Source organism: Loxodonta africana, chromosome 19, assembly GCF_030014295.1.
Source record: "Loxodonta africana isolate mLoxAfr1 chromosome 19, mLoxAfr1.hap2, whole genome shotgun sequence".
Lineage (NCBI taxonomy): Eukaryota > Metazoa > Chordata > Mammalia > Proboscidea > Elephantidae > Loxodonta > Loxodonta africana.
In genome coordinates, this window is record NC_087360.1 from 46,964,819 (window position 1) to 47,253,176 (window position 288,358).

Here is a 288,358-nt window from a genome sequence, read left to right on the forward strand (position 1 = left end):
TACGATGTTGACTACTTAGTCATGGTGTCCCTAGGAGTGAAATAGATAGGAAATCAACTAAATATTTACTTGTTATCTGTACCAGCAGAAAAATTCCAGGTCAAGTGAACAGCAGTCTAACTTAAACTGCCGGAATAGAGGCATGGCCCGTCAATCAATTCCCAGACTTGAGAGAGTTTAAAGACCCACAACCCCTTCAAGGAAGGGAGGCCAGGTCCCCTTGAGAAAGGACCTCACTACGCTGCCAAAAATTTATACCATTAATCTTTCTCCCAGCCTTCCCCAAAGGGAACAATGGCCTTTTATGAGAGTGACTATTCACTGGGGAAAAGGAAATAATCAGACTTTTCAGGGATTACTGGATACTGGTTCTGAATCAACACTAATTCCAGGAGACCCAAAACATCACTGTGGCCCACCAGTCAGAGTAGGGGCATATGGAGGTCAGGTTGTTAAGGAGTCTTAGCTCATGTTCATCTCACAGTAGGTCCAGTGTGTCCCCAAACCAATCCTATAGTGATTTCCCCAGTTCCAGTGTATCTATAATTGGAATATACTCAGCAACTGACAGAACCACACCAAATCCCTGACAAATGGAGAAAGGGCTATTAGGGTAGGAAAAGCCAAGTGGAAGCCATTAGAACTGCCCCTACCTAAGAAAATAGTAAACCAAAAGCAATACCAGATTCCTGGAGGAATTGTAGAGCTTACTGCCACCACCAAGGACTTGAAGGATGCAGGGGTGGTGATTCTCACTACATCCCGTTTCAACTCACCTCTTTGGCCTGTGCAAAATACAGATGGATCTTGGTGAATGACAGTGGATTATTGAAAACTTAACCAGGTGGTGACTCCGATTGCTGCTGCTGTTCTAGAAGTAATTTCATTGCTTAAGCAAATTAATACATCTCCTGGTACATGGTTTGCAGCTGTTGATCTGGCTAATGCTTTTTTCACCATACCTGTTTCAAAGCACCACCAGAAGCAGTTTGCCTTCAGCTGGCAAGGCCAATAACACACCTTCAGTGTCCTACCTCAGAGCTATGTCAACTCTCCAGGTCAATGTCATACTTTAGTCCACATGGGCCTTGATCAGCTTTCCCTTTCACAAGATGTCACACTGATCCACTACATTGGTGACATTATGCTGATTGGACCTAGTAAGGAAGAAGTGTCAATAATTCTAGAATTATTGGTTAAACATTTGTGTGCTCAAAACAAAAAAACCATTGCAGTCGAGTCAATTCTGATTCATAGATACCTATAGGACAGAGTAGAACTGCCCCATAGGGTTTCCAAGGAGTACCTAATGGATTCAAACCATTAACCTTTTGGTTAGCAGTCATGCTGTTAACCACTGCACAATCAGGGCTCCATTTGCATGCTAGAGGGTGGGAGAGTAACACAAATATTCAGGTGCCTTCCCTAGGATAAGAAAAGCACTATATTGAAGAAGAAGAATAAAGTAGGAGGGCTTGCACTACCTGACCTCAGAACCTATGATACAGCTACCATAGTCAAAACAGCCTGATACTGGTACAATGACAGACATATTGACCAATGGAACAGAATTGAGAACCCAGATGTAAATCCACCCACCTACAGTCATGTGATCTTTGACACAGTCCCAAAGTCCATCAAATGGGGAAAAGACAGTCTTTAAAAAATGGTGCTGACAAAGTGGATGTTCATCTGCAAAAAAAAATGAAACAGGACCCTTAGCTCACATCATACACAAAAACTAATTCAAAATGGATCAAAGACCTAAATACAAAACCAAAAACTGTAAAGATCATGGAAGAAAAAATAGGGTCAACTATAGAGGCCCTAACACATGGCATTAAGAGGATACAAACCATAACTAACAGTACACAAACACCAGAAGATAAACTAGATAGCTGGAATCTTCTAAAAATTAAACATGTTCATTAAAAGACTTCACCAGAAGAGTAAAAAGAGAACCTACAGACTGGAAAAATAATTTGGCTATGACAAATCCAACAAAGGTCTAATGTCTAAAATCTGCAGAAAAATCTGACACTTCTACAACAAAAAGTCAAATAATCCAATTTAAAAATGGGCAAAGGATATGAACAGATACTTCACCAAAGCAGACATCAAGTGGCTAACAGATACATGAGGAAATGCTCGCAATCACTGGTCATCAGAGAAATGCAAATAAAAACCACAATGAGACAACAGGTCACCCTGACATCACTGGCATGAATCAAAAAAAAAAAAAAAAAAACAGAAAATAACAAATGTTGGAGAAGCTACAGGGAGAATGGAATTCTTATGCACTGCTAGTGGGAAAGCAAAATGGTACTACCATTTGGAAAACAATATGGCACTTCCTTAAAAAGCTAGAAATAGAAATACCAGATGATCTAGCAATCCCACTCCTAGGAATATATTCTAGAGAAATAAGAATAGACATATGCACACCAAAGTTCATTGCAGCATTGTTCACAATAGCAAAAAGATGGAAAAAACTTAGGTGCCCATCAACAAATGAATGGAGAAACAAGCTATGGTATGGACACACAATGGAATACTATGCAAGGATAAAAAACAATGATGAATCTGTGAAGCATCTCACAACATGGATGAATGTAGAGGGTATTATGCTGAGTGAAATAAGTCATTCACAAAAGGACATATATTGTATGAGACCACTACTACAAAGCTCATGAAAAGGTTTACGCACAGAAAGAAACAAGCTTTGATGGTTATGAGGGAGGGCAGGGGTCTGAGGGAGAAACATTAACTAGATAATAGATAAGTGGTAACTTTGGTGAAGGGTAAGACAATACACAATACTAGGAAGCCAGCACAACTTGTCCAAGGCAAGGCCATGGAAGCTCCGTAGACACATCCAAAGTCTCTGAGGGATCAAATTACTGGGATGAGGGCTGCAGGGACCACTGTCTAGGGTAACCCAGAACCCAGTGCCATCGAGTTGATTCCAACTCATAGCGACCCTATAGGACAGAGTAGAACTGCCCCATAGAGTTTCCAAGGAGCAGTTGGCTGGTTAGAACTGCCGACCCTTTGGTTAGCAGCTGTAGCACTTAACCACTACGCCACCAGGGTTTCCTGTCTTGGGGAACATCTAGCTCAATTGGCATAATATAGTTTATAAAGAAAATGTTCTACATTCTACTTGGTGAGTAGCATCTGGGGTCTTAAAAGCATGTGGCAGCCATTTAAGACACTCCACTGGTCTCACCCCATCTGGAACAAGGGATAATGAAGAAAATAAAAGTCACAAGGGAAAGATAAGTCCAAAGGACAAATGAACCAAAACTACCATAGCCTCCACCAGACTGAGTCCAGCACGGCTAGATGGTATCCAGCTACCACCAACAACTGTTCTGAAAAGGGGAACAATATAGGGTCCCAAATAGAGCTGGAGAAAAATGTAGAACAAAATTCTAATTCACACACACACACACAAAAAAAAGACCAGACTTACTGGTCTGACAGAGACTGGAGAAACCCCGGGAGTATGGCCACCAGACACCCTTATAGCTCAGTAATGAAGTCGCTTCTGACATTAACCCTTCAGCCAAAGATCAGACAGGCCCATAAAACAAAACGAGTTTAAATGGACACACCAGCCCAGGGGTAAGGACAAGAAGGCAGGAAGGAACAGGAAAACTGGTAATGGGGAACATAAGTTCGAGAAAGGGAGAGGGTGTTGACATATCATGGGGCTGGCTACCGATGTCACAAAACAATATACGTATTAATTGTTTAATGAGAAACTAGTTTGCTCTGTAAACCTTCATCTAAAGTACAATTTAAAAAAAAATTTAGGCACCTTCCATCTCGATGAAATTTCTAGGGTTTCAGTGGTATGGGGCATGTAGAGATATTCCTTCTAAAGTAAATGTTAAGTTATTGCATCTGGCCCCTCCCACAACTGAAAAGGCGGCACAAGGCCTACTGGGCCTCTTTGAATTTTGAGGGCAATATACCCCTGATCTGGGTGTGATACTCTGACCTATTGATCAAGTGACTTGAAAAGCTGCTAGTTTTGAGTGGAGCCCAGAACAAGAGAAGGATCTGCAACAGGTTCAGGCTGCCATGCAAGCAGCTCTGCCAATTGGGCCATATGATTCAGCTGGTCCAATGGTGCTTGAAGTATCTGTGGCACATAGAGATGCCGTTTGGAGTCTTTGGCAGGCGCCTATTGGTGAATCACATTGCAGGTCCTTAGAATTGGAGCAAAGCCCTGCCATACTCTGCAGATAACTACTCTCCTTTTGTGAAACAGCTTTTGACTAATTTGGGGGCCTTAGTAGAGACTGAACACTTAAACATGGGCCACCAAGTTACCACGAGACCTGAGCTGCCCAGCATGAACTGGGTGTTTTCTGACTCAGAGAGTCATAAAGTGGATGTGGTATATACAAGAATGGGTCCAAGCAGAAACTGAAGTCACAAGTAAGTTACATGAGGAAGTGGCCCAAATGCCCATGGTCTCCACTCCTGTCACATTGCCTACCATATCCCATTTTGCACCTATGGCCTCATGGGGAGTTCCTTATGATCAACTGACTGAGGAAGAGAAAAGTTGTGCCTAGTGTACAGATGGTTCTGTGTGATATCCAGACACCACTTGAAAGTGGACAGCAGCAACACTACAGCCCCTTTCTGGGACCTCCCTGAAGGACAGTGGTCAAAGGAATTCCTACCAATGGGCAGAACTTCAAGGAGTGCACCTAGTTTTCCACTTTGCTTGGAAGGAGAAATGGACATAAGTGCGATTGTATACTGATTCATGGGTTGTGCCAATGGTTTGGCAGAAATGGTCAGGGACTTGGAAGGAACATGATTGGAAAATTGGAGACAAGGAGGTATGGAGAAGAGGCATGTAGAGAGACCTCTCTGAATGAGGCAAAGAAGGGAAAATATTTGTGTCTGATGTGAATGCTCACCAAACGGTGACCTCAGCAGAGGTGAATTTTAACAATCAAGTGGATAGGATGATGCATTCTGTGGAAACCAGTCATTCTCTTTCCATCATTGCTGAATAGGCTCATGAACAAAGTGGCCATGGTGGCAGGGATGGAGGTTATGCATGAGCTCAGCAACATGGACTTCGACTCACCATGGCCAACTTGGCTACAGCCGCTTTGAATGCCCAATCTGCCAGCAGCAGAGATCAACACTGAGTCCCTAATATGGCACCATTCCTTGAGGTGATCAGTCAGCAACCTGGTGGCAAGTTGATAACATTGAATCACTTCCATCATGGAAAGGGCAACATTTTGTTCTTACTGAAATAGACACTTAACCCTGGATACATATTTGCCTTCCCTGTGCACAATGCTTCTGCCAAAACTACCATCTGTAGACTTAAAGAATGCCTTATACACTGTCATGGTGTCCAACATAGCATCGCCTCGGGCCAACAGACTCACTTCACATCAAATGAAGTATAGCAATGGGCCCATGCTCATGAAATTCACTGAGCTTGCTATGTCCCCCATCATCCTGAAGCAGCTAGCTTGATAGAATGATAGAATGGTCTCCTAAAGGCACAATTATAGCACCAGATATATGGCAATACCTTGCAATTTGGGGCAATGTTCTCCAGGCAGCTGTATATCCTCTAAACCAGCATTCAATAAATGGTGCTGTTTCTTCCATAACTAGGATTCATGGATCCAGGAATCAAGGGCTGGAAATGGGAGTAGCACCACTCACTATCATCCCTAGTGACCCACTTGCAAAATTTTGCTTCCCGTCCCCACGACGCTATACTCTGTGGGTCTTGAGGTCTTAGTTCCAAAGGGAGGAATGCTCCTACCTAGAGACCCATCACTGATTCCACTGAACTGGAAGTTAAGAATGTCATCTGGCCACTTTGGGCTCCTTATGCCTCTGGATCAACAGGCAAAGAAGTGAGTTACCATACTGGCTGGGGTGATTGATCCTGATTACCAAGAGGAAATAGGATTGATACTACATAATGAAGGTAAAGAAGAGTATGTCTGGAATGCAGGAGATCCCTCAGAGCGTCTCTTAGTACTACCATGCCCTGTGATTAAAGTCAATGGAAAACTACTGCAACCCACGTGACAAGTTGCAGAAACAAGGATTGTAATTGTTATGAGTATATGAGTATTTCTTCCTTGTAGGTGTGCATAAAATATTTTTGTTTTCTTCACCTATAAAACATAAGATGCAAATAGGGCTAGTGCATTATTGGTTGTACACGTTAGTTGTATCATGTTAGGTGCAAGTATGACTTTATAATTGTCTTTATTCAGAGATTATGTACAGTCTAAGGAAATATGTACAAGTGCCAAGTTGATTAGAGATGGATTGCTCTGGATCTTGCAGCTGGCTCTTGTTCACCTGACTTCCAGCTCTTGAGCTTGAGCTAGCAGCTTATCTGCCATCTTACCTGCCAATCTTAGGATTCATCGGTCTTTGCAACCTGTGAGCCAGAGCTCTGCTGGCTGATTTACAAATCCTGGATTTGCCAGCCACTGTGGCTATACAAAAAATTCATTGCCAGCAAGTCGATTCTGACTCATAGTGACCGATGAAACCCTGGTGGCATAGCAGTTAAGTGCTGCTGCTGCTAACCAAAAGGTCGTCAGTTCAAATCCACCAGGCACTCCTTGGAAACTCTATGGGGCAGTTCTGCTCTGTCCTTTAGAGTCACTAGGAGTTGGAATCAACTCAACGGCCATGTGTATGGGTACAGGTACGGGTACGGGTATGGGTATGGGTGGCTACGTGAATCAGGAGAAGCCCCCAGCCTGACCCACAGACTTGGGACATTCCAGGCTCTACAACCATGTGAGAAATTTCCTTGATACAAATCTTTCTATAAATATATTTATACATTTTACTGGTTTTGTTTCTCTAGAGAACTCAGCCTAAGACAATAAAAAAAAATAGCTGAGCATAAAACATTGTTGAGTTTCCACCCTGACCATATAGCATTGACAGAGGAAGGTTGCCAGTATAGCTATTTATGTCTTATGCTTTCAACTCATTCTCATGGAAAAGTCATGGGATTCACACCAGACTGTCCTTGCAAAGTTTTTTCCAGTGAATAAAGTAGTACTTGTGGTTTGAACTTTATAGTTCATAAACTGCAGAAGTTAACATATGACTTTATTGTATTTCAATTCTTGCTATAGAAAAGTGTTGATAGAAACCCCTGAACACTACCTCCTTGTAGAACACAGCTAGCTGCTCTCTGACTCCCAAACTAGCTTTGTACTCTGCCACATAACCCCACACTTCACCTTTGCAGCAGTCTTGTTGAATATCTGCCATTCCTCCAGAATTGTGAGCTACAGGGAGCAAGATCACATGTCTGGCTTGTTCACTACCAGTCCCAAAGTACCCAACACAGAACTTGGTGCATCAGAAGTGCTCAGTAAATGTTATCTTAGTAACGGATGCAAGTCCATTTTCCAAGAATACAACTAGAAGTGTATGAAGAATGAACTAGTCTAGCGCACAACAGCAAATGATTTATGTAGATACTCCACCTTTGAGAAGATGGAACATAACTTCCCATTCCTTAAGTGCTAAGTGGAGTGCATGGTGACTTCTTTCCAAAGAGTACAATATGGAAAGTGGGGAAAAGGATTAAGTGTACAGTGCAGAAACCTAACAAACTACCTCACCAGGTAATCAAGGTCAACATCAACAGTGATAAGCCATGTTGATAGAATGTACCCTGATATGATGGAAATGGCACTTTGTGGTTTTCCTCCACAAAACATATAATCCCAGTCTAATCATGAGAATTATATCAGAAACATACGAATTGAGGGTCATTCTAAAAAGTATCTGACCTATACTCCTCAAAACTGTCAATGTCATCAAAAACAAACTCTGAGAAACCATCACAGACAAGAGGAGTCTTGAGACATAACGACTAAATGTAACGTATTTTGGAAGGGAACCTGGATTATAAGAAGGACATTAGGTAAAAACTAAAGAAATCTGAATAAAGTATAACAAAAAAAACCTCATTATTTATTGTCGAGCTGATTCTGACTCATGGTGACCTCATGTGTTGCAGAGCAGAGCTGCTCTGTAGGGTTTCCTTGGCTGTAATCTTTACAGAAGCCAATCACCAGCCCTTTCTTTTTTGGCACCACTGGGTGTGTTCGAACCACCACCTAGGGACCACCCTGAATAAAGTATGTTGATATTGGTTCATTAATTGCAACAAGTGTACCATATTAATGCAAGAAGTAACAATAGGGGAAACTGGGTACTGGATTTATGGGCACTCTCTGTGCTATCTTTACAAAATTTGGGTCAATCTAAAATTGTTCTACAAATAAGGTTTATTTTTAGGAATCATTGTTTAGGAAACAGTGAGTTTCTCTTTATGGTGATGGGAAATTTGGCAATGATTATGGGTGATGGTTGCACAGCATGGTAGTATAACTGAGATCAGTAAATTGTACATCTGAAAAATGTCGAGCTGGTAAGTGTTGTGTTATGTATATGACAACAATGACAATAAAGTTTTTTTTTTAATGAACTATTAACCATACTATCTTTCCCTCAAATTTAGCTGTGGATTTATTAAGCATTGATAGAAACTCCCAAACTTCACTTTTATAAAATTTGAAACTGTTCTGTAAACTTTGTATTTCAGCAGTCCCTGAAAACTCAAGAAATCCTTGCTAGCAATTAAATGCAAACATGAATCTTGCAGGAAAAAAAAAATTCTGATTAATGGTTTGACCTTTAATGACTTGAAATTTGTATGCTAGCTTGTTGTTCTCCTGCAAGTATGCATTAATTCATGTGAGTGTCCAAAGATTGTTTTTTAACGGGATTAGAATTCAAGTGTTGGTGTTTGTTAGTTATCTCTTAAACTTCAAAAACTGGTAAAATCTACTCCCTGCATGCCTGCTATCTATAGAAAACAGAATCCCAAAACTACTGCAATGAAAGTGTTACTACGCAGTATGCTATTTAAAGCTGAAGACTCTGCTCTTCTTGGAATAGCAAAAAGTATGTATTGCTAAAAGTCAGGGTGAGATGATGACTACAACCAAAGTCAGCAGTGAGGTCGAGGTTAGGGTGCTACTAGATAACATTATGACAAGGGGCCAAGTATTTTTCCCTACACTAGGGGACCCCCAAGAGAGAGTATGACTTTGCAAATGGAAGACAAATAGTACTACAAGCACTGTTATCTAGGGCTTGAATTCCTAATTCCAGTGTAGACAACTCTAGTGAGCTGGGCCAGACCACATGAAGCAGCTTTATTTAATAAGTTAAAAAAAAAAAAAAATCAGTTGCTATTGAGTTCATTTAGACTCATGGCAACCCCATGAATTTTAGAGTAGAACTGCACTCCATATAGTTTTCAACGGTTATGATCTTTCAGAAGTATACTGCCAGGACTTTCTTCCAAGATGCCTCTGAGTGGATTTGAACTGCCAACCTTTTGGTTAGTACTCAAGAGCTTAAACATTTGTGCCATCCAGGGACTCCACCTATTAAGCTAAAATTCAAAAATTTAAAAAAATCATTGCCATCAAGTCAATTCCAACTCATAGAGATCCTATTAGATTAGAACTCCCCACAGAGTTTCCAAGGAGCAGCTGTTGGATTCGAACTGCCGGTCTTTTGGTTAGCAGCCATAGCTCTCAAATACTTCACCACCAGGGCTCCTGAACCTATTAAGTTAGTGAGGTCTAAATAGTTTGAGACAAAAGCAGATCACAATCTGTTTCCCCCAAAACCCAAACCTGATCATTATGATTTCAGGCAACTTACAGGAGGAAATGTACCCACCCTCCAAAAAAAAAGTGAACAACAGAGACAGCATTTCTCCCCATTGCTCATCACCATGGCAGTCCAGGCCATGGCCAGTATTGCTATACACATGAAAGAGAGAGGACAGAGAGAAGACAATGACACAGAAAATGACTCAATATATGTAAAGCACTTAAAACAATGTCTAACACATAATAAGCACACACTAAATGTCTGCTATCATTATTGCTGTTGTTATTATATAACTGGATCTTCTCACTTCTAGACAAAGGTCCTGGCCCCCTTACCATTCCAATACATGGAAGCAAAAAGAAGGCTTTAGAAGAGATAGCCAGGCTTTGTTGTTGCTGTTGTTAGGTGCCGTCGAGTCAGTTCCAACTCACAGCCACCCTATGTACAACGGAACGAAACTCTGCCCGGTCCTGCACCATCCTTACAATAGTTGTTATGCTTGAGCTCATTGTTGCAGCCACTGTGTCAATCCACTCCTTTGAGGGTCCTCCTCTTTTCCACTGACCCTGTACATTGCCAAGCATGATGTCCTTCTCCAAAGACCGATCCCTCCTGAAAACATGTCCAAAGTATGTAAAACACAGTCTTACCATCCTTGCTTCTAAGGACCATTCTGGTTGTACTTCTTTTAAGACAGATTGTTTGTTCTTTTGGCAGTCCATAGTATATTCAATATTCTTCGCCAACACCACAATTCAAAGGCGTCAATTCTTTTTCCGTCTTCCTTATTCATTGCCCAGCTTTCGCATGCATATGATGCAATTGAAAATACCATGGCTTGGGTCAAGCACACCTTAGTCTTCAAAGTGACATCTTTGCTTTTCAACACTTTAAAGAGGTCTTTTCCAGCAGATTTACCCAATGCAATGAATGCATCATTTGATTTCTTGGCTGCTGCTTGGGCTTCCATGGCTGTTGATTGTGGAACCAAGTAAAATGAAATCCCTGACAACTTCAATTTTATCTCTGTTTATCGTGATGTTGCTTATTGGTCCAGTTGTGTGGACTTTTGTTTTCTTTATGTTGAGGTGTAATCCATTCTGAAGGCTGTGGTCTTTGATCTTCATTAGTAAGTGCTTCAAATCCTCTTCACTTTCAGCAGACAAGATCGTGTCATCTGCATAAAGCGTGTTGTTAGTGAGTCTTCCTCCAAACCTGATGCCCCGTTCTTCTCCGTATAGTTCAGCTTCTTGGATTATTTGCTTGGCATACAGATTGAATAGGTATGTTGAAAGGATACAACCCCAGCGCACACCTTTCCTGACTTTAAACCAAACAGTATCCCCTTGTTCTGTCTGAACAACTGCCTCTTGATGTGTGTAAAGGCTCCTCATGAGCACAATTAAGTGTTCTGGAATTCCCATCCTTAGCAATGTTATTCACGTGTCTGTCAATTTCTTATACTGTGGGGGCTTGGGTGTTGCTGTGATGCTGGAAGCTATGCCACTGGTATTCAGATACCAGCAGGGTCACCCATGGAGGACAGGTTTCAGCTGAGCTTCCAGACTAAGACAGACTAGGAAGAAGGACCCGGCAGTCTACTTCTGAAAAGCATTAGCCAGTGAAAACCTTATGAATAGCCAGGCTTTACCCCAAGGAAAATGTCTCTTTGGGCTGTGTAGAAGGAAGAAGAGAAAATCCATCACATACTTGTACAGTGGCCATTTAATACACAAGGAATCCACCTAAATAACAAAGGTGACCCAATCTGTTTCCTTGGCTGATCAACTCTTGTCGGTTTGAAGAGGGGCGTAGAAAGAAAACCTCAACTATTTATCCTAGAGGTAACCTTTACAAAGGACAACCCAAGTCTAGTTCTCACAAAGTGTTGCTAGAGGCATAAGTGTCAGTGAAGCAGTTAATACAACGTTTCATTGCACTTCAAACACAACCATATTCACCAAGGAAAGAAACTTCCCCAACATTGACATCACAGATCTTCCTAAATTGTTAGGAATCTATTCCCGGTATTCCATGTAAATATACTTCCTATGCCTGGAGGCAGGTGGAATGGAGGAGTTAGCACACTCCCTTGAAGTTATACCTGACTGGAACAAGTACTCAGAGAAGCTTGCAAACACTGGTCTAGATTTCTAGAACTGGAATTTAAATTCTATGTGAAAATTCTAGGGATCCACATGAGCAAACAATTCAGTATTTGCTGTTGACCTTTTTAATACCAAAAGAGAAAAAAATAGTAGTAAATTAATTCATTGCACTTGAAGTCTGGCTAAAGTGAACACTCAGAGAAGCTTCTAAATGTTCACATTATCGAGGACAAGAATCAAAGCTTTGAACCTTGTGCAGTCCTCCCTGAAATGTCAAGGAATCCACAACAGCAATTCTTTGTATTTTTACATTTTGCCAAAAAAATAATTCACAAGACCATGAAGTTCCTAGCAGGAAAAATAAAAGTTAAGCCTCCTGCAGTATTGAAAATGTCTTCTCAAGACTGCACTGCATGGAATCCACACCAATTCTCTCTGTGTTTCCTGTGAACAAACCTATGCTAATGATATGACTTATTGGATGAAACAGAGTTAGCTTACTACATACCTGCATTTTCCTGACTACATCACTTTCTGACAGATGTATACAAACTTTGCTATCATTGTCTAGGTTGTGAGTTAAGCCCTAGAGCTTGTGTGACTTGGTTCTCTCTGAATCTCCAAGGAATCAAGATCAAATACTTCAGTTCTGATTCTTATAAATAAGTGGGGTTTACAACAGGAGCTCAAAAATTTCCAAGATGCAAACATTAATGCAAGCATTTGGGTGGTAAGCACATTGTAAGAGGCAGAGTGCCTTTGTTCATTTTGACATTGCATTGTGTTCATTTCCTGTTAAGCTTAAAGGGATATACTCCAGTTGATCTCTGCCATTTTGCTTCCTATGAGCAAAAGGGCATTTTTTTGTTTTTATTTTGAGCTTCATAGCAGGTGCAAGGAAGGTATTCACAGCCCTGGAAAGCCAGCATTCAAACATGTGTCCACATGTTAGACTGTATTTAGCGTCAGCCTCAAGGCTCTGGATTTTCTCCCAAGCTTTTAAAAGTACATACCAGTGGCTTCCTTCATTCAAGTTTGTTTCAAAAAAATTTGTATTCTCAAAGTTTTGTCCTCTCCAAACACTGGCATGTTTTCTTTGCTCAAAGAAGACTCCAGATGTTATTCTTAGTGTCCAAGTAGAGAGCACAGGCACAGCAGGATGCCTCACTCAATGCTCAGGGAATCATCAAGGAACTGGCTGTCGATGTTTCCCGCAAAGCTTCTTCCTGAAACTGAAGCAATAAAGGCAAAATATGTGTGGCAACAGTAAAATGCAAGTGTTAGTGTGTTTACTTGATTACTCAGTTTAGTGGATATATCGACTGGAACGCCCTGGCATTGTTCTCTTGACCAAGGGATAGATTTCAAGCTCATTCAGGTACTTCTATCACCCCAGAAGCCTTAAAATTTCTATTAATCCCTACAAGTTCCCCTATGGACAAACAGAATTGCTGGTATTAATAACAAATGCATTATTATAAATTGCGATAAGCTCTGTGAAGGGAATGAACAGGGTGGTGTGAGAGACAAAAATTGTGGGAAACAGTGGGGAAATAAACTACTTAGAAGGATCAGAATGCAAAAACAGGAATTGTGTGATGTGATTCTCTCTCAATTGTAAAGAAATCACCTACTCCTCCCAAGTCCATTTCCAGGGAGCAAACCAGGGCAAGTAGGGGGCGCTTCAGTGAAGGTGTCATCCTATTGTGATATTGAACAGCATATTTACCTTGGCTAAAAGGGGGTGTTGATGGGGTTTCCTAACATCTCTGTCATTATCCAGGATTAGACTCAAGGGCAAGGTCTTGGTACACCCCCTTCCCCTCGAAATTTCAAAGGTTCCATTCAAGCAGTTCCATTTCTTGAACTGCTTCCCAAGAACAAGCAGGATTGGTGTGTAAGCTTTGAAGAAACTGAAATTCAAGGAGGAATAGACTTTTAGTGATCATTAGTCCTGGCCACAAGGAGTACACATAGAAGCTTCTACAACATATTCTGAACATCTAGGACGCCGGGAACCTCCACCCAAAAAAAAAAAAAAAATTTTAAAGAGGGGGAGGATTCACGCACACAAAAGAATTAGTGACTAATATGAACTTTTCTGAAGATCTAAAAAAGTAGATAGTAGAGGGACGCGTGTTACATCACACAGACCAGCACACTCCTTAAAATCCTTACTAAAGGCCTTCTGGTACCCCAATCCCTGTGCCCCGTTTGCATACCCAAAACCATCACTAAGTGTCATGGATTGAATTGCCTTCCCCCCCCCAAAATATTTGTCAACTTAGTTAGGCCATGATTCCCAGTATTGTGTGGTTGTCCTCCATTTTGTGATTGTAATTTTATTTCGAGAGGATGAGGGTGGAATTCTAACACCACCCTTACTCAGGTCACCTCCCTGATCCAAGGTAAAGATAGTTTCCCTGGGGTGTGGCCTGCACCACCTTTTATCTCTCAAGAGACAAAAGGAAAGGGAAGCAAGCAAAGAGCTGGGGACCTCATACCACCAAGAAATCAGCACCAGGAGCAGAGAACATCCTTTGGACATGGTTTCCCTGCACCTGAGAAGCTCCTTGACCAGGTGAAGATTGAGGACAAGGACCTTCCTCCAGAGCCAATAGAGAGAGAAAGCATTCCCCTGGAGCTCTTTGTTAAAGCTACCCACTGGTGGTATTTCTCTTATAGCTGCACTAGATACCTAAGACACTGAGCTTCTCCATTTAACCAGACTAACTCTCCTAAGAAGTAGCTAGACACCATTTTTTATTATACTAATATGCTCTAAGGGATCTAATTAAGGATTCCCACTCCTGGAAGTTTATTTTTCTAAACAAATCTGGTAACCTTACAACAGGAAATTTGGTGAGTGAAACTCACTGTCTAATTACATCCACAAAGGCAACTGAATAATCAAAAAGGAAAGAAAGACTAGGGGCCAAGATGGCTGATTAGGTAGATGCTACCTCGGATTCCTCTTGCAACAAAGACTCAGAAAAACAAGTGAATCGATCACATACATGACAATCTACAAAACCTGACCATCAAACACAGATCAAAAGAGTTGACCTGAGTGACAGGTGAGCGAAAAGCTGCACCCTGAACCAGCGACTGCTTCCGGAAACCGCGACCTGCTCCACAACCTTGAGCCCCTACAATTCCCTGGTGCCGAGTGGTGGGGCTGATTGTGGCTTCCTGAGGCGGGACAGGCAAGGGACACAGCCCTAACCCCTAGCCCCCTGGGGTAACCTCTGTAGAGACTCAGCCAGCGCAAGCTGGCTGCACACTGACACGGCTAACAAGAGAACGAACAAGCAACCACGGAGAAGCAGTGACTGTTTTCGGAACGTGGAGCCAGAGTCCCAGTTAGAAAACATTGGCGCTGGGCCTTGGACTGTGTGCAGGGGAGCTGAGCATGGCATCCTGAGACGGCGCAAGCACAGGACGCAGCCCTAGCCACCAGAAGTGACCTCGGGGGAAGCCCAGCCAGTGCACGCAGACAGAACAGCGATGCAGCTGACAGGATGAGAAGTCACCAGGAAGCAGTGACTGGTTTTAGAGCCTGGAGTGCGGTGTCCCAGCTGGGGAACCGTGGCGCTGGGCTTTGGACTGGGAGTGAAAGAACTGACCACGGCTTCTGAGACAGCACAAGCACAGGACACGGGCCTAACCTTCGGGGGGGCAATCTCAACCCAGCCAGCACACACAGGCTGCACGCCCCTCAGGAATCTCAGACAAAACAGTCATCACCAAGCAAGATAAGTAACTTTGTCTATATTCCTGGGTGCTACTCTCTCCTATCTATCTGATCCCTTCCCTCCCTTCCCAGACGGCTTCATTAACATTGGAATTTCCTGGGCCAGAGAGTGAAGTGCTCTGTGGTTTGTTTGTTTGTTTTTTGTCTTTTCCTAACCCATTCTCCTGGCCTGAGAGAAAGAGCTACAAAAAACCCAGGGACCAAGAATCCTTCCCAGACTTCCCGAAATTGGACTAAAAATACAGAACCAGCTCCAGCCAAGCATATGAGATCCACAGTCTTGGGCTTTCATCCCTACAGGCAACAAGGTGGTTATTATAATGCAAAGGCAATTCTGATAGTGATCTGACTGTAATTGTTGTAGCGGATTACTGGAAAGACAAGTTTCCCAGGTCTGATATCTCTACCTATTAAACAGAGCCCTCACTGACCCACAACGGGGAACTGAGGGCTGAAGCTCCACCCAAACCACCTAACCTCCTGCCATAGGGGACTGAGGATACTGACATCTACCAATCTGTAGAGGTACATGCATTGGGTGCTTAAGGTACAGCTGCAGAGCCCACCCACCAAAGTGCTTTAAGAATAGAGACACACCTACCTCACTGGCACTTGGGGGAAGCCTCTCAGCATCCTGCCCCCCCCCGGAATGTGACCCCCTGCTGCTACTAGAATCTGGTGCACACAACTGTCACCACTACTCCTCTATGCAAATAGGTGACAGTCTACCCCACACACTTGATGACCCAAAGTCAGATTCTACTCAAGAATAGTGAATGGACTCTTAGGCTTATATATCTGGTAACAGCCCAAACCAGCTGGTAATAAGACATAAGTTATTCAAGGGCTACAACAATCAAGAGAGCACAATCTAGTAGCCCATCTAAGTATACTGAAAGAAAACAAAACAAGATAAGACTCAGTGAGCAAATATAGAATAAATCACTACAATATCTTAGAGGAGGTTCGGAGACAGCAGTCGATATCAAACCACATAAAGAAGCAGACCATGATCGCTTCTACAATGCCCCAAACTAAAGAACCAAAATCTTTCCCAAATGAAGATACAATCCTGGAATTACCAGATGCAGAATATAAAATACTAATTTATAGAATACATCAAGACATCAAGGATGACCTCAGAAATGAAATAAGGCAATCTACAGAAAAGGCCAAGGAACACACTGATAAAGCAGTTGAAGAATTAAAAAAGATTATTCAAAAACATAGGGGAAAAATTAACAAGCTGCAAGAATCCATAGAGAGACAGCATTCAGAAATCCAGAAGATTAACAGTAAAATTACAAAATTAGACAACTTAATTGAGCAATTGGAATGCAGAGTGGGAGAGGTGGAGGATAAGCAATTGACACCAATATAGTTGAAGAAAAATCAGATAAAAGAATAAAAAAAAAATGAAGAAACCCTAAGAATCATGTGGGACTCTATCAAGAAGAATTACTTGCATGTGATTGGAGTTCCAGAACAAGGAGGGATAACAGAAAATACAGAGAGAATAGTTGAAGATCTGTTGGCAGAAAACTTCCCTGACATCATGAAAGACGAAAGGATATCTATCCAAGATGGTCATCGAACCCCATACACGATTGATCCAAAAAGAAAATCACCAAGACATATTATCATCAAACTTGCCAAAACCGAAGATAAAGAGAAAATTTTAAAAGCAGCCAGGGATAAAAGAAAGGTCTCCTACAAGGAGAATCAATGAGAATAAGTCCAGACTACCCAGCAGAAACCATGCAATCAAGAAGGCAAAAGGATTACATATATAGAGCACTGAAGGAGAAAAACTGCCAGTCAAGGATCATATACCCAGCAAAACTCTCTCTCAAATATGAAGGGGAAATTAAAACATTTACAGATAAACACAAGCTTAGAGAATTTGCAAAAACCAAACCAAAGCTACAAGAAATGCTAAAGGAAATTGGTCAGAAAATCAATAACATCAGATACCAACACAACACAAGTTCACAGAACAGAACATCCTGATATCAACTCAAATAAGGAAATCACAAAAACAAATTAAGATTAATTTTAAAAAGAAAAAAATGCCCAAACCACAGAATCATTGAAGTCATTATGCAAAAGATCACAATAATCAAAAAGAGGGACTAAATACCGCAGGCATAGAACTGCCATATGGAGAGGAAAAGAAGGCGATATAGGATGATACAAGTTAGGTTTTTACTTAGAAAAATAGGGGTAAATATTAAGGTAACTACAAAGAGGTCTAACAATTCCACAACTCAAAATAACAATCAAGAAAAACATAACGACTCAGCAAACATAAATTCGACTACTACGAAAATGAGGAACACATAATTTACAAAGAAAAAGTCTCAGCACAAAAAAGTAAGTGGAAAAATGAAATTGTCAACAACACACACAAAAAGGCATCAAACTGACAGCACTAAGCACATACTTATCTATAATTACGCTGAATGTAAATAGACTAAATGCATCAATAAAGAGACAGAGAGTCTCAGACTGGATAAAGAAACACGATTCGTCTATATGCTGCCTACAAGAGACACACCTTAGACTTAGAGACACAAACAAACTAAAACTCAAAGGATGGAAGAAAAACATATCAAGCAAACAACAATCAAAAAAGAGAAGGAGTAGAAATATTAATTTCTGACAAAATAGACTTCAAAGTTAATCCACCACAAAGGATAAAGAAGGACACTACATAATGATTAAAGGGACAATTGACCAGGAAGATATAACCATATTAAATATTTATGCACCCAATGACAGGGCTCCAAGATACATAAAACAAACTTTAACAGAACTGAAAAGTGAGATAGACACCTCCACAATTATAGTAGGAGACACTGACACACCACTTTCGGAGAAAGACAGGATTTCCAGTAAGAAGCTCAATAGAGACATGGAAGACCTAATTGCTACAATCAACCAACTTGACCTCATAGACCTATACAGAACACTCCACCCAACAGCTGCAAAGTATACTTTCTTTTCTAGTGCACATGGAACATTCTCTAGAATAGATCAGGTATTAGGTCATAAAACAAACCTTTGCAGAATCCAAAACATTGAAATATTACAAAGCATCTTCTCAGACAACAAGGCCATAAAAGTGGAAATCAATAAGAGAAAAATCAGGGAAAAGAAATCAAATACTTGGAAACTGAACAATACCCTGCTCAAAAAAGACTGGGTTATAGAAGACATTAAGGAGGGAATAAAGAAATTCATAGAATGCAACGAGAATGAAAACACTTCCTATCAAAACCTCTGGGACACAGCAAAAGCAGTACGCAGAGGTCAATTTATATCGATAAATGCACACATACATAAAGAAGAAAGAGCCAAAATCAGAGAACTGTCCCTACAACTTGAACAAATAGAAAGTGAGCAACAAAAGAATCCATCAGGCACCAGAAGAAAACAAATAATAAAAATTAGAGCTGAACTAAATGAAATAGAGAACAGAAAAACAATTGAAAGAATTAACAGAGCCAAAAGCTGGTTCTTTGAAAAAATTAACAAAATTGATAAACCATTGGTTAGACTGACTAAAGAAATACAGGAAAGGAAACAAATAACCCGAACAAGAAATGAGATGGGCCACATCACAACAGACCCAAATGAAATTAAAAGAATCATATCAGATTATTACGAAAAATTGTACTCTAACAAATTTGCAAATCTAGAAGAAATGGATGAATTCCTAGAAAAACACTACCTACATAAACTAACACAATCAGAAGTAGAACAACTAAATAGACCCATAACAAAAAAAGAGATTGAAACGGTAATCAAAAAACTCCAAACAAGAAAAATCCCTGGCCTGGACAGCTTCACTGCAGAGTTCTACCAAACTTTCAGAGAAGAGTTAACACCACTACTACTGAAGGTATTTCAAAGCATAGAAAATAACGAAATACTACCTAACTCATTCTATGAAGCCATCATATCCCTGATACCAAAACCAGCTAAAGACATCACAAAAAAAAGAAAATTACAGACCTATATCCCTCATGAACATACATGCAAAAATTCTCAACAAAATTCTAGCCAATAGAATTCAACAACATATCAAAAAAATAATCCACCACGACCAAGTGGGATTTATACCAGGTATGCAAGGCTGGTTTAATATTAGAAAAACCATTAATGTAATCCACCATACAAATAAAACAAAAGACAAAAACCACATGATCTTATCAATTGATACAGAAAAGGCATTTGACAAAGTCCAGCACCCATTCATGATAAAAACTCTCAGCAAAATAGGAATTGAAGGAAAATTCCTCAACATAATAAAGGGCATCTATACAAAGCCAACAGCCAACATCACCCTAAATGGAGAGAGCCTGAAAACATTTCCCTTCAGAACGGGAACCAGACAAGGATGCCCTTTATCACCACTCTTATTCAACATTGTGCTAGAGGTCCCAACCAGAGCAATTAGGCTAGACAAAGAAATAAAGGGCATCGGGATTGGCAAGGAGGAAGTAAAATTATCTCTATTTGCAGATCACATGATCTTATACACAGAAAACCCTCAGGAATCCTCCAGAAAACCACTGAAACTAATAGAAGAGTTCAGCAGAGTCTCAGGTTACAAGATAAACATGCAAAAATCACTTGGATTCCTCTTCATCAACAAAAAGAACATCGAAGAGGAAATCACCAAATCAATACCATTCACAGTAGCCCCCAAGAAGATAAAATACTTAGGAATAAATCTTACCAAAGATGTAAAAGACCTGTACAAAGAAAACTACAAAGTACTACTACAAGAAACTAAAAGGGACCCACATAAGTGGAAAAACATACCTTACTCATGGATAGGAAGACTTAACATAGTAAAAATGTCTATTCTACCAAAAGCCATCTATACATACAATGCACTTCCGATCCAAATTCCAATGACATTTTTTAAAGTGATGGAGAAACAAATCACCAACTTCATATGGAAGGGAAAGAAGCCTCGGATAAGCAAAGCATTACTGAAAAAGAAGAAGAAAGTGGGAGGCCTCACTCTACCTGATTTTAGAACATATTATACAGCCACAGCAATCAAAACAGCCTGGTACTGGTACAACAACAGGCACATAGACCAAAGGAACAGAATCGAGAACCCAGATAGAAATCCATCCACATATGAGCACCTGATATTTGACAAAGGCCCAGTGTCAGTTAATTGGGGAAAAGATAGTCTTTTTAACAAATGGTGCTGGCATAACTGGATGTCCATTTGCAAAAAATGAAACAGGACCCATACCTCACACCATGCACAAAAACTAACTCCAAGTGGATCAAAGACCTAAACATAAAGACTAAAACGATAAAGATCATGGAAGAAAAAATAGGGACAACGTTAGGAGCCCTAATACAAGGCATAAACAATACAAAACATTACCAAAAATGACGAAGAGAAACCAGATAACTGGGAGCTCCTAAAAATCAAACACCTATGCTCATCTAAAGACTTCACCAAAAGAGTAAAAAGACCGCCTACAGATTGGGAAAAAAATTTCAGCTATGACATCTCTGACCAGCGCCTGATCTCCAAAATCTATATGATTCTGTTAAAACTCAACCACAAAAAAACAAACAACCCAATCAAGAAGTGGGCAAAGGATATGAACACGCACTTCACTATAGAAGATATTCAGGCAGCTAACAGACATATGAGAAAATGTTCTCGATCATTAGCCATGAGGGAAATGCAAATTAAAACTACAATGAGATTCCATGTCACTCCAACAAGGCTGGCATTAGTCTAAAAAACACAAAATAATAAATGTTGGAGAGGCTGCGGAGAGATCGGAACTCTTATACGCTGCTGGTGGGAATGTAAAATGGTACAACCACTTTGGAAATTGATTTGGCGCTTCCTTAAAAAGCTAGAAATAAAACTACCATATGACCCAACAATCCCACTCCTCAGAATATATCCTAGAAAAATAAGAGTCTTTACACGAACAGATATATGCACACCCATGTTTATTGCAGCACTGTTTACAATAGCAAAAAGCTGGAAGCAACCAAGGTGTCCATCAACAGATGAATGGTTAAATAAATTGTGGTATATTCACGCATTGATACAGAACAGTGACAAATCTGTGAAACATTTCATAAGATGGAGGAACCTGGAAGGCATTATGCTGAGTGAAATTAGTCAGACGCAAAATGACAAATACTGTATAAGACCACTATTATAAGTTCTTGAGAAATAGTATGAACTGAGAAGAACACATTCTTTTGTGGTTATGAGAGGGGGGAGGGAGGGAGGGTGAGAGAGGGTTATATACTAATTAGTTAGTAGATAAGAACTACTTTAGATGAAGGGAAGGACAATACTCAATACAGGGAAGGTCAGCTCAACTGGACTGGACCAAAAGCAAAGAAGTTTCCTGAATAAACTGAAGGCTTCGAAGGTCAGTGAAGCAAGGGCGGGGGCTTGGGGATTATGGCTTAAGGGGACTTCTAAGTCAATTGGCATAATAAATTCTATTATGAAAACATTCTGCATCCCACTTTGAACTGTGGCATCTGGGGTCTTAAATGCTAACAAGCAGCCATCTAAGATGCATCAATTGGTCTCAACCCACCTGGATCAAAGGAGAATGAAGAACACCAAGGTCACACGATAACTATGAGCCCAAGAGACAGAAAGGGCCACATGAACCAGAGACTTACATCATCCTGAGACCAGAAGAACTAGAGGGTGCCCGCCCACAACCAATGACTGCCCTGACAGAGAGCACAACAGAGAACCCCTGAGGGAGCAGGAGAACAGTGGGATGCAGACCCCAAATTCTCATAAAAAGACCAGACTTAATGGTCTGACTGAGACTAGAAGAATCCCAGCAGTCATGGTCCCCAAACCTTCTGTTGGCCCAGGACAGGAACCATTCCCAAAGACTACTCACCAGACATGGAAGGGACTGGACAATGGGTTGGAGAGAGATGCTGATGAAGAGTGAGCTACTTGTATCAGGTGGACACTTGAGACTGTATTGGCATCTCCTGTTTGGAGGGGAGATGGGAGGGCAGAGAGCGTTAGAAACTGGCAAAATGGTCACAAAAGAAGAGACTGGAAGGAGGGAGCGGGCTGACTCATTAGGGGGAGAGTAAATGGGAGTATGTAGTAAGGTATATATAAGCTTATATGTGACAGACTGACTTGATTTGTAAACTTTCACTTAAAGCACAATAAAAATTATTTGAAAGAAAATCAGGCATTGTTTGTGCAAGCATCAGCAGTAGATAATTCTATTTGAAGAGTCTGTGTCATGATCACAGTAGCCACAGCCCCTTAGTGCCATTGACAAGAGAGACCCAGCCAGTGATCCGGGTACTTAGGAAACAGGATCAAGGCACCTGGAGAAAGAGGCCCCTAGAAGTCAGTAGGGTGTCAAGGCATGGGCTAAAGGGAAATTGAAGCATAGCTCCAGTCCCAGAAGGGAAATAGAGGCAGGAGTCCAGTCCTAAAGAACTGGAGAAGTAGGAAATGTTGTGACTGAATGATTCATAGTTACCCAGAAATCATACATAGCCATAAGGTCAATGGACACCAAAGCTTTCATTCTGAAAGCCTTCCTGCTCCACATATGATTTGCTCAAAATTGGAGTATTCTAAACCAGATTGTGGAGAACATCAGTGACTTCACATGTGAGAGTTAGGGGAAGGTAGGGCCTTAAATATAAAGGAATAACCATTAAAAACCATCATTAAGCAGGCAACAAGGGAAAAGCTGGTGATAAACGGTTAAGTGAAAATAGTTATATGCTAAATTCTCGGCGGAGCCAACACAGCTTTAGAAACAGAAGCGCCATGTCATCCGTCTACAGCAAAGACCCGAAAAACTAAGTAAAACAGATACAAATGTCAATCCTGGAACCCTAAGCATCAAATGATGGAATAAAGAACTCAATGAAGCATCAAATGGAAGAAAAAATTGACAGAATAGAGAGTGAGGAGAGCTCCAGAGTGGGGGTCCCCTACCAGCTAATGCAGCACAGATTCATCACCTTGGACCACAGCCCACTAGTACCTCAAACAGAGAGTACTGGAAGGCATCTCCACAGAGCTCCCAACAGGAAACAGAGCATCCAGTAACCATGGTACACACTTTCCCATCCCTACCATTTTTCCCTGTATGCAGCCCCCACCACTTTCCAACAGGCCACAGTAGCTCGGCCAGAGAGACACCAGCTCACTGCCACTCAAGTCAGCCCTGCCCCCAAAGGTTGATTCCCCCAGTACCATATTTTTTTGTTGTTGTTGTTGTTTGTTTTTTTGTTTCTTCTGTCTCTCCCTCTCTTTCCTTTCTCCTGCCCAACTAGCCCTGTGTGCTGTTCCCACCCCTTTTCAGGGCTCAGCAGTGCCATTCAGCTAGAGAGCCACCAGCATGGCCTCTCTGGTTCTGTGTCACACCCACCAGCCAGCTCTCTCAGTGCCCTTTTTTGTTTGTTTCTTCTCTCTCTACCTTCCTTCCTTTCCTTTCTCCCACCCACATAGTCTCTAGCTCCATCCTTGCCCCTTCTCAAAGGGTGGTGATGCACTGTTCAGCTAGACAGCCACCAGCACATAGCCTCCCTGGGTCTGTGCTGTGCCTACCAGCCAGCTCCTTCAGTGCCATACTTTTTTAATGCTTGCTTTCTGTTTCTTCTCTCTCTCTCTTCCCCTCTCTTCCTTTCTTTTCTTTCTCCCATCCACCTAGCCCTGTGCACTGCCCCCTCCTTCTTGAAGGGCTAGGCTAGAGAGATGCTGGCACACAGCTTCCCCAGGTATGTGCCATCCCCACAGACTGGCTCACTCAGTGCCACATTTTTTATTTTGCTTTATCTTTCCCCATCTCTCTTTTCCTTCTCCTTCCCACCTAGGCCACCCCTTCCTAAGAGGCCATGCCACACTGCCCAGTAAGAGAAACACCAGCTCGCTGCCACCCCAATTTCACCCTGGCCCCAACAGCTGGCTCCCTCAGCACCATATTTATTTTTTGTTATTGTTGCTATTGTTTTGTTGGGGCCTTTGTTGTTGTTGTTTCTTCTCTCTCTCTTATTGCCTTTCCTTTCTCCCACCTATGAAGCCCCATGCACTACCCCCATCCTTTTTGACAGGCCAAGCTGCACCTCTCTGCTAGAGAGCCACTGGCACATGGCCTCCCCTGGTCTGCCCTGCCCCCACCTGCCAAATACCATCATGCCACCATTTTATTTTCTTTTTTCCTTCATTTTTTTTGCTTCTGTTTCTCTCTTTTCTCTCACAGACTTATCTCCTCATATCACATCCTCTCCCTTCTCTCTTGCATAACTGCAGTGGGTCCCAAGTGTCACACACCTGAAAGGCACTAGCATGATCCCTGAACACCCAGACCCTGCCCTGCACTTCCCCCTGGCCCCATCCTGCTCACCCCAGTTTGTGCCACAAATTGCTCTTCCCCACCCTTACTCCCCAATGGACCTGCCCTGCTGCATCATAGGTGAGCAACTGACCCTGACCACCCAGACAAGGTGGTAAGAAGTATCATGCCCACAGGCGACCAAGCAACAAAACATGCCCATCTGCCCAGACATAAGCAAATAAAACAAAAAATCAGGATGAAACAAATAAATCTACTATCAATAAATGAAAATAATTACTGAATGTCCTGGAGACAGCAGACAACATCAAAACATACAAAAAACTGGACAGAATGGCTCCAGTTAGCAACCAAAAGGTAACACCAGATGACATTCTCATAGAAGAAAAAGCACTGCAACTACCTGATATGGAATTCAAAGTACTAATATTCAGGGTTGTCCAAGAGATAAAGGAAAACAGACAAAACTAAGGAAAAATAGACAAAATCATGGAAAATACAGACAAAATCAGGGAAAACACAGACAAAGCAATGTAGAATTCAGGAAAACAGTACAGGAACAAAATAGCTAAATAAATAAACAACTAGAAACCATACAAAAACTGCAATTAGAAGCCCAAAAGATAAACAACAAGATTTCAAAAATGGACAATGCAATAGGTTTTAGAAGCAAATTTGAAACAGTGGGAGACAAGATCAGTACAATTGAAAATCATTTGATATCACTTTGAGGAAAAAATAGAGAAAAGAATGAAGAAAAGCTGATAACTATGTGGGATGCAATCAAGAGCAAAAATTTGCACATGATCAGACTTCCAGAACAGGGTGATAAAAATGGACAACTCAGAGAGGATGACTGAAGATTTCTTGACAGAAAACTTCCCTGATATTATGAAAGTTGAAAAGCTGACCATCCAAGAAGCTCAATGTACCCCACACAGGATAGTCCCCAAAAGAAAGTCACTAAGACATATCATAATCACACCTGCCAAGACCAAAGACAAAGAAAGAATACTGAGAGCAGCTCAAGAAAAGTGAAAAGTTACATATGAAGGGAAAATAATAAGACTAAGCTCTGACTACTCAGTAGAAACCATGCAGGCAAGAAGGCAATGGGGTGACAGATGTAAAACCTTGAAAGAAAAACATTGTCAACCAAGAATAATATATCTTGTAAAACTCTCCCTCAAATATAGGGACATTTCCAGATAAACAGGAATTAAGGACATACGTAAAAACCAAACCAAATTTACAAGGATTATTAAAGGGAGTCCTTCTGTTAGAGAATCAACAACAACCTGAATCTAGGACACAAGACAGCATCAGCCAGATACCAACCTAGGTAATGAACTCTTGAGGATAAAACAAAACTAAAAGATTTACAACAGGGAACCAGAGAGCTTAATCTGTAAATGACAACATCAGAACAATAAAAGAGGAAACAAACAGTGTAGGTATAGAACTTTCAAATGGAGAGGAAATCAAGGCCATATCAATAAAAGAATAGTTTAAACTTAGGAAGATGGGGTAAATTTCAAGGTAACTACAAAAAATTTAACAAACCTACTCATCAAAATAAAGCAGAAAAATGTAAAGTCTCAGTAAACACAAAATCTACACAAACAAAACAAATGAAAAAATCCACAAATAAAAGGAATTTAGCACAGGAGAGTAAGAAAAACAAAGAAAACATCAGCACCACAAAAAAAAAAAACACTACCAAAGTGACAGCAATAAACTCACACCTATCAATAAACACAGTGAAAATAAATGGCTTAAATACATCCATAAAGAGACAGAGAGTGACAGAATCAACTAAAAAAAATAGGACCCATCAATATATTGTCTATAAGAAACACATCTTAGAAACAAAGACATAAGTATATTAAAAATCAAAGGATGGAAAAAAGTATATCAAGCAAACAACAACCAAAAAAGAGCAGGGGTGGCAATACTAATCTCAAGTAAAATAGACTTTAAAACAAAATCCACCATAAAAGACAAGGAAGGACATATAATGATTAAAGAGACAATCCACCATGAGGACATAACCATAATAAATATCTACACACCCAATGACAGGGCTCTAAAATACATAAAACAAACTCTAACGGTACTGAAAAGAGAACTTGACAGTTCCACTATAATAGTAGAAGACTATTATACTCTCTCAGGAAAGAACAGAACATCTAGAAAGAAATTCAACAGAGATACAGAAAATCAAAAGGCCACAAAATCCAAAACATTGAGGTATTGCAAAGTATCTCCTCCGATCACGATACCATCAAAGTAGAAATTAATAACAAGAAGAGCAAGGAAAAAAGTCAAATACATGGAAACTGAATAATACCTTACTTTTTTTTAAAAAAAAAAAAAAACCACTGGGTGATAGAACAAAACAAAGATGGAATAAAAAAAATTCCTCAAATCAAATGAGAGTGAAAACATATCAGGCCAAAACCTCTGGGAGAGGCAGGGCTCAGAGGTCAATTCATAGCAATAGATGAACACATTAAAAAAAGAAGAAAGGGACTTATCAAAATATTAGCTATACAACTTGAGCAATCAGAGAACAGCAGAAGAAACCCACAGACACCAGAAGAAAGGAAATAATAAAGATCAGAGGAGAAATAAATGAAATAGAGAATAGAAAAACAATAGAAAGAATCAACAAAACCAAAAGTTAGTTCTTTGATGGGATCAACAAAATTGAGAAACCATTGACCAAACTGTCAAAAGCAAAACAGGAGAGGAAGAAAATAACCCAAATACAAAATGAGATGGAGGCCATTACACTGGACCCAACTGAAATAATAAGGATCATAACAGAGTACTATGAAAAACTATACTTTGACAAATTTGAAAACCTAGAGGAAATGGACAAATTTCTGGAAATACACTTCCTACCTAAACTAACACGAACTGAGATAGAAAATCTGAACAGATCCATAACAAGAGAAGAGGTTGTAAAGATAATTGTCTTAGGCTGGGTTCTCTAGAGAAGCAAAACCAGTAAAGTGTATAAATATATAGAGAGAGAGATTTATATCAAGGAAATGGCTCATGTGATTGTAGAGGCTGGAACATCCCAAGTCTGTGGATCAGGATAAAGGCATCTCTCAATTTACAGAGCCACAGGGGCTGGTAAAGCCAAGTTTGGCAGGTAGCGGAGAGCAGGGCTGTTGCTCACAGGCAGTAAAGATCAATGAATCCCAAGATTGACAGGCAAGACAACAAGGCTTCTCCTGATTCACATAGCTGCAGGGGCTGGTGAACCCAAGATCGGCAGGTCAGAGAGCAGGGCTCCCACACTCAGAATCTGAAGATAGACAAATTCCAAGCTGAGCAGATAAGCTGATAGCTCAAGTCCCAAGAGTTGAAGGTCAGATGAACAGGAGGCAGCTGCATGGTTCAAAGAGAGCAAAAAAGCCAGAATGTCTGCTTGTATTCAGATGTGGGCCATACTCCCAAGGAAACTCCCTTTCAACTGATTGGCTACTCACAGCAGATTCCATCACGGGAGTGATCACATATAAACACCAAGAATCATGGCCGGCCAAGTTGACACGCAATCTTAACCTCACAGTAATAAAAAAAAACAAAAAACTCCCCCGCAAAAAAGTCCTGGCCCAGATGCCTTCACCGAAGAATTCTACCAAACATTCAGTGAAGAGCTCACATCAGTACTACTCAAAATATTTCAGAACATAGGAAAGGAAGGAATACTTCCAAATTCATTCTATGAAGCCAGCATAACCCTGATACAGAAACCAGACAAAGACACCACAAAGAAAAAGAAAGAAAATTACAGACCAATATCTCTCATGTATATAGATGCAAAAATTATCAACAAAATTCCAGCCAACAGAATTCAGTATCATATTAAAATAATAATAATAATACACCATGACCAAACGGGATTCATACCAGGTATGCAAGGATTGTTCAACATTAGAAAATCAATCAGTGTAATCCACCACATGAAGGAATAACATGATCATCTCAATCAATGCAGAAAAGGCATTTGATAATATCCAACAACTATTCCTGATAAAAACTCTTGATAAAATAGGAATAGAAGGTAAATTTTTCAACATAATAAAGGGCATTTATACAAAACAACAGCCCACATGATTCTCAAGGGAAAGGCTGAAAACTTTCCCCCTGAGAACATGAACAAGACAAAGATGCCCTTTATCACCACTCATATTGATCTTTGTGCTCGAAGTCCTAGCTAGAACAGTAAGGCAAGTAAAAGAAATAAAGGACATACAAATTGGTAAAGAGAAAGTAAAACTATCCCTATTCCTGAATGATACGATACTATACAGAGAACTCAAAAGAGAACCCAAAAGACTCCACAAGAAAACTACTAGAACTAATAGAAGGATTCAGCAGAGTAGCAGGATACAGGATGAACATACAAAAATCAGTTGGATTCCTATACACCAATACAGAGAACTATAAAAAAGAAATCAGAAAAACAGTACCCTTTATAACAGCTCCTACAAAAAAAAAAAAAAAATACTTAGGAATAAATCTAACTAGGGATGTAAAAGAGCTACACACAAAAAAACTACAAAACACTACTGCAAGAAACCAAAAGAGACTTATGTAAATGGAAAAACATCCATGCTCATGGATAGGTAGACTCAGCATTGTGAATACGTCATTCTACCCAAAGCAATCTACAAATACAATGCAATCCTGATTCAAATAGCAATAGCATTCTTTAGAGAGATGGAAAAACTAATCATTAACTTTACATAGAAAGGAAAGAGGCCCTGGATAAGTAAAGCACTATTGAAGAAAAAGAATAAAGTGGGAGGACTCACACTACCTGACCTCAGAACCTACTGTACAGGCAAAAGTAGTCAAAACAGACTGGTGCTGGTACAATGACAGACACATTGACCAATATACCACAATCGAAAATCCAGAAGTAAATGCATCCACCCATGGTCACCTGATCTTCGACAAAGGCTCAAAGTCCATAAAATGGGGAAAAGACAGTCTTTTTAACAAATGGTGCTGACAAACCTGAATGTCCATCTGCAAAAAAAAATGAAACAGGACCCATATCTCACACCATACACAAAAAGTAATTCAAAATGGATCAAAGACCTAAATATAAAACCAAAAGCTATAAATACCATGGAAGAAAAAATGTCAATGCCAGAGGCCCTAATACATGGCATAAATAGGATAAAAATCATAACTAACAATACACAAACACCAGAAGATAAGTTAGATAACTGGAATCTTCTAAAAATTGAATACTTATACTCATCAAAAGACTTCACCAAAAGAGTAAAAAGAAAATCTACAGACTGGGGGAAAAAAAATTGGCTATGACAAACTTCTAATCTCTAAAATCTATAGGAAAATCCAACACCTTTACAGCAAAAGGAAACCCTGGAGCCATAGTGGCTAAGAGCTACAGCTGTTAACCAAAAGGTCAGCAGTTCAAATCCACCAGCCACTCCTTGGAAACCCTATGGGGCAGTTCTACTCTGTTCTGTAGGGCCACTATGAGTCAGCTTTGACTAGACGACAACAGGTTTGTTTGTTTTTTTTTGACAATAAAAAGACGAATAATTCAATTTAAAAAATGGGCAAAGGATATGAACAGACACTTCACCAAAGAAGACATTCACATGGCTAACACACACATGAGAAAATGCTGGTGATCACCAGCCATTAGAAAAATACAAATTAAAACTCCAGTGAGATACCATCTCACCCTGACAATACTGACACAAATCAAAAAAAAAAAAAAAAGACAGAAAATATCAAATGCTGGAGAGGCCGCAGGGAGATTCCCACTGCTGGTGGGAATGCAAAATTAGTGTAACCATTTTGGAAAACAATATGGCACTTCCATAAAAAGCTAGAAATAGAAATACCATACACATCCGGCAATCCCACTCCTAGGAATATATCCTAGAGAAATAAGAGACACCACAGGAATAGACATATGCACACCTATGTTCATAGCAGCATTATTCACAACAGCAAAAAGATGGAAATGACCTCAATGCCCATCAACAGATGCATGGATAAACAAACTATGTACATGCACACAACAGAACACTATGCAATGATAAAGAACAACGATGAATCTGCGAAGCATCTCACAACGTGGATGAATCTGGAGGGTGTTATGCTGAGTGAAATAAGTCAATCACAAAAGGACAAATACTGTATGAGACCACTATTACAAAAACTCATGAAAAGGTTACACACAAAAAGAAACAATCTTTGACGGCTATGAGGAAGGGGAAAGGGAAGGAGTGAAAAACATTAACTAGACAATTGATAACTAGTAACTTTGGTGAAGGGTAAGACAGTACACAATACTGAGGATGTCAGCACAACTTGACCAAGGGAAAGTCACAGAAGCTTCATAGATACATTACAAGCTCCCTGAGGGACCGAATTACTGGGCCGTGGGCTGAGGACCATGGTCTCGGAGGATATCTCGATTGGCATAACATAATTTACAAAGAAAATGTTCTACATCCTACTAGCCCAGCCAACCCTATATTCAACTAACATAGTAGTCTAAATTAAAACATTTAATGAGTAGCATCTGGGGTCTTAAAAACTTGTCAGCAGCCATCTAAGACACTCCACTGGTCCCACCCCATCTGGAGGAAGGAAGAATGAAGAAAACCAAAGACACAAGGAAAGATTCGTCCAAAGGACTAATGGATCACAACTACCACAGCCTCCACCAGGCTGAGTCCAGCACAACTAGATGGTGCCCAGCTACCACCACAGACTGCCCTGACAGGGATCACAAATAGAGAGGGTCCTGGAAAGAGCTGGATTAAAATGTAGAACGAAATTCAAACTCATAAAAAAGGGCCAGATTTACTGGTGTGACAGAGACTGGAGAAACACCAAGAGAATAGCCCCTGGATACCTTTTACTCAGTACTGAAGTCACTCCTGAGGTTCACTATTCAGCCAAAGATTAGACAGGCCCATTCAACAAATAACAATACAAGTAACTCGAACACATATACGAGTCTAAATGGGCACACCAACCCAGTGGCAAGGAGGAGACAGGAAAGCTGGACAAATGGAAATGAGGAACCCAGGGTGGAGAAGGGGAGAGTGTTGACTTGTTGCAGGGTTGGCAACCAGTGTCACAAAGACACAAGGGAAATATATGTATTCATTACCAAGAAACTAATTTACTCTGTAAACCTTCACGTAAAGCACAATAAAAAATAATAATAATAAAATAAAATGCTAAACCCTCTTCAAGACGCTGTGGAGAATCAAGTACAAAATCTGACCAGGAAGGCAATACTCCAAAATAATTACAGGGCTGTGCTAATGTATGTCAGCAGAAACCTGGTGCTGTGTGTAGGAATGGATTATAAAGATGCTATTTTTTATACCAAGAGGGCAAACCATAACACAGGATTGGGCTAAATGTACTGATATGGGTAAAATTACCAGAGAAGCAAGATTTAATGAGTTAGCTACTACAACCGGAAATGATTTTAACAGTCGGCTTGGTTGGAAGACTGAAACTTAGACTCAGTGGTGGCCTACTTCACTGAAGTTGGGATGCCAGAGCTTTCCTGGCATAATGTACGGAAAGTAATTCAAAGAATTAGAGGGTAGGGACGTTGGAGTAGATGTGTCATACACAACCCACACACCCATTCCATCCCTCTTATACCTGAGCCCCAAGAGGGCTCAGAAGACACTCCCTTCAGTAAGGTTTTGGAAATTACAGTAGGGAGTGAAGCATCAGTATCCTCATGAATCTCTTCCGGATGCCCTTGTGACGGCAAGAGATGCCCCTATCGAGATGGGCATTCTGATTTCAGTGGGATGATGGGATCCCAGAGTAGCAGAGGCCAAGGGCAGCAATTAACTGTAGAGACAAGGTGGGCACTTTTAGTATATTAGGCAGCAAGGATGATGTGGTCAATCAGAATATTTTTGATCTGCATGAATCTTTGACAATAGCTAATTGCTTACAGTGTCCTTGGAAATGGAATAGATGGGCAGCCTACTGAAATATTTCTTGTTCTCCATAATAGGAAAAACTCCAAATTTGGTGGTCAGATGACTTGAGTCACCATAATGGAAACTCACAGATTCTACCTCAGTTTCTAGACCCAATTTTGATTGAAGAGGATGTGAAGTCACCTTAAGAGAGGACCCTGCAACACTGTCACAGGTATAAACTCCTCCAAGACATCTCCCAAAGAGCACACAATCAAAATAAATGGTGATTTGCACTGGAAAAAAATGCCCAGACCTTGAGGATTAGAAGACACTCTTTTGGGACTGATGCCTGTAAGAACCCAAACATCTCTGGAACCCACTACTCAAAGTGGCAGGTTATAATAATCAACTTATAAGTGGAGTTTTAGCTCGGATCCAAATCACAGTGGGCCTGGTAGGTCCAAGGATGATCCGTGTAGCCAATTCTTCACTTCCTGAATATATGATTGGAAAAGCTATACTCAATAACTGGCAGAATCCCCACATTGGCTCTCTGACCCATACAGTGAAGCCTATTGTGGTAGAAATAGCTAACCTGAAGTGCCTGAAACATCCTGTCTACCGGGATAGTAAAACAAAAGCTATACTACATCCCTAAAGGACTTTGCAGAAGTTTATGCCACCATCAAAGATTTGGCAGAAGGAGTGGTGGTACCTATTGCTTGTATCATTAACATATCTTTATGGCCAGTCTAGAAGGTGGGTGGGTCTTGGGAAATGTGGATTATTGTAAACTTAAACAGATGCTGATACTGCAGCTGCTATTCTAGTTGAGAAAACTTTCCTGGAGCAAATCAGCACAACTCATTACACCTGGTACGCAGCGTATGACGTGTCAGATGCTTTGTTTTCCTCCACCAGCTTCCTAGCACCACCAGAAGTAATTTGTTTTAACTGGCAGGGCCAACTGTACAGTTCACGTCTTGCCTAAGGGTAGAGCTTGTGATATACTGATATCCTATAGAAACTACATTGGTCCACTATATTAACATTATGCAAATGGTACTAATGCACAGGAAATAGCAATACCTTAAATGCCTTAGAAAGAAGCCAAGAGCAAGCCCGAAGATGAAAGGTAAACCCCATGAAAATTCAGGGGTCTGTACCTCAGTTAAGTTTGTAGGGGTTCTGTGGTCTAAACGGTGCATGGTGGGATATCTTCTTCCCACATTTTACCTTCCACCTTTTCCCACTAAAACAGAGATAATACTACTAGGTGGGTGTTTTTGTTTTGTTTTGTTTTGTTTAAGAGGGAAAATATCATGTTAAATGTGCTGTGATAACCCATTTACCCATCAGGCTTCCAGTTTTGAGTGGGGACCAGAGGATGAGAGGGCTCTGAAGTGGGTCCTATCCATGATATCTGAAGTTTCTTTTGGAAATAGAGACAGCCCCTGGGTGGCACAAATGGTTTGTCCTCCACTACTAACCTAAAGATTGGCAGTTTGAAAATACCCAATGGTCCCATGGGAGAAAGGCCTTGTGAACTCTTCCATAAAGATTATAGCCAAGAAAGCTGAATAGAGCACTTCTATTCTGTAACACATAATGTCGCCATGAGTTGGAATCGACTTGATAGCAACAGGTCTGGTTTGGTTTATAAGAAATAGCAATGCTATATGAACCCTCTGACAAGCTTCAAGAAGGGAATCATAGTGCAGGACTCTAAGGTTTGGGAGCAAAACCTTGCCCTCTTCTGCAAATAATTAGTCTCCTTTTGAGCAGTGGCTCCTGGCTTGCTACTAGGTCTGATAGGGACAGAATACCTAACCTTGGGATATCTTATGATTATGTGACCTGGGCTTCCTATCACGAGCTGGGTGTTACCTGATGCACTGAACCATCAGGTTGGGGATATCAGACTTCTAATAGGTTCATTCCAGTTGGAAGCCCTACTGAGAATTCACCTTTCTAACAAGTTGCCTGAAAATTCTTAGCAAGGAACTTGTTAGAAATGCAAATTCTCAGCAGGGGTTTGAGCATAGCAGGCATCTCAGACTCCTTATTCACCATGATTCCACACAATGCTGCTTCTGACCAAGGAACTTATTTCACAGCAAAATAAGTGAAACAATGAGTGCCCATAATATTCACTTGTGTTAGCATATACCCCATATCCAGAAAGGGCAGGCCTCATAGAACAGTGGAATGGCCTCCTGAAGGCTGTTATTCAGTTAAAAGAAAACACCCTGAAAGACTGGCGTTGTATTCAATAGAAAACAATATATACCTCCTGTGATTGTTAAGGTTGTGTGTCACCTTGGCTGGGCCATGGCTCTCAGTGGTTTTGCAGTTATGATGTAGTTTGGCAGTTATATAATGATGTGATCACCTCCATGATGAGATCTGTTGTGAGTTGCCAATCAGCTGAAAGGAAGTTTTCTTGGGAATGTGGCCTGCATCCAATATAAGTGGACTTTCTGGTAAGGTTCGTGGGCTTTTGCTAGCACTGAATCCTGCAGCTGACTCCTGTTTGTCTAACCTCTGGTTCTTGGGGCTTGAGCGAGCAGATTACTTGCCGTCTTGCCCGCCGATCTTGGAATTTGTTGGTCTTTGCACCTGGTGAGCCAGAGCCCTGCTGTCTGACTTGTCAATTTTGGGTTTGCCAGTCCCTATGGCTACATGAAACAGGAGAAGCCTCTAACCTGACCCATGTTCCAGCCTCTACAGCCACATGAGTCATTTCCTTAATATAAATATATATATATAATATATATATTATATATATATATAATATATATATATATGGAATCCTGGTGGCGCAGTGGTTAAGAGCTAAGCTGCTAACCAAAAAGTCAGCAGTTCAAATCCACTAGCTGCTGCTTGGAAACCCTACGAGGCATTTCGATTCTGTCCTATAGGGTCGCTATGAGTCAGAATCAATTCAACGGCAATGGGTTTGGTTTTTGGTTTGGCATATATATATATATATATATTCATATACTTTACTGACTCTGCTTCTCTAGAGAACCCAGCCTAAGATACTCCCAATCTGCCACCAATATACTGGTGCTTTTCCCCATCATAACCAGAATACCTGAGTCCAAGAACAAAAGGGTGAAAAATGAGAGTGACTCCTCTCACTATTACAACTAACAATCCACTCATAGAATTTTGGTTTCCCATTCTTGCAAATTAAAGCTTTGCTAATTTGGAGGTATTCGTGCCCAGGGGAGGAATGCTTCCTCCAGGGACAAATACAATAGTTCAACTATGACTTCCACAGGGTCATTCTTGGTTCCCCAGCCTCTGAACCAACAGACACAGAAGGGCACTAGTATACTATCTGGAATGACTGATGTTGATTTCAAGTAACTGGGCTACTACTACACAAAGGAGGGAAGGATGGTGTATCTGGAAGGAGGGTATATCCCTGAAATGCTCTTAATACTTCCTAATTCAACAGTAGTTAATGGAGAACTACTGCAACTAAAAACAAGGCAAGATCACGGACGATTCAGATCCTTTAGGAATAAATATTTGGGTCACCCTAGCACATAAAGAACTCCAACCAGCTGAGGCACTCACTGGCTAAGGAAAAAAAAGGGAACATGGAATAGGTAGTAGAAAAAGAAAAGTTTTTAAATAAATTTTTCGTATTGGAATAGCTTTAGATTTATAGAAAAGTTGCAAAGATAATGCCTGTATATCTATAGCCCTCATCTAGTTTCTTCTAATCCTATCATCTCACATTACGGTGGTACATTTGCCAAAACTAAGAAACCAACATTGGTACATTACTATTAAACAAAACCGAGAGCTATTTAGGTTCCCCCAGTTTTTCCATTAATGTTCTTTTTTTTTTCTAGGATCCAATCTAGGATATGATGTCTGGATTTTGTTTCCATGTCTCTTTAGTTTCCTGGTTTGTGAGAGTTTCTTAGTCTTTCCTGGTTTTTCATTACCTTGACAATTTTGAGGAGTATTGGTCAGATATTGTAGGAAGCCCCTCAAATTAAATGCGTCTAATGAGTTCCTCATGATTAGACTGGGGATATGGGATTTTGGAAAGAATATCACAGGGACGAAATGCCCTCTCATCAAATCATATCAGGTGTGCATGATACCCAGATAACATCACTGGTGTGTTAAACTTCATCTCTTGGTCAAGGTCATGTTTTCCAGATTTCTCCACTGTAAGGTTGTTACTTTCCTTTCCATGTCCTATTCTTTAGAAGTGAGTCACTAAATCCAGCCCAACCTCCAAGGGTGGGATGGGAGAGAATTAAATTCGTGGAAGGCATCCACTTACATTATATGGAATTCTACTGTACAGTAGGGTTGTCTCTTCTCCCCCATTTGTTTATTTATTCGGTTATTTATTTACATTAGCATGGATTCACTTAGACTTTGGGTTAGAATTCAAAAATACTTTATTTCATAGCTCAGATTGTTCCAGCTTTGGCCACTGGGAGCTCTTTCATCTTGGCTCTTGTGTCTCTTTGACATGCTTCCATCCTCTTGATTTTTTTTAGCAATTCCTTACTTTCTCACACTACAAGATGCTCCAGGCTCAACTAGAATTACCTATTTCTCCAAGGAGACCTGGTTCTTTTAAAGGATGATATTTAGAAATCATGACCTGGGCACTGAATGTGCTAGAGTGCTAGGGTGTCATTGCTTCTAGATTCTCTAGCGGACAAAGCTGAATAAAATATGTGAATATGTACTAACCCATATATGTACACATTTCTCTAATTGTTTCTGTATCCAGCCTTCTATCTGTGTGTGTGTGTGTAGTAAATCTGAGCTTATACTGATGTCTCCACCTTTAATCCAGTACCACACGATTTCTTCTAGTCTTTCTTTCCTGCTTATATGTAACTTTGGAAAAAAAGGAGGTTTTAAATATCAACTGTATCTCATAACCAAATACAGAAACAAACGTTCTAGCAGCTTCTGCATATTTTCTTTCTTTCTTAAGTTTTGTGTGTTTAGTATACATTGATTTTTTTCTCTCTCTTCCTTTCCTCTTTTTATTTTATATAACAATTGTTGCTAGTGTTTAACTATCAATTTATTATTCATCTTACAGAATATTCCAGAGAGACTGTAACTAAATTTGAGGGGTAATAAACATTATCCAGAGTGTGATGCCATGATTGACTCCCAGAGGTGGATACTATTGAGACTTTGTATCTCCCTTTTGGAGGGGGGAGGAGAGAGTTGGAGCATCTTCATTTACATGAAAGACAGTTGCATCTGATTATGTGGAAGCATAATGTTATTGTTTCATTATAAGTTCAAATATGTGTAGTGAACTCTGTACGGATGCTGGAACCACGCAAAGAGATGACTTGTATCAAAACAGTGAAAAGACAACCCACAAAATGAGAAAAAAATATTTGCAGATCATACATCTGATAAGCATCTGGTATACAAAATATATAAAGAATGCTTACAACTCAACAACAAAAAGACAAACTAATTTAAGAATGGGCAAAGAACTTGAACAGACATTTCTCCAAAGAACATATACAATGGTCCACAAGCACATGAAAAGATGCTCAATGTCATTAGTCATTAGGGAAATGAACAGATCAAAACCACAATGAGATATCACTTCATACCCATTAAGATGAATGTAATCGAAAAAAAGAAAATAGCAAGTGTTGGTGAGAATGTGGAGAAATGGTAACCCTTGTGTACTGCCAATGAGAATGTAAAATAGTGCAGCTGCTATGGAAAACAGTTTGGCAGTTTCTCAATAAATTAAATATAGAATTACTGTATGGTCCAGGAACTCCACTCCTAAGTATATACACAAAAAACTGAAAACAAAAACCTGTATACAGATGTCTATGACATCATTATTCATGATAGCAAAAGGTGGAAACAACCCAAATGTCCATTAATTGATGAACGGATAAACAAAAGGTGGTAAATTCATACAATGGAGTATTATTCAGCCATAAAAGGGAATGAAGTGCTGATGCATGGTACAGCACAGATAAAATTTTAAAACATTATGCTAAGTGAAAGAAGCCACAGAAGGCCAAATATTATCTGATTCCATTTATGTGAATATTCACAGTAGGCAAATCCATAGATACAGAAAGCAGATTAGTGCTGGTCACACGCGAGGGGGAGGGACGAACAGCGAGAGGCTGCTTAGTGGTTACAGGGTTACCATTTGTGGTGGTGAAAAGCTTCTGGAACTAGACAGTAGTGATGATTCCGCAATGTGAATATACTTAATGCCACTGAATTGTACACTTTAAAATGGTTAAAATGGTGACATTTATATTATGCGTACTTTGTGTACTTTACCAAAATAAAAAAAAAGAATTGAACTTTAACATTGAGTTATTGTCTCTTAGCTCCAAACCCGCACTTCTATACTCTGCTTTGTAATGCTAGGAATGAATTCTGCAAACTACATTTCACATTTGTTAGCAGGTTCCCTATTAAGTTCTGTCAATAGAGGGTATTAGAGGGAGATTCCACCACCCATCTATCAGTTTGTCATACTGTGGTGGCTTGCATGTTACTATGAAGTTGGAAGCTATGCCACCAATATTTCAAATACCAGCAGGGTCACCCATGGTGGACAGATTTTAGCAGAGTTTTCAGAGTAAGTGAGACTGGAAAGGTCTGGAGATCTGCTTTGAAAATTAGCCAGTGAAAACCCTATGGATGACAACATAATATTGTCCAAAATAGTGCTAGAAGATGAGCCCTCTCGGTTGGAAGGCACTCAAAATATACAGTGCTTGATGTTCCTGTCTCACCACTGCAATACTGGCACTTCACCACGGCAGCAGCAGTTGCTTCTAGCTTCCAACGTCCTTCTTTGTATTTCAGAACTGGCCTCATAGAGTGACACATAGATACCAGCCGTAGCTGGGCAGTGACTTTCTCCTCAGAGATCTGAGTCTCAGCTCTGCAGAGACCCTTCTCCAAGTTTCTGGGTTCTGATAATCTCACCCCCTTCCCTCCAAAGTCCCAGCCCTTACTGTCTCCATGTTACCTCAGTGTTCCCATTGTGCTTTTTCAGTTCTCCAGCACTGATTTAGCCAATTCCTTACATTAAATTTTCTCTGTTAAAAAAATTACTTGAGTTTCTCTTTTCCTCATTGAATCCTCATGGATAATGAAGTAAAGCATGTAAGCACGTGGCTAATAAATGACAAGCCATACACAGAGTGAAAACAGTTGTTTCAGTGTGACTAGCTTTTTGGTTCGTGTCTGTCTTCAAATATTTTTAAAGTCGTGGTATGATTTGGTTTCATAACTCTGTGCCCTTCTCAGAGGACAGTGCGTACCCAGGGCAAGCTGCTCCTATGTAATGATAGGTTCGGAGGCCAATTTATGTAATTCAGTGGTAATTGCCAGATGGGAGGGGACAGAAGGCAAGTGCTAGAAGAAAAAATAGATTACGGAGGGAGATGCTATCCCTACCTAAGGGAGAAAAAATATGTTTTCTGGCAACAGAAAAACAGTCTCAGGGCTTCCAAAAGGCCACAACGTTTTATTACATTAAAAGTTCTGTCTCTCTTTTTATTTGCCTGCCACTTGGAAGCAGGTGGAGTGTACAAGTAAACTGGGGTACGCCCAGAAGGAACAAGCCACATTCCGGAAGCCTTTTGTGAGATAGACTGCTCCTCTGACCCGCCCATTCTCAGCAGCACTACTGTGAACATCAGCGCCCTCTGTTGGTCATGACGCTGAAGATACGATGCACAGCACTCTGAATCCTGATTACCTTTGCCCACAGCCTCTCCCACTGCATCTCCACTCCAGAAAAATGCATATTTTCTTACTAGATAGGGCTATGGCTCCAAATCCCTATCAGGTGTCCTGCTCTGGTGAATTGAGTGGAGCAAAGTATGAACTGCAAGGACTTGGCACAGGATTTTCTAGAGTCCAGGGTGGACTGGCTTTCTAGTTCCAAAGTGAAGTTCCAAAAATGAAGAGGCAATGTGGCTTAGGTGAAAAGAACACCAACTCTGGAGTGAAGCATCCCTGGTTTCCAATCGCAACACACACTGCATATGAAAGCAAATCAATCGCTTAGAGATTCCTCCTCTGTAAAAGAATATTAATAGTTATTCATAGAGATGCATTAGAGAATAAAATACAACAGCATCTGAATCAGCTGCCAGAGTACAATAAACACTAGTAATTATTACTAAAAATCTAGGACTAGTGGATAGAAATTCAAAGGAACTTTATTTCCTAACGGTCAGCACTGCCCAAAGAGGAAAGGGGTGCCTTGGTGGTCTGGCTGGCATCCTGAGGAGGTTCAAGCATGGACCAGATAACCTTTGGAGGGAGTTATCACAAATATAATTCAAGCAATAGGAGAGTCATTGGAGAACATGTTTTTTAAGCTTCCTTTCAATCCTAAGAGATTTTTTAAAAGAACGGATTAGGATTTTAAAGTCTTTCCAAACTGCCTAAATATCCGTTTTCTCTGGATCATGTATACTCAAAGCTACAAAGTGAAGGTCAATATCATAAAACGTTATCAGAAAAGGAATCTTTCATGAACTCTGCTCATAGTTCATATTTCTCTAATATCAGTGTAGCACTTTTTTCACAGACCACCTGCCTGGCAATGTCGGAAAGTCACACGCCGAAAACCAGCTGCTTGGAGTTCACTCTGACTCATGGTAACCCCATGTGTGTCAGACAGAGTAGAGCCACGCTCTATAGGGTTTTCAGTGGCTGATTTTTTCTAAGTAGACTGCCAGGCCTTTCTACCAAAGCACCTCTGAACGGAATTAAGCTCCAATATTTTGGTTAGCAGCTGAGCACAATAACCAGTTACACCATCCAGAGACTTCAAAGCCACAGGCCCCACACATTAAAAAAATAAAAAGTCAACAGAACAGTCACTGTGTAACTTCCCTCAATGCTTTCCAAAACAAAGTGAGCCCTTCCAAACCCCTCCCTTTTTGGTTTATCAAAGGAAACTTCTTCCCCCATCTGAGGCACTACATGGGAGATAAGGGTTGATTCTTAACAGTTAGCAACTGAGGGTTCTTAGTCAAGGGGGCCACACTTCGCCCCAAACATGCCCTGACATTTTTTTCATGCCGGGAGACCCTTGCCTGGCCTGCCTCACGCACCACCATCACTGCAGCCTCGTGTGTGTGTCTGTGGGGCATCCGACTTAGGCTGTCTTCGGGGATCCCTACCAGAAGGACACAAGGGTCACACCCGTGGGTCAGACATGGATCCTCCCCGCCCTATTTTCTCTTTCTGAGAAAAGCCGCAAACAAAACACTCCAGTGAGCAGAACTCCTTCGGTTATAGTGTCACTCCCACCTGTAAACCATTTGGAGGTAATCGTTCCTCCAATACTTCAACACTTGAATATGGTCAAAGATGGTGGACAAGTGTCTGCGTGCTGTTGGCTACTGTCATTTAGGTAGATAACTGCACGGATTCAATCCGCGAATTTTAGCGCTTCAGGAGGCTGAGAGCCACGAATTGGAGGTAGTCCTGGTTGCGCCCTCTGGCGGACAAAGAGAATCCTGCACCTTGATCTCCTTTTCAAAACTCCTAAAAACTGTATTGAACTGTGTTAAACCATGTGATAACTTTTTTTTTTTTAACTGTATTAAAGTTATCACCTGTCAGTTTGTCGTACTGTGGTGGCTTGCGTGTTGCTGTGATGCTAGAAGCTATGCTTCTGGTATTTCAAATACCAGCAGGGTCACCCATAGTGAACAGGTTTCAGTGGAGCTTCCAGGCTTAGACAAATTAGAAAGAAGAACCTAGCAATCTACTTCTAAAAAAAAAAACGGCCATTAAACCTTATGAGTAACAGGGAAACACTGTCTGATATAGTGCCAGAAGATGAGCCCCTCAGGTGTGAAGGCACTCAAAATGTGACTGGGTAGAACTGCCTCCTCAGAGTAGACCCTAATGACACAGAGGGAGTAAAGCTTTTGGGACTTTCCCTTGCTCATTTGGCATGACTCAAAATGAAAAGAAACAGATGCAAACATCCATTAACAATCTTAATAATCAGAATTCAGAATGTACAAAGTCTGAATCTAGGAAAATTGGAAGTTGTCAAAAATGAAATGGACAGTGGAAGACTGATATTCCAGGATTAGTAAGCAGAAATAGACGGTATTGGCCGTTTTGAATTGGACAATCGTATGGTCTACCGTGCCAGGAATGACAAACTGAAGAGGGACAGCATCACATTCATCGTCAAAAAGAACATTTCAAAATCTATACAGAAGTACAACACCGTGAGTGATAGGATAATATCCATACACCTACAAGGAAAACTGGTTAATATGGCTCTTATTCAAATTCATGCACCAACCACTAATGCCAAAGATGAATAATTTGTAGATTTTTACCAACTTCTGCAGTCTGAAATTGATCAAGCATGCAATCAAGATGCATTGATAATTACTGGTGATTGGAATACAAAAGTCGGAAACAAAGAAGGCTCAGTAGTTGGAAAATATGGCCTTGGTCATAGAAATGATGCTGGAGATTGTATTATAGAATTTTGCGAGACCAATGACCTATTCACTGGAAATACCTTTTTGCAAAAACATAAATGGTGATTAAACAAGTGAAACCAGACAGAATACACAGGAATCAAATCATCTACATCTGTGAAAAGAGATGATGGAAGCTCAGTATCAGTCAGAACAAGGTCAGGGGCCAACTTCGGAACAGACCACGATTGCTCATATGCAAGTCCACAAGAGCCAAAAGATGACATTGAGTATATCCCACCTGAATTTAGAGACCATCTCAAGAATAGATTTGACACATTGAACAGTAATGACCAAAGACCAGACAAGTTATTTGATGACATCAAGGGCATCATACATGAAGAAAGCAAAAGGCCATTAATAAGATAGGAAAGAAAGAAAAGACAAAGATGGATATCAGAAGAGACTCTGAAACTTGCTCTAGAACATGGTGTAGCTAAAGCAAATGGAAGAAACGATGAAGTAAAAGAGCTGAACTGAAGATTTCACTGGCTCGAGAAGACAAAGTAAAGTATTATAATGAAACGTGCAAAGACCTGGAGTTAGAAAACCAAAAGGAACGAACATACTAGGCATTTCTCAAGCTGAAAGAACTGAAGAAAAAAGTCAAGCCTCGAGTTGCAATATTAAAGGATTCTATGGGCAAAAAATTGAATGACACAGGAAGCATCAAAAGAAGATGGAAGGAATACACAGAGTCATTGTACCAAAAAGAATTGGTCAATGTTCAACCATTTTAGGAGGTAGCATATGCTCAAGTACCAATGGTATTGAAGGAAGAACTTTAAGCTGCACTGAAGGCATTGGCAAAAAAACAAGACTCCAGGAATTGATGGAATACCAATTGAGATGTTTCATCAAACAATGTAGTGCTGTAGGTGTTCACTCACCTATGCCAAGAAATACCTGGCCAACCGACTGGAAGAGATCCGTATTTGTGCTCATTCCAAATAAAGGCGACCCAACAGAATGCAGAAATTATCGAACAATATCATTAATATCACATGCAAGTAAAAAAAATTTTTTTTTTTTTTTACTGAAGATAATTCAAACATGTCTGCAGCATCAACAGGGAACTTCCAGAAATTCAAGCTGGATTTAGAAGAGGTCGTGGAATGAGGGATATCATTGCTGACATCAGACGAATCTTGGATAAAAGTAAGGAATACCAGAAAGATGTTTCACTGTGTTTTATTTACTATGCAAAGGCATTCCAACTGTGTGGGTCATAGTAAATTATAGATAAAATTTCAAAGAATGGGAATTCCAGAACACTTAATTGTGCTTATGAGGAACGTGTGCACAGACCAAGAGGCAGCTGTTCAAACAGAACAAAGGGATACTGCATGGTTTAAAATCAGGAAAGGTGTGTGTCCAGGTTGTATTCTTTCAACGTACTTGTTCAGTCTGTATCCTAAGCAAATAATCTGAGAGGCTGGACTATAGAAAGGAGAACATGGCATCAGTACTGGAGGAAGAGTCATTAACAACCTGCAATATGCAGTTGGCACAACCTTGCTGGCTGAAAGTGAAGAGGACCTGAAGCACTTAATGATGAAGATCAAAGACCACAGCCTTCAGTATGAATTACACCTTAACATAAAGAAAGCAAAAATCTTCACAACTGAACCAATAAGCAACATCATGAAAAACAGAGAAAATATTGAGGTTGTCAAGGATTTCATTTTACTTGGATCCACAATCAATGCCCATGGAAGCAGCAGTCAAGAAATCAAATGACGTATTGCATTGAGCAAATCTGCTTCAAAAGACCTCTTTCAAGTGTTAAAAAGCAAAGATGTCACTTTGAGAACTAAGGTGTGCTTACCCAAGCTGTGGTATTTTTAATTGTCTCATATGCATGGAAAAGATGGACAATGAATAAGGAAGACTGAAGAAGAATTGATGCGTTTGAAATATGGTGTTGGCAAAGAATATTGAATATACTATGGACTGCCAGAAGAACAAACAGATCTGTCTTAGAAGATGTACAGCTAGAATGCTTCTTAGAAGTGAGGATGGCAAGACTTTGTTTTATGTACTTTGGACACGTTATCAGGAAGGACCAGTCTCTGGAGAAAGACATCATGCTTGGTAAAGTAGAGGTTCAATGAAAAAGAGGAAGACCATCACTCAACAAGATGAATTCAGGGCTGCAACAACAGGCCCAAATATAACAATGTGGGGATGGAGCAAGACCAGGTAGAGTGTTGTACATAGGGTTGTTATGAGTCGGACCGACCCAATGGCACCTAACAACAACAAAGTTATCTATGTTAAACTCATGTGATAATGCTTAGAAAATCAAGTATATTTATCCACTTTCCGAAATTGATTGGTAAGTTTATTTAATGTTATTAAAGTAGTGTGGTGGCTAGGAGTATGGGTTTTAAAGACAGCCTGGCACAGGACAGGAACCATCCCCGAAGACAAATCATCAGGCATGAAAAGGACTGGTCGGTGGGGGGGAGAGAGATACTGATGAAGAGTGAGCTAATTAAATCAGGTGGACACGGGAGAGTGTGTTGGCAACTCTTGACTGGAGGGGGGATGGGAAGATAGAGAGAGAGGGAAGATGGTAAAATTGGCACGAAACGAGAGAATGTAAGGGCTGACTCAATAGGGGGAGAGCAAGTGGGAGAAGGGAGTAAGATGTATGTAAACCTACATGTGACAGACTGATTGGAATGGTAAATGTTCACTTGAAGCTTAATAAAAATTAAAAAAAAAAAAAAAGACAGCCTGGGATTGACTCCCAGCAAAGACACTTTCTAGCTGTATAAATTTAGGCAAATTATTTAAACTAATTGTGTTTCAGTTGCTTGTCCCAGTCTTCACTCAGGCCTAAATCTTTCTCCTGAACCTCTGGGTTCACCACCCGCTCCCTGATCCCAGATCATAGGGCACAGATGCCGTGGCATGGCAGGGATAAGTATCTTCACGGAATGGCACAAAGTGCTCGGTTTGTCTTTATTTTTATTTTATAACTTGATGAGAAACACGTGATTTTTTCTACTGTCGAAGAACAAATAGAAAAATTTTAAAGAAAAGTAAAATTTTAAATCATCAAAGACCCAGCTCCATGATTAACATATAGATGAGGATATTGAGGTTCAGAGAGATGATGTCAGTTAACCAAAGTCACTCAGCTAACGTAGAACAGAACTGGCATTCAAACCCAGAACTCCAGAGCCTTGGCCACCCTAGCATCCTTTCTAAAGCCCCATACAACTTCCTACTCCTTCATAAAATAAAATAATCACATTTTAAATCCAAAATATCCAGATCCTCAATTATGATTTCATAAATACGAGCATTTTTATGAAATAATTTGAATTTGGATCATAATGGGAAATTCAAACCAGTAGGAAGAGTGAGTTTGTGGTGAAGAAGCTCTGCTGACCTGCTGCAATCAAGGGACATGGGAGTTGAAGGAAGATAACATTATGAAATATGAGCACCAACTCTGGGGAAATGGCTGGGAAAATGCAAGAGATAACAAGTGCAACAACAGATTTTGGAATCAGAGAAGCAAATGGTCCGTTATAAATGATTTAGCAAACTAAAGAAGACTGAATCCTAAACCTGGAGCAGGGAAGGCTGAGCACCAACCTGTCTAGCATTGCAAGAGCATCCCCTGCCCTGCTCCAGCAAAGAACTCAGGAATTGGCAGCATCTAGATGTCTTTACGTTTATCCACATAGTTGCCATTTTTCCATTGCTCTTCATTCACTTTGTGTAATCTAGATCGTCATCTGGTATCATTTTCTTTCTGCCTAAGGAATTTTCTTCAACATTTCCTTGTGGGGTGAGTCTGCTGGTGATAAATTCTTTCAGCTTTCATATGTCTGGGGAAAAAAAAAACTTATTTCACCTTCATTTCTTGAAAGATATCACTTGGTAAAGAATCCTAGGTTGACAGCATTTTTCATTCAGTACTTTGCGACACTGTCTTCTGGCTTGCACTGTTTCCTAAGAGAAGCTGGCTGTCATTGTTATCTTCATTTCTCTATACATTTTTCTTTCTCTGGCTACTTTTAAGATTTTCTTTTTGTCACTGGCTTTAAGCTATTCAATTATGATGTTTCTTGGCATAGTTTTCTATGCATTTCTTGTGTTTTGGGATTTGTTTAGGTTCTTGGCTCTGTGGAGTTATAGTTTTCATCAAATCTGAAAAATTTTCAGCCATTATCTCTACTTCCAAAAAATCAGCCATTGAAAACCCTGTGGAGCACAGTTCTACTCTGACACATATGGGGTCACCATGAATCAGAATTGACTCAATGGCAATTCACACTGCCCCATAACCTACCTTGAATGAAGGAGAAATTGGTACCTAGAAGAAAGGTGTTATCATAACAAAATCTTAAAGATATGTGGCATTGGCTTAGCAGTCGAATGGCAGGTACCATGAAAACTGTTACTGAGTTCAGAAGGATAGTCATCCATGTAAAAACCCACTGCCATCAAGTCAATTCTGACTGTAGTAACCCTATAGAACAGACTAGAACTGCCCCATAGAGTTTCCAAGGTTGCAATTTTTATGGGAGCAGAAGTCTTTCTCCCACAGAGCGGCTGGTTTAAACCACCAACCTTTCAGTTAGCAGCTGAGCACTTAACCACTGCACCACCAGGCCTTCTATCATTCATGTTAAGCAGTAGTAAAACATGATGTTGCCTTCAACAACTTAAAAAGTCAACAATAAGCCTAATGAATTTTAAGGACTAAGAGGTTGAAAACTGAATGTTAGTAGTATATGTTGGTCACTGCTGATGGCATGTGACAAGGTGCATTAAGAAATATCTATTGCTTTTCAATCTCAACCAATAAAACATAAAAATAAAAAAAAAAAACATTTGTGTGACAGAGGCTGGAATTAAAACTGAAAGGTGTCTCCAAGTACAGCTGTCTCACTGAAATCTGATAAACTCAAGGCACTCACATTTAAATTAAGGGAGTGAGAGAGCCATGGAGCGAAAAAAGCAAAGAATGATGTCAAATCTGAAAAGTAGGTCTACAAAAGGGCTATAACACATATAGCTTACTTGAATCCAACAGTTAAGGAGGAGCCAACTTTTTCAGAGAGTTATATTTCCAAATGAACAACAGTTCCAGACTAAAAGGGACTGTGACTAGTCAAGACTTAAAATGACTCTTAGGCCCTGTTCCAGACCCACTTTATGCACCTTTCGCAAACAACCTGCCCCTTGGACCTCAGTCATTTGCCTTTCTTCCTAAACAAAGCAACCCCAGCATTGGTTCATGCCACTCCTGTGCTCACAAAACCCTAGTCACTGCCACCACCAGTTCATCTTTTTTTTTTTTAAACAATGTTATTAAGACACAATTCACGTTCCATAAAATTCAACCCATTCAAAGTGTACAATTCATTGACTTTTAGTATATCACAAAGTCATGCAAGCATCATCACTATCTAATGCCAGAACATTCTCATCACCCCAAAAAGAAACCACATACCCATTAGCAGTCACTCCTCATTCTCCTCTATCCCCAGTCCCTGGCCACCACTAATCTTTCTGTCTCCATGGATTTGCCTATGCTGGACATTTCATATAATTGGAATTATATAATATGTGGCCCTTTGTGTCTGACTTTTTTCACTTAGCATAATATTTTCCAGGTTTATCTATGTTGTAGCATTATTGGTACATTATCCCTGTTATGAATGAATAATATTCCACTGTTTTTTTGTATGTATATTCCACATTTGGTTTATTTGTTTATAAATTGATGAATATTTGAGCCATTTCCACTTTATGGCTACTATGACAGCAATGGGTTTTTTTATGAATGAATAATATTTATTCATGTACAAGTTTCTAGGTGGGTACATGTTTTCAATTCTCCCGAATACCTACCTAGGAGTGAAATTGCTAGGTCATACGGTATCTCTATTTAACTTTTGGAGAAATTGCCAAACTGTTTTCCAAAGCAGCTGCACCATTTTACATTCCCGCCAGCAATGCATGAGGGTTACAGTTTCTCCACATTCTTGTCAACACTTGTTATTGTCCATATTTTTATTACAGCCATCCCAGTGGGTGTTAAGTGGTATTTCATTGTGGTTTTGATGCATTATTCCTAATAACTAATGATGTTGAACATCTTTTCATGTGCTTATTGGCCATTTGTGCATCTTCTTTGGAGAAATGTCTATTCAAATCCTTTATTTTTTTAACTCGATTGTGTTTTCATTGTTGAGCTGCAAGAAATTTTTTATATATTTTGGATACGTATTCATCGTCCAGCTTTCACATGCTTCTGAGGCAATTGAAAATGCCATGGCTTGGGTCAGGTGCACCTTAGTCCTTAAAGTGACATTTTTGCTTTTTAATACTTTAAAGAGATCTTTTACAATAGATCTGCCCAATGCAATTTGTTGTTTGATTTCTGGACTCCTGCTTCCATGGGCATTGATTGTAGATCCAATTGTAGATCCAAGTAAAATAAAATTCTTGACAATGTCAATCTTTTCTATGTTCATCATGATGTTGTTTATTGATTCAGTTGTGAGGATTTTTTATTTCTTTATGTTGAGGTGCAATCCATACTGAAGGCTGTGGTCTTTGATCTTCATCAGTAAGTGCTTCAGGTCCTCTTCACTTTCAGCAAGCAAGGTCGTGCCATCTGCATATTGCAGGTTGTTAATGAGTCTTCCTCCAATCCTGATGCCCCTTTCTTCATATAGTCCAGCTTCTTGGATTATTTGCTCAGCATACAGATTGAATAAGTATGGTGAAAGGATACAGCCGTGATGCACACCTTTCCTATCTTTAAACCATGCAATATCCCCTTGTTCTGTTAAAATGACTGCCTCTTGGTCTATGTACAGGTTCCTCATGAGCACAATTAAGTGTCTGGGATTCTCATTCTTCGCAATGTTATCCATAATTGGTTGCGAACTACACAGTTAAATGCCTTTGCATAGTTACTGGAAACCCAGGTAAACATCTTTCTGGTACTCTCTGCTTTCAGCCATGATCCATATGACATCAGCAATGATATCCCTCATTCCATGTCCTCATTTGAATCCAGCTTGAATTTCTAGCAGTTCTCTGTCAATGTACTGCTGTAGCCTCCTTTGAACCATGCATGTGAAAGCTGGACGATGAATAAGGAAAATCAAAAAAGAACTGACACTTTTGAATTATGGTGTTTGTGAAGAATATAGATAGAATATACCATGGGCTGCCAGAAGAATGAATAAATCAGTCTTGGAAAAAGTACAGCCAGAACGCTCATTAGAAGCAAGGATGGCAAGACTTCGTCTCATGTATTTTGGACACGTTATCAGGAGGGACCAGTCCCTGGAGAAGGACATCATTCTTGGTAAAGTAGAGGGTGAGCAAAAAAGAGAGGGACCATCAATGAGATGGACTGACACAGCGGCTGCAACAATGGGCTCAAGCATAACAACAATTGTGAGGATGGCTGAAGACCAGGCAGTGTTTTGTTCTTTTGTACATAGAGTTGTTATGAGTTGGAACTACCTGGATGGCACCTAACAACAACATTCTGGATACTAGCCCATTATCAGATATACGATTTACAAACATTTTTCCCATTTTCACCACTGCTTCATCTTCTAACCTTACTGATTATCTCAGTCTCTCCCAGGTGTGAAGATCTTCATCCCTGTTCTCACAATGGCAGTATTCACAAAAGCTTCAGTACCCATGTCACCCACCTGGATCCATGGAGGTTCTGGCTTCTCCAGTGTCTGCCCAATGGCATCTGTTAACACAACCCAGAAATATGAAGAAGTTAGTGTCCTATTAGGTGAACTCTAATGAGAGATAGAAGATGGGAGGTGTCAGCAGATAAATTGCACACTCTTCCTCCACAAAATGGACTGAGACACAGTGGTTACATTGACTTCTTCAGAGATGTCTTCTGGGTGCAAGCAATCTCCCGTGTTATTTTGTGAAGTTGTGGCTACCTAGGCTAAGACCCAGCTATGTACAGACAGAAAGTGCACTGAGAAAGCTGTTCAGTCCTGTAAACGGGCAAATTTCCCAAAGCCAATTTCATATGTGGCCAAGGAAGAGAACAGAAAAGGAAGACCATGAGAGACTGGAGCCAGGGACCATGGGAGTGGAATTGGAGCCTGATCAATACCACTGAGGGGTGGTAGCAGATGCCCGCTGTCACTAAACTCTAGGCTGCTTCACCATCCTATTTATCTGCTTAGTTCTTCCTCACCTGTGTAACCAATTCCCTGTGTTATAACATTTCTTCTCTTTGAGATACATGAAGTAGTTCTAAGATCCAACAAAGAAGATACATAAGGGAATCCCCAAATGGTATAAGGGACAATCACTGTCCCTCAGGTGTAGAAGAAAATCACTCCAGATTGAAAGCAGTCAAAAATTTCAGGGAGAAACTTCTTCACAACAATGAAATTGATAGAATACCTGTTGGATGTGAATATCATGAAGAATTTAGAAAACTCTGAATAGTACTTATTTTGTTATGAAAATTGTAAATGGTGAATACTCCTGAAACCATAATTATTTGGGGAATTTTGGTTGTATACTCATATTCTATAAAAAAAAAAAAAAAGAAGCAATATAGTCATGGTATTTACCGTCATTGAAGTAAACACCAAAATTATCAGCTAAAAATTGTGAAAAAAATTGCCTCTTGGAGAGAGGGAAAAGTGACAAGAGATTCAGGACTGCTACTTTTCCTAACAGTTTGTAGATTGTTTTACTATTTAAAATTTAAGCACCATGGACAATTTGACCCCAATAAAAACAGAAAAAAACTAAAATTTAAAAAAGCACATAAGCATCTAGATGCCCGAGCTGCATAGGATTATAGTATGTTTGGCTACAAATACATCTCCTTCCAGCATATAATGCAAGGTTGAGAGTTTGAGAAAGACTAACTGAAATGCTGACAGTTCAAATCTACCCAGAGATGCCTCAGAAGAAAGACCTGGCAATCTGCTTCCTAAAAGTCAGCGCCTTGAAAGCCCTACAGAACAGTTCTACTCTGCACACATGAGTCAGGATCAACTCGATTGCACGTGGTTTGGTGTTTTGGTCTGGGGGTATATTTTTTGCTAGTTAAAAGGAGAAAATAGTTTGCTGGTAGGAAAGTTCATTAGAATGAGCTGAAATGGTGCCTCACTCTTCTCCATCTTCATGAAAAAGCCATGAGGTCAGCAGACACCTGTCAGGAACACACTCCACTAAGGACCTTGAGAAGTAGTGATTTATTCCAGGCAGTGTGTCCCACCTCACAAACCTGGGAACATCTGCAGAGATGAACTCTTGAGTAAACAGATTAAACAGAACTAGCTACAGGAGAAACCTTGGCTTCTGGGTGGGTTATTTCAAAGAATTCCAGAGAAAAACTCTATAGTGGTTTTCAAAATCTCAAAGAAGTTGACTGGAAGACATCTTGAAGCTCCCAAGGAAGGAGTAAATTAGAAGACTATTTTATCTGGGTGTGATGCTTTGTAATGTGCCTCCTTGGCTAGGCTGAAATACATGTCTCAGAATTCCCTTTCTTTTGTGTTTCTGATTAGGGCAGGCATGTGGGAGATTCTTAGGAGATTTGGAGAGTGGAGGGGAAGACCAGCCATTTTGTACCTCACACACATTGTCTCTAATCTGCTGACTCACCTCATTGGTGTGAAGAAGCCCCTGGGCCTACAACTGATCTACCTTCCCCTGGATCCTTATTCAGTGTCTCTGACTCCTGGGTCAGCTGTGAGTGTTCAGCTCCCTGACAAAGGGCGCCAGCTTCTGAAGGACACTCAAACCTTTAAGAGCCGCCGACATGGGTTTCAATCCATCCTCATGGGGCTCCAGCTCATTTTGTAGCTTCCAGCTGGCTCTTTCCATCCATCCTACCTTCCTGACTGCCTTCCATATGGGCTTCATGCTCCAGCACACAACATGGAGGCAACAGCCTTGCAGGGACTGCTTAACCAGCTCTTCGAATCCTATAAAACAAGTTCCTGAAACTGTCCCTTGATTTCTCATTTCTTTGGGAATGTAACTCCCTTTTGCTATTGGTGCTGCTTCTCTGTTGAACCCTGACTGACACACTTTGATTAAAATATAAACTCTATTTCCAGGAATGGGACTTGGGCAGACTGTGAAAGGAGCCTGGCTCGGAGAAGTCAGAGCAAGAGTGTTGCACACTGCATGTTTGGATACAAGAAGCCAGAAGCAAGAGGGTCAGTATCAGAAAAGTAGAAACTGAGCTCTCAATTGGCAAAAGAATGGGCTTGAAGGATAGAGCCAGGGCCAGTTGCTAGGGGTCAAATTCAAAACACTAAGAGCTAAGTTGGGTGGTTGATAGGAGACAAGGGTCATAAAAGCCACAAATGGTCAAGATGGTCAGAGTGGAATAGAGCAGAGATTGGCTTGAGAAGCCAGAGACCCCATCCTTACTGTACCACCACCCCAACACACTCTAATCAGGGTCTGCTTGCATCTGATAACTTGCATATTGTGTCAGTCAGCACTCAAAGAGGGAACAGATACCACACTGAAGATTTAGGATGAAAAGGGATTTAATGAAGGAAATTGGTTATAAATGTTTTGGAAAGACTGGAGAAGCAAAACAGGATAGGGATGGAAGCTGTTGCTTGTGCTGGAGCTGCACTGGTGACCACTCTTGGGGTTTACTGGACTGCATGCAAGGGTTTAAACTCTGCTGAGAATTAGAAGAGTAAACAGACAACTTGTTTAGCTTTACGGATTCAAGTACAAAGAGGATAGTGAAGGAAGAAGAAGACTTCCTGAGCAACTGGAGGAGGGTGTGTAAAGCCCTGAGGAGCCTAGAAGTTTGCAGAGTCAGGGAAGCCAAAGAGTCCTCAGAATCCCCTCAGCTCTGAGCAGCTACACTGCCAGATGGAGAGGCATGGTTGATATTTTTCAACACAGTGAGTCTTACATAAACACAGTAGAGTTAAGGGGGTACACATGCTACTTTAACAGGACACATCTGATTGCTGTCAGCTTATTTATAATTTTGGATGACTGCCCTTGTGGTTGAAGCCAGTGCTTCTTAAATTTTAATGTGCATACAAATCTTCTGGGGGGTCCTATTAGTTTGCAGATTTTGGTTCAGCAGCTCTGGGCAGGGCCTGAGATTCTGCATTTCTAACAAGCTGCCAGGTCATGCCCATGCTGTTGGTGCGCAAACCATACTTTAAGAAGCGAGACAGAACCCCACAGAGCTCAGACTGTTCAATAAACCACTTACAGAATATTTTAGTATCTTTCTTTGGGCTTCTTTTCTCTCCATAGTTTTTCTCTAGTTGTAAATTTTCAGAATCCCTTTTGTTCAATTTTTCTGATTTCTCAGAATTCTTTAAGATGGAGAATTCTTTAAAAAATGCATCATGTGGTAAACAGTACTTCACATCTCAACAAATTTTTCATGAGTCATTTCTTATTGCAGTATAGTGTTCACTGCTTATTTAAAGCCATAGTTTATTGAATTATTCAGTTTACAGAACCACTTCAGATATGAATCATCTATATGAATCCAGACAGCAGCATATTCTCAGCCATGAAAATCCACAACGCTGGGCCACTGGTAATCAATCTCAGTGACATAACTGGGTAAAATATACCCTAGGCTGTATTAGCTAAGGCTCTTCTACTGCAAGCAACTGATTCTGGTTAACTTTTTTAAAAGAGGTCAGGAGAGGTTTATTGAGAGACATGGAATAACTCTCAGAATCAAAAGAAGAGTTAAGGGGCCAAGCATTGGGAAAGAAAGAATTCAGAGTAGCTCCAGGAACACATGGGGCAGGAGTGCACAGGCTTTCTGTCTTGTGTGCTGTGACTCAACTCCAATCATTTTCAGACTCTGTTTCTCTGCTCTTGTTTCAAAATCCTGAAAGTCTAATGATTTTTTTTTTCCAATTTTGGTCAGGTTACTCTGTCTCTAGAGAATCCAATAAATGGTTCCCGGGGTATCATTGTGGGTGGAAATGTATTCATCTTAAGAAATAGAGAATAATTGATACTTTTGAACCGTGGTGTTGGTGAAGAGTATTGAATATATTGCGAACCGACCAAAGAACAAATAAATCAGCCTTACAAGAACTACAACCAGAAGCGAGGATGATGAGATTTCAGCTGGCTTACTTTGGACACGTCATCACGAAAGACAAATCACTAGAAATGACATCATGTTTTGTAAAGAAAACCAACAATAATGAGAAAGACTCTCAATGGAGTGGATTGACACAATAGTTGCAACAACAAACATACCAATGTTCACAAAGATGGTGCAGGACTGGACAATGTTTAAAGCTTTTATGCATAAGGTCTCCATGAGTTGGACTCAATTCTATGGCAACTAACAACAGCTAAGAGTTTAAGTCACAACCCTGATGCCAGGAGTTAACCCCAGTCTAAAAACCCCAGGGTCATGTTTCGATTAACAAATCACAGAAAGGAACCCAAGAAACAGGCAATAGGAACTGAATTGCCCATAAAGAAGAAAGTTTTGTGATGTTGGTTGATGACTGGGTGTTTACCTTGACATTGATGACTGGTGGTTATTGTAAGTATTTTATGCGCCTTGAGCTGTCCTGGGCCTGCTTGTCTCTGGGACAATGAGTCTCTTGCTTAGGTGGGGCACTCTGTTCCCATCAGCCTCTCTCGGTTTCACTCACTTTGACAGTGTCATGTTATCTAGTCCTGATTAAGAATGGTTTAGCCACCATAGCTTCTTCTGTTGCCAATAAAATGCCACCAGGAGCTTCTGTTCTGGTCAGAGTACAGCTTAGGCCTGTTATATAAAGCTATAGATGATCAATCCTGTGTTCTGTCCCTGAGGAAGGGAAACGCTAAGTCAGATAACTTAGATTGTTGTTGTTGTTAGGTGCTGTCGAGTTGGTTCCAACTCATAATGACCCCAAGTGACAGCGTAGGCCTGCCCCATAGGGTTTTCTAGGTTGTAATCTTTACTGGAGCAGATTGCCAGGTCTTTTCTCCCCCAGAAACTCTCGGTAGGTTCAAAATTCACACCTTTCAGTTAGCAACCAAATACCTTACTCCTGCACCACCGTGGCTTCTTAGATAACAGAGGGAGCCTGTATTTCCTTATATTTGGTGTCAAGTGGCATCCTCATCTTGCCAAATATTTAACTCTTCTCCACTCTTTACATAGAAAACATGTCACATATTCCCTTAATTGCACACATTGATTAACAGTTGTGGCTCTAGGCTCAGACCGTTTTATGAGTAAGCTTTTTTCAAATTTTCAAGCAACAGACAATTCTTGTGCTATGTAAACTACTTTACAGCACAGAAACATGAGAAAGCAATCCCAATTAAGAGCCCAAAATTGAAAAATCTGCATACATATAAAAAGAAAACTTTAGACCTATCTCAAAATTCTAAATATAATTCTAGCAAATAGGTATCAGCTCTACATTAATAAATAATATGTGTGAATCATCCTTTAATTACTATTCTAATAACTTAAGAGTGGCTTAATATAAGGAAACAAATTAATAAAATTGATCGTTACAATAGATCAAAAAAAAAAAGCCATGTAACATCTCAATAGGATTTGTTAAGGTTTGTTACCTGTTCTTTAAGAAAAAATTCTTACTAAAATAGAAATTAAAAGGTATTTTCCTAACATGATAAAGAATACATGAACATAACAGCCAAAGCCATATCTACTTGGTATTTTGCAAAATATGTCCCAAATAATTTTAGTTCTGAGGAATTTTATTGTTTACTGTCATATGGGGAAAAATGGAGCTGTGATCAAATAAATTTGAGAAATGATGAATTAACTAATTAAACAGGTTTTTATGTGTTTATATGAATTCTAACTCTCCAGGTGTTACATATTCATTTGACCTCACAGGACCTTGTTTCCACACAGCATCTTACCCAACTAGCATTGTTCAGAACTTTACTTCAGAAAATGTTATAGTAATGATCTCCTCAATAATGTGGAGAAGAGGATAAGAATGCTGCTGGCTCCTCTGTTAAGAGTGACAGAAAAATTTAGAAACAGAAAACGGTGATGAATGAACAACATGATAAACATAATTAATATCACTGAATTGCCTATGTGAAGAATGTTGAAATGGCAAATGTTTTGTTACATATATATTTACCGCAATTAAAAATAAGGAAGAAGAGAGAGGCGGGGCCAAGATGGTTGAGTAGCCAGACGCTTCCAGTGGTCACTCTTACAACAAAGACTTGAGAAAACAAGTGAATTGATTATATATACGGCAAGCTAGCAGCCCTGAACATCAAAGACAAAGTTAAGAAATCAGACTGGGGGGCAGGGGGAGGGAGAGACATTCAGAAGCAGCTAGGAGTTGCTGGACCTGACTCTGCAGGAACCAGCATCCCTCAGGCACGATCCCCTGGTGTGACCATTTTGGGGCTGGTGGTAGTGTTTGGGATGCATTTTCCACAGTGAGAGAGGGAAAGCGGCACAGAGTCTACTCACACCTCCAGAATCAGAGAACAGCATTCTCGGCAAAAGATAAGTACTCGTATCTAATTTACTGCATGGGTCAAAAGCACCCCTTGTGAAAGAACTCTCTCCCATTTACCTAATCCCTCCTTCCTCTTCCTTAGCCCCTGAGCTGGCTTCAGTGGCAGCCAATTTCCCTGGGCCTGAGATAGGTTCTGCTGTGCACTCTGAGCCATTCTCCCAGCCTTGGAGAAGGAACAAATTAACAAATGGGGAAAATGTAATCTGCCAACTCCCCTAAGCTGGGAACTCTGGGCAGAAGCAGCTCCTGTCCAGGCAAAAATGGTCCACGGACTTTGAATGCCTTCCACTGGTGCATGGAACCTGTGTGGGCCATTTACCTAATCAGCAGCTTTGGTCCTTGTTGGCATTTCGCAACAGTATATGTGCTTGAGGTCTGTCTTCAACTGTTTCAGCTGTGTGGTGGAGAGGTGGGTTTTTGACATTTGACACCACTATGCCTATTAATCAGGGTCCTCACCTGCCCACATCAGGGGCCTGAGGACTGGTGGCTCCACCCACACCACCTAGTCACCCATGACAGTGGTCCAAAGATAAGTGGTGCCTCCTAGTCCTTACAGCCAAAAGTATTGGGAGTTCATGATCCACCGAAAAGCCCACCCACCTGTGTGCTCTAGGGAACAGGGACACACCTTACTCACAGACTTTTGGGGGATGGTCGTCAGCCCTCTGCCTTGCTCAGAGCATGACTCCCTGCTGCAACCAGATACCTATACCTACGCCAATCACCCCTGCCCTCTAAGACTGTAGGTGAGAACCTGAACCACACACTTGGTGACTGACTGCCTGGACACCTGAGCTGAATCCATACAAGAAAAGTGAATGGACTCCTAGGCTCATATACCTGGTAACAGCTCTAGGCATCTGGTGACAGGATGTTAGAACTTCAAAGGCGCCAATAATCAAGTTAGCTCACTTGAGCAGCCTATTCGGGCATATCAAAACAAAACAAAGCAAGAAACTAGGACACAGTAAACAATCGTAAAGTAAATTAATACAATAAATTATAGATGGCTCAGAGACAACAGTCAATATCAAATCACATAAAGAAGCAGGCCATGATCATTTCAACAAGTTCCCAAAACAAAGAATCAAGGAATCTTCTGGAGGAAGATATATTCCTGGAATTAACAGAGGCAGAATACAAAAGATTAATATACAGAACTCTTCAAGACATCAGGAATGAGATCAGGCAAAATGCAGAACAAGCCAAAGAACACACAGCTAGAGCAGCTGAAGAAATTAAAAAGGTTATTCAAGAACATAATGAAAAATTTAATAAGCTGCAATAATCCATAGAGGGACAGCAATCAGAAATTCAGAAGATTAACAATAAAATTATAGAATTAGACAACTCAATAGAAAGTGAGAGGAGCAGAATTGAGCAAGTGGAAGGCAGAATTAGTGAGACTGAAGACAAAACACTTGGCACCAATACATTCGAAGAAACATCACATAGAATTTTTAAAAAATGAATAAACCCCAAGAATCATGTGGGACTCTATCAAGAGAAATAAAGTACAAATGATTGCAGTGCCAGAACAAGGGGGGGGAAAACAGAAAATACACAGAGAATTGCTGAAGATTTGTTGGGAAAAAACTTCCCTGATATTGTGAAAGATGAGAAGATATCTATCCACGATGCCAATCGAATTCCACGTAAGATAGACCCTAAGAGAAAGTCACCAAGACATATTATAACCAAATTTGCCAAAACCAAAGATAAAGAGAGAATTTTAAGAGAGGCCAGGGATTAAAAAAAAAAAATCACCTACAAAAAAAAAAGGAGAGTCAAAAAGAACAAGCTCAGACTGCTAGGCAGAAATCATGCCGGCAAGAAGCCAATGGGATGACTTATATAAAGCATTGAAGGAAAAGAATTGCCAGCCAAGAATCATATATCCAGCAAAGCTGTCTCTCAAATATGAAGGCAAAATTAGGACATTTCCAGATAAACAGAAGTTTAGGGAATTCACAAAAACCAAACCGAAACTACAAGAAATACTAAAGGGAGTCCTCTGGTTAGAAAATCAATAATATCAGATATCAACCCAAGACTAGAACACAGAACAGAGCAACCAGATGTCAACCCAGATAGAAAATCACAAAAATAAATCAAGATTTAAAAAATACTCAAAACAGGGAAACAGCAATGTCATTATGTAAAAGAAGACAATATTAAAACAATAAAGAGGGACTAAGAAATGCAGTCATAGATCTTTCATATGGAGAGAAAGTCAAGGTGATATAAAGAAATAATAGTTTTAAATTTAGAAAAATAGGGGTAAATATTCAGGCAATCACAAAGAAGACTAACAATTCTACTCATCAAAATAAAATACAAGAAAAAATAAAGACTCAGCAAAAACAAACTCAACAGCGATGAATAAGAGAAAAATACAATACATAAAGATAAACTACTCGGCACAAAAAAAATTAACAGGGAAAAAGAAACTGTCAACAACACACAAAAAAGATATCAAAATGACAGCTCTAAACTCATACTCATCCATAATTACACTGAATGTAAATGGACAAAATGCAGCAATAAAGAGACAGAGAGTGGCAGAGTGGATAAAAAAAACACAATCTGTCTTTATACTGCCTACAAGAGACACACCTTAGACTTAGAGACCTAAACTAAAACTCAAAGGATGGGAAAAATATATATCAAGCAAACAACATTCAGAAAAGAGCAGGAGCGGCAATATTAAAATTTCTGACAAAATAGACTTTAAAGTTAAACCCACCACAAAGGAAAAGGAAGGACACTATATAATGATTAAAGAGACAATATACCAGAAGGATATAACCATATTAAATATTTATGCACCCAATGACAGGGCTTCAAGACACCTAAAACAAACTCTAACAGCTTTGAAAAGTGAGATAGACGGCTCGAAAATAATAGTAGGAGACTTCGACACACCACTTTGGTGAAGGACAGAACATCCAGAAGGAAGCTCAATAAAGGCACAGAAGATCTAAATGCCACAAATCAACCAACATGACCTCATAGACATATACAGAACACTCCACCCAACAGAGTCCAAGTATAGTTTCTTTTCTAGTGCACACGGAACATTCTCTAGAATAGACCACATATTAGGTCATAAAGCAAGCCTTTATGGAATCCAAAACATCGAAATATTACAAAACATCTTCTCTGACCATAAGGCCATAAACGTAGAAATCAACAGAGAGAGCAGGGAAAAGAAATCAAACACTTGGAAACTGAAGAATACCATGATCAAAAACGACAGGATTATAGAAGACATCAAGGATGGAATAAAGAAATTCATAGAACCCAATGGGAATGAAAACACTTCCTATCAGAACCTTTGGGACACAGCTAAAGCAGTGCTGAGAAGTCAATTTATATCAATAAATGCACACATACAAAAAGAAGAAAGGGCCAAAATCAAAGAATTATACCTAACTTGAAGAAATAGAAAGAGAGCAACAAAAGTAACACTCAGGGAGCAGAACAAAGCAAATAATAAAAATTAGAGCAGAATTAAATGAAACAGAGAAAATAGAAACTATTGAAAGAGTTAACAAGACCAAAAGCTGGTTCTTTGAAAAAATTAACAGAGTTGATAAACCGCTGGCCAAACTGACAAAAGAAAAACAGGAGAGGAAGCAAATAACCCGAATATGAAATGAGATGGGCGATATTACAACAGACCCAACTGAAATTAAAAGAACCATATCAGATTACTATGAAAAAGTGTACTCTAACAAATTTGAAAACCTAGAAGAAATGGATGAATTCCCAGAAACACACTACCTAAACTAACACAAACAGAGGTAGGACAACTAAATAAATCTATAATAAAAGAAGAGATTAAAAAGGTAATTAAAAAACTTCCAACAGAAAAAGAGCCTTTTTGCAGGCAGCTTCACTGGAAAATTCTACCAAACTTGAAGAGTTAACACCACTACTACTAAAAGTATTTCAGAGCATAGAGAAGGATGGAATACTCCCAAACTCATATGAAGCCAGCATATCCCTGATACCAAAATCAGGTAAAGACACCATAAAAAAAGAAAATTACAGACCTATATCCCTCATGTTTTTTGTTTTTTATATCCCTCATGAACTTAGATGCAAAAATTCTAGCCAATAGAATTCAAAAGACTTATCAAAAAAATCATTCAGGAGAGGCGGGGCCAGGATGGCTGACTAGGTAGACGTTACCTCGGATTCCTCTTGCAACAAAGACTCGGAAAAACAAGTGAATCGATCACATACATGAAAATCTGCAAACCCTGACCAAGAAACACAGATTTAAAGAGTTGACCTGAGTGACAGAGACCGAGAACAAACAACCATGGGGAAGCAGCGACTGTTTTCGGAGCCTGGAGCCAGCGTCCCAGTCAGGAAACCTTGGCGTCAGGCTTGGACTAGGTGCAGGGGAGCTGAGCACGGCATCCTGTGACGGGGCAAACACGGGGAGCAGCCCTACCCCCCTGAACTGACCTCTGGAGGGGGCCCAGCCGGTCCACGCCGGGAGGCAGCGACTGGTTTTGGAGCCAGGAGTGCGGTGTCCCAGCCGGGGAACCTTGGCGCGGGGCTTTGGACTGGGTGCAGGGGAGCTGAGCACAACATCCTGTGATGGTGCAAACATGGGGCGCAGCCCCAGCGCCCTGAACTGACCTCGAGGGAAGCCCATCCAGTGGAAACAGGCAGCGTAGAGACGCGGCTGACAGGAGGAGAAGTCACCAGGAGGCAGCGACTGTTTTTGGAGCCGGGAGCGCAGCGTCCCAGCTGGGGAACCTTGACGCTGGGCTTTGGACTTGGAGCGGAGGAACTGACTGCGGCTTCTGAGACAGTGCAAGCACGGGATGTGGTCCTGACCCTCGGGGGCAATCTCTACCCAGCCAGCGCACACAGTCAATGCGCCCCTCGGGAATCTCAGATAAAACAGTCATCACCAAGCAAGATAAGTAACTTTGTCTATATTCTGGGGTGCTACTCTCTCCTGTTTATCGGAACCCTCCCCTCCTCTTCCCAGGCGGCTTCATAAACATTGGAATTTCCTGAGCCAGAGGGAGAGAACTGCTCCACGGTTTTTCTTTTCCTTTTTTTTTGGTCTTTCCCTAACCCATTCTTCTGGCCTGAGAGAAACAACCACAAAAAACCCAGGGACCAAAAATCCTTCCCTAATTGGACTAAAAACACAGAACCAGCTCCAGCCAAACATATGTGATCCACAGTCTTGGGCTTTCATCCCTACAGGGAACAAGGTGGCTATTATAATGCAAAGGCATTTCTGATAGGGATCTGACTGCATTTGTTTTAGCAGATTTACTGGAAAGACAAGTTTCCCAGGTCTGATATCTCTACCTATTAAACAGAGCCCTCACTGACCCACAACAGGGAACTGAGGGCTGAAGCTCCCCCCAGACCACTTAGCCTCCTGCCTTAGGGGTCTAAGGAGGGTGACACCTACCAATCTGCACAGGTACTTGCATTGGGGGCCTAAGGTACCGCTGCAGAGCCCACCCACCAAGGTGCTTTAGGAATAGAGACACACTCACCTCACTGACACTTGGGGGAAGCCTGTCAGCATCCTGCCCCCCTGGAGTGTGAACCCCAGCTGCTATTAGAATCTGGTGTACACAACTATCACCACTACTTCTTTGGTGGATAGGTGACAGTCTGCATCACACACTTGATGACCCAAAATCAGATTCTACTCAAGAATAGTGAATGGACTCTTAGGCTTATATATCTGGTAATAGACCAAACCAGCTGGTAATAGGTCATAAGTGAGTCAAGGGCTACAACAATCAAAACAGCACAATCTAGTAGCCCATCTACGTATATTGAAAGAAAACAAAACAAGATAAGACTCAGTGAGCAAATATAGAATAAATCACTACAATATCTTAGAGATGGCTCGGAGACAGCAGTTGATATCAAACCACATAAAGAAGCAGATCATGACTGCTTCTACAACCCCCCAAACTAAAGAATCAAAATCTTTCCCAAATGAAGATACAATCCTGGAATTGCCAGATACAGAATATAAAAAACTAATTTACAGAATGCTTCAAGACATCAGGGATGACCTCAGAAATAAAATAAGGCAAGCTACAGAAAAAGCCAAGGAACACACTGATAAAGCAGTTGAAGAACTCAAAAAGATTATTCAAGAACATAGTGGAAAAATTAATAAGCTACAAGAATCCATAGAGAGACAGCATTCAGAAATCCAAAAGATTAACAATAAAATTACAGAATTAGACAATGCAATAGGAAGTCAGAGGAGCAGAGTCAAGCAATTAGAATGCAGAGTGGGAAATATGGAGGACCAGGGAATTAACATCAATATAGCTGAAAAAAAATCAGATAAAAGAACTAAAAAAAATGAAGAAACCCTAAGAATCATGTGGGACTCTATCAAGAAGAATAACTTGCATGTGATTGGAGTCCCAGAACAGGGAGGGATAACAGAAAACACAGAGAGAATAGTTGAAGATCTGCTACCAGAAAACTTCCCTCACATCATGAAAGACGAAAGGATAACTATCCAAGATGTTCATGGAACCCCATTAAAGATAGATCCAAAAAGAAAAACACCAAGACATATTATCAACAAACTTGCCAAAACCAAATATAAAGAGAAAATTTTAAAAGCAGCCAGAGGTAAAAGAAAGGTCTCCTACAAGGGAGAATCAATAAGAATAAGTTCAGACTACTCAGCAGAAACCATGCAGGCAAGAAGGCAATGGGATGACACATACAGAGCACTGAAGGAGAAAAACTGCCAGCCAAGGACCATATATCCAGCAAAACTCTCTCTGAAATATGAAGGCAAAATTAAGATATTTACAGATAAACACAAGCTTAGAGAATTTGCAAAAACCAAACCAAAGCTACAAGAAATACTAAAGGAAATTGTTTGGTCAGAAAACCAATAATATCAGATAGCAGCACAACACAAGGTCACAGAACAGAACATCCTGATATCAACTCAAATAGGGAAATCACAAAAACAAATTAAGATTAATAAAAAAAAAACAATCAAAACGGAATCATTGAAGTCAATATGTAAAAGATCACAATAATCAAAAAGAGGGACTAAATACAGGTGGCATAGAACTGCCATATGGAGAGGGATACAACGCGATACAGGACAATACAAGCTAGGTTTTTACTTAGAAAAATAGGGGTAAATATTAAGGTAACCACAAAGAGGTATAACAACTCCATAACTCAAAATACAAACCAAGAAAAACATAACGACTCAGCAAACATAAAGTCAAATACTATGAAAATGAGGATCTCACAATTTACTAAGAAAAACGTCTCAGCACAAAAAAGTAAGTGGAAAAATGAAATTGTCAACAACACACATAAAAAGGCATCAAAATGACAACACTAAACACACACTTATCTATAATTACACTGTCTCAGACTGGATAAAGAAACACGATCCGTCTATATGCTGCCTACAAGAGACACACCTTAGACTTAGAGACACAAACAAACTAAAACTCAAAGGATGGAAAAAAATATATCAAGCAAACAATAAGCAAAAAAGAGCAGGAGTAGCAATATTAATTTCTGACAAAATAGACTTTAAACTTAAATCCACCACAAAGGATAAAGAAGGACACTACATAATGATTAAAGGGACAATTGACCAGGAAGATATAACCATATTAAATATTTATTCATCCAATGTCAGGGCTGCAAGATACATAAATCAAATTTTAACAGAACTGAAAAGTGAGATAGACACCTCCACAATTATAGTAGGAGACTTCAACACACCACTTTCGGAGAAGGACAGGACATCCAGTAAGAAGCTCAATAGAGACACGGAAGACCTAATTACTACAACCAACCAACTTGACCTCATTGACTTATACAGAACTCTCCACCCAACTGCTGCAAAGTATACTTTTTTTTCTAGTGCACATGCAACATTCTCTAGAATAGACCACATATTAGGTCATAAAACAAACCTTTGCAGAATCCAAAACATCGAAATATTACAATGCATCTTCTCAGACCACAAGGCCATAAAAGTGGAAATCCATAACAGAAAAATTAGGGAAAAGAAATCAAATACTTGGAAACTGAACAATACCCTGCTGAAAAAAGACTGGGTTATAGAAGACATTAAGGAGGGAATGAAGAAATTCATAGAATGCAACGAGAATGAAAATACTCCCTATCAAAACCTCTGGGACACAGCAAAAGCAGTGCTCAGAGGCCAATTTACATCGATAAATGCACACATACAAAAAGAAGAAAGAGCCAAAATCAGAGAATTGTCCCTGCAACTTGAACAAATTGAAAGTGAGCAACAAAAGACTCCATCAGACACCAGAAGAAAATAAACAATAAAAATTAGAGCTGAACTAAATGAATTAGAGAACAGAAAAACAATTGAAAGAATTAACAAAGCCAAAAGCTGGTTCTTTGAAAAAATTAACAAAATTGATAAACCACTGGCCAGACTGGCTAAAGAAATACAGGAAAGGAAACAAATACCCTGAATAAGAAACAAGATGGGCCACATCACAACAGACCCAACCGAAATTAAAAGAACCATATCAGATTATTATGAAAAATTGTACTCTAACAAATTGGCAAACCTAGAAGAAATGGATGAATTCCTGGAAAAACACTACCTACCTAAACTAACACAATCAGAAGTAGAACAAATAAATAGACCCATAACAAAAAAAGAGATTGAAACGGTAATCAAAAAACTCCCAACAACAAAAAAACCCTGCCCGGATGGCTTTACTGCAGAGTCCTACCAAACGTTCAGAGAAGAGTTAACACCACTACTACTAAAGGTATTTCAAAGCATAGAAAATGACAGAATACTACCTAACTCATTCTATGAAGCCACCATTTCCCTGATACCAAAACCAGGTAAAGACATCACAAAAAAAGAAAATTACAGACCTATATCCCTCATGAACATAGATGCAAAAATTCTCAACAAAATTCTAGCCAATAGAATTCAACAACATATCAAAAAAATAATCCACCACGACCAAGTGGGATTTATACCAGGTATGCAAGGCTGGTTTAATATTAGAAAAACCATTAATGTAATCCACCATACAAATAAAACAAAAGACAAAAACTACATGATCTTATCAATTGGTGCAGAAAAGGCATTTGACAAAGTCCAACACCCATTTATGATAAAAACTCTCACCAAAATAGGAATTGAAGGAAAATTCCTCAACATAATAAAGGGCAGCTATACAAAGCCAACAGCCACCATCACTCTAAATGGAAAGAGCCTGAAAACATTTCCCTTCAGAACGGGAACCAGACAAGGATGCCCTTTATCACCGCTCTTATTCGACATTGTGCTAGAGGTCCTAGCCAGAGCAATTAGGCTAGACAAAGAAATAAAGGGCATCTGGATTGGCAAGGAGGAAGTAAAATTATCTCTATTTCCAGATCACATGATCTTGTACACAGAAAACCCTCAGGAATCCTCCAGAAAACTACTGAAACTAATAGAAGAGTTTGGCAGAGTCTCAGGTTACAAGACAAACATACAAAAATCACTTGGATTCCTCTACATCAACAAAAAGAACATCAAAGGGGAAATCACCAAATCAATACTATTCACAGTAGCCCCCAAGAAGATAAAATACTTAGGAATAAATCTTACCAAAGATGTAAAAGACCTATACAAAGTACTACTACAAGAAACTAAAAGGGATCTACTTAAGTGGAAAAACATACCTTGTTCATGGATAGGAAGAATTAACATAGTAAAAATGTCTATTCTACCAAAAGCCATCTATAGATACAATGCACTTCTGGTCCAAATTCCAATGACATTTTTTAATCTGGTGGAGAAACAAATCACCAGCTTCATATGGAAGGGAAAGAAGCCTCGGATAAGTAAAGCATTACTGAAAAAGAAGAAGAAAGTGGGAGGCCTCACTCTACCTGATTTCAGAACCTATTATACAGCCACAGTAGTCAAAACAGCCTGGTACTGGTACAACAACAGGCACATAGACCAATGGAACAGAATTGAGAACCCAGATATAAATCCAATCACATATGAGCAGCTGATATTTGACAAAGGCCCAGTGTCAGTTAATTGGGGAAAAGATAGTCTTTTTAACAAATGGTGCTGGCATAACTGGATATCCATTTGCAAAAAAATGAAACAGGACCCATACCTCACACCATGCACAAAAACTAACTCCAAGTGGATCAAAGACCTAAACATAAAGACTAAAATGATAAAGATCATGGAAGAAAAAATAGGGACAACGTTAGGAGCCCTAATACAAGGCATAAACAATACAAAACATTACCAAAAATGATGAAGAGAAACCAGATAACTGGGAGCTCCTAAAAATCAAACAGCTATGCTCATCTAAAGACTTCACCAAAAGAGTAAAAAGACCGCCTACAGACTGGGAAAGAATTTTCAGCTATGACATCTCCAACCAGCGCCTGATCTCTAAAATCTATATGATTCTGTTAAAACTCAACCACAAAAAGACCAAGAAGTGGGCAACTGATATGAACACGCACTTCACTAAAGAAGATATTCAGGCAGCTAACAGATACATGAGAAAATGCTCTCGATCGTTAGCCATTAGAGAAATGCAAATTAAAACTACGATGAGATTCCATCTCACTCCAACAAGGCTGGCATTAATCCAAAAAACACAAAATAATAAATGTTGGAGAGGCTGCGGAAAGATTGGAACTCTTATACACTGCTGGTGGGAATGTAAAATGGTACAACCGCTTTGGAAATCTATCTGGCGTTATCCAGTCAGTTAGAAATAGAACTACCATACAACCCAGAAATCCCACTCCTCGGAATATACCCTAGAGAAATAAGGGCCTTCACACAAACAGATATATGCACACCCATGTTTATTGCAGCTCTGTTTACAACAGCAAAAAGCTGGAAGCAACCAAGGTGTCCATCAATGGATGAATGGTTAAATAAATTGTGGTATATTCACACAATGGAATCCTATGCATCGATAAAGAACAGTGACGAATCTGTGATACATTTCATAATATGGAGGAACTTGGAAGGCATTATACTGAGTGAAATTAGTCAGAGGCAAAAGGACAAATATTGTATAAGACCACTATTATAAGATTTTGAGAAATAGTATAAACTGAGAAGAACACATACTTTCGTGGTTACGAGGGAGAGAGGGAGCGAGGGTGGGAGAGGGTTTTTTACTGATTAGTGAGTAGATAAGAACTACTTTAGGTGAAGGGAAGGACAATACTCAATACATGGAAGGTCAGCTCAACTGGACTGGACCAAAAGCAAAGAAGTTTCCGGGATAAACTGAATGCTTCAAAGGTCAGCGGAGCAAGGGCAGGGGTTTGGGGACTATGGTTTAAGGGGACTTCTAAGTCAATTGGTAAAATAATTCTATTACGAAAACATTCTGCATCCCACTTTGAAATGTGGCGTCTGGAGTCTTAAATGCTAACAAGCGGCCATCTAAGATGCATCAACTGGTCTCAACCCACCTGGATCAAAGGAGAATGAAGAACACCAAGGTCACACGATAACTATGAGCCCAAGAGACAGAAAGGGCCACATGAACCAGAGACTTACATCATCCTGAGACCAGAAGAACTAGATGGTGCCCGGCCACAACCGATGACTGCCCTGACAGGGAGCACAACAGAGAACCCCTGAGGGAGCAGGAGATCAGTGGGATGCAGACCCCAAATTCTCATAAAAAGACCATACTTAATGGTCTGACTGAGACTAGAGGGATCCCGGCGGTCATGGTCCCCAAACCTTCTGTTGGCACAGGACAGGAACCATTCCCGAAGACAACTCATCAGACATGAAAGGGACTGACAGTGGGTAGGAGAGAGATGCTGATGAAGAGTGAGCTACTTGCATCAGGTGGACACTTGAGACTGTGTTGGCATCTCCTGTCTGGAGGGGAGATGGGAGGGTAGAGAGGGTTGGAAGCTGGCAAAATTGTCACAAAAGGAGAGACTGGAAGGGCTGACTCATTAGGGGGAGAGCAAGTGGGAGTATGGAGTAAGGTGTATATAAACTTATATGTGACAGACTGACTCGATTTGTAAACGTTCACTTGAAGCTCAATAAAAATTAAAAAAAAAAAAGTATGCTGGAATGAAATTTGTGCTTAAATAGAGGAAAAAATCTACTATTTTTAAAGAAATGACTCTTACATTAACCTTCATTCCACCCTTCTCGTAGGGAAATTGTAATATGCACAGAAACAAATAAACGAACAAAAGATGTCTGCTGAAAAAAAAAAATCATTCACCATGACAAAGTGGGATTCATACCAGATATGCAAGGATGGTTCAACATTAGAAAAACAATTATTGTCAATAACACAAAACAAGAACCACATGATCTCATCAATTAATGCAGAAAAAGCATTTGACAAAGTCCAACACCCGTTTATGATAAAAACTCAGCAAAATAGCAATAGAAGGAAAATTCCTCAACACAATAAAGGGCATTTCTACAAAGCCAATAGCCAACATCATCCTAAATGGAGAGAGTCTGAAAGCATTTCCCTTGAGTTTGGGAATCAGACAAGTATGCCCTTTATTAGCACTCTTATTTAACATTGTGCTAGAGGTCCTACCCAGAGCAATTAGGCTAAATAAAGAAATAAAGGGCATCCAGATTGGTAAGGAAGAAGTAGAAGTATCTCTATTTGCAGATGACATGATCAGAAAACCCTAAAGAATCCTCAAAAAAAAAAACTACCGACAGTAATAGAAGAGTTCAGCAGAATATCAGGATACAAGATAAACAGAGAAATCAGTTGGATTCCTCTACACAAACAATAAGAACATCGAAGAGGAAATCACCAAATCAATACCATTGACAGTAGCCCCAAAAAAGAGAAAATAGGAATAATCTTACCACAGATGTAAAAGACCTATACAAAGAAAACTACAAGACACTACTGCAAGAAACCAGAAGAGACCTACATAAGTGGAAAAACATACCTTGCTAATGGATAGAAAGACTCAACGTTGTAAAAATGTCTGTTCTACCAAAAGCAATCTATAGATACAATGTAATTCTGATCCAAACTCAAAGGACATTTTTTAATGAGATGGAGAAACAAATCCTCAACTTCATATGGAAGGGAAAGAGGACCCAGATAAGTAAAGTATTAGTGAAAAAGAACAAAGTGGGAGGCCTCACTCTACCTGATTTTAGAACCTATTATACCACCACAATAGTCAAAACAGCCTGGTACTGGTACAACAACAGATATATAGACCAATGGAACAGAATTGAGAATCCAGGTATAAATCCATCCATATATGAGCAGCTGATATTTGACAAGGGCCCAAAGTCTGTTCAATGGGGAAAAGACAGTCTCTTTAGAAAATGGTGCTGGCATAACTGGACTATCCTAAATGACTGTGTCCCTGTACATCAGTCCAAGCCTGTTCAGACATAACAGAAAGCCAAGCCTGGGCGTGGGGAGCAGGAGTTGGGGTGGGAGGAGAGTGAACCAGCTTAACCACTCATGGTAATTTTGCAGCACCTGTGTTGAGAGAGAGAAAGCCCCTGACTCTAGGACATTAACATGAAGGCACTCAAACAGGCTGCGAGAGGAAATGAAGAGCCTGACTCCTACTGTGTCTTGTTAGTTAATTGACAACGCTACCATAAGCCCTATTAATAAGAAAACAGGGCACTTCTAACAGGAAGTTTGCTTTACTTAATGGAGGGATCTGGACTTTATTTACTCTTGTCCAATCTACCCATTAACTTAGCATTAATACATAGCCCTGTAAACTCAGAGTGATCACTTCATCTTCTTATAGACAGAAATGGAAGCCCATTTCCATATATAGTAGGTGGGTGCTTGTTTGGATGGGTTGATCACAGACTTAGAGGTTCTCTTTCCAAGCTCTCTGTTTCAAGGGTTCAGGGACTTGCTATGCACAGCTTGTACACTGCTGCCATCTAATGGACAGATGGACAACCTTCTACATTTTTAACAGATTTCATTCCAGATTCCTCAACAATTTTTTTTTTTAGTTAATTTATTTATTGTGCTTTAAGTTTACAAATCAAGTCAGTCTCTCATACGAAAAGATACACACCTTGCTATGTACTACTAGCTGCCGTCCTCCTAATGAGACAGCACATTCCTTCTCTCCTCCCTGTATTCCCTGGATCCATTTAACCAGCTCCTGTCCCCCTCTTCCTTCTCATCTCACCTCCAGACAGGAGATGCCCACGTAGTCTCATGTGTCTACTTCAACAAATTATTTTGTAAACTGAGACTGTCATGTCTTTGGACTGCCATCCAGGAGGAAAACAGCATAATGAGAAGAGGTACGACCCCTTCTTAAAGTGGGATGAAGCATTTAAAGGCAATCAGGCCAAGGACCATCCTTCTAAGTAAGAACCTGAAGGATGGGATACCCATTCTGGAATGAGTGGAAGCTGCCTGACAGGATAGGGTGTGAAGGAGAAGATAGAGAGCTGGGAGTGAGGGAGAGGAAGAAGCAGTAATAATCCCAATGGAGTAATCCTTTGTGAACATTACAGCATTTCTGTAAGTGGTCCCTCATCAGATTTGCAAATAAGTCACCAAGAGCTGACAGAAACTTCTTGGAGACTGAACAGCGTGACTATAGAAATAGGACATCTGGTCACCTTGGTACTAGAAAAGTTCACTTAAAAAGCTTAAATTTGAGGATCATATTGCTTTTGGGTCTGAGATATATCAAATGAGCCTATCAGTCACTGTTCTGCAGTAACAGACTTCTCCAGTTTTTCTTTAGTTCTATTTTCACTTTTTAATTTTTATCTTGTTTTAAGTGAAAGCATATAAATCGAGTCAGTCTCTCATACAAAAATTTATATACACCTTGCTATATACTCCTAATTGCTCTCCCCCTAATGAGACAGCACACTCCTTCCCTCCACCCTCTATTTTTGTGCCCATTCAGCCAGCTTCTGACCCCCTCTGCCTTCTCATCCCCCATCCAGACAGGAGATGCCAGCATAGTCTCATGTGTCTACTTGATCCGAGAAGCTCACTCCTCACCAGTATCATTTTCTATCCCATTGTCCAGTCCAATCCCTGTCTGAAGAGTTGGCTTTGGGAATGGTTCCTATCTTAGGCTAACAGAAGGTGCGGGGATCCTGACCTCTGAGGTCCTTCTAGTCTCAGTCAGACCATTAAGTCTGGCCTTTTTAAGAGAATATTTTCACTTTTTAAGACTTATTCTTTGTGAAACTTCCCCTTCACCCCAATTAGGTGCGTCCTTCCTGCTTGTGTATTTTGTGCTTTATATTTCTGTCACTAATCGCAATTACTTGTTTACAAGCTTGCCTTTCCCTCTAGCAAGACCTCATTTGATCCATCTTTCCACTGTATTGGAAGTGCCTGCAGGCCCCCGGGTTTGGTGGACGTCCCCTCTCCACAAACAGCCAGTTAAAGGTTCCTGGAGATGTGAGAATATACACTATGTGGACTTTTCTCCCTACCAAGTAAACCCCAATGAAGGGAATTTATGGATGTAACACTGAGGACAAGTGCGTCAAGGGCTGAGAGCATAACTGAGAGACCTCTGAGGTACAGAGTCCACGGAGTCTGGCGTAAACAACTGTAAAACCTTGGGAATCCATTTCCCATTTTTCTAAAATGACAGTAATGCTTATTACCTAGTGGATGGACACTTTGATCTTGCAAATAATCTTGAAGTTTCATAGTGACATTAACAGTGCTTCCTGCCCAGCATCCATCGCTCTTATGGGTCTGTCACCTGGATTTACCTTTGAAGAACCTCTCCCTCATTGTGGCAGAGACAATGCTCTCTGTTAATCAAACTACTTCATTGCCTTCCTGGGCACCCAGGAAGTCTGTATTTCCCAGGCCATTTGCATGTAGGTGGATACGAGATTAGTCCTGGTCAAAGGGATGCAAGCAAAAAACAATGCATACAACATCCAGTTTGACCTCTTTCTCTTCTGGCAGCGATGGAGGCCGTGTGTTGAGGACGGTGGTTTCAGAGAATGAAAGCAGCCGGGATCACTTAGCAGGAGACAGACATGAGAGCCTCCTGAGCCGGAACAACCACACCGGATTTTCCATGGACAAAAAATCAGCTGTTACTGTGCTAGACACTGAGATTTGAAAATTGTTCCCAAAAACTTACAGTCTCATTTGGGAGATAAGACAGGTACCTTAAAAAGAAAATAATCGTAATAACAAGCACACAAATAGTGCTTACAATGGGTCAGGCACTGCTTTAAGCACTTTACATATAACAAACTAGTTGCCTTTGGGTCAACTCTGACTCATGGGAACCCTATGAATGTCAGAGTAGAACTGTCCTCAATGGGGTTTTCAGTGGCTGATTTGGGGGGAAGTAGATAGCCAGGCTTTCTTCCAGGAGCCTCTGGGTGGACTCAAACAATAACTTATGCACTCCTCACAATAAGTTTATGAGGTGGAGAATACTGATTGTTAGGAGGAAGGAGCTGAGGCACAGAATGCTGAGTCACTTGCTCAAGAGCACACAGCTAGTCAGACTCAGGCCTAAGATCTGAGCCCGGGTAGTCAGGCTCCAGAGTCCACGTTCTTAAATACTGTACTGTCTGCTTTATAATATAATGCAACTGACATTTACTCAGCACTGATTTGTGCAAGAAACTGTGTTAGATGCTATGGGGGTGAATAAAACATGCCTTTAGCCTTAAAACCAAACCAAACCCAGTGCCGCCGAGTCGATTCTGACACATAGCCACCCTATAGGACAGAGTAGAACTGCCCCATAGAGTTTCCAAGGAGCACCTGGTGGATTTGAAATGCCGACCATTTGGCTAGCAGCCGTAGCACTTAACCACTACGCCACCAGGGTTTTCTTTCTAGCCTTAGGAGCTGATAATCACACATAAGGTAAAATTGAAAAGCTTCTACTGAGTAAGGCTGACTATTGATACATAAATGGTCAAAGAAGGAAAAGCTAACCATTCAGTGGATGTAACAATAAGTAACACTTGTTGAGGCTAACTGGGCCAGGCACTGTAAGAGACAACGCTCTCTGTTAATCAAACCACTTCATTGCCTTCCTGGGCACACAGGAAGTCTGTATTTCCCAGGCCATTTGCATGTAGGTGGGTATATGTTTTAACATACTAACTCATTTAAGCCTCACAACAACCATATGAGGTATGTTTTATTGTTGTCCCCATCCCACAAAGGAGGAAACTGAAGCACAGAAAAAGTTTCAATGACTTGCCCATTTACCCAGCTAGGAGACTTATAAGCTAAGATTCACATCTCTACAGCCCAGCTATCTAGCCCACACTCCCTACCGCTTCTTGTGCCTCAGCAAAAAAGAGCCCAGGATGAGACAGACACGATTGCAAACTTTGTCACTTGCCAGGAATATGAGCCTGGGTTCATGATTTAACTTCTCTTATCCTGAGTTTCCTCATCCACAAAATGGAGCTAATGACTTCTACTTTGCTCACTAAATTATACTTACTATCAGTATAGTTACTATTATTACTACTAGTATTATGATTTTTTTTTTTTTTTGGCAAAAGGAGGAATAGAGAAAGATAGTGTTCCAAGGAAATATACTGAAGTAGATGTATAACCCTGCCCCAAAATGTCTTGGAAGATTCAGTGTATTATCAGAAATAACTTGGTCTGAGTGAGCTAATTATAAACATACCTGGTGCGGACATTTCCTTAATATTCTCTCAGGTGTCTTTCAATCAGTGCAGGGTTCTCCTAGAATGCTCCCAGGAATCCAACTTTTTACTATTCTCATTATCCCTCTCCTTTGGTCCCTCTGGAAACCCTGGTGGTATAGTGGTTAAGAGCCATGGCTGCTAACCAAAAGGTTGGCAGTTTGAATCCACCAGGCACTCCTTGGAAACTCTATGGGGCAGTTCTACTCTGTCCTATAGGGTCGCTATGAGTCGGAATCGACTCGACGGCAATGGATTTTGGTCCCTCTACTACCCTCCTTTTCTACCTTCTAACTTCAGGGCATCAGCATTATCCTGTTGCTACTCTCCATGCTTAAGCCAGCAAGTCCCATTGAGCTTTGCTTTTTATATCATGAGCTGTGGATCTTTATACTCTTCAGAGAAGAGCGCCTACAAGCTAGGAGGATAAGACTTAACAACCTGTCTTGTTCATATGGAGCACCTCTCACAGCGTAACTCCAAAGCATTATTTTGTCAAAAGAAAACTTCTGCAGCAAGGGTGAGGATAGGGTGGAACAAAGAAAGGAAAACAGACCATTATGTTTGGAAAACTATAAGGAGACCAGTCTGGCTGAAGCAGAGATTTAATTTAGATAACTTAGAGAATTTAATGAAAGAAAACTTAGGAAATATGATCTTAAATTGGCACATGAGATCCAGGAAGGAGAAACCATCCTTTACAACCAAAGCAGCTCTTGTGAAGTCTACTCATGTATCAGCTAACCTTAGCAGCTGGTGCGTGCCTGATGAGATTTATTGTGTCAGTTAATCCTATGGCTCCATCCAAATACTCTTCCTCATGTTCTCGTTTCCAAAGTAAGAACTGCCCCTGGTTGGGGAAAACCAGTTGAAGATGTAATTAATTGTATGCACAAGGCTGTCTATCTGCATTGCCCATGCAGACAGGCTAGGCCTCAAACTTCTAGGCAGCCGGAAGTCTGCTAGGAATGAGGCACGTACACCCACTGGCACCAACAATGCCATGGATGTTACATTCAGCTGTGATCGAGCTGGACACATAAGACACTTACACAGTATGGGCAAAGTGAAAGCCATTATTATTATTTATGGAAAGCAAACAGTAAACAACAGGTTCTCAAAGGGAAAATGCTTACTCTTTTCCAAATGACCCCTGTCCATTCTTACGTCACTGGGCAGGTGTGCTGTGGTTCAGGTCAGGTGCTGTGTTCACATCACCAATACGTCCAGTTACCACCATGCTCCTGGGGGACCTGCACAGCTCTTGAGGCTTCTGCTCTGCCACTGGGCTTAGTTGGCCTCTGCTGCTGGCTCCCACCACACTACCTGGGCCTGCAAAGCTTTCTGGCCTCCGCAGTATCTGGGCCCCCACTGCACATGGAGGGAGGCATGCAACCCCCTGCATGGGGCACACTCAGGCCTCTCTTATCCTGCACAAGCATTACAGCCGTTTTAGCTCTGTTGGCAAGACTCTGCCCAGAGGCATCCTGCTTTCCCCTGCTGTAGGAAGACACAGGGTCCTCCAAGGCAACCCCTGCATGGCGCATACTCAGGCCTCTGCCCTGTACAAGCAAGTGTTACAGCTCTTTTAGCTCCATCAGAAAGTCTGCTGCCTGATGCTCAGCTCTCGCTCCATGGGCTAGCAAGCCCACTGCCTCTGTTTCTTGCAGTCTTCTGCCATCTTCAGCAGTCACTATTTCTTCTGGGTCTAGAAAGTTCTTAGCACAGGAACCCTGGGTCCTTGGTCTAAAGGACACTCTCTGTTCCAGGCTCTTCTTGATGTAATGACATCCCTCTAAACTTCTGTGGGATTGGCCCTTTTATAAGCCTAAAACCAAAAAACCCAAGCCCATTTCCACAGAGTTGATTCCAACTCATAGCAACTCCATAGGGCAGAGTAGAATTGCCATATACAGTTTCCAAGGAGCAGCTGGTGGATTGGAACTGCAGACCTTTTGGTTAGCAGCCAATCTCTTTAACCACTATGCCACCAGGGCTCCTGCCTTGTCAATTTCAACAAGGCATGGTCTTCCCACCAGGACCACAAACTGACCAATCTTCTCAGTAGACCATAAGTCATTTAATTTTGCATAGCCCCACCCAATCATTTTGTGGGAGTTACAATACCATGGCTACGAAGGCCATATAAAAGTTATTCATTGTACCACAGTAAAGGAATATAAGAAAAAGACAAGGATTATCACAAAGGAAATTTGAGAATAAATTCACCCTCACTTTCTTTCTCTTTTATTTCCTCCCTTGGATCTAAATCCATGTCTCGTCAATTCTTTTAAAATGTAGCTGAGGGAATATGTATGTATCATCATTGAATGAGGTGGCACATAGTTCAGTTAATTCTAGAGCAATTTTTTTAGTACCCATGATGAGTCTTATCCTATGACAAGAACAAGGAATACAAAGAAAAATAAGACAGTTCCAATGAGCTCATTGAAAAATGGGCAAATGACTTGAACAGACATTTCACAAAAAAAGATATATGAATGGCCAATAAGCACTTAAAAAGGAGCTTACTATCACTTCTAGAATGGCTAACTGTAAATCTGATAGTTTCAAGTGTTGCCAAGGATGTAGAGCACCTGGAACTCTCATACATTGCCAGCAAGTATAAAAATTGTACAACTACTTAGGAAAATAGTTTGAAATTTTCTTAGAAGGTTAAACATACATCTACATCATGATTCATCATGATCCACTCCTAAGTATTTACATAAAATATATTTTAAAATGTCCAAAAAAAGACTAGTATGAAAATGCACAGCAGTTTTGTTCAGAATAGCCAAAAACTAGAAACAACCCAAATGTCAATGTATACATGAATTGTATTATATTCATACAGTGGAATACTACTCACCAATACTAAAGAAAGATTTACTGATATTTGCTACAACATGGATCAATCTCATAAATATTATACTGAGCAAAGAAGCTGGACATGAAAGAGTACATGCCCTACAGTTCAGTTTACATAAAATTCTAAATGAGTAAAACTAAAGTGTAGTGCTAGAAATCAGAAGACTGGTTTCCCTGTGCTGAGGTTGGGAGAATTGTGGCAGAGATTGACTATAGAAGCATACAAGGGAACTTTCTGGATGATAGAAATATATCTTAATTGGAATATTGGCTACATGGATGTACATATCTAAAAAACCCATTGAACAGTTCACTTAAAAACTGCACAATTTTTTGTTTTTAAATTATACTTCGATCAAGAAAAGTTAAACAAAATAGAATGGATACAGTAAAAACCAATTTATGATACTTTAGGAATCTAGGAGAGTAATAATGATACTTGGGACTAGAGGCAAAGGATCATAGGAGAGGGTAATAGTAGGGATAAACCAAAACCAAACCCACTGCTGTCAAATAGAATTACGACTCATAGTGACCCTATATAGAGAAGAATATAGATTTGAGAGCCATTGAAGAGGTAGACTTAACAGACCTTGGAGATAGGTTATATAGAATTGGTGAAGGATAAATAGGAATTGAAGATAACCACTAGAATGGAAATGTAGAGTCACGGGAGCACTTAATTTGTTGTTGTTTAAAGAAGAGACATTTGAACATGTTTAAGTGTTGATAAAATTAGCAATCGAGAGATATTAAAGGTGTCTTTGGCAAAAGAATGAATGAAATGATGTCCCATGATATCTAAGTAGGATAGGGAGGGAAGACAGAAAGAAGCTGATAAACAGATGGGATGATATTGCTGCCAAAGAACAGAAGTAGTGGAAGTATTTAAAAAACAAACCAAAAGGACAGGAAGATTGATCAGAGAATGAGATGTCTACATTAGTGGTTCAGCAAATAGAGCATTTGGGGGAATGAAACAACCCAGGGAGTTGATTGCTGAGGTAAAATGGAGGTCATTGGAGATGAATGGGTCACATTATGAGTTTATTAATAATAAAGTATGAAGTATATATATATATATGACTTGGGAGTGGGAGTTTATTAACAATGAAGTACATGTACAGGGTTTGGGGAAGAAGCACAGAGGAGGATAGATGACCAAAGACAACATTTGGGTGACAGCTGAGAAAAGAAAGGCAGATGAGGTGTGATGGACTGAATTCTCCTAGTCCCCTGGAGCACAGTAGAGCTTGGGTCTTGCAGAATTCAGCCCCGGCCTGGAGGGAGGCCAGGCAGTTAGGGACAGGTCATGAATTCTCATTCCTCATGATCTGGCACATGGTGTGGATTATTAAGGAACAATTAAGAAAATGGCCAGAAGGTCCTTCACAGTGATGGAAGGAAGCTGTCACTTTCTTTTGGAATTGGTGCTCTGGATTAAGACATAGCAGGGTTCAGGGGCTTCCAGCTGGAAGGGCTGTTATAGGGCAGAAGGATATCCAATGCTGGGGTTTGTTCTACAGATGCAATTGGATAATGTTAGTCAATGATATTGAGGAGGTTAGGAAGACAGTTAAAGTGCCTGGTATTGTGTCCTGATGGAATACAGAGGAGAGACTAGGGGAATGCTAATATCCTAAGGGCAAGGAAGACTGAAGGTTTATGAAGTCAAAGAGTGGGTGGATGAGAGAGTTACCCAGATGGGCATTTTGGTCACAGAGTAAAGATTAGGCTGAGAGCCCTAGGTCTAGGTAGGACAACCACCATCCATCCCAGCAGATGGCTAACCAGTTTCTTCCTTGTTATCTTGAGAGGATGAAGCAGTCCTTGACTATACTTTCTGTCCTTTCTCCCTTAATGCTTAAATTATGTAAATAAGAGAAAAGATGTGCATCTCCAGCTGAGGGAGCGCAATACCACTAACAAGTTGAACAGACTGTGCTTCTTCCCTTTGACTTCTTGTGATCAGCTTACCTATGTACTCAGAGGCCTCCTGAAGACCTGAGGGATAAATACAGCAGACCTTCAGAGTGATAAGAAAATCAAGGGAAATAACTACCATAAATGGAAAGCCTCAGAGTAAAAATCACTATATATCTAGTCTTTGCAGAACGATTGATTCTAAAGGGCTGTGAACAGCAAAACAATAAGTGGCTCCCTTCCTTGCCCTCTTTTTTCCCTGAGGGTTCCACACTTGGATTCTTTTGAGCATCCCAGGAATCCCTAGAGTCACAAGATAAAGCTGAAAACAGCTGATCCCAGGCCAGGTCATCACTGGAGGAGTACAGGCCACTCCTCTCTGACCTCCATGCCATTCCCATGACACACACCATGTTGGACAGTGGCTCTGTGTTGTGGGATGAAGTTTATTACGATAAGGACTGTTTGTGTAACTATGGCATGGATTAGGCTTAGCTGCCAAAACTAATTACATAAATAATCTCAATGTAGTAAATTATTTGAACCATAAAACTTAATGTACTCATAGCGGCTGGTCTTCTTCAACCCTCCCACTGTTTCTTCTGTCCAGCCCTGTGGGGTCCCCAGCCCTGAGTGGAGGCCACACTCTACACAGCCTCTGCAAGGCCCTCTCTGCTAAGGTAGCCAGGTCCCAGTTGTCTTCCTGGCTGCACTTTCCTGATATCAAATCTTAATGAAATGTTCATCCATTGCTAGTGGGGCTGTAAATTGGTACAGCCATTGTGGAAAACAGTTTGGTGGTTCCTCAAAAAGTTGAACATAGAAATACCATATGACCTAGCAATCTCAATCCTAGGTATGTACCCAGAAGAAGTAAAAGCAGAAACACAAACAGAAACTTGTACGCCAGTGTTCATTGCAGCACTATTCACAATAGTCAAAAGGTAGAAACAATGGAAATGTCCATCAACAACAAATGAATGGATAAACAAAATGTGGTATAAATACAATATTACTCAGCCAGAAAGAGGAATGGAGTTCTGATGCATGCCACGTGGATGAACCTAGAGGACATTATGCTGAGCAAAGTCAGTCAGTTATAAAAGGTCAAATACTGTATGATGTCACTTATTTGAAATAAGCAAATATATAGAATCTATAAGTAATTAGTGGCTACCAGGAGAGAGAGAGGGGGGTATAGTAAAGATTTTTGCTTAGAATGCACTGAATGTATGTTAATGGTGGTGGTACAATTTAGAAAAAGATAGCAAAAAACAAAAAATGTAGTCAATGTCACTGAAGTGTACATGTGGAAATGGATAAATTGATGAAACATATGTTTTATTGTATGTTGTTGTTAGGTGCCGTCGAGTTGATTCTGACTCATAGTGACCCTATGTACAACAGAACAAAACGCTGCCTGATCCTGTGCCATCCTCACACTCATTGTTATGCTTGAGCCCACTGTTGCAGCCACTCTGTCAATCCGTCTCATTGATGGTCCTCCTCTTTTTCATTGACCCTCTACTTTACCAAGCATGATGTCCTTCTCCAGGGACCGGTCCCTCCTGATAACATGTCCAAAGTATGTGAGACAAAGTCTCGCCATCTTTGCTTCTAAGAAGCATTCTGGCTGTACTTCTTCCAAGATCGAATTGTTCGTTCTTCTGGCAGTCTATCTGACATCAATGATAACCCCTGTTCCATGTCTTCTTCTGAATGAATTTCTGGCAGTTCCCTGTCGATGCACTGCAGCAACCACTTTTCAATGATCTTCAGTATTCTTCACCAACACCATAATTCAAAGGCATCGATTCTTCTTCAGACTTCCTTATTCATTGTCCAGCTTTCAGATGTATACGAGGCGATTAAAAACACCATGGCTTGGGTCAGGCACACCTTAGTCCTTAAAGTGGCATCTTTGTTTTGCAATGCTGTCTCTTCATTCCATGAGCGCTGATTGTGGATCCAAGAAAAATAAAATCTTTGACAACTTCAATCTTTTCTCTGTTCTTCATGATGTTGCTTATTGGTCCACTTGTGAAGACTTTTTTTTCTCTATGTTGAGGTGTAATCCATACTGAAGGCTGTAGTCTTCGATCTTGATCAGTAAGTCAGGTCCTCTTTACTTTCAGAAAGCAAGGTTGTGTCATCTGCATATCACAGGTTGTTAACGAGTCTTCCTCTAATCCTGAGGCCCCATTCTTCTTCATATAGTCCAGCTTCTCAGATTATCTGCACAGCATACAGATCGAATAAGTATGGTGAAAGGATGCAACCCTGACGTATACCTTTCTTGACTTTAAACCACGCAGTATACACTTGTTCTGTTCAACCACCTTTTTCTTGGTCTAGGTACAGGTTCCACATAGGCACAAGAATTCCCATTCTTGGCAATATTATCCATTATTTGTTATGATCCACACAGTTGAATGCCTTTGCATAGTCAATAAAACACAGGTAAACATCTTTAGAGTATTCTCTTCCAGCCATGATCCATCTGACATCAATGATATCCCCTGTTCCATGTCTTCTTCTGAATGAACTTCTGGCAGTTCCCTGTCGATGCACTGCAGCAACCACTTTTGAATGATCTTCAGAAAATTTTACTTCTGTGTGATATTAATGATATTGTTCAATAATTTCCACATTCTGTTGAATCACCTGTCTTTGGAATGGGATCTCTTCCAGTTGGTTGGTCAGGTAGCTGTCTTCCAAATTTCTTGGAATAGTGAAGTAAGCACCTCCAGTGCTGCATCCATTTGTTAAAACATCTCAATTGATATTCTGTCAATTCCTGGAGTCTTATTTTTCACTAGTGCCTTCAGTGCAGCTTGGACTTCTTCTTTCAGTACCGTAGGTTCTTGATCATATGCTACCTTCTGAAATGGTTGCATGTTGGCCAATTTCTTTTGGTACAGTGATTCTGTATATTCCTTCTATCTTCTTTTGATGTTTCCTGTGTTGTTTAATATTTTCCCCATACCAAAAAATAAAATAAAACCAAACCCCTTGCCATCAAGTAGATTCCAACTCATAGTGACCATATAGGACACAGCAGAACTGCCCCATAGGGTTTCCAAGGAGCGGCTGGTGGATTCGAACTGCAGACCTTTTGGTTAGCAGCTGAGCTCTTAACCACTGCATCACCAGAGCTCCATTTTCCCCATAGAATCCTTCAAAATACCAAGTTGAGTGTTGAATTTTTTCTTCAGTTCTTTCAGCTTGAGAAATGCCAAGTATGTTCTTCCCTCTTGGTTTTCTATCTCCAGGTCTTTGCACATTGCATTCTAATACTTTGTCTTCTGGAGCTGTCCTTTGAAACCTTCTCTTCAGCTCTTTTACTTCACCATTTCTTTCTTTCGCTTAAGCCACTCTACATTCAAGACAAACTTTAAGAGTCTCTTCTGACATGCATTTTGGTCTTTTCTTTCTTGTCTTTTTAATGACCTCTTTCTTCACGTATGATGTTCTTGATGTCATTTCACAACTCCTCTGGTCTTTGGTCATTAGTGTTCAATGTGTCAAATCTATTCTTGAGATGGTCTCTAAATCAGGTGGGATATACTCAAGGTCGTACTTAGGCTCTAGTGGACTTGTCCTAATTTTCTTCAAGTTGAACTTGCATTTGAGCAATTGATGGTCTGTTCCACATTCGGGCCCTGACCTTGTTCTGACTGATACTGAGCTTTTCCGTGGTCTCTTTCCACAGATACAGTCCTTTTCAATACTGCATATTACATCCAGAGAGGTCCACATATATTGTGTAGTTGCCATTTATGTTGGTGAAAAAGGGTATTTGCAATGAAGAAGTTTTTGGTCTTGCAAAATTCTATCATGTGAATTCCAAGGCCATATTTTCCAACTACCAGTCCTTTTTATCAGTGCATCTCGATTGTATGTTTGATCAATTTCAGACTGCAGAAGTTGGTAAAAATCTTCAATCTTTTCATCTTTGGCCCTAGTAATGTGTGAATTTGAATACTATTTGTATTAATTGGTCTTCCTGGTATCGATATTATCCTATCACTGACAGTGTTCTACTTCAGGATAGATCTTGAAATGTCCTTTTTGACGATGAATGCAATGCCATTCCTCTTCAATTTGTCATTCCTGGCATAGTAGACCGTATGATTGCAGCTCTTCCCAATCATATTTTGAGTGCCTTCCAACCTGAGGGGCTCATCTTCTGGCACTATTATCAGACCATGTTCCGCTGGCCAGTTTTTTCAGATGTAGACTGCCAGGTCCTTCTTCCTAGTCTGTCTTAGTCTGGAAGCTTTGCTGAAACTTGTCCAACAAGGGTGACCCTGCTGGTATTTGAAATACCAGTGATGAACTTCCAGTACCACAGCAATATGGAAGCTGCTACAGTATGGCAAACTGACAGAGACTTGGTGGTTGCATGTATATCAGTATAATAATAAAATAAATAAAATAAAATTTAAAAATCTTAATAAAGTGATAATGCATTTAGGTCTAGATCCTTGGTTCCTTTCCAAAGTATTTTTAGAGATCATTTAATCTTTCAAGTTACAAAAATTAACTATATATTCACATTTGTGTGTATGTACACACATCTGTAATTTTTTCCAAATCAACACCAATTCCCCAAACCTTGTATGTAAAATTTAATGTACTCAAATTATTATTGTTTTCCTTTACATGTTGTGCCATTCTCTTTTAGGCCATTTTTCTTCTAGCTCTTTTTTAGGCTTTTCTTATAGGCTTTCTCATTTCTTCTTACCTAGAGTCCATATATCCCCAAACTTGCAATGCTGTTGTTTTTCCTGTAAAGCTCTCATTTGCTCCTGTTTTGCTTCCTCAAGGTTGCTTAACTACCTGTGCAGTCTTGTTCTAAGGCACTTTGCACCTCTCTTTACCCTTCTAGGCAGAAGCTTTCTCATAAGAGGTAGCAGGACAATAGTGATTAAAAACATGGCCTCTGGCACCAGACTACAGGGGTTCAAACCCAAACCAAGCCCACTCCACAAATCGATTTCAACTCATAGCGACTCCATAGGGTTTCCAAGGTTGTAAATCCCTACAGAAGCAGACTACCACATCTTTCTCCCTCAGAGCCGCTAGTGGTTTCCAACTGCCGACCTTCTGGTTAGCAGTCAAATTGAGTGCTTTAACCACTGTGCCACCAGGGATCCCTGGTGCAGGGGTTCAAAGCCAGGTTCTAAGCAAGTTACTTAGTTCTGTGCCTCAGTCTGTACAATGGCAAAAAAGACTGTACTTTCTTCCTGGATTGTTGCAAGATTGAGTTAATGTGTGTAAAGTGCTTAGAACAGTGCCCTGACCCATGATAACAAACATTAGCCATTTCATCATGCCTTTAACCGACAGATTGTTTTGTTAAACAATCAGCACCATCTCTGATGTCTCATAACTCTATAATTCTCTGTAGTTAACCAAAGACCTTTCAGTCATGTGTTTATCTTCTAAATCTGTTTCTATTTTGGAAGGAGAGACACTTAGGACACTTTGTTTCCAACAGCTTCCTACGCTTCCTTTGCAATCCTCTATTCTGATCCCATACCTGGTTATGGCATGCCCTTTCCAAAATGACACTAACCTTGGAGTTAGATTGGGTTGATAACACCATTTTTATCTTGAAGAGAGCATAACTAAGACCTACAGAGGTTAAGTAACTTTCTGACTGACATGCCTAATCAGTAGACATCAGGATTTATCCCCATTTTGGCTAACGGTTATAAAGAATGAATTTGCCTTTTCTTACAGGATACGTGTGCTACAGATACTTGTCAGAGACTATGGCTTTCAACTCATTACAGAAAACAAGATTAAAAAAAAAAAGCCACTTTTGGAAGGATTTGCATTCCATTTTTTCTAAATGCTCTAAAATCTGAATTTACGTCAGACCACCAAAGAGTTATGGATCTGGCCCCACGTCTACCGTGTTCCAACCATGGGCTCCGGAACCGGGGTCCCTGCTCTAGTCCATGCTTCAGTGCCCAAGCTGGTCCTCCTCCACCCATTGCTTTCCCTTGGAGCAAGGAGCTTGTAAAGGCAATGAGATGTGCCCAGGTGGAGCCCGTGCTTCCCATTCTAGGCCAGCTTTGGTACTAGGGTCCCTGCAATTCCCTGCTGAAACAGGCCCAAGACTATTCCCAGGGCCTACCTGGTCTCTTCCCTGGGTGTGCCCTTTTGAAGGAACACCTCACTGCTGGTGTGGTAACCCCTTGGGGTGCTCTTTCCTAGGGGATGGCAGAACTTGGACTTGTGGGCTGGGGGTGTGGAAAGTAGGGTGGGAATAGGAAAAGGATGGGCTGTGGGTCTGGGGTCTCCATTTTTCTGTTGTTGTATGTCCCATAAACATTACAGTGAGCCTTTTTAGCCCTCTTCCCCTGGACATATGAAGGTGCTGGGTCACAGTGCTCTGCCACGGGTACAGTAAAGGGCAGGGTAGAAACCAGACCCTATATCGCTCAACAGTGTATTTGCTAGGAGGATCCATGTGAGAACTTTCCCTCAGGACGGAGGCCTAGAATTTGCTGTATTTTTTCTTAAGGATTAATTTGTTTAGTCTTCTGGTCACTATACAAGAACTGGTCATGTTTCTCTTTTTTTGCTGCTGGAATACTCAGAGTTCCCTAAAAAGTCTGCAGCCTTATGGCAGTCTGTACAGCCCTCACTCCAGCCTTATTTTTCCTACTCTCATTTTCCCTTTCCCCCTACACTCTTTGTTTATAAAATTTTGGTATATTGTATATATTTTTGTAAGTCACTTCATATCCTGTTTGGACAGGGCTGGATAGAAAACAAAAAGGGAGAATTCTTTGCATACACATTCTAATCCATGCACACGGCCTAAACCTGCATGTATTCAAGCTCGGGCTTCGTGATTTTCACGTGCTTGACATAAAATTGTTCATTACATGGTGGCGCAGTGATTCAAGTGCTCAGCTGCTAACAGAAAGGTCATCAGTTCAAATCTACCAGTCACTCCGTGGGAAAGATGTAGCAGTTTGCTTCTGTAAAGATTACAGACTTAGAAACCCTGTGGGGCAGTTCTATCCTGTCCTAGAGGGTTGCTGTGATTTGGAATTGACGTGATGGCAATGGATTTTTATATGGAGCCCTGACAGCACAATGGTTAAACACTCAGCTATTAACTGAAAGGTCAGCAGTTCAAACCCACCCCACTGCTCCATGGGAAAAAGGCCTGGTGACCTGCTCCAATAAAGACTACAGCCTAGAAAACCCTATGGGGCAGTTCTACTCTGTCATATGAGATCACTGTGAGTTTAAATGACTCGACAGCACCTAACTATATAACAAAACATTTGCCATTTCAATTGCTTAAGAGCACTGAGATTCTGTTAAGTGTGAAGGAAAATTCTGGAAATGAATAGTGGTGACGGTTCCAGGACATGATGAATGTAATTAACGTCAATGAATTGTATGTGTTCGTTAGGATTTGAAATCCACTTGTATGGTGGCAAGTAATTTCAAAAGTGAATTTGCCAATAAAAGAGTTAAAACAAAAAAAGGAGAGAGGGGAAGGAAGAAAAGGAGGAGGAAAGAAAAAGACTTCATCAACATTTGGTGGGCGGGGGAGCGCAGAGCACATGCCTCTTCACTGTTCTCAGAACCAATAATGCTAGTGTCAGGTAACAGGGTAACTGCTGGGCTGGGCTTGGCCCTTACCCAGAATATGTATTCTTGACCCTTGCTTTAAGTCCTGGTTTCCTGCAAGCTCCCTGACTAAGCGATGGATATGAGCTCAACACACCTTAGTGTCTTGTCTTTCATGCGTCCATATCACTTAGGATTTTTTCGGGGGAAAACATGCTGTAAAGAAGCAGAGAACCCAGAGATGTCACCAAACTACCCTGCTTGATTCCCCGAATCAAACTTAGGTCGGCTGCTTGATTCCAGAGGGTCTTGTGGCTTCTCTATGATGAACTCCATGAATTTGTAACATTCAGCTCTGCCACCTGCTGGCTGGGAATTAAACCTCACCCTGTGGCCTGGACATGACAACCTTTGACACACAGACTGAAGATTCTTAAGTTGGTACTGTTACCAGAAGGAGGCCAAAGGCTCCCGTGGATGCATCAGAAGGGAAGACCCTTTGGTTGGAGGCCCAGGGCAAGCAACTGCCCCCTCCTCTGGACATCTCAACACAGACACATCCCTGAAACAACCACGTTTTGCTTTATTAGGCGTTCCATAGTAATATAACACAGAATTCTTAAGGAATAATAAACACGAGACTGGTTTTTTACCATAATTATTTTGCCATTTAAGACAGTGGTTACAAAAAAAAAGTACTCTTCTGGCTACACACATTATCAGCTTTAGCACTGAAAAGTTTCTCCACTCATGAGTCACAATCACAATTCCAAGGGTTAAAAACCATCTATTATTAAATCCTACACTGTTTTAGAGCATCAAGTCACTGCAGTTAATCAGTTCTGAGACACTGTCAATTTATTTTAGCATTTACATATGACATTCATTTAACAGACACACAAAGCAAGCCAACAGGTAAACATGCTTACACAGCCTGCAGAAATCTTCAGGTTTTAAATTGTTTTAAGAAAACAATCATAATAACCAAAATTATCATGACCTGGTACAGGAAAAACAGGAAGACTCAAGTGAATACTAGAGAGCTGCAAATGTTTCTTAGAATTGAAACAAAAAAATTTTTCCAACTTGTTCAAATTTCCTCTAAGTGCAGGTGAGAAAAAAAGCAAAATATATTAAGTTAACCAATTATTTGTAAAAGTGCAATTTACTTTTAAAATAACAAATAAACAACAACACCAAAAAAAAAAAAAAAAACCCAACTATAACCCCAAAGGCAAACCATGTGGACAGACAAGTTTAATGATGTGATGATCTACTTTATGTTATACTTCACAAAAGCAGATTTGGTTTCATAAAAGCCTGCAAATACAACATTTCTTAAGAGAACCTGTAAACACATTTAAAAGAAATGCAACACAAATCAGCAGAGACAGGGACGGCACACAAAGGAAGCAGCTAGTGGGAAGCTGTCCCTCAGACAAGGAGATGTGAAATCAGCTATGGTCTAAAGGTGGCCTCATGTTTGACTGGTAAGTTGTTTTCCCTACAAAAGCTCTGAGGCGGCACAGATTTTTCCTCTTGCAAAGTAAAATGAACTTTAAGTCAAATTTCCCAAGGATTTTCTGAGTTGATAAGGCCTCCCTATATTGCATTATTTCTTCCAAAATAATTTGACAAGAAAAACACATTTTTCCCCCAAAGTGTGTTTTTTCCCCCAAAAGCCCCACTGTGTTCTAGAATCTCAAAAGATACTTAATAGGGAAACACAAGAACCTCGGGGCCAGATTCCCATTAATTCAACCCTTCTGACGCAGATGGCTGGCTTCAGGTTGGTTCACTCACTTGGGTTATGAGGCTTAATTTATAGGTTTGATCATTTCTTTAGCTGGTTAGCACTGCACAGAGGAAATGCTTTCACATTGTACAGCCTCAGATTTCTTCAACATCTCAGCACTGTTTGAGGTTCTACCCTGGGCCAATGTGTAATAGTGTGGGTGAGTTAACGAGGCCCGTCCTTGCACCTGGGAAATGACTCACACTCAAATGCATGCCCGCACGATGGCAGGTGGTTACACCAGTCTGACAAGGCCTAGGGCAGCATATTACTATGGCTGAGATGGCAAAGCTCAAAGCCCTCAGGGCAGGTTTGGATAACAACAGTAAAATGACAGACCTGGCAATCTGAAAAGACAATGAGGGAAGGAGAGAAAAACCATCTCAGAGACAAGGACCAGAAGAAACAGATATTTGAAAATATTCACGAGACGGACACTTAAAAATATCCATAAATGAAAAAGCAGGAGAGCACAAAATAGGCAAAAAGAGAAAAGAATCCACCAAAAAACTCAATCTGCAGCAAAATTTAGGCCAAAAAGAAAACATGCCTTTTACAAACAGTTGACCCAGAAGACTACAGAATGGAGATGTGGACGTTTTGGAGCCACTCAGGAGGGACATGACCAGGTTGCCAACTACCCTGAATAAGCTCAACGGTTACGTAATTGCATCGTTAGGATGTCCAGTTCAAACCCCTTGTATCAATGTTGAATTAGACTTTCCAATTTAGTGTTAAAAACAAAAGCTCTCCTCCCAACTCCCACCCCCACCCAGCCCCAAGAAAAAAATTATTTAAAAATTTAAAAAGAAAAAGGCAGCTCTTGGGAAATTCACTTTATCTTCCTCCATTAAAAGGAAGATGCTGACAAGTACAACAGAGGATCGAGATGAAAAACACACTCTTTGTGATTTGCTTTGTTTCGCATGTCTGAGTGTTGGATGCGGTTCCATTGTTGGGATTGGTGGCTATATTTGGGTGTGATGTTCGTAAATGTGTAGGGAAGTGGAAGAGCAGTATCAGTGACTTCCAGGTAAGGGACTAAGCGCAGGGCCCAAGAAGGAGCCCCATGAACTGGCTGCCCCACAGTAACTATCACAGGCTCTTAAAGGGGAAGATATAAGAAAGGAAGAAAGTCTCAGAATGTCCTCAGGTGTCCCATTCCCCATCCCCAAGTGGACTGCGGTGGGCCCAGGACCTCTAGCCCAGGCTAGTGATGTTGGCACGGCCACCAGGGGGCGCCACGATGCGCTGGGTGGTGCGACGAGGAATGTTGTCATCAATCTGAGCCCCTGGAGAGAGGAGCAGAGAAAAGGGGCAAAGGTCAAAACCACAGAGTTACAGATGGTCCTGCTCTAAACCGAAGTAACACAGCTAGGTAAAGTGCCAGACACATTCTCTCTGACCTTCTCTCAAAACCTCACTGAAAATCTAAGCTGCGAAAATGAGGGGGTACCCAAAGAATCACATACTACATAAAGCAGTCTTTGCAGAAGCTAGCTGGATCTCTTATTTGACAAAGTACAACTATATAAAATACTACGTCTCGGGCTTTTGACTGATTCAGATTACATCCTGTCCCCATGCCCATTAGTCTGAGTGGGTGAGGCTTTTCTATAGACACACCACTCTCACTGGCATTCTAGTCCTCTAACCCTACACATCGACTGTATAATAGAACGTAGGAGTACTGACGGTCCCTTATACTAGAAGCGCGTGGAGAAATAAGATAGCACAGATATTACTACTTCCATTTTACTTTATGATAAAACTAAGGCTCAATCACTTTTAATTTTTTGAAAACTGATAACCCCTATATGGTAGCTTTCTAAAAAATGGTGTATCTGACAAGAAAAATACATCTATATATATGACTATTTTTTTTAACATGCCATATAAATGTGGATACTTATCTGTGGCTCAGCAAGCTACAAAAGTAGAAAATTCTAGTCATAAGAGAAAATGAAGGACCGGAAGGAAAAGTAAGGAAGAAGCTCTAATATCTGACTCTTTCCTCTCATCCATTCCTTGACATCACATAATTTATCCAAACAAACAGCTAAGTTATCAAATGGCTCTGTTCTAAGCACTTTACATGTATATTAACTCATTTAACCCATATAACAGCCCAGTGAGGTAGCTATTATTATTATCCCCGTTCCACAGTTGACGAAACTAAAGTGCAGCTAGCATTTGAGCTATGAACTTAAGCTACTGAACTCCAGACTCCACAAGCTTAACTACTCCACTGTACTGTGTATGTGGGGGAGAACTCCTAAAACACCACAACTTCATTTTATATGAGTTATATAATAAGTTGAAGAAATGTTAACAGTACTCATGTGCATTATATGGGAAGTCAAGATTCTGAAACTCCAACTGGTCATTTGCTATGAAAAATATCTCTCTTGTGATACTAGTATTTCCCACTTAGAGTAGGATTATTATTCACGTCTGCTTCTGCTCATTTTACAAAAGCAGTTGCAGGCTCCCACAGCTCCACTAGCATGGCGCTGAAGAACTGATGCCTAACCAAACCATAGCCATACCAGACAAGCTGAACCCAGACTGGTGCAGGTTCCGGACAGGCGGGGCCTGTTGCTTGGCAGGAGACGTCTTAGCCGAGGAGGCTGGAGTGACTGTCTTGGGTGTCACAGACACCTCACACACTGGTCCATCGTATAGGCCGCGAGGAACCCCTCTCAGCTCCGCCAGCTAGAAAAAACAAGAGCCCCTCAACTCAGGCCACATTCACAGAGGATGCCTTCTGGCCACCTGACAGCAAACTACCTGAACAGGAGCTAGGATCAGCCTGTGAGATCAGGGATGGATGGCTCTGATTTCCCCTGTCTATATGGGCCCACATCCACCTTAACTGCCCACAGCTCTAAACCAAAGCCCCCCCTCAAGGTAGGTTATGGGTAACTGGTTAGCTCTATACAAACTGATTAATGTTTCTTACCAAAGCACTTCGACTATAAATCCTATAGGAATCCCCAGTTTGTGCAGAGGATCTGGTCTCATACTCAAGAGCTGGTCCCAAACTTTCCTTTCAATTTCACCACCCCCCTTTAATTCCTGTACAGCTCTATCCCTAGCCTACCTCATACCCCCAAGCCCCAATGCTGTTGTCTGTTCACCATGCCCTGAACACTGTGCATTTTCCATGCTCATCACGTTCTCTCTACCTAGAATCCCATCTCCCTTCCCTGATTTGTCCAACCCCAACTTAATCTTCAAGACCTAACCCAAACTGTTCCTCCCTGTGACACTCCCCCATGACTCCACAGCAGCAGCCCCTGCCCTGGGCCCTCACTACACATTCCTCATAGCACATCACCACTGCAGACACACCTGGCTCTTCCACTGGTCTGTTGTGCTTTGAATAAAAAACCATGTTTCCCTCATCTCGGTATCCTCTATACTCACTCAATAGAACTGAGTCGAAGTACTTCATAAAGGTTTATGGAGTTGAACATGATCCATGATAAACACAATTCACAGGAACAGAGTTACTCACCCGGCTCCTTGCCTTGATACGCTTGTAAACGAAGTCAGGGAAGGGCTTCCGGGGGATGTAGCGCCCAGAGCCTTCAGTGACATGAAGGGTGCCATCCTCCAGGACAATCTTCCCCTGGCTGATGACCACCAGTGGGGAGCCACGGCACTCCATGCCTTCGAAGATGTTGTACTCAAGAGACTGGAGGGAGGAAGCATGGTCAACTTTAGAGCAGGTCCTGCCATTCTGACAACCAATTGCCCTGCCCTGACACCATACGGACAGGAAGCCCAGAGACCTGAGTCCCTGTCCGATCTGACAGCCCCAGCAGGCACTGAATCTAAGTCTTAATTTCCTTGTCTATAAACTACAATCACCTTTTCCTACCTCTCAAAATCTGGGGGAAAAATAACTGAATAGTATAATTGCATGGAAAGTGTGTGGGTTTTAGTTGTAAATGCTACACAAAGATAAAAACAATGGTGCCTGCTATTAGCAGTGACTTTCTTCCCACCAACTGAAGCTACAGTCAGGTTGAGTTCCAAAGGGCTTCTTTAACCATGTTCTAAACTGAATCTTGAAATAGGGTTTTCCTACTGGCCTGCCTGGTTTTCCAATCTGTTAGCAATGTGGTTAAACTGAAATCCCTAAATGAAAGGATTGTGGTAACTTAAGGGACAGGTACGCCTTCGATAAGATGTTTGAGATTTAGTTAATTTCCACAGTAACGCAGCCATTCTTTCAGTTTCAAGCTTTTCAGGGTGAAGCAGAACATATCTGTGTGGCTCTTGGAAAGTATGCTGAGTCTCTATATGTATACAGATTGCTGCTGGGGGAAAGGGAACAGAAAAACAGAGGGTACTGTATTCTGACATCAAAGACTCCACATATCAGATCCCATCCTGTGCTTCTGCTCACCCAATGCTACTTTCCCAGACTTCAGGCTGCCTCCTGCTTCTCCTTCCTGCTGTGTTCACAGGCACAAAGGACTGTGGGGGAGGCCAGGGCTGGATGGTCGATACCCTGCCAGCCATTAAAAGCTGCGTGGGTTTCTGGGAAAATTCAGTCAAAGGGTTCTGTCCAGGTTATCAGCACTAAAGGATTAGACCGAACAGAGCCGTAACCATACCCTATAGTTGAGCAGAACATTTCTGCTTAGTGCAGTGGTTGGGAAGGGTGGACAGGACCCCACTGGCATCTGTCAAGATGCACGGTGCCCATGATACAGTCTTGAGTGAAAACAGCAGTGAGAGGCTATCAGCACTGCTCTGAGTCCCACTGGGTAATGAGGAAGCCACCCAAAGGACCTGAGGCTGAGAAGAACCTGTGGGAGGGAAAAGGACTCTATATGTAGCTTCTCAGAGACCCACCCAGGTTTGCAGCCCCAAGTCTTACTACTGTGTCTCATCAACTCTAACACACACCCCCTCTGAAATCAGGACGGGTCTTACAATCAACTGGGCTGTATGAGCACTGTCAACCAGGCTGAAGTCAAGCTCGTCCAGACAGCATCAGGGTTTGCTTCTCCCACTGGCCTAGGGACTACCAAGCTGAGGCCACTTTGCATTTAATTCTCAGCTTAAGTTTGTATGGACCATAATAGTAGCATGAATTCAGATCACAAACCTGCATGACAACAGCTTTTAGATTAAATTCTCAGGGGAGACTTTTTCACTCCTCATTTCCAAGGAGTGTCCTATTAGGCTCCCCATCTTGGATGTCTTTTCTTTCTTAATGCTATATAAATTAATGGACTATCTTAAAATCAACAGCATCTTAGATTTGGTGAAGTCCAAGAGTTGTTTGACTTCGAGCAGATACTTCAATTCAATCTCAGAGCTTCAGTTTCTTCATCTGCCTACCTCTCAAGGCTGGTCTGAAAAGAACATACGCACAGCAACACGTGTGTGTAGATGACTGTGAGAGAATCCTATTCTCTTTAAAATCACCTTTGAAAAACTGTAAGTCATCCTTTAAGGCCCGGATTAAGTCCTATCTCTTCCGTGTTTCACCACAGCTGTCTATACCCTGACTGACTCCTCTGGTGCCCTACTGGATGTGGTAATAGAGATACCTTGGACATGCAGTTCAAATCCCAGGTTGGCCACTCATTAGCTGTGTGACCTTCAACCAGTCACTTAAAACTCCTCTGAGTCTCATTTTCCTCACCTATAAGGCGGTAAGGCCCAATTCACACAACTGACGGCAGAGAAAATGAAATAAAATGAATAAAAGCACCTAGCATGCTACTTGGCACACAATAGGCATTTAGAAAACTGTCATTCGTTCATTGTCTGGTTTTTTTCTTGCATTTTCTCACAAAATCATAAGTATTTAGTGTCCAAGATATCATAAGACACATATACGAATTGAGTCTGTTGTAGTTCATTGCCATCGAGTCGGCTCTGACTCATGTCGACCTATGTATGACAAATGAAATGCTGCCATCTTCCAACACTGTATCGGAAAATACTCTGTTGTGATGCACAAGTTTTCACTAGATAATTTTTAGAAGTAGATCATCAGACCTTTCTTCCTGGTCTTAGTCTGTTAGTTTGTTGTACTATAGTAGCTTGTGTGTTGCTATGATGCTAGAAGCTATGCCATCAGTATTTTGAATACCAGCAGGGTCACCTATGGTGGACAGGGTTCAGTAGAGCTTCCAGACTAAGATACTGAGTTTAATTGCCTATAAATGACTAATCACAAGTATCTTGAATAGCTTTTGGGCTATCTGCCATCTTTTAAAGATGGAAGAACCAGCCCCATGTGTCTAAGTGACTTAAAACGGACAGGTCGAAGAGTCAGACCACAGCTTATGGTGTTCAGCACCTACCTTCTGTCAAACTGTGAGGCAGTGAGGTGTCATCACTCACCACGTATAGACATTTTTTACCTACACCTGCACAGGCTCACTGAGTTACTCATCTGGCTGGGTGCCTGGAAAATCCAAGCAGAGGTTTTCCAACAGGTCTGTCAGTAATAGTTAGCTAGATGTTCCAAATTAACGCTAATTAGCCTCGTGGTAGGAAACACTATATTACATGGGGAAAGCCCTCTGTATTTTCCCAGTTGATTAACGCCTCGTTGGTGTGTTTAGTGTTGGCTCTTTAAAACACGTGGACTAAAAGGGACACTTTTGGAAGTCAACATTTCTCACAGAGTCACCTGAAGGGCAGGGCTACTGCTTGGGAAAGGTTTGAGTGGAAATCTGTCTACAGGGCAGAATCTGTCTTCCCGCATCTTCACTCCTTCACATCCTCTCTTATTCCAGGTTAAGAGCTCCATGCAAGCTCCCCAACAAGGTCATCTGTGTTTTAAATAATGAGCCCAGTTCGCCCTTTATATCTATAATCTCTGGGATAAGGGACCCTGGGAGGGAGGGGGAAGCATTTTCTCCATCTAACCATGACAAAGAGGCTGCATATGCAATCTGGCAAGGAAGAGCCCTGGACAATTTTGGGTTCTAATTCTGGCTCTACCGCAAAATAGCTATGTAACATTAGACTGGTCAGTTAAGCCTGCTAAACTTCCATTTATTTACCTTCCAAATTGGGATAACAGTAACTGTCCCTTTATTGAGGATGGCAAATGAAAGGGCAAATGGAAGCCTGATTTTAAATGCAGATTAGTATACACGCTCACTGGGCAGACCTGCAGAACCTTGCCCATAAAGAAGCCATTGTGGACCCGCAGAAGGGTATGACCTAAGTTGGAAGTGGGTGTGACTGTAAGGCTATGCCGTGAAGCTCACTGAACCCATGCAGAGGGAGAAAAGGCCAATCATTAAATATGGAAAAGGTACAACAGGCCTCCCAGGAGGCACCCACCATCCCAGCATCCACATATGCCAGGAGAGGGTAGAGGTAAGCCCCGCAGCCAAAGCACCTCAGTCCAAACGACAGAGGACTTGGAGATGCAGAAGGGCCCAAGCTAGACTTGGAGAAATGCCAAAAACCCACCTCTGAGCTGTCATGGCATTTGGGGGAGAGGTCAGTACTTGCTGGCAGAGGCCATCTGGGGTGGGCAATCTGGAATCACATTCCCTGCTGTGCTAGCTTTTTAATTTAGAACATCATCTAGAATAGCCTCTTCATGCATGAAGAATTCACTTCAGGATTCTATACCCATTCCTCTTTCAAAGTTCTCCCTTTGTCACTGTTCTTTGAATTTTAAATATGTACCTGACTTTTTCTATTAGGAATTGGTGGTATCTAATGCCTCTGCTTCATGACGACTGACCTCACAGAACACAAGGCATCAGAGACCTAGTCAAAATCCCTCACTCTCAGCCAGGAAAGCTGAGCTATGAAGTCACTTGCCTGAGGTCCCATGAACGAAAGGGTATCCTTAACCTCTGCAGGCTAGACTGAGACAGAAACAATACCCCAAACCATCAAATCTTCTAACCATGATCGAAGTGACTGACAGGCTATGTCTTCTATTTGGGGAGAAGTGAAAATCAATTAATTCCTTTAAAACAGTAAGAGCAACTGTCATTCAGGTTTCTACAGTGGCACTGACGTGAGACAGCGGAGACTTAAGAGGATAAAAGCGCCCAATGGCATCTCAGGAGTGTGCATTTGGAGGTTTTATTTAGGTCCCTTGCACCAAGCAAGCACTGTCACAAGACTATTAAAATGTCACGAAACTATTAAAATGCAGTGGTGCCTCACTTCTAAAAGCTTTTGATGTCCTGGCATGACTTTGGAGGCTTTGAAGGTCTATAGATAAAGGCTTGGTACTCAAAAGTGGTAACAGTAACAATCATATTGACCTCACTAAAGGAAAAAAGATAGCTGGTTTTTTTCTCAGAAAATTGCAGGTTATAACATACCCTAGGGAAAAAGTTAATTCCTATTACAGCTAATTCTCTTTATAACTCCTCCCCATCCCTTTGTCTCCTTCTGTGACTTCAAATTGTTTGGATGGAGCCTGTGTGGCTAGCAGGCCTTACACTGTTGTGCGTCTTGGCAGAGATGGTCTTAACACTGTCCGGATCCCAGATGACGAGGTCAGCATCAGATCCCACAGCAATGCGTCCTTTCCGGGGGTAAAGGTTGAAGATTTTGGCTGCATTGGTGCTAGTCACAGCCACAAACTGATTCTCATCCATCTTCCCAGTGACCTGATGAATACAATACACACAAACACACCCCGAAAATATGTTAAAAAGTTGAAAGGTGGAATGCTACTTAGCAATAAAAAGGAACAAACTATGGATACACATTAACAACTCAAGGGCATTATGCTCAGTGAAAAAGCCAATCTCAAAAGGTCATATACAGTATGGTTACATTTATGTAACATTCCCAAAAGGACAAAATTATAGAGCTGGAGAACAGATTTGTGGTGGCCCAGGGTTAGCGATGGTGGAGGGATGGGAGTGGGTGTGGCTATAAAGGGACAGGCAGCATGAGGGAGAAATTTGTGTGGACTGAGGGTTTTGTATCCTGACTGCAGTAGTGGTTACGTGACTCTACATGTGATAAAATGACACAACTATCCACACATGCCGTACCTTTGTCAATTTCCTGATTTTGATATCATAATTATGTAAGATGTAACCATGGGGGAAGCTGGGGGACGGGTACACGGGATCACTCTACCTTTCCATACCACCTTTGCAACTTCTAAATCTATAATTATTTCATAATAGAAAGTTAAAAAAAAAAGACAACACCTCTCCAGGAAATACCATTTGGCTTGACTAGCTACTCTTTTCAACAAACTGTAGGTGCACACCTAGTCTTTTGGTCTAGCCAACCTAAGAATCTCACCTCTGCTTCTGCTTTAAGCAATATGCCTTACATCTTTTCTGAAGTCCTTGCCTTCCCTGTGATTTCTCATCTTTACCACGTGTGCTCCACTGTCCCTTTAAATGCAGCACTCAAGGAAATGACTACTTATCTCTAAATCCAGTAGAAAAATGGGCAAAGGAAATGAGCAGGAAAAAAAATGGCTAATAAGCATAACAAAAATATTCACACTAATTAGTAAATGGAGAAATTAAATGAAAACCACTGAGACACAAAATTCACCTATCAAATTGGTGAAGTTTTTGTTTCAACGTGGACCCAGCAGAGGAAATGGGAATGTCACACACTGCTGGTGGGATATAAATTGGTGCAATCTCCCTGGAAGTAACCTTGGCAAGATGTATCAAAAGCCTTAAAAATATACACACCCTGTGACCCAGCAATGCCACTTCTAAAAATTTGTCCTAAGGCTATAACTAAGAATGTGTTTCAAAGATGTTTCTACAAGGATGTCCATCTCAGTAAAAAAATAAATAAGAAATATAAATGATCAGCCAGTGAAGTAAAAATCAATTAGTTTTCAGAATTAAAATGGAATTGTGTGCTATAAAAACCAAGCTTTTCAAGGATGTTCAAGAATGTGGAGAATTTTTCCTGACATACTAAGATTTAAAAAAAAAATCTGGTTTACAAAATTGTGAGTACGATACCAATGTTATTTACACACTCACTCACATAGGCATACACATCACACATAAACACTTGCCCTCACGCACTGGCAAAAAATGGAAGGACATTCACCAAAACGTTAATTATACTTCTAGCTCAAACGTGGCATTCTGAGTGATTTTTATGTACTACCTCATTCTTTTTGCAATAAGGCTATATTATTTACATAATCCAAAATATTCATTCAGTAACAAAAAAACAGTTCTTGTTATGTTTTAAAGTACTGAAAATGAAAAAGCCCAAAGATTCCTTAAAGGTCAGCATATGCTGGAAATGCTAAGTGTAGAAACTGAGTCAGTTTCCACCAGTAGAAGAGGGTTACTCTTCACATTAAGGAAGCTTTTTCCTGACAATCCATACAGTCATACTCCAACGACTCCTTGTTTTTCTCAGTCCCTACTGTTCCAATGATAATAACCATCGAAAATACATATGTAGTAAGTAGGAGGAAATACCTATAAGGAGTGGTCTTGGATTTCAAAACCTAAGAAACATTGTCACACAAGTACCAGCTTCTAGAATTTCCTCAACTGTAATATCAAGATGCACACGAGACCTGTGGCCCTCAGATGAGGAGGAAGGAGAAAGCTGAGGCCATTCCATGAGTGAACCATTGCCCCTTACCACAGCCTTATCCCAGATGACGGACATCCGCTCCTCGGTGCCATTGGTACCCTCCGGAATCAAGGTGAAGTTATCCTTTCCTACAGCTTTCTGGGCAGTGTTGAAAGTACAATGGGCACTGCCAGTGACCTGGAGATCTCCACTGCAAGGAAAACATATGATTGGCTTTTAACTCATCTTTGACTTCAAGTCAACCTTGAACATACAATTTCAATGTGTTAGGGCATTAACTTTTTTTTTTTATTATTTTTTAAATAGCCTGTCCTCCCTTCAGAAGAAGGGAAATTTGAGAAAATATTTATGATACTAAATTTTCCTTGTAATGCTGTGTATCTAAATCTATTCAGAGAGCTATTTTTGGGTGACAGCATACCATAACGGAATCTTTTAGATACCTCATTAATGTCCTTTGGTTGACTTTCAAGATGCTCCAGGTTTTTATATGCAATTCCCTCCCATAATGTTGTTAGAGTAATGATTCCCTATTCTTCATATTTAGTGAACCTAGTTTGGTGAACAAGGGTCTACCTGTTTGTGAGTCTGCTTTCAGCCACCGTATCTTAAGCCACCAGGTCAGTGTGGTCTGAGGAAGGACAGAATGTCAAGTGTGAACATGTCACCAGTACTCACCAGGACAGCAAGGAGTTCAGAAAGTCTGGAGTGGTTGGATCGGGGCTCAGGGGTGGGGAGGTGACAAAGGCAGCAGCCTTGGCCCAGTTCTTGCTCCAATAGTGGGAGCCATCAGTTCCCAAGCTGGCGGTAATGGGCTCACCATACACCACAGTTCCTGACAAAGAGAGCATGTCAGGCATCAGTACGACACAATGAGGAAGGAAGGAAACCATTCTTACTGAGAAGTTACTATCTGCCAGGCACTGTGCCAAGTGCCCTCGCCATCCTTTAAAAAAAGAGATTAGCCTTCCTCACAGATAAGCTGTTGCACAACTCTCCAGATCTATCTAAGAAACAGCTTGAATCCCTGAGTCACCCCTGGAATAGAGCTGCCCTTGAGAGCCACCAGATTCACAGCCAACTTTACAAGAGTGAGAAATAAACTTTGTCAGTCAAGCTATAGAAATTTCTGAATTTCAGGAAGCTTCTTGCTATTGTTAGCTGCCATTCAGTCGGCCCCCAACTCATGGTGACCCCATACACAATGGAACAAAATGCTGCCCTTTTCTGTGCTGTTCCCACGATTGGCCTCCGGATTGAACTCTTGGGATCCATAGGGCTTTCACTGGCTGATTTTCAGAAGTAGATCACCAGGCCTCTCTTCCTAGTCTTAGTCTGGAAGCTCCACTGAAACTTGTTCAGCATCGTAGCAGCATGCAACATTCCACTGGCAGATGGGTGATATGGCTATGTATGAGGTGCACTAGCCAGGAACTGAACCACTTGGAAGGGGAGAATTCTACCACTGAATCGATTAATTAATTAATACAATGTCTAAAATGAACTCGTCAACTCCCTGATGCCCAAATTCTGTCCTCTTCTCTATCTACTTAAGTGCTCAAGCCAGAAAGTTGGGAAACATTTATGTCCAGTGAATCCCAAAACCTTAAATACATTCTTTCCTTTCCACTCCATACACCCTGCTTTAAACCAGGCCCTCACCATTTCTCTCCACCTCATTTCAACAGAACCTACCCATCAGACTTTTAGATTTATTTCTGCATTCCCATTCTCTTCCCCATCTCTCCATTCATTCTCCACAACACCTCCAGAGTGATCTTCCTAGAACTCAATCCTTCCTTGCCATTCTCTTGCATAAAATCCTCCATTGGAGCCCTCTGCCTTCAAGGACAAAAACAAACTCCTCCCTGAAGTATCTACTGCCTTCATTATCAGGCCTCACATCAAAACTGATTCCCTCTTTAATATCATTCGAAACTCAATTCAGGCATTACTCCATCTGTCTGGAAGTTCCATCCTTCACGACAATAATCAGTGTTGAGTTTTTTGATACTCTACTTGATGCGAACTCCTTGTAGATAATGAATTTGCGCATACTACGCACTCAATAAATGCATGATAAATTGATTAAATGATCCAATAAAGTATTAATTAAAGGTACCAGAGCTGGAATTTGACCTGAAGTCAGCTTACCACCACCAGGAACTCACCTCTCTCCTCACTCCTCCCATCACAGAGCCAAATTTCCCCACCCGCAACAGTCCAGCCAGAAAGGTCCCTTTTCTCCAAACACAGGGCTCCCAGACAACTCTCAAGGCCAAACACTTCTGAACTCAGGAATGCATTGCTCTTCCTCTCCACAGCCTTTTTGAGGGCCTTATCACTGGATAAATATATCAGAACACTCTCTTTGCTGCAGTCTGCCACTCTGAGAGCTGGCTCCAGGGAGCTGCCCCCTACGGCCTCAGGAATTTCACAAAGGAGTCACTATTCTGCCAGGGAGTGTTAGAGGTCAGGGCAGGCAGCTCACTTCAGAAAATCAGTAACAGTCCCCAAGCAGAAGGGCAGCTTCAGAACCCAGGGGAAGCCTCACCCTGAAGGAAGCCCCAAGGAAGAAAAGGGCCAATGGTCAGGATCGCCTCGAAAGGTCCCCTGGGTTCTGACCTACTCAAAGCCTCCCAACCAGAATGTGGTCAGAAGAGCCAGCTGGGTGGCTGCACAAACTGTGCTGGCTCATTCCGAAGTGAAAAACACCACATAATGAGGCAGCCTTGGCTGCTGCACAAGGACGTTGATGAAATGCAAACGGCTAAGCAGAACCCAGCTCCAGCCCACGGTTGTCACAGGACCTTGGGCTCCCAGCTTTGGGTTTGCTCCCAGCTTTGGTCTTAATCTTCAAAGAAACTGGTTAAGTGTAGCTCTCCAGACCCAGCCAGGTCTCGAAGCCACTGCTGGCTATTGTCTGTCTGAGAACAAAGGTGAGGTTTGTGAAAACCTCACAAGTCGTTAGAAAAACAAAGACTCTGCAACCTTAAAGACTTCCTGGTCTTGTCAAAATGAAAAAGTTCAAGACAGCAGAGCTGGCTGGAGAAAAAGAATGGCTTGACTATCCTTGGACAAAGGCATCAACATATAAACATCTTAATGATTTTCCTGTAACTTGTTAGTGCTCGTCCTCTCTCCCCACCCCTCCCTGAATCCAGTCTGCAGTCCTATCCTTAGAAACTGGAGCATGAGGAAGTGCTGGTTCTTAGGAGCAGGTCATGAATAGACATGTTGTTTACTGTGGGCCTTGGAAACGCATCTCTTTCTGGGAAATCCAACTCAGACTGGGCAGCGGGGAGCTGGTACACAAGGAAGGGCTGGATCTCACACTCACCTCATCACAGGAGAATGAACTTGACCTTCAGCCCCTGGAAAACTCAGAAATTGGTCAGAGCTTTCAAGGCCTTTGCTGACCAGAACCTACCTCCTTAGACCAAGGCTGAGCCAGGACTCCTAGACCTGGGGCAAGTTAACACAAGGAGGGTAGAGGAGGGAATGAGGAAGAGAGAGGCATACTGCTGCTCATTTCTGTTTTCCTCTGTTCAGATTCCCTGAAGGAGTCAGAGGTCCTTGCTTGGGTTAACCTTATCTTTTGGTTTTATTCCTTTTCTTCAGCCTCAAAAGGCAAAGCAGGAGGCCATGTATCAGGCCTCTGCGGTCCCTGGGTGGTTCGAACAGTCCAGCTTAGCTGCTGGTTAAAGATTCGAGTCCACCCAGAGGCACCTGGGAAGAAAAACCTGGTGATCTACTTCCGAAAGGTCACAGCCATTGAAAACCCCATGGTGCACAGTTCTATTCTGAAACATATGGAATTTGTTTTCCATCAGGCCTCCACCTCTAGGGGGAGCCTGGGTCCACACTTGAGGGATTCTGCTTCCCATCATCATTGACCTGGAGCCTTCCCCCATGGCTCCTCTGTCCATTTTATTAACAATGAACAAGAGGAAGCTATGGATGCGCTTCCAGAGATCAGTCAGGCCACAGATACCATTTAACTTCATGCCAGGAATAATTATCGCTAATAATAATAAACCATAGAATAGGCTTCATTGGCCTTTCTGCACTTTTCTAAACACTACTGACACTTTCTTGGCTGCTGTTAGACCTTCATGATTTTCTTCTTACATCTGAACTGAAAGATGTGACCCCAGGCCTCTGGCAGGCTCCCTAGTAAGGCTGGGAAATGCAGGGACTTAGGGGGCAGTGTTTATTCACAACAGGCCCGGGGCCTGAGCAGATTCATGAAGAATAAAATGGAAGGCTGGGGCTTAGAAAGGTTTGACAGCTCCCATCTCTGACGGTTACTTGTAAAGTCATTTCCCATGAACAAGAGGCAGGAAGACAAATCCAAAGTAGGAATAATTGAAAATCATTTACATGGATCTCAAAATACAGCCACAAAAGCACAGTGAAAACCGACCTGGACACATGGATGGATGGACAGACAGACAGGCATACACACCACTTTCCCTCTCCTCACAGAGAATCCATGCCAGAACCCAGTGCTGAGACCCTCTCACAGAGAAGCGAGATTTCAGGACATTGACAGCCGCATCCTCGTGCCTTTCTCATGTGCCTGGGTACAAGGTTGCCATGTTATGGAGTAGCTTAACACTAAGGATTCACCCCCATATTGGGGTGGTCCTAACAGACCACATAACCACACGCTTCTCATTATGCTTGAGTCATTCCTACTAACCCACGGGGTCTTGTCTTCAATTTGTGTTCCCAGGGACTTAACGTCTCTCAGCAGCCACAATGGTTCTGAACGTTTCTGCAGCTGGATTAGAGGGTCGGAGTGAGGAAGAGGCTGGAGGAGGGCATCAGCCAGATGAGCTCATCATGCAGGGCCTACATGCTGCCATTCACACATGGGAGGCATCAGCACCCATGCTAGTCCTGGGGAACTCATTCTAGAGGAATCCCTGGGCGGTGTTGAACTTACAGTTGGAAAGGGAGTCGACCATAAGTCTGGAATCATGGTTTCTGTTTCCCATGAGCTGGAGGATCCAGAATAAAACATTCAATTTCTGCATTTCAGTTTCTCTCCCATGAAGTGAGTTTATATTAAATCCACCAATTTAAGTTCTTGTTTCAAAAGCAAAAATTGCCTGAGGTATTCTGATTCTGGCTGTGTCGCTTCTCATCTGCAAAATGGGGTTGGTGATATGCTTTCCTGCCAAATGGTACAGAATGACATGTGCCACAATCACTGTCTCTCTCAGGGGTGAAAATGCCCCATAGGGTTCCGAAGACTGTAATCTTTATGGAATTGGGTCGAGTAGGCATGTGAAAATAGTCCTCATTTGCATTTTATCTCATATCCTCACTTGCTACAACACTTCCTGTCCTAGACTGTGGGGCCAGATGGTCTCTGGGTTGGGAGGCCCAAGGGAATCACTAAGAGAAGCAGATGTTACCGCTGTTCCTGCCATGGATAATAGCATTGTGATTTTTAATGGCTCACATTTGTCGAGAACTTTTAGCCCTCTTATGCAAGCTGGCCCCCTGAAGACATGCAGGATGGGTATCTGTAATCACGGCTCCCCCCTCTGTGCTCTAGCCATCCTTTGCTTGTGCCTATTCTATAGCATTTACCATTAACCACTGTCAGTGTCTGCTTATAAGTTCTTCCCCACTAGTGCAGAAGCTGAGAGCTGGGACCATTTCTTATTCTGGCACACAGGCCTGAGGTGATTAGTAGAAGTCTGCTGACGCAGTGAAGAAACTCTCCATTTTACAGATGAAGAAACTGAGCTGCAGAGAGTTGGCAGTGCCTCATACTTTCCTACAGGGGCCAGAAGAAACCACATGGAACAAAAAACAATCTTTAACAGAAAACCCTTGCCCTAGGCCAGGAGGCATCTTTGCTCTGTTTTGCTAACCAGGAGAAGGTTAAACTAGCCCTTCATTCTTTAATTTTAATAGTAATACCCAAAGAAACCAAACGAGTTCCCACTGAGTCAATTCCAACTCATGGAGACTCCACATGTATCAGAGTAGAACTGTGCTCCACAGGGTTTTCAGTGGCTGTGATCTTTCAGAAGTAGATCATCAGGCCTTTTTTCCGAGGCATCTCTGGTGGACTTGAACCTCCAACCTTTCAATTAGTAGCCAAACGCTTAACCATTTATGCCACCCAGGGACCTCATAACAACAATATATATTAGTTATTGTAGTTACTTCTTTCTACTTCATCCTTTACATTCATTGAAACATCATCATAACCCTGTGAGATGAGTAACTACTATCCTCACCTTGCAGGTGGGAAAATGAGACCTAGAGATGAAAAGCAGCCTGCCCAGTGTCGCATGACTAGCATGTAGTAGAGCTGGGATTTGGTCCAGGCAGTTTGATCCCAGGGAGCAAATTCTTAACCACACCTTACATTATTTTCCTGCCTGGTCATTTGGCAATCATGCTTCCATTATTACCCATGACTGTGCTGGGTGCCAGGCTCCAGTTTCTACCAGGCTTGTTAAGGAACCAAATCCTGAAAGATCCAGAGAAGGAGATGGTCACCAGCATTTCTCATATTAAAATGTTCTCAAAGCATGAATAGGTCAATCAGATATTAACATCGATATTCATGGCATGTGACCTGGCAGTTTGATGCCTGAGGATTAAGTCTCAATTCCACCATGTACTAGCTCCGAGCTTCAGTTTCCTCAGCTGCAAAGTAAAATAAGATACAAAAATTCCTGTCCCAACTCTCACACAGTTATAAAGTTCAAACAAGGTGTGAAAGAGCTTTAAGAGCCTACAATAGAGCTAGGATTTCTCATTGCTAGTTAGCACCCAAATGTACCACAAAGTCCTTTATGGCAACTTAGGTTCATCTAAAGTTAAAGCTTTCAGGGACTAAAGGATGAAGGTTAGAATGTAAGAGCTGCCCTGAGAACACAGGGTGGGCACAGCTAGACTCATGTTCAAAGGTTCTGGTGTGAGCAGACTGAAGTAGTCCCCTCCAAGTGCCCGTCCCCACCCCATACACACACAGGGTCAAAGTTATAAAGACAACAGGGAGACATCAGGCACTGAGTCAGAGTGGACAGCAGAATGAGCGAGACTCTTAACAGCGCAGCCTAGCTCCTCACCCTTAAATGAAAAAACAAAGATGTGGAAAGGGGAAGGTGCTTCAGCACTGCTGGCTAAGCTGCACTCCACAAACTCAATCCAGAGCTGGTCCCATGGCTCCACCTGCTTCGTGTTTTGGTCTGACAGAGGCTGGGCTCTCCCAACCAGGTAAGAGTGGGTATATGTGGGGTAAGCTTTGGAAAACAAGACCTCGATCCAACCTTCTGTTAAGATGCTTGCTATCTGGGTACAGTGTGTTTGGTAAAATAAATGAAATAAGCTTCCACCTATTTCCCCTTTTCAGACTCTATGCCAATAGTCCCAATGCAACGTGGAAGCAGCGATACTGCGGCTCTGTCAGTGCTAATGGCGTGCCCACACATGACTACTTACAGTGCAAATGTATGCCTAGGTGAGCGAGGGTCACCAACTTAGTAACTGTCATGATGTTTCCCAGAAAAACAATACAAAGCTGATTCTAAGTAGATTATGTTATTTTAGGTGAATATTTTATTTTTAATTTCCAAAAGGCAATTCCTTCAAGCTGCCAGGAGAGGGCAGGTCTCCAAGATGGTAACGCGACAACCATGTGATGCAAAGCCTAAGGAGAGAGGCCCCAGTAGGGCTCCAAAGAACAGGGGCCAGGAATTGCTGGGTCCGTCTGGAAGCCATCAACTCTCAGGACAACCTGACTCAGTGATCGTTGAGCAATTTGTTCTAGGTCTGGCTCCAACTCACCCACCTTATCCATGTGGCTTAGATCCGGCAGAGAACCAGACACTGAGTCATAGAGGTCAAACTATTCCATTACTGACAAAGACACAGAGAGAGACAAAGAGATAGAGAATGGGACAGATAGACAGACAGACAGATAGACAGAGCCCAAGAAAATCAAAGACAGAGAGACAGAGACTAAGAAAGAAAGAAACCAAAAGAAATCTAGATAGAAATCAAGAGAAAAAGGGAGAGAAACAGAGATGGAGACAGAAACAGAAAAAGGAACAAAGAACAAAGGAGAAACTGAGACAGAGACACAGAGAGTCAAATGAGGGAGGACATAATGGGAAAAAAGAAGAAAAGGACGGAGGGAAGACCCTTTTGTAATGCACACGTTCAGGTCAGCCTAAGGTGCGCTGTCAAAGCCAATTCTAGTCTATCAGGCTTTCTGCATGTGGAGCCACATTTCCAAGCATAAGATATGTTGTATGATTGTCCCAAGTCAGGAAACAAATGGCAGGTTACAATACGGCTTTGCTGCATTCATGACGTATAAGGTGCTCCATGGAACACCCTCTGGAAGAAGCACTGGAGGCTGCAATTAGTAAATTACTTTCCAATAACTTTCTCGATGGACTGCCTCGTAATAACAGAGAACCCATCTTCAGCACAGAACAGTTTATTTACAGGAAGTACTCGAGTAACTGGACTTGATGGGGTCTGGGGCAAAACCCCCCTACCTGAGGCTCCTTTACTTACGGGGGCAGAAATCACTACCAGCCATGGAGGGAAAAGCATTTTGCAATATAACGTTGCCCAAGAGGATTCTGTGCCAGATGGAAAGTGACGTCATCTGTGTATGTGCCTAGTTTATTTAGACTGCATCAAATTAAATCCAACTTTTCTATAGAAGGGGGGCAGAAGGGAAATGTGCCTGCCCACCTACTCTTGGATGCATGCAGCTTTAAATATACACTAACAAGGCCGCCGCAGTGGAACAAAGGGAGGAAACTAGAGCCCTCGGCCTCGGTTCACTGTAATTAGGTTAATGCTGGCACATGATGAAAGTGGCCCACTTGGTATGAAGGTTTGGAAAAGGAACCACCTCAGTGAGCAGCATCCCCTTCCCTCACTCTCCAAACCTGCCCACGCTCAGTCAGCAGCACTCACCCTTTTTCCGGGCCTGGGCGATGACTTCAGCTGCGCTCTTGCTCATCACCTTAGTGATGTACAGGGGGCAGTTGGTTTGGTTGGCAATGGTGATGGAACGATTCACAGCCTCGGCCTCGACCTATAAAAGGGCACCTGAATGTGAGAAAGCAGTCCACCACACGAGCCCCTTCCTTTATCCTCCATCCACCAAGAGGTGAAAATGAATGAGATTATGACACACTGCTGTGTCCTCTAGGACACAGGGTCACTATGAGTCAGCATCAACTCGATGGCAACAGGTTTGGGTTTTTTTTTTGGCTGTGTCCTCAAGTTTCTACCCTGAGTGGCACTGGGGGGTGGGAGTGTGTGGCTTGCCCAGTGTTACTCAATATCGGTTAGTTGAAATGACGGGGAAATGCCTTCACGGGTAAACATGTACCTTAAACAGTGGTTCTCAAGGTGTGGTAAGCAGATCTACAACTTCAGCATCAGCCTGGAGTTTGTTAGAAATGTAGATTCTTGGATCTTAACCCAGATCTACAGAATCGGTAACTCTGGGGGTGAGACTCAGCACTCTGAGTTTTAACAACTCTAGATTTTAACAACACTAGTCCCTGCATGATGCAAACAGTTAAAATGCTGAGTGGGTAACTGCAAGGTCGGCAGTTCAAGTCCACCCAGAGGCACCTCAAAAGAAACGCCTGGTGACCTACTTCCAAAAAAATCATAGCCACTAAAATCCCTACAGTGCATGGTTCTACTTTGACACACAGGGGGTCACCATGAGTCTGAACAGACTTGACAGCACCAGGTGTGGTCTTAGTTGATATTTACACTTGCTAAAGTTTGAGAAGCACTCTGCATGGAAGTACTGCTCTCAACTCAGCGTACTCATTCCGCTTACATGATCTTGAGTCAAGACATTCAGTAATGTTGTTTGTGCGCTAGGCTTTGGTCAGATGCCCATGAATGAAGCCAGCATCGCTCACAGAACAATGCGACCTCACAAGACTCTCAGAATGGAGCAGACAGCATTTGTGTAAACCAAAGGCCCTCTGTATGCAAAACATGACAGTCGGCTGGCTGGCCTGCCACAGACTGGTACGACCTTCGCCATGAGAGGGGAGAACTACTGTAATAATCTGGTTCTTTAAACTTGATGCCTCAATGATTTTTTTTTTTCCCCCCAAAGATTCCAGCTGAGTACTGTTCCATACCTGATCTGGTAGGATCTTTCAGAGGAATCAGCAATGTGTGTCTTTAATGGCCAACTGAACGTGCAGGTTAAACTATGGAACTGCCATCTCAAAAGGTCATCTGTTCCTTGACAACAGCAACTCAAAAAGTTAATAGGAAGCTTAGCGGGCAGGGAGTCTATGTTAATGGCAGAGGAACAATTCAGAAAAGGAGGGTAAGAATGGTTGCACAACTTGAAAAATGTAATCAACATCACTGAATTATACATGTAGAAACTGAATTGTTATATGTTCTGCTGTGTATATTTTCAACAACAAAAATAAATTACTTTAAATAAAAATGGCAACAAAAAAATCATTTACTTTGTCCGCCAAATCTTAGCAAAATGCTACAGCTTGAACTATTTAAGGGAAGGGGCTGGGCCTTGCTGAGTTTTGTATCCTCCACATCCCCCTAACCCACCCCCCCGCAACACACACACATTTCCAACACAGTGCCTGGCACGTAACAGATGATCCAAAATATTTACTGCTGATCAAATATATGACTTCATTCTATGTTATTCAAGGCTAGGCAGTTCCATAAAGAGTTGTTATTTTCCTAAGAAATAACTCAGGTCCTAACTGAATTAGCTAGCCCTGTCTTTATAGGAGCTTAGCCTAGACCTTAATGTCTGTAATTGTATTAACTGATAACCTGATTTAATAAAACTAAGACAACTTCATTCACATTTGGCCTTTCAGGCATCAACTATGTGAAGAAAGATGTCAAGAATTCCAAAGGCAAGCCAAATAGCTCTTGAAAAAGCTCATTAAACATCCAAATGTTTTTAATTCCTTAAATAACTGAATGATAAGCCCGCCCTCTCCTGCTGGCTCCAGTTATAGCAGCAGTGCCTCTGGCCTGGGCAGCACAGAAGAGGAACTTTCAGCATCTCTGCAGCCACCTCACCTCAAGTGGGACAGGACTCCACTAGAAACCTCAGGGACTCACTAGGTGGCACAAAACAGTTAATGTGCTCAGCTGCTAACCAAAAGGTTGGAGGTTCAAGCCCAAAAAGAGGCGCCCCAGAAGTAATCTACTTCCAAAGAGTCAGCCATTGAAAATCCTATGGAGCACAGTTCTACTCTGACAAACGTGGGGTCACCATGAGTTGGGATTAACTTAACAGCAGCCAGTTTTAGAATCCTCATCCCAGTTGTGTAGGGTGACTATATAATTTATTGTCCCAATCCAAACATGGGAGCAATAGGCATAAACCAGGACCACCCTGAGGGAACTGGGATATGTAATCATATTAATCAGAGGGTAAATCAAGCAATGTCTCATTCCCATCAGGGGCCCTTCCACCGGAAGATTGGCTTCCATTAAGACTGGCTCTGGTGGAAAGAATCCAGGTGTCAGCAGAAACCTGTCTGGATTCGCTCATCTGCTATGAGGTCAGCAAGAGTTCTGACCCCTCTGCCAGCCCTGTAAGGGGCCTCGAGCTGGAACAAAGGATGAACTAAAATGCTACCTCATTGGAAGAACTCCCCCCCGCCCTCAAAAAAAAACTGCCATCAAGTCGACTCTGACTCATAGCAACCCTACAGGACAAAGCAGAACTGCCCCATAAGTTTCCAAGGAGCACCTGGTGGATTCGAACCGCAGACCTTTTGGTTAGCAGCAACAGCTCTTAACCACTGCACCACCAGGGCTTCCCCTCACTGGAAGAGGGGATCACTTAACCACAGCTTTCCACGTTCCACCCACTCCTGGGAGGGCACACCTTTTACCCTTCTGTGTTTACACCTGTATGCCCCTGATATACAAATCACACTGAGCTGTGATTTAAATAATATCCCTTTAAACTAGAATGAAAATATTATCATAATTTGAAGATAAAATCTCCTCAGCTCATGGTAAAGTTAGCAGGGATTTTGGAGGTCATCTAACCCCTCCTTCTGATTTTAAAGATGAGGCAACCCTTGGACTCCTGGGTGGTGCAAACACTTAGCCTGTTCAGCTGCTAACCGAAAGGGTGGAGGTTGAGTCCACGCAGAGATGCTTCAGAAGGCCTAGCGATCTACTTACAAAAAATCGGCCACTGAAAACCCTATGGAGCACAGTTCTGCAGGTATAACGTGCAAACGGATGTGCAGAGAGCGGGAGTAACTTGTCTAGGGACATTCAACAGTGTCAGCACTCAGCACTACCTTGCAAGCTCACTTCCCTCCTCCCCTCTCTGACTATCTAAGTCATGCTAGTCCTCGAGACCCATGTAAAAGCCCCCCACTCTGTGAAAGCTTCTTTGTTACCCTCATCCACAAGCACTGTCTCCTCCCAGGCTACCAATCTTACAGCTGTACTCTCATAGCTCCTATCCCATTTCACCCTACATACTGACTCTCCATCTCCTCTTTCTCCCCGGGCTCCAAAGTCCTTTCAGAAGGGATCACTTTCTGATTCATTCTGCTGTCCCCCACAGGCCCTAGCACTGTCTCAGTCATACCATGTGCTCCATCACTATTTGTGGAGAGATGGTTTCTAGATTTTTGCATTCTCTCTTGTCCCCCTTTCAATCTTCTCTGCTGAAAACTAGAGAAAATCTATGGTGAGTTGGAAAGAAAAGCATACTGTGGTAGGAAAAAATTTTGAAGAGTTCAAGTACAATGTACAAGTTAACCACCATGGTGGTGTTGTTAGGTGCTGCTGAGCAGACAGCATGTGACAGAGTAAAAATGCCCTGTAGGATTTTCTTGGCTGTAATCTTTACAAGCCGATCACCAGGTCTTTCTCCCACGGAGCGGCTGGGTGGGTTTGAACTGCCAGCCTTTTGGTTAGCAACCAAGCACTTAACCGTTTGCATCACCAGGGCTCCTTTACGTAGTGTATAAATCATGGAATAGTAAAGGAGTTACACTCCTGTGTATAATTAACTACTGTTCATGTGTACTGGAAGTCTTTCCCTAACTGGATTACAATATTCAAGTTCCCTCTGAATAGTTCCATACTTTATTCTCTTTATCGCCCACATAGGCTTTAACATACAACAGGTCCCTTTGCATGAACTGAAAAGCGGTAACTGGTAGCCAAGGGAGAAGGCACTGGCTGAAGCCTGAAGCGTGGGTTCTGATCCGACTGTGCTGTCTCAACACCACCAGCTGCCATCAAGTTGACTCCAACTCACAGTGACCCAGGTGATCCGTAGGTTTTCATTCTTTCTGAAGCAGACCATCAGGCCGTCCTTCCAAGGTTCCTGTGGATGGTCTCAAATCTCCACACTTTCAGTTAGGAGCCAAGCGTGTTAACCATCTGCACCACCCAGGGACTCCACTGCCTGATGACAAGCCCCTGAAGCCTCACGGGGCTGTCATATAGATGAAACTACTCAGGAGCACCAAGTACAATGCCTGGCATACAGAAGGTACGTGCTGTGCATTGCACCTCTGAGCCAGCTGAAAAGCAGACAACTCTATAAAGAAGATCCAATAAAATGCAGCTTCTCATGGGGCAAAAGGCCCCTCCCATGGAGTTAAGAGCTGCCCATATTGGCGAATTCCTCAAACTAACGGCCCCCAGAGGAGCCTTCATAATCAGCTGCCAGGAGACTCTGACACTTTCAGTGTAACAATTGCTAGAAAAGAAGTTTTCTGTACCTCACACCATGTAAAAATGGTTTCACTTTTTCTGGTCAAAACAGCAACCAGAACAACTCTTCTCTGATGGCTTTTTCCTTCTTAGTCAGCCCAGGGTGAGCTTCTTTCTTGTTTCTGCTTACAGCGATTTGGGGATGCAGAGCAGACAAGAGGAGAAGAGGAAGCAAGCCCCAAGGAAGGCTCTGGAGATTAAGTAAGAGTGTGGATCTTGGAAGCAGCCTCATGGAGCTGGGATAAGCAGCAATCAGCTCTTCTCAAATGGCAACATCTATTTTTGCTCTCTGATGCAACTGAATAGGATAGGATTGGCCTTCCAGCCAACAACCTGAATGATGGCCAAGAGTAAACTTTCTAATTAAGGCCAGCCCCAGGTGTTACCACCTGGTGGTAAGCTGAGCTTGAAATCGAGTGCGTGTGTGTGCGCGCGCATGTTAAGTGTAGCGGCAAGACACTGTAGTTACTAGCTCTGCAATACTGCGTGGTCACTTAACTTCCTGCCTCCTCACAGGAGAAAGATGGAAATGACAAAGGGTCCCACCAGAGCACAACTCCCAGCAGCACTACACACATGGAATAATGTAAATGGTGTTCCCTGGACACAGCCCTGTAGTCTATGCAAATGGTGCCCCCTGCAGTTGTGCAAAGGAGGTTCTGTGTCTGCCTCACAGGATTGTTGTAAAGCTTAAATGTGAAATATTGAGCTCAATATATGTTAGCTTTGAATGGGGTTTACAAGGGAAAAAAATGAATTGCCACAAGAATTACTTCACCCCTCTGTCTTTCTAGGACTCCTTGCAGCTTAAAGATCTAATCCCACAATGATTTCAAAACTGAACCCAGACCAACTCTAAGGAGATGGGCTGAGAGCAACCATGTTTTATGCCAATCCTCCTACCCAACATGTTTATCCTGGGAAGGCTGGTTAAAACAGTCACCTAGGCCAGGCTTGAAGGGGGAAAAAAGTCACAGAAAAGAACACTCAGGATGTCTTTGAAAATGGGATGGGGCAGCTATAGGAATTAACAGGGTCACTGCGTGTGTGTGTGTGAAAGTGCACGCATGCGCTGGTTTGTATATGTGTGTATGTATGTATGTGCACGTGTCTATTCGCATATGTATAAAGCCAGCCTCAGGCATCTTCTAGTGACAGCTAGTGAGACTGTCTCCTTTCCTACAAGCTACCTTCCTGAATCACTGTCCACCAGCAAAGTCACAGCATGGGGTTCCCCTCAGCTAGAGCAGGGGCCTAAATAAGTCACTTTCATTCTCCACTGCACTGGTACTGGCTCCAGCCCAGCCCTTTAGCACACACTGGAAGAGTAGATCATTATACTCCATGCCTGGAAATGGACCATGACAATACTGAAAATTTAATAGCTTCTGTCCTTCAGCTGGGGAGAGGACACTTTCAGGGGCATGGATGTGTGAAGGTGCCCTGGTGTGTCTCTGGTGTCAGGGCTGTAAGAAGGGAGATTAAGGAAGTGTAAACTCTCATTGTACGCAAAACACTCCAGAGTAGATTCTGCCTCTTCTTCTTTCTGCCTCTTCCCTTAGATTCTTTCTCCTTTTCCAGCCTCACTCCTTCTCTCACAGTCCGGGGAGAAAGACCAGGGACGCACACGACCTCCTCCGACCCGAGACAGCTGGTGATGGCACCCTTAAATCCCTCTTGAATCCATTTTCTTAGTAGGGAAAGCAAAGTCCTCTTTCAGTCATTGGTCCTCACGTGAACACTCCCAGATTCACAAGGGAGGCGCTAGTTCTAAACTTCCATAATTTGGTGCCTGTTGCCCTATCCATGCTCATCGTCTCAGCCTATTTACAGATAGAAAAATCCTCATTTTGAAGCCTACATGTGTTTTTAAAACCTCTTTTTGTTGATGGATGATTCTCTCTGCCCTTCCCTGCACCTGTCCTTTTCTGCTACATCTTTCTCTTAAGGAGAAAGTTTGTTTCTATTCATTCTTCTGCAGCCTGTGACCAGGGATCGGGCCATAAGACTCTCTCAATCATTCCCGTAGCTCAGAGCCCCTATATTATTCTTTTGTCAGGTCCTCTTAAGCTTTGCCTAGAGCCTTTCATTAGGAGCAAACTTCTGAAAAGCATTTAAAGGCCACAAATTCTAATTCATAAAAATAGGCTGTCAATCATGCAAGATGAAAGCACCCCCTCTCCTTCTAACTTACATCCCTCCCCATCTAGGACGGGCTCTCAACCAAAAAGACCCCTTGCTATTAATTTTCCCTCCACAATTTTGATTATACCAAACTATGTTGATTATGTAATATCCTGTGCAGCTCTATTATAGAAAAACTTAGAATTCCCATTAGGCTTTCCAGATACTTAGAAGAGCTTTTAGGACCCTATGACTATGGTTTGGTGACTAGTAAGATTTTGGATGACACAATGGTTAAGTGCTCGACTGCTAACCAAAAGGTCAGTATTTCGAACCCACTAGCTGCTCTGTGGGAAAAAGATTTATAGCCTTGGAAACCCTGTGGGGCAGTTCTGCTCTCCTATAAGGTCGTTATAAGTCGAAATTGACTCAACAGCAGTAGCTTTGGTTTGATTTTTAAGATTTCAGAGGCTCCAGGTTACAAACCACTCACCTAGATTGCAGGATGCTAACAGAAATGTATTTGTGTCTACTCAAGAAAAAGGAAGTGGAGAATTACAGCAAGAAAGAGGGGTCTTCGGACTAAATGCTCCAGGCTGCTTTACCCTACAGGCTCAGTCTAACGCTTCCTTTGCCTGTGTAGACACACACACATGGGTAATCTGTAGCTTCCCAGTGGAGCCAAATCAGCATCTAAGAAGTCCCCTCTGGACAGATGGGATGAGGGTTCTCGTGGTTGTCAGGGCTGGGCATCGCCCCGTGGATACCGCCGAGTCATGCATCCCATCCCGCAGGTGTTTACCTCCTCAGGCCGGCTCAGCACGTGTCCCTCAGGGCCGGTGATGCCCAGATCCAGAATCCTTTGCTGTTCCTGAAACGTTTAAAGAAAGCTAGGCTGTGAGAGAGAGCTAGGCTTCAGACACTGATTGTCAGAGATGTGGGTAACGAGCTGTGGGGGCGAGATGTAAAAATGGCACTGCTGACACTTGGCCCTTACCCTAAGACTCCATGACGAGATGGGTTCACTACCCTGTTCCCAGGCCTGACTGAGTTGGGACAGATGAATTACAGCCTCCCAGAACCATCCAGCTGATTCCCAGGGATGTTGACAGCCGACACAGTCTCGGCCCTCCCCTACAGTCTGAAATGTCTGTGTGTTATTAGTATTACACACTGAGAGGCACCATGTCACCAGCATTCGCACTGCCAGGGAGGCTGTGAGCACAGATGCCCAGGGCTATAACACCAATTCACCCTGACATTTCCCCTGGGTGTTAAGCTACACAAGTCACTTCACACTCTTGAACCTGTCTCTTGCCCAGTAGGTGATGAAGAAATGATCAAGAGGAAAGCACAATACCTCTGCAATGATGTCGCCATTTTCTGCATGGACTTGGGCAATCGCACCAATATCCCGGATCACGCTCAGTACTTCATATATCTGAGAGAGGAGGACGGGAGTCAGAGACAGTGATTATAGCTCCTTGTTCTCAAGTACGATCATCTCCCTGTCAGCAACATTTCTGGGATCAGAGATGATACCCCTCAACTGTCTCTATTAAGACTAGCTTTTTTGACATGACCCAAGGGCGATGTTTCTGGCCACATCTGGCAGAGCAGCGGGACCTCTCAGTAATTAACAGAGGCAGCAGAACCTAAAAAGATGAGGATTAGCAGTGAGAAACTCAGTGACGACACCTCTGGCTGTGCACCAGCTTTGCTGAGGAGGCTCTGAGTACACCTCTTGGCCACAATGACACATTTTGAGGCCGTTACGAGACTCAGATTCTAGAACCTGGTAGAGCATGGTACCGAGGGGTCAGGCACCGGATTCATACCCTCCATGAAGACCAATTACATCAGTGACTTAATCCAATACCCATTTCCCTTGAAGCTAAGAGGTGGACATACACTAGAGGGTGCTTTCCCAGGCCAAGAGCCGTGGCCTGAATGGACCAGATGCCAGTGGGCCAGTTCAGAAAAGTTGGCTTTTCTTACCTGGGAATCCGTTAGCTGGAAGCGATCCTTGAAAGCCATGTACACGAGGAAGGAATTCACCCCTGGTGGACATGCAAAATACGCTGGTTGAGAGATGACTTTCAATATATAAACCAAAACCAAATAATATGGAAGAGGATAAGAAAATCATAATACCATGCATATGTTTGTGTGCATATAAAAATATAAATAAATATATGTATATATATTAGAGAGAGAGACTGAGAAGGATAAAGCAAATGGGGTAAAATATAAACAACTGGTGAATCTGGGAACAGGGTACATGAGAGTTCTTTGTATTATTCTTACAATTTTTCTGTAACTTTAAAACTGCATCAAAATTAAAAGTTGTCCAAAAATCTTACGTTGCAACTTCAAAAAGAAAATGAGTTAGAAGTTTCTGTTGATGAAGGTCTGTAATAAATGTGTTTTCTTCAGTAAATAAACTACCCTCCATCCTGATTTTTAAAAAACTTTCTTTATATAAGAAAAAGTCCATTAGTGCAACAAGCAGATGTTGCAATCATCATCTTGGCATTTTAGAGTTCTTGCATCCCAGTGCACAAGGCCAAACATCCCTGCCCAACATCCATCACTATTTTAAACAATTGTACTGACAGTCTCCTAGCCTTGGAGCTTAATTCAAGCCACCTGGGGAGTGTTGGAAGCTGCCTGAGTTAAATGCCTCATGACATCCTGGCCTTTCTCTCCTCTCCAGGCAACAGTTACCATGGTAACCCCCTGCCTGGATTTGGAGTAGATGCATTCTAAGTATGGAAAGTTAAATCCATTTGAGTCTGGGTATTCTCAAAAGTGAGAAAGGTCAAAGGTTACCTATTTTCTTTTACGTGGAACCTGCATGCTGGAAAGAATCTTAGATGACATCTAGTCTAATACCCTCAGTGTTAGAGATAAAAAAAAAAAAAAAAAATTGAGACCCATAAAATTTAAGTGATTTGCCCAAGGTCATAGAGTTAGTCTGTGGAAGAGCAGAGAACTAAACCCAAGACTGTAGCTTCTCATTCTGGTGCTTTTCCAGCATACCACACTACAGAGGTGCCTAGGGATTTCCCTCCTGACATTTATGTCATAGCACATGATGATTCTGAGCCTAGGAGTCCCAGGACCCTAAAACAACAGGTGCTTCCCGAAGCCTTAGATCCAATGAAGCCAGTACATGACCCAGGACTCTAGTCTGTGGCCAAGGTCAAGGAGACCTAGGATGACAAAGTGGTCTGGCTTCACCATCTAAACCTCTGAGGTTTCTACTGACAAAATGGTCCCAGGGGCATCTTGAGGGAGACAAAATTATTCCAGCCTCCCCTGAGATACTCTTTAAACCTTAAACCAAAAATACCCCCTTGAAGTCTTCTTAAAACCAAACAATAGTTTAGCTTTATTTAAGTGAGTATTGTGCTCTTTTAAGAACTACCTAAATGGAATGAAATTGACGACAGCAACTCGAAAGGTTAAGTAGGAATCTTAGAGGGCTGTGAAGTTTATGTTAATGGGGAGAAACAATTCAGAAAAGGAAGGTGAGAATGGCTGCACAACCTGAAGAATGCAATCGATGTCACTGAACTGTACATGTAGAACAACAACAAATAAATTATTTTAAAAAAAGATTCCTCCAGTCTCCCTGTTAATCTTTCCAAATTCAATCCCTGGAGGTCTGCTCCACTAAAAAAGTTCTACGGAACTGAAAAGAGCCCTCAGGGTATCTCAGGTTTAAAGAGTCTCGTCACCCTCAAATCTATCCTGGGGTCTTCCAGGTCTAAAGGAAGAAGCTGCCCAACCCCTCCACTCCAGGCTCCTATGTACTCTCCCTAAAACTGCCCAGAATCCCCACCGGGATACACGTTTGTTACCCTTTGAGGGCAAATCACCAATACAGCTTCAACTCCCCAACCTGACTAGAGAACATAATTACCTCAAACCAATAAGCTGCAAGCAGCTGTTATGTAAGAACAGATCCAGGTAATAAGGCTCATGTTCTCCTATCAGTGAAAGCTTGTGTTAGTTACTCCGTTGGGTTAGGCTACCTCCAGTCAGCATCAGCTGTGGCCCTTAACCCTCTCTCCTTGCTAGGGGCAGGCTGGGGGTGAGGCACAAATGGAATCTATAAACACTATTCTATGTCATCTTCACAGAGCTATGCCAGGTTATGGACTGAGATGGAAATAACCCCAGAGGGTGGTCGGTCATTGCAACCTACCATGGTCCTTCACCAGGGCTTCCATCTCCTCTTGGATGCCCTTATGCCACTCGGTGATGTCCACATGCAGAGAGTAGTCACAGCAGGACTTGCTGTCAGCCCATTCCCTCCACTGGTCAAAGGCTGCCAGCAGGCTTGTCCCAGGTTCAGGAACAACATGGTCAACTAGAAAGTAAAAAACACTTGCCATTATCAACGAGAACCTCAGGGCCACGGGCCAGCAGATATTTTCCCATTCCAACCCTCAATAAGGCTTCTTTGGTTCAAAATCGAGACACTTATCTCTACAGCCAGTCTCTAAGAATTCACTTAAGCCACCTGACTTTCCAAGAGGGAGAAAGCAGAAAAGGAACTTGGCATTGGATGATTGCTTCAGTGAAACCAAACATGAACAGCCCAGATCTTGTTTCCCAGTTCAAAATCCCTGAAGGCACAAACCTTAGGCACATTCCACAATGAGTCCTTACGGACAACTGCAGTGTCAAATGGCCAGCCAAAGTAGTCAAACCTTTCTTCGTACTGATAGCTATGTGTGAGACGCCTCCCACCAGACGGCAAGGAATGGTAAGACGCTGGAGCACAGCCACCGGACCAGGCCTTTTAAAATTCCCTGGCATATCCACCCTCTCATCACCACTCATATTTCAGTAGCATAATACTACTTTGTAACTTAAGGGAAATCTTTCATCTTACAAGTTCAAAGTGTTTTAAAGCTGTGGTTATTGTTATTTTATTATTGAGGTAGGCTGATATGGAAGCCAGAATAAAGGCTTTAGACTCACGCAGACCTGAGTTTGTTTTCTGGCTCCACCACTTACCAGCAAGATACCTTGAGTAAGTTATTTAATCTCTACTAGCCTAAATTTTTGTGCTGGTTTGAAAAGGGGATAATATTACCTACCACATACATTCGCTATCAAGATGAAATGAGACGGCATGTCTATCAGCCTTACGTCACCCCCCTTTTGAAATCCTCCAATGGCTTCCCATTGCTTTTTGGAGAAAGATTAAAATCCCCAGCAAGGTCTACAAATCCTGCCCAGATTGGCCCTGGCCTACATCTACGACGTCACCTAGCACCATCTCCCCTTTGCACTCTGATCTCCAGTCACACAGGCTGCCTTTCGTTTTTATACTATCAACCTGCTCCTTCTTGCCACAGGGCCTTTGTACATGCTATTGTCTCTCCCAGGTCTTAGAGAGTTCTAGCCTAGTTACCATGATGACAGGCAGCTTACCCGGGACAATTATTATCTATCTTCTGCACAGAGACACTAAAATACAAACTGAAATGACTCGTCCAAGGTCAAATCAAACTTTTAACAAAGAAGATAAAACCCAGAGCTCCTGACACCTAAAGCACTGAATCATTCTTCCTAAATGAAGTATTAGATTTTCTACACCCAGTAAGCAGTTCTAAGCTAAGAAAATGCCAGCCCAGGCAATGCTAGTGAGCTCAGATTTCTGAAACGGATCAAAACTTGCTGATGCTGCTATGTTGCAATCAACTGAGCTTAGCTTCGTGTATCTCAAAAACATGGATATCTAGGCTGAAAATTTTATTTTGCAAAAATTTACTTTTTTAGAAGCATGAGTATATGTAAATGGGTGCATACATATCCAGTATCTGTAATAAATATAATGTTATTTATCAAACACAACGAGGATGTATATGTCTAATGCAAACCTATTCTATCTAATAATATGCTAACATAAAAACCCTGAGAAAACAATTCCAATTTTTTTCCTTAAACCGTGCCCCCCTTCCCCAAACAAACAAAAACATCAGTTTGTAGCCATCACAGTTTGTACAAAATCTCCGTAGCCATTCTCCGGCTTTACCTAAATAGCCCTCTCCAAACCAGTCTTCATAAGCAGCCAGAAGGACCTTCTTAAACCTTCAATCAGATCACATCGCTCCTCTGATTAAATTTTTAGTAGCAGTTCACTGTCTTTGGAGCAAAATTCAAACTCCTTCTTTTGGTCCTGCCTGATCTCTTCAATATCCTCAGATACTGGCTCATCAGCATCAGGCCACCCTGGCCTTTTTCATTTTATATATATATTACAGATACCAAATACATATGTATTCATTTAATTACATACGCTAATACTTACAAAAAAGTTTTATCGAAAGAAAATTTGGCCTAGACATCCACATTTTTGAGATACACAAAGGCAAGCCCGGTTGGCTGCAATCTGGCAGCATCGGTAAGTTTCGGTCCATGTCAGATCTGCAAACTCCTTCTGACCTCCAGGTCTTCGCCCAAGCGGCTCCCTCTGCAAATCGATTCCCTCTTACTCTTTACTTCAGCGTCTCCTCCTCAACCTTTTCATCTGGGATAAATGCCCTCATCCCAGTATCTCACCACCATCTGCAATCATCTATGTATCAGTTTAACTAGTCTACTGTCTAAATGTTCCCTTCCGGCTCTCATATCCCACCACAGAAGATTAGGCCAAGCACCAAAGGAGGTGCTCTTCTGAGAACTCAACGAACTTCTCCTGTTCAAGCCCACAGAGCTGCTGCAATGCCTGAAGACTCCGCCGCTTAATGCTGCCCTGTGCGGTCCTCAGTTACAGCTGCCTACCCAACAGAAATGCACTCTTTTTCCAACGGCATGGGGTCTGAATGGACGCCTTCTAAAAATTAAAATTTTCTTCTGATGATATAATTCTGCTTGGAGAAGAAAACATTTTTTCAAAAATAAAAAATTTTAAGGAAAATTAATATCACATGTAATTCCATTACCCAAAAAATCAACTCATATTTTGGTGTTTTCTCTTTTTTGTTCTACACATTGTATTTTCTTTTATTTCTTTACGTGCAGTCCATCTTCTTCCCCCCAAAATTTTAAGGTAGCTTACAAAGATACACACAATACAAGGAGGTTCTATAAAACAGAAACAAAAGTAGAAAAACATGAGGTAAAAGAAAACAATGATGGAACATAAAATGAAACCAGGAATGAGGCTAGAATGTATTTTGTACGTAAGTATGAAGAAGTAAACATTTAGTCTTACACATAGGCTAAATTTAGATTTACATGGGTGCAGTGTTGGTTCAGTGGTAGAACTCTTACACACAATGAGGGGAGCACCGGGGTTCAATTCCTGGCCACTGTACCTCACGCTCAGCCACCTTTCATCTGTAGGTGAATGTGTGGGTGTTACTATGATGCTGAAAAGGTTATAACAGAGCTTTCAGACTAAGAGAGACTAGAAAGAAAGGCCTGGTGATCTACTGCCAACAAATCAGCCAGTGAAAACCCTATGGATCGCAACGGTCTGACCCACAACAGATCATGCGGATGGTGCAGGACTGGGGAGTATTTTGTTCCATTGTACAAGGGGTCGCCATGAGTCAGGGACCATATAGCCAACAACAACAAATGCAGAGTTAGGCTCACTAGTCAATATAAAGAAGGAAACCTGGTGTATTTGACATATCTATCTCCTTTGGGATAAAAAAACAAATCACCTCCCCAGGAGAAGGACACACACCAAGATCCACATGCTCACAGTAACCACAGAAATGAGTTTCATGGGCCCAACTTTTTCTAAAACTTCTTTTCACGGGTAACACAAGCATCCCAAGGTACAGTTGGTAAAAGCAGCTCTGTGAGGGGCCCGCATAATGCCCACCAAGGAGACAGCCCCTTGATGATCTGGCTAGGACAGGCAGAATTCTGGGGTGTCTGGGGAATGGATGAATTGCCTGTCCAGGAGGCAATGCTGCATAAACCCTTCTCTACTGAGTATATGGACGTAAAGAGAGGATAAGTTTGAGCTTTGAAACTATTTCTAAAAAGAAGTACACCTCACCTTTATTTAAGTTAGGAAGAATTGCCCAGAGTAAGTTTGAATCTGATCTAACAAAGAATGAATAAACAAATAATTGCCTACATTTAAATGTTATATTTTACCTTTTCACTTAATATTTTATTATGGACTTTCACCAACACCACGTCATTAACTATTTATGAAAGATTATTTTAATGACTGCATATTACTTCACGAGTAAATCCTAACTTTTCTGTCATTCTTCAAATGTTAGACATTAAAACTATCACTGTTTCTGCCACCATAAATAAGGTTGGTATGAACATTTTTGTAGAGATTTCTAAATTAGTTCCTTAGAGTCCTTGAAGGTGACGGAATCAGAGAGCATTGCTTTTTTCAAGGTTTGTGATGTTCAACGGTAAATTATTTTCTAGAATGTTCTCATCAATTTGTATTTCCACATGTCCTTTACAGGAAGGTCTATTTCACCATTCCCTCACCAATAGGGAGGATTCTATTTTTAATCTCTTCAAATTTTATTGATAAAAATGACACCCAATTATCATTTTAATTTACATTGCTTTGCTTCCTAAAACCCAAAAACCAAACCCATTGTTGTGGAGTCAATTTCGACTCATAGCAATCCTGTAGGACTGAGTAGAACTGCCCCACAGGGTAGTGGCTGGTAGATTCCAATTTCTGAGCTTTTGGTTAGCAGCCATACCTCTTAATCACTGCGCCATCAGGGCTTTGCTTGCCAGAGGGGTTGAATTTTTTTCATGTTTCTGAGTTATTTCTGTTTTTTCTTTTGCAGGCCATCTGCTCATGTTCCTTGCCCATTTTTCTACTGGGATTTTTAGCCTTTTGTCATTGTGATTTGTATGAGATCTTTAAATGGATACTATATTACCCTTTAAATAGGTACTATATTACCATTTTTGTTGGAAGTATTTACAGTTTTTATCTTTAATTTTATTGACAATGCTTCTGACATACATAGATTTAATTTTAGGTTGTTTAAATTCTTTTTCTTATCCTCTGTGATTTATTATCTCATGTTTTACGTTTATAAAGTTCCTCCCCATTTAGAAACCCCCTATATTTCTTATTTGTATTTTTTAACACATCAGATATTTATACAGGTGAAAAGAATGAGCTGAGAATCTAATTTTGTTTTACCAGTTAACTAACTGTTCCAGCACCATTTACTGAATAATTCCCCCTCTGCTTATGGTGACTTTTAAATATACTATTATGATTACTGTTAAAGAAAACCTTTAATATTTAAAAACTAATAAAATATTTAATAATACTGTAAATACACATATAACGTGTGTTATACACACAAAACAGAGAGACAATACCAGATTCTGTCCCTAGCTATCCTGCTCCATTTCTGCCTCTGTTGGTATTAAATATAGCAGCTTTTTTTTTTTTTTTTGTAGATTTTAATATATGGTGGTACTTTTTTTTTTTTTACTAGCTGTCCCTTAGTAATTTTTTTTTTTTAATTTTTCTAAGAAAAAAAATGCATCTTTCAAAAGTCATCCATAAGGTATTCTTACCTTCTTGTTAACCTACAAACGCTGAGACTAAGATATACAGGACACTCATTCCTACCCAGATTCGTCAGGCAAGTCACTTAGGGTCCCTCTTACTCCGTTTACCCTTCTGTAATATGGGGAGGGACGACTTAGACTGGTGAAAGGACCCACTATCCTAAACCCCAAGGGTATGTAAAATCTCTTGGTGCTATGTTCTCAGACCTTAGAGTACATAAGAATTATCCTAAGTTATGTTTTAATGCCTCACGTTTGAAAAAGGACTTAAAAATTTGGATTTACTTATGTGATGTAATATTATATAACCATTAAAATAATTCATAGTTAATGACATGGTGGAAAGGGAAGCTCATAATATAATATTAAGTGAAAAACTGGCAAATTATGTTGTTTGTAAAGTGTTATTAAATATTTTATTAATAATATTAAATATTTTAATAATAATAATATTAACATTATTAAAGAAAGGTTCCTGGACCTCACCCCCAGAGTTTCTGATTCTATAGATTTGGGCTGGGGCCTGAGAATCTGTATTTCTCATATGCTTTCAGGAGCTACTGATGCTGCCTGTGGACCACTTTGCTTGTCACTGCTGGTGTTGTGTGCCAGCCAGTCAATTTCAACTCATAGCAACCGTATAGGACAGAGTAGAGCTGCCCCATAGGGCTTCCTAGGCTGTAATCTTTATGGAAGCAGATCACCAGGCCTCTCTCCCATGGAGCTGCTGGGTTGATATAAACTGCCAACCTTCTGGTTAGCAGCCGAGCGCTGAACCATTGCACCACGAAGTATAAATCCTTTGGCCACTGACTTCTCCTTCCACCTCCACTCAACTCACATCCATTTTATCAATGAGGATACTATTTACTATACAACAGCATTGTCATTTTCAAATATATCAAGTTTCCTGGCTGCAACACATTTCTTAGACTTATGAACCCTTGAAAACCAGGACTCAGGCAAAGCTGAGAGCTTCAGGGAAATAAACATGTTTCCTCCAAGAGCTGATGACATTCAGAAACGTGTCCACCAAAAGCTTCCACATGTTTTCCCACAGTTCTCTTTCCACAGAAGCTCTCCTGGGAAGAACTGCTCCAGGGAATGGGGCAAAATGTCACGTTCACTTCCGGAGGGAGCAAAGATTCCCCGCTAAGGACACAAGCCTGAAAATGACTTCATGGAACACACAGGCCTCTTCTTTGGTGACCTTCTTAAGCTATTTGCCTCTGCAACAGCTTGACTTTTGTCTTGCAGCTGGTTCCTTTCCACTCGTGTAAGACATGAGAAAAAGCTCAATAACTGAACATCCATGGTGCAGTGAAAGGGGGAAGGACTTTCGGGGCAAAGAGATCCTAGTTCTGGTTCTTAATGCAATGCTTACTTGCTGTGTGTATTCTTTGGGACCTCCGTATCCTCATATATAGAACACTAGCATGAAACAACCTACCTTGCAGGGCTTCAAGAAGTTTAAATAAGAAAGTGTATGTGAAAGCACCTGGTACAACACCTGGCATACACCGAGTTTTCATTCCTAGAAGCCCTAAGGCAAACCAACTGTCAACAACTGTAAACGCCACCGTGGTTTAAGTGGTAGGCCCATGAATCTGGTTTATGAGGGAGCCAAGAACATGCCCAGGACGCTGGCCTGAAGTTAGAAGTTACAAGGCAGTATCTGAAAGTACTTTAACCTAGAAGACATCAGCTATCTGCAAACGGCTATTACTACTTCTATTAAAACTATCAAAGGACCCCAATATTTTGGTAATTTTTTGCAATAATTGTAGATTCACATGCAGTTTTAAGAAATAATAGAGAGGTCCTTACACTGCTCATCCAGTCTCCCTCATTGGTGACATCTTACCGAACTATAGTACAATATCACAACCAAGAAATTTGCATAGACACAATCAGGGACACTTAATAGTTAAAACACATAAAGATGCCAGAAAAGTCACCACCACAGACCTGTTCTGGAACTGAAGTAACTGAGCAGAAACTACATTCTAAAAGCCTGCAGGGGAGATAAGCAGGTGGGACAAAGGAAAGGAAGGAGCAGAGAACTCTCGGCCCAGCCCTGCCAGATCCACCCCTGCCCAAGGAGCCTCTCCAAACCTTCAGACACAGTCACACTTAGGGGCAGTTCTGAAAACTTCTGTTACTCAATAGGCACAACACTGTCTCCCTGGGGTATTTAACAGAACTGCTCATCTCCAGCCTCCCATCCCAGAGTCCTCCCTGCATTTAACTCTGTGTGTGTTGGTCTTTCCCCCATCCCTATCTTAGATAAATTAATCAACTTGAATTAAAAGCAAACAATCAGGGAGATGACAACACAAACCACTGTTGCTTATCTAGGTGGCTTTTCCCTGAGCTGGTATCTACTCAGCAAAATGTTGTGTGACCTATTCAACCAGGCAGGGAATGGTTTTTGTTGGTGGGGAGATAAGAGCCATTGTGAGCCCAGCCAGCCAGTTAGGATAACATGGCTTTCTTCTAGAGAAAAGCAGAAAGGGAAGAGAAAGCCCAGGAGAATATAAGGAGTTGCCACATGAGAGGTAGTAAAGGAAACACTCTGGAGTCAGTGGCTTGAGTTCCATTACGTGACTTTGGGCAAGATACTCAGTCTCTCCAGGTACCATACTCCTCGTCTGCAAAATGGGGCTCATACTAGTACTTAACACATAGGGTTCTTACCCATTGCTGTCAATTCCAAGTCAGAGTGACCCTATAGGAAAGAGTAGGATGGCAAAGGGCTGGCCAGTGTTTTGTTCTGTTGTACATAGGGTCACTGAGTCAGAATCAACTTGATGACACCTAACAACAACAAATCTGACTTGAAGGTACCTAACAACAACAAATCTTTACAGAAGTTGAACAGTCACATCCTTCTCCCTCAAAGCGGCTGGTGGGTTCAAACCATTGACTTTTTGCTTAGCAGTGGAGCACTTTAATCACTGCCACCAGGGCTCCTAAATTTGTTGCAGTTGAGTTGATTCCAACTCATAATGACCCTATAGAACAGAGTAGTACTGCTCCATAGGGTTTCCAAGGCTGTAAATCTTTACAGGAAGCAGACTGCCACATCTTTCTCCCGCAGAGTGACTGGTGCGTTCAAATCGCTGACCTTCTGGTTAAGAGCCTGCTCTGTCCCATCACCATCCTCCTCCTTACCACCCTTTCAGTCCTCACCTGAGTTAACACTCCCAGGATCACAGCCATCTTGGCCCACACCACCCATAAGATTTCCTGACAGCACTCTTGCCATGCTTCTCTCCTGCTTCTCAGAATCATGTTTTAGCTCCTCCTTCTCCACCCATGTCTTCAATACTTGTGTCCCCAGGAACTATCCTACTTCGTTGGATTCCATTCCCTTTCCGACATTTATTCAAAAGGTCCCTTTCGGACTGATCTGTATGAATCTCTTTATTTCTTTCTCTTTTCTGTCTTTTCCTTTCTCATTCCTCTGGGCCACCTCTTTTCTGTCCTCTCCCCTGATCTCCTCCCCTCACACACCCATTCCTCTACTTTCAGTCTTCCTGGGAGCCAGTGTTGGCCTCAGCACTCAACTCTGGTTGAATTTTTGGAAGTAAATTGCCAGGGCTTTCCTCCAAAGTGTCTCCGAGTAGACCTGAATCTCCAACCTTTGTATTAGCAGCTGAGCACATTAATCATTTGCACCACTCTGGGACTCAGTGCACTATTAATAGCATTCACCTCAAATTCCTATACCTAAACCCTTTTCTATCATCAAAAACATATGCAGGTTCACTTAAGTGGACAACTAATGAACTTAACCCAATAGAGACGGGGCAATATCCAATGCAAGTTAGTGAAAGTCAATTTTGGGATTCGGGTAAAGAGCTTGTCAAAATTTCAGCACCTCATAAAGCCCTTTTCTTTGAGGCTTGGTATAGCTTGCATATGGCCTGCTTGCATTTACAATCAAAGACCAGACTAGTGAAGTCTGTGTGTGGTGATGAAGGGTCATTTATAATGTGCAAATCCTTCCAGAGTGACAAACCGAACTATGAGCAGAAATCCTCTCCCTGACTCATCAAAAGCAGACGTGGAAAAAGTGGGGACAGCCCTCAGGCCCAGCTGCAGGCACCATGAAGTCAATCTTTGCCCCACCCCCATGACCCCCGCAAGTCAATCTGTGGTCATGATGGGGAGTGACCCACATCACCAGGAACTGCTTTAAACATCAGCCTCCACGGTAGGACTTGTTCATTTACTCAAGACTCATTTGGAATTGTTGTGCATGGGCTGAGCTGAGTACTGTCTGCAAGGAAGGTTTTATCAAACCATTTAAAAAAAAAAAAAAAACCATTGCCATCAAGTCGATTCTGACTCACAGCAACCCTATATAGTACGAACAAATCTACAGGAACAATGTTTAACCAACAGAAGTGCTTAAAGAACTTTAATTGTGTGCACAATGATGCTACTAATTGCCTAGGAGTCTTACTTATTCATAAAAGCAAGTCTGACAGATTCTATCTACCTGAAGAGACTGTTAGTGGCTAGAATCAAGTCTGGACTCAAGGATGCTTGGAAATTTTTCTATCATTTGACGGATGAGCAATCTGAGTCCCACCCAGAGAAGTTTCAAGAGTTGCTAGAAGACGCATAATGAGATACAGCAATACCAGAATTAAATCCAGGTCTGAATCCAAAATTGATACTGTTTAATTTTTTTATAATAGGGGAAAATATCACCTATCATCCCACCACTCTAAAAATAACTATAAATCATTTCTATATGATCTTCCAGATTTGTGATGCCATGTATTTTATGCGGGTAAAACCACAGAGCATGCTTACTTTAATTGTGGTTTCTTCCTTAATACCATGTTGTCTTACAGCCTTCATAATTCAATTGTTAACGAGAGCTATTCTTTGGGGGAATCTACTATTATTTTCTTAACCATTCCCCCCATCATTAAACCTGTAGGTTGCTTCTAACTTTCTCTACTATATATAATGCTCTTATGAACATCTTCATGCAAATAACATTTCCCTTATTTTAAATGGTACTCTCTGGAGAGGGAGTTCGACAGTTAGGATTAGTGGGTTCACTGGGGTTCTTAGCACAGATGAGCACACTACCTTCCCAAAGAGGCACTCTTTTACACTGCCACCAGCGATGCATCAGGGTGCCACTTTCACTGCATCTCAGCCAACAACGGTATTTTTATTTTACTGGCTTATTATTTAAGGGGGTTAAAAAACAAAGCTCCTTTTCACTATACTAGGCCGTCTCTATTTCGGATAAATGGCCACCTTCCAAGACCAACGAGGGGACTGAGCAATAAATAAGAGATCAGATCAACCAGCTGTACGAAGAAATGACTTTAACAATTTAACAAGAACATGATTAAATGGCTATGTCCACCATTTTATCTAGTACCCTCCTCAACCCCTCTCAGCTTTACCAACCTGAGCCCTAAGGTGATCCCCAGCTAAAGCTGCCGCGTAAGGCATCCGAAATCTGGGCAAGCCAGTGGCAGTTCTGGAGACAGAGCCCAGGCCCCTCGGGCTCAGGTATTTACAGCCTCTCTTCCCAGGGTACAGAGAGAAGCTGTGCTTTGTCTCAAGCTCCGTGTTTATGTTCACTGACAGACAGACACTTAGAAAGTGCCATCCCCAAAGCAGGGTGATGAAATTGAGGCCCAGGGAAAGGCAAGGAGAGCCAAAGGTGAAAATCCCAGCCAAACTCCTTAGAATGCAAAGCTTTCAAACTTCAGGTCCATGTAGAATTTCTCCAAGAGATGCTGAAATCATTGGCTGACTGTGAGGAAAGGTTTACTGTTTCCTGTAATTAGACAGGCATTCTAAATCTGAGTCCAGGAAAAAAAAAAAAAAAAAAAGCCACACACATTATCCATTCACCAACGGGAGAAACATAGAATTTGCTTCCGGTTTGTGTTTCAATTTTGGAATTCTTTAAGAATTCCAAAGTCTTAGAGAGTAATTCTCCTCCTGGCCCCACCTCCAGACTTCTCTCAGAAGACTTCTAGGTCCCAGGGATACCACGGGCCCTCAAGGATACTGTCTCTCAAGCACCCTGCTTAGGCTACTGGGCCAAGTCACCTCAACTCCACCATCAGAAGAGCTGGGCTGAAACATTCTCTTATTATTAAAGAAACGTTAGAGAACCAGTAAAAACAATGTTGTATAAGAACAGCCCCAGTGACGTTAACTGTCTACATGGAATGTGCTGGGACATGGGGTGTGAGGAAAAGCCATACGGAGTGTACTACAGAGGTTAACAGTATCGCCTCATCACCCCCAGAGTTCAACTGTCCAGGCCTGGATCCCGCTTCTGCATGAACCTTAGACCATCTCCAAAACAGAACAATAACAGTGCCTGCTTCATAGTGGAGGGATTAAAAGCACGAACTCTGGAGTCAGACTGCCTGAGTCTGCATCTCAGCCCTGCCACTTACTAGCCGTGTAATCTTGATACTTTGATCTCTCTGGGCCTCAGTTTTCTTATCTGTTAAACGGGAATAAAAATAGTACCTACCTCATAGAGTTGTTATGAAGTTTAAATGAAATGTTTATAAAGGGTTTATAACAGTGCCCTGTACAACAGTCCTATATAAACATTTGTTAAGTAAATAAAAAGTAAAGTACAACTGTCTTGAGGATATAAGGCCACTTGACACAATTCCTTGCACACAGAAAGGATTCTACAAATGTACAATTTTACTTACAGATATAATGTGAAAGGGGTTGGGGTTTGGAGCACCTTGGGGACACAGAACCTAGAAGGCCACTGCCGCACAGCAGGCAGAAGGGAGTCGAGGCAGTGTCCCCAGTCCTCCCCCTCTGCCCAAGGCACTGGTAGCCCAGGCCATACTGCCGCTTGTGGAGAGTGCTCTAGAAGACCTCAGCAAGCACCCCCACCCATGGCAGGGGAAGGGCTCAGCAGGGGTGGCAGAGGATACCAAAGAAGAAGGGACTGGATAGAGGAGTTATTGAGAGAAGAAGGCCCGAGGCTCCCAATGTCACAATGGAACACTGAGTTATTGGCTAGCAAAAGAGTCTTCTGTATAAAACTGAATAAGAGAAGAACAAAACAGATCTGTCCTGTTTATACTGCAAGCAGGCATGATCATAAAATAACAGCCAGTAAACGGCGAACAGGAAGACTCAGACAGAGTCTGAGTCAACAGACATAAACAGGGCACCCCTCCCTCCTTCCAGCCACCAGGCACCATAATTTCAACCATCTTCCTATAAAATAGGATGTATTAGGAAATAATAGATTCATTTCCCATATTCTTACTAATCAAATGCAAGTAAATCTGCAAATCAGAGCTGATAACACACATTAATCATCATTGATGGGGTCCATGCAATTCTAATCAAATCAAAGAAACTTGATCCTCAGGTTACCCATGACACATCTCTCAGGTAAATCGCCATCAGACTTTTAAAATACTGAAACTATTCATACTTTCAAAAACCACTAGGGACATGGGGACTCCAGGCTGAGAATGGTGACCTAGTTCTTTTTTCCTTTCCACATGGGGAAGAGAGGGCCTCGGTGGTAAGTTTCCTAACACAGTGAAACCTGTGGGAGCTGAAACTCAACGAAACTGCCTTGTTTTTCCAGGTCTCACAAGTTTTCTGCCTTTGACAGGGTTATCATTTTTTTTATCACTCTCTATTAAGAATCCTACACCTTGTTCCATCTCACTCCAGCAAGGCTGGCATTAATCCAAAAAACACAAAATAATAAATGTTGGAGAGGTTGTGGAGAGACCGGAACACTTACACACTGCTGGTGGGAACATAAAATGGTACAACCACTTTGGAAATCGATTTGGCACTTCCTGAAAAAGCTAGAAATAGAACTACCACACGATCCAGCAATCCCATTCCTCGGAATATAACCTAGAAAAATAATAGCCTTTACTCAAACAGATATATGCACACCCATGCTCACTGCAGCACTGTTTACAATAGCAAAAAGATGGAAGCAACCAAGGTGCCCATCAAGGGATGAATGTTATATTCACACAATGGAATACTATGACCTATAAAGAACAATGATGAATCCGTGAAACATTTCATAACATGGAAGAATCTGGAAGGCATTATGCTAAGTGAAATTAGTCAGTTGCAAAAGGACAAATATTGTATGAGACCACTATTATAAGAACTCAAGAAATAGTTTAAACACAGAAGAACATATTCTTTGATGGTTACGAGAGTGGGAAGGGAGGGAGGGAAAGGGGTATTCACTAATTAGATAGCAGACAAGAACTAACTTAGGTGAAGGGAAAGACAACACACAATACAGGAGAGGTCACCACAACTGGACTAAACCAAAAGCAAAGAAGTTTCCTGAATAAACTGAACACTTCGAAGGCTGGTGTAGCAGGTGTGGAGGTTTGGGGACCATGGTTTCAGGGGACATCTAGGTCAATCGGCATGATAAAATCTATTAAGAAAACATTCTGCATCCCACTGTGGAGAGTGGCATCTGGGGTCTTAAATGCTAGCAAGCAGCCATCTGAGATGCATCAATTGGTCTCAAGTGACCTGGAGCAAAAGAGAATGAAGAACACCAAAGACACAAGGTAATCATGAAAGGACCACATAAACCACAGATTACATCATGAAAGGACCACATAAACCACAGAGTACATCAGCCTGAGACCAGAAGAACTAGATGGTGCCCGGCTACAACCGATGACTGCCCTGACAGGGAACACAACAGAGAAGCCCTGAGGGAGCAGGTGAACAGTGGGATGGAGACTTCAAATTCTCATAAAAAGACTAGACTTAATGGTCTGAGACTGGAAGGACCCCAGAGGTCATGGTCCCCAGACCTTCTGTTAGCCCAAGACAGGAACCATTCCCAAAGCCAATTCTTCAGACAAGGAATGGACTGGACTATGGGATAGAAAATGCTACTGGTGAGGAGTGAGCTTCTTGGATTAAGTCACGTGAAACTATGTGGACAGCTCCTGTCTGGATGGGGGATGAGAAGGCAGAGAGGGTCAGAAGCTGGCCAAATGGACATGAAAATAGAGTGGAAAGAAGGAGTGTGCTGTCTCATTAAGGGGAGAGCAACTAGGAGTATACGGCAAGGTGTATATAAATTTTTATACGAGAGACCGACTTGATTTGTAAACTTTCACTTAAAGTACAATAAAAATTAAAAAAAAGAATCCTACCTTGTTTTAGTTTGCAGTTTTTCTTCTGACAGGTTTCTGCCTTATACATGTTCCGGCTTTCACAGGTTTTACTGTAGTTGCAAACACATGCAGCCCAACGTTCTGCAGATTTCCCGACAAGACCTTTGTCCATCAAGGCTGCTTACCAGACACAAAACCCTGGGCAGCAGGGCGATGACCAGAGTGTGCATATGTGCAGGTGTAAGTATGCATGTGTATGATCGCATGTGTGTACACGTGTGTGACTGTGATGAGGTGGAGGCCTAGCAGGCGAATGCCCTACTCCCCATAACCTTCAGGCCATTTTAAGAAAATGAAGGAGACTTCCCAGTTTTTACCACAAAGTCTGCCATAAATAAATTCCAGACTGTGTACAAATTAAAGAAAGGATGCAGGGAAGTCATGAGGTGCTCCATGTGGGGAAAGGTCCACCCCTGCCTGCCTGCCTTCCTAGACCTCGCAGCTGATGGGCTCCACCCGGAAAGCAGGGCGGCCGTGCTGGGTGAAGATGAGGTAGCTGGAGAAACATGTCAGTAACGACACTTCCTCTGTTTGTCTCAGCTTTTGGTTGCCCAGGGCTACCAGACCACAGATTCAGTCCTGGCTTGCCAAAAATAAGAGATCACAAAGCAGTGTGGAACATCACAAAAAAATAAAACTCACACCACAATGCTTTCACGTGCAAAGGCTCGCTATGTCTCAGCTTTCCTTCCTGTTGGTTCTTTGTTGGAAAGAGAATCCAGCTATAAACTTAGGACTTGTAGCTTTCTAATTAGACAGAAAGAGAGACAGAAACACATATACTTATGTATATAATGTGTAGAAATATGCCAAACTGCTCTAGCCAAAGCTCAAAGGTTATTGTGAGTAACAGGAAAGAACACCATGCAGATCAATGCAACAGGGTTATGTTTACATTCCTACTGAAATATATAATCAAGATAAACCCTGTGACCTGATTACAATACTCTGTGAAGCTATGGACTGAAACAAAAGGTGTAATGCCCACACCTACTACATTTCAGGACAGCATTTAAAGGCAAATGCCAAATAAGTATGATAAAGAGGAGTACCTAGTTCATACAATAACAAGTGACTCTACAGGACTCTGATAAATAAGGAACTATTCCCTCCTTGTACAAAAGCCTTGTGATATATTCTCAGTATGTATTATAAGAATATAAAAGCTATTGGGTTGGAACTAAACTCAGAAACAAAAGTATGAGGAGTTTGGTCTCTATTCTGTTTATTCCAATGTTGACAATTCTCCTTGCATCCCCTCCAAAAAAAGTCCAGCAGGGAAGGAAGAGTCAATGATGTCATATGTTGACTGGGATCTTTCTAGAGCCAACATAATTGACGGTTTTTTTCCTCCTAGGAACCTGGACTGAATTCAAAAACACAGCATAACATCTCTCGAGTCTGAAGCTCAGCTATTGTACCACTGTGAGCGTTCCTCTCAAGCTGAGGTCAAACTGTTTAATGCGTCTTTTTTTTTCTAGCTGATTAGTAGTCTCTGAATAAAAGACACCCTATCTGGACAATAGGGTTTAAGTCTGATAAGAGGGCCAGGTGCTCAGGGAGCCTTTAATTATTCTTTACAACTGTTTGGACTGTTGAGAGCTCAGGTCCCACACAAATGCCAGCCCCGCACCCCTGTACATAAATCCAAATGCTCCCTCACCTTGTGTTCTCTTACATCTCAGGAACAACAGGGCCAAGAGACAATAACCCAGGCTGAAAAGACAGCTCCAGAGGAACTTTCCTCTCTATAAAACAGCTCTAAGTTCAAACTACTTAAAGGCCAAAAATCTGGAAAACCAGAAAGAACTGAGTAAAAAAAACTTCCACTATTCTATTATCCAAAGAAATTCACTATTAATGTGTAGATATATGTCTACCTAATCTTTTTTCTCACCCACTTACACACATACATATATATATAAATACATATATACATACATTCTTTACAAAAGTATTAGCAAAATTTTACGGTACGTAAATTATGCTTCAATAAAGCTCTTAAAAAGTAGCATCATATTGGACATACTAGTCAGGCCAGCTTTTTACCATCAATATATTGTGAACATTTTCATATTAATAAATATTTTCCAACCAAATACTAAAATTTCATACCTATTTTGATAAAATTTTCTTCCAAAAGATGACCGTAATTTATTTAACTAATCACCTATTTCGGTCATTTAGGTTGTTTTCAATTTATCCTCATAAATAATGTTACAATGAACATCCTTGGAACTGAATGTTTACATATAATTATTCTAGGTCAGGGTTATTTTTTGTTTAGATATTGTCCTGCCACTCTACAGAAAGGCTATGCCAGTGTAAACACTTACCTGCAGTTTATGCGTGTCCATTTTACACAACCTAGCCAACACCAGGCACTGTAACTCCTTTTAATATTTGAAAATTTAGTAGAAAAAAAGGTTAGCTCATTGTTATTTTAATTTGTATTTCTTTTACTGTTCATTCGGTTGAACTTTTTTTCGTAAGTTTAATGGAGAATTATTTTTTTATGAACACCTTGTTCATGCCCTTCACTTTTTCTACTAAAGTGTTCATATTTTTACAGTTAAGATCTTATATTTTAAATACATCAACCCTTTATTATAAATTGCAAATTTCTCAGTTTAGTCTTTTAATTATTTTATTATAATGACGCTTTTAATTTCTGTGTAGTCAAGCGTCTCTTTTATAATTTCTGCCTTTGAAGAAATACCTATATCATAAGACACTTCGTCTGTATTTTCTTCTGGCTTTGTTGTTTAAAGTTAACAAACTCTGGTATGTATTTTTGTATATAACATGAGGTAAGGAGCATACTTACCTTTATTTATATCAAAATAGTTAGCTAACTATTCCAGGATAATTCTCTGAATAATTGATCATGTCACCCACCATGAGTTAGAATGTTACCTTCTATACATTAAATGCTTAGATTCAGTTTGCCCCACTTACGGATTATCTACTTTAGCGTATTGATGTAGATGTCTCTTATGGGGCTAGTATCATACTATTTTAATTACCATATTTTTACAATTTGTTTTAACATCTAAGAAGTAGTATTCTCCTGAACTTCAGAATCATTCAGTCAAGCTCCAAAAAAACAAAAACTTTTGGGGGTTTTAACTAAAATCACACTAAATTTATAAATTAGTCTATAAAGAATTTGCTTCTGTACAGTATTGTCGTTAGGTGCTGTACAGTCGACTCTGACTCATAGCCACTCTCTGTGACAGAGCAGAACTGTTCCATAGGGTTTTCTACACTATAATCTTTAAGGGAGTGGATCATACCAGGTCTTTATCCCACAGAACCATTTGGTGGGTTCGAACCGCCAACCTTCAGGTTAGTAGTCAAGCGCTTAACCACTGTGCCACTAGGGCTCTTTTGTATAGTATTTAACATAACATTTATTTTAATTTATTTCAGCCTTCTCTTGGGTCCTGCAATTAAGACTGTATTCTTGTAATTTTGACTTGCTTTATATTTTGTGTTGCTATTGTGAATGAGATTTCAAATTATATTGCTGGCATATGGGAAAACTATTAATCTTGAATTTGTATTTTTTAACTGACCATCTTAAAAACTGCCTTATTAAATCCAATATTTTTTTCAGTCAATCCCTTTGAATATTAAGATAAACCAAAAAATAAAAATATTTTCCATTCCAGTATGTATACTCCTTGTTTTCCTCATTTTATTACACTGGCTAGGGCTTCTGGAATAATAGTTAATAACAGCAATAATAACGGGTACTTGTGGCCCCTTCTCATCAGGAAGGGGTACAATGAACTATTTGCTGGGCTTGCCCTAGTGTTCCGCCCAAGTTCCATGGCCTGATGCAAAACGAAAGTTCAACACAAATAGAAAACAGCAGTTTCTACATATTTTTCATAAAAAAAAAAAAATGTCTTAGAGAAACAGAAAATATTTGATAATAAAACATACCAAATTATGACACTGGAAAATACCTCTTAAAGTCAAGGCAAGACTTGACAGGGAATGGGTTAGAAAAGAAATGGCTTCTGTCAGACTTTTCATTAGTCCTGCAAGAAGAGTGTTCAGGCAAGGGGGCCCTGAAGGCAGCTAAGCCTGAGGCTGATTTTCCAGCTCTGAGCTTCCCTCACCCTTGCATACACTCATACACTCTCTTTTCTCCTGAATTGCTGAATTCCAACTGGGTCCATTCCCCCCTTCTCCAGGTAGCCTTCTAGGGAAAGGAAACCGGCCACTTGATCTCCTGACCTTGTGGAGCCCATCCATTTTCATATCCTCCCTGGAATGATTTTCTGCGACCCAATACCGGATTTTGCGATCCAAACATGGCCATGCAACTCCTCACCGGAACTTCACAAAATTGCCAAAAAGGACCTCTATTCAGTTAAAACAAGAGTCACCAAATCGCTCTTGAGTGATAGTTGTAGGTTCTCATTCAGAGGCTATATATTCCTACGTTCAGACAATTGTGATGACCTCTGGACCCCAAAAAGAGGAAAGACTTGAAAAGTGAATTTAAGTGAGAGAGAGGGGCAACCAGACTCAGGTACCCTCGCAGCAATAAAAAGCAAGAAAGGGGGGAGGTAAAAAATAATGAAACAGAAAAAATTCCCAGCAGCTAGAGACCATTTGTTAAAAACTCAACATCTTGGAAGTGTTAAGTATACATAGTAATATAACAGACTCAAAATGATAACCCCCAGTCATCAAGAAATACTTAAACTGTGTTCAGTTCTCTTCACTGTGCACTGCCCTTTAAAGAGATACTTTTCATCAAAATTGTTAAAGGTTAAAAGTGCTTTTGCTTTAAAGTGTCAGTTTTTCAAGAGAGGGTAGGAAGGGTTTTTAAGGATGGAAGGGGCTTAATGCGAAATGTGCCAGGCACATGCTCTCGACCCTATAGCTTAACCAAATTTAATCCTCACAGTGACCCTGAAACATCACATTAAACCAAACCCATCACCATCAAGTAGATTCTGACTCATTGTGACCCATGTGTTGCAGAGTACAACTGCTCCATAGGGTTTTCTTGGCTGTCATCCTCAGGGAAGCTGGTTGCCAGGGCTCTCTTCTGCAGTGCTGCTAGATGAGTTTGAACCGTCAATCTTAAGATTAGTAGTCAAGTGCAAAGTTTGCACTACCCAGAGACCTCAACAGATAAGAAAAATGTGGTTTAAGGAAATGAAAAACAACTTGCCCAGTTAGTGAAGGCAGAACTGAAACACCATGTATCAAATCCAGAGTCTGAGACCTTCTCCTCCATCACGCCTCCTAGCTCCCTAGAAACTTCCTCTGCACTGAATGCTCACTCTACTGAAGATATGCAGATACACGGGGCTTTACTGTAAATGCCTGGTCCCTGCCCTCCAGGAACTTACTAATAGTGGAGATTCCCCTGCTTCTTTAATTCCCAACATCATCTACCACTGAGCTTGCCTGCTGAGACCCTACACTCACACCAGAGTCTCTCAGCGTTATTTGTGAGAAGACTTGTTGATTTCTTTATGAATTTTATATGGCGCAATTTTGGCAGTCAGTAGAAGGGGTTGGAGGATGGAGAGGAGCCAAGAAAAATAGGTAACAGGGGCTTATTTTCAACTTTGGAAACCAATGACCAAACACCGTCGCATACTGCACCCATAGGACAATATCCATCAGGTACCAGGCCCTTCGGAGCCCCGAGGTGATGTAAATGGTGAAGCACTTAGCTAGTAACTGAAAGGTTGGCAGTTTGAATCTACCTAGCGGTACCTTGGAAGAAAAGCTTGGCTATCAACTTACGAAAGATCAAAGCCATTGAAAACCCTATGGAGTGTGGTTCTACTCTCCACACACAGGGTCCCATGAGTCAGAACTGAGTTGGCTGTTTGTTTTGTTTTATCAGGCCCTTCATCATCTGACCCCATCTACCCCCATCAGCCCCACCTCCCCTACTTCCTTTCCCTCTTAACTCCCCCCACACCCTTCATGCTAACTAAAGTTTTTAATAGCCTAAGGATACGGACTTACTTGTAAATTCTGAAACACACAGGCTCTCATTTACCAAATTACACATATCTCAATACGTTCTCGCCCTTCCCTCTCTTTTCCCCCCTGAACATCCCCTACTCCTGCCCAACCCAAAATGGAACTCTAGGGCAAAATCCTGTTCTTCAAGTCTCAGCTCACGTAGGAGCTGAAGCCTGTTCGGTGAAGCCTTCCCTGACTTTCTTAGGCAGACTTTTAAAGACTGCTTCTTCTCTGTTTGCCCTGAACCTTAGCATAACAATTACCACATTTTATCCTAGTCTTCTATTTGTAGGTCTCCCTAAATGACTGCAAGGTCCTTGACAACCTAGATCAGTACCTAACTCATGGCCTAGTAAATGTCAGCTGAACGAAGACAGACGTGAACGAACAGACATTTCCTTAGAAGTGGAAGCCACCGTGCTAATTAATTTAAACAAAGCAATAGCTGTGACAGCACTGGTGACGTGACCGCATCTCTTTCTTCTTCTTATCTCATCCATCAGCCCACAAAAAGGCAGCCCTCCACCATCCGGCACAACATTCTCCATTCTCAGTTCTAGCAGGCGCTCACCACTGTTACATCCGAAACACTGGGGAAGCGAGGATAGACTCAGCTCAGTTCCAGCCCAAGTACTGGAACCACAACTTCACACCTGATACCCTCTGGATGCTAGAAGACCCACCAATGAGCCAAGCAGGATGGCCCAGCTTCGAGTCCTCATTCGGCCTTGTTAGTTGGGTGGACTTGGGCAAGTCACTTAACTTTTCATTCTGCAATTTCCTCATGGGTAAAGTGGGGGGTAGGAGTCCCTGGGTAGCACAAATGTTAATAGCTCCACTACTAACATTGGAAGCCACCCAGAGGCACCTTGAAAGAAAGGCCTGGCGATCTACTACCAAAAGGTCACAGTCTTGAAAACCCCATGAAGCAGTTTTACTTTGCACACGTGGGGTCACCCTGAGTCAGAATCAACTCGATGGCAACTGGTTTAAAGTGGGAGATATCTCCTGTCCTATCTATCTTTCAGAGTGCGGGTGAGGGTCCAAGGAGGGAGCAGCTGTGAGAAGGCTCTATAAACTATAAACGCAGGATGTAGTGATCCTTATTGCTCTGCCTTATGGAGAGGGGGGATTTCCACCTGAGACAGGAATGGACTGGCCCAGGAATCCCTGGTAGTCTACCTAGAGCGCCTGGTCCTGGCAGGCTACAGAAAGAGTGCTGAGTCAGAGGAGGGGCATGGGGAGCCAAGAGGCTATAGGCCTCCATGAAGTTCCCGCCCAGCTCAGAACCCTTTGCCTGTCCCGCTCGCCATAAAGCAGAATGAAAGATGGTCACAAAAGGCAGCAAAACAGGAATTGCTCTGGGCCACTTGGTGAGATGGGAGTAAACCTGGAGGGGGCAATAGCAGGCAAGAAGGGAAGGCCAGTTATCCAGCCAGCCAGAAACACTGAACCCCAAAAGGAGAGCTCGAAGTGCTACTGGGTAGGAGGGCTTCAGGGTCCAGCTTTTCTGGGGCATCCCTGATTTCTATTACTATGTCTCATCTCTGAACATTCTTATACTTGTCACATCAGGTATCTAAATGCAGAGTTTGATAAACATGCTGAAAGCCAGCTTCTCATACCAGACCCAGGTACATGTGACTAAGTGTCAGTGAATAAATGGACCACCCTTAAAATAAAGCCTAAAATCAAAACCACAATGAGATTCTGCTACAATCCAAAAACAGACAACAACAAGTGTTGGAGAAGATGTAGAACATTGGAACCCTCATACATTGCCAGTGGAAATGTAAAATGGTACAACTGCTGTGGAAAACAGTTCTGTGGGTCCTCAAAAAGTTAAACACAGACTTACTACATGACTCACCAATACCACTCCTAGGCATATACCCAAGAACAATGAAAACATATGTCTACACAAATGTTCACAGTCGCATTATTTACAATATCTAAAAAGTAGAAACAATGCAAATGTCCATCAGCTGATGAATAAACAAAATGTGGTATATGCATACAATGGAATATTACTCTGCCTTAAAAAGGAATGAAGTTCTGATAGTGGCTACAACAAGGATGAAACTTGAAAATATTATGCAAAGTGAAAGATGCCAGACATTAAAGGCCACATATTGTATGTTTCCATTTATAAGAAATGTCCAAAACAGGCGAATCCATAAAGGCAGAAAGTAGATTCGTGGCTCCTAGGGGCTGGAGGATTGAGGGCAGTGGACAATAACTGATAATGCAGGGTTTCTTTTCTGGGTGATGAGAATTTTCTGACATTAAATGGTAGTGATGGCTGCACAACTCTGTGAATATATTAAAAGCCACTGAACCGTACATTTTAAAAGGATAACTTTTATATTAATCATATCTCAATTAAGCAATGTTTTAAAGAGTCAATAAAGTTCTTGCAAACCAACACAAAAAGGAAAGAAGGGAGGGAGAGAGGAGGGGGGAAGGGAAGAAGAGGGAGAGAGAGGGAGGCGACACTGACAGCACTCTGTTAACATCTTTCCTTTCTTTGAAAACCCCTAAGAAATTCCTAAGGACGGCGAAAAGACCAGGCACTCTATTAGCCTAGAATAGGCTGTCTTTTGCAAACTGCCCTAAAGACAGAGGGAATAAAGAGAAAAAAGGGCCAAGTCAAGGGGGAAAACAAACAAGAAAATAACATTTTCTTGCACAATCATTGACTGACATCTATCAGCCATTACAGGCTCGCTTTAACTGGCAAAGAGACAACGGAATGTACCTGAAGCAGGAAGGTTAAGCAGAACATACCCTCTGGATATCTTGCTCTCTCAGAACTAAGACAAAAAAGAGGTTCAAATGCTCATTCACACAAGCCAAAACCCATTGCCTTCAAGTCGATTCCAACTCATAGCGACCCTACAGTACAGAGCAGAATCGTCCCATAGGTTTCCAATGAGTGGCTCGTGGATTCGAACTGCCGACCGTCTGGTTAAGCAGCCGAGCTCTTACTCTCTCAAAACTAAGACATAAAAGATGTTAAAATGTCCATGCACACAAGCCAAACACACCCAGAATGTACAATATGTGAGAGCTTTCCATCCTCCTATATAAGACAACCAATTTCCTTTTATATATCAACTTTTCCAATCTTTCATTAAAAGGCCTTGTCATTTAATGAAAACCCACATTTCAATATCCTTCTTCCAGTGTTCTCTGGAAAGTAAGTTCTTTTTTAGAGCTAGGTTTTTTGCATAATGGAAAAACATCTCTTCGCATCAACAGCACTAACTGTGGGCAGTAAGTTAAAATGCATGTCCGGCACTGGCTCAGACACAACCCTGCACAACAGCAGAAAAGGCACCAGGGCAGTAACAGCCCTGTCCCAACCAACGGTCACGCCACCTCTCAGGGCCTTAGCTTCCCCCCTGCAAAATGAGGGGATTGAGATAATAATCCTGAAGCTTTCTTCCAGCACGAACATTCTAGAATTTAAAGGATGAAATTCAATAAAGTAAATTCTACTTTTCTAAAGACAGAAAATACGTTAAGACAGAAACACTTCAATAAGCAGAGCTGAATGCTGTTTTAGCAAGAAAAGAAATGTAAGTAATGGTGAGGGTGTGTGTCTAGATGTAACGTTAAAAGAGATTTCAGCGTTATGCTGACAATTTTAACCGATTCTCAAAGAACACAAGAAGAGCATAACGAAATGAGTCCCTGAGTGGTGCAAACAGTTAAGTGCTGGGCTGCTCACTGAAAGACTGGCAGTTCAAATCCACCCAGAGGCATCTCAGAAGAAAGGCCTGGAGATCTGCTTCCAAAAGGTCGCAATCTTGAAAACCCTATGGAGCACAGCTGTGCTCTGACACGTATGGGGTCGCCAGGAGTCGGGGTTGACTCTATGGCAACTGATTCGCTTTTTGTTTTTGTTTTACAATGAAATGAGAAGTGTTATGGATTGAATTGTTTCCCCCAAAATTTTTGCTTTAAATCCTAACCTCTATGCCTGTGGTTATAATCCCATTTGGGAATGGGTTCTTTGCTATGTTAATGAGACAGGATTAGAGTAGCCTGTGTCTTGAGTCAAGATATTTTGAGATATAAAACAGATTAAACAGGTATAAGAGAAGCAGAGATAGGAGAAGAGAGATGTCAGGTCACATGAAGGTTGCCCAGGAGCAGAAGCTCAGAAGAGACAAGGACCTTGCCCAGGAGTGGACAGAGAGAGAAAGCCGTTCCCTAGAACCAGCACCCTGAATTCAGACTTCTAGTTCCGAAGCTGTGAGAAAGCAAATTTGTTTGTTAAAGCCACCCACTAGTGGTATTTCTGTTATGCCAGCACTAGATAACTAAGACAGAATTTAGTACCAAGAGTGGGGTGTTACTTTAGCAGACACCTGAAGTGTAGAAGTGGTTTTGGAATTGGGCGATGGGTAGAGGTTGTAAGAGTTTTAAGGTGCCTAACAGTAAAAGCCTAGATTGCCTTGAAGAGACTGTTGGTAGAATTATGGGCGTCAAAGGGAATTCGGATGAGGGCTCAGAAGGATCTGAGGAGAGGTACAGAGAAATTATTGTTTTAGAGAATACATATGGCACCAGTAACAGAATGTTGTTAGAACTGTGAACGTTAAATGTGCTTCTGGTAAAGCTTTAGAAGAAAATGATGAACATGGTACTGGACAACAGAAGACGGGCAAAGAATTTGTCTGAATTATGTTCAAATGTTTGGTGGACGGTAGAACTTGGATACTTGGTGATGAACTTGGGACACTTGGTGAGGAGATTTCTAAGCAAGATCTTAAGGGGGCCACACTGTTTCTCTTTGCCACTTGTAGTAAAATGTGAGAGGAAAGAGATGGACTTAAAAATAAACTGTGCAAAATGAAAACAAAACTTAAAGATCTGGAAAATTTTGGTGTACAAATTAAGGACACATGTCCTAGAATTTTCACCAAGGATGTGGCTAAACAATCTTTGTTAAAGAGATTAAGCCTGTGACTGATGGACCAAACCAATTACCATGGCAGAAAACCCACCCGCTTAGACTAAAGGGGATAAAGAATGAATGAGAGGAAAGAATGCTGTCTCTTGAAAGTTTACAGGCCAAAGAAGCTACATCTGTTGTCCTCCAGGAAAAGAAAAGAACTATCCCTGGAGCAGCTCAGAGATCAGCAGAACTGTTGGAAGGAGCACGGGAAGCAGAGCTGCCTCTGTCTCAAAGGGTGGGGCCACAGTTTCTGGGGTCTCAAAGAGTAGACCCATGGACGTCCCAGGTTGCAAAGAGTCAGATCTTCACCAACTAGTTCCAGAGTGTGAGGCTACCATTCAGTTTGGCCAAGAGGATGGGGTCGCTGTCCAAAGCTGACAAGGCAGGGCTGTCATGCCCAAGGGGCAGAAAAATAAGGCCTGCAGTGGCCAAGGGGGTAGGGTCGCCACTCAGATGGACTAGGAGAACAGGACTGCTCAAAGTAAAGGAAACAGGGTTGCCCTCCCAGTGGGCCTAGAAGATAGAACTAAAGCCCAGGGCTAAGGGGCCTCCACCTAGAATCCATAGGGTGTACCCAACACCCTGTGCCTGGAGGGCGGGGCCATTGCCCAGATGGTCTCAGTGAACAGAGAATTATTTTCAAGACTTGAGAGCCAATACAAATTGTTCTGCTGGGTTTTCGACTTGGTTGGCACCTGTTATCCCTTCTTTCCCTCTAATTTCTCCCATTTGTAATGGAAATGTCTACCCCATGCCTGTTCTACCACTGTATTTTGGAAACAGATAACTTGTATTCTAGATTTCAAGGTTCACAGATGAGCAGGAATTTTTCCTCAGGATGGAATATACCTAAAGGAGCAGAAGCTCAAAGAGACAAGGACCTTCCTCCAGAGCCAACAAGAGAGAGATCCTTCCCCTAAAGCCTGAACCCTGAATTCGAACTTCTAGCCTCCTAAACTATGAGAAAATACATTTCTGTTTATTAAAGCCACCCACTAGTGGTATTTCTGTTATGGCAGCACTACATAGCTAAGACAAGAAGGTTGCTGAAGTCAATCACCACCAAATTGAAATTTCCTTGTCAAAAAGCCAAATCCTTCAAATCTCCCAGTATCTAAACCAAACCAAACCCATTGCCATTGAGTGGACTCATTGCAACCCTAAAGGACAGAGTAGAACTGCCTCATAGGGTTTCCAAGGCTGCAATCTTTACAGAAGCAGATGGTTAGCAGCCAGGTGCTTAACTGCAGCACCACCAGGGCTCTTCCCAGTATCTAGGTGTCCTTATAAAAAGCTTCCATTGCCAGAAGCAAACCTGGGCTGAAGGGCCTACTCCCTCTACACATCTGTAACCTGATCAAGCCCTGTCATGGTCACGATCTCACTGAATCCTTACAGCAACCCTATTAGGCAAGAAAAGTGGATGCGGCCCTTCTGACAACTGAGAAAACCAAGAGATGTGGGGCAGCTTGCCTGAGCTAATAAGCAGCAGAGCTGAGAGCAGAATCAAGGTCTCCTGATTCCCAGTTCCATAAAGATGTGTCCTCAAGAAGGTTAGGGTTCAAATTCTTTCAATCACACCTCATGTTTTTCCTTGGATTATCTCCCCAGAGGGAAAAATAATGCCCAGAAGAGTAATTCCAACTCTGAGAAGTCATTTGATTGTATTCCCTGTCCCTCCCCCTCCTCAAAAACTACCATATGTCTGTGGTGTTTCACAATCAGACTTGGGAAGAGCTGAGCCTAATGAACCTCATAGGGGCCATGCCCCCTTTGTGCAGGGTCCAAAGTGATTCAGAGAAATGAGGAAAGACGAGGCCCAGGCAAGTGCAAGAAGACCTTTGAAGCAGTTTGCATGACAGAAATCAAGTCAATCTGGCCCTACAGGGAAAAAGGCCTCTGGGGCCTCCCCAAGGAGGGATTAAATTCAGCTGATGAATGCATGGCATCAGTTACTCCTCCTGATTATGCTCCAAATCCCCTTCTGGGATGCAGGGGGAAATCTAGGTCATCAAGCCCAGGGCTTCTGTTGGGAGACCCAGAGACACTCAATATGCCACCATCTTGGTAAGCATCTTTCCCAGCTGGGTGCAGCCTCCTGCTCAGTGGGGGACTTAGGAGTTCTAATAACTCTCACCCTTTATATCAGAAAGTACTTTTAAATGATGGTTGGACCGAAGGGCAAGTTAAAGCTTAAACATCAAAACCTTTCTCTTATTCGAGGAATAGATGGTAGCCCCTATACCTGACTATAAAGTCCAGGCAAGGTCTGTGTCTGGGACTTCTGCACAGCACCTGGCACAATGCTGGACACAGAGCAACATTCAATGAGCATACTTTTTAATTGAAAAAGCAAAGATTACTCTTTGGTTCTGTGATCTCCAAGTGCCACCAGCCCGGAGCTTGGACCAAAATCCCAGCCCTAACATGTGCATGCTGCATGGCTTTAGGCAAGTCAGTTGGCTTCTCTGGGCTTCCCACTGCCTCAGTTATAACAGGAGGATAGAAACCCACCTATCTTCAAGGTTGATGTAAGGCTTAGAAATAGCATGCATACAGACGCTGGCACAGATTCTTAATAAATGAGATCAATTATCTGCTCCCTCCAAATGACCTCACTTCCTTCTGACCAGCTCTTGTGGAAAGGACGGAGAACCGAGGCACACAGCAGCCCCTCCTGATCGCTGGTAGGTCTGTGACAGGATCCAGAGAGCAATTACTAGGTCACTCCCTCTTAGAACTCACAGAGAACAAGAAGTCAACACAAGCCCCTCAGAGACAGAGTGATGTATGGCTCGGTTTTGCCTGGGACAGCCCTGATTTGTGGGGTTTTCTTGGGACAGCGCTAGTTTACAGGGTTTGCCTGGGACAGCCCTGGTTTACGCTGCTGTTCTGGGGCAATTATTAGTAGCACCCCCTCTCCTTTCAAAAGTGGATCTGTGAACAATAACTAAATTGCTCGTCCTACTTATAAGGCTGAAGCTCCATCCAACTAAATAAGATGACAAACCACCACCAATACTGTGCCCGTGCTGCAGCACTCTGTCAGGGTGGCCATACAAAACCCTGACACAGAAACTCCACTTCCTCCAAAACACCCTCGGTGGTCTCAGGGTCGCCCCGAAATATCTGTCAATCCTCAAGCGCAGAGCTTCCAAACTGACCTCTCTTCTTGCTTTGGGGATGGATCTCTTCTGCTGGCTTTTTGCCCCACTGTGGCCTGTGCTGTTAATGAGCTTGGACAAAAAGATAATAAAACTAACAAAGACACCCAGCTGAGTGAGAGAAGCCTGAGATATGCACGTCAAAGAGAAAGCAGCTGTTTGCCTCTGCAGGAGAAGTGGGCAATAATGGATCAGGGACTAGCATTTTCATCTCCAAGGGGTCCAGCACAGGCCCTTCAGGTAACACCATGAAAGAGAAGGAGCCATGCTCCAGCCCCAAAAGAGGAGAAACCTCTGAATTCGGACAGGCTTTCCCAAGCCACACTTCTCTGCACATGAGTCCCTACAAGATTCAATGTGTCCTCGGCCGAAATGCCCACTGGGGAAGAATCTGTCCCCAGTGCTGCCAGAGGAATGCCCCTGGCCGTCCCAGAAGCTCAGGGAGCTGTGCTTCCGGGCTGTGGGAAGGAGGATGGTGGTGCCAGGTTCAAGGCTTCAAGGCAGATGCACACCTCCCATCAGAGACTGCAGTAACTCCACCTCGAGAAATGGATGGGCTACGGGTTCAACACACAGGAAGGAACCATTCTAGAGTTGGACTTATCTGAATTCCAAAAAGTGCTGAAAATTCAAATCTAAGGAGGGTTACTGACTTGATGAGCTGTTTCCTTGTGACACTGCTTTGCATCTGCGAGGCCAGATGTGTTGTCAAGAGATTCAGACCCCGAATTCTCCAGAGATTATTTGGGGAAAGTAAAAGTGAAAAGCAATTTTGGGGGCAGGCATAAGAAGTCCTCAAAATGCAAATAGTTTTTCCCGCTGTGTTTAAAACACAAACTCCATTACATGTGCTTGAAGATAAGAAGAAGCATGGATCATGGATCTCTTTTCCACCAAGTGGCCGTGAAGTCAGGTAACCCAACTGGAATCAGCCAACACACAACTACAACCTTGTACAGGGGAAATGAACAGACTCAAGACACACACATGCACATATGCACACGTGCCAACAGTGTTGCAATAATCATTGTTAAACAGTATGGCACAAATAATCTCACTTGTTACATAATCCTAAGAAATAGGAATCGAGTATTTTATAGACGTGGAAATTTCCATCTAGAAAATATCAGTATTGCCACATTCAAACAGAAATAGTGAAGGGGAATTAAACTTAGATGTGATTCCTGGATCTCTCCCATCCCTGTTCTGCTGCATTACTTGAAATCTCATCCCTCTGAAGAACATGCCAACAAACTTCTCAAGATGAGGGAGGCTGGGATAGAAGATCTGCATGGTTGTCTTAAGATTTTATGATTCCATGTCATTACCAGGTTCTTTTTATTTTCTCCTCGTAGGCTCCCCACAAAGAAGGATTCCAGTTCTGACCTATCATTAGAGGGAAATTAGGTCATAAACACTATTGATTCAATCTAAAGACAGTGGGTTTTTTCATGGAAACCAGCACAGCAGGTGGTCCACGGGCCCTGGTAGAAGGACCACGGAAAGCAGTCCAGGGTCCGTCCCCACTCTTCCTTCAGCAACCCATCCCATCCCATCACCAAGCCCTAGCCCTGCTCATCACCTCTTTCCTCAATCACTCAGTCCTAGTACCCTGTTGGGGAATCTGTTTTACAAGTTGCTGTCAAGCTGACTCGGACACATGGTGACTCCACGTGTCAGAGTATAACCGTGCTCCGTAGGGTTTTCAATGGCTGATTTTTCAAAAGCAGATCACCAGGCCTTTCTTCCAAGGTGCCTCTGGGTAGACTCAAACCTCCAAACTTTCAGTCAGCAGCTGAGTGAGTCAACCATTTGCACCACCCAGGGAGGGACTCCACCAGGGAATTAATCAAGTAAAACCTTCCAGGACACCAAGCAAAACAGCTGAAAGTGGCCCTTTACAGCAACAATTAGCGCAGCCCTGCCCTGTTTCCTATAGGGTCGCTATGAGTCAGAATCGACTCCACAGCACTGGGTTTGGTTTTTTTGGTTTTTTTTACCCTGTGTCCTAAGCATCCGAAGGGTGCCCTGCCTGCAGAATCCACCCACCCTGGGGCACAAGAGTCTAATCCCCCTTCCTAGGCAAAGAGGACCAGATCAAGCACGAATAGAAGGCAAAGGGCATCTTGAGCTTTTTAGAAAACCTTGGCGGACATTCACTCAGTTTCAACACAAGTCCAGTCATTGGAAAAACCCCTGGACCCATGGGGGTACTCGCTATCACCTTTCGAACTACCTATACCCAAGCCCACCCAGAACAATTAATTCAGAAGTTCTGGTGCTGGGGCCCAGGTACCTGTATATATATATATATATATATATATATATATATATATATATATATATATACACACACACATATATATATATATATATATATATATTTTTTAACAACGCCTCAGGAAATTCTAATGTGGATTCAAGGTTTTTAACTACTACCCAAGCTCATTTCAAAATTCCCTTTCCTGGAAATCAGCCTCGGCTACCACAACCCAACTCCCAACTGCATCCTCTCTGTCATTAGGGGAACGTTTAGTCACATTCAAAGAAAGCTGCCTCCCAAATGGGTTACCAGAAAGAGCTCTAATTTCTACTCACTGCAATTCCCCTTTATCATTACCATGGCAGTTAAGACTCACTAAAAGCAAGGAATGTGAATAAATGGTTTCACCCAACAGCAGCAGCAAGTCGGAGGCAGAGCCCTCAAAACCCAAAGAGAAATAAATAATCATTTCCTGAGAAGAAATGAAAAGGTCTTTTCAAAGAGGACAAAGGGGAAAGAGGTTGAAAGGGACTGAAATGGAGTGCGTTAGGGCCAGGCCATGGACAGTGAGGAAAAAAAAAAAAAAAAAAAGTGAGGAGGGTAATGCAAATCCCTTTGCCAATCATTCCCTAGGACAGTTGGTTTTCCCTTCAAAACGACGTGCACCATTAATGTCCTAAATGACAGAATGCACACCTATTATGGGCTCTCAATGTGAAAAGCAAACCAAACTAAGTCACACCTAGGCAGGGAAAACAAAATGGGTGCTGTATCCTAGTCTGTCTTGAACAGAGGGATGTTAAACAAAACCAATGTGGTTATGACTTTTTCTAAGTGACTAAGCGGGTTTTTTTTTTAAGCGGGTATGTCCCTTCCTACTAAACATCTTTTCCACTGTACAACTAAACAAGGAAGCTATATGCAAGGACCAGTCGTGCTGCTGTGCCTTTGGAGGGAAGGTGAGCAACAGGGGAAGGAGGGGTTGGTAGTGATGGAATGCAGTGGTTTCCAAACTGTGTTTCCCCTAGAACTCCCCAGGGGCACAGGGGCTGCCAAGAGGGAAAGACGGAAAGAAAGTAGATAAGGATTCAGGCTCTCCCACAGCCTACCTACCAGCCCCACTCCAACCAGAGCAGCTCTGCTTTTATCTGTCTTCCATGTAGGAGTCCCATATAAGATTTTATATGAGAAAAGGGTCATCCCAAGAAAACAATTTTAAAGCTATCAAGAGTAGAAAGGGCAATGGGGTCAAGGCTCTAGCCCAGACTCATTCAGCTGCTTACTGGGCAACCAGCATGGCCAGTTTCCTCGGACATGTAATAGTGCATAGGGTACACTCTGTCCTTCAGAAGTCTTTGCCGCACTCACTTAGCTGGGAGACAAAACGAAGGCATCCCTGAGTATGTGGGTGTCATGCAAGCTCTTATCTAGCAACGAGCCACCCTGGGACCGGATGGCAAGAAGGTGCTGACCACTGAAAGCCTGTCCCTCAAATTCAAAGGTAAAGAAGAGCTTGTTGGAGCCCAACATTTCTACGTCCCCCACCACCACTCCTGGCTCAAGGTGTCATTCTGGGAACAAGGATGACGGACAATTCCTAGTCATGTTCAGACTCTAGAGAATGTTCCTCTCTAGGGAAAGCCAGCGTAGGCTCTAGCAGCAGCTGGGAATCCCCAAGTTCTGTATGAAACACCACGGAGTCAGAACTGACGTCAGGAAAGATGAAATGCCTTCTTAGGAGGGAAAGGCCAACCCCTTGGTGGGTTGGGTTGACTTCTAGGTTGTAACTGCCAGATCTCAGGGCCAGTGACCGAGCAAGAAACCCCTGTGGTTTGGATTAACTGACACGGATGTCCATGAAATAGGGCCTAGAGACCCTAACAGGAATGTCCTTGCTTCTGGAAAGACCTAGCAGACCCTAACACCCACAGGCCTACCACACTGGCTAGTTGAGCCCAACCCAATGGTCTCCTTCATGATAAAAACATTTTGTAAAGTATGTGTGCTGGACACTTAAGGAAAAAACTGTGCTATTCCTCATGATGCTTTATTCTTTGCACATTACTCCTTCCTCCATCTGTTCAGCACCAGATATTAGGTGATCAACCCAAAATATCCCAGGGGGCGGAAAGGCTTCTTCCAGTTATTCGAGGCCAAGATTTGCACAATGACACCTGGGAGGCCCAGTCCTTGTGTTTGCTTGAGAAGGCACTCATGTCTTTAGGTAAACTGTGTGACATCGCCCACGTGAGATCCAGGAGGTGAGGGGCAGAGCAGAGATGGAAGAGTCCACACCAACAGCCCATTGGATAATGTGGCTTCCTAATCACCAGGCCCCAGGCAGATTCTGTGGTGACAACTTTAGTCCTGAACTTTGAAACTTTAGTCTGATGTGGTCAGGCTGTTCTGCAAACACTTTCTAACCCTAGTCAAATGAATGCTGCAAAGGGAATAATCAAAGTATCAATTACAGACACATTCATATTACAGTATGTGTTCACACGTGTACTCGCCATAAGTAGGGAGAAAAACCAAATGCCACATGGATGAAAAAATGACAAGCAGTAGAAGTACCACAGTGACACTCCTGAGCCACGTCTCCACAGAAAAGCCAGCCAGCCAGGCCATGGGCAGCCACCTCGCTTCACCTCAGGCTTCCTTCCTCCACAGGCACGGCTTACCAGAAAGAGCTGAGACAAGCCAAGCATCTTTGGGGACTAACTTCTGAGTTCTCCATGGTGCTCAGGGCCACTTCTCAAGCAGATGCGACCCTCTGCACTCACAGAGCTCTGTCACAAGAGGACCAGCTGAGAGCTGCGCTTCCCTCCTCCTTCAAACAGAACAGCCCAGACAGAAGAAACTGTGCCCGTTTACAACACCCAGGCTAATGCTTGGGCTCTGTGCTTCTCCGTTGTCTTAGTTATCTAGTGCTACTATAACAGAAACACCACAGGTGTATGCCTTTAACAAAGAGAGATTTCTTCTCTCACAATCTAGGGGGCTAGAAGTCTGAATTCAGGGTACTAGCTCCAGGAGAAGGTTTTCTCTCTCTGCTGGCTCTGGGGAAGGTCCTTGTCATCAGTCTTCCCCTGGTTTAGGAGCTTCATAGCATAGGTACTCAAGGTCCAGAGGACGCATTCTGCTCCCGGCTCTTCTTTCTTGGTGGTAGGAAGTCCCTCTCCTCTCTGCTTGATTCTTTTATATCTCAAAAGAGACTGTCTCAAGATACAATCTAATCCTATAGATTGCGTGCTACCTCATTAACATAACTGCCTCTAATCCCGCCTTGTTAACATCATAGAGGTTAGGATTTACAATACATAGGATAATCCAATATCAGAACACAAAATAGTGGACAACCACACAATACTGGGAATCACAACCAAGTTAACACACTTTTTTAGGGGAAACGATTCATGTCCTTGCCACATGTAAAACAGATTCACCCCATCATATCATCCCAAAAGTCTTAAATCAACTCCAAGTGCAAATTCCATCTTCTGAAAAATTTCTCTTCATCTGTGAAATCCAGAATACAAGTTATCTGCTTCCAAAGTGCAATGCCGGAACAGGCACAAAGTAGAGATTTCCATTACAAATGGAAGGAAAGGAGATGATGGCGTTAAAAAAGTTCAAAGCCCAGCAGAGCAAATTACATTAGCTCTCAAGGCTTGAAAATAATTCTGTGTTCTCTGAGTCCACTTAGGCAATGGCCCTGCCTCCAGACTCTGAGTGTTGGCCACAACTTCCAGATTCATTATGGAGGACCTTCGGCCCTAGCTTCAGCTCTGCCTTCCAGGCCCACTGGGATGGCAACTCTGCTCTTTTGGCTTTGGGCGGTCCCATTTTCCTAGTCCATTTCAGTGGCGACTCCACTCCCTCATCCCTGGCAGGCCCCATTCTTCTACCCCTTGGGCATGGCAGCCCTGGCCCTTCAGCTTTGGACAGCGGATCTGGCCCCATCCCCGGCACTCATGAACGGCAGCCCCACACTTCAGAACCAAATTGGTGAAGATCTGACTCTTTGAAACATACTTGGCTGTGGCCCCACCCTTTGAGACCCAGCAGGCTATGGTTCCATCCTTTGAGACCCTAGAGGTCGCAGCCCCACTCTCTGATACTGAGGCAGCTCTGCTTCTCATGCTCCTTGTCTCTTCAGCTTTTGTTCCTGGTTCATTGGCCTCTTGGCCAGCCAGGCCTCGTGGACCAGCCTGGCCCCTGCCCTGCTCAGGCAAGTGTTACAAAGCTCTTCAGCTCCACCAGTAAGTGATTGGAGGTAACCCATTCAGCCAGTGAGCCTTGGCCCAAAGGCATGCAGCTCTTTTGTTTTGTGGGTCTGTGAGCCTATCTTCACTGATAAGTCCCCGATGGTACCCCACTCTGCCAGGAAGCCTGAAGGTTCTCAGCTCACCTGCTCCATGGTTTAGCTCCTGTGCCGTCTCGCACCAATCTGCCGGTTCTGCTCCTGCCATTTCTCTGCTGCTGCCTCTTGCTGTCTGTGCCCATCTCTGGTGTTACAGCCAGCCCTCTTCACTTCCTCCTGAGCCCTCACCAGAACTCCCTTTTATGTCCGTAATTCTGCCAACAATTTCTTCAAGGCAATCTAGGCTTTTCCTATTATGCACCTTAAAACTCTTCCAGCCTCTATCCATTCACAGTTTCAAAGCTGCCACCACATTTTAGGTATCTGCTGGAGCAGGACCCCACTCCTGGTACCAAATTTTAAGTTACCTAGCGCTGCTATAACAGAAATACCTCAAGTGGATACCTTTAACAAAGAGAAATTTATTCTCTCATAATTTAGGAAGCTAGAAGTTCAAATTCAGGGTGTCAAGCTCCCAGGGAAGGCTTTCTCTCTCTGTTGGCTCTGGAGAAAGGTCCTTGTCATCAATCTTCCCCTGGTCTAGGAGCTTCTCAGTACAGGGACCCAGGGTCCCAAGGATTCACTCTGCTCCCGGCTTTTCTTTCTTGGTGGTAGGAGGTCCCTCTCCTCTCTGCTCACTTCTCTCTTTTATATCTCAAAAGAGGGTGACTCACGATACAACCTAATCCTATAAACCATGCCCCACTTCCTTAACAAAACTGCCTCTAATCCTCCTTCGTCAATGTCCTAACAACAACAAAAAAAAACCCACTGCTATGGAGTCGATTTGAACTTTTAGCGACCCCACGGGGTTTCCAAGGCTATATATCGCTACAAAAGAAAACTGCCACATCTTCCTCCTGAGGTGTCACTGGTGGTTTTAAACCACTGACCTTCCAGTTAGCAGTTGATCGCTTTAATCACCGAGCCACTAAGGTTCCTTCATTAACATCACAGAGGTCAGGATTTACACCACATAGGATAATCACATCAGATCGCAAAATGGTGGACAACCACACAATACTGGGAATCACAGCCTAGCCAAACTGGCACAAATTTTTGAGGTACACAATTCAATCCATATCACCTGCCCATGTCCCTCCCTCAACTGCTGCCAGAGCTCAAAAGCAGTGACTGAGGGCCTGGAGCAGCAAAACATAGGAGGCACTGCTGAGGAGACTGCTCCATCAATTGAGGTGAACACAATGAACATGAGACATGCAAACCCTTCTCTCTTCCCCCTCCCCATGCTGCAACCTCTGCCATCACTTGGACAAGCAGGAAACCAAGTTCCATTAGTACACTCACTCATGCAACCATGTGTTTATGAAGTGCTTCCTATGAGTGAGACACTGTGGTGGGTGAGTGTGGGATATTAAAAAGAAGGAGACAGAGTGGCCTTAATCAAACTGCGATGCAGGGCCACAGGGCTATGTGATAAAAACCCATGTTTGCCAAAGGGCAAAGGAGGAAGCAATTGCTTACAATGAAGGAGGCTGAGGGGGCTTCATGAAGGAGGGAGCACATAAACTCAGTCTCAAAAGGTTAACTAAAATTCCCTGAAGCTGAGAAAAATAAGGAAAAGCTCCTTGGTTGAAAAAACCACATGAGAAGAAGGAGCGTGAGGAGATTTTCCACAGAGGATGTGGAGAGAGTCTAGGCTGAGGCAGCAGGGTCCACCCACATCACGGATGGTCCTGGGTGCCAGGATCTATCTGACAATGGATGTCATTCTCCAGGCAAGAGGGAGCCACTGAAGGCTGCAGAGGAGAGAGTGGCGTGATTCAAACTGTGCCAGAGAAAGATCCCTGGCTACAAAGAGGAGCAGGGGCTGCAGAGTCAAGATACTGGGGCAATGAAAATGCTGAGAAGGCAGGGGCACAAATCCAATAAGACATGACAAAGGTCTGAACCATTGGCAGTAAAGGAATAGGGCCAAGAGATAACAGAGACACAAAATGAATTTGATTTAACAAGAGGAAGTGCAGACAGGATGACTGTGGGTATGCCCAGTGATGGGACTCCCCTCTGAGACTGGTAAAAAGAAGGTGTATGGGAGAAGATGGTGACTGATTTAGGGTCACTGAAAGGAGGTGCCTCAGGCACATTCTGGCAGCAACATCCAGAAAACAAGTGAAAAAAGTCTAGAGTTCAGGAGAGACAGCTCCTCACAGACCACCTGTGTTGTTCCTGGGGCCCCAGGCCCTCTAGGGGAAGCCTCAAACTCAGGTTGGCAGAAATGAAATTCAAGCTCTCTTCTCAGAGCAGAGGCTCCCAATCCCTGAAGATTCAGAGGCAGGTGGTGCAAAGGGTTAAAGTGCTTGCTGCTAGCTGAAAGGCTGGAAATTCGAGTACACCCAGAGGTGCCTCAGAAAAAAGGCCTAGCAATCTACTTCTGAAAAATGAGCCACTGCAAACCCTACGGAGCACAGTTCTACTCTGATGCACACGGGGTCAGAATGAGCCATGGCATGGACCTCTGAGCCCCACACATTCAAACAGCTCCCCAAGTGCTTTTGGTAATCACCAGATTTGGGACCATCTGGTGGACTGTTAAAATCTAGATTCACTGCTTCAATAGGTTGAGCAGAGCCCAGGAATCTCAATACTTTAAGATGTACTCAATGGTATTCATGCGCATATTCTGCTGAACACACGGGGAGAACCCCGGCTCTCAGCGGATGCTGAGGTCAGACTCTCTTGCAACTGGAGTCTCTTTTCTCTGGCTGTTGGGAAAACAGAGATCTGGAGTGTAACTGGGATGGGAGATTACGGTATCTAATGCAGGATGGAGTAATAACTACCATGTTGGAGCACTTACTATGTGCCTGATACCGTTTGGATGCTTTACCAGTCAGTCTTTACAATCATTTTCCCCATTGTCCAGATGAGGTGACTGAGGCTTTAAAGAGGCAACTAGCAAAGGTCAGGCAGCTGGTAAGTGGTAGAACCAGAGCTGCAGGTGTATGCTGCAAACTTGCCACTTGCACTGGCATGCAGGACAAGAGTCAGCAAGTTAACATCCTTCTCCCTGGCCTCAATTCTTTCCTCAATAAAATGAAGGTAAGCATGCTTCCTGGAGACCCTGGGGTCTTAGCAACTCTGATGATCACAAAAAAATGGTTGCCGTCAAGTTGACTCTGACTCATGGTGATCCTGTGTGTGTCAGAGCACAACTGTGCTCCATGGCTGGTTTTTCAAAATTATTATCACTGGTTTTCCAAAAGTAGATATCTTCTGAGATGCCTCTGGGTGGACTCAAACCTCTAACTTTTTACGTAGCGTCAAGTGCATTGCCATTTGCACCACTCAGGGACTCTAGGAAACCTAGTATCTTCCGCAAGCAGCAGCCCTGGGTGAAAGCGCTGCCTGCCCCTCCGTGACTTCTCAGCAGGTCTGGATGCCGCCTGCAGGGTAAGTCTCTGCCCACCCATCGCTAGATGGAAAGGGCAAAGGGTGTTCCCTCTGCCCTGCACCCAGTCTCCCTTACAAAGAGCCCACTGTGCAGTTCTCAATAGGAGACAGTGTTTGATGGTAATAATATTATTTTCTGCTGCTGACGTGTCATCTCCATTTTTAAACTGGGAATATATGACTACATTTTCCTCTGCAGTCAGTGCCACTGCAAACAGACATGGAGCCTCTGCTCTAAACTTCCACTGTTTTCCTGGATGAAATTGTGACCTTTCAGCCCCCCTGGTTCTGAAGTAACCCCTGTGACATAGGGAACACAAAGCAAGCAGGCAGGTGAAGACGAGTCTTCAGGTGCAGGATACGGTCGAGAAAAGGCCAGAAAGATGGGAGGGAGGAGGGTGCAGGTGGTTTTTGTACAAATCTACTTAAACTCCTTGTTTCTGCAAGCAGTGGGCACATCAAGATTGTACTTTTATCTGTTAAAACTGTCCTCAAACATTTATTTCTGGTACCAATACCCATCAAAGGAAGCAACAATCTCATTGAAGGAGCAGCTTTCGGGTACCAATTAAGTCGCTTAATTTAAGCTATTCCTCTTTGCAAGGCTCCCTTCTCTGGAAAACCACAGCTACTTGCTCGCCTGACGCCACCCAGAATTTATGACCAGAAATCAGAAAAAAAAACTTTTATCCCATCATATCCCATCCTAAGGACGGGTAGCCTAGTGAAAACTATGTAAGTCACCATAGATGGTTATTTGTAAGAACAGTTAATATTTTTCTCAGATTACAAAAGCAATGGAGTTAAAACCAAAGACACAAGGAAAATATTAGTCCAAAGGACTAAGAGACCACATGAACCACCACCAGACTCACCCTCCACCAACCTGAGTCCAGAAGAACTAGACGGTGCCCAGCTACCACCACCAACCACTCTGAGAGGGATCACAACAGAGGGTCCTGAACAGAGCAGGAGAAAAATGTAGAACGAACTTCATTTCACAGAAACGACCAGGCTTACTGGTCTGATAGAGACCGGAGGAACCCCCAAGACTATGGCTCCTGGACATCCTGCTAACTCAGAACTGAAGTCACTCCCGAAGTTCACCTTTCAGTCAAAGATTAGACAACCCCATAAAACAAACAGTAACACACGTGAGCAACATGCTTTTTGGTTCAATTAAGTATATGAGATCAAATGGGCAACACCTGCCCTAAAGCAAAGATGAAAAGGCAGGAAGGGACAAGAAAACTGGACGAATGGATATGGGGAAGCCAGGGTAGAAAGGGAAAGGGGAAGATTGCTCACATATTGCAGGGATTGCAACCAACGTCACAAAATAATCTGTGTATAAATTTTTGAATGAGAAACTAATTTGCTCTCTAAACTTCCACCTAAAGCACAATAAAATCAAAAACAAAAACACTTGAGAACAAATGAATCCTGCTCCCAGGCACCTACAGGAATCAGCTTACCACTGTGGAATTAGATTGGGGGAACATGAAAAAAGGTAAAAAAAAAAAAAGCAATGGAGTTGTGAGAATAATCACTCTGACCACACCAACGATTATGTTTAATCTTTGAGGTTTGCCCATTAAATCCCCCTACTTTTCACCCTAATTTATTACATCACAGATTCCACATTAAAATGTGATTGCCTTCTCTCTGACTAAGCATAACTGGCAGTCTGACTTTCCACTTCCCCTTCATTACGGATCTGCCCAGGAAGCCATCTGCTGCCTATTCCGGGTCCCTGGGCCAGGTGACATGCCTGGCAGGGGTGGAGGTGTCCCTTGTCCCTACACAGAAGGAACCTGCCTAGAGTGAAGGGAAAGCTCATAGTCACTGGGGGAGAAATGCTGAAGAGAAAGTAGGGGTACACTGAGTTTCTGTTAAGGATGATGGTAGAATCTGGGTGATGGCTGAACAACATAACGAATGTGATTACTGTCACTAAACTGTACGTTGAAACGTCAAATGTTTTATTATATATATTTACCACAGTAAATAATGCAAAAAAAAAGAGAGACAGCAAAAGTCAGGGGGCTAGCAAGAAGAGATCTGCCCGTGTGGCCACAGGGGCAGGGGAAGGAAGGCAGGGAAGAGACAAGAGGCAGTTAGAGGCCAAAGAATGGGCCAAGTGTGAGGAGTGAAGAGGCACATTCAGGAATGCATAAGAGGAGAAAACAGACTGATGGGGGTCTTTCCACTAAGTCTCAGAGAAAACAGGGCCTTTATGTATCTGCTGAGAGAAGTGCATTCGATTAGAGGCGAGCTGTCTCCTAGCTCAGTGAATCATCACGTGTGGGAGCTGGAAAGGACATCAGGCGTCATCCCATGCAGATCCTTCACTGTGCAGATGAGGAGCCAGGGTTCTGAGAAGACAACTTGCCCAGCGTCAAGCAGAAGGTCGTGTCAGAGGGACACCAGGACTCCAGACTCTTGGCTGGGTGCACTTTCCCCCGCGAAGGGCTCCCGCTCGGCAGTTCCTCAAATGCCAGAAGTCACTGACCACTCACTTAGGAAGTACTAGTTACGGCTTAACAACACTCACAACCAATGCAGGGGCCTACAGAGCCCCACCCCCACGTCAGCCCCAAAATGAGGGAGACTATAACCTGGACTTATACCACGGACTGCCAAAAGAAAGAACAAATCTGTCTTGGAAGAAGTACGACCAGAACGCTCCTTAGACGCAAGGATGGCGAGACTGCACCTTACATACTTTGGACACGTTGTCAGGAGGGATCAGTCCCTGGAGAAGGACATCATGGTTGGCAGAATACGGAGTCAGCGGAAAAGAGGAAGACCCTCAACGAGGTGGACTGACACAGTGGCCGTGACAATGAGCTCAAGCATAACGATTGTAAGGATGGCTCAGGACCAGGCAGTGTCTTGTTCTGTTGTGCATAGGGTCGCTACGAGTCGGAACCGACTTGACAGCACCTAACAACAACATAACCTGGACTTGGCCTTGCTGGTGACACTTGAGGAGCTTGTGCTTCTCCAAGCTCAAGTGTGACTCCATAGCCAGCCCTGGAGGAGGAGCAGAAGCACTATCACATTGAGTCCTGACAAAATGACAAGCCTCTGCACCAGGGCAGAGTGCCAGGGTTTGTGTCGCAGGGCTCTCTATTGAGAATGGCACCCACTAGGTCAGAAGGTAATGTGTGGAGGAAGACAGAAGTATTGAGGCTTAAACTCAGGGGCTCTTCCTGAAGAGGCTCGGTAGCGAAGAGAATGCCAAAACACGAGTGCGCTGCCCCTGATCCTTCAGGCACAGAAGCCAGGACTGAGAGAGTGCCAGAAGGGGAGTGTGTGACTTCAAATGCAGGGAGCTCAGGCTAGGAGGGGTTGGCAAAGCAACATTCTCCTAGTTGAGGTAAGACAGAAAGGAAGCTTAAAGACAGACCCCAAAGCCACAGCAGAAGACAATCAATCATTCTGAAAAATACCACCTCTTCCTAACCATGAAGGCAGCTTTCCTGAAAAACGCTCCGTTTTTCCTCCCTTTACCCTCTTCTGAATGGAACTGTTAGCTTTCAAGACAGATTGTGTGTTGACTCGCCCACTTTGATAAAATCTCGGGTTTTTTTTTTTTTTTAACCATGTGTCTGACAGGCCATTGTGCAGCTTACCTACCTCCTCAAGAGCAAAATGAGATTTGTCAAAGGAACAATTAGCAGGCGTGCTGGAAACTGAAAATTTGCAAGCCAATTCATAACACGTGTACAGTGACTCTAGTGAATACACTTCAGATGTGCCTGAACGAAGCGTACAAAGCCCTCGGAGCCAGACCTGAAGGCAGGGCCGGCTCTCTCAGTGCAAACCCAAACGTTAAATGTACAACGTAACATAACATCAGGCAATCTTCAAGTCTAAACCAAAAAAAAAAGTTGCCTTCCAGTCGATTCTAACTTATAGCGGCCCCACGTGTGTCAGAGTGAAACTGTGTCCGGAGGATTCTCAATGCCTGATTTTTTGGAGGCAGATTGCTGGGTCTTTCTTCTAAGGCACATCCTGGACAAATTCGAACCACCAGCCTTTCAGTTAGCAGCCAAGTGTTTGGCATTAGTGCCACCTAGGGATTCCTTCTTCCTATCTAGAGGACAGTTAGTATCTGAGGTCCTCCTGCAAGCAGAACTACCCAATTCCTTTTATGGCAAACCTGGGCTAGGGAAGTGTCCCCCATTTGGCTTTCCTTTCAATGGAATAGAGGTTCCTGGTTCAAAATTTCACTTGCTGCAGCCCATACTCATTCTCAGAAGATGCATTCACAGGGATGTTTTAAAAATCAAAGTCAAATACTTAAAAGCAAAGGCTCAAAACCGATAGCTCTGAGGATTACTCCCGATGCTGTTTTTAAAATCATCACAATCAAATCACGTCACTTTTTTTTTTGGGGGGGGGCAGAGCAGTTAAGGAAAACAGAAGTTCTCCGCAGAGAAATCAAGAAGCCATTCCTTTTATCCTACTGAAATGCTAGAGAAAGCCAAGCCGGATTCTCAAGATTCGACTGGAGAATTCACAGTACCATAGAAAGTAAGGGTAAGGAAACAAGAGAAACTAGCACGCCCCCAGCCCCTTATGTGGTAGATCAAACCATTGGTCAGTTCAGCAACTTTTAGAAAGAAAGAATCAAACAACACAGGCTTATTTTAAAATTATAATGATTTGCACGTACTAAAATTACTTTTTTTTAATTGCCTTACTGATCATGGTGGTTCCCCCGGCCAGGGATGCCTTGGTCCCTTGAAAGAAGTCATCAGCAGAGGTCATTCCCTGGTCAGGCATCTGGAAACGGGTATGGACATCAATTCCTCCTGGGATCACCATCCTCGAATGGGCTTCGATCGTCTTCACCCCTCCCGGCACAATCAGGTTTTCTCCTATTTGCCTAAGTAAAAGGGGTTGGTGATAAGGGTTGTAAATGAAACATCTAATCAAATCGGATCTGACAGATATTTTCACCAAGTCATAAGCTATCCTTCCCTACATTCCATGGACTTCCTGATTATTGTTATTATTCATAATCTGAGCACTCCTCACTCCCAATTAAGAGGCAATGCAGCAGGATGGTTACACAACTTGAAGAATGTAATCAATGTCACTGAATTGTATGTGTTGACATTGTGAAACTGGTGTATGTGCTGCTGTGTATAGTCTCTACAAAAACAAAAATACTGTTTTTAAAAAGAGTCAATGCAACATACACTAGAAAACAAAAATTACATGAGGCAGAGACCCCATGTAGAGGTTTAGTTACCAGAAAACCGCTCAGATCAAATGATAACAAGGTCCCAAAATATTTACATGTCACTTGATTTTCTTTAGAATATACATAATTGAGCTAATTATCCCAAAGCAATTTTCTCTAAGCCTGGCTTCACTTTACATTCATTTTTACTCTATCAATTTCAATATAGAGAAAAGAGGGGTAGAGGCATGGGGATGGACCAAGACAAAGCAAAAAGATAGAGTGAACATAATGATTGAAACGATTTTAAACATTCGGAAGCATGTGATTAACAACTCAGAAGGCAAAGGCAAAAGAAAGAATAATCATCGTGTTGGGGGACATGACTCGCAATTTTTAAAAATGTCGTTACTACTACACCTTTTTACCCATTTTTTAAAAAGGAAAATTTAATCACAAAGTAGTTGATGAAGTTCAAAAAGAAATTAGTGGCAACTAAAAATAGCATACAGGTCTGCTGACTTCTAGGCCAGTGTCTTTCTGCTAAGCCAGATCATGCTGTCTTATAACATGGGGGGAAATAGAACATGAAAGTCATGGCATTTGAAAGCCAGGAGCTGAGACTGCCACCAGCAAACACATATGGAGAAAACATTAAATATGGAAATGTTAAGACCTATTTTAAGTTCATAAATCAGAATGTGAGTTTCCAGGCAACAGTCACTTTCAATCCAGTTTTCCACTCCTCCGGACTTGGTGTGAGGCTAACACTTGATGAATGCTGCTTATTTAAAGGATGTCATTTGCTGCAATGTTTGTGTTTAGACAGATGTGCTATTTCTCCACAGCCATGTGAGCTGTCCCAGTAGAAATGGCACGAGGATACTGGCATTTACTCAACTTCCTTAACCCTCTAGGGTCCAAAAATGCCCTAAATCAATACCTGCTCTATTCTTCTCCTTTCTGACACAATATACAATAAACATAAGAGTAGGCTTTATTTGTATCCGTTGCCACTTAAAGAAAGAAACCTAAAATCCCCTCAATATTGGGCAGTAATTTGTCTGTGTTACATGGTAATTAATTCAATGTCCTTCTTTGGCCTCTCCAACTTGGACTCTTGATTAAGAAAGCAAAAAGAGGCTGTATCCCACTCCACATCTGTGTCCTTTGATTGGACAACCCGTCCCAAACAACTACATTCTAGGAAAACCTTTAACACAGTTCACATGTCATAAACCAAGGATATGAACTTACTGCAGAAAGATACTGTGTCGCCTCAATTAAAATCAGTAAATTACATAATCACGCATAATGAAATGGGTATTTATTTAATTATGGCTTTTGAATTCCCTAATTCTGGGGTTTTCAAACTCACTAATTACCACCAATCAAAATAGGTTTAAAACAGATATTAAGTTGGCTGCTCTTTCAAGTCATCAAAGCTGGATAGCATGTGCATGCGTTGTAGATAATATTTGGTGAGTACTGAAAAGTATCCAAATATTTCTATATAATGAGTTACTTACTTGATCAACCCATCTTCCATGTATATGTCTGCATAGAATGACTGGTCATCATTAACAATTTTACCTCCTTTGATCAGAAGACGATCACTCTGAAACAAAGGAGGAAGATCACAATGAATAACTGACCTGTGAAAAAGGAGATCATGAGTAACACTGGTACTAAGATAAATGAACTAACAATCCATTTTCAAAAGTCATGTTCACAAGAAGCTAATTTTAGAAAGGTTTAGGGACAAAGGTGAATCTGTACTTGGCAATCTATTTCTTACCTGATGAGTCAGAACATACTGGCAACGCTTATCCTAGGTAAAAGAACCATCTCTTTTAATTAGACAGACTTCCACTGAAGATCAGTGATAAAGAAGGTAACTTTTTAACGGCTTTAGGCTAAACTTCATTAAAAAAAAAAAAAAATACATGTAGGGAAAGTACTTCTTGGCAAAGTCTGTGTCAGGGAAATTCACCAAAAATCTGTTGTCATGGGATCTTCTACACAAACACACTTTGTTCAACCACAGCAAAGTTTCAACACAGTATGTCCTTTACATTTACATTTTCTTTGAGGTAAATCACAATGATTGTAACAAAGAGAAAAAAAAACTTCAAAAATAGACCATTTTAACTATTAAGAGAAATATAAAGCTTTATGATAAAGTAGTTGAAATGGCAAATTCTAGAATTTAACACCACTATGAATTGTTGATGTATGTATATTTTAATCTCTGGTATTTGTGCAAAAAAATATGACAGGCAGCATGTGAGGCCAGGAATGTAACACAAATGCTACATTATGACTCATCACTCTCCCAAATACTGTTGATCCAATGGAATGTTAAAATCCTGTGTTGAAGTGAATATGCACCTGCATTATTCCAGACCGGCTTTAAACCTTGCCAACTGAACCATACATTTATTTCCCTGTTAATATGCAACGCATTTCAAATGATCGAATTCATTTTGGCAACGGTTAACTCAGAATTCAGTTACAAAACAATGAAGTAAGTGCTATTTATAGCACTTAGCAAGAAAATTACAGCAAATCTTTAAAAACATGTAAGCTATTAGAGAACTAATAGTTGTTTTTACAGAAGTGCACACACACCTGGGGTTAGAAATTACTGTCTCTCAAACATACTGGAAAACAGTAAGATCATTTTAAATTTTTTACACTGTAGGGCCCTTTACCCTGCTACAGACTTTAGATAGTCAAATGTGAATAAACATTCAACAGTCCCTGTACTTGTATAAGGTAAAGACCTTTACAAAATCCTATCATGTACATTATGTCATCGGAGCCTCAGAACAAATCTGTGAAATGTACGGAGCCAGATTCTGGCTGATAAGAAAACCGAAGCTCAGAGAGGTTAAGCCACTTGCCCAAGGTAGCCTGATTTTCTGTCTACACTGTTGCCCCCTTCTCTCCAAGTCAGTACTTTGGACAGGATAAACCTCACCTTGGAGGCAAGGGGGAGTCCTGCCCTTCACCACCTGCTCCCTTAGTCACTGCAGCACCTGTCCCAGCCATCACCACAATTGCCGAGAAAAAAAAAGAAGCATCACAGTCTGGCTCACTCTACTGCCTTCCAGAGACTTCTTACCTAAGAAGCTGGCCTTGGAGGGAGGGAGGCAATGCTACAGAGCCTATGCTAATACGACCAGATTTTCTTAAGGGGGGGGCGCACTTCTAAAAATCAGTCTTGTTGATTGTTTGCTTTAATTTTTTTTTCCTCCCCCACACTGTCAAAACGAAACTGCCTTGCTCATTCACTAAGACAGCAAATTATTTGAGGCTTGCAGCAAATCTGCTCCCCACCCCCACGTCTCAGACTCTCCAGACTCCTTCCTCCAGTGCAGGAAACAACAATTAACATTAGGTCCCCCAAGCCCAGCCCTTCTGAATCTTGGGTGTTTTGCCTTCTAGAAAAAGCTAGTACGTACCCAAGTCCCGCTGCAGAACCACCTAGTTTACCCCAGAAAATGCTCCCGAGCACACGCCCCCTCCCCTGTGCATTCGTTCCCACATCTCTCTCCTGCAGATGGGTGTGCCCTTGTGCACCGAGAGGAAGCCTCGGGAGCTCCTGGCTAAAAAGAAAACCAGAAAGCGAAAGCGTGCCCCCAAATCCAGCCCTTAAACACATCTTGACTGTTTTGATTCTTTCAGGCTCTAGTTCAGCCCCGGGTTCTACCCAAGAATCAGCTGGCCAACTGCAATTGCACATCATTATATAACAACGAATTTCCCTCGCTTTCCTCCCTTCCTGGGATTTCATCTGGGGATGTAATGAACTAAAACTTTTGAGATTTTTCCAGGAAAAGATGGGGGGGCGGGGAGGGAAGAAAGGACCTGCGTTCATCTTTGAAGCAAATTCATCTCCTAGATGTTTTGCCTCACGATTTAAAAAATAACACTCACAGGCCCCGGCCGTTACCATCATTGTCTGGCCGGGCCGGGGCCGGGCCATCTGCTCTGCGCGTCTGCACAGCGCCATTACCTCCCGGACCCGGCTCGGGCGCTGTCCCCAGCGCCCACCTCCCAGCCGCTTTGTATGCGCCAACACGGACGCCTCCTTGGCGGCAGAAGGGGCAGCAAGAGACCAGAAAGAAAGCCGAGAGCCCTACCAGGGTCCCAGACTCAAACCAGAGGGCGAGAACACCGAGAGCCACCAAAAAACGGTCTCTGGTCAACAAAAAGCCAACGCCTGGCCCCCACCCTCCTGCTTGGCTCATCACAGCGTCCCTGTTTTTCCTTCCCGTCTCCACATCATTCCGGTACACCCTGCCCTTTCAGCATCCTTCTGCTGTCATTACGCCTCCGGGCTGAAACCAGCTCCTTTTTCCAGGGAGCCCGAGGAAGGCTCGAGAACGCCCTTTATCGTGGGGGCGGGAGACACGGGGATATCCACTTCCCCATCTCCCCATCGCTGCTCCAGGAATCCAGCCTCGCAGCACGCAGCCCAGAGAACAATATCCGAGCTCCAACCATGCATATTCAATCTGGCATCCATTTGCTTACACCCCACAGGCCAGCACTGCAGCATCTCGCTGACAATAAAGGATACGCGGTTCTGGCGCGCTACCTAAAGCCACTGAAAGACTTACGCTCCTATTTGAATGCCTTGCAAATTGTGCCTTATCATTCTTTATTATCGTGTCCCCCTCCCCACCGTCTCTTCAGCGATAGAAAAAAAAAGTTGCGTCCCCCTTCATCCGTCCCCCCCAACCCCATCCTTTTTAAAAATTTCTTAGATGTTCTGTACCACAAACGGTTGCTGGCAGACCGCAGACCTCCCAAGTTCCAAACTCACCGTGATGCGTGGAATATTTTTCTTCCCCTGATAAGACATCTCTCTCCTGGGAAAAAATAAATTTTAAGAGGGCAGCTTTAAAGCAAAAATTCTCGGGAAAGGGACTTAGTATTTTTGCGGAATTGAAAAAGGTGCAACCGCTTAGCTGGTCTTGCTGGTAGCAAATTTAGGGAATGTAGAGGATAAATGCAATCCTCCGTCTCTCTTTCTTCCTCTCTTCCAACACAGCCCCAGCTAGAGCGGAAAAAAAGAGAGAGAAGAGGAGGGAAGGGGGTGGAAATAAACTACAGCAATAAAAGCCTCGGTTCAAGTCGGCCTCCGCGGCGCATGCGCCGACAGCCACTCCCTTTCCTCTTAGGCAAAAGCCATCCGCTTCGAGGGAGACGAGCACTGATTGGCCAAAATCATGGGATATGTAAATAAGGCAGGCGGGGAGGGGAGCAGAGAGAAAGCGCGAAATGCTGCAGTGAGAGGCTGAGGGCGGCGGTCAGTGCGTGCGCCCGAGCTGGGAGCGCGCGTTTCGCGCCCTTTCTTTGGGCCTGGGCAGAGGGAAATAATTAGCCCCAAATGCAGCTTCGACAACGAAAGGACAATGGCGGGGTGGTCTTTACGAACAGGGAGAGCAAAAACCCAAGGCGGCTGGGGCTCTAGTGCAGCTCTTGCAGCACGCACACGTTCGCGCGCGCACAGATGGATGCCCGCCCGCGCTCCAATCCGCGGAGGCTGCCGCTGCATCCCTGCGTGGGGTGACTGCGCAGAACCAATGGCTTCGCTGGCGGCGAGCTCGCGACTGCACCGCTGGCCGGCGCTGCGCGGCCCGGGAGGGGCGGCAAAGGCCTCCTCCCACCCGCCCTTTCCTTTCGCGAAGCCTCTCTTGGCCTCCGCCCCGGAATCGACTAGGGAATTCAAGTTGCTGCGAAAAGAGGGAAGGCAAGCTGGGCCGGTAGGGCGCTTAGATGCGCGGAGCCGACCACGCCCGTCCTTTGCGGAGACGGAGAAAGGGTCGACCTGGACCGGTGCCTGCGAGATGCTGCTGCACCAGGGAGGCGTCTGACCCCGGGGCTGTCTGTGCCTGGGAGCCGGACTCGCTTCCCCGGAGTCCACGTGGTTGGGCGTGGGGAAGAGATGACGCTGGAAGAAAAGAAATCTTGCCTGAGGGCAAGCGTTGCCAGGCAGCTGGAAATGAAAGCCCGAAATCCTTCTAATTCAGAGTAGGGAAAAGAAGGAACTCTGAGGAAAGCTGTAGTCGGATGCTGGGTATGGAAAACCCTGCCCTGAATCGTTCTTTTGTGCCTTCAGGCCACCAGGAACTGCGAGGCACACACACAAAGTGGTAGCAGCCTCTTGAGGCAAAAATGGCCCAGTCTAGGGCCCTGTTCTTCTCAGCCCCAGCAAGCCAGTGTTGGAACAGTCACCACCTCGACCCACTCTGCTGGTGCCTGCAAATCTGTTGAGGAAAAGCTGTTAGGATTACAGCGCCCAAGGAACCCAAAGGATTTACTGTGCTGTAGACATCCCCCACACTACATGAGGCCAGAAAACGAGAAGCACGTAGGAATGAAAGAAAGGAGAGAAGGGGAAGCTGAGTCATGGAGAAAACCTCCCAGAATCAGAGTTTAAAACAACACGGTAGTCCTGACTCCGCAGAGATCCTAGTCACACTTAAAAAGGCATTCAAGGCTTCTCTTCTTGTCTCTAATAATTGAACGGGCCGGGAAGCCCCTGGCTTTGTCGGTCCAAATCAGGCTCTAATGCTCCAACTTTCAGAATCCCTGTGGAAGGAAGAAGCTGATCCAGTTGATCCCAGAGAATCTTTGGTCTACCGGGGGTCATCCCTTTGAGGGTTTGCCCAGGCAAATATATATGATGGAAACATCTGGATTGGCCTATGGCTTTGATCTTCTTTGCTTGAGATCAAATACCTTGAATCCCTACATAATCTAGGCCATTGGGCAGTCATGAAAAAAGAAAAGAAAAATCTTTTTAACTGGATCACACCTACTCAGCAAAGATAAGCCAGATATATATACAAAGTAATCCTCTGGCCTGTATTCCAATGTCTTTCTGCACCTGACCACCCTGGCCATGTTGGATGGTTGTCTGTTTTTACAGATAAGAGAAGGCAATGAATTCACCCTTTAACACCGACTTTGTAAAATCTAAAGTCCCAGGAGGGCTGTGGGTGAGTGGGCATGCAGTAAGACTTCACTGCTGGTTAATTCATTTAAATTCAGTTTAACTCTGCATCTTGAAAATAAAGTAGAAGTACTCCCCCCTCCAATTATCTGATGTGCTACGAGCAAAGCGAGTTGATGTCAGCAATCCTGGTGTCAGCCAGTAATGGTTAAAGTCACACATCTAACAAAGCATAAAATGTTCCTACCTGCGAATGCCAACAGTTGTTTCCAACTAGGAGTGTTAAGGGATGGGAGAGGGGATCAGGGAGCAGAGTCTTCAATTAAAGCACAAGGAAAATACCACTTGTCAAAATAAATAATGAGATTTAATTTAAAGCAAAAATTATCTCTAATTATATTGTTTATTTATATTCTTGTTATATTTTTCTGAATTGTTTGCTCTTAAAAGAATTTAAACGTATCTTGTTATTCAACAAATTTGCCCGTTGGATATTTGTTTTATAATATAAGCTCCAAAGAGGGTTGGCAGTGTGTCAGTCTTATTTCCTTATAACCTTATTTCCTATAAGCTTATTAGTCTATGACGATCGACATTTCCAGTCATAAATATCCAAAGATACAAGGTTTAAATTGATCTGTCTGTTCTGACTAGAGCCTTAGAGAGCAATTGGCACATGGAAGATATCCAACAAATAGGTTTTAATTGATCAAGGGAAGGAGCTGTCTGCAATGCAGTCTGTATTTCTTCCCCCACCCCCCATACTTACCACCCAATGCTATGCAGAACACGAACAAGGGGAGGGGAAAATTTCCACCCACTCTGCACAGATAGACTTGTTAGTGCAAGCTATTTTTTTTACATTTTGTTTAGAAAAACTCAAAATTTCCTGTAAAGTTACAAATCGTTATCATTGCATCGAATCTTTGAACCTATTCTCAGGTGTGATTTTTCTAAATTTTAAGAAATTAAATGCATGCCAAACATGAAAAAGTATTGGAACATTGCTTCCACACCCATGACCCCATCCCAAATATCCCTGCCTTCCCATACTCCTCCCCCAGCACCAGTGAAGAGCAAGATGTAGTAACTAATTGCCATGGTCGTTTAACGAAAGGGTTATATCCCAGGCATTCTGGATGGCCTGGAGTCAAGGAGAACCTGCCCAAGCTGATTCATGGGTGAGCAGTAAATTTTACCCAGGGACCGTATCACAGTCTGACCATAGCCTCCTCTGCAGCTTCATCTTCCATCCCTTGAGCCCCCCTACCTCAACGGTACACACAGGCACACATACACTGTCAGAGCCCACTTCTCCCTGCCCCTCGGGATATCTTCTCAAATCTGCGCCTTTCCCTGGAATGACTCCTTCCCTTTCCCCTGGACCTGTCCTTTAAAGCTGAAATTAAATGTCACCTCTGCTGTGACGCCTTTCCCCATCCTGCTCCTTACTGTATTCACTGTAAGTGGACATTATACCCCCAAATAATCTATGGTAATTATTTGTCCATTTCTTCTGTCAGAAGCTAAGAAGCTCCTAGAAGCTAAGAGCCTTGTCCTCTCACTGCAGTGACCCAGAACGCTGCCCGGCTCACAGCAGGTACATGAAGAAATGCTGTCATTGCTGTTACAACAGGAAAAGGCTCACGTCATCTGCCCACATCACCACCATGGTGAGTTCTGATGCTAACAAAATCCCCAACTCAGCCCTCTCTCTCAGCACTTGGCCTTGCCGGGTCTTCCTTGTTGGCAGCCCAGCCCAGTCCCAGGGCAAGGTTGTGGCTTTTCCGGCCTCCTCTTCTCCAAGTCCCTGAAACTGCAAGAGAACCTTGTTACAAAGCAGCATATTATCCCTCACGTGGGTGTAGCTGCCTGAAGTTTAATCTGTGCCTCTCCTGAACAAAACTGCCACTGCATCCCCCCCCATCTGATAAAAGACAGGGAGAGCGCATCGGTCCTAAAATGATCCCCAGAATTATACAGAGCATCTCTAGTGGGTTTTTTCTCAGAAACAATTCCTGAAATTGTTCCTTTCTCCACCCTCCCGTTACGCTTTGTGCATGCCTATATTGTGTATCAGTTCTCCTATTTATCATATTATGCCACCTATACTACACTATACCACTTACCACACTATTCCCCCCACACCACATTCACCTATACTATAACCAGGTAAGCCTATGTCCTCATCATTTTTCTTCCCTTCAAAATTTGAGCTCACAATGAATAGGTACTCCTCAAAAATCTAACTCATCTCTTACCCTTATTTATGTGTGGCCTGGCAGAGGGTAGGTGCTCAAAAAGAATTGAATGCATGGCCTGGATAAACCACTACTGACATCCAAGCAGGATTTTCAAAAATGATATCGTCATACCACTTGCTGGGAAGTGGGGGGTGGGAGATGATGTCTGTCACTCAGATACTCAGTGTGGCCTGGCTGCTTTCAGTTCCTCAGCACCCTGCCCAGTTGGTGCTCTGTCCCAGGCTACTTCCACCATTGCTCTTGGTTTCATCTTCCCCATTTGTGAAGACAGAGTAACCATTTCTGCTTCTGTAGCCCACTGGGCCTCTTGGAAATGCAGGGTAGTTAATGTTACGGAGGAGGGAAACTCCACAACATAAATTGCTGACAGGAAAAACAGCCTCGATGTGACAAAGAAGAAAAATACACCGTCTTCACAATGCGGCAGTTCAGTGCCAAGGGATGTGGCCTCAAATGCAGCCTGCAGGGAAGGTTCAGATTAATGCAGTGGCATAGAGAAGGTGCCGGAACTTTTCTTTGCCAAAAACTAAGGGCACTGACTAGGACACTTGAGCTGCAAGTGATGCCATCTTCACTGCAGATGGAGTCAGGCAATTAAGGTCATTTTCTTTGAGTGTGTAACTCCCAAAGGGGCAGAGACTACAGGGGGGACAGCCAGGGGCCAACAAGTCAGGAATTGTCCCCTCCCTTTCTCTGTTAATGCATCCTTTACTGGGGTGGCAGGGTCTTGCTGATGAGGGTCTCTGAGACAGATACTGCTTTTGCTAAATTGGACAGACTATTGGCCAACTCAGTGGGGGCTGCGAAAGCATCCCCATGAAGCCCTAACTGCATAAAGGCATGAGGCTTATCTGTTCAAATCCTGTTGAACATACCACACAGAGGAAAACATACACGTCACAGAATCTACTACAATCTGGCTGTTTCCTCTTATCTCCAGTTGGCACACACGTCTCCTAAATGATCACTGCATTACCTACCTTGCACGTCATCCTCTGTGTGACTACAGATTTTGCTTGGGGTCTTTTTGTCACAGCTGGAGAGGACAACAGCACCTTGCCCTGGCCTTTATGCCTCAGGCCTGCCCTCTGGTGGTGAGTGAGGAGCATGCATTCAGGTTCCCCACCTCCCCTCGGCCCTTGTTTCAGGAGAGGTGCATCCAGGACTAGGGAAAGGCCTCCCAGATCACTCGTTCCAGCGTTCCTAAATTTGCCTCTGCATCTGAATCACCTGGGGCTCCAGCTCAGACCTCCTAATCAGGATCTTCAAAGGTAAGACCCAGGAATCTATTTATTTTTAACTTGTCTACCTCTGCGCACTTAGCCAGAGATGTAGTCCACCACCTCCCTCCATTTTATAGAAGACAAAGCTAGGAGAACATGGACCTGTTTCCTTGGGACTCAGACACCCACTGCTTTTTTCACTCCCCAAACTGTATCAGGAGCTCTGGTGACGAAGTGATTAAGAGCTTAGGCTGCTAACCAAAAGTTCAACAGTTGGACTCCACTAGCTGCTCCTTGAAAACTCTATGGGGCAGTTCTACTCTGTCCTATAGGGTCACTATGAGTCGAAATTGACTCAACGGCAACGGGTTTGGTTTTTCGGTTTTGTGAACTGTGTCAATGGCCCTCTTCTTTACCCAGTGGGAATAACATTTTATGAAAGAGTGGCAAATATTATTATCACTATCTACCTTCTAGTAACAGTAAAAAATTAAAAAATAAACAATTGTCATCAAGTCAATTCTGACTCACGGCAACAACATGGGCATCAGAGTAGAAATGTGCTCCACAAGGTTTTCAATGGCTGATTTTTCAGAAGTAGATCACCAGGCCTCTCTTCCTAGATGCCTCTGGGTGGACTTGAAACTTCAACCTTTCAATTAGCAGCCAAGTACGTTATCTTTTGCACCACCCAGGGACTTCTAGTAATAGTACAATCTGTTAAAACATTGCTATGTAGTCAGTAAGAAGGAAATTAACATTTATTGAGCACTTATTATAATCTAGGTATAGCACTGGGTGCTTTAAATATATTTTATTTAATTTTCCCCAAAATCCTATTACATAAGTCTTCTTATCCTTATTTTATAGACAAGGAAAGTAAAGCTCAAAGAAGCCTCCTGGTTCCATGCCCAAGTTCACACAAGTGTGAGAGCAGAATTCTGAGCCAGATCTGTCTAACCCCAAAGCCCATGGGATGAGTTCTTTAAATGACAAAGTACTTCTTTATTAACAACTAGGACCAGCCTTGTGATACAACTGGGATTAGGTGGTCTGCTATCCCTTATTTATTTATTTATTTTACCCCTTTCACTGTCCCTGGCTTCAACTCGAGGAGTCCAGAACATTTATAGCAGTCTACCTAGATCTGCATTCCTTGTTCCAAAATCAATCCTCCATCTTTTTCTTTCCTCATCACCCAACAGAACTTGGGTTCACTCAGTGGCCCTTCTATCCTCTCACCGGAAACATTTTAAACTAACCAGAACCAGTTATCATCAATTCAGAATCAACTCAGACAACCCCATGTGTGTCAGAGTAGAACTGTGTTCCACAGGGGTTTCAATGGCTGATTTTTTGGAAGTAGATCGCCAGGCCTTTCTTTCAAGTCACCTCTGGGTGGACTCAAACCTCCAACCTTTTAGTTAGCAGCCACGCGCTAAGCCTGTTAACCATTTGCACCATCCAGGGAATCAGATCAAGTAGCACCAAGTTTTAAATGAGTGTTGAACGTATAATGTACCACCCCTCCCAAAGGCATCTGCAGCTAAGAGAGGACAATTCTTAACCTGAGTGTCTTAGGCTGGGCTCTCTAAAGAAGCAAAACAAGGGAAGCGTATATATACATAGAGAGAGAGAGATGTTTATATCAAAGAGATGGCTCACACAGTTATAGAAAGTCCCAAGTCCATGAGTCAGGGTGGAAGCTTCTCCTGATTCACATAGCTACAGGAGCTTATGAACCCAGGATCGGCAGGTCAGACAGCAGGCCCCTGGCTCATAGGCTATGGAAGCTGGCAAATCCCAAGATCAGCAGGTAGGCTGCTAGCTCAAGTTCGAAGAACCAGAGGTCAGACGATGAGTCAGACGCAGGATCCAGAGTGAGCAAAGGCCAGTGAGCTTTGCCAGAAAGTCCACATATATTGGATGTAGGCCACACCCACAAGGAAACTCCCTTTCAACTGACTGGCTGCTCATAGCAGATCTCATCATGGAGGAGATTACATTTTATCAGATCTCATTATGAAGGTTATTGCATGATTACATCGCTGCCAAACTACATCATAACTGCCAAACCACTGACAATCATAGAAGCCCAGCCAAGCTGATGCACATCCTTAACCATCACACTTGAGATAGAATTTCAGGCCAGGCAGGCTGTTTGCATAAATCAAGAACAAACTGTTAGTCAAGACTGATTTGCCCAATCTGACCCCATCTTCTTTTCCAGCCTCGCCCTGTGCTACCTCCCCATTCACCCCCTGTACTCACTGCACTCCATGCTGGGTTCCTTTCATTCCCTTGCAGTGGGCCTTTGCTGCTGCTGTTCCCTCTTCTTGGGCCACTCTTTCCCATTCACTGCATGGCTTGCTCCTTCCCATCCTTCAATCCCCCCTTCAGGGAGACCACCCTATCTAAAAGCCTGCCCACATATTCACTGCTGTTCCCTATCTTGGAGTCCCTGGGTGGTGGAAACAGTTAACACAATTGGTTGCTAACTGAAAGGTTGGAAGTTCGAGTCCACCCAGAGACACCTCAGAAGAAAGGCCTGAAAAACTAGTTCTAAAAAAATCAGCTATTGAAAACCCTATGGAAGTGAAGGGAAAGAAAACACACAATACAGGGCAACTCAGCACAATTTGACCAAGGTAAAGTCATGGAAGCTTCCTAGACACATCCAAACACCTTGAAGGACTGAGTTACAGGGGCTGAGAGCTGGGGACCATGATCTTCTGGGACGTCTAGGTCAATTGGCATAACATAGTTCATAAAGACAATGTTCTACATCCTGCTTTGGTGAGTAGCATCTAAGGTCTTATAAGCTTGCAAGCGACCATCTAAGATACATCTATTGGTCTCGTCATGTTCAGAGCAAAAGAGAATAAAAAAAAAAACAAAGGCACAAGGACGATATTAGTCCAAAGGACTAATGGACCACATGAACCACAGCCTCCACCAGCCTCAGCCCAGAAGAAGTAGATGCTGCCCGGCTACCACCACCGACCCACTCTGACAGGGATCACGATAGGGGGTCCTGGACAGATAGGGAGAAAAATGTAGAACAAAATTAAGATTCACAAAAAGATCAAACCTACTGGTGTGACAGAGACTGGAGGAACCCTCAAGACTGTGGCCCCCAGACACCCTCCTAACTCAGAACTGAAGCCACTCCTGAAGTCCACCTTTCAGGCAGAAAGAGACAGGCCTATAAAACAATAACATTTGAGGAATGTGCTTCTTAGTTCGATCACGTATAGGAGACCAAATGGGCAACACTTGCCCAAAAGCAAAGATAAGAAGCCAGGAACAGACAGGAAAACTGGACAAATGGCTATGGGGAACCCGGGGTGAAAACGGTAAGGGGGAGAGTGCTGACACATTGCAGGGATTGCCACCAATGTCACAAAACAATTTGTGTATAAATTTTTGAATGAGAAGCTAATTTGCACCATAAATTTTCTCCTAAAGCACAATAAAATTAAAAACTAAATAAACCTATGGAGCACAGTTCTACTCTGAGACACATGGAGTCACCATGAGTTGTGGTCAATTCAACAGCAACTGGTAAACTGATATTCCCTATCTCAGCACTGCTTCCTCAACAGCAGTGATCACAATTTGGAAGTATTTTTGTATATTTGTTTACTTGGGTATTTTTAATCCGTCTCTACCTCTCAATCCCAAATCCCTAAGCCAACTTGTTCTCAAAACTGCCTATCAAGGACCTTCCAACACTCAATAAACAGGAGTTGCAGTAACTGAATTTGGGTTTCTCTTGCCAAGCCCACTCCTCAGGCTTGGGCAGTGGTTCCTCCAAACCAGGAGATACAGTACATTCTCATCAGTCTGGACCCTCCTTTATTCAGACTCTGTGTCAGTTCTGAAAAGGGCTGAGAAAAAGTGTTTACTATGTACCCTGAAAGTTTAAGTAGTATTTCAGGAGTTTAAATCTCTTAAAATAGTCAGCCATATTCAAGTACTGATACTGAGAGCCACTCACACAAAAACACTCTATGGCTCTTGCCCATTCGTTCAGTCAGGTTCCCTCAAGACCTCTTTGGGGCAATTTATTAGCTTAGTCTATGAATTATTGAAAGTAGTACATTTGAACTATTACAAAGATTTAAAGAAATGCTGACTATTCCCTTATTCAAATTGGCCTTCCTCTGCATGTATGTCCCTCCCACCACCCAGTTTGTCTTCAAGTTAGTGAGAGTTGAGTATGGATCATGTGGCAGACCAATGGAGAGCCCGAGGAGGGTCCACACGCTCCTCCTGCAGTCACCTCCTCGTGGCACAGGGGTGCTGTGCACAGAGAGCTCACAGGCTAGAGGGCATGTGTTGCTGTACACCCAGTGCACCTGTCCCTTCAGGTGCTGACACAGGCTCCTGAAAAGCTGTGGCCCTCACCTTTGGCCTGGGCTGGGGGCTCACTGGCTCCAGACTGCCATCAGTACAAAGACCTGGTCTCCCCTCAACTTCTGAGAACATCCAGCTGTCCCCAGAGAAACAGAATGGGACTCTTACAAGTACACAAGAGGATAAGGAAATCATTGAACAAATAATCAGCAAATTAGAGTTGTGCCAAGAGCCAATTATGCATCGCATATGTGTACCTCTAAACTAGATTCGGAGCCCTGGTGCCACAACGGTTAAGTGCTCGGCTACTAATTGAAAGATCGGCAGTTTAAACCCACCCAGAAGCTCTGTGGGAGAAAAGACCTGATGATCTGCTTCTGTTAAGATTACAGCCAAGAAAACCCTATAGGGCAGTTCTTCTCTGTCGTATAGGGTTGCTCTCAGTCGAAATCGACTCAACAGCACACAACAACAACAAACTAGATTCAGCACCAGGGTGGTGCAAACAATTAAGCATTGACAGTTTGAACATACTGACAGGTGCCTCAGAAGAAAGGCCTGGTGATCTACTTCCAACAGGTCACAGGCATTAAAACCCTACGAAGCAGTTCTACTCTGTCCACATAGGGTCACCATGAGTCGGAATGGATTCAACGGCAACTGGACTGGCAAACTAGATTCTGCATCCACCAGGCAATCCGTAATTCATGTAGGCACCACAATCAAACCAGAAGAGGAATCTGAGTGCCTGCACACAGGGTTCAAGAGTTCCCTTCTGTTCCACTGGGAACTCAAAAATAAAGTTCAACTATAAAATGGCCACTTTAATGTGGCTGGACTGAGAGAGGAAGAAAGAAAGCGTACGGGCTTGAGACTCGAGTTGGAGGGTGCTGCCACTCATCTCCCCTCCTCTCCACATGAGGCCCCTGCTGCATTTGGGGCACCGTCACCTTTCACATGCATGATTAATTGGGTTGCTGTGGTGGGTCTATATTTATTCCATCCTGAAGAACTTTTTCTAAAATACAAATCTGACCATGTGATTCTGCTGTTTGTAGTGCTTTAATGATCAAGTCCAAGATCTTTAGCATGGTTCCCAGGCCCCTGCCTACTTCGCCCTTACCACTCTCAGTATGCCTGTTTCACACCTCCTGCCCTATTCTCTGAATTGTAGCCTCTGTGCCTTCGCTAATGTGCCTATCTCTGCCATCCCCTCTCTGACTGCTCACACCATTGCCTCCTCTGTGCCACCATTCCTGAGCCCCAGGTGGAACCACTCCTCTGTCATGCCCTACTGAGCCCTGTACAGACTTATAACAGAGCAACTGCAACAGTGCCTTGCAGCTGTTTTTTATACATTGTCTCTTTCTCCTAGACAATATGCTTCTTTTTTTAATTTTTATTTATTTATTTATTTATTGAACTTTAGATGAAATTTTACAGAAGAAACTAGTTTCCCATCAAACAGTTAGTACACACATTGTTGTATCACATTGGTTAACAACCCCACGACATGTCAACACTCTCCCTTCTCAACCCTGGGTTCCCTATTACCAGCTTTCCTGTTCCCTTCTGCCTTCCAGCCCCTGCCTCAGGGCTGGCGCACCATTTCAGTCTTGCTTTGTTCCGTGACAATAAGCTTCTTGAGGGTAGAGACCATACTTTATTTCTTCCTCACCCATCACAGGACCTTGCATACAATAGGCTCACAACATATTCTGGGTAGGTTGGATGGATGGATTGGATGGATGGACTGGATGAATGGAGTGGACGGATGGACAGACTGATGGATGGATGAATAAGCTCCTTGGAAAAACATCCCAATTATAAAATACAGTTGCATTGAGACTTGAGTCTAACATGATCTTCCAAGGCAAAAATTCACAACCAGGATCTATCCTAGGCCCATCCATTTAGTTAAAGTTCCCAGGAGGACATTCATATAACAAGCTCCAAATCACAGTTGTAGAGAAAAGCATCAGAGAAGACTGCATCAAGTTCTAGTGTATGATTCCTACTATAAGGATGTAGCAAGAAGCTATAAGGCTCTGCAGTAATAATAAAAAAACACAGCATGCAGTATGAGGAAACATGGCTATTTCTGGCTTAAGCCTCCCTCTCTGTCTATGGCTTGCTTACATCACTATTTTAGCCTCTTCTAGGTTAATATTCAAAAGCAGGTTTTCTTCAGACAACCTGGAAGTCTGCCCCCACCTGATTATGAACATTGCTTTGGTTCTCAGGATGACTGCAATGAGCAGGCCAATTGACCACAGCCCATTCTTTCCTCTGTGTCACTCTGGTCCTTCCTAGGATGGTAGGTAAGTGACTTGCCCTCTCCGTGCTTTCAGGGAAAAGGTACCAGACCTTTAACAACTCAAGCAGCAATGCACGGCTATCCCTTCCCTGGCTGTGGCAGAGGCCACCTGATAGCATTCTTCACGTTTATTTAACATGTAAACCTCAGGCAGCTCTCCTGTGGCAACTGTGTCTGCCCATGCCTGTCTGAATCCAGCCAGCTAACACATTACTGAGAGATGGCAATGTTTCTCTTCAAAGCATGAAGAATATAGTGACCCCAAATGACTTTATGCTCTGACTTCTAGAGCCACCAAGGCAGGGGGTCTAGGAGAAGAAGGCCTATAGCTGGACAGAATTTTTTGCTGGCCCTTAAACCATCTTAAAAGTACTATCTTGGCGTCAGTTTCCCCTCTGTAGTCATTATCATCTTGCCTCAGACTTCCCTGAAGTAATGAGAGGGCAAAAGAGATCTTTAGTTAGATGCGGGGGCTTCCTTTCTATACCCTACTTCCTCATCTTTCACTCCTTTTCCTTCCCCTCAAGTTTGTGAGGGATTTGCCTCAAGGCTATTAGTGTCTTTACCTGCCCACAGTCTTGTCCCCCAAATAGCTCATGTCCGATTTCCAAACCAGTCAAAATGGGACATGGATATCTCAGATCCACTTAGCTAGAGGTTTAATGTTAGGTATTTTACTCTGAGAAGGGATTCAGCATCTTACAGCTAACAACTGGGCTCTTGTTCACTCTCCAAGTTACCTTCCCCCCTCCCCCCACGTTCTCCCTGCAGGAACCCTTTGGGACCAGGGGACTCCTGTGATTGGGAGTCTGAACCCAGGCTCCTAGCAACTGCCACCAACCAGAGCCTACCCACTCCCACTCTCCTCGAAGGCCGGGGTCCTGCCTAGCTCTTGACAATATCCCTTTTGGGGATAGATGCCTGCCTTGCACCCCAGTCTCGTGGATTCCAGGATTGATATCTGATATGTGTGGGTGGATCTCCCACATAATGGCTGACAGCCTGTCTACCAACCTGTGCTTCTCTGAATACCCTACTCTTGGGTCCCATCCCAGGGCTCTCCTTACCAATGGACCACTGGCCTCTGCTCCTTAGAGCCCCTCCACCCTTGCCACTGCCACCCACTTTGCCTGAAACATGACTAATAGCAGAGCTGTTTGTTTGATGGGCTGTGCCACCTTCATGGGCCCTTCCCACTGGGTGTGTATCTTACCTTGTACACTAACAGCTGTTGTTATTGTTAGGTGCTATCAAGTTGATTCTGACTCATAGCAACCCCATGTGACAGAGTAGAACTGCCCTATAGGGTTTTCTAGGCTGTAATATTTACAGAAGCAGATCACCAGGTCTTTGTCCCATGGAGCTACTGGGTGGGTTTGAACCAACAACCTTTTGGTTAGCAGCTGAGCACTTAACCATTGTTCCATCAGGGCTCCTTTGAGTACAATGGATAAAACCAGGGTAGAGTGAAGGGGGGGATTTTGCATTGATCTAACACTATCAAATTCCTATAACTCACTGAAGTTACAACCCAGCAAAGTGTCTTACTCTTGTACCATCATTTTGTCATATTGTGGTGGCTTGTGTGTTGCTCTGATGCTGGAAGCTATGCCACCGGTATTTCAAATACTAGCAGGGTCACCCATGGCGGACAGGTTTCAGCAGAGCTTCCAGACTAAGACAGACTAGGAAGGACCAGGCGATCATCTTCTGGAAAAAAATGGCCAGTGAAAACCTCATGGATAGCAGCCGAACATATTCAGATACAGTGTTGGCAGATGAGCCCCTCATGTTGGAAGACACTCAAAATACGACTGGGGAAGAACTGCCTCCTCCAAGTCGAGTCGACCTTAACAACATGGATGGAGTAAAGCTTTCACGACCTTCATTTGCTGATGTGGCACGAGTCAAAACGAGAAGAAACAGCTATAAACATCCATTAGATATCAGAACATGGCATGTATGAAATATGAATCAAGGAAAATCAGAAGGTGTCAAAAATGAAATTGAACTCTGGAAGACACATTGCTTAGGCATGAGCTGAAAAAAAAACTCGTATTGGCCATTTTTAATCAGAAAATTATATGGTCTATTATGGCGGGAATCACAAATTGAGCAGGAAAGGTGCAACATTCATTGTCAAAAAGAATATTTCAAGATCTATCCCGAAGTACAAGGCTGTTAGTGATAGGATAATATCCACACACCTACAAGGAAGACCAGTTAATATGACTGTTATTCAAACTTATACACCAACCACTAAGGCCAAAAATGAGGAAATTGAAGATTTTTACCAACTTCTACAGGCTGAAAATGATCAAACATGCAATCAAGTTGCATTGCTAATTACTGGTGATTGGAATGTGAAAGTTGGAAACAAAGAAAAATGATCAGTAGTTGGAAAATACAGCTTTGGTGATAGAGACGACGCAGGAGATCACATGATAGAATTTTGCAAGGCCAACAACTTATTCTTTGCAAATACCTTTTTTCAACAGCAACTATACACGAGGACCTCGTGGATGGAATACACAGGAATCAAACTGACAACATCTGTGGGAAGAGACGATGAAGGAGCTCATCAATCACAACAAGGCCAGGGGCCAACTGCAGAACAGATCATCAATTGCACCTACCAAGTTCAAGTTGAAGCTGAAGAAAATTAAAACAAGTTCACAAGAGCCAAAGTATGAGCTTGAGTATATCCCAGCTGAACTTAGAGACAATCTCAAGAATAGATTTGACACATCGAACACTAATGACTGAAGCCCAGATGAGTTGTGGGATGACATCAAGGACACCATACATGATAAAAGCAAAAGGTCATTAAAAAGACAAGAAGAAAGAAAAGAACTTTCTTTCAAAATGGATGTCAGGAGAGACTCTGAAACTTGCTGTTGAATATATAGTAGCTAAAGCAAATGGAAGAAATGATGAAGTAAAAGAACTCAACAGATGATTTCAAAGGACAGCTCGAGAAAATAGAGTACTTAGATGAAATGTGCAAAGACCTGGTGTTAGAAAACCAAAAGGGAAGAACACAGCATTTCTCAAGCTGAAAGAACTAGAGAAAAAATTCAAGCCTTGAGTTGCAGTATTGAAAGATTCTATGGGAAAAATACTGAATGACATAAAAAAAAAAAAAAAGGGAACATCAAAAGAAGATGGAAGGTGTCTTATGCTGGCTTCTCTAGAGAAGCAAAACCAGTGGAGCGTGTATGCATATATAAACAGAGATTTATCTTAAGGAAATGGCTCATGCAGTTGTAGAGGCTGGTAAGTCCAAGTTTATGGGTCAGGAGTCAGGCTAGAGACTTCTCCTGGCCCATGTAGCTTCAGGGGCTGATGAACCCAAGATCGGCAGGTGAGATGGCAGGCTACTGGCTCATGGGTTGCAGAGGCTGACGAATCCCAAGAGGGGCAGGAAATACAGCAGGCTGCTGGCTCAAGTCCCAAGAACCAGAAGTCAGATGATGAAGAGCCAAATGCAGGATTCAGAGCAAACAAGTGAGCTTTGCCACAACATGCGTATATATATTGGATGTAGGCTACATTTCTGAAGAAATGCACCTTACAACTGATTGGCTGATCACATCAGATCACATCATGGAGGATGACTACATCATTATGTAACTGCCAAATCACTGAGAATCATGGCGCCAAGTTGACACACAGCCTTAAACATCACAGTCCACCCCTGTCAACTTGGCACCTGTATACCCATACCCATTGCCATCGAGCTGATTCCAACTCATAGCCACCCTACAGGATAGAGTAGAACTGCCCCGTAGGGCTTCCAAGGAGTGACTGGTGAATTTGAACTGCTGACCTTTTGGCCAGCAGCCAAGCTCTTAACCATTATGCCACCAGGGCACCTGTACATATCTCCTTAAACCATACACAGTCTCTAAATAAAGACAATTATAAAGTCATACTTGTGCCTAGCATGATACAGCTAACATGTACAATGGAAAGCTCACTAGACCCATTCACATCTTCTATTTTATAAGGGAGGGAGGAAAGCAAAAATAATTGCTATGTATATATATATATATATATATATATATAAAATATGTACATATATATACATAGCAATTGCTATGCTATGTATATATGCAATTGCTATGTATATATATATAAAATATGAAAAAATATATATATACATAACAATTATTTATATATATAAGTATATATACTTATATATAATTTTACTGGGTTATATATATACACACACACGTGCGCATACACATATAATAAAACAAGGAACAAATACTCGTAACAATTACAGTCCTTGTTTCTGCAACTGTTCACTTGGTCATAACTGGTATTTAGAACTACCGTCTTTCAACACCCATTCCGTATTCCCTTTACTCTCAGAAGCACTTCAGTTGGTCATGGTTCTTTGCCTGGTGGAGTGACCCAAAACTTCATTCCTGAAGGGTCTGGCCAATACTAGCCATGTCGGAATTCGCTGCTATAGTCTTCCATTGACTTTAATCACAGAGCTTGGCAGTACTAAGAGACGCCCTAACGGATCTCCTGCGTTCCAGACATATTCTTCTTTACCTTCATTATGTAATTTCAATCCAATTTCCTCTTGGTAATCAGGATTAATCATGCCAGCCAGTACGGTAACTCCCTTCTTTGCCTATTGATCCAGAGGCATGGGAGCCCAAAGTGGCCAGGTGGCATTCTTAACTTCCAGTTCAATGGAATCTGTGTTGTGTCTCCAGGTAGGTGCATTCCTCCCTTTGGAACTAAGACCACTAGAGCTCCAGAGCCGAGAGGCACAGGGACAGGAAGCAAAAATTTTGCGAGTGGGCCACTAGGGGCAATAGTGAGTGGTGCTACTCCCATTTCCACTCCTTGAGTCCTGGACTTATGAATTCTGGATATGGGAGAAAAAGCACCATATATATGACACTGCTTTAGAGCATCTACAACATCTGGAGAACACTGTCGCAACCATGCAAAGTATTACAACCTAGCTGGTCCTGTATTTGTGTCTTTAGGAGGCAATTCCATCGTTCTCTCAAGCCAGCTTCTTCAGGATGATGGGGAACCTGGTAAGACCAGCGAATTATATGAGCATGGGCCCACTGCTGCACTTCATTTGTTGTGAAGTGAGCCCCTTCGTCCAAGGAATCTGTGTGGAATACCATGACGGTGGATGAAGCATTCTGTGAGTCATGGATGGTAATTTTGAGAGAAGCACTGCGTGTAGGGAAGGCAAATCAGTGTGCAAACTATCAATCCCAGTAAGAATGAAATGCTGCCCTTCCATGATGGAAGTGGTGCAATATAACCAACCTGCCACCACGTCGATGACTGATCGTGTCAAGGAATGGTGCCATATTAAGGACTCAGAGTTGGTCTCTGCTGCTGGCAGATTGGGCACTCAGCAGTGATTGTAGCCAAGTCAGTCTTGATGAATGGAAGTCCATGTTGCTGACTTCACGCATAACCTCCATTCCTGCTACCATTGGCACTTTGTTCATTGGCCCATTGAGCAATGACGGGAGTGGCTGGGGAAAGATGACTGGTTTCCAAAGAATATGTCATCTTATCCACTTGATTGTTAAAATCCTCCTCTGCTGAGATCACCCTTTGGTGAGCATTCACATAAGACACAATATCTCACTACTTTGGCCCATTCAGAGAGGTCTATCCACATACCACTTCCCCATAAATCCTTCTCTTCAATTTTCCGATCATGTTTCTTCCAAGTCCCTGACCATCCAGCCAAACCATTGGTCACAGCCCACGAATCTGTATACAGTCGCACATCTGGCCATTTCTCCTTCCAAGAAAAGTGAACAAGCGGGTGTGCTGTTCAAAGTTCTGCCCATTGGTAGGTTTCCCTTCACCACTCTCCTTCAGGGAGGTCTCATAAAGGAGCTATAGTGCTGCCACTGTCCATTTTCGAATGGTGCTATGTATTGGGCAGAGCCATCTGTATACCAGGCATGAGTTTCTCTTCCTCAGTCTACTGATCATAAAGAACTTCCCATGAAGTCATAGGTGCACACAGGGAGAAGGCAGGTAATGGGACAGGAGTGGAGACCATAGGCATTTGGGCCACTTCCTCATATGACTTACTTGTGCCTTCAGGTCCTGCTGCTGTGTAGTCTGGCTTTATGACTGTGGGTCAGGGTCAGGGTCAGACAACACCTAGTTCATGATGTGCAGCTCAGGCTGCATGGTGACTTAGTGGCCCACTCTTAAGCGTTCAGTCTCTACTAAGGTCCAGTAACAATCCAAAAGCTGTTTCTCAAAAGGAGAGTAGTAATCTGCAGAAAATGGCAGGGCCTTGCACCAAAATTCTAAGGGTCTTCACTGCGATTCACCATTGAAGACCTGACAAGGACTCCAAACAGCATCCCTATCTGCTACTACACTTCACGCACCATTCGATCAGCCAGATCATATGGCTCAAGCAGCAGAGGAGCTTGCACAGCAGCCTGAACCTGTTGCAGAGCCTTCTCTTGTTCTGGGCCCCACTCAAAACTAGCAGCTTTTCGAGTCACTTGATAAATAGGTCAGAATAGCACACTCAAATTAGGAATGTGTTGCCTCTAAAATCCAAAGAGTCCCACCAGATGTTTGTGCTTCCTTTTCAGTTGTGGGAGGGGTCAGATGTAACAACTGTCAGTTGCTGAGTATATCTATTCCAATTATGCATTCTGGAACTGGGGAAATCACTACAGGATGGGTTCGGGGACCCACTGGACTCACAGTGAGATGGACCTGGGCTAAGACACCATTAATAGCCTGACCTCCATACACCCCCACTCTGATTAGTGGGCCACAGTGACACTTTTGGTCTCCCGGAATTAGTTTCAGTTCAGAATCATTGCCCAGTAATTCCCAAAAAGTCTGATTATTTCCTTTTCCCCAATAAACAATCACTCTTATAAAAGGCCATAGATCTCTTTGGGGAATGCTTGGAGAAAGAGCCACAGTATAAATTTTTGGCAGTGCCTTGGGGTCCTTCCTCAAGGGGACTGAGCATCTCCTTCATTCAAGGGGCTTGTGGGTCTGTAAACTGGCTCAAGTCTGGGAATTGATTGAGGGGCCATGACTCTTTATTCTGGTAATTCAAATTAGACTGCCTTTTACTTGATCTAGAATTCTTCTACGTGTACAGAGCAAGGAAATATTTAATACATTTCCTATCTATTTCACTCCTGGGGACACCATAAGCCCATAAGAGTCAGACTATTCTGATTACTGCTTTGACTCTGCTGTCCATTACCGTAACCACACCCATCTTGTCCGTTAAGTGCCGCCACTTGCCCCCTACCACCACAGGGTCCAGTCAGTCCCATTGTAGTCAGGTGTTTTAATTCAGTTAGGGGAGGTCCCATTGTCACATCTGACTTACATAAAATAGCAATCACAGCCGTTTTCAACGGTGCTGAAGCTCCTTTCACAAATTTATTCCTCATTGTTATGGTAAAAAGTGTGCCTACCCATGTGTGGGTCTGGGTCCAACCTGATAAATCAACGTGCCAATTTCCCTGAGCCTCTGGATACCTTCTTCTACAGTACACCAAGGCGGGTCTGGCCTTTAACTTGATTTAGTGTAGGCCACAGCTTAATCCATGCTTATAGTAAACCAACCAAATAAACTATTATTTTCTAACCTCTCAAGCTAAAATACTGAACGAAGAATCTATGCTTAGGTGGCCCATATCAATAAACTCAGACTTATCTAACCTTATGTTCCTTGCACCGTTTTCCCACACTATTAATAGCCATTTCCCACACATATTCCTGAGGTGTCTATTTGTATGTATTAGAAAAGCTAAGCAGTTCCTTTGGAGTGTCTCCTCCTCGATCACACTTTGTACTTCACCTTTTGGGGCTTGCTGGGACTTAGGTCTACTTACAGGTGTAGAAACAAATATGGGTGGTGGGGGTGGGTTCTGGGGACATTTAGCAATGTTTTGTAACACATCTACCCTAGGTGATACCCCAGGCAATGACTCAGACTCTGCCCCAGGCTGTATCTCAGACAAAGGCTCTTCAGACATGGCTGGGTTAATCTCATTAGATGGGGTAAAGGGGTAATGGTTTTACCAGAGAGGGTGACTTAGCAGACAAAGATGGAGTAATCTCTTCAGATGGGAGTAAGGGAGCTGGTTCTGTTGGCAGGAGTGATTCAACAAAATTTAGAGGCTAAATATTCTCAGCTTCCTGATTATCTGCCCATATGTTCCCACCCCAAGTTTCAGGATACCATTTCTTCCCAATGAATACCCTCACTTTCACTTTAGACACCATTCGAGTTTGGGAATTCAGTTGGCATTGTAATTCAGCCACTCTTACAATAAGACTCTGGGTTTGGTTTTTGGCAATATCAGCTCTGTTATTACAAGAAATAAGATTTTCTTTGAGGGCAGAAGTGGCAACTTTGAGGTCTTTTATGCAGCATGTGAGCTGTAACTCTGAATCCCTGAGCTCATCTCTTTCTTTCATCACTTTGTCTAGTGAAAGTAGGACCAACCAGCCAGCTTCCCTATACTTCTCATTCTAACAATACAGAAAAGTATCAAACATACAATCACTCAGAACCTCGCTGATCCCAAGATCAGCAGGTAAGATGTCAGGCCACTGGCTCACAGGTCACAGAGGCTGACAAATCTCAAGGTTGGCAGACAGTACAGCAGGCCACTGGCTCAAGTCCCAAGAACTGAAGGTCAGATGGTGACAAGCCAGATTCAGGATCCAGAGCAAACAAGTGAGCATTTCCACAATGTCCATATGTATATCGGATGCAGGCCATAACCCCGCGGAAACTCCCACTACAACTGATTAGCTGATCATATCGGATCACAGCATAGAGGATGATTACATCATTACATAACTGCCAAACGACTGAGAATCATGGCCCAGCCAAGTTGACACACATTAACCATCACAGAAGGACTACAAAGAGTCACTGTAACAAAAAGAACTGGACGATGTTCAACCATTTCAGGGAGTAGCATGTGATCAAGAAACGATGGTACTGAAGGAAGAAGTCCAAACAGCACTGACAACACAAAAACAAGCCTCCAGGAATTAATGGAATACCAATTGGTATGTTTCAGCAAATGGATGCAACACTGGAAACACTCATTCATCTATGCCAAGAGATGTGGAGACAGCTACCTGGCCAACCAACTAGAAGAGATCCATATTTGTGCCCGTTCCAAAGAAAGGTGATCCAACAGAATGTGGAAATTATCAAACAATATCATTAATGTCACAAGCAAGTAAAATTCTGCTGAAGATAATTCAAAAATGATTGCAGCAGTACATCTACAGGGAACTGCCAGAAATTCAAACCAAATTCAGAAGAAGACATGGAATGTGGGATATTATTGCTGATGTCAGATGGATCTTTGTTGAAAGCAGAGAATACCAGAAAGATGTTTATCTATACTTTATCGACTATACAAAGGCATTCAACTGTGTGAATAACAAATTATGGAAAACACTGCAAAAAATGGGAATTCTAGAACATTTAATTGAATTCATGAGGAACCTGTACATAGACCAAGAGGCAGTCACTCAGACAGAACAAGGGGATACTGCATAGTTTAAAATCAGAAAAGGTTTGCATTATGGTTGTATTCTTTCACCATACTTATTTGGTCCGTATGCTGAGCAAATCATCTGAGAAGTTGGACTATACGAAGAAGAACACAACATCAGGACTGGAGGAAGACTTATTAACAACCTGGGATTTGCAGATAATACAACTTTGCTTGCTTAAAGTGAAAAGAACTTGAAGACTACAGCCTTCAGTATGGATTATATCTCAACATAAGGAAAACAAAAATCCTTACGACTGAACCAGTAAACAACATCATGATAAATAGAGAAAATATTGGAGTTGTCAAGGATTTCATTTTACTTGTATGTACAATCAATGTCCATGGAAGTAGCAGTCAAGAAATCAAACAACATACTGCATTGGGCAAATCTGCTGCAAAAGACCTCTTTAAAGTGTTAAAAAGCAAAGATGTCAGTTCGAGGACTAAGGTGCACCTGACCCAAGCCATAGTATTTTCGATCACCACATACACATCCAAAAGCTGGAAAATGAAAAAGGAAGATCAAAGAAGAATTGATCCATTTGAATTATGGCGTTGGCAATGAATATTGAATGGACTGCCAGAAGAACGAATACATCTGACTTCATACTTAGACACTGGGACTGAACTACTGGACTTGAAGGCCACGGACCATAGTCTCAGGGTACATCTATATCAATCAGCAAAAAACAGTTCATAAAGATAATGTTCTACATTCTACCCTGGTGAGTAGCATCTGGAGTCTTAAAACCTTGTGAGTGGTCATTTATAAAGCAACTATGGGTCTCTTCTCACCTAGAGCAAAGGAGAATGAAGAAAACCAAAGACTCAAGGAAGCAATTAGTCCAAAGGACTAATGGCCCACATGAACCACAGCCTCCTTTAACCTGAGACCAGAAGAACTAGATGGTTCCTGGCAACCACTATCAACCACTTTGACTGCGATCACAATAGAAAGTCCTGGTTAGAATGGGTAAAAAATACAGAACAAAATTCAAATAACAACAACAACAACAACAAAAAGACCAGAGTTACTGGTTTTAAAGAGACTGGATAATCCCCTGAAACTATTGCCTTAAGACAACTCGAAACTGAAGACACTCCCAGAGGCCACCTTTCAGCCAAATTATAGACGGGGCTAAAAAATAAACAATAATACCCATGAAGAATGTGTTCCTTAGAATAATCAGCTATATGAGACCAAAAGGGCAACATTTGCCCAGTATCAAAGATGAGAAGGCAGGGAGGGATAGGGAAACTGAACTAATGGAAATGGGGAACCCAAAGAGGAAACGGGGAGGCTGCTGTCACTTTGTCGGGATTGCAACCAATGTCACAGAAAAATTTGTGTAGAATCATTGATTGGAAAACTAATTTGCTATGGAACCTTTTACCTAAAGTACAATAAAATGTTTTTGTTTTTTAAATCTGTCTTGGAAGAAATGTAGCCAGAATGCTCCTTAGACGCAAGGAAACTTTGTCTCGTGTAATTTAGACATGTTATCAGGAGGGATCAGTCCCTGGAGAAGGACATCATGCTTGGTAAAGCAAAGGGTCAGTGATAAAGAAGACCCTCAATGAGATGGATTGACACAGTGGCTGGAACAATGGGCTCAAACATAGCAATGATTTTGGGGACAGCATGGGACCAGGCAGCATTTCATTCGGTTGTGCTTGGGGTCAGTGTGAGTTGGAACCACTTAACAACAACAAATTGCTGACTCTGCTCTATTGCATGTATATACCCATTTTGTTTATCCATTCGTCTGTTGATGGACACATAAGTTTTTTCCACCTTTTGGCTATTTATTGTGTATAGTGCTGCTATGAACATTTGAGTACAAGTATCTGTTTGAAAAAAAATTTTTTTTTTTTTTTTGCTTATACACCTAGGAGTGAAATTGCTGGGTGATATGGTAGTTCTATGTTTAACTATTTGAGGAACTGCCAAACTGTCTTCCACAGTGACTGTACCATTATTGTTCCTACCAGCAATACGAAAGGGTTCCAATTTCTCCACATCCTCTCCAAACCAAAAAACCAAACCAAATCCATTGCCATCAAGTCAATTCCAGTGAGCAACCCCATAGGACAGAGCAGAACTGCCCCATATGGTTTCCAAGGAGCATCTGGTGGATTTGAGCTGCCGACCTTTTGGTTAGCAGCTGTAGCTCTTAACAACTATGCCACCACATACTTGTTAATTTCTGAGTTGTTTTTTCTTTTTTTTTTTCTAAATAACAGCCATCCTAACTGGTGTCCAGTGGCATCTCATTGTGGTTTAGATTTGCATTTTCCTAATGACTAATTTCAAAACCCTGGTGGCATAGTGGTTAAATGCTATGGCTGCTAACCATAAGGGTCGGGAGTTCAAAACCGCTGGGTCGGGAGTTCAAAACCACCAGGTGCTCCTTGGAAACTCTATGGGGCAGTTCTACTCTGTCCTATAGGGTCACTATGAGTCGGAATTGACTCGATGGCAACGGGTCTGGTTTTTTTTGGTTTTTAATGACTAACTATATTGAGCATCTTTCCATGTGCTTACTGGCCATTTGTATGTCTTCTTTGAAGAAATGTCTTTTTAAGCCCTTTGCCCAGTTTCTAATTATGTTGTTTGTGTTTTTGTTATTCTTGTTGTTTGTCAATTTGTAGTTCTTTATATATTCTGATTAACCGGTGGTGCAGCGGTTAAGAGCTCAGCTGCTAACCAAAAGGTTGGCAGTTTTAATCCACCAGGCCCTCCTTGGAAACCCTGTGGGACAGTTCTACTCTGTCCTATAGGGTCGCTATGAGTCGGAATCGACTCGATGCAACAGGTTTGGTTTTAGTTTTTAATCCCTTATCAGATACAGTGAAATCTGTGAGAGCTGGAACTCGATGAGACTGCCTTGTTTTTCAGCTCTTGCAAATTTTATGCCTTTGACAAGGTGAAGTCTTACCACTTTTCTGTCACTCGTTTTAGTGGAAAATATTTGAGTTTTCCTTCTCTGACGGATTTCTGCCTTACACAGGTTCCAGCTTTTACAGGTTTTACTGTATATGATTTTCAAATATTTTCTCCCATTCTGTGAGTTGTCTTTCCATTCTTATTTGCACCATCATTTCCTTCAAGGTTGCTGTGGGCAGGCATGGGGTAAGATAATAAGATGTGACAATAATGGTATAAAGTGCTACACTAATCATGGACAATTGCTCTTTTGTAGTAACTCCTTCCTCAGAGAGACCACAGATCAGATTTAAACTCTTCTTTACAGACCTGGAGACCCACAAACACTCATCATATAATTAATGATTTTTTTTCCTTCCTGGTGATAAATGGGATTCACAAAACTACTGTTCAATGTACTTAGATAGATCACATTAAGGTCCATGTGTACCTTTACTAAAAGAATAAATTATATGGCAGAAATGGAAAATCCCTACGGGAAGTCTCCTTCTACCCAAAGTTAGGCTTGTTTACTATTTAAATGTTTCTATCGGAGAGGAACCTGTTTCAAGCAAGATTATTGGATGTTACCAAGACTTATCATTTCTGCTCCAGGTAGGGAAAAGCTCAAATGCCTTCGCCTGAAAAGTCCCCACTGAACCTAATCCATGAGCCTGGCTGTGAGCTGTAGGCATCTTCAAAATTAAGTAAATGGACTTCCAGAACTTCTCAGATCCTCAGCCAAAGAACTTCACCTCACCAGCAGAGGGCTAAAACCATTATGAGTAACATCTAAATGTTGTTTAGCACTATCTTAAATCGAGAATAAAGGGGGCAGTGGGCAGATCCTTTGACAGGGCTCTATCTTTAAGTGTCTTAGTATGTGTTTTATTGCCCATTTATAAATAATCCAGACGAAGCCTGGCCGAAAAAAAAAGGTCCTAAAGTTTACTTTTAATTAGCTGCCAAGGCTGTCAAGTATGGTCATGTCTGCTCCTGATTATTTATACTTGGTCTTTATTTATTTATTTTTTGGGGGGGTTCTTTAGCTGAACACCTCTGGGTAGTAGTATTGGTAGTAAACTATCTCCCACGGATTAGACATGGCAGAGCTGGGATGTGAGGCAAAGGGAAGAGAAAAAGTCTCTTGTGTGACGTCACAACACAGCAGGCATCATGTTCTCCAGCCATGGGTGGTGACTGATGTACAAGCACCACAGTTATTTGCGGTAGTACACTCTAAAACCAACAAGGAAGGTGGCAATCCCAGGGGGCTCCTCCCCATAACCCTGACTTCCAATTGGAACATGTTCAATTTAATACGAGCCAGATCATAAAAGAACTTGGGGTGGGTAGAGAAGAACTTTTGAGGCATAACATCAAAGTTAGATACCACAAAGGAAAAGACTGAGATAGCCAACAATATAGAAAATTTAAATATCATAATATCTTACATAAAACTGAAAGGCAGGTGATAAATGAAGAAACAAATATTTGGAACATATTACAAATCAATAAGATAAAGATGAACATTCCATTATATTTTTTAAAAAGAACTAGGCAAAGGACATGAATAGCTAGTTCATCAAAGAAGAAGTAAAATGGCCAAAAATATGAGAAAATATGTTTAGCTTTACTATTAATCAAAAAAGGACAATTTTTTTTTTTAATGAGATGTCATGTTTTAGCTAGATACATGAAGTCTGAAAATACCCAAATACCCAGTGTTGACAAAGGTGTGAGGATATGGGAATGTAAATTGGTACAATCTTTGTGGAAGGAATTATGATTAAAATGTTTAATGTACATACCCTTTGATCCAGAAATTCCTTTTCTAGAAATTTATCCTTAGTAAATAATGAGCAAATATGTATGTCTGTGAATATTCTTCACAGCACCTCTAGAAATGGTGAAAAACTAGAAACAGTGGAGAATTTTTTAAGTTTATGGTACATCCAACTATGCAACTATTAATTTTTCCATGTGTACAATATATTGTTAAATGGGAAAAATTACAAAACAGTATGCATATTACAATCCCAGTTTTAGAAGTATAAATACACAGTGCATATAAACCCAACAAATGTAAATACATGCATGTGTATAAATCAAAAACAAAACAAAAAAATTCGAGAAGGATATATATCAAACTGCTAATATTAATGTTATTGAGAATTTACTGTGTGCCAGGTACTGTTTTAGGCTCTTTATGTATATTAATTTTTTTATTCCTCACGACAATCTTAAACATTTACTATTATTATCACTTCAGTTTTATAGAAGAAGAAACTGAGGCACAGAGAGGTCAAGTTACTCTTCCATGAAAGAATTTGATCCCAGACAACCTGGCAGCAGTATCAGCACACCTAACACAACAGTAACAGTGATTACCATTGCGTGGGATTAGAGGTGAGAGTCACTTATTTATACCTTTCTGTAATGTCTGAATTTTTAACAATAAGCATATGTTACTTCTATAGTTGGAAAAAAAAAAAAAGATATTACCGCTTGGGGAGCGGGGAACAACTAGGAATGCCAAACAGTTTGGGGAGGAAATCACAGAAAACATTTCAAAGTCAAATCTAAATTGAGATCATGGGCATCATGGCTTGTCGCCAGATGGGGCTGTGGGCCATACACTATATGGAGCAGAAAGCTGGTACACCAGTGCTTTGCAAACATTTTGACCAAGATCTCTAGAGTAAGAAATACATGACCTAGCATACATCTGTGTGTACATGCAACAGAAATAAAACAAGATAAAATATTTTGTCTTTTAAAAATTGGTCACAACCCACTATATGGAATTCACCACCAATTAGTCCCAATTGAGAAACTTTTAGACAACTATGAAGAAGCAATTATTGTTATGATAGATTGACAATGTGACTATTGGGCCCTTTCTCTGACTTCTAACAAAGCTTGGTGTCTGGTGTTGAGAGTGTTATTCTACTTATACATTCTGACTTCACAACCTATCTGCAATAGGGCTTGCACATCCACCTCTCAGGTGGCCAATGTTCAAAACTGGAGAAAGCCCACAGCCTCCTGAGGTTCTGGTGTACCATGCATAAGGTGACTGACGTAAGGCTCACCAGCTCCCAGGACCTAGAAGAACCTGGAACCTGCTCTGAGTTGAGGGAACTCATTGGCCCTATTATTTAAGGAGTCCTCAGAGGTCCCCTCTCCCAGGAAGGCTCAGCTCTGGGGATGGAGCCTTACAATTCCATGGAGCACAGGCAGTGAAGGCTGCTTGGAGTAGTCAGCAGGAGCCCACCCAATAACTGCAGGAGAACCTGTTTGATCTTCGAATTTAAGACAGGTTGCACAGAGACCAGCATCCCCGTGTTCGAGCAACCAGCAAGCACGACTCCCAAGAACACCATCTCAGATTCCTTTTGTCAGATGAGCACTGCCTGTGTACCCCACCTCTGCTTTCACAAGGTACATGGCAATGATATTCCCTTACCTAGCCCATTCCACAGATAATGTACCAAGCAGTCTGCTAGGTCCTGGGAATATAAAAACATACCAAGTCCATATTATGAAGGAACTTGTGGACGAGAAATAGAAAATTAACCACACTAATGAAGCTGTAATTATGAGCTTAGAAAGGGCACTGAGGGAAAAACAGCTGTGTTCTTTGAAAATATCTCTGTAGCAGCAGCATGCATAGTAGGTTACAGGAAACTCAGACTAGACGAGGGGAGACCAGTTCTTAACGCTATCACGAAATGCCCCGGGGGAGACAGAGGACAGTTAACACAGTGCTGCACAGTCCTGCCTCTGTCACAAATGAACTATGTGACCTTGGGCAAGACAACCTTTCAGAGCCCCAAACTTACACCTGCCAAGAACCTATTTCACAGGTTATTATGGGAGTTAAAAGAGGGAAAAGGCCTGAAAATTATAAAATGCTACATGTTTGCATAAAAAGTACTGTTTTTTGTGGTAGACAGACTTTTAAGATGGCCCCCAATAATGATTCTGCCTCCTAGTATTCACATACTTGTGTAATTCCCTCCCTTGAATACTGGCTGGACTCAGTGACTTTCTTCTAATGAATAAAATATGGCAAAAATCATGGGATTTCAGTCCTATGATGAAGTCGCTAAAGACTGCCTTCCATCTTGCTGGCAGACTCTATTGCCTTATATAAGCTTTGATGAAGCAAGCTGTCAGGTTGCAAAGACCCACATGACAAGGAATTGAGGACTTGCCAGCAGTCAGTAGAGAAGTGAAATCCTCAGTTCAATAAGCAGATGCTTCCCCAGTTGAACCGTGACATGACTACAATCCCAGCCAACACCTTGATTGCAGTTTATGAGAGATCCTGAAGCAGGGGTCCTAGCTAAGCTGTGCCTTGATTCCAATAAATGTTGTTTGAAGGCACTAAGTTTTGGGGTGATCTGTTATGTAGCAATGGGTAACTAACACATTATTATTAATTAGCATAGAAAACATGAATTATCATAATTATTACTATTATTAGCATTGGGAGTAAAAAAAGTTGGAAGAGCTAATGCAGGTTTTTCAAATAATCAAATACTTTGGCAGAGCAGCAGAAGGTTGGTCAAGAAACCTGTATTTAAAAAAAGAAACTGTTCAGGTGATTCTGACAGTTGGTATATTTGCCCAATCCTAGAATGCCAGGATTCAGGGTGGTGGTAAAGTAGCAATGGTGAATTTAGGAGTCTGGTCTCCTGAGAGTACCTGCCACTCTACCCCCGGTTCCACAAGGGCTTCCAGGTGGGTCACCCCTACACTGGAGCCATCCCTCTCTATGGGCAAAGTGAGAGCATTGTCAATGAAGTGCAGACACTCTTCTTTGGTCATGCCCTCTGGGTAGTTAGCATTGACACAGCCATAGACTGATCTCCTGGAGCCTCCAACAGCAAAGGACTTACCATCACACCCCGCAAAGGCACCTGCCTTCCATGGAAACCTTTGACTACAACCATGCCCCTAATTCCACCCAGTCATTTCATAATACAGGATGTGCCTTAGTTATCTCGTGCTGCTGTAACAGAAATATGACAAGTGGATGGCTTTAACAAAAAGAAATTTATTCTCCCACAATCTCAGAGGCTAGAAGTCTGAATTCAGGGTGCCAGCTCCAGGGGAAAGCTTTTTCTGTGTCAGTTCTGGGGGAAGGTCCTTGTCATCCACCTTCCCTAGTCTAGGAGCTTCTCAGTGCAGGAACCCCGAAGCCCAAAGGGTACACTCTACTCCTGTCTCTTTTTGCTTAGTAGTAATTAGGTCCCTCCCCTCTCTGCTCTCTTCTCTTTATATCTCAAAAGAGATTTACTCAAGATACAACCTAATCTCTGTAGATTGAATCCTGCCTCATTAACATAACTGCCTCTAATCCTGCCTCATTAATGTCATAGAGATTAGGATTTACAACACATAGGATAATTACATCAGATCACAAAATGGTGGACAATTACACAATGCTGGGAATCATGGCCTAGCCAAGTTGACACACATTTTGGGGGGAAACACAATTCAATCCATAACATTCCACCCTTTGGTCCCCCAAAATTCATGTCCTTGCCACATATAAAACACATTCACCCCATCATATTATTCCAAAAGTCTTAAATCAACTTCAAATACAAATGTCATCTTCTGAAATATTCCCCTTCATCTGTGAAATCTAGAATACAAGTTATCTGTTTCCAAAGTACAATGGTGGAACAGGCACAAGGTAGACATTTCCATTACAAATGGGAGAAATTGGAGGGAAAGAAGGGATAGTAGTTACCTAGCAAATCCAAAACCCAGCAGAACACATTACATTAGCTCTCAAGGCTTAAAAACAATCATCTCTTCTCTGAGACCATTTAGGTAATGGCCTTGCCCTTTTAGGCTCTGGGTGTTGCCCACAATCTCCAGATTTTGGGTGGAGGCCCCTCAGCCCTGGGCTTCAGTTGTGCCTTCCAGGCCCACTGGAATGGCAACTCTGTTCCCTCAGCTTTGGGCAGCCCCATTCTCCTAGTCCATCTTAGTGGCAACCTCACACCCTCAGTCCTGGCAGGCCCCGTCCTTCTGTCTCTTGGGCACGACGGCCACACCTCCTAAGCTTTAGGCAATAGATCCAGTCCCATCTTATTGGCACTGGTGAATGGCAGCCCCATACTCAGGAACCGAAGTGAAGATCTGACTGTTTGAAACCTAAAAGTCTGTGGCCCCACCCTTTGAGACCCAGCAGGCCATGGTTCTACCCTTTGAGACCTGAGAGGTTGTGGCCATACCCTTTGAGACTGAGGCAGCTCTGCTTCTTCTGCTCCTTGTCTCTTTAGCCTCTGCTTCCTGGTTCCTTGGCCTCTCGACCCCTCAGGCCTCTTGGCCAGCCTGGCATCTGCCCTGCTTGGGCAAGTGTTACAAAGCTCTTCAGCTCTACCACTAAGTGCCTGGAGGCACCCCACTCCACCAGTAAACCTTGGCCAGAAGGCACTCAGCTCTCCTACTCAATGGGTTGGCTCCCACACTGTCTCAAATCAGTCTTCTGTTGTTTCTCTGCTGCTGCTTCTTGCTGTCTGTGCTGTCTCCGGTGTTACAGCTCTCCTCACTTCCTTCTGAGCCCTCACCAGAATTGTCTTTCATGTCCGTAATTCCACCAATAATCTCTTCAAGGCAATCTAGGATTTTACTATTAGCCACTTTAAAACTCTTTCAGCCTGTACCCATTACTCAGTTCCAAAGCCACTTCCACATTGTAGGTATTTGTTAAAGTGGTACCACATTCCTGGTACAAATTCTTTCTTAATTATCTAGGCTGCTATAATAGAAATACCACAAGTGGATGGCTTTAACAAACAAAAATTTATTCTTTCCCAGCCTTAGAAGCTAGAAGTCCAAATTCAGGGGGCCAGCTCCAGGGGACGGGTCTCTCTCTATTGGCTCTGGGGGAAGGTCCTTGTCTTCATCATCTAGTGCTGCCATAACAGAAATAACACAAGTGGATGGCTTTAACAAAGACAAATTTATTTTCTCACAGTCTAGTAGGCTGTTGTTGTTTTTGTTAGGTGCCGTTGAGTCGGTTCCGACTCATAATGACCCTATGCACAACAGAACGAAACACTGCCCGGTCCTGCGCCATCCTTACAATCGTTGTTATGCTTGAGCTCATTGTTGCAGCCACTGTGTCAATCCACCTCGTTGAGGGTCTTCCTCTTTTCCGCTGACCCTGTACTCTGCCAAGCATGATGTCCTTCTCCAGGGACTGATTCCTCCTGACAACATGTCCAAAGTATGTAAGATGCAGTCTCGCCATCCTTGCCTCTAAGGAGCATTCTGGCTGCACTTCTTCCAAGACAGATTTGTTCGTTCTTTTGGCAGTCCGTGGTATATTCAATATTCCTCGCCAACAGCACAATTCAAAGGCGTCAACGCTTCTTCGGTCTTCCTTATTCATGGTCCAGCTTTCACATGCATATGATGTGATTCAAAATACCATGGCTTGGGTCAGGTGCACCTTAGTCTTCAGGGTGACATCTTTTTGCTCTTCAACACTTTGAAGAGTCCTTTGCAGCAAATTTGCCCAATGCAATGTGTCTTTTCATTTCTTGACTGCTGCTTCCATGGCTGTTGATTGTGGATCCAAGTAAAATGAAATCCTTGACAACTTCAATCTTTTCTCCATTTATCATGATGTTGCTCATTGGTCCAGTTGTGAGGATTTTTGTTTTCTTTATGTCGAGGCGTAATCCATACTGAAGGCTGTGGTCTTTGATCTTCATTAGTAAGCGCTTCAGGTCCTCTTCACTTTCAGCAAGCAAGGTTGTGTCATCTGCATAACACAGGTTGTTAACGAGTCTTCCTCCAATCCTGATGCCCCATTCCTCTTCGTATAGTCCAGCTTCTTGGATTATTTGTTCAGCATTAAGATTAAATAGGTATGGTGAAAGAATACAACCCTGGCGCACACCTTTCCTGACTTTAAACCAATCAGTATCCCCTTGTTCTGTTGGAACAACTGCCTCTTGATCTATGTAAAGGTTCCTTATGAGCACAATTAAGTGTTCTGGAATTCCTGTTCTTCACAGTGTTATCCATAGTTTGTTATGATCCACACAGTCGAATCCCTTTGCATAGTCAGTAAAACACAGGTAAACATCCTTCTGGTATTCTCTGCTTTCAGCCAGGATACATCTGACATCAGCAATGGTATCCCTGGTTTCACGTCTGCTTCTGAAACCAGACTGAATTCCTGGCAGTTCCCTGTTGACATACTGCTGCAGCCATTTTTGAATGATCTTCAGCAAAATTTTGCTTGCGTGTGATATTAATGGTATTTTTCTATAATTTCCACATTTGGTTGGATCACCTTTCTTGGGAATGGGCATAAATATGGATCTCTTCCAGTCCGTTGGCCAGGAAACTGTCTTTCATATTTCTTGGCATAGACGAGTGAGCACCTCCAGCGCTGCATCTGTTTGTTGAAACATCTCAATTGATATTCCATCAATTCCTGGAGCCTTGTTTTTTGCCAATGCCTTCAGAGCAGCTTGGACTTCTTCCTTTAGTACCATCGGTTCCCGATCATATGCCACCTCTTGAAATGGTTGAATATCAACTAATCCTTTTTGGTATAATGACTCTGTATATTCCTTTCATCTTCTTTTGATGCTTTCTGCGTCATTTAATATTTTCCCCATGGAATCCTTCACTATTGCAACTCAAGGCTTGAATTTTTTTCTTCAGTTCTTTCAGCTTGAGAAATGCCGAGCGCATTCTTCCCTTTTGGTTTTCCATCTGCAGCTCTTCGCACATGTCATTATAATATGTTACTTTGTCTTCTCAAGAGGCCCTTTGAAATCTTCTGTTCAGTTCTTTTACTTCATCAATTCTTCCTTTTGCTTTAGCTGCTCGACGCTCAAGAGAAAGTTTCAGAGTCTCCTCTGACATCCACCTTGGTCTTTTCTTTCTTTCCTGTCTTTTCAGCGACCTCTTGCTTTCTTCATGGATGATGTCCTTGATGTCATTCCACAACTCGTCTGGTCTTCGGTCACTAGTGTTCAATGCATCAAATCTGTTCTTGAGATGGTCTCTAAATTCAGGTGGGATATACTCAAGGTCATATTTTGGCTTTCACGGACTTGTTCTGATTTTCTTCAGTTTCAGCTTGAACTTGCATATGAGCAATTGATGGTCTGTCTGTTCCACAGTCAGCCCCTGGCCTTGTTCTGACACATCAGCAAATGAAGGTCCCGAAAGCTTTACTCCATGCACATCATTAAGGTCAACTCTACTTTGAGGAGGCAGCTCTTCCCCAGTCATCTTTTGAGTGCCTTCCAACCTGGGGGGCTCATATTCCAGCACTATATCAGACAATGTTCCGCTGCTATTCATAAGGTTTTCACTGGCTAATGCTTTTCAGAAGTAGATTGCTGGGTCCTTCTTCCTGGTCTGTCTTAGTCTGGAAGCTCAGCTGAAACCTGTCCTCCATGGGTGACCCTGCTGGTATCTGAATACTGGTGGCATAGTTGCCAGCATCACAGCAACACACAAGCCCCCACAGTACGATAAACTGACAGACACGTTGGGGGTCAAGTCCAAAATCAGGGCATCGGCTCCAGAGGAAGGCTTTCTCTCTCTGTCGGCTCTGGAGGAAAGTCCTTGTTCTCGATCTTCCCCTGGTGGAGAAGCTTCTCAGGCACATGGACCTGGTGTCCAAATGATGCACTCTGCTCCTGGTGCTGCTTTCCTGGTGGTATGAGGTCCCCCTGTCTCTCTGCTTGCTTCTTTCTTTTATATCTCAAGAGATTGCCTCAAGACACAATTCAATCCTGTAGATTAATTCCTTACTCACTAACACAACTGCCACCCATCTTCTCTCATTAACATCATAGAGGCAGGATTTAAAACATACAGAAAAATCACTCAATACTGGGAATCATGGCCTAGCCCAACTGATACGTACATTCTGGGGGAGACATAATTCAATCCATGACAGTCCTTGTCCTTAATCTTCCCCTGGTCTAGGAGCTTCTCAATGCAGAGACTACAAGTCCAAAGGACACACTCTGCTCCTGGCTCTTCTTGTTTGCTGGTAATAAGGTCCCTCCCCTCTCTGCTCGATTTTCTCTTTTATGTCTCAAAAGAGATTGACTCAAGATACAACCTAATCCTGCAGATTGAGTCCTGCCTCATTAATATACCTGCTTTGCCTATAATCCTGCCTCATTAACATCATAAACCTTTTTGCCATAGAATCATTCTGACTTATAGCGATCCTATAGGACAGAGTAGAACTGCCCAATAGGGTTTCCAAGGAGTGGCTGGTGGATTCGAAGTGGTAATCCTTTCATTAGTAGCCACAGCTCTTAATCACTGCACTACAAGGGCTCCATCAACATCATAGAGGTTAGGATTTAGAACACACAGGATAATCACATCAGATCACAAAATGGTGGACAATCACACAATACTAGAAATCATGGCCTAGCCAAGATGACAAACATTTTGGGGTGATACAATTCAATCCATAACAGGATGTTAAGCCTGGGGCTCAAATTGCTCTGAGCAACTCACTAGACCACTAGCTCCCAAAGTACAGAGGTACCTGATGTAGAACCCAAACAAACATTTTTTTATTTGAATAGTTGTATACTCATTGTGAATCGGAAAAAGCATAACTACCATGTCAATCCCATATTTCTAAAGGTATTGTTGCTTAAACCAAAGTTAAAGTAAAAAAATAAAATAATACAAGTTGTTTCCTGCTTTTTCCTCTTTCCCTTGTCAAGGCGAAGCAATCAGCTGGCACTACCTGGGTGAACATTTACACTGCACCCACCAGGGTAAAGGGTGGGGGGGAGAATCTAGTTGAGCAAAATAAGTAAAAAAATACTGTGGAAAATAGCAGTCACATTTCTCACTGTCAAAAAGGAAAATGGGGAAGGCTAGAATTAACCCCGTAGTGTTGGACTGATGTTATAAGAATCAGTTTTTAATATATGGAGGCAGAAAGATACATATGAGATATAACGTATATGTGTCTATATGTACCTGTATTTACATTCATATGGTGGCACAATGGTTAAGAGCTGAGCTGCTGCAGTTCCAATCCATCAGCTGCTCCTTGGAAACCCTATGGGGCAGTTCTATTCTGGCCTATAGGGTTGCTACGAGTGGGAATCAACTCGACAGCAATGGGTCTGATTTGGGTTTTATATATTTCCTAGCTCTCTCCACTAAGATAACCTATAACCTATCTCTTTCTTATCCAGCTCTAGGGCCCAGATTAGTTACAACTGGGGCCCAGAATTAAACAACTGATTGATTCCCAGGTCTAGATGGTTCCAACATCAGTGCTCTTTCTCTTACACTACCACCCTCTCTTGGTATTGGTCCAAGTCCTCCATACTGATGGCTCCCCATCGCTATCTCCAGCCCCAAACTCCTGCCATCTAAGGTCATTTCCAACTGGTTGTCAGATGCTGGGGGATGGGCCCTGAACAATCCCAGAATGTTATTGCTGAGCCCTTTTAGAGCAATGCGCGAGCCCTTGAGCCGCCCTTCCACAGGGATTAACTTGGAAAGCCCCTGTGCTCTCTTCAAATTCCCATCATCAAATGCCTCCTCATTTGTCCATGCTGTTTCTTTATTTGGAAACCCTGGTGGCATAGTGGTTAGGTGCTACGGCTGCTAACCAAAGTGTCAGCAGTTCGAATCTGCCAGGCACTCCTTGGAAACTCTATGGGGCAGTTCTACCATATCCTATAGGGTTGCTATGAGTCAGAATCGACTCGACGGCACCGGGTTTGGTTTGGTTTCTTTATTTTGTCTTTTGTCCTTAAAGCTGATTCTGATATCCCCTTTACTTATCTTTGGCCTTGGCGTTTCAGTCTTCATGATCAGCAAACAATTGTTACTTCATTCCTTGAATCACTCACTGAATGAGTGCATGATTACACCAATTCTGGAATTACCTTAGTTCTGAAATTGCTCTACGGCACTCAAAGCCAGTGTGTGACATCCACATGAATGTCCATCAGGTATCTTAAACTCAAAATGCCCAAAGCTAAGCTCATGGGTTCCCTCCACACCATCTTCTCCTTCTGTACCAAAATTTAGTTAATGAACCTTAAGCTTTCCCACTTCTGTATCACTATCCTCCATCGCAGAATTTCTCACCAACTCCTATATCTGGAATCCAGTCACTTCTCCAAACCCACCCAGAGGTACCAGAAAAGTAAGGGCCTGGCGATTTGCTTCCATTAACATTACAGCCAAGAGTCAGAGTCAACTCGACAGCAACTAAAAACAACTTCCCACCTTCACAGCTCCCACTCAGGTCAAAGCCATCATCGTCTCTCAGGTGACATATTGCAGAAGCCTCCTACTAGGTCTCCTTGCTTCCACCTTTGTTCCCTCATCAGCCAGAGTAATCCTTTTAAAACCTAAGTTTTATGCCATTCCTCTTCTCTAAACCCTGCAGTGGGTCCCCATTTTAATCAGAGTAAAAGACAAAATGTTGAAGACAGCCGACAAAGCCCTACAGATTCTAGCCTCCATAACCATTCTGATCTGCCCCTCTCCTTGGCTCATTCTATCCCAGCCACACTGGCCCCCTTGCAGTTTGTCAAACATGCCCATTAGACTTTTCCTTAAAGCCTTTGCTCAGCTGTCCCCTCCCCCTGGAATTCTCTCCCCCAGATATCCTCTTGGCCAAACCCCTCACCTCCTTCAAGTCTTGGCTCAACTCTCACCTTCCTGATGAAGTGCCCCCTATTTGTACCATATTCCCCATTACCCTGCTCTACTTTCTTACATTGCAGTTATCATCTTCTGACATATTATTTACTCAGGTATTTGTTTATTGTCTGTCTCCCCATCCTCCCCCTCTAGAAAGTGATTCGCCAAGAGGAAGGGTCTTTGTCAATTTTGTTCACTACTATGTCCTAAAATCCTAGAAGGATGTGTTACCAAAAGCAAACAAAAATGTTAGCCAGTCAGAGACATACATTAGGCACTCAGTAAATACAGGTTGATTATACATAGCAGAGTATTCCTTACATTTAACATGCCTTCTCTCAACTCTATGCCTTTGTTTATTCTCTTCTTTTTGCCTGCTATCCCTTTCTCTTCATGACCAAAAGTCTTACTCTTCCTTCAAGGCCAATTATTTGCTCTTACAAATTATATAGCTCCTAAAAATTCTGTCTGAGATGTGTCTTGACTCAATCACTGTCTTTCCATTTCCACAGATGCTCTTAATTCATGGCCTCCTCACTTGCTACGAGTCAGAATCGACTGGACAGCAAGGGGTTTGGTTGTTTTTTGGTTCATTCCTCACCTAGATTATTGCAACAGCCTCCAACTGGTCATCCTGACCCCAGATTCTTCCCACTTCTAATACAGTCTTCACATTTCTTCCAGAACAATCTTTTCTAAACAGACATCTAATCCCGTCATTCCTGTTTAAAGCCCTGCAGGAGAGTTGCATCAGACCTGTAAAGATCTCAGGAATGTTATTTAAACCATTGTAGACGAGAGAGAAAAAAAAGCTTCTAAAGTCAGGGTAGCATTTGAAAAGTAAAACTTTGGAAAAGCCCATATAAGAAAAAAGAACACTAAAACCATACTAGTTAAAATATTGTAGGAAAAAAAAAAAAGGAACCAAAAACATCAACACCATTAGCACCTTCCCCCCACAAGCTATATAATAAAATTCAAACAATGTAGCAGGGCCTTGCCAGCCATCCGCAATCAGGCCTCAGAGTACTCTTCCAGTTTCATTTCCTGATGTTCTCCCTTTCTGTTCCCTCCTTCCTCAACTTATCACTGTTAAACAGCAGAGTATTCCTTACATTTAACATGCCTTCCCTCAGCTCTATGCCTTTGTTTATCTCTTCTTTCTGACTGCTACAATCCCTTTCTCTTCATGACCAAAAGTCCTACTCTTACTTCAAAGCCAAGCTCAAAAATTATATCCTGTATATGGAAAACCCCTGGGCCCACTCCACCTCTTTCCATCCATCCATTCACCTCATCCGATAAAAATATAATGAGCACCTCTGTGCCCCAGGTACAGGACATTCAAAGTCAACAAAGGAGACATGAGTTCTGACATCAAGAAATGTATGATCTAGGGGAGAAACACCAACGTTAAACAAGTAAATAATAACAGCTAACACCTATGTAGATTTACTATGTACCAGGCACTATTCTAAGTACTTTACATTCTCACAACAACACTCTCAGGTAAGTACTGTTATGGACTGAATTGCGTCCCCCAAAAATACATGTTGTAAATCATAACATTTATGCCTGTGGTTATAATCCCACTTGGGAATGGGTTGTCTTTGTTATGTTAATGAGGCTGGATTACAGCAGTTTTAGATAACTCAGACAAGTACTATTCATATCTTAGGTTTATATATAAGAAAACAGAGGCAAGGAAATGTAAGGTAACTCTCCATAGGCCACACAGCTAGAAACCGGTGGAACCAGTTTTTGAACTGGACTTATCTAGTTCCAAAGTCCATATTCATAACCACTCCCCACTACAGCATGACAGTGACTATGAAAAGAGTAAACAGAGATGTGATGGAGAGTAACAAGGACAGGGAGAGGGCAGTGTCACTTTAAAGCTGTGCTGTCCAATACAGTACCCACCGGCCACACGTGGCTACGAAGTACTAGAAATGTGGCCAGTGCAAACTGAGACATGTTATAAGTATCAAATACACACCAGATTTCAAAGACGTAGTATGTACTGGGTACATGTTAAAATAATAATAGTAAATAATAACAATTAACACTTATTCATGTTTGGGAGGAAACCCCTGTAAACTTCTTGGTGGAATGAATATATGGGATAAAGGACAGGAAGACATTAAAAAGGACTCCAGTGATTTTTTTGACTTGAGCATCTGGGTAGGTAGTAGTACCATGCACTCAGGAGGACTGAAAGATGAGCATTGTGTTGTTGTTGTAAGGTGCCATCAAGTCGGTTCCGACTCATAGCGACTTTATGTATAACAGAACAAAACACTGCCAGGTCCTGCACCATCCTCATAATTGTTGCTGTTGCAGACACTGTGTCAATCCATCTCATTGAGGGTCTTCCTCATTTCTGCTGACCCTCTAGTTTACCAAGCATAATGGTCCTTCTCCAGGTACTGATCCCTCCTGATAACATGTCCAAAGACATGAGACGAAGTCTTGCCATCCTCGCTTATAGAGCATTCTGGCTGCACTTCTTCCAAGGCAGAATTGTTCGTTCTTCTGGCAGTCCATGGTATATTCAATATTCTTCGCCAAAACCATAATTCAAGTGGATCAATCTTCCTCATTCATTGTCCAGCTTTTGCATGCGTATGAGGTGACTGAAAATACCATGAGTTGGGTCAGGTGCACCTTAGTCCTCAGAGTGATTTCTTTGCTTTTTAACACTTTAAAGAGGTCTTTTGCAGTAGATTTGCCCAATGCAATATGTTACTTGATTTCTTGACTGCTGCTTTCATGGATATTGATTGTGGATCCAATAAAATGAAATCCTTGGCAACTTCAATATTTTCTCCATTAATTATGTTGTTTATTAGTCCGGTTGTTAGGATTTTTGTTTCATGTTAAGGTGTAATCCATACGAAGGCTTTAGTCTTTGATCTTCACCAGCACTTCAAGTCCTCCTCACTTTCAGCAAGCAAGCTTGTGTCATCTGCATATCACAGATTGTTAATGAGTGTTCCTCCAATCCTGATGCCTTGTTCTTCTTCCTATAGTCCATCTTCTCGGATTTGTTCAGCATACAGACTGAATAAGTATGGTGAAAGGATACAATCCTGACACACACCTTTTCTAATTTTAAACCATGCAGTATCTCCTTGTTCTGTTTGAACAACTGCCTCTTGGTCTAAGTACAGTTTCCACACAAGCACAATTAAGTATTTTCAATTAAGTGTTCTGGAATTTCCATTCTTTGCAACGTTAACCATAATTTGTTATGATCCACACAATACAATGCCTTTGCATAGTCAATAACAGATAAACATCCTTCTGGTATTCTCTATTTTCAGCCAAGATCCATCTGACATCAGCAATGATATCCCTCATTCTACATCCTCTTCTGAATCTGGCTTGAATTTCTGGCAGGTCCCTATCAATGGACTGCCACAACCAATTTTGAATTATCTTCAGCAAAATTTTACTTGCATGTGATATTAATGATACTGTTTGATAATTTCAGAATTCTGTTGGGTCACCTTTCTTTGGAAGGGGCACAAATATGGATCTCTTCCAGTTTGTTGGCCAGGTAGCTGTCTTCCAAATTTCCTGCCATAGATGAGTGAGCACTTCCATTGTTGCATCTGTTTGTTGAAGCATCTCAACTGGTATTCCATCAAGTCCTGGAGCCGTTTTTTCACCAATGCTGTCGGTGCAGCTTGAACTTCTTCCTTAAGTACCATCAGTTCTTGATCATATGCTATCTCCTGAAATGGTTGCACATTAACCAATTTAATTTGGTACACTGACTCTGTGTATTCCATCTTCTTTGTCTTTTTTTTTTTTTTTTTTTTTTGGTGTGGGTATTTTTTGTGCTTTAGGTGAAGGTTTACAGAGCAAATTAGTTTCTCACTAAACAATTAATACACATATTATTTTGTGACATTAGTTGCCAACTCTGTAATCTGTCAACACTCCCCCCTTCTGGACCCTGGGTTCCCCATTTCCATTCATCCAGCTTTCCTGTCCCCTCCTGTCTCCTTGTCCTTGTCCCTGTGGTGGTGTGCCCACTTAGTTTCATATACATGGTTGAACTACATTATTGTTTGTTTTATGGGCCTGTCTAATCTTCAGCTGAAGAGTAAACCTCAGAAGTGACTTCAATAATTGAGTTAAAAGGCTGTCCAAGGGCCATATTCCTAGAGTTTCTCTAGTCTCTGTCAGACCAGTAAGTCTGGTCTATTTTTTGTGGGTTTGAATTTTGTTCTACATTTTTCTCCAGCTCAGTCCAGAACTCTGTATTGTGATACCTGTCAGAGCAGTCAGTGCTGGTAGCAGGCACCATCTTGTTGCGCTGGACTCAGTCTGGTGGAAGCTGAAGTAGCTGTGGTCCATTAGTCCTTTGGACTAATCTTTCCCTTCGTCTTTGGTTTTCTTCATTCTCCCTTGCTCCAGAGAGGGTGGGATCAGTAAAGCATCTTAGGTGGCCGCTCATAAGCTTTCAAGAGCCCAGACACTACTCACCAAAATAGCATGGAGAACAATCATCTTCTTTTGATACTTCCTGCATCTTTCAATTTTTTGCCCATAGGATCTTTCGATATTCCAGCTCAAGGCTTGAATTTTTTTCTTCAGTTCATTCAGCTTGAGAATTGCAGAGCATGTTCTTCTTTTTTGATTTTCTAACTCCAGGTCTTTGCATATTTCATTATAATGCTTTACTTTGTCTTCTCAAGCCCTTCTTTCAAATCTTCTGTTCAGTTCTCTTCAACATTTCTTCCATTCGCTTTAGCTACTCTACATTCAAGAACAAGTTTCAGAGTCTCTTCTGACATCCATTTTGGTCTTTTCTTTCTTTCCTGTCTTTTTAATGACTTTTGCTTTCTTCATGTATGATGTTCTTGATGTCATTCCATGACTCATCTGGTTTTCGGGCATTAGTGTTCAATGCATCAAAAATCTATTCTTGAGATGGTCTCTAAATTTAGGTGGGATATACTCAAGGTCATTCTTTTGCTCTTGTGGACTTGTTCTAATTTTCTTCAGCTTCAACTTGAACTTGCATATGAGCAATTAATGGTGTGTTCCACAGTTGGCTCCTAGCCTTGTTTTGACTGATGATATGAGCTTCTCCATCATCTCTTTCCACAGACTTAGTCAATTTGATTCCTGTGTATTCCATCTCGTGATGTCTACATGTATAGTTGTCATCTATGTTGTTGAAAAAAGTTATTTCCAATGATTAGGTCATTGGTCTTGCAAAATTCTATCATGCGATCTCCAGTGTCATTTCTATCACTAAGGCCATATTTTCCAACTACTGATTCATTTTGTTTCCAACTTTCACGTCCCAATGCACATTATCAGTGCATCTTGATTGCATGTTTGATCAATTTCAGACTACAGAAGTTGATAAGAATCTTCAATGTATTCATCTTTCCCATTAGTAGTTAGTTCATAAATTTGAAAATATAGTTGTACTAATTGGTCTTCCTTGTAGGTGTGTGGATATTATCCTATCACTGACAGCGTTGTATTTCAGGATAGATCTTGAAAGGCACTTTTTGACAATGAAGTAATGCTGTTCCTCTTCAATTTGTCATTCCCAGTATAGCAGACAATATGATTGTCCAATTCAAAAATGGCCGATACCAGTTCATTTCAGCTCACTAATGTCGATCTTCAAGCATTCCATTTCATTTTTGACAACTTCCAATTTTCCTAGATTCATACTTTGTACATTCCACTTTCTGATATCTAATAGAAGTTTGTAGCTGTTTCTTCTCATTTTCAGTCATGCCACATCAGCAAATTAAAGTTTCAAAAGCTTTACTCTATCCATGTCGTTAAGGTCAACTGTACATGGAAGCAGCTCTACCCCAGTCATATTTTGAGTGCCTTCCAACCTGAGGGACTCATGTTCCAATAATATATCTGAAAATGTTCAGCTGCTATTCATAAGATTTTCACTGGCCAGTTTTTTAAGAAGTAGATTGCCAGGCCCTTCTTCCTAGCCTGCCTTAGTCTGAAAGCTCTGCTGAAACCTGTTCATGATGGGTGACCCTGCTGGTACTTGAAACACTGGTGGCATACCTTCCACTAACACACAAGCCACCACAGTATGACAAAATGACAGATGAGTGACAGAGAGATGAGTATATTTGGGGGAAATCAAATGTTCTATTTTGGATATGTTAATTTTGAGATGTCTATTCCATATATCAGTGAAAATGTTGAGTGGGCAAGTGCATATACAAGTCTAGGTTGGAGATATAAATTTGAAGCACATGTATTTAAAGCCCTGGAATTGTATGACATTATCTTGAAAGAGAGGGTAGGCATATAAGAGCAGATACCTAGTCTATGTCCTAAGGCACACCAACATTTACAGCAGTAGTTTTTAAAGGGAGTTCCAGGAGATAAAAATTATTATAATAATATTAAGAATTTGTCTTTTTTAATTTCATTCTCTGTAGCATACAGTAGGGTTTTGCAAAGGGTACATGATATCTGATTAATGTTGTGGCTCCAGCAGCTAATAAATATGTTCTTGTGTATTCTTGTATTTTCCAGAATTTTCTAAAGTAGTAGGGTTAGGTTATATATGTGTGTGTCTTCAGAAATTAACTGTGTTCTCAGTATCTCTACTCTGCTCCTACTAGCTATCTCTAGTTATACTTGCTATAACCCCTGCAGTCTCTTTATCATTCATGAAATTATTATTTTGAAATCCCAAAGTTTTCCTTGCACCTATGTGGAAACACAACTACAAGTAAGCATAGTGCATGTTCTCTTATTTTGCAATAATATTTTCTAAATTTTATCTAAAACTGTTATTATTTAGAATTTAATAATATTTTATTCTAACATTTAAAAATTTAAAGAAATTAGAAGACTCCATGTCTAAGCCCATAACAGCACTGCCTACATTTAGAGATTCTGAGAAAGAAAAATAGACATTAAAATATTCTGATTCATTTTTCACTTGAAAATGTTATTTACATTAACTTATAGTTGGGTTTATTATTTTTATTTTTAAATGAATTAATAAATATATTTTAACCCCCCCGATTTTAACTTATGATAAATATAGGTAGATATAACTCATATAAACAAGGCTCTTTGGAGCCCTCAATAATTTTTAAGAATGTAAAGCAGCCTCAACTCCAAAAAGTCTGAGAACCAATTTAGAGGACAAATAGAAGAGCATGAGTCAGCAAAGAGGACTGAGGGAGAGAGGATGGTGATTAGGAAAGTGAGGAGAGTGTGGTATTTTGGAAGTCAAAAGAGCATTTCTAAAACGAGGGCATGGCCATAAACTGGTAGGTGGGAGGGTAATAATGACGGGGAAGAAGCTCTTGAATTCAGCTACACGGAGGCAACTGTGGCCTTGACAAGGGCAGTTTCAGAGCAGATAGAAGCCATATAGGAGTGAGTTAAAGAGTGAATTGTAGTATCCAAAATACATAAACAACTCTTAAAAATCAACAAGAAAAGACAAATTAATCAACCAGTTGCTGTGGAGTTGATTCTGACTCATGGCAACCCCAGGTGAGTCAGAATAGAATCGTGCTCTATAGGGTTTTCAATGGCTGGTTTTTCCAAAATTGATCACCAAGTCTTTTTTCTGAGGCATCTCTGGGTGGACTTAACCTCTAACCTTTTAGTTAGCAGAAGAACACATTAACTGTTTGTACCACCCAGCGATTCCTGTAAGTGTAGATAAGTCTTTAGAAAAGTTTGCTATGCAGAGAAGTAGAGAAAGAAGCAGGGTCTAGAAAGGATCGTGGAGTCAAGAGAGGATTCTGTGAATTGTGTTGTTGTTGTTGTTGATTATGATGATGTTTTAATGGAGATGTGAGAGGACAGTTTGTGTGCTGATGGAAATGATCCAGTAGAGAATGATGTTGGGATGGAAAGTTTCAGGTGGTGGAAAGCGATGGGATTCAGGACACAGTGAGCAGATTGTACTTAAACAGAGCAGGGATCCCTCTTCTGCTGTGACCGGTGTGAAAGAGGAAGATGGTACCTGTGCAAAAAATGATACATTTGGTGGCAAGAAGGTAAGTGGGTTATTCTCTGAAGACTTGTTACCCCCACGAGTGAAGTCATCCACTGAGAGAGGGGTATAGGGAAAAAGTGTGTAAGATTTGAGGAAGAAAGAGAATACGTAAAATATTTGTCTTTGTACTGTGAAGGGTTGAATGGCCCTTTGTGTTTTGCTGTGAATTAGAAAACGGCAACAATTAAAGAAATCCCCCCCTACCCTTCGTGTTCAGGAAAACAGCTTCTGCAAATAACCACCCTTACCATATGACTTAGATGAGACTCATGGGTGCCCACTTGTTTACCCAGGACAAGGCCAGACACAGACTCTCCAGATTCACCTCCCTTGCCTCATAAATGGGTAAATGAATTGCTTGTCCCCACTGATCAATCAAAAACAAAATACTTCTCAACTGAACTTTGATTAAGCTTCTCTCCTTCCCTCAAGTCCCTGAACTGTGGCCCATACTCAGCCTGAGCGGGCCTCTCCTTAAGGGCCCCTCCCAGAGAATAAGCTGACCTCAGTGTAAAACATTCTGAGTTACTATCTCATGACGTCACCTATTCATCCTACTTCCCCACACCAGAGTTTTTTCTACCCTTGTTTACTCTTAGTCTCTATAAAAGAAAAGCACTTATTCCCTAACTCTTTGAGACACTTGCAGATCTTACAGTCAGAGTGTTCTCCTTATTGTAGTAGTCTGCTTCCCACTACTGCAATAGTCCCTTACCTTCTCCCCTTTTCCTTTCTGAATAAAGCTTCTCCCTATCATAGAACACCATGGGGAAAAACACCAAGAAAAAAAATTTAAGGAAACTATTTGGCATCTTCAGGGGAGAGACGGAAGATACCTCTAGAACAGAAACAGAAATAAAATGGTAGAGAATATGAACTATCACATCAATCCCTGATTTTAGCAGCATAGTGAGAAAGAAAACAGCTGACATTCAGGAGCTTGCCAGGTACTCGCAGCCAGGCCTAGGTCTTTGGTTGGACAAAAACAATTTGACAAGACAACATCAGACAAGGCCAATCTGGGACCATGATGGATTAAGACAAAAACAAAACCAGTTCGTCATCATATCTGGTAAATATGAACATTCCTCAAGCCACAAAATACCAAGCATTTCCCTATTCTGGCTAATAGTAAAAAAAGTGACCGCTAATTCTTTACTAGTTGCATCTTTAACCTCAGTCTAGTCTGCCCTACCTGTAGATAAGTTTTATTGAGATACCCAATCATATAATTGTCACTACTTTCTGGCAACACCCAATCCACAGGGAACTCTTGCTTCTTGTAGGGAACCCTCTCACAATCACCCATCCCAAATCCTATAATAAGCCCTTTGTAACATCTGCTTCCAGAGACATCCCACGGTTCCTCATGGTATGCATTCTCCCTCATTACGACAATAAACCCACGTTGTTCAACTACAGGTATATTCCTGGTAGGCTTTGGCTGAAGGACATTGAAAATATGCTTAAGTAGGAATTTAAAGATGATTCCTTAACGTGAGAGTAGTATCTCCCTCAAGCAATAATGAAACACTAGAGGTCTTCTCATTAAGTCAGAAATTAAACCAAGAACCCAGATACCGCCAGCATTATCCAACATGTTTCTAGATGTTCTAGCCAACATAATCATACAAGGAAGAGAAACAATATTTAAAACTATTAGAAAGAAAGGGACAAAACTAATATTAACCACAGATAATAAAACAATTCCAAGAGAACCAATTGAAAACTACTAGAACTAAGACTGAGTTTGATGTGGTGATCTGTTACTAATAAATATAAAACTCAAGCATCTCCCAGTATGTAAACTACAAAATATAGTGGAGAAATATCCCATTCATAATAACAACAAAACAAAACATCTGGGAATAAAAGTAACGGGAAATTTCAGAGGACTAGAAAAGAATATTTCAATAAATAGCAGATACACTATCAACATTAGTAGAAAGGATTCCTATTTTAAAAATAACTTCTTATAATTCAGTATCTAAATTTAATATAATTCTGGTAAAAATAATATCAGGTTTCTGTAATTGAAAATATTTTGGATGAAAAATTCATTTGAATGGCAAAAATATACATATATATAAAATGTATATATATATATATTAGAAAGGTATAGTAATTAAAACAACATTGAGCCACCACAAGATTAGTAAGGCAAATCAATGAAACAGAGAAGGAAGCCAAAAAACAAATCCAGGAGGCGGAGCCAAGATGGCAGAATAGACAGACGCTTCTGGCGAGCCGTCTTTACAACAAAGACCCAAAAAAACAAGTGAAACGAGTATATTTATGACAAGCTGGTAACCCTGAGCTTCAAAGGCAGGCTTAGAAAATGAACCGAGGGGCATGGGGGGAAGAGACCGTTCAGAAGCGGAGAGGACTTACCGGACCTGAATCGCGGGGAGCCCTCAGGCACCATTCCCGGAGCAGCGGCAGTGGGCTGATAGTAGTGTTCCACTGCAGTTTCCTCAGGGAGAAGCAGCCAGCCACACAGCCTACTCACACCTCCCGAACCAGTGAATAATGGTGCTATCGGCAAAAGCTAAGTATCTGCGTATATTATACCATGCCCCCTGCCCACCCCCAAGCCAGCTTCAGCAGCTGACTTCTCTGGGCCTCAGATAGGCCCTGTTGAGCGCCTAGAGCCATCCTCCCAGCCTTGGAGAACAAAAAAATTTGCAATTGGGGGAAAACATAATTTGCCAGCTCCACTAACCAGGGGAACTCAGGACAGAAGTGGCTCCTGTCCAGGCATAAATGATCCATGGACTTTGAGCAGCTTTCCCATCTGCACGGACCTGTGTGGGCCTATTTCTGGAGAACAGGCCCTTGTTGACAGACTCCAACCATTTCAGCTGTGCGGTGGAGTGGTGGGTGTTTGATGTCTGACATTGCTTTCCCTATTAAACAAGGTTCTCACCTACCCACATCAGGGACCTAAGGATTGATAGCTCCACTCAGGTCACCCACCCACCTGTGACAGGGGTCCAAGGATAACTGGTAGCTCCCAGTCCTTACAATCAAAAACACTGGGTGCTCATGGTCTGTCTGCAGAACCCACCCACCTGCACACTCTAGGGAACAGGGACGTGCTTTCCTCAGAGACACTTGGGGTTGGTTCTCAGCCCCCTGCCTTGTTCAGACCGTGACCCCCAGCTGCAATCAGATACAGGTACATACACCAATCACCCCTGCCCCTCTAAGACTGTAGGACAGAGCCTGTACCACACACTTGATGATCAGCTACCTGGGCACCTGAGCTGAATTCATACAAGAAAAGTGAATGGACTCCTAGACCAATATACCTGATAACAGCTCTAGCCATCTGGGGACAGGACGTCAGAGCTCCAAAGGTGAAAATAATCAAGCTAGCTCACTCAAGCAACCCATCTGGGTATATCAAAGCAAAACAAAGCAAGAAGCTGCAACACAGTAAGCAACCCTAAAAGCATAAACTAATACAGTAACTTATACTTGGCTCAGAGAAAACAGTCAATATCAAGTCACATAAATAAACAGACCATGATCACCTCAACAAGCTCTCAAAACAAAGAATCCAAGGGTCTTCTAGATGAAAGTGCATTCCTGGAATTACCAGAGCCAGAATACAAAAGATTAATATACAAAACCCTTCAGGACATCAGGAAGGAAATGAGGCAATATGCAGAACAAGCCAAGGAACACACAGATAAAGCAATTGAAGAAATTAGAAAGATTATTCAGTAACATAATGAAAAATTTAATAAGCTGGAAAAATCCATAGAGAGACACCTATCAGAAATTCAGAAGATTAACAATAAAACTACAGAATTAGACAACTCAGTAGAACGTTAGAGGAGCAGAAATGAGCAAGTAGAAGCCGGAATTTCTGAACTTGAAGATAAATCACTTGGCATTAATATATTTGAAGAAAAATCAGATAAAACAATTTTAAAAAATGAAGAAACCTTAAGAATCATGTGAGACTTTATCAAGAGAAATAATCTTCAGGTGATTGGAGTACCAGAACAGGGAGGGATAACAGCAAATACAGAGAGAATTGTTGAAGATTTGTTGGCAGAAAACTTCCCCGATATCGTGAAAGATAGGAAGATATCTATCCAAGATGCTCATCGAACTCTACGTAAGGTAGATATTAAAAGAAAGTCACCAAGACATATTATAATCAAACCTGCCAAAGCCAAAGATAAAGAGAGAATTTTAAGAGCAGCTAGGGATAAATGAAAAGTTAGCTACAAAGGAGAGCCAATAAGAATAAGCTCAGACTTCTCAGCACAAACCATGCAGACAAGAAGGCAATGGGATGACATATTTAAAAAACTGAAGGAAAAAAATTGCCAGCCAAGAATCATATATCCAGCAAAACTGTCTCTTAAATATGAAGGTGAAATTAGGACATTTCAATATGAACAGAAGTTTAGGGAATTCGTAAAAGCCAAACCAAGACTACAAGAAATACTAAAGGGAGTTTTCAGTTAGAAAATCAAATAATATCAGGTATAAACCCAAGACTAGAACACTGGGCAGAGCAAACAGAAGTCAACCCAGACACGGAAATCAAAAAAACAAAGCAAGATTATTTTTAAAAAAAGCTCAAAACAGGGTAACAGCAATGTTATTATGTAAGACAACATTAAAACAACAAAGAGGGACTAAGAAATGTAATTGTAGATCTTCCATATGGGGAGGAAGACACGGCGATACAAAGAAATAAGAGTTAGGTTTAAATTTAGAATAATACTGGTAAATAATGAGGTAATCACAAGGGAGACAAACTATCCTACTCACCAAAATAAAACACAAGAAAAAAATAGAGACTCAGCAGAAACAAAATCAACAACAACCAATGTGAGGAAAGTACAATACACAAAGATAATCTACTCAGCAAAGAAAATTAAGTGAGAAAAAGGAACTGTGAACAACACAAAAAAAAAGACATCAAAATTATAGCACTAAATTCATACCTATCCATAATTACACTGAATGTAAATGGACTACATGCACCAATAAAGAAACAGAGTGGCAGAATGGATTAAAAAACAAGATCCGTCTCTATGCTGCCTACAAGAGACACGCCTTAGACTTAGAGACACAAACAAACTAAAAGTCAAAGGATTGAAAAAATATATCAAGCAAACAACAATCAAAAAAGAGCAGGAGTAGCAATATTAATTTCTGACAAAATTGACTTGAAAGTTACATCCATCAGAAAGGATAAGGAAGGTCACTATATAATGATTAAAGGGACAATATACCAAGGAGATACAACCACATTAAATATTTATGCACCCAATGACAGGGCTGCGAGATACATACAACAACCTCTATCACCATTGAAAATTGAGATAGAGAGTTCCACAATAATAGTAGGAGACTTCAACACACCACTTTCAGTGAAGGACAGGACATCCAGAAAGAAGCTCAATAAAGACACGTAAGATCTAAATGCCAAAATCAACCAGCTTGAAGTCATAAACATACACAGAACACTCCACCCAACAGCAGCCAAGTATACTTTCTTTTCTAGTGCACATGGAACATTTTCTAGAATAGACCCCATATTATTTCATAAAGTAAGCCTTAGCAGAATCCAAAACATCAAAATATTACAAAGCATCTTCTCTGACCATAAGGCCATAAAAGTGGAAATCAATAACAGAAAAAGCAGGGAAAAGAAATCAAACACTTGGAAACTAAACAATACCCTGCTCAGAAAAGACTGGATTAAAGAAGACATTAAGGATGGAATAAAGAAATTCATAGAATCCAATGAGAATGAAACACTTCCTATCTGAACCTTTGGGACCCAGTGAAAGCAGTGCTCAGAGGTCGATATTATTTCATTAAATGCACACATCCAAAAAGAAGAGAGGGCCAAAATCAAAAAATTATCCCTACATCTTGAACAAATAGAAAGAGAGCAACAAAAGAAACCCTCAAGCACCAGAAGAAAACAAATAATAAAAATTAGAGCAGAACTAAATGAAATATAAAACAGAAAAACAATTGAAAGAATTAACAAGAGGAAAAGCTGGTTCATTGAAAAAATCAACAAAATTGACAAACCATTGGCCAAACTGACAAAAGAAAAACAGAAGAGGAAGCAAATAACCTGAATAAGAAATGAGATGGGCGATATTACAACAGACCCAACTGAAATTAAAAGAATCATATCGGATTACTATGAAAAATTGTGATTTCCTAGAAACACACTACCTACATAAACTAACACAAACAGAGGTAGAACAACTAAATAGACCCAAAAAGAAAGAAGAGATTCAAAAGGTAATCAAAAAACTCCCAACAAAAAAAAAACCCTCGTCAGAACGGCTTCATTGCAGAGCTCTACCAAACTTTCAGAGAAGAGTTAACACCACTACTACTCAAGGTATTTCAGAGCATAGAAAAGGACAGAATACTCCCAAACTTATTCTATGAAGCCACCATATCCCTGATACCAAAACCAGGTAAAAAAAAAAAAAAGACACCACAAAAAAAGAAAATTACAGACCTATATCCCTCATGAACTTAGATGCAAAAATCCTCAACAAAATTCTAGCCAATAGAATTCAACAACATATCAAAAAAATAATTCACCATGACCAAGTGGGATTCATACCAGGTACGAAGGGATGGTTCAACTTTAGAGAAACAATTAATGTAATCCATCACATAAATAAAACAAAAGACAAGAACCACATGATTTTATAAAAGGCATTGGACAAAGTTCACCACCCATTCATGATAAAAACTTTCATCAAAATAGGAATAGAAGGAGAATTCCTCAACATAATGAAGGGCATTCATACAAAGCAAACAGCCAACATCATCCTAAATGAAGAGAGCCTGAAAGCATTTCCCCTGAAAATGGGAACCAGACAAGGATGCCCTTTATCACTGCTCTTATTCAACATTGTGCTGGAGGTCCTAGCCAGAGCAATTAGGCTAGACAAAGAAATAAAGGGCATCCAGATTGGCAAGGAAGAAGTAAAATTATCTCCATTTGCAGATGACATGATCTTATACACAGAAAACCCTAGGGAGTCCTCAAGAAAACTACTGAAAGTAATAAAAGTTCAGCAGAGTATTGGGATACAAGATAGACATACAAAAATCAGTTGGATTCCTCTACACCAACAAAAAGAACATTGAAGAGGAAATCACCAAATCAATACCATTTACAGTATCCCCAAGAAGATAAAGTACTTAGGAATAAATCTTACCAGAGATGTAAAAGACTTATGCAAAGGAAACTACAATACACTCCTGCAAGACACCAAAAGAGCTTTAAGTAATTGGAAAAACATACCTTGTTCATGGATAGGAAGACTTAACATTATAAAAATGTCTTTTCTACCAAAAGCGAGCTATACATTCAATGCAATTCCGATCCAAATTCCAACGACACTCTTTAATGAGATGAAGAAACAAATCACCAACTTCATACGAAAGGGAAAGAGGCCCCGGATAAGTAAAGCATTACTAAAAAAGAACAAAGTGGGAGGCTTTACTCTACCTGATTTTAGAACCTATAATAGCGCCATAGTAGTCAAAACAGCCTGGTATTGGTACAACAGATACATAGACTGATGGAACAGAATTGAGAATCCAGACATAAATTCATCCACTTATGAGCAGTTGATAGTTGACAAATGCCCCAAAACAGATAAATTGGGAAAAAACAGTCTTTTTAACAAATGATGCTGGCATAACTGGATATCTATCTGCAAAAAAATGAAACAACACTCATACCTCACTCCATGCACAAAAACGAGCTCAAAATGGATCAAAGACCTAAATATAAAACCTAAAACAATCAAGATCATGGAAGAAAAAATAGGGACAAGGTTAGGAGCCCTAATGCATGGCATAAACAGCATACAAAACATTATTAAGAATGCAGAAGAAAAACTTGATAACGGGGAGCTCCTAAAAATCAAACACCTATGCTTATCCAAAGACTTCACCAAGAGAGTAAAAAGACTACCTACAGACTGGGAAAAAGTTTTTAGCTATGACATTTCCGATCAGCACCTGATCTCTAAAATCTACATGATACTGCAGAAACTCAACTACAAAAAGACAAATAACCCAATTAAAAAATGGGCAAAAGATGTGAACAGACACTTCACTAAAGAAGACATTCAGGTAGCTAATAGATACATGAGGAAATGGTCACGATCATTAGCCATTAGAGAAATGCAAATCAAAACTACAATGAGATTTCATCTCACTCCAACAAGGCTGGCATTAATCCAAAAAACACAAAATAATAAATGTTGGAAAGGCTGTGCAGAGATTGGAACACTTATACACTGCTGGTGGGAATGTAAAATGGTACAACCACTTTGGAAATCGATTTGGCGCCTCCTTAAAAAGCTAGAAATAGAACTACCATACGATCCAGCAATCCCACTCCTCGGAATATATCCTAGAGAAATAAGAGCCTTTACACACACAGATGTATGCACATCCATGTTTACTGCAGCACTGTTTACAATAGCAACAAGAAGCAACCAAGGTGCCCATCAATGGATGAATGGATAAATAAATTATGGTATATTCACACAATGGAATACTACGCATCGGCAAAGAACAGTGATGAATCTGTGAAACGTTTCATAACATGGAGTAACCTGAAAGGCATTATGCTGAGTGAAATTAGTTGCAAAAGGACAAATATTGTATAAGACCACTATTATAAGAACTTGAGAAATAGTTTAAACTGAGAGGAAGACATTCTTTTGTGACTATGAGAGGGGGGAGGGAGGGATGGAGGGAGGGTGGGAGAGGGGCATTCACTAATTAGTACAGAAGGACTACTTTAGGTGAAGGGAAAGACAACACACAATACGGGGGAGGTCAGCACAACTGGACTAAACCAAAAGCAAAGAAGTTTCCTGAAGAAACTGAATGCTTCAAAGGCCAGCGTAGCAGGGGCAGGGCTTTGGGGACCACGGTTTGAGGGGACATCTAAGTCAACTGGCATAATAAAATCTATTAAGAAAACATTCTGCAGCCCACTTTGAAGAGTGGCGTCTGGGGTCTTAAACACTAGCAAGCGGCCTACATCAATGAGTCTCAACCCACTTGGATCAAAGGAGAATGAAGAATACCAAGGACACAAGGCAATTACAAGCCCAAGAGACAGAAAGGGCCACATGAGCCAGAGACTACATCATCCTGAGACAAGAAGAACTAGATGGTGCCTGGCTACAACCAATGACTGCCCTGACAGGGAACACAACAGAGAACCCCTGAGGCAGCAGAACAGCAGTAAGATGCAGACCCCGAATTCTCATAAAAAGACCAGACTTAATGGTCTGACTGAGACTGGAAGGATCCCGGTGGTCATGGCCCCCAGACCTTCTGTTGGCCCAGGACAGGAACCATTTTCGAAGCCAACTCTTCAGAGATGGATTGGACTGGCCAATGGGTAGAGAGGGATGGTGGTGAGGAGTGAGCTTCTTGGATCAGGTGGACACTTGAGACTCTGTTGGCATCTCCTGCCTGGAGGGGAGATGAGAGGGTAGAGGGGGTTAGAAGCTGATGAAATGGACACGAAAAGAGAAAGTGGATGGAGAGAGTGGGCTGTCTCATTAGGGGGAGAGTAATTGGGAGTATGTAGCAAGGTGTATATAAGTTTTGTGTGAGAGACTGACTTGATTTGTAAACTTTGACTTGAAGCACAATGAAAATTATATAAAAAAAATCAAATCCAGCTGTATATAAAATTTTGAGTATATTAAAAAGGGGATATTTCAAATAACTGGAAAAATTATCAGTCATCCAATAACTGGCATTAGGTCAACTTGCTCTTTGGAAAATTAAGTTTTTTTTTTTCAAGGTATAGACAAAAATTAACTACCAGATTTAAATTTAAGTAAACACAAAATCCAAAAAAGCTTTAGGAAAAAATATAGGTAAATAATTATATACTCTTGAAGTTGGAATGGCAATAAAAGCAGAAACCACATCAGAAAAGATCAATTGATTTACCTATGTAAAATTTAAATTTAAACGTCAAAAGCGAAAGTCATAAAAAAAAATACAGGCAAACTAGAATAAAATGTGTAACAAATAACATTAAAATGGATAAAGTCTTAAGATGTAATTTTTACAAATCAGTGTTTAAAACAAACACGTTTATTGGAAAATTGGCAAAAAGCAGGATACCATTTGTCACCTATACATTTAGGTAATAACTGTAAGAACTAAAGCACCCAGTGAGGTCAGGGATATTGAAAAACAGTAATTCTCATTCATTTTTGGTGAGAAATAAAGACTGAAAAAATAATACAACAAAATGCTATCATTGGTTATTTCTAGGTAGTAAGATTACGGATGATTTCTTTATTTTTTAATTTCCTTACCAATGTTATCTACAATCTACAATAAACATGGTACTTTTGTCATGTTATTTGTAAAAAATAAAACAAAATGAAAATTGAATTCAATTAATTTCCCAGAATAACTTGTTTTAAATTCAGTTTATTTATTGCTGTCCTCCTCAACATCATCCCTTCATTCCCAAATCACTCGTTTGAAAAACAAATTTTTCAACTTCATTAACTACACACACACACACTCACACATACACAAGAGATGTTCTTTATATGAAAAGCATCATGGGATAGGAAGGTCAGACTCATGCAGTACAGAAAACGCTCAAGAGTACTGACTTATTTCAAATCCAATTCTAAGTACATTTCAAAGCTCCCCATAAGACTACAGGATTTAGTTACATGAAAATGATTCTGGGAAATGAGGCCCTGGAATTCCCTTGCTAGATTTCAGTTGTTCCAGCAGTTCTTAAAACATCCAGGGCTAATATGACACCCAAAGCACATGCAATAAAAGAAAATAATAGATAAATTGGACTTCATAAAAACTTTTGTGCATCAAAGGGCATTATCAGGAAGGTGAAAGAAGCCCACAGAATGGGAGAAAATACTTGAAAATCACATATCTGATAAGGGTCTAGTATACAGAAAATATAAAGAGCTTCTACAACTCAACAACAAAAAGACAAACACCCAGTTTAAAAACTGGGCAAAGGTCTTGGATAAACATTTCCCCAAAGAAAAAACACAAATAGCCAATAAGCACAAGAAAAATTGTTCACCATCTTTAGCCATTAGGGAAATGTACATCAAGACCACAAGGAGATACCACTTCACACCCACCAGCATGGCTGTAATTTAAAAAAAAAAAAAAAAAAACAGAAATTAACAAGAGTTGATGAGGATGTGGAGAAATTGGAACCCTCATGCATTGCTGGCAGGAATGCAAAATGCTTCAGCCACTGAGGAAAACATTTTGGTAGTTCCTAAAAAAAATTAAACTTAGAATTGCCATATGACCCAGCAATTCTGCTCCTAGGTACATCTCCAGAGAGCTGAAGAGGTGTCCAAATAAAAACCTGTACACAAATGTTTATAGCAGCATTATTCATAATAGCCAAAGAGTGGAAAAAGCCCAAATGTCCATCAACTGATGAATGGATAAACAACAATGGCAATAAAAGCCATTGGAAAATTATACACCCATTAAAAAGGAATGAAGTACTGATTCATGCTACAACAAGGGTGTCTTAGTTACCTAGTGCTGCTATAACAGAAATAACATAAGTGGATGGCTTTAACAAACAGAAACGTATTTTTCACAGTTCAGGAGACTAGAAGTCCAAGTTTAGGGTGCCAGCTCTAGTGAAGTCTTTCTCTGTCAACTCTGGGGGAAGGTACTTGTAATCAATCTTCCCCTGGTCTAGGAGCTTCTCAGGGCAGGAACCCTGAGTCCAAAGGACAGGCTCCGCTCCTGACTCTTTTTGTTTGGTAGTAATGAGGTCCCTCCCCTCTCTGCTCCCTTCTCTCTCTTATATCTCAAAAAGATACAACCTAATCCTGTAGATTGAGTCCTGGCTCACTAACATAACTGCCTCTAATCCTCCCTCATTAACATCATTAAAAAAAAAAAAAAGTTGCCATTAAGTCGATTCCGACTCATAGCAACCCTACAGGGCAGAGTAAAACCACCCGTAGAGTTTCCAAGGAGTGCCTGGTGGATTCGAACTGCCGACCTTTTGGTTAGCAGCCATAGCTGTTAACCACTGCACCACCAGGGCTTCCCATTAACATCATAGAGGTTAGGGTTTACAACAGAGAAAAATCACAACAGATCACAAGATGGAGGACAACATACAATACAGGGAATCGTGGCCTAGCCAAGTTGACACACATTTTTTTTTGAGGGGGACACAATTCAATCCATAACATTCTACCTTTTGGCCCCCTAAATTCATGTCCTTGGCACATGTAAAATACATTCACCCCATCATATCACTCCAAAAGTCTTAAATCAACTCCAAGTGTAAATTCTATCTTCTGAAAAATTCCTCTTCATCAGTGAAACCTAGAATACAAGTTACTTGCTTCTAAAGTACAATGGTAGAACAGGCAGGCACAAGGTAGACATTTCCAAATGGGAGAAATTGGAGAGAAAGGAGGAATAACGGGCACTAATCAAGTAACATAACCCAGCAGAACAATTTACATTAGCTCTCAAGGCTTGAAAATAATCCTCTGTTCTCTGAGACCATCTAGACAACGGCCCTGCTTCCAGACTCTGGGTGCTGGCCACACAATCCAGATTCTGGGTGGAGGCCCCTCAGCCCTGGGCTTCAGTCCCACCTTCCAGGGCCACTGAGATGGCAACTGTACTCCCTTGGCTTTGGGTGGCCTCATTCTTCTAGTCTGTCAGAGTGGTGACGGTGTCCCTTAGGCCCCGGCAGGCCCCATGGGCGTGGAAGCCCCACCTCCTCAGCTTTGGGCAGTGGATCCAGCCCCATCCCCCTGGCATTCAAGAACCGCATCCCCACACTCCAGAACTGAGTTGGTGAAGATCTCTTTCAAACCTAAGAGGCTGTGGTCCCACCCTTTGAGGTCTGACAGGCCGTGGTTCCACCCTTGGAGGCCCCAGAGGTCAGGGCCATACCCTTTGAGACCAAGGCAGTCTGCTTCCTGTGCTTCTGGTCTCTTTAGCTTTTGCTTCCTGGTTCCTTGGCCTCTCAACCCCTCGGACCTCTTGGGCCAGCCTAGTGTCTGCCCTGCTCTAGCAAGTGTTACAAAGCTCTTCAGCTCCACTGATAAGTGCCTGCAGGCACCTCATTCCTCCAGTAAACCTCCACCAGAAGGCACTCAGCTCTCCTGCTTCTTGGGTCAGCTCCTGTGCTGCCTCCAGCTGGTCTTCCGGTAATGCTGCTGCTGTATCTCTGCTGCTGCTTCTCGCCGTCTACACTGTCTCCAATGTTACAGCTCTCCTCACTTCTTTCTGACTGCTCACCAGAATTGTGTTTGGTGTCCACAATTCCACCAATGGACTCTTCAAGGCAATCTAGGTTTTCACTATCACCCACTGCCATTGAGCCAATTCCAAATCATAGAGACCCTACAGGACAGAGTAGAACTGCCCCATAAGGCTTTCGAGGAGCAGCTGGTGAATCTGAACTGCTGACTTTCTGGTTAGCAGCTAAGCTCTGAGCCACTGCATCACTAGGGCTTTTACTATTAAGCACTGTAAAACTCTTCTAGCCTCTACCCATTCGGAGTTTCAAATCTGCCTCCACATTTTAGGTACCTGTTAGAGCAGCACCCCACTCTCCTGGTACCAAATTCTCTCTTAGTTATCTAGTGCTGCTATAATACAAATACCACCAGTGGGTGGCTTTAACAAACAGAAATTTATTCTGTCACAATGTAGGAGGCTAGAAGTCCAAATTCAGGGCACCAGCTCCAGGGGAAGGCTTTCTCTCTGTGTCAGCTCTGGGGGAAGGTCTTTATCATCAATCTTCCCTTGGTCTAGGAGTTTCTCAGTGCAGGGATCCAGGCCCAAAGGACATGCGCCACTCCTGGCTCTTCTTGCTTAGTTGTAATGAGGTTTCTCTCCTCTCTGCTCGCTTCTCTCTTTTATATCTCAAAAGAGATTGACTCAAGATACAACCTAACCCTCTAGATTGTGTCCTCCCTCATTAACATAACTGCCTCTAATCCTGCCTCATTAACATCATAGAGGTTAGGATTTAGAACACACAGGAAAATTACATCAGATTACAAAAGGAAGACAACCACACAATACTGGGAATCATGGCCTAGCCAAGTTGACACACATTTTGGGGGACACAATTCAATCCATAACAACAAGTGAACATTGAAAACAATACGCTAAATGAAGGAAGCCAGATACAAAGGGCCACATATCATATGATTCCATTTATATTAAATGTCCAGAATAGACAAATCCATAGAAACAAAATTTATATTAATAATTCCCAGCAGCTAGCGGTAGCGAAAGGAGCCCTGGTGGCACAGTGGTTAAGTGCTGGGCTGCTAACTAAAAGGTCAGTGGTTCAAACCCCCAGCTGCAACATGGGAGAAAGATGTGGCAGTTTACTTCCGTAAAGATTACAGCTTTGGAAATCCTATGGGATAGTTCTACTCTGTCCTATAGAGTCTCTATGAGTAGGAATTGACTTAACGGCAAAAGGTTTGGGGTTTTTGTTTTTTTTTTAGGGGTAGGGAGAATGAAGAGTAACTGCTAATTGGTACAGGGTTTCTTTGGGGTATAATGAAATGTTCTGGAATTAGATAGTGGTAACAGCTGCACAACATTAAAAGTCACTAAATCGTATACTTTAAAATTGTTAAAATGGTGAATTTCATGTTTATGTGAATTTTTCCCCTAAAAAAGAAAAAGATCAACCAAGGACAGGATAGCTTTCTTTGAGAGCCTTTAGTGGAAATGGGTAGAGGTGAAGCAGGCAGTCATGAAAAGGTTACTAACATCCCATAATAGTTTTTTTAAAAAAAAAAAGTCTACTCTTGCTACATTTTGTTACAACTTTTACAGCATTTCACTGTGATTGGTCAGATGCCCAGTTTTCATCTCTTCTTCTGGCAGGAGGCTGAGGTGCAGGCACAGAGACGAATTTACCTACTATATGACCTTCCTGGGGTGGCAGTACCTAGCCATCACCCTTTTTTCAGGGCTGTGTGCAATATTTTTAGAGCCCTGCTGAAAAACTCACTAAAATTATGCTGACTGCACGTGCATCGAGAGACTGAATATCCTCCCCTTACTGTTCATGCATATACATGTCACTCTCTATAAAAGCAAAACTGCCCTGGTTCAGGGAGCTGGCAGCCTTTGGTCACAAGACCCTGCCTGTCTCCTACTTTGCAAACTGTGAGTAAACCTTTTTCTGTTCTACCAACTCTGTGTCTGGCTGACTTCAATTCGCTAGCCTGCTTGACAAGAACCTATTAGGGGACAGCTTCAGAAGGAGTCTTAGAGATTTCTAGTTCAGCCTGTAGTCAACTGAGCACCACCTCAGGTAGGTGACTGTGCATTTAAGAAAATGATGGACAGAATATCAGCAGTTAAGGGCACATTCATAAAGACACACTAACAGTCGTTTTTATAAACAGCTTCAAAGACTACATTATAAAATGAAACACAAAAAGTAGGCACTCAGAATTTTTTTGGAATAGTCAGTTCTTTGGCGATAAAATGAAGGAAAATAATTAGTATAGAAAGCAATTCAGTACATCACCATGATTAAGAAGCTCTCTAATCACATGGCACTGGGTTCAAATCCCAGCTGCTCTGGCTGGTAATTAGCAAGTTACTTGCCTCTTTTGCCTTCAGATTTTTATTCTACAAAATAACAGTAGTACTTCCTTAATAGAGTTGTTTTTGAACTAATAAAATGTGCATATAAAGCACTTAGCATAAGGCCTACCCCATAGGATCTACAAAGTTTCAATGGGATGTAAAATACTTTGCCTGTGAAACTAAATTGTATCTTGAGAGTTCACTAAATATCTCTGGCAGTGGATCTGAGTTACAGCATGGCATGTTGGAAAAAATATGGGACTTAGTCGGGAAATTTTGGTCCAAATGCTAGTTTTGGCATTTACTAAATAGCAAGACCTTGGAGTAAGTCCCCAAATATTACTGTCAGTTTCCTTATTTATAGAAAGGAAATAATGCCTATCTCAGTATTGAGACAAGGCTTTAAAATAATATATTATGTACATTCTAAAATAAAGAATCAAGAAATATAAAAGCCCATTCTAAAGTTATGTAATGCTACATAACTAATAAGGTTTTGCTGGTATAGGGCAGCGGTGGGAATGAACAGCAAGAGACCTCAGTTCTAGTGCTGGGGCTGTCACCTCAGTGCAATGGGATGAAGCACTGTTTTTCTGGACATCACTTTCTTCACCTCCAAAATGAGATGATTAAACAATCATTAGGTTGTTTCGAGATCTGACATTCAATGGTAGTGTATATTCAAATCTATGATCAGTTCTGACTTTCCCTTCTTTCTCAAGGAGGTAGTCGGGGCACTTGCACTAAAGGTCCCTTAAGAAATCCTGGCCTGTTCTTGTTGGGGCTGGGAAAACTGTCTACGCTAACATTGACTTCCATGGCACAGAGCCATAAGTATGTGTACTATGCAACATTCAAGATATCATGACCAGATGTCAATGACAACAGGTTCAATGGCAGCACTTCCCCTCTCTATCCCTGGGCTACAAGGGGGAAAGACGGTAGAGGCTGTTTAGCTAGTGGGAATTTTCTTCTACTTAGAGCTAAGGTGGGGAAGTCTCTCATTCCAAATGTAACCCTATAGGACAGAGTATAACTGCCCCATAGGGTTTCCAAGGAGCATCTGGTAAATTCAAACTGCCCGGCCTTTTGGTTAGCAGCTGTAGCTCTTAACCACCATGCCACCAGGGTTTCCTCCCTTCCCAAAGCCTTGCTAAATGAACAGCAGGACCCCTAGAAGGGCTCATGGGCAAAGCCTCTTCTGAACCATGCCTTAGCAACACCTATAAATACAGATTCAGGGGAGGACAAAGGGCATTAATCAGGCACCCTGGGATTCATTCCCTCTAGTTCTCCCCCATTTCTCTCTGTGCCAGGCCTTCCTACAGAAATGCACTAAAATGCTGGGAGTCACCCTACTCATTAGTTGAAAACTAAGTGATGACTAGTCAATTTGGTCAAAATGGTGGACCCAGCTGTGCTTTCAGAAATCACTATATTATTGTGTGCTGTCAAATCGGTTCCAACCCCTAGTAACCCTATAGGACAGAGTAGAACTGCCCCATAGGGTTTGCTAAGCTGAAACCTTTACAGGAGCAGATTGCCAGGTCTTTTCTCCCATGGAGCAGCTAGTGGGTTCCAACTGCCGACCTTTCAGTTAACAGCTGAATGCTTAACCATTGTGCCACCAGGGCTCCTTGAAATCACCAGTTATACCCATGTACATACATGCACACCAAATGCCTTTTTCCTCTTGTACAGACACGAAATATTGAACACTGTAAGCACCAATCCAGGTAAATGCTCCTGATCTGAATGAAAATAATCCCATAGGAGCAGTCTTTATGCTATAAGTCTAGACTGAAGATGAAAACTCTGGGAGGGCTACAGGTAGGCCAAGACAGAATCTCCCTACTACAAATATTCAGGCAACTGGAGCGGGATTTGATTTGAGGTTTGCTGAGGCTAAAATTGCCCTGGTTTTGGTTGGATGTTATCACTTCAAATCTCTCCCTCCATGTACCATAGGTATACAATTTAGAATTTCTATTAAATTCAGCCAGTATTCAAACAAGTAGCTCTTGTGATCAAACATCTAAGCTTCTAAATGGACAGGAGAAAGAGATGTGTTATTTAACTCATTGCAACTTTGCCTTTCAGACTTGAGTTTTAATTTGCTGCCGTTATGATGGGGTAGCCACTCTTAACACCCCCCAAAAGCCATTTTATAAATGATCTCTTCCTTATTCTCCACAATATACTTCTGCTCCCTCTAGGATATTAGAATTGCCAGGACAACTTGCTGTACATGAGGTTACTCACATAACGATAACGCTATATAAGCTTGGCTCTCACCCAATGCATTCATCTAGGAAAGTATTTCACTTTCAGCTTTTAGTCTAGGTTACACAATTAGAAACTTCTGCTTCAATTGTCTTGTCACTTGCAACAAAGAGAATTTTCTGGATTTGGGTTCTTCTGGTTGACTCATGATAAAATATGTGTATGAGATACTTTCCTATATGAAAACATCAGAGAACAGAGCTGGGGGGAGTGTATAAATTATGAAAATGATGGCAAATGCTTTAACTTCGTTAGAATTGTTCCTATAAAAGTCAAAAGCTGCAAAACTCAATGCCACATCAGGAAACAGGAGCACCATTCTAGGGCCATTACCACCTACTCTATGTTGTTCTCTAAAATGCTTACACTGTAAATGCTTGTTGAACCCCACAATGAACAGGAACAGGCCACTCCCAACCACTCTGGAAGCCCCGTGAGGAAAAGAAACTGCCTTTAAGTTTTTATTGCTAACCTTCCTGCCCCAAAATCAAGGCACACAATAGGTATTCAATAATCATTAATTAACGTCTCATCTTCACAGAAAGCTAAACCTAACGGGTGCAGGAGAAACAACAAACAAGGGATGAAACATTTTGCACTGTAGAGTATCTGCTGAGAAATTGAGGCTGTGAGGAAAAAATGTGCGAGTATGAAGGTCACCCAGTTAAAGAAAAAGCTGGGGTGTGAAAAAGCTACTGTACTTAAAATGTGCACTGTTCATATTTGTCAGATAATGGCCAACATTTTCTAAAATCAAGGTTTACCAAATTGGACTTCGTTTGACTCATTTACAGTACAAAAGGGCTAATCTTCTTTGACATGCTATTCAAAATGTGAGGGTTTCTTTCTTCCTCCTTTTTTTACCCTTTGAACATAATCCACTTAGTTCCCATTCCCAGAGCACCTCCCAAATAGCGGCAGAGGGAGAGCTCTGGGAAGCCCTTGTTGAGGCACTTAGCGGAACTTTGTTCTCCACATGGGCTATTGAGAAGCGTCTCGGTTTCCTCGGGTGACTCCACATTCTCCCTCACTCTTCTCACGCTGCGACCAGGAGTTAAGGGTGGTGAGATTCTCCTAGGCGAGCCGAAGAGGCGCTGACCATGGTGCTGGCCTCCAATCTCGGTACCCGAGAGCGACAGGCGCCCAAGAAGGTGCAGCCAGAGAGGGCGCAGAGCGGGCAGGGAGCGGTGGTCGGAGCCCCGACCCCTCCCGAACCCGAGGGAACTCACGGGCCTTCACGCGAACCCCTCCTCCGCACGCTCCGAGCTGCATCAAAAAAGGGTGGGGCACCCAGCCGCAGCTGCAATCGGAAGCCGCCCGGGAGGATTTAAGAAGAATGAAACCGCGGCCCACTCCCCTCCGTGCAACCCCGGGCCGGGAATCAGCCAGTCCTTTACCCCCCCCCATCCCCCACCTCCCAGATCCAGAGAGGTGCGGGCAGCCTTTGTGGGCGTACAGCCGCCCACCGACGAGCCTCTCCGCACCCTGGGCGGAGAAGGGGCAGGTTGGGTGGGGTATGTGTGCATATGCAGAGAGGCAACATTAAAGAAGGAGCAGGAAAGAGGGTACCCTTGGATTCTCGGGTCTCCACGGAGCCGGGAGGGAGAGGCAACTCCCACACGCCCCGTCCTTCATCTCCTCCGCCCTCCCATACCAACCTGGTCGTTGATGTTCTGCAGGGCTTCCTTGCCCGAGGCCCGACGGATCTCCACCTTCCGGCTCGATTCAACAGATGGCTCCCCGCCGGCACGCCGGCCCTGCCGGGAGTACGGCGGCTGCGGGTCGGGGCCCAAGTGGGCGACGTCCCGCTGCTGAGCCACAACCTGCCCCGAGCCCCGGCCCACCGACAGCGAGTCGAAATCGATGGTCTTGTTCTCCGAGGACCCTTCCACCGGGCAGAACATGCCACAGAATTTCTGTCGGGGCTTGGGGCTGCCTGAGCCCAGCTTTTTAAAAAAGGCAGGGACCTCTTCGTCCTCTGCCTGCTTCCCGGATTGCTTCCTCTCAGCCATGGCGCGATGGCTTGGGGAAGGGTCCTCTTCCTCCGTCTGTCTGTCTGTCTGCCAGTCCCTAAGTCTCCCACTATCTGTGCAAAAATCCCCCGCTGCTGCCACGGATGTCTCTTTCTGCCTAAGGCAAGGTGTACAGAAAGGAAGGAGGGCTTTGGAGCGGGCTGTCTACCCCTCCCAGCCCCTCCCCCTGGCCCTGCTTTCTCCCCCTCCCTGCCCACGCCCCCAGCCTCCGCGCAAGCTCCGGCGAGCGGCGAAGTTAGGCCGGGGAGGGCGGCCGCTGCGGCTGCGGGAGCCGAGAGGCAGCCTGTTCCCTGCAGCAGCGCTAGGAGGGGGGGCGCGGGGCGGGGCGCCGAGGAGGGGAGGGGAGGGGAGGGGCGGGCCACGCGATCTCGAGCCCCACGCTCCGGAAGTGAAGCGGCCAGACCACCGGCTAACGGTTGCCGAGTGCGGGGCCTGATGACCGCTCTCCGGCGCTAGGGTAAGTAGAGGGGCTGGGTATGCGTAGGCGACGACCCGAAAACGCAGCCCCTGGTCCCCTGCCCTCCTCTCCCCCACCTGCCTGGCCCAGGCGCCTCTCCCTCTCACCGCATTGCGGAGATGGAACCGCGGGCTGGGGGCTCCGCGGGTTGGGATCCCTCCCCTTTCCCGGGGTATTTGCTGATGGATGGGGAAAAGGAGACAATCTGGCAGAAGTCAGGACACCTGGGGGGCGTCAGTGGGAATGGGGAATGGCAGGCGGTGCGGAGAATAGGGTGCCATCCGAGGCGCGGAAAACCAAAGCCCCAGTCACCCACGGGCCTTGGTGGGCTGCGTGGAGCAAGGATGAAGCGAGAACATTCTTGCTTGGTGTATCCCCAGGGGTGGGGGGTGCACAACGTGTTCAGAAGAAATGCAGAGGGGCGTAGCAAATGAGGAGGTATAAAGAGAGACTTAAGCCTGTGGTTTATGGGAGTTTTAGCAAGGAGTGCAGTCTGCGGATTCCAGTGCAGCCACTTGTAAAGACAGAGAGGGTGTAGACCCGCTACATTGCCTGAGGGCCCCATGTAATATTTCTGCGCCCCTGCGCCAAGAAGGGCCAAGGAGAGTGTCTTGATTTGATATCTTCCACCGCCCCTCTCCAAAGGGGAAAATACGTAGAATAAAGCCCACTCCCTAAATCTCCAGGCCTTCCTCACGCCCAAGCACCCCGCCTAGTCTCCCCCCCCCCTGTTGCGCACTGCGCCAGAGCAGGGCCAGACGCCACGTGCCTGTGGTGTTAGTGTGTGCGCATCCGCTGGGGACTAGGAGGCAGGGTGCGCACTGTGATAGAATGCAGAGAATTACGTTTGGGGACAAGAGGGGCAACTGTGTGGAGGTGTGGTGTTTCTGTGGGGGTGTTTCAGCCATGACCACCGGGTCGGTAGGCATTCAGGTGTCATTTTGATTTGTGTTAGTAACGCCGTCGATGCTTACTCTTCTTGTCCTCTTCTTACCGTATATCAATCTCTGCTTCTGATCGAGTGCAGCCCCCCTCTTTTCCTACAGTGGCAAAATTTTGCGAAAATGATGCCCACCCATCCGAGGCTCAGAAGGGAGATCTGGCCTTGCTCTGTGACCAGGGCGGGTTTGGGCTAAGAGGCGATTTCCCGCAGCATCACCACGCCAGGCATTACGGGCCGAGGATTCAGTACCGTTGTCAACCCTTGTCCCTGGAAGGATTAAATGTGGATCCCCCACCCCTATTGTCAGTGATGGTTTGGTGAATGGGGTTAAATTTGGAGGACGACTAGTCACAGTGTGAAGATGAGCCCATCATAGGTGGGAATGAACCTCAAAATGAGGAGGGGAGAATGAAGAAGAAGAATACACATATGGAGCAGGCGAGAGACCCCCATAGGCAGGTATTCCGGATTTAGCATCAGATAGACTTCTTTTGAACTAAATGCTTTCACGTGAATTACGTTATTACCTACTCACGGCAGCCCTGTTAGATAAATGGGACAGGTTTATTGTCACTATTTTCCAGGTTAGGAAACTGTGATTTAAAAGGATTGAGGGACCTTGGCCAGGGTGACCTATCTAGTTAACTGATGCAACAGTTCCACTGGGGGTCTTCCATCTGAAAATCTGTTCCTTTTCCAGTTTATCCTATTGGTTCTGTTGATGTGAGAAAATATAAGGTTTTCACTTTTTTTTTTTTTCCATATCTAAGTACTTCCATCCATGGCCCTATTGGATACCAAGGGTGTTTCACTTGCTTTTTTTATTTGAAAGTCACATTGCAGGTAGGAGCTCATGTCCTTGGGGCTCCTGGGGATAGGAGTAAAATAGCATTTTGTTTTCCTGGCCTTTTGGCACTTATGGTGCCTTCAGCACCTCCTAGAAGGACTCAGGAGATGTACCTGCAACAGGAGCAGCTGCTGTTCTAGCTACAGGTTGGTATCATAGCATATGGACCTTCCTCAGATTGATGGGGATTTTCATGCCAAGGGGAGAACGATTGTAGCACCCTAACGTGTACTCCAGCAACGCTGACTGGGAGGCATCAGACACTCTTCCGACTTTCTATTCCCAGTCTCCACAGGCTTTCCAGGACAAGCTCAGTAGATAGGCTTCTTTTTGCCTTGAATGACCCATTTAAATTCAAATGCTAGGAGAAAAAAGTGTTGTGATAGTAACCATTCATAACAAAAGAAATGCCAAAGACTAACCAGACGTAGCAAAAAAGAATTAGTCCATGATTCCAAGTTTAGTGTATTTGGCCCTAAGATTTTCTTTTTCTAATTGCTATCTATATATTAAATTATTTTTAAATGTTTGACCGATTCCTAACTGGGTATTTTTTAATCAAAGAAAGGAAGCAGTTCAATAGCTGTTTAGTAGAGCTAGCTAAATCGTGAAGGATTGTCATATTTTTAATAAGTGTAGAAACAGTCTTTATGACTGCATATTATTGAGCTATAAAACCACATGATTTTTATGTGTAGCAGGACATCTTGACTTGGCTGGAGCTAAGATTCAGAGACACCATCGTGTGGAGTTGGGTGACATCATCCTATACTAGAAGCTGAATAAGCTGTTCACTCTCAAGGAACATCCTGGAACATATAAACAGGTATTTAGCCACATCTTTTGATTTCATCCCTTATGTGGGAAAAATCTTGGATCTTGTCCAAAACTGGGGTTTAGACATTGATTGACATGTCTGATGAGCATATGCTGGGGAAGCTGTATTTCAGAGGGTCCCCAAGAGAAAATAAAAAAGTCACTATAATCAAAGAAGAATTCTTGACAGAGTGGGCTAGACACAGGTACAATGTAAGACAAAACCCCTGGTCTACCCCCACTTCCTTCCCAAACTAGAATATGTATGCTTCCTGGTATGCTTCAGTGGTAAAACTGAAAATTGTTTCACTAGGAGTCCAAGTCACGCTACTGTGAGACTTCTCTTCAAGAGTTCAGGGTGCCAGAGTGGAAAGTATTTCACCGCTGACTAGAGAAAGTATCAGAGACCGGGAGACAGTGGTCAAAGCAGCTGTTCCAGGTGCCTCGGTGATTGAAGAAAGGTCAGGACCACCACGTGGCTGCCAGCATCGCTGAGAGAAACAGCACCAAGAGGACTGCAGAGCCGCAGGTAGTGGCTCTGTTATAGGTGAGACACAACCTACCCGTCCTGGATCAGTTCTAGAGACATTACAGGAAGTGCTGAGTTGTTGCCGCTGGGCAAGTAAGGGTTAACAGTCCAGGAGATTTTGAGACCACTCTTAGAGTGACCTGACCTAGGATCCACCCCCTAGGTCATCCAGGATTTTTTTTTAATCTAAGGCAGTGCATATCTGCCCCACAAACTAACTGGTGCCCCTACGAGTCAGGGCAAGTGGATACTTGGAGCGATGGCACTGGCACTGCTAGAGGACTGGTGTGGGATAATGAGTGTGGATACTCAGAAATCACTGTTGGTTATGGGGATACCAGTGGAGTGTGATGAGCCTGAGATTCAGGAGGTTCTTCAGGAGAATTTGAAGTCCCTGGGCAGGTATAGACTGCTTGGCAAAATATTCAGGAAGCAGGATAATGCCAATGCTGTCTTATTAGAGCTTATGGAGGATATTGATATCTCCGTGATCCCCAGTGAGGTGCAGGGAAGGGGCGGTGTCTGGAAAGTGGTCTTTAAGACCCCTAATCAGGACACTGAATTTCTTGAAAGACTGAACCTCTTCTTAGAAAAAGAGGAACAGACATTAGCGGGTATGTTCCGAGCCCTTGGGCATGAGGGAGTGTCCACAGCTGCTGTCCCCTCCATATCACCAGAGTTACTGGCCAATTTGGTGGGACAGGCAATAGCGCATGCACCTCAGCCTCTGCTACCCATGAGATACCGAAAACTGAGAATATTCTCAGGCAGTGCTGTTCCAGCCCCAGAGGAAGAGCCCTTTGAAATCTGGTTGGAACAGGCCACTGAGATAGTCAAAGAGTGGCCAGTAGCAGAGGCAGAAAAGAAAAGGTGGTTGATGGAAAGCCTGCGTGGCCCTGCTCTGGACCTCATGCATATAGTGCAGGCAGACAACCAGTCCATAAGCGTGGAAGAGTGTTTGGAGGCATTTAAACAAGTGTTTGGAAGCCTGGAGAGCCGCAGGACCTCACAGGTTAGGTATCTGAAGACCTATCAGGAGGAGGGCGAGAAAGTCTCTGCCTATGTGTTACGGTTAGAAACCTTGCTTCGGAAAGCTGTTGAGAAGCGTGCCATTCCTAGAAATATTGCAGATCAGGTCCGTTTGGAACAAATCATGGCTGGGGCGAGCCTTAGTGAAATCCTTTGGTGCAGGCTTAGGGAGCTGAAGGATCAAGGACCGCCTCCCAGCTTCCTTGAGTTGATGAAGGTAATACGGGAAGAAGAAGAGGAAGAGGCCTCTTTTGAACATGAGAATCTTGAAGATCCAGATGAGGCGGAAACCTATGGCCAGTGGGTTAACCAGGCCAGTGCGTAAGGTCGAAACTGGAATAGGATCACAGTAGTGGCCTCACTCTCCTAGGCTAAGACCTTTCAATATTTTTTTTTCCTTCATGCACTGGGTTAAAATCAAGACATTCAATTTAAGTCTTAACTCTTCTAAGAAAAATATCTGAGAGTTTCTTGGACCCTACATAGATTAATAATAAAAGATTACATACCAACTGTGAGATCATAAGCTGAAAGGAATCTGAAACACCAGTACTTAAAGCTTCCTTAAAATACCCAAATACACTAAAATTTATCCATAAATAAAAGAAATAATTGACATGAGAAAAAATATTTATTGTAAAATATTTGAAAACCTAAGCTGTTTTACTTATTAAGTCTTTATCTTTCTCCTATCAGCAAATTCTTTCTGAGTCCCTAGCATCGTGAGGCACTTTACAGAGAAGTGCGAGTCATGAACTTACCAAACATGGCCATGCCCTCAGGGAGTTTACAGTCTAGTGGAGGAGGCGGGCCTACAAAAGTGAAAAGTTAAATAACCATATGTGTAAATAAGTTCACATCACCAATAAAAGTGTTGTTGCCAAATGAATACTACCATCTCGGCCTTTAGGTTTCTTTCTTCTCCTTACTTGGGAAGCGCTCATCTCGCTTCTCTGTGAGGTGTCTGGACAGTTGGTCCCAGGACTAGGCACTTGTGTTAGGACCTGAAGAAACAGGTGACTCCACCTAAATGCCAGCTTTCAAGAGTTCCAGCAGCTGAGTGGCGTCCTCAAAGAATGGTTGGAAATTCAAGGAGAAAAAGCAGGACAGTGAAAATGTGCAGGGCACGTTTGGATTTAGTGAGCAGGTTAGAGAAGAAGGCTTTTAGTGGTAAAAGGGCAAAGAGGAGAGGAAGGAAACTCACGTTTATTGAGGGCCTGCTAGGTGCCAGATGTTTTACACATATCTCATTTAATGTGTACGGCAACTCTAACACCCTAATGTGGTATCGTTTTTGCTCTTTTGGAAAGAGAAACAAGCTCAGATGATTAAGTGGTCTTCTCAATGTCAAAATGCTGAGAAGTAACAGAGGCTAGATATGTCTAACTCATGTTAATCTGCTCTCTACCACGATAAAAAAAAAAACACGATAGAGCTTTTCAAATTGTGTTTGGCAGAAGTTTTTTTTCCACCAGTTCCATCTGTAAAATGCATTTTAAAGTATTTAAACCCATAATGAATAACAGGTAGACTCAAATGTGTTTATAGCCAAATTTTAGCACGTTGGCATTCACCAACAGGTTCGCTTTATTTCCAGATTGACTCATTTTTGTGCAGACCTTGGAACAAAGCTTCTTTTGCAGTATCTAAGCACATATTCCAACTTTTTTTCATTGAGTAAGAAAACTGTAGTACTGCATGGGTGTTTAAGTCAGGCCCATGTGTGTCTTGTCATGTAAAGTGTGCTAGTACATTTGTAGGAACACCATTCAGCTAAATGCCAGACACAGTTCCAACACCGTTGATATATAGCATCACAGTAGCTTTGTGTATACAAAAACCAAATTACTTAACTTCTGGAAACTTCCGTTTCCTCATCTGAAAAATGCATAGGGTGGTTGTTAGGATCAAATGACATAATGCCTTTTAAGCACTTAGCATGATGTCTGGAACGTAGAAAGCCCTCAATAAGTTGAGACACATTATTATTTTTATGATGCTTATTGTCTGTTCAGTGCATGCTTTCTTTATTGTTACAACAGTTGTGCAGTAAGAAAAATATGTAACCTATCAGTCGACTTGTGATAACGTTGCATTGGAAACCGTTTTAGCTCTTACTCTAAGTTTGAGTGCTTGTTGTCTTTCATATTTGTGATGAGGATTCACACAGTTGACAGTTGCTAGTGATTTGAAACAGTAATTTACTCTTTCTGATCTTGGATCATTTTCACTAAAGAATATCCTGAGATTGTAAGAAAAACATTTTTTTTAAAAGGTATCATCTGTGATTATTTCTCTAAGTTACACATTTTCTCAGTACTCTTCAACCAAAGGCATATAATTGTCCTCCGTTGTACCCCAATTTCATGTGTTTTTGTATTAATGAAAATGGCCTCATTGTTCTCATTTACTGAAAGTATGTAAAGTGAATGTTACAAATGTGAAGTTATAAAATAAATATATGCTAATAAAATTCTGCGTTTTTTCTGTTTCACGTATTGTACTTCTGTGTACTACTGATATCTCTCGAAGAAGGAGTTTCATTCTAAAAAAATTTTTGAGAGACAAGGTTAGAAAATCAAGCTGAAGCCAAAAGGTCTTGAGCTCCTCTAGGCAAGAAAATTTGAGAGCAAAAAGAATACTTGGGCTGTGTCTCCAGAGATGACAGAAAGTTCAGTTCACCCATCGTTGATTTCCCTCTTAAAACACACAGAGAAACCACAGATGGAGGCCAGTCCCCTCAGAGACCTACAACTCATTTGCTTAGGAAAAAAATTGTTCAGATAAAGTCATCAGCCTCTGATGAAATTACTGAAGATGGTTGTTTGTGTTCTGGGCTATGTTCACCTTTTACTATAATGGGTGTGTAAATGAAAAAATTCTTTGTGCCATTCGTCCTCTTGAAATCTTCTCTAAAGTGCTATGGAAAGTCATACATTGCACATCAATCCAGTAAAAGATGAGGGTATTGAGGGATTCTTAACACCCTTTCCCAATCACTTGAGCAAAAACCTCCCAGGAAATTGATCTTCCCTTATGCTTAGTTTGACTCCAGTCCTGACCCATGGAGAGCAAGGCCTCCAAGATTATATGAACCACTTCGGAATATAACTTTTCACCAGGAGTCTCTGAACCCAGGGTAATGGATACAAGTTGCTAACTAGATCATCAGCTTCCTGTATCTTCAGGCCTTGAGCATCTCCTGACATCTTCCCCTGTACCAGCCAGTCCTGCCAAGCCTCATCCTGTTGTCCTCTGCTGTTCATCCGAAATACAAGACTCAGATTGTCAGTTCTCTTCTTTACTCTTATATACTGTCCTGTACTTCTTCCCGATGCTGTTCTTTGAGACGCGCCAGCATTCCTTCTGGACATTCCATGGTATCATAAACAAAGTAGCTTATGTTATCAGAGTCTATGGAAAACCCTGTCACCATAGTCCCTTAATTTGAATCTGATTCTCTTTCTGGTACTCTGCTGCCCTTGAAGCCCCTTGAGTGGAAGCCGCTCAGTCTCCCCACCTCAGAAGAGATTGGAAAGTAGGGTAGCAATTTTTTTTTCTCGCCATCATCACTTCCCCACTTGCAAATACATTGGCTTCTTCTGGCATATCCTCACCCTTGCTGTCCCATCTTCGTCCCCATCACCCACTGTGGACTGGTCCTGACAAGTCTGGACAGGTTGATGGTAAAGCAAGCCAGTACAGCAAGGGGACCATGTAAGACCGAATCTGGCTTGGTGTTATTTGAAGCAACAGAGTAGGAAGAAAAAGATAATGAATATAAACCCTGTTCGAGGGAGTCTTTCAAGTCAAGACTGGGAAAGCAAAGAGGGTTAGAAGCTAGAGTTTTTGAAGGAGGATCCTGAAATGAAACATATAAGTGAAATGAGAGGATCTAAGACAAGTATTGTCAAAAATGTTCAATGTTAGTTTTATGTTGACTTCCAGCGTAAGTTTTGTATGATTTAAAGGCACAGGTTCAAGGCAGACATCCTTCTCATCCCCTTCCTGTCTGGGTAGGCTAGAAATTCCTTGAGTTTGCATTGGAAAGACTTACACATATTGAGAAGCTCTCTTGGAGTGAAAGACAGTTCCCATAGATGGGCTTCTCAGAAGATAACCTTCCCACTGTGCCAGGCCTGGAGTTGTCCCTGGTGTGGGTGAGGGACAACTCTAGGCCTGCCATGTCCAAGTGCTCCTGATGTCTCACGTGGACATTTTCTTAAAAATCAGAGTAACTCCAGAAGTGTATGCCAAAATCAATCTTACCGTAAGGATAAAGGTATAGGATTTCAGTCTTGCTTTCAGGACACCAGCTGTAGTTGTCCACTAATTGGGCCAATCTAAGCAGCTGCTGAGGTTTTTTCCCATTCTGCCCCACCTCCCTTTAAAAGGAAAAGTTCCCAAGAGGAAAGAGTTACCTTACTGGGCAGTGGTGATGAGGATGGCAGCCACTGCAGGTATTCTCCAGGAATAATAAGGGAAGCTGACCCCTACCCCATTCAGCCACAGCCCTGCCACCGTTCTGCATGATATAAAGGCGGTCCCAGTGAGGGCCTTTCCTTGGTTCTTGGCACATTAGCTTTCCCAACAAACTCAATTACTAAAATAACACTTTCTTGAAATAACAAGCAGCTAATGTCACAAAAGTAAACTTTGTATTGTAAGTGAATATAAGCAAGACAATGGAAACCAGGTTGTCACAGTTGTCTGATGACTGGTTATCAATATTGCACTGCCTAGCAACATATAAGAGTGTCAGCCTCTGATGACACTCATTAAGCTTGGGGACTCTGCTATTCCAAAGAGTGGCAAGTGGAAATTTAAAAAGTTCAAAATAGAAAGCTTCTGTATGAGTCTAAGGCAAACTGTAAATGTCTGTGACAAGGTATCCTCAAATGACCAGATAATATCAAAGAGTCAAGGGGATGGGGCAGAGGATGCATAGAAAGTAGAGCTGATGTATAAAGAAAGGATAGTTGAAAGTCAGGTCAGTGGATTTCATACTTGATTTGAGTATACACAGAAAACTGGGTTCTGAGTTTTGAGAGAAGACCCAGTTGGGTCTCCTACCTGACTGATCTTTTTAAGTGTCAGTTGGCCTCAGCTTTGTATTAAATGTTTGGGGAAGAATACCAGTCACAAGTTGATTCTGACTCATGGCAACCCCATGTGTATCAGAGTAGAACTACTCCATAGGGTATTCAGTGGCTAGTTTTTCAGAAGGAGACCAAGGCCTTTTTCTAAGGCACCTTTGTATATACTCAAACCTCCAACCTTTCTGTTAGCAGCTGAGTGCATTAACTGCACCACCTAGGGAAGAAAGTCAAAAGACCTTCTTCAGTAATTTGTACATCCTTTAAGTATTGAACAGCTGCCAGAGTTATACCACCACAGGAGTGGCTTTGAAGAACTAAGATACAAGTTGAAGTCTACGGTTAGTGCTCAAGTGGCTGTGCAGACCATGAAGGCAGACTATATCCCTGAGGAACTGAACAGTGGTGAATGGGGAAGAAAAGGTCTAGGGCAGGGAATGAATGCTGCTATCTTGAGAATAACATCTACCAGTACCAGAGTTTCCAGAACCATTTCCAATTTGGAGGTGATTTATGGGTCTAAAACTAATGTAGTAATCCCTTGGATTCCCAAACCCTGTCACTGCACTCTGGGGTGAGTAACAAGATGATAGGGGTCCTACAGGGCATAATCAGGCTCTTGAATGGGCTTTATTAAATCACTAAAGGGGCAACTTGGCAGAGGCATGGAATCCATTGGTCATACTTCCTCAGTGGGACTAGGTCTTATAAGCAGCTGAACTACTTGAGAACTATTTCTCCTTGACCAGGACTTGTCTGCAAGTTATTCAGTGCTTCAGAATTCAAAATGGCATGGATCTGAAGTGTATTCCACTGGTAACCAGAATATTTTTTTGGCTCAACTTAGGAACCCGACAAAGTTGTAATTAAGGGTGTAGAGCTGTACACATCTATCTCTTCTTTTACTTGGGGCCATGGTATTTGCCAGGAGTAGGCAGCATATACCTGAACTGGGCATCTACTTATGAAGTGGACAGAGCCCTCATAGGTACTGGATTGGAAACTAATACAGACTGAGGAGTAAGAACAGGGACAGAGGAGATCATGCTTATCACCTGTCTTCCCACTCCTGGAACCTCCAACCATATCAGAAACAAAGGATAAAGCAATGGAAATTAAAACCTAAAAATAGGTGAAAAATAAAACCTAGAAATGTAAGGATGGGAGTAAATAACCCTAAGCAGAATAAATCTGAAGACAGCCACGCATAAGCACATCACAGTCAAACTGCTGTAAACCAAAGATGGAGAGAAAATCTTGAAAGCAGGCAGAGAAAAAATGGCATATAGCATACAGAGGAATCATGACAGGAATTATTGCTGACTTAAAAAAAAAATGTTTTTTTTCTCTTGAGGAACTATGACATACAAAAGACAAGGGAATAACATTTTTACAGTACTAAAATAAAAAAATTAATCTGTCAACCCAGAATTTTTATAATCAGTGTAAAAGTCCTTAAAAAAAATGAGAGTGAAACACATAAACAAAAGCAGAAAGAATTTGTTGCCAACAGACCTAAATGCTAAGGGGAAGTTTAGGCTAAAGGGGAATGATTCAAATTGGAAACTTGGAAATTTAGGAAGGAACGAAGAGAATGGGGAATGGTAAATATAAAAGATGTTTTTCCTATTAATTGAAAGTATATGATTTCCTAAAGCAAAAATGATAATATCTTCTGGAGTTTATAATATATGTAGATGCATTACAGATAAAGCATGAAGGACAGTGGGTGAGGGGACACTTTCCAAATTGTTTTTTAGGCCAACGTAATCCTAACAAAACTTGAAAAAGACATTACAATAAAAAATACTTAAGGTTTTGGGTTTCTTCCTTTGTAAAATGCATGTTCATATCCTTTGCCTTTTTTCCTACTGGGTTGTTGCTGAATTACTAAGGTTTTTTGTATTTTCAAGATACGAATCCCTTGTTGGCTTTAAACACTGCAAATATCTTTTTCCACTCTGTCATCTGTCTCTTTCTCCCTTAGTTGAAAAATCAGGCAGTTCCATGACTTTTCTGACTACTCAAACAGAAATCAAAAGTTGTAAGGTCACTTTATGTCACCAACTGATTTTAATTCAAATTTAAAATGTCCAATCTCATGTAATAATCAAAATGTGAACTTACTTTAAAGTTAAAATACTCCCTCTCTCCGTCTGGGGGGTTGGGCAGGTGGAAGCTGGAGGAAATCTTTTGATTTTTGCTGCTTCAGCATCTGTGGGATGATCTTAAGGTTTCCCTGCTTAAACTACTAATATGATTATTACGTTAATAGCTTTTTCTCATGCTGAACCATTGGATCACTCCTAGGATAAGTCATGATTTATTTTTTAAAGCACTGCTGATGTTTGCACCCACCCTCATAAGGGTTATTAGTCTGCAATTTAGTTTTCTTACTCTGTTCCTTTCATCTAGGTTACATTTGCTTCATAAAAAGAGCTGAGTAGTTTCCTCTCCTTTTTTATTCTCTAAACCATTGGATAAATTGAGATTATTCAGTAAAAATTTAGTAAAGTTTGCCTTTAAAATCATCTGGACCTAGAATATATTTGGAGGTGGTGGTAGTGTGCAGAGCTGGAACAATTGGGAGAAATTCTAAATATTAATTCAGCGTCTCAGTCAGAATCGACTTGATGGCAGTGGTTTTTTTTTTTTTTTTTTTTAATGATTATAGGACTATTCAGGTTTTCTCTTTTCTTCTAGAGTCAGATATAGTAACCCAGATTTTTCTAATTTTTTTTCCATTTTATCTTTCAAATGTATTTGCATGAATATCTCTGTATTCTCTTCTGATGTTGTGAATTATTGTTTCTGCATTTATGGCTCCTTTTTCATTCCTAGTATTGTTTGTTTTTTTTTCATTCTTTCCAGCTAATCTTCCCAGAAGTTTAGCTATTTTATTAATGTTTTTCAAAGAATCAGCTCTTGGTTTTGTCGATCCTCTCCATCATTTGTTCCTTATTTCATTAATTTCAGTTCTTTATTATTTCTTTCCTTTCATCATGTTTAGAATTAATACACCATTTCATTTCTATCTTTTCAAGGACTTATCCTTGTTTTCTAACTTTTATTATTTTTCAGTAGATATGTTTATGTGTGTAAATGTTTGTCTAAGTACCACGTTAATTGCATTCCACAATTTTAAATGTGTAATATTTTAATTTTTTCTTATGATTTTTTAATTAAACTATGAATTCCTTTTTTTTTTGGAAGGGAGTAGTTAAAAATGTCTTTTTATTGTAATAAATTTCTGAGTAATTGCACTGTGATCATAGAACATGATTTATATGATATTAATTCCTTGAAATGTGTCCATATTTCATTTGTGATATAAGAAGTGGCCAATGTTTGTAAATGTCCCATGTGCACTTGAAAATAATCCATATTCTCCATTTATTGATGGTAAAGTTTTATATTGTTAATTTGTTATTCAAATCTTATATATTTTAATGTTTAAACTACTTTATCTGTCACTTTCTAATTGCTTATGTTAAAATATCACACTATGATTATACAATTGTCTATTCATCCTTGTAATTTTGAGTTTTGCCTTTTCTATTTCAAGGCATATTTATTAATTGTTTCTGAGTTCAAATTACAAGAGAGAAAAAAATAGTGATTTAAAAACCCGATAATCTGTAATTTAATCGGTTATTTTAACCCACTTATAATTGTTTTTAATACTGATATATTGGAAGTTACTTGCTCCATCTTTGTATATGTGTGTACATTGTTTCTATTTACCAGTCTTTTTCTTTACCTTATTCACACCCCCGCTTTTTTTCTTCCTTTTCTGGATTGGTAATTTTTTTAATTATCTTTTATCTCTCTGCTTGTTTTGAAGCTATAGATTATAATTCTATCCTGTAATGGTTGTCCATTTTCATAAGGATATGCAGCTGTAAGTTTTTTGATTTATTGTTATTCAATCTTTCATTACCCTCTCCCAAACATGCTTAGAGTGTAGGTAATGGTCCAGCATCATATACCTTCTCTTCTTCCTCCTAGCCCTCTCTCTTTTGGAGAGAACGTCTTCAAAATGGCAACTATTTCACTTAGGAAACCATTAGAATGTGTTTTTCTTGGATTGACATAGACGTGGTGCTATAGTTGCCCCAGAAATTGCAAGACCAATGGCTTGGGCCAGGAAAGTTTCAGGAAGAATATTAATGTCATTAAAATAGATCATTTAGGTGCATATTTATATATGCATTGATTAGCGAATTTCTTTAGAAGGAATACAGTGCCAAAATTAAATGGAGATGAAAAATAAACATCAGATACAGAGGCGCAATTCTTGGGCATGAGTTGTCAAACCACAGTGTGAAGCAGGATTACATAAGTCTTTGAAAATGAAATGTTACCCCAGACATGAATTATGATTACATGGTCCATTGTGTTATGAAACTAAAAATGAAAACCTGCCTGCGACTTGGTACAATTTTCTAGAATGTTTAGGCCGGGTATCTTCCTGAGTCTTTTGTCCAAACCAATCCAAATCCCTAAAGTTGACTGTACAGAATCTTATTAATTTTTTCCTTATTAGATAAGACTGGACAAGATTGTCATGAGTTCCTGTAAACAACTACCATCATCATGAAAAAGTAATTATAGTAAAGCTCGTGAAAAGACAGCTAACCTATTATTATTAATATTAATATCACATATATATGGGTATTTTACAGCATAAAACTACTTTCACATACATTTCTATTCTCCCGAAAGCCCTGTGATATAGATACTATTTTCATATCATTTACAGATAAAGTAACAGGAACTTGGAGAGACTAAACTAATTTTCAAGGTCTTATAACTAATAAGTAGCAGAAGCAGAAGAAATCAGATATTCTAATTCTACATCTCATGGCATGCTCAGTAATTTGGTAGTCTCAAGATCTATGTATCCTATTGAACGATACTGCCGAGATATTCCATAGGCATCTCAAGCTCTTATTTTTGCTTCAGTTTGTTAGAATTCATCAGTAAAGCCAACAGGGCCTGAAGATTTCTCTGGGGGACAGGTTTTTAATTACAAATTTGAGTCATTCCAATTTATTTTTCCTGAGTCCGTTTTAGTAATCTGTATGTTTAAAGGAATTTGTTCCCTTCATTTAAGTGATTGCATTTATTGTCATGAATTGTGCATAATATGTCCTTTTTATCTTTTTGAAGTCTGTAGGAGCCTTAGTGTACCCCTGTGTCATTCACGATATTAGTAATTTCAATCTACTTTCTCTCTCTTTTTTTTATCAGTCTAGCTAGAGGTTTATCAGTTTTCTTGCTCTTAAAAAAAGAAACTTTGGGTTTCATTGATTTCTCCACTGTTAGTGCAATGTCTATTTCATTAATTTCTGCTCTCTATTATTTTCCGTATTATATTTGCTTTGTGTTTAATTATTCTTTTTCTAGGTTCTTGGTGGAATATAAGCCTTTAAAACTATAATTTTCACTCTATGAACTGCTTTACCTTCATTCCACAAATTTCATATATGTTTTTGTTATTTGTGATTTCAAAATACTTTCTAACTTCCCTTTCTAATTTCTGATTTCTTCTCTTGTCCATGAATTATTTAGGAAAGGGATTGGCAAATATTACCTCCTCTTCAATTTTCTGAACAAGGTTGGTTCAGAAATTCTGATATTATTTCTTCCTTAAATATTTGGTAGAATCCACAGTTAAGCCTTCTTGGGGTTTTCTTTGTAGGAAATGTTTTTACTACAAATTCAGTTTCTTTAATAGGTATAAGACTACTGTCATGGATTCCATTGTGTCCCCCCAAAATGTGTGTCAACTTGACTAGGCCATAATTCTCAGTATTGTGTGACTCTCCAACATTTTGTAATCTGATGTGATTTTCCTACATGTTGTAAATCCTACCTTTATGATGTTAACGAGGTGGGATTAGCAGTAGTTATGTTTTTTATGTTAATGAGGCAGGACTCAATTTACAGGATTAGGTTGTGTTTTAAATCAATCTCTTTTGAGATGTGAAAGAGAGAAGCAAGCAGAGAGATGTGGGGTCCTCATACTACCAATAAACAAGAGCCAGGAGAATAGTGCGTACTTTGGACCTGGGGTCCCTGTGCTGAGGAGCATCTAGACCAGTCCTTCCCCCAGAGCCAACAGAAGAGAAAGCCTTCCCCTGGAGCTGGCATCCTAAATTCACACTTCTAGCATCCTAGACTGTGAGAGAATAAATTTCTCTTTGTTAAAGCCATCCACTTGTGGTATTTCTGTTATACCAGTACTAGATAACCAAGACAACTACTTAGATTATCTATTCTCTCTTAAGTATGTTTAGGGTTTTGTCTCTTTCAAGAAATTTGTCTGTTTTCTCTTAGTTGTTGAATTTATTGGCATAAAATTGTTCATAATATTTCCTTATAGCCCTTTTCATATCTGTAGTGATATCATCACCTTTCTTATTCCCCTCTCTCATTGGTAATCTGTCATCTCTCTTTTCCAAATCAGTCTGGCAAGAGGTTTATCAATTTAATGGCTCTCCTCATAGAATTAGTTTTTACTTACTTTGATTTTCTCTATTGTTATTCTGTTTTCTCTTTCATTTATTTCCACTCTGATCTTTCTTATTTCTTTTTATTTGTTCTGCTTACTTTGGGTTTCATTTGTTCTTTTTTATCCCCCTAGCGTCTTGAGGTGGAAGCTGAGGTCATTGATTTGAGACTCATCTTTTTTTCTAATACAGGTGTTTAGTGCTGTCATTTTTCCTCTCAGTACTCCTTTAGCTGCATTGCACAAATTTTGATGTGTTTTAGTTTTCATTCACTTCAAAATAATTTTTTCCTTCCCCTTTGTTTCTTTTTTCTTTCACCCATAGGTTATTTAGAAGTATGCTATTTCATTTCCAAATATTTATGAATTTTCCAGATTTTTTTGGTTTTGGTTTATAATTTAATTCCATTATGGTCAAAGAACATATTTTATGTTACTAGAATTCTTTTAAATTTATTGAATTTAGTTTTACATCCCAGAATATATAAATGTTACATGCGAATTTGCAAAGAATGTAAATCCTGCAGTTGCTCGATAGAGTGTTCTGTAAATGTCAATTAGGTCAAGTTGGTTTACAGTGTTGTTCAGGTCTTCTCCACCCTAACTGAATTTTAGTCTACTTTTTCTATACTTTTTTTTCTGGAGCATTGTTGAAATCTTTTCCTATAATTGTGAGTTTGTCTATTTCTCCTTGCAGTTCTATCATTTTTTGCTCCATCCATTTTAAAGCTGTTATTAGGTTCATACATATAAAGAATTTGTTATGGATTGAATTGTGTCCCCACAAAAAATTATGTTGAAGTACTAACCCCTGGAACCTGTGAACATGACTGTGATCATTAAGGTTGTGTGTCAGCTTGGCTGGGCCATGATTCTTAGTGGTTTGGCAGTTATGATGTAGTTTGGCAGTTGTATAATTATGTAATCACCTCCATGATGGGATTTGCTGTGAGTAGCCAATCAGTTGAAAGGGAGTTGCCTTGGGGATGTGGCCTGCATCCAATATAAGTGGACTTCCTGGCAGGGCTCACAGGCTTTTGCTCATTCTGGATCCTGCAGCTGGCTCCTGTTCATCTGACCTCTGGTTCTCGGGACTCGAGTTAGCAGCTTACCTGCCGATCTTGGGATTTGTCGGCCTCCACAACCTATGAGTCAGAGGCCTGTTGTCTGACCTGCTGATCTTGGGTTTGCCAGCCCCTGCAGCTACATGAGTCAAGAGAAGCCTCCAGCCTGACCCACAGACTGGGGACTGTCCAGCCTCTACAGTCTTATGAGCCATTTCCTTAATATAAATCTCTTTTTCTTTCTCTGTATATAGACGCTTCACTGGTTTTGCTTCTCTAGAGAGCCCAGCCTAAGACAATGACCTTGTTTGGGAACAGGGTCTATGAAGATGTTATAAGTTAACATGAAGTCATACAAAAGTATAGTGAGTCTATATCCAACCTGAGAAAGACAGGAAAAATGGCTATGTGAAGATGCATCTACACAGTAAGGAACTCCAGAGGTTGGAGAGAAACAAGATAGCATCTTTCCCTAGAGCCTTTGGAAAGAACATGACAATGCCAACAACCTTAATTTGAACTACTAGCACCCAGAACTGTAAGACAATAAATTTTTGTTGTTTAAACCCATCCATTTTATTGTACAGCAGGCCTAGGAAACTGATACAGAATTGCTCTGTCCTCTTGATTAATTGACCCCTTTGTCATTATGAAATTATTCTCTTTATCTATGGTAATATTCTTTGCTGTAAAATCTACTTTGTCTCCAGCTTTCTTTTGATTAGTGTTAGCATGATATATATATTTTTCCATCCTTTTACTTTTAACCTATTTGCATCTTTTCATTTAATGTACGTTGCTTGCAGACAGTATATAGTTGGGTCTTACCTAATTTAGCAACCTCTGCCTTTTAATTAGGAGTCCTTGGATGGTACAAACAGTTAAGCATTCAACTACTAACCAAAAGGTTGGCTGTTTGAGCCCACTCAGAAATGCCTTGGAAGAAAGGCCTGGTGATTTGCTGCCTTGAAAACCCTATGAAGTACATTTCTACTCTGCACACATGGGGACAACATGAGGTTGTCATTAGTCAGAACTGACTCAAAGGCAACTGGTTTGGATTTTTTTTTTGCCTTTTGCCTTTTAATTGGGATGCTTAGACCATTTGCATTTAACGTGATTATCATTATGTGTTATGAATTGAATTTTGTACTTCCAAAATATATGTTGGAATCCTAACCCCTATACCTGTGGAAAGGAGCCCTGGTGGCACAATGGTTAAGAGCTCAGGTGCTAATCCAAAGGTTGGTAGTTTGAATCCACCAGCTACTCTGTGGAAGAAAAGGCCTGGCGATCTGCTCCCATAAAAATTATAGCCTATGTCCTCTATGGGGACAGTTCTATTCTGTCATGTATTGTCATATGAATCAGAACTGACTTAACGGCACAAAACAACAACATATCTGCGGATGAAATCCCGTTTGGGAATGGGTTTTCTTTGTTAAGTTAATGAGGCCATATCAGTGTAGGTTGTCTTAGACTTAATAATTTTTGAGGTATAAAAAGAACAGATTAGTCACAGAGAGAAGCAAGCGCAGATGGGGGAAAATAGATGCCATGCCACATGACGATCGCCAAGGAATCAAGCAGCAGAAGCGGAAAAGAGACAAAGACCTTCCTCCAGAGCCAAGAGAGAAAGCCTTCCTCTAGAGCCAGTGTCCTCAATTCAGACTCCTAACCTTCTAAACTATGAAAAAGTGAGTTTCTGTTTGTTAAAGCCACCCACTTGTGGTATTTCTATTATAATAGTACCAGATAACTAAGATAATATGGTTAAAGGTAAATCTACCATCTTGTTACTTGATTTTTATTTGTCCCATTTGTTTTCTGTTCCCCCGTCCTCTTTTTCTGCTTTCTTTTGGTTTGGGTATTTTTTGTGTGATTCCATTTTATCTCTTTTTTGGCTTATTTGTTGTATCATTTTAGTGGTGCTTTGGGATCTATAGTATACATCTTTAACTTATCACAGTCTAACTTCAAGTGCTATTATACCACTTCACATATAATGTAAGTCAGTACCTTACAATAATAGTATACTTCCATTTTTCCCTCCCAGACATTGTGCTATCAAGTGTACATATATTATAAAGCCACAAATACATTATAATTATTATTGGTTTAAACCGTAAGTTATCGTTAAAGCAATTTAAATTATTTTAAAATCTTATATATTTACTCATATAGTTACCATTTCCCGTGCTCTTGTTCCTTATCCCTCTATACAGATCCATATTTTCACCTAGTATCATCTTCCTTCTGCTTGAAGGACTTCCTTTAACATTTTTCATGAAAGTTTACAAATCAAGTCAGTCTCTCATACAAAAATTTATACACACCTTGCTATGTATGCCTAGCTGCTCTCCTACTAATGTGACAGCACACTCGTCCTCTCCACCCTGTATTCCCCATGTCCATTCAACCAGCTCTTGTCCCCCTCTGCCTTCTCATCTCCCCTCCAGGCAGGAGCTTCCCACATAGTCTCATGTGTCTACTTGAGCCAAGAAGCTCACTCGTCACCAGTATCATTCTCTGTCTTATAGTCCAGTCCAATCCCTGTCTGAAGAGTTGCCTTTGGGAATGGTTCCAGTCTTGGGCTAACAGAAGGTCTGGGGGCCATGAAGTCTGGGGTCCCTCCAGGCTCAGTCAGACCATTAAGTCTGGTCTTTTTATGAGAATTTGAGGTCTGCATCCCACTGCTCTCCTGCTCCATCAGGGGTTCTCTGTTGTGTTTCCTCTGAGGGAAGTCATTGGTGGTAGCCAGGCACCATCTAGCTCTTTTGGTCTCAGGCTGATGGAATTTCTGGTTTATGTAGCCCTTTCTGTCTCTTGGGTTCATGTTTTCCTTGTGTCTCTGGTGGTCTTCATTCTTCTTTGCTCCAGGTGGGTTGCTATGCTTGAGTGCATTGTTGCAGCCACTATGTCAGCCCATCTTGTTGAGGGTCTTCCTCTTTTTTGCTGTCCCTCTCCTTTACCAAGCATGGTGTTCTTCTCCAGGGACTAACCCTTCCTGATAACATGCCCAAAGTATGTGAGCTGTAGTCTCAACATCCTTGCTTCTAAAGAGCATTCTGGTCGTATTCATCCAAGACAGATTTGTTCATTCTTGAGCAGTCCATGGTATATTCAATATTCTTCACCAACACCACCATTAAAGGTGTCAGTTCTTCTTTGGTCTTCCTTATTCATTGTCCAGCTTTTCCTTGCATATGAGGTGATTGAAAACACCATGGCTTGGGTCAGGTGCACCTTGGTCCTCAAGGTGACATCTTTCCTTTTAGCGCTTTAAAAAGACCTCTTGCAGCTGATTTGCTCAATGCAATGCATCTTTTGATTTCTTGGCTGTTACTTCCATGGGTGTTGATTGTGGATCCAAGTAAAATGAAACCCTTGACAACTTCAATCTTTTCTCCATTTATCATGATGTTGCTTATTGTTCCAGTTGTTAGGATTTTTGTTTTCTTTATGTTGAGGTGTAATCCATACTGAAGGCTGTGGTCTTTGATCTTCATCAGTAAGTACTTCAAGTCCTCTTCACATTCAGCAAGCAAGGTTGTGTCATCTGCTTAGCACAAGTTGTTAGTAAGTCTTCCTCCAATCCTGATGCCCCGTTCTTCTTCATATAGTCCAGCTTCTTCGATTATTTGTTCAGCATACAGATTAAATAGGTATGGTGAAGTGGTGCAACCCTGATGCACACCTTTCTTGACTTTAAACCATGCAGTATCCCCTTGTCGTGATCGAACGACTGCCTCTTGGTCTAAGTACAGGTTCCTCATGAGCACAGTTAAGTGTTCTGGAATTCCTATTCTTCACAATATTTTCCATACTTTGTTATGATCTACGCAGTCAAATGCCGTAGCATAGTCAATAAAACCCAGGTAAACATCTTTCTGGTATTCTCTGCTTTCATCCAGGATCCATTTGACATCAGCAATGATATCCCTCATTCCATATCCTTGTTTAAATCCAGCTTGAATTTCTGGCAGTTCCCTGTTAGTATACTGCTGCAGCCACGTTTGAATGATCTTCAGCAAAATTTGCTTGCATGTGATACTAATGATGTTGTTTGATAAGTTCCACATTTGATTGGATCACCTTTTTGGGAAATAGGCATAATGTGGATCTCTTCCAGTCAGTTGGCCAGGTAGCTATCTTCCAAATTTCTTGACATAGATGAGCGAACACTTCCAGTGCTACATCCTTTTGTTGAAACATCTCAATTGGTATTCCATCAATTCCCAGAGCCTTGTTTTTTGCCAGTACCTTCAGTGCAGCTTGGACTTCTTCCTTCAGTACCATTGGTACCTGACCACATGTTACCTCCTGAAGTGGTTGAACTTTGGCCAATTCTTTTTGGTATGGTGACTGTGTATTCCTTCCATCTTCTTTTTATGCTTCCTGCATTATTTAATATTTTCCCCTTAGACTTCTTTAGTACTACAACTCGAGGCTTGAATTTCTAGTTCAGTTGTTTCAGCTTGAGAAATGTTGGGCATGTTCTTCTTTTTGGTTTTCTATATCCAGGTCTTTGCACATGCCATCATAATACTTTGTCTTCTCGAGCTGCCCTTTGAAATCTTCTGTTCAGCTTTTTTACTTTCATCATTTGTTCCTTGTGCTTTAGCTACTCAACTTTCAAGACCAAGTTTCAGTCTCTTCTAACATCCATTTAGGTCTTTTCTTTCTGTACTGTCTTTTTAATGACCTCTTGCTTTCTTCATGTATGATGTCACTGATGTCATTCCACAACTCATTTGGTCTTCAGTCATTAGTGTTCGACATGTTAAATCTATTCTTGAGATGGTCCCTAAATTCAAGGTCATACTTTGGCTCTTGTGGATTTGTTCTAATATTCTTAAGTTTCAGCTTGAACTTGCATATGAGCAACTGATGGTCTGATCTGCAGTTGGCCCCTGGCCTTGTTCTGACTGATGATATTGAGCTTTTCCATCATCCCTTTCCACAGATGTAGTCGATTTGATTCCTGTGTATTCCATCTGCCGAGATCCATGGGTATAGTAACCATTTATGTTGGTGAAAACAGGTACTTGCAATGAAGAAGTCATTGGTCTTGAAAAATTCTTTCGTGTGATCTCCAGCATCATTTCTATCACCAAGGCCATATTTTCCAACCACCAGTCCTTCTTCTTTGTTTCCAATTTTGCATTCCAATCACTAGTAATTATCAGTGCATCTTAATTCCATGTTTGATCGATTTCAGACTGCAGAAATTGGTAAAAATCTTCAATTTCTTCATCTTTGGCCTTATTGGTTGGTGAGTAAATTTGAATAATAGTAGTATTAACTGGTCTTCCATGTAGGTGTATGGATATTACCCTATCACTGACAGCATTGTGCTTCATGATAGATCTTCAAATGTTCTTTTTTTTTTTAATTTTTATTGTGCTTTAAGTGAAATTTTACAAATCAAGTCAGACTCTCATATAAAAATTTATAAACACTTTGCTGTATATTCCTAAATGCCCTCCCCCTAATGAGACAGCACACTCTTCCCTCCACGCTCTCTTTTCATGTCCATTCAGCCAGCTTCTGACCCCCTCTACCCTCTCATCTCCTCTTAAGGCAGGAGATGCCAGCACAGTCTTATGTGTCTACTTGATCCAAGAAACTCATTCTTCCCTAGTATCATTTTCTATCCCATAGCCCAGTCCAATCCCTGTCTGAAGAGTTGGCTTTGGGAGTGGTTCCTGTCTTGGGCTAACACAAGGTCTGGGGACCATGGCCTCTGGGGTCCTTCTAGTCTCAGATCATTAATACTGGTCTTTTTATAAGAATTTGGGGTCTGCACCCCACTGCTCTCCTGCTCCCTCAGGGGTTCTCTATCGTATTACCTGTCAAGGCAGTCATCAGTTGTAGCCGGGCACCATCTAGTTCTTCTCGTCTCAGGCTGATGTAGTCTCTGGCTTATGTGGCCCTTTCTGCCTTTAGGGTTCATAATTACCTTGTGTCTTTGGTGTTCTTCATTCTCTTTTGCTCCTGGTGGGTTGAGACCAATTGATGCATCTTAGATGGCCGCTTGCTAGCATTTATGACTCCAGATGCCACTCTCTAAAGTGGGATGCAGAATGTTTTCTTAGTAGATTTTATTATGCCAATTGACTTAGATGTCTCCTGAAACCATGGTCCCCAAACCCCTGCCCCTGCTACGCTGGCCTTCGAAGCATTCGGTTTATTCAGGAAACTTCTTTGCTTTTGGTTTAGCCCAGTTGTGCTGACCTCTCCTATATTGTGTGTTGTCTTTCCCTTCACCTAAAATAGTTCTTATCTACTATCTAATTAGTGAATACCCATTTCCCTCCCTTCTTCCCTCCCTCCCCCCTTCTCCCAACCATCAAAAAATATTCGCTTCTCTATTTAAACTGTATCTCGAGTTCTTATAATAGTGGTCTTATACAATATTTGTCCTTTTGCAACTAATTTCACTTAGCAAAATGCCTTCCAGATTCCTCTATGTTATGAAAGTTTCACAGATTCATCACTGTCCTTTCTTGATGTGTAATATTCCATTGTGTGAATACATCCTAATTTATTTATCCATTCATCCATTGATGGGCACCTTGGTTGCTTCCGTCTTTTTCATATTGTAAACACTGCTGCAATGAACATGGGTGTGCATATATCTGTTTGAGTAAAGACTCTTATTTCTCTAGGATATATTCCAAGGAGTGGGATTGCTGGGTTGTATGGTAGTTCTATTTCTACCTTTTTAAGGAAGCACCAAATCGATTTCCAAAGTGGTTGTACCATTTTACATTCCCACCAGCAGTGTATAAGTGTTCCAGTGTTTCCACAACTTCTCCAACATTTATTATTTTGTGTTTTTTGGATTAATGCCAGCCTTGTTGGAGTGAGATGGAATCTCATTGAGTTTTAATTTGCATTTCTCTAATAGCTAATGCTCGTGAGCATTTCCTCATATCTTCTTTAGTGAAGTGTCCGTTCATATCTTTTGTCCATTTTTTAATTGAGTTCTTTGTCTTTTTGTAGTTGAGTTTTTGCAGTTTCATGTAGATTTTAGAGATCAGACCCTGATCAGAAATGTCATAGCTAAAAACTTTTTCCCAGTCTGTAGGTAATCTTTTTACTCTTTTGATGAAGTCTTGGATGAGCACAGTTATCTGGTTTCTCTTCTGCACTGTTAGTAATGTCTTGTATACTGTTTATGCCATGTATTAGGGCTCCTGGTGTTTTCCCTATTTTTTCTTCCATGATCTTTATCGTTTTAGATTTTATATTTAGGTCTTTAATCCACTTTGAGTTAGTTTTTGTGTGTGGTGTGAGGTATGAGTCTTATTTCATTTTTTTGCAGATCGATATCCAGTTCTGCCAGCATCATTTGTTAAAAAGACTGTGTTTTCCCCCATTTAACAGACTTTTGGCCTGCTCATATCAGCTGCTGATATGCGGATGGATTTATGTCTGGTTTCTCAATTCTGTTCCATTGGTCAATGTATCTGTTGTTGTACCAATACCAGGCTGTTATAACTACTGTGGCGGTATAAAATGTTCTAAAATCAGATAGAGTGAGGCCTCCCATTTCGTTCTTCTTTTTCAGTAATGCTTTACTTTTTTTTTTTTTTTTTTTTACTTACCCGGGGCCTCTTTCCCTTCCAGATGAAGTTGGTGATTTTTTTCTCCATCTCATTAAAAAATGTCAATGGAATTTGGATCAGAATTCCTTTGTGTGTATAGATCACCTTTGGTAGAATAGGCATTTTTGCAATGTTAAGTCTTCCTATCCATGAACAAGGTATGTTTTTCCACTTATGTAGGTCTCCTTTGGTTTCTTGCAGTGGTGTCTTATAGTTTTCTATGTATAGGTCTTTTACATCTCTGGTAAGATTTATTCCTAAGTATTTTATCTTCTTAGGGACTATTGTAAATGGTATTGATTTGGTGATTTCCACTTTGATGGTCTTTCTGTTGGTGTAGAGGAAACAAACTGATTTTTTTTTTTTAATAACTTTTATTAAGCTTCAAGTGAACGTTTACAAATCCAATCAGTCTGTCACATATAAGTTTACATACATCTCACTCCCTACTCCCACTTGCTCTCCCCCTCTTGAGTCAGCCCTTTCAGTCTCTCCTTTCTTGACAATTTTGCCGGCTTCCCTCTCTCTCTATCCTCCCATCCCCTCTACAGACAAAAGTTACCAACACAATCTCAAGTGTCCACCTGATATAATTAGCTCACTCTTCATCAGCGTCACTCTCCCACCCGCTGACCAGTCCCTTTCATGTCTGATGAGTTGTCTTTGGGGATGGTTCCTGTCCTGTGCCAACAGAAGGTCTGGGGAGCATGGCCGCCGGGATTCCTCTAGTCTCCGTCAGACCATTAAGTTTGGTCTTTTTATGAGAATTTGGGGTCTGTATCCCACTGATCTCCTGCTCCCTCAGGGGTCCTCTGCTGTGCTCTCTGTCAGGGCAGTCATCGATTGTGGCCGGGCACCAACTAGTTCTTCTGGTCTCAGGATGATGTAGGTCTCTGGTTCATGTGGCCCTTTCTGTCTCTTGGGCTCTTAGTTGTCGTGTGGCCTTGGTGTTCGTCATTTTCCTTACAAACTGATTTTTGTGTGTTTATCTTGTATCCTGATACTGTGCTGAACTCTTCTGTTAGTTTCAGTAGTTTTCTGGAGGATTCTTTAGGGTTTTCAGTGTATAAGATCATGTCATCTCTTTTACTTCTTTCTTACCAGCCTGGATGCCCTTTATTTCTTTATCTAGCCTGATTGCTCTGGCTCCAGCACAATGTTGAATAAGAGTGGTGATAAAGGGCATCCTTGTCTGGTTCCTGATCTCAGTGGGAATGTTTTCAGGCTCTCTCCATTTAGGGTGATGTTGGCTGTTGGCTTTGTATGAATGCCCTTCATTATGTTGAGGAATTTTCCTTCTATTCCTATTTTGCTGAGAGTTTTTATCATGAATGAGCATTGAACTTTGTCATTTGCCTTTTCTGCATCAATTGATAAAATCATGTGATTCTTGTCTTTTGTTTTATTTATGTGGTGGATTACATGAATTGTTTTTCTAATGTTGAACCATCCCTGCACACCTGGTATGAATCCACTTGATCATGGTGAATTATTTTTTTGATATGTTGTTGAATTCTATTGGCTAGAATTTTGTTGAGGATTTTTGCATCTACATTCATGAGGGATATAGGTCTATAATTTTCTTTTCTTGTGGTGTCTTTACCTGGTTTTGGTATCAGGGATATGGTGGCTTCATAGAATAAGTTTGGTAGTATTCCGTCCTTTTCTATGCTCTGAAATACCTTTAGTAGCAGTGGTGTTAACTCTTCTCTGAAAGTTTGGTTGAGCTCTGCAGTGAAGCCATCCGGACCAGGGCTTTTTTTGTTGGAGTTTTTTGATTACCTTTTCAATCTCTTCTTTTGTTATGGGTCTATATAGTTGTTCTACTCTGTTTGTGTTAGTTTATGTAGGTAGTGTGTTTCTAGGAATTCATCCATTTCTTCTAGGTTTTCAAATTTGTTAGAGTACAATTTTTTGTAGTAATCTGATATGATTCTTTAATTTCAGTTGGGTCTGTTGTAATATCGCCCATCTCATTTCTTATTCGGGTTATTTGCTTCCTCTCCTGTTTTTCTTTTGTCAGTTTGGCCAATGGTTTATCAATTTTGTAAATTTTTTCAAAAAACCAGCTTTTGGTCTTGTTAACTCTTTCAATTGTTTTTCTGTTTTATATTTCATTTAATTCAGCTGTAATTTTTATTATTTCCTTTTTTAGTGCCTGAGGGTTTCTTTTGTTGCTCTCTTTCTCTTTGTTCAAGTTGCAGGGACAATTCTTGGGTTTTGGCCTTTTCTTCTTTTTGGATGTGTGCATTTATTGAAATAAATTGACCTCTGAGCACTGCTTTCACTTGGTCCCAAAGGTTCAGATAGGAAGTGTTTTCATTCTCATTGGATTCTATGAATTTCTTTATTCCATCCTTAATGTCTTCTATAACCCAGTCTTTTTTGAGCAGAGTATTGTTCTGTTTCCAAGTGTTTGATTTCTTTTCCCTGCTTTTTCTGTTATTGATTTCTACTTTTATGGCCTTATGGTCAGAGAAGATGCTTTGTAATATTACAATGTTTTGGATTCTGCTAAGGCTTGCTTTATGACCTTATATGTGGTCTATTCTAGAGAATGGTCCATATGCACTAGAAAAGAAAGTGTACTTGTCTGCTGTTCTGTATATGTCTATAAGGTCAAGTTGGTTGATTGTGGTATTTAGATCTTCTGTGTCTTTATTGAGGTTTTTTCTGGATGTCCTGTCCTTCACCCAAAGTGGTGTGTTGAAGACTCCTACTATAATTGTGGAGCTGTCTCTCTCACCTTTCAATGCTGTTAGACTATGTTCTATATATCTTGCAGCCCAGTCATTGGGTGCATAAATATTTAATATGATTATATCCTCCTGGTATATTGTCCCTTTAATCATTATATAGTGTCCTTCTTTATCCTTTGTGGTGGATTTAACTTTAAAGTCTATTTTGTCAGAAATTAATATTGCCACTTCTGCTCTTTTTTGATTGTTGTTTGCTTGATATATTTTTTTCCATTCTTTGAGTTTTAGTTTTTTTGTGTCTCTAAGCCTAAGGTGTGTCTCTTGTAGGCAGCATGTAGACAGATCTTGTTTTTTAATCCATTCTGCCACTCTGTCTTTATCGGTGCATTTTGTCCATTTACATTCAGTGTAATTATGGATAGGTATGAGTTTAGTGCTGTCATTTTGATGTCCTTTTTTTGTGTGTTGCTGACATTTTTTTCCCACTTAATTTTTTGTGCTGAGTAGTTTATCTTTCTATATGGTCTTTTCCTCTTATTCGTTGTTGATTTGTTTCTATTGAGTCTCTATTTTTTTCTTGTATTTTATTTTGATGAGCAGGATAGCTAGTCTCCTTTGTGGTTACCTTAATATTCACCCCTATATTTCTCTAAGTTTAAACATAACTTTTACTTCTTCATATCGCCTTGTCTTCCGCTCCATATGAAAGATCTATGACTACATTTCTTAGTCCCTCTTTATTATTTTAATGTTGTCTTCTTTTACATAATGACATTGCTGTTTCCCTGTTTTGGGCGTTTTTTAATCTTGATTTATTTTTGTGGTTTCCCTGTCTGGGTTAACATCTGATTGCTCTGTCCAGTGTTCTAATCTTGGGTTAATACCTGATATTATTGGTTTTCTAACCAAAGAACTCCCTTTAGTATTTCTTGTAGTTTGGGTTCGGTTTTTATGAATTCCCTAAACTTCTGTTCACCTGGAAATGTCCTAATTTCACCTTCATATTTGAGAGATAGTTTTCCCAGATATATGATTCTTTGCTGGCCATTTTTTTCCTTCAGTGTTTTATATATATATTGCCTTCTTGCCTGCATGGTTTCTGCCGAGTAGTCTGAGCTTATTCTTATTGACTCTCCTTTGTAGGTGCTCCAGGCTGCTCCTAAAATTCTCTCTTTATCTTTGGTTTTGGCAAGTTTGATTATAATATGTCTTGGTGACTTTTTTTTTAAATCTACCTTATGTGGAGTTCGATGAGCATCTTGGATAGATGTCTTCTCATCTTTCACGATATAAGGGAGGTTTTCTGCCAACAAATCTTCAACAATTCTCTCTGTATTTTCTGTTATCCCTCCCTGTTCTGGTACTCCAATCACTCATGGGTTATTTCTCTTGATAGAATCCCACGTGATTCTTAAGGTTTCTTCATTTTTTTTAATTCCTTTATGTGATTTTTATTTAAATATATTGGTGCCAAGTGCTTTGTCTTCAAGGTCACTAATTCTGCCTTCCACTTGCTCATTTCTGCTCCTCTGACTTTCTATTGAGTTGTCTAATTCTGTAATTTTATTGTTAATCTTCTGAATTTCTGGTTGCTGTCTGTCTATGGATTCTTGCAGCTTATTAAATTTTTTGTTATGTTCTTGAATAACATTTTTAATTTCTTCAGCTGTTTTATCTGTGTTCCTTGGCTTGTTCTGCATATTGCCTGATCTCCTTTCTGATGTCTTGAAGAGCTCTGTATATTAATCTTTTGTATTCTGCCTCCAGTAATTCCAGGAAGGTACCTTCATCCAGAAGATCCTTTTATTCTCTGTGTTGAGAGCTTGTTGAAGTGATCATGGTCTTTTTTTGGTGCGGTTTGATGTTGACTGTTTTCTCCGAGCCATCTGGAAGTTATTATATTAGTTTATTTTGTGTTTGTTTACTGTATCCTAGTTTCTTGCTTTGTTTTGTTTTGATTTGCCCAGATGGGTTGCTTGAGTGAGCTAGCTTGATCACTTTTGCCTTTGGAGCTCTGACGTCCTGTCACCAGCTGGCTAGAGTTGTTATCAGGTGTATGGCCTTCTGAGTTCATTCACTTTTCTTGTGTGGATTCAGCTCCAGTGTCCAGGTGGCTGGTGATGAAGTATGTAATACAGTCTCTGTCATACAGTCTTAGAGGGGCAGGGGTATTTGGTGTAGGTACCAGTATCTGATTGCAGCAGGGAGTCATGCTCTGAATAAGGCAGGAGGCTGACAACTGTCCCCCGAGTGTCTCTGAGGAAAGCATATCCCTGTTCCCTAGAGCATACAGGTGGGTAGGTTCTGCAGATGGACCATGGGCACCTAGCACTTTTGGTTGTAAGGGCTGGAAGGTACCAGTTATCCTTGGACCCCTGTCACAGTTGGCTGGGTGACCTGAATGGACCCACCAGTCCTTAGGCCCCTGATGTAGGTAGATGAGGCACCCTGTTTAATAGGCAAAGCAGTGTCAAATATCAAACACTCACCTCTCCACCACACTGCTTAAAGAGTTGGAGCCTGCCAGCAAGGGCCTATTCTTCTGAAATAGGCCCACATATGATCATGCAGGGGAGAAATGTATTCAAAATCCAGGGACCATTTATGCCTGGATAGGAACTGCTTCTGTCCTGAGCTCCCCCAGTTAGTGGAGCTGGGAAATTATCTTTTCCCCCTGATATGAGTTTATCCCTTCTCCAAGGCCGGGAGCATGGCTCAGGGTGCTCAGATGGGCCTATCTCAGGCCCAGGGAAATCAACAGCCACTGAAGTCGGCTTGGGGGCAGGGGACGCAGCAAAATATACACAAATGCTTAGCTTTTGCCAAGAGCATCACTCTTCTCTGGTTCCGGAGGTGTGAGTAGGCTGTGTGGCTGGCTGCTTCTTCCTGAGGAAACTGCAGCCAAATCCTACTACCAGCCCCACCACAGCCACTCCTGGAAATGGTACCTGAGGGATCCCAGTGATTCAGGTCTGGCAACTCCTCTCCACTTCTGAACCTCCTTTATCTCCCCCTGCCACTCAGTCTGTTTTCTAACTTTGCCTTTGATGGTCAGGGCTCCTAGCTTGTCATAAATATAATTGTTTCACTTGATTTTTTTAGGTATTTGTTGTAAGAGGGATAGCCAGAAGCATCTGGCTATTCTGCCATCTTGGCCCTACCTCCCTTGAAATGTTCTTTCTGACCATGAGTGCAATGCCATTCCTCTTCAAGTTGTTGTTCTGGGCATAGTAGATCATATGATTGTCTGATACAAAATGACCAATACCAGTCCATTTCAGCTCACTAATGCCTAGGATATCAATCTTTATGCATTCCATTTCATTTTTGATGTTTTCCAATTTTCCTGGATTCATACTTCGTATATTCTAGGTTTTGGTTATTAATGGATGTTTGTGGCTGTTCCTTCTCATTTTGAGTTATGCCACATCAGCAAATGATGGTCCCAAAAGCTTGACTCCATCCACATCATTAAGGTTGGCTCTACTTTGAGGAGGCAACTCTTCCCCAGTTTTATTTTGAGTGCCTTCCAACCTGAGGGTCTCATCTTCTGGGACTATATCAGACAATGTTCTGCTGCTATTCATAAGGTTTTCACTGGCTAATTCCTTTCAAAAGCAGACCTCTGGGTCCTTCTTCCTAGCCTGTCTTAGCCTGGAAGCTCAGCTGAAACTGTCTGCCATGGGTGACCCTGCTGGTATTTGAATACCAGCGGCATAGTGTCCAGCATCACAACACCACACAAACCCCCAGAGTATGACAAACTGACAGATGCATGGGAGTATGTGTATATATACATATATTATACGTAGGATATATGCATGTATACATCCTGTTGGTTCTGCTTCTCTGGCTGAAGCCTGAATGATAAACTGGACACTTTTTTTTGAGTGTTTGGATTTTGTTCTCTCCCCTTAAAGAGTGTTCAAGCTAGCTCTGGGAGGCAGCGAAATTATTTGTAAAGTGGCTTAAACATTTTAAGGCTTGTTTTTGTTAGTAGGGGTCACTGATTTAACCGTTCTACTCTGTATGTCCCTTTTGGAGTCCTTACTGAATGTTCAATCCGGAGTCCTTACAGGTGTTCAGTGAAAGAAGTATCTTTGTGATATTCACAACTCAAACATTTCCCACCTTTGTGTGAGCTCTGAGGATTGTTCAGCTTTCAATTCCCCTGTACTTTTCTGATGTAGAGTTTTATCCTATGCCTAGAAAGCTGTGTATTCAGCCAAAGTCTCAAGAAACCGTTATGCTAATTTCTGGAGCTCTTTATCTATGTATCTCCCTCCCCTCCTATACTCTGCCTGGCAAATTTCAGCCACCTCAGCCTCCCCTCAACTCAGTGAGACCACTGCCTCTGCTTGAATCCCTCCTCCCCATGCCATGGCCAGGGAAGTGATTAGACAGGAATGTATAGTGTTGAATACATATATTAAAAAAAAAGAAAAATCTAAAATCAATAATCCAAGCTTCTACCTTAGGAAGCTAGAAAAAGAAAAACAAGTTTAATCCAAAATAAGCAGAAAGCTGGAAATAGTAATTTAAATTTAAAAAAGGAAAACAATAGAAAAAATTAATGAAACCAATAGCCGGCTCTTTGGAAAGATCAATAAAATTCATAAATCTCTAGAAATAAATGTCAAAAGGAAAGAAGCCATAAATTACTAATATAAGAAATGAAAGAAGGACCATCTCTACAGATCCCATAGACAAAACTAGAAACAATCAAAATGTCCTTTGACAGATGAATAGAGGAACTGTGGTACGTTAACACAATAGAATATTATTCAGTGATAAAAAGAAATGGCCTATCAAGCCACTATAAGACATGGAGGAACTTAAATACATATCGCTAAGTGAAAGAAGCTAGTCTGAAAAGGCTACACACTATTTGTCAAAGCATATGTGCATATGATATTCTGGGAAAAGAAAAAGTATGGAGACATTAAAAAGGTCAGTGACTGCTAGGGGGTTAGGGGAAGGGAGGGAAAGGGAATAGGTGGATCACAGCATTTTTAGGGCAGTGAAAGAAACTATTCTGTAGGATACTGTAATAGTGAACTCATGACATCCCAACCCAACCCGGTGCCATAACTCATGACATGTATTTGTCAAAAGCCAAAGAGCTGTACAACACAAAGAGTGACCCCTAATTAAACTATGGACTTTAGTCAATAAAAAAAACTTTAGTTAATAATGTATCAATATTGATTTATCAAGTGTAACAAACACAAGACATTAAAAATAGGGTAAACGGTGTACAGGGAGGAGAGGGAGTGTATAAACACGATGAATACAATGCCATTGCAACTTCAAGGAATACCTTAGAAATATGGCAAAGGTAAGTGTATGGAGGAGGTAACGACACTTCCACTTATGTCTTCCAAGCCTCATTAAGGTAAACCACTCGGACCTATCTTTGCCTCCATTTGTAAACTGTAAAATGTAGATGACCAACCCTCCCTCAGTTATCCTTAGGATACTATGAGTATCCAGAGAGAACAGACCTCAAGGCATGTTGAGTTAGACTGGCATCACATACCACAAAGTGATGGCATGCTTGGTGGAGCCCATCTCACTCAGAGCAGGACTATACAACAGAATGACTGAGGTTGATTTTCCTGAGTCCCAGTCTCACAAATGGTGTCTGCAGCCCAGCAGAAATTCAAGCCTGGGTCTTCCACTGCTTAGTGAGCAAGGGCAAGAACAGGGGCAGGGGAGAGCTCTCCTCAGAAGGGAAAGTCCTGTTTATGTGCTAAGGCAGACAATGAACAAAAAAAGGAAGCCATTGGTTTTCAGGGCAAATATTGTTGCTTAGAATGTGTGAACATGGCCCTTTTCCAAAATTAGAGTTCTGCACTACTGTAGTGCTCTAAATAGATCCTGTTGACGCTTCAGCTTTTTTCAGACCTCATCTTTGGCGTCTTTTTTAACCCCTTGGTGAACACCAGTGTGGCACTGAGGAAAGAGACCTTGAGTTTTGCCCCTCTAGGCCAGGGAGAGTCCTTGGGAATGTTCTGTCCTTGTCTCGTCTTATCTCATTTTCAATGCTGGCCATTACTCCCAAGAAAAGAAAGGCAGGGTCTGGCACACAGAACAAGAAATTATTTCAAAGAAAGCCTGTTACCATGGGAACCAGTTGTCAAATGCTTTTCTGTGCGGGAGGCGTCAAGAGTGGGGCTGCAGTTTTTTCCCTAAGCATGGCTTGCTTTTGTCTTCAATTTGTGACAAGAACAATGAATGATTAGAGATGGGAGTGGGGAGGAAAGTACTTGTCTGTCGGAAAGTCACCCTGAGAGTGAACCAGTGGCTTAATGAATGGCCTGTTCTAATGAAGCCTTCAAATTGCGGTGCTTAAGGGTAGGGTGGGGGACTAACTGGAGACAGGAGGAAGAGGTGACCAGAAACCATCTTAGATGAATCAGAAAATGTACCTCCCCAGCTCTTCTTCTGTGCTCTTCCCCAGCGTAGGCCCTATGGGGAATGCTAAAGACATCAGACACAGTCTGCAGCTTTGGCGAGCCAACAATCTTTTTGGGGAAGTGGAACTAATACACATACAATGAGAGAAATAATATAGCCAAAGTATGATATTGACATGTGCTGCTACTATAAAGATGCCTCCACCCATGGATGCAATGCTCCCTGAAATTAATGGAGACTCTGACACTTGGCTATGCATGACCTACATCCTTGAGGGGCTGGCTCCCTTTGCTTGGAAACAAGACCACTGTGGCAGGCATGGAGCCATGTTATTCAGATCCTCCTTCAAGAAAATATTTACCCAGCTGCCAGGCGTGTGGTTAGCTGACAGACTCTAATTGTTAACTCCTCCAGGTCTACCTTAGCTTTAAAGCCAAAGTCACATTCTTCTGGGAGTCGCCCCAGACAATGACAGAGCAAGATGGCGGCACAAGTGCTTGGCCAATTCCTACCAACATTCATCTAACAGAGGTCCAGAGCTCCCCGTTGGGCTGGCAGAGACTTTGTCAGATCTTCATTGTGTTCTAACTACTTCTCCTGCCCCATCCTGCTTCCTGCCTTTTCCTTTCACACTTAGGTGTTACTCCCTAATAAACCTTTCACATCCTTAACTCATCTCAGTTTCTGATTCCCAATGGATCTAACTAGCAGAGCTAAGTTTTCACTGGTCATGAGGTGACTATTGGAATCCACAGCTGATCATAAACTAGCATCAATAAAGGCAGCCTGAGAAAGCTTTTAGTGCAGGTGTTCTTAAACTTTTGGGCTCAGAAACTACTGAGAACCTGAAAAAAGGCTATGTTTCTGTGCTAGCCAAGGGTGAAGGTGGCAGGGGAATCTAGATGTAGTTTTTAGGGGCAGCAGAGGCAACATCTAACAGCCAGTATGGGGATGCCATCTGAGATGCCTGTACCCAGCACCAGCGGCAAGGGTGGACAATGACTGTAGCATGATCTGTGTTTCTGGCCATGCAGCCCCTGAGCCCAGTTCTCCAGCCTTCCTAAAGTCAATGAGCTACCCAATATCCCTTAGCCAATCCTCTTTCTTCTAAAATTATCCAGAGATCGTTTCTGTTGCTAATAACCAAGAACCTGTTAAAATTTGGGAATGAGAAGGACATTGGAATTCAAGAATAACTTTCTCTCATGTGGTAGCAAGAAACTTTGAATCTGAAAAGCCTTTGTAAATAAGGCAAATCCAGAAGAGAACAGTTAATGTGCAACATTTTAAGTAATATAAGAGGCTGGTATTAATTATAAGGAGTGCTAACCATTCAAGCAAAACTTCCAAACCCAACTCCTGCCTAGGTTTTTTGAGGAAGGATGTGTAAGAACCAGAGATGAGCTTCTCTCCTTTCTTCCCGGCATTCCCAGCTCACTGAGCTAGAAACCCCACCTACATTACCATCTGACTGCTTGGCACATGCTTGCTTTACTTAGAACCTCAATGAACAAGAAAGACAAAAGATGGGAAAGGAAAAGAATGCATACCCCTTCCAGGTAATTTAGGATTTTTGGTTTGGGGAAGGAGTTGCCCAGAGTTTGGTCATGGGCTTTTTTTTTTTTTTTTTATCATTATCAATTAGACCACTGGACAAGACGAAATCAGAAACTCTAAGTTGTAAGTTAATTCATCTTCCATATCTTAATGATATTCCCTCCAGCTCCCCTTCTGTTTAGTGTATAGTTACACTGTTGTATTTAGAAAAGGTTAGCGTTTATAAGAGGGAATTGGGGAAGTCCAGCTTATTGTATCTTTGTGACAGTCTCTGTCTTATGCTTGAACCAGGACAATGTTTCAGCCGCTGGGTAGATGAGATGTTATCTCATTTGTCATAAAGACAGCTCCAAACAATTCTTTAAGGGTTACCCCAAAACACCAAAAAGGCTGCCATTATTGGGGCATGGATCCAGGTTGTCTTAATGAGAACATGGGAGATGTGGAGGCAACTGAGAGGTCAGTACAAAGCAATGACATTGCCAAAGCCATCTTTCCTTTTGTTGTAGATTGAATTGTGTCCCCCAAAAAGATATGTTGAAGTCCTAACTCCCTGTACTTATGGAAGGGTCTTTGAAAAGTTGTCAGTTAACGTGATGTCATACTGAAGTAGGATATGTCCTAACCCAATATAGCTGATGTCCTTCTAAAAGAGGAGAAGGAACACAGACACAGACACAGGGAAGACAGCCCTTTGAAGCAACAGTTAGAGATTGGCGTTAGTGATGTATCTACAAGCCAAAGAACCCCAAGGATTGTCAGAAACCACTAGAAGTTAGTGAAAGGCAAGGGAGGATCTTTCCCTAGAGCCTTCAGAGAAGGCATGGCCCTGCTGACAACTTGATTTCAGACCTCTAGCCTCTATACCTGTGATTCGGTAAGATTCTATTGTTTTAAGCCACCCAGTTTGTGGTACTTTGTAACTCCAGCAAAGGAAACTAATACACCTTCTCATGTCCCATTCTGTGCTCCTCTGGGCACCTCACTGTGCTCTGTCCTCAGCTGCTACAGGGAGCCCAGCTTTCCCTATGAAGTGCAGAGAGACTCATCCATTAGGCACAGTAGGCACAGTGCCTAGAGCCTGCAAAAATGTTTTACTTTTAATCTCTTTTAAAATCAGAAGAAAAAAATGAACATAGTATTAATGAACATATAATAATAAATTCAGCTCAGATTACATTCACCTTTATACTAACAGTTGTAAAATATAATTTTAATTTTCTGATCAAGGAAGGCACCCATGAAAGCAAATGTGCCTGGGGCCCACGAAACTCACAATGCAGCCCCTGAGCTTTGCCCCCAGTGCCTGTTTGGTCCTGCCATTTTAAGGTCCCAGCCCAGCAGGAGGTCACGACTGCCCAAATCACAAGCTACGGCTTCACTGCAAACCACCCCATACCTAAGCCCATCTCTGGCTCCTCCAAGTCCAATTTTCTGCTTTATTTAGCCTTCCCACTCCAGCGTCCCCTTTGATTTGGGGCCTTAGTTTTAGTGCCTCTGTTTGCCCCCTCTGTCCTGGCCCAGTGCTCTGGTATCCGACTTCTCAGTATCTTTACTTCCTGGCCACAAGACACTCATCAACTGCCACAATGGAGTTCAGGCAACCCTTCCTGGGCTCAGTCCATGAAACATCAAACATGAAGATAAGTCTCTTTCCATAGTTCTCTACTTGCTGTCTCAGGCTAACAGCAAAGAAAGATATCAAAAAAAGGGACAAAGTCAGCAAAACCTGTCCTGGCTCCCTCAAAATCCCAGGGCCCCAGGTAGGCCCTATTGGCCATCCCATGACAACTTAATCTAATTGCATTTGCCAAGAACCTAGACATTTTAATAAGTGGAGCAAAAGAGCAATTTTCTAAATTTGGAATTTCAGACACTACAGCAGCTGGTGAGAGGAGATATTTGGGAACAGAAGATGCAGCTCAAATCACGGCTCATAAGAGGCTGCCTGCACTGCCTAATCATACAACCAGCCCTGATCGCAACAATAACACCCTTTCAGAAACCGGAGGTAATTTTCAATGCAGCTTTTTCTTTCTCTTAAAAATAATGAGTCTGCCCCATCTGGAACAAGGGAGAATGAAGAAAACCAAAGACACAAGGGAAAGATCAGTTCAAAGGACAAATGGAACACAGCTACCATAGCCTCCACCAGTCCAGCACAACTAGATGCTGCCCGGCTACCACCACTGACTGCTCTGACAGGGATCACAACAGAGGGTCTCGACAGAGTTGGAGAAAAATGTAGAACAAAATTCTAACTCAAAAAAAAAAAAAGACCAGACTTACTGGTCTGACGGATACTGGAAAAACCCCGAGAGTATGGCCCCCGGACACCGTTATAGCTCAGTACTGAAGTCACTTCTGAGGTTCACCCTTCAGCCAAAAATTAGACTGGCCCATAGAACAAAACAAAATTAAAAGGGTACCCCAGCCCAAGGGCAAGAACGAGAAGGCAAGAGGGACAGGAAAGCTGGTACTGGGGAACCCAAGGTCGAAAAAGGGAGAGTGTTGACATGTCTTGTGGTTGGCAACCAATGTCACTGAACAATATGTGTATTAATTGTTTAATGAGAAACTAGCTTGCTCTGTAAATCTCCATCTAAAGTACAATAAAAATAGTAATAAAAAAAGATGCAAGTGGAAAAAAAAGTCTGTCTGTGTTGAGCTGAAGGCCTTAGACTGAGAATCAGTACAAAGGGAAGTGGAGCAGTGAAATGGCTCGGGAATTGTTGCTATTGTCAGGTGCCATTGAGTGGATTCCAACTCATAGAAATCCCACGTGACAGAGTAGAACTGCCCCATAGGGTTTTCTAGGCTGTAGTCTTTTGCAGAAGGAGCCCCGGTAGCACAATGGTTAAGTGCTCAGCTGTTAAGTGAAAGGTTAGCAGTTCAACCCACCAGCCACGCCTCTGGTGATCTGCTCCCGTAAAGATTACAGCCTAGAAAACCCTATGGGGCAGTTCTCCTCTGTCACAGGGGGTCACTATAAATTGGAACCTGTTCTACAGCACGCAACAAAAACAACGATCTTTTACAGGAGTTGATTGCCAGGTCTTCCTCCTGAAGAACCACTGGGTAGGTTGGAACTGCCCATTTTTTAGTTAGCAGCCAATGTTGTGCCACCAGGGTTCCTTTCGGGGAATTAACAACAACAACAAGATACAAATCCATTGCCGTCCAGTTGATTCCGACTCACAGAGGCCCTATAGCACAGAGTAGAATGGTCCCATAAAGTTTTCAAGGCTATAATCTTTATGGGAGCAGACTGCTGCATCTTTGTCCCGTGAAGTGATTGGTGGGTTTGAACTACTGACCTTTGAGTTAGCAGCCAAGCATTTAACCTCTGCACCACCAGGGCTCCTTTTTCAGAGAATTAGAGGAACATAAATTATCAATTCAATTAAGTTTACAAAGGAGGAGAATTTACCTTTTGCTAGGTGGGCCTAACTTCTGAACATAGTCCTCTCCACCATTCCCATACTGCTTTATGTTCTCTCACAGGAACTACCCTCATCGGGTATGCTTGTGCAACAGAACAGGGCAGAAGTGCTGAGATGCAGAAAGCCAAGGGAATGGACCTGTGGCTAATGGATCCAACACTGCTTTGAGAACCAGCAGAAAGAAGGTGCAGATTGGCAAAGTAATGCCAAGTCCCAGATAACAATAGTTTCAGGTCTCGCAGGCCAGGCAAACACTTGGAAATAAGTGTGTGTGTGTGTGTGTGTGTGTGTGTGTGTGTCGAGGGGAGAATCTAAAAAGAAGACGTGGGAACTAACACTTCTTTAGCTCCCTCCATACACCAAAACACTGTACTGGGAACTTTATAGATATTATTTCATTGAGCCCCAGAGGGGCCCAATGTCTAATTCTTAAGAGAGAGTCTAGAAAGAGAAAAATCATCCTCCTGTAAAATATAGTACCAAATTATGAACACTCTCCAGGGCAGGAGGTAAAGAACTGACAATTACCAAAAAAAGTCTTGATGATTCAGTTTTAAATGTGAGGCCAGAGCTCCTTAACTTCTTCCTGCCATAGATTTGGATTCATCTGTAATTTATACTTTTTCCACTATTTGTCTTCCTCCCTAGGCTGTGAGATCTTTAAGTTTCTTTGTGTTCCCAGCTCACAGTGTAGTATCTGGCATTGGATACGTGCTCCATAATGACTGGAAAGTCTGAATGAATGCTTAGCTGAGGAACAAGCTGCTGGAGCTATGGTGTGAGCAGCACACCAAAAACCCAAACCTGTTGCTGTCGAGTGGATTCTGACTCATGGTGACCCCATGTGTTACAGAGTAAAACTGCTCCCTAACGTTTTCTTGGCTATAATCTTTACAGAAGCAAATTGCCAGGCCTTTCTTCCACGGTGCTGCTGGGTGGGTCAAGTGCAAACCATTTGCGCCACCCAGTGCTTAGGCAGCACCACAGAGGCCGTGAAATCAGGCACTTAACGGAGTAGGTATCAAAGAGAAGCCACGGTCCTCCCAAACACCCACGGGAACCTCAGCTGTCTCTTGTCAGAATTCTTCCCTTGGATTCTTTGTACTTCTACATGGGTTTGACAGATATGATTTTTAAAAACCACACACACACTTGATTCATTCAATACATACAAGGTTTATTTTTTCTACATGTTAAAACTGAATCGACTTAATTTTTCATTTCTGCTGATTTTTGTACGTGTGTGAGGTATGAGGGGAGAGGGCTTTGTAAACAGAAGGTAGAGAGAAGGTTCTGGGCTTCTCAGGAGAATCCAATACACTGTTTATCCAAGGCCATAAAGGCCTGGGGATCCTCAAGTCCTTCTTCTAAGATGTTCCCATGGAAACCACACTTGTGCTGTGCATACAGAAGGTCAATTCTTAGCACCACCAGCCCGGCTCCTGAGAGAGTATGGTGCCGGGGGTGGAAGGCTGCAGACAAGGCAGCCAGAGGGAAAAGGAAAAATACTGCCGCTCTACAACCAGAAAATAGACCTCCCTCCTCCCTCCTCTCATTCCTGCTCTTGCTGCCATCCCTGATAGGAAATGTTCCAGCCCTTCAATTACGTGCACAGACCTCCCCTGGCCTGAGTGATGGATCAAACAGAGATCCATCTAAGAAGGTTAGAATATTAATTGCACCCTGTCATGTCAGAGTAGAAAATGAGATGGGGCTGAGCTGCAGAAAAGGAATTTTCCACAGGAGCAATGTCTGATGCATTCTGCGGTATGGACAAATTGCCATCAGACTTAACCGGAACAGGGGAGACATAACAGGAAACTGCTGCTTCTCTGAACAGGGAAATGACAGCCATTCTGTCCATCCACGCTGTTTCTTGTCAGCTGGTCAGTCTACGGGACTTGCCATCTTTGCTTCTATGCTAGCTCTATATTAGCTTCCACGCTACTTACTAGCTGTGTGACCTTGGGACATTACTTAACCTCTCTGAGTCTCTGCTTGCTTGTCTGTCAAATGAGGATAACAAAACCTGCTGTATAAGGTTCTGCCAGAAGAGGTAGCATGTGTGAGGTTCCTAGCATAATGGCAGGCATTCAGCAAATGTTGGTGCCCTCTTCTCTTTTCATTCACACACCTATTTCCAATCTGTCAAGAAAACTGGAATTTCTTCCGGTGAAATGTCTCTCAAAATATCCCTCCTCCCATTCCACCTCAGCCTTAGGAACATGCTCAGGAGAAAATGAGAATCTATTGGAAGGTACAGGAGTATCTGATGAAGTATCAGGATGGGAAATACAGCCGAGCCTCATAAGGGAAAGGAACCAGGAACTCAAAGGTCAAGACTAAGGTTACATTATTCACTCTTGTCTCTCTCTTCTTGTACTTTAGCCTATCTGTCTCTCTGCACGTCAGCTCACCCTGCTTCTCCGTGCACGTGGAAGAAATAGTCGTGCCAGCCCTGGCTCCGTATGACCTTCCAATTTACATGCCCAGTACCAGCTAGGAGAGTCTCTGTGGCAGCTCCAAAGTCCAGGAAGATATCCTCATTTACCCAAATCCAGTCAGGTGTCCCCCATGGTCCACTCAACTATGAACAGAGAAAAAACTCACATGGTGCATAGGATTAGACCCTTCCCTTCTTAAGGTTATGGGAATGAGGAATTCATTGAGAAAGGGGCATGGAATGAGCAGGCAACCAAAAGTATTGCTCAGTTCCCTCAAAGCCCCTGTTGGTGGATTTGTTCCTAAATCTTTGAGCAGATGACTCAGCAGGGTGGTCTCTCTGGTCTAAACATTCTAACACTCGCCCTATCTTGAATAAGACAGGCTGTGAGTTCCTGAAGACATCTAGGTCTCCATCTGTGCCCATCATGTGGCCTCCTCATCCATACATAAAAGGAGGCAGACAGAGCCAAATTCAGGCTCTTGTTTCTTTGCCATTTATGTTCAGTGTGATTATTGATAAGTCTGAGTTTATTGCTGACGTTTCATAGCACTCTTTCTGCAGTGCTGATGTTTTCTTTGTTCTCTTTCTCTCCTGTTCTGGATTTCTTTTTGTCTGTGGATTTTTTTTTTTTTTTTTGTAGATTTTGTGTTTGCTGAGACTTAGTTTTTTTTTTTTTTTCTTTATTTTGATGACTAGGTTTGTTAACTTTCTTGTGGTTACCTTAAAATTTACCCCATCTTCCTAAGTTTAAACCAGTCTTTTATTATTTGATAATGCCTTGACTTCCTCTCCATTTGAGGGTTCTATACCTACACTGTTTATTCTCTCTCTTATTGTTCTCACGTTGTTGTTATTTACAGATTGACCTTTCTGGTTCCCTGGTATAAATTTTTTAGTCTTGCTTTATCCTTGAGAGTTCATTATCTAGGTTGGTACCTGGCTGACGCTGTCTTATGTGCTAGATTCAGGTTGTTGTCTGATGTTGTTAGTTCTCTAACTGAAGCACTCCCTTTAATAATTCTTGGAAGTTTAATTTGGTTTTTACATATTCCTTTATTTTCTGTTTTTCTGGAAACCTAATTTCACCATTACATTTGACTTAGAGTTTTGCAGGATATATTATTTTTGGTTGACAGTTTTTTCTTTCAAGGTTTTACGTATGTCATTTCATTGCCTTCTTGCCTGCATGGTTTCTGCCAAGTGACCAGAGCTTAGTCTTATTGTTTCCCTTTTTCATGTAACTTTTGTTTTTTCTTGAGCTGCTTTCAGAATTCTTCTTTTGTCTTTGATTTTAGAGAGTGTGATCATGATATGTCTTGGTTTTTTCTTTTGGGGTCTATCCTAGGTGGGGTTTGTTAAGCTTCTTGGATGGTCAGCATTTAGTCTTTCATGATATTAGGAAGGTTTTCTGTCAGCAAATCTTCAGTGATCTTCTTTAGGTTTTCTGTTTTCTCTCCCTGTTCTGGAACTCCAATCACACACAAGTTTTTGCTTTTGATTGTATCCCACATCGTTCTCAGGGTTTCTTCATTTTTCTTCATTCTTTTCTCTGATTTTTCCTCAAAGTGTTATCCAAGGACTTTTATTCAATTTCACTGATCCTGTCTTCCATTGTTTCAAATTTGTCCCTAGGCCTTCTATTGCACTGTTAATTTCTGAAATCTTATTGTTTATCTTTTGGATTTCTAACTGCTGTTTTTGTATGATTCCTGCTTGCGTGTTTGACATTTTGTTCCTGTATTATTTTCCTGATTCCTTCCATTGTTTCATCTGTCTTTTCCATGATTTTGTCTATTTTTTCCTTATTTTTGTCTGCATTTTCCTTCATCTATTGGAGAATCCTGAATATTAGAGTTTTTAATTCCCTATCAGGTAGTTCCAGTGCCTTTACTTCTAGCAGAAGGTCTAGTTTGGAGCACAAATTGGGGCTGACAGGGTAGGGCTGGGGGGCAGTGTGGGGGGGTCCGGGGGACCTCACTGGTACTGCTCAGGGGTGTGGCGCTCAGTGCATGGTACAGATAGGCAGGAGGGAAAGGAGAGGATGTGAAGTGCAGAGCTATGTGAGTGGGTAAAAGAAGAGAGAGGAATAAAAGCAAAAAGAAAAAAAGTAAAACAAAAAATAAAGTAAAAAAATAATAAAAAGAAAAAAGTAAATAAAATGGTGGCAGGTAGGATTCAGTGGGTAGGGGTGGGGCAGACCCAGTGAGGCCATTTACTGGTGGCTCTCTAACCAAGCAATGTGGCTTGGCCTGTCAAGAAGTGGTGAAGGTGGTGCACCAGGCTAGCTGGGTGGGAGAAAGGAAAAGAGAAGGAAGAAACCAACCAACCAACAAACAAATAAAAGAAAGAAATAATATTAAAACAACAACAACAACAAAATATCGTGGTGGGAGAGCTGGCCATTGGGGCAGGGTGGAATCAAGGTGAGGGCAAGCTGATGTCTTTTGTCAGGTGGCATAGCATGGCCCATCAGGAAGGGGTGGGGGCAGCACAGGGCCTAGGTGGGAGGGAGAAGGAGAAAGATAAAGAAAAAGAAAAAATATGGCTCTGAGGGAGCCAGCCTGTGGGGGCAATGCAGAGTGGGGGAGGCTGTGTGCCAGAGGCTCCCCAGTCAAGCAGTACAGCACAGCCTGCCAAGAAGTTAGGGGCGGCACATGGGGCTAGGTGTATGGGAGAAAGGAAAGGAAGGAAGAGAGGGATAAAGCAAAAACAATAATAAAAACAAACAAACAATAAATAAAATGGCACTGAGGGAGCCAGTCAATGATGGTGGCACAGACCTGGGTGGGCTGTGCACACAATGACTCTCCAACCAAGGTGTGCAGCACAGCCCCTCTAGGAGGGGCATGGGTGGTGCACAGGGCTGGTTGGGGAGGAGAAAGAAAAGAAGAGAGAGAGAAGCAACAAACAAAGGCCAAATAAATAAATTAACAAGCAAACAAAAAAAGAACAAAGCAAACAAACCAAAAAAATCACAGCCCGTCAAGAATGGAAGGGGTTGGCACATGGGGCTAACTGGGCAAGAGAAAGGAAAGGAAGGAAGAGAAAGAGAAGCAACCAGAAAAAATTAAAAAAACAAACAAAAATACAAACCAAAAAAACAAGAAAATGGCCTTGAAGGGGCTGGCAGTGGAGGTGGGGCAAACCCTGGCAGCAGTGAGCTAGTATCTTTCTGGGGAGAGACCAGGGCCTGTTGGCAAGTGGCGGAGGCTTCCTATGGGGAAGAAAAGTGGGAGGGGGGAGCGTGCATCCCTGGTGACCAAGTGCTCTGTCTTCCGCTAGCAGCTCTGTGAAGGTGCCTGTCTGCAGTCCTTGGTGGCTGAGGTCCAAGATGACAAATCCTACCAGGTTAGCTGGAAGGGGACCTCCACTTCATAGGTCTCCATGTTCCCTGTTCTCTGTCAGTTTCTTATTCCATTCTATCCTTGATCGAGTTCTTTATTCCTTTATTTGGTACTTAGTATTCCAGGATTGACATTTGTGTCTGTTTTACTTAGTTTTTTGTGTCTTTGCTGCAGAGAGCATGGTGCTTCTGTCTATAGTGCCATGTTGGCACCACCCTCAGGCTCTTCACGTTGTTGGGTATGAAAATTCAAATTTCATAAAATGTGACCAGAATTCCCATCTGAAACATGAGAGCTTCCCTTGACCTCTAAGCAAGTGGTGATGATATAAAATAAAAGCTGGACATCAGACATAGCTGTGTGCCAAGAGAAAGAAGCATTATTTCATTGTATTGGATCCTCTCCTACAAAGTTAAACGCCAGTTTCCGTAGCTGGATTTAATCCAATTAATTTGCTTTAGAGTCACTCATGTTTTCAGGCTTTTATGTTTGTTTTTTTTTTAATCTGCATACATTGCCAGCCTTCAGAGAAGGCAGCCAGCAGGATCTAGTTCTGTATCAAGAGTCCTAGTCATCCTTTCAACAAGATGTAGGGAAATGATTCATTTATTCACTCATTCATTCAATAAATATTTATTGAAAACTTATGAGATTGAGATTATGTTAAATTAAAAAAAAAAACACCAAACCCATTGCTGTTGAGTCGATTCCGACTCTCAGTGACTCTACAGGATAGAGCAGAACTGCCCCACAAGATTTTTTAATCTTTATAGCAGCAGACTGCCACATTTTTCTCCCAGGAGCAGCTGTTGAGTTCCAACTGCTGACCTTTCAGTTAGCAGTTGAGCCCTTAACTACTGCATCACCAGAGCTCCCACCCAACCCCCCCCAAAAAACCCCAGTACATCGAATAGATTCTGATTCATAGCGACCCTATAGGACTGAGTAGAACTGCCCCATAAGATTTCCAAGGAGCAGCTGGTGGATTCAAACTGCCAACCTTTTTGTTCACAGCCAAGCTCTTAACCACTGTGCCACCAGTGCTCCATGAGCAAAAGAAGGCAAAAATCCCCAAGCTCATAGCCCTCACAACCTAGTGGTTGTGAGGCACTAAACAAATGGCACAAGCTGTGTAAAATTGCAACGATAACAGACATTTCACAGGAGACAGAGCCTGTGCTGCTGTCGGGAGATTTGTCCCGAGCAAGACGTCAAGGAGAGATTCCTTTTAAAGCAATGCTTGAGCTGAGACAAGAATAAACTGCCTTCATGTTGATTCCAACTCACAGTGACCCTATAGGACAGGGCAGAACTGCCCCGTAAGATTTCCAAGGCTTTAATCTTATGGAAGCAGACTGCCACATTCTCCTGAGGAGTGGCTTATATGTTTGAACCACTGAACATTCAGATAGCAGCAGAACAATTAACCACTCTGCCTCCAGGGCCCCTGAAACATGAACAACAACAACAACAAAAAAAACCCAGTGCCGTCGAGTCGATTCCGACTCATAGCGACCCTATAGGACAGAGTAGAACTGCCCCATAGAGTTTCCAAGGAGCGCCTAGTGGATTCGAACTGCCGACCCTTTGGCTAGCAGCTGTAGCACTTAGCCGCTACACCACATGGGTTTCCGAGACATGAATACTGAGTAGGAATTCCCTAGGAATAAAGGTAAGGAAAAGGAATTCTAGTTGGAGAAAACTGCATGTACAAAAGGCCCTGTGGCTCAAAGGGACATGGGAGACCCTGAGGGACTAAGTAACACTGACATGAGTGGAACAGACAATAAGGGAGGATGTGCCACAGGGGCCATGGTTGGAGTTTTGCCTGTTCTGGAAGCAGGAAGTTGACATGAAGATATCTGCGTTTTAAAGAGGTCACTGACTTTTGTTTCATTTAAGTAGTTCAGATGAGAAAAGACAGTAGCCTGACCTAGTTGTTATTGTCTTGCCATCCTCACTTCCAAGGAGTGCTCTGGCTATACTTCTTCCAAGACAAACTTGTTCCTTCTTCTGGCAGTCCATGGTATATTTAGTAGTCTTCACCAACATCATAATTCAAAGGCATCGATTCTTCTTCAGTCTTCCTTGTCCATTGTCCAGCTTTCGCATGCATATGAGGTGATTGAAAATATCATGGCTTGGATCAGGCACACCTTAGTCCTCAAAGTGACATCTTTGCTTTTTAACGCTTTAAAGAGATCTTTTGCAGAAGATTTGTCCAATGCAATGAGTCATTTGATTTCTTGACTGCAGCTTCCATGGGCATTGATTGTGGGTCCAGGTAAAATGAAATCCTTGACAAGTTCAATCTTTTCTCCGTTTATTATGATGTTGCTTATTGGTCCAGTTGTGAGGATTTTTGTTTTCTTTATGTTGAAATGTAATCCATACTTAAGGCTGTAGTATTTGATCTTCATCAATAAGTGCTTGAAGTCCTCTTCACTTTCAGCAAGCAAGGCTGTGTCATTTGCCTATCACAGATTGTTAATGAGCCTTCCTCCAATCCTGATGCCCCATTCTTCTTCATATAGTCCAGCTTCTCAGATTATTTGCTCAACATACAGATTGAATAAGTATGATGAAAGGACACAATGCTGACGCACACCTTTCTTGACTTTAAACCACGCAGTATCCCCTTGTCCTGTTTGAACGACTGCCTCTTGGTCTAAGTACAGGTTCCTCAAGAGCACAACTAAGTGTTCTGGAATTCCCACTCTTCCCAATGTTTTCCATAATTTGTTATGATCCACCCAGTTGAATGCCTTTGTATAGTCAATAAAACCCAGGTAAACATCTTTATGGCATTTTCTGCTTTCAGCCGGGATCCATCTGACATCAGCAATGATAACTCTCTTCCACATCCTCTTCTGAATCTGGTTAGACTTTCTGGCATTTCTCTGTTGGTGTACTGCCGTAACTGCTTTTGAATGATCTTCAGCAAAATTTTACTTGCGTATAGTATTAATGATATTGTTCAATAATTTCTGCACTCTGTTACATCACATTTCTTTGGAATGGCTACAAATATGGATCTCTTCCAGTCGGTTGGCTAGGTAGCTGTCTTCCAGATTTCCTGGCATAGATGACAAGTGAGTACTTCCAGTGCTGCATCCATTTATTGAAACATCTGGTATTCTGTCAATTCCTGAAGTCTTGTTTTTCACCAGTTACCTTCAGTGCAGCTTGCATCTCTTCCTTCTTGCCGTAGGTTCTTGATCATACACTGCCCCCTGAAATGGTTGAACGTTGACCAATTCTTTTTGGTACAGTGACTATGTATTCCTTCCATCTTCTTTTGATGCTTCCTGCATCATTTAATATTTTCTGCATAGAATTCTTCAATATTAGAACTCCAGTCTTGAAACTTTTCTTTAGTTCTTTCAGCTTAAGAGTTGCTGAGCATGTTCTTCCCTTTTGGTCTTCTATCTCAAGATCTTTGCACATTTCATTATAATACTTTGTCTTCTTAAGCTGCCCTTTGAAATCTGTTCAGGTCTTTTGCTTCATCATTTCTTCTTTTCACTTTAGCTGCTGTATGTTCAAGAGTAACTTTCACAGTCCCTTCTGACATCCATATTGATCTTGTCTTTCTTCCCTGTCTTTTTAATGATCTCTTGCTTTCTTCATGTATGACGTCCCAGATGTCATTCCACAAGTCACCTGATCTTCAGCCATTAGTGTGCAATGTGTCAAATCTATTCTTGAGATGGTGTCTAAATTCAGGTGGGATATACACAAAGTTATACTTCGGCTCTCGTGAGCTTGTTCTGATTCAACTTCAACTTGAACTTGCATATGAGCAATTGATTTTCTGTTCTATAGTCAGCCCCTGGCCTTGTTCTGACCATCGTCTCTTTCCACAGATGTAGTCGATTTGATTCCTGTGTATTCCATCTGGTGAGGTCCACAAGTATAGTTGCCATTTATGTTGTTGAAAAATGGTAGTTGCAATGAAGTCGTTGGTCTTGCAAAATTCTATAATGTGATCTCTGGTGTCGGTTCTGTCACCAAGACCATATTTTCCAACTACCAATCCTTTGGAAACCCTGGTGGCATAGTGGTTAAGTGTTACAGCTGCTAACCAAAAAGTCGGCAGTTCAAAACCACAGGCCTCCTTCGAAACTCTGTGGGGCAGTTCTACTCCATCCTATAGGGTCACTATGAGTCTTAAGTGACTCAAAGGCAATGGGTTTAATCATTCTTTGTTTCCAACTTCCGAATTTCAATCACCAGTAATTACCAGTGCATCTTGATCGCATGTTTGATCAATTTCAGACTGCAAAAGTTGGTAAAAAAAAATCTCCAATTTCTTCATCTTTGGCCTTAGGAATTTCTATTGGTCATAAATTATTCTCTAGAATTGATCCTTTCATTTTCTTATCTCTTCTCTCCCATTTTTATCTTTTTTTTTTTTTTAAAGCTTTTTGGAAACTTTCTTAACTTTATCACCTAATTTTTACTTAAGTTTTTATTCCTGTTGTCCTATCATATTTTCTTGTTCTATAAATGTTCCTTTTTAAGCTCTCCTGGTTTCATTCCATGAGTGTAGTAATTTCTCTCAAAGTGCAACGGCTGCTAACCAAGAGGCTGGCAGTTCGAATCCACCAGGCGCTCCTTGGAAACTCTATGGGGCAGTTCTACTCTGTCTTATAGGGCCGCTATGAGTCAGAATCGACGCGACGGCAGTGGGTTTGTTTTTTGATCTGAAGAGATTAATGATTTTATATTTTTGTGTGTTTTGCTCCCTTCATTGTTTCTTTTTCCTCTGAGGTCCATTTCTCTGTTTGCTTTGGCCTTTTGTCTTTCATGCTAGAAACATTCCGCAAATGTCTGGGAATCTTGGCTGTCTGTACTACTTATGAGCGAGGCATTAAAATACTGACTGTATGGTCTAGGGACGTGGGCAGCGCTTATTGACTGATGGACTTCACCACATGGGACAGACAGGGAATCCAGCCATATGTCAGCATTTGAGGGTCTTTTCTTTCAAATTGCTCCCATTCTCCAGAGAAGGCATCTTTACTCTCTTGCCTTGGGATGGAGCCAGGCCAGGAGAGGGAAGATTTCTGCAACACAGGGTATACTCCTGTTTCATTTCCCTTAGACTGTTGGACATCTCCACATGTCTATACTCCAACCAGTTGACTCCAGAGTCCCCATTTCTCCACATCCTCTCCTACACTTGGCATTATCCTATTTACTGTTCGGCCAATCTGATGGCTATCAAGAGGCATTTATTTGTTGTTTTGATTTGCCTTTCACATTACTACAGGCAGTCCCCGGATTACAAACTAGTTCTGTTCCTAAATCTGTCTTTCAGTCCAATTTCCACCTGAGTCGGAAATTAGGTAAAGTTCATATCTAACGTCAGCCAAATGTTTGTCTTAGTATATAGTATATAGTGTACCTTTCTATGCATAATAAAACATTAAAGAAACACTTCCGGATACACTAAAACATCCTCAACATAATAATACAGCAATAACAATAACATTTTGATGTGCATTGCAAAGTAACACCTATTTGTTATTACAAACCATTGTATGTACTCAAATATTTTATATAATAGGCTTTACAAGGGTTAGTTCATAACTACGAGTTGTACATAAGTTGGACATTTGTAACCCAAGGACTGCCTGTAATGGGTTTATGCATCTCTTCAAATAGTTGTTTGTCATTCCATTTTCTCTTTCTGTGATTTTCTTTTCACAGTTTTTGCCCATTTTTCTATTTGATTTGTCGTTTTATTGTTGTTGATGTGCAGATTTTCTCATATATTCTGGATATTCACTCCTTATGTTTTAAATGTTGGAGATGACTTACCTAGTATCTCATATTACTAATAACTGTGTTATCCTTTGTTTAAAAAAAAAAAAACACCTTTTTGGTATACTTAAACCCATCAATTTTTTTCCTTTATAGATTCTGCTTTGTTTGTTGTTGTTGTTGTTGGTGGTGGTGGTGGTGTTTTTCATTTTTATTCCCATATCACAAATGGCTAAGGTATATAGATATATATTTGGTAGGTGATATTGGATACACCTAAGTCTGCTTCTGAGCCCCCTATTCTGTAATATCTGGTCAGGCAAATTCCCCTTTTTGCTCTTCTTTTTCCAAGTTGGCATATCTATTTACAGACCTTCATTCTTCCATATAAATTTTAGAATAATTTTGTGGAGTCCCTCAAAATATCTAGCTGAAATTTCTATTGAAATTTCATCGAATTTTGTAATGGTTAAATTCATATGTCAGCTTGGCTAGGCTATGGTTCCCAGTTGTTTGACCAAACACTAGTCTAATTGGTCAGGAGTAGTTGTGATTAGATCAGTTGACCTTGGGTAGAGCAGATTACCTTCCGTAATATAATGTACCATCCCTGGGTGGCACAAACATTTAAACACTCAACTACTGGATGAAATATTGGCTGTTCGAATCCACTCAGAGATACCTAGGAAGACAGGCTTGGCAGTATACCTCCAAAAGGTCACAGCGTTGAAAACCCTGTGGAGAGGTTCTACTCTGCACACATGGGATCACCATGAGTCAGAATCAACTCAACAGCAACTAACAACAATGACAACAATATAAAATAGTGTAATTACCTTACATCTAATGTAATGTAATCACCTTCCATAATATAAACTAATGTAATCAATCAATCCATTGAGGTCATACCACCATACCAGTGTAGAGTGGATCCTAAACCTAATCACTTCTGAAGTATAAAAACACCAAAATAGACACAGAGACATACACATAGGGAAGACAGATAACACATGAGGACTGTCAACAACAAAGAAATGCCAAGGATTTCTGGAAGACACCATAACTAGGAGAGAGACTCATAGAAGTAATCAGCATGAACGAGAATTTGATATGGACTTTTAGCCTCCAGAAAATAAATTTTGGTTCTTTAAAGCCAACCACTTGTGCTATTCCTGTTATGGCAGCACTAGGCAACCAAGACATACTTTTAGATCAATTCAGGAAAAAGCATTATCTTTACCATCGTAAGTTGTCCCATCAATGAGTTCCATCTTCATTTATAAAGATCTTCTTTTGTCTCCTTTAACAGAGTTTTAAGTTTTTCTCCATAGAGGTCTTGTGTAGTCCTTGTTAAATTCTACAAACTTTATAATGTGGCTACTATTGTGAATCAGGTCATTTTCTATTATATTTTCTAGTTGCTTGTAATCCTCGACTCCTCTATTTCTCTCATGTCCCATATCCAATCTGTCAGCAAATTCTGTTGCTTCTGCCTTCCAAATATGTCCAGAATCTGACCATCACTCACCAACTCCACTAAGCCACTCTGGTCCAAACCACATAATCTTTCACTTATATTATTGCTATAGCCTTCTAAGTAGTCTCCTTGATCCCCTTTTGCCTCCTACCTTCTCTTCTTAGCAGAGTAGTCAAGTGGTCCTTTTAACACATAAATCCATATTATATCAGTCTTCTGCTTACCCTCCAGTCTTCTGCTTAGGGGCTCCCATTTCACTCAGAGAAACTAACGTCCTTAGAATGGCTTTCAAGGCCCATGAGATCTGATCTCGCTAGATTCTTACCATTGCCTTCCTTGACATTCCCCAAGGCTTTGCACTGGCTGTTCCTTCTTTTCTGGAACACTCCCACCCCAGATATCTCATGGTTTGCTCCATCAGCTCCTTCTCATTCCTCTTTGTCTTAGGTTGGGTTTCCTCAGAAGAAGACCCTGAGACAAAGATCTGTGTGAAAGTGGTTTATTTTGAAGTACTCCCAGGAAAACTAGTAGGGGAGTAAATGAACTTAGAAGAAAAAGGAAGGGAAGGAGACCAAGCAAAGTGCACTGTAAGTGAAGTCCCAGGGAGGGAACCCTTGACTCAATCATGCACAGGAATTCTGGAAACAGGGTAATATCTCAGAACTGTCCCGAGCAAGGGCGCAGGAGCTTGACTATTTATAAGCACCGAATCAGCCACTGATTAACTTATGCGCCCTCCCCACATCTCCAACAAACCAAACTTGTTGCCATTGAGTTGAGTCCAACTCATGGTAACCTCATGTGAGAGTAGAACAGCTCCGTAGGGCTTTCTTGGCTGCAATCTTAGTGGAAGCAGATCACCTGGACTTTCTTCAGCAGAATGGTTGGGTGGGTTTGAACGGCCAACCTTTAAGTTAGTAGTCGACTGCAAATAGTATGTGCCTCCTAGGGGCCTCCTATCTCCAGGGATATGTGAATTCTCAGGCACTTTCAGCACATAGGGCAGCGAATATGCACGAAAATGGTAAAGGGACGTGAGGGGAAATGAGTGTCAGCCAAAATGCTCAAATACCACCTCCTCCGTGAGGGCTTCCACCACTGTGCTATGTAAAGATGTGCCCTCCCAAGCCTCCTCATGCTTCCCACTCCATTTTTATCTTCTCCATTGCACTAACCGTCTTCTAACGTGCTATACTATTTACTTACTTATTTTGTTTATTGTCTCTCTCCCCAACTGGAATATAAGCTCCGTAAGGGCAGGGAGTTTTGTCCATTTGTATGGACACCTACAAGAGGGTCTGGCACACAATAGATGCTAAGTAAATAGTCATTGAATAAGTGACTATTCTTGAGTGCGTTTAAAGGTCTAAGAGAAAGTCCCAG

General features: G+C 41.9%; 2 protein-coding genes and 1 long non-coding RNA gene across 4 annotated transcripts; 1 reads left to right on the forward strand and 2 right to left on the reverse strand.

Annotated features, from left to right (window-relative positions):
- Positions 1 to 9,319: 9,319 nt before the first annotated feature.
- Positions 9,320 to 52,034, reverse strand: LOC135228244 (uncharacterized). The gene is made up of 4 exons (XR_010318627.1): positions 51,180 to 52,034; positions 47,083 to 47,318; positions 22,530 to 22,626; positions 9,320 to 13,075 (listed from the first exon to the last, which is right to left on the reverse strand). It is a non-coding gene; the product is annotated as an uncharacterized LOC135228244 (long non-coding RNA).
- A 36,657-nt stretch (positions 52,035 to 88,691) lies between these two features.
- Positions 88,692 to 234,891, reverse strand: DPYSL2 (dihydropyrimidinase like 2). 2 transcript variants are annotated; one of them, XM_064272662.1, is made up of 14 exons: positions 234,538 to 234,891; positions 166,068 to 166,156; positions 164,054 to 164,238; positions 120,603 to 120,767; positions 118,388 to 118,449; positions 117,750 to 117,830; positions 117,192 to 117,260; positions 109,457 to 109,577; positions 101,165 to 101,321; positions 100,535 to 100,676; positions 98,380 to 98,550; positions 93,444 to 93,623; positions 92,473 to 92,638; positions 88,692 to 91,215 (listed from the first exon to the last, which is right to left on the reverse strand). In XM_064272662.1, the coding sequence occupies exons 1-14, from the start codon at positions 234,889 to 234,891 to the stop codon at positions 91,124 to 91,126; spliced, it is 2,034 nt and encodes a 677-aa protein (XP_064128732.1). In that variant the 3' UTR covers positions 88,692 to 91,123. The 2 variants fall into 2 exon arrangements, with proteins under 2 accessions (XP_064128732.1, XP_003412512.1); XM_003412464.4 differs by lacking the exon at positions 234,538 to 234,891 and adding an exon at positions 169,373 to 169,631.
- Positions 234,892 to 237,961: 3,070 nt separating this feature from the next.
- Positions 237,962 to 241,178, forward strand: PNMA2 (PNMA family member 2). The gene has a single exon (XM_003412366.3). It carries the CDS (start codon positions 238,764 to 238,766, stop codon positions 239,856 to 239,858), a length of 1,095 nt encoding a protein of 364 aa, XP_003412414.1. The 5' UTR covers positions 237,962 to 238,763; the 3' UTR covers positions 239,859 to 241,178.
- Positions 241,179 to 288,358: the final 47,180 nt, after the last annotated feature.

What these genes read in the sequence shown, in the direction of transcription:
- DPYSL2 (XM_064272662.1), bottom strand. Translation starts at nt 234,891, where the DNA reads ATGGCTGAGAGGAAGCAATCCGGGAAGCAGGCAGAGGACGAAGAGGTC. An exon ending in ATGGAAGATGGGTTGATCAA is followed by an intron (nt 164,239 to 166,067) that starts GTAAGTAACTCA and finishes CCTTTTACTTAG; the next exon opens with GCAAATAGGAGAAAACCTGA. An exon ending in TCCAGCTAACGGATTCCCAG is followed by an intron (nt 117,831 to 118,387) that starts GTAAGAAAAGCC and finishes CTCCTCTCTCAG; the next exon opens with ATATATGAAGTACTGAGCGT.
- PNMA2 (XM_003412366.3), top strand. Translation starts at nt 238,764, where the DNA reads ATGGCACTGGCACTGCTAGAGGACTGGTGTGGGATAATGAGTGTGGAT.